Genomic DNA, 288,358 nt, shown 5'->3' with positions numbered 1-288,358 from the left:
ATGTGAACTGACTCCCATTCAGAGCTGCGTCTTTTTTCCACAGGAATTCCATAAGTGTGTTCTCATAAGTTGACCTTATAATACTGTAGTAAGTTAATTTACTGGTACTGTTTTGGTGTATTATTCAAAACTATTTCAAATTTTTGCAAGGAAAATAGAGAAATTTGAGATACTTTCTGATTTCAATTCTGAAGTAGTTCCCATAGATTCTGATAGAAATGTACAAACATAGTTTTGCTCCTCACCATGGTGTTAACCAGTTAATTCCACATTTTACTCTTATTCACTTGTTTGTCACTTTATATGATCTAAATTACAATCACCATTTCTTGTAATTCATGTTTTAACATTGAAATGTAAGTAGCCTTATTTATACAACTTCTTACCGTGCTTTGATGAAAAGAAAACAAGTGACAGATTTACTTTTTTTTCAATTGGGAGTAAAAGTGCCCTCACTTCCATAAAGGTCAGTGGATCAGAATTAAAATACATTCTAGCATGATGAATGTTTCGGATATTATATATAGCTGGGAAGAGAGAAACAACTTCACATATTTAAACATATTCCAATGGTGTTTCACTGTTACTTGAATACTTTTGTCAAAGTAGGATAGTAAAAGTTGTTTTAAAAAAAGGGGGTGGGTATCTGGCAAAATGTATTTGTAATCATTGATGCATTTTGTTTTTATCGTTTTCAAAATTGTGTATGGCTTTCCATGAAAGACTTGTTCAGAAAGTTTTGAGGTTATTGTTCATGTAGAATAAAGGATGTACATTTTGACTTCTGACAAATACACATTGTATGACAACAATACAAGCAACTTTGGCCTGCCATTTTTTGTTGTATGACTCCGGAAAGTAGGGTGAGCTGTGTTATCAGATTTATTCATTCATTCTTTTTATTTAGCATTCAATCAGATCCAATTCTGCCTACTCTCTCTTTTTCTGTCTTTCTCCTACTGTTCCCCCCCCCCACTCTTCCGCTCCATCTGCCCCCTCCCCCTTCTCCCTACCCTATCTTTCCTGGGGCCCATTGCAGAAAGAGTTGTTTAAACGTAAACAAAAAAATCAAACGCAAGTCCCAAATGCGCTTCGTTGATTGATTGAAAATCAAGTTGCACGTGATTTTTAGAGTTGCAATTGATTGTAACTCTTTCTGCAACGGACCCCTGCAGTTGCATGTTATTTGGTCACCCACCAAATATTGTTTACGCCCAATGGGCACCAACACAAAAAATGCCCATTATGGCATATTGCACAAAGTAAAATTGGTACCTTTATATTGATAATCTATATTAAATCTCTCCAAAAAGGTAGGGGGACAAGGGGATGGAAAATTTGACAAGCCCAAAATTTCGATTTTGAATAATGTATTTCTTACCATCATAAAAGACCAAAAATAGTAGAGGGACATTTGATATTGTGTCCCCCCTACTATTTTGAGTAGGGTGGACAAGTCCCCCCCCCCCCCCCCCCCCGGATCATCTGCCCATGATCATAAACATACCATAAATGGTGTTAATGCAGTCATCACACAAGTCAAGAATATTTAGTGGCTAAAAATCCTAGATAATGAAGACAGAATTTGTAAGTTAGACCCTGGATGTCATATATGGCACTTAATAGAAGCATCCCCGTTTTTAAAAAGGAAATTTGACCCTTTTTATGTGTTTCTTCTCTTTTTTTGTTGTTTGTTGAGGGTGTTTGGAAATGCATTCGTAGCACAATGTGTGGTAGTATGTGCCCTTCTGGTTGTGTATGTTCTGTTGATTAGATTGATTAAGAAATTAATTGTGGATCTATTGTCTTATTGGAATAATCTTGTTATTTTTTTAAAAAGTGTTATCCAATGTGAATTGTGTGTGGCTGTTAATAAAGGACAAGTCCACCCCAAGAAAAATTGATTTGAATAAAAAGAGAGAAATCCAACAAGCATAACACTGAAAATTTCATCAAAATCTGATGTAAAATAAGAAAGTTATGACATTTTAGAATTTTGCTTAATTTCACAAAACGGTGAAATTATGCTGGTCGTTATATTTTTTATCATTCGAATTTTGTTCATGTACGCGCTTTGATGCCAACTACTATAGCGCCATCTTGCAATGTTATCGAGCCAGCTAATCAATTAGCGAGATCGTACACCTCGATCTTTCGATATCATGCCGGTGATGGACCACAAACGGAAAGCAGAGGAAGGTGCTTTAGTTGCAGTTAAAAGATCGAAGCATCATGAACTTGTGGCTGCAAGCAATCAACAAAATGCTGTCATACAAGCGGTAAGAATTAACGCCATTTAGTAAGCAAGAATAAAATCGACTCGACATCGACAATTATGTACGACTGTTCCGATACCCATAATAACCCAATTATGCGATTTAGCTTGTGTGCCATGCCAGCATGACAATCACGAAATCGTGATATCTCTATAGAACAAGCAGTTTATACCAATCGCACGAACTTTAAAGCGTGATGACTTCCTATGTGGTAGACTCTGAAATGACTGGAGAGAAGGGTTTCTTAATGTTTGTTTGTCTATGCCTGGACAGGAATAACCTAGTCTTGAGGACGCAATGATGATGATTTTTTTAGATATGTCTTATATTTCTTCATCATTGACGTCTTGACACTCTCCATAGTGCCTTCAGCGAACGACCAAAACAAAGATGGATTTCCCCCCAAAATCCATCTTTTTAAACCGAACTCACTAGAATTTTGTTAATTTTATTAATTCTTACACCTTCCTACGCCTAATGCGTAGGAAGGTTTTAAATATTACTTTAAAAAATGTAAAAAAATGAAGATTTCTTACCTAACTGATGCCGCGTAGACCTCTCGCACAACGAACAATTGTGTACAACGGATAGCGGAGCGTGAACGTAGCGGTCGTGTACATTTTTGCTTATTACATGACGTCATCCAGCCCTTGCCGAGAACCAATTTATGAATGAAAATATAGTAAGCATGCGCAGTGCAAGCCTTGTATTTCCCCACACAGAATTCCACCAAAACAAGTGTGCAATTCTCTATCACCTCGTACCAAAATCGACCTAGAATTTCACTTTCCCGTATTTTATATGAATTATGAAAGGTATTCTCGGAGGATCTATTTTCTCACCGATACTGCACAGGTAAGCAAATTTCGATTACTTCTTGCTTTTCCGTCAAAATCTTACGAATTAGCGTCTATATGCCATCGTGTTCGTTGGAATTTGTAGAGTCTATCGCAACGTGCACAAAGTCAATTGGCTTCCGGGTTTCGGAGCGTCGCGTGAATATGCATGAAATTGCAGAGTTTCGATAATTTTCGATCGATACCGGAGCGATCCGATCACGAACCAAAACTATTTACGGCGTACACAACGCGACCGGATATCGTTATCGCTATCGATACTTCCGCACGCAGTCCGAAGGAATTATTTTTGGGACCACGTGGTCATGACGTGATCTGCGCGATTGACCAATCAGCGGTCTTTGAATCGCTGTGCGGAGACGATCTATCCGTTGTACACAGTCTATGGACAATTGTTCGTTGTGTCTCGTTCCACATGTAAACAACGGAAATACAATAGCGTCGACCCTTGAACCGCTTATGTATGACGTACTTCCGGAAAGCAATGCCGTCTTAACGAACAATTTAGAGATAAAAAATCTTATTTAACAAATATTAAAATTATTTCGTGATCATAAATAATTTATATCAATATATATAAATTATTTATGATCACGAAATAATTTTAATATTTGTTAAAAATCTTATTTAACAAATATTAAAATTATTTCGTGATCATAAATAATTTATATCAATATATATAAATTATTTATGATCACGAAATAATTTTAATATTTGTTAAATAAGATTTTTTATCTCTAAATTGTTCGTTAAGACGGCATTGCTTTCCGGAAGTACGTCATACATAAGCGGTTCAAGGGTCGACGCTATTGTATTTCCGTTGTTTACATGTGGAACGAGAGGTCTACGCGGCATCAGTTAGGTAAGAAATCTTCATTTTTTTTACATTTTTTAAAGTAATATTTAAAACCTTCCTACGCATTAGGCGTAGGAAGGTGTAAGAATTAATAAAATTAACAAAATTCTAGTGAGTTCGGTTTAAAAAGATGGATTTTGGGGGGAAATCCATCTTTGTTTTGGTCGTTCGCTGAAGGCACTATGGAGAGAGTGTCAAGACGTCAATGATGAAGAAATATAAGACATATCTAAAAAAAATCATCATCATTGCGTCCTCAAGACTAGGAATAACCATCGTTTGTGGGGATTTATTCAACAATTTCTGACATTTTAATATATTTATAATCTCTATTCACCGAAGGTAATGTGTTACTGTTAGTGCAAGCCTGCAAGCCCGACAATTCGGAGGACCGTTTTTGTCCAGATTTTTTATTTCTTTTAGATTCTAAATGACATATTATCTTGAACGAAGGCCCATTGTTTTCGGTAGCCTCTAATCTTTCTATTGATATTATGCAAAATCGATAAAATATCGAAAATATACGTTACCGATGAGTTATGCCCCGAGTTATTCCTTATTTTCTAATTTTCTGCCGGAGAGGAAAATATGGCAGCTGTCAACGAGTTGTGCTTTTATTAAGGCTTTCCGATTAAATTTTCGATATCTTGGCCAATCAATGCGACCGACAAGTTCCGAACACAAGCACATCAACATGTACAAGCGCAAAGCAGCGGCACAAATCGCGATAGGTAGCGACTGGTAAATACGTCTGTAAGGATGATGACGTCATCCAAGGTGGCAACTTACATTGACCAACGAAAGGATCGAAGATGACGATGTTTCAATCATCATTTCAAAGGAATTAGCGGTAACTGCGGTCTAAGGTATGATATTTCTTAATTTTAAACATTTTTTCGTAAATATGGATGTGATTTCTTTTTCCAAATGTGACATTTTATGTACTAAAAAACGATCGGAAAATCGGGTTTCCGCTGTTAGATCTAACGTTACTGCTAAAATACGTTGTCTGTACGTCCAGGCCTCCAAGCTCTTCAGTCTATATATTGGTGAGTGAGCAAACGCAGTTCAGCAGAACAACCAAAATACAGAGACTGAAGCTTGTGGTCTAGTCTACGCCCAGCTTGTTTGGTCACTTAAATACAAATAATGCTCCCTTATTTAACTTGACATGTGCCAAGAATCAAGAGATAATAATAATTGCTCTGCACACATGAAATGCAGCATGCAGTTTCTTTCGCTCCGGCTGACTTCAAGCAAATTTCCCCATCAGAAGTGTCGTAGCAAATCTCTGTCATATTTTGAGGCATATTTTCAATGCAAATTGTGTTTTTCAACCAAAATCACAAATCTCTGATTATTTTTACTTTTGTTGGTTTAAATGGATTTATTTTTCGTTACTTATGATCACAAATTTCATTGAAAAAAAAACAATGAAAATAGTTTGAAAAACAGAAAATACATAAGAATTAAACACTCAATAAGATTTTGTAGATTTTTGTTAGAAATGTAAAAATCTATATACTAAAAATTAGCATTCTACTTGCTTTAAGTTGAGTTAAATGCAAAAACATACTCTAAAAACAAAATTAAGGCAAATTTGATATGCTTATTTGCATAATTAATTAGTAAAAAGCAGAAGCAATTGATTTTTGAAAATTTTACTTTACAGTCTTGTAGTTTACATCTGGCTCTACGCCCGTGCAAATTATCGTGGCGATCAACGCCGAGATCTGAGGGGGGTAAAATTGACCCCCCCCCCCTTTATATGTTGGTCTGACATAGCCCAGTTAAGATAGGGTTAAAGGTCAAGTATCTTAAAGTCCACTTACCCTCATGCTATCTGACTATTGTGCAAGGGTATAGAAATACAGTACCAGTCAGCAATCTTTGAGTACACTCGGTCACGCGGCGAGCCATTTCCGGCCGTCGCAGCGTATTGACACGCAAATGTCACGCTAGAGCACACTCTGCCATGTATTCGAGTGTTCTGATTTTTGAAACGAGAGGTGCGTCCATTGTTTACAGAGTGACAAGTGTAGAACTGACACTCGGTCGGCGCTTGTGTGTCCGCTCGCTCTTGCCGAGTGTCAAGTGTAAAAATGACACTCCGCGCGAATGATATCATGTTATGTCGCACAGCAGATGAACCGCTCGATTCCGCTCTCGAGCATGAAGCGGATAGCACGGTCCGCCGCATGATACGGGCCGCGCTAGCGGTGCGCGGCGACTGGCAGCTCCGCTCCACTGATACGGTAACTGTTAACCGCCCGGTCGTAGCTGCGTGAATATTTATGATAAAAAATCCACCCAGAATTGAATAAATCTACTTACAAACTATTCCCAGTGCACCTACAGAATGTATATTGTGTAGAGTTCTGCACTGCTTTATAATTTCGTCTTCACGAGACATGACTTGTGCCTCGGCTATACCTGTACAGTATTTATGTATTGTATGTCATATCGACTGATAAATCCAAGATTTCACTTGTGTCTGGATATGATCGGAGTAGTTTTTTTTTGTCCTTAGCTAGCTGCGCCGGGTTCCTCGGCGATCTTACAGAGTTTGTATCAATAAGGCATCTACATGTACACATGTATGTATCTACACATGTATGTATCTACAACTGTAGTACATCTACATGTACTGATTTACAATCCATTACATACATTTGTTGAATTGATTTTAATTACAATCTCTATATTGAGGTAAGATACATGTACCTTTAAAACTTCCAGTGTGTTTAAGTTACACCTTTTATTGAACTCTGTTCTTAAATTAATATTGTATGGCTTAATAATCAAACATCAATATATTATACATAAATATAAAAACTTTGGCCGACCCAACCACAAGAAAAGTTGATTGCAATGCCATATCTCTGTTTTTCTGTTTATTCATTGTTATTCACGTAACCTTTAAGTTTTGTAAAAATAAAATTGATCCTGAATTGATCTCATCATTTATCTTGCCAAATTCAAAATGTATTACATTTCATAAGCTTATGCTGTTATATATTTGATTATATTAATTGTTTGTGTGAATTATATTGTGTTTCTTTTGATTATTACAATGTATTTTAAATTGATGATAATTCGGAATTTCAAACTTAAATTTGAATGGAATTGATTTTTTTCGTGGTACGCCTTTACATGCATTACTGATATCGCCTCTGACCTCATTCAACCAACACTCCTCACCCGTCTGCCTCCCGCCCTTCTAACTAGGCTCTGATTTAATAGGTTCATGTTTTTAAACCAAACATTACATTCACATAAGCAAAGAAAATCTTCCATTTTCATTATCTTCGGGGGGGGGGTGATTAAAATGGCAGTTATATGGAATTCATCTGCAATATACATGTATATCCAGCTAAAGCAGACAAGGGGGGACAAGGGGAGCCGAGGGAGGGGGCGCGGCCGGTCTTAACAGTTTCAGCCCCCTTCACACCAAATTTTATTTCTACTACCTATACCTCTTTGCTTTTCCATATTCGATCTTTCTTTTTTTTCTCCTGCCTCCTCTCTTTGCTTTTTCATTCTCGGTCAGTCGGCTTTACATTTTTTTTTATATCTCTGAATTACCTTCACTTAAATTTTGTTATTCATCCTCGATCTTCCATTTTCAACCCCCTCTCTTTGCTTTTTCATTCTCGCGGCCTGGCTCCACTTTGCTTTTCATTCTTGGTCTTTCACACTCTTATTTTATTTCTCCTAATTTACCTCTTTGCTTTTCCATATTCGATCTTTCTTTTTCTCCTACCTCTCTTCGCTTTTTAATTCCCAATTTTTTTCTGTATTTATTTTATTTCTCTTACATGTACCTTCTCTCTTTGCTTTTTTATTCTCGGTCTTTCATCCCGGGGGGCCACTTACATTGAGGAGTGGATACCATGCGCGACCAAAAAAAACGTAAAAAGGATGTCTTTTTCATGATAGGGCACGTTACGTACGTAACGTGATTAGGGTGTCAAAAACACAAAAATAATGAAAAAAGGGTATCTATTTCGCTAGGAAAATTACGTGTTTAGGGTCGAATCTGCGGGGATTATAAAACAAAATTAAAATGTTTTATAAAGGATGTCCTTTTTGCCCCAACACTTCGTGTTTAGAGTCCGATTTGCGCGAGGTGTAGAAGGTGGGTCGTACTAAACCAAATAAGGTAAAGCCGACGACCGAATGACTCGTAACAATAAAACATTCCTGTACTTGTTTTGGGGTTCATTTCAGAGAACATTTGCCAAGAGTATCATTTTGTTTCCAATACTCGTTAAGGGTAAGGTTTCAGAATATGGAAATTACGTGTTTAGGGTACTTTTCGAGACCCCATGGTCGCGCATGGTATCCACTCGTGAATGGAAGTGCCCCCCCCCCCCGGGTCTTTCATAAATCATTCCACCTTCTCTCATTGGTTTATAGTCGATCTTTCATATTTCTCTTATCCTCCTCTCCTCGGTTTTCCATTCTCGACCTTTTTTTATCCTACCTTAATCCTCTCTTTTCCTTTTCATTCTGTCTTTCATACATTATTATATATCTCCAACGTTCTCTCTCTGGTTTACATTCATTTTATTTCCTACCTTCTCTCTTTGGGTTTTCATTCTCGGCCGGTCATTCATACATATTTTTTTTGCCTACATATACGCACTTCCTCTTTTTTGCTTTTTCATTCTCGGTCTTTCCTTCCCCTTTTAGGGGAAATGATTTTGTGAATTGGACCCCAAGTTCAAAGGTATTTTCATACAAAAAAAAATAAAAAACGTCAATTTTCCGATGCTTCACTTGCACTGTGCATGGTGTCGGCCAATGGGTAGCGAGTTAATCGGAGTTAAACATAAATATTTATTGTAAGCATTAATTCTTCACTCTATTTTGAAGTGTCAGTGTGTCTGTGCTTGGATAATAATCAGCCTCCATGAGGATCTGAGCTGCTTCTAATTGATATTGTTCAAGATGTGTTTTATTGTATAAAGACCCCAATGCACTTGAGCATTCATTTAGGAAAGATACTAACTCTTAATATCCTTTTTATAACAGCAGAAGCTTTGAATTGAACGCCCCAAGCTGTAGCGACTTGAATGGGGATAATTAATTACATCGTCTCGCACGTTTTGTGAACAATGGATGAAGGTGTGAATTACCGCTAACAGCTGACAATAGGAAGAATCTGTTGCAACCAAAGTTACGCAACGGAGTCTTTTGATGTTTTATTCAGCGATGACCCCCCTCCCATTGTCCAATCACGAACAGTCAGCATTCGAGAAAACGGAATGATCGAGGATGAGGATAATGGTGGTGATGTGATGATGACGATAATAAGATTGTTTTCTTATGTTATGAACCTGATATGGTGGTGACGTCAAGAAAAAAGTAAATTTTCTCTGTAGAAATAAGGGTTGTCTGCATATAACATACATTCTTTGGGGGATATTGTTTATTTTATTGTACTTGATTTTTTTTCTATATTTTGATCAAATATCGTGATTTAGTTGATTCAATAAATACACAAGAAATGATGTACGACATAGAGATTATGACGATGGGTTGTGATTAATGCCTGATATTCGACAAACTGGATATCAGTAATGCTTGACGATTTGGGCATGTACTGTACTTGCCAAGGCCGGGTACGTTATACAAAGCCAGGATACAACAAAAATCGAATATGCAGCATGCAATGTCCAATGACCCAAAGCTGAGAATTTTGCAAACTACCTTAGCATATTCATACGTATGTAAGAATTATGATGAAACATGTCTGTGAGCTTAATAGCAATGTCGAAATTGAAATTCCTCAATTTTGAAAGTATTTGATCATTTATACCTATTTCATTACAAGTGTTGATCAAGTCTCCATTTTGAAGGGGAAGTTCAACCCGAAGAAAGATTTGCTGTGAAAATAGCAGAAAAATAATAATAAAAAAGGCGAAGGTTTGAGGAAAATCAAATGAATATTAAGTAATTAGAATTTTAATCTTTTAATTTGTGACGTCGTAAACGAGCAGCTTCCCCATTATGTTATGTACATGTTATAAAGGATGCATATTAGTAAGTGAAGTAACTTTTTAATGATGACTCCGTTTGGTTTCCTTTTTACGAACGGGTATAAAATTTATGATTTGTCTACTGATATACTGAATGCTCAGCCGGGATGCTCGGGAAAAAAGCATTTCAATTTTCTTAGAAAAAACATTTCATTTATTTTTTGCTATTCAATATTTAGGAAAGAATTCTAGCACATGTCACAAATTAAATCGAAATTCTAATGAATTTTATTCTCTGATGATTTTTTTCATCAAACCGTCGGCAATATTTTTTTATTTTTACTACTTCGCACTAAACTTTTGTCAGGGTAAACTTCTTTAAAATAAGAATAAACTTTTGTTCTGGTGTGCAGGCCTAACTCCTAATTTTTGTAGGTAAAACAATAAAAAAAAGGTCATAAAGCAGAGGAAGAGGATAGTTAATGATCAGATAAGAGTAAGAACAAATTGCAGGAGGAAGAAAGATGAACAACGGGAGGGCTCGCGGGAGAGGTGAGAAAAAAGAAATAAAAATCTATAAAAACGTTCAGGTAAATAAAAACAAACTCCGTTCCCACCCAATAACCCATCTTCCATCCAATGACGAGAATTAATATGAAGCCGTATAATACGCAATCATGTTCGTGAACAGATCAAATAGCTTACAAGTTAATAGAAGGCTCTAGGGGTAGTTATGCCCCTTTTATTTTTTAGTACCAAATTATCATTTGCCCCAGTGGCGTAGCTCCAGCCCGAAGGGGGTGATAACATTATCTTGACCTGCTTGGATTTTTTTTTGAGGGGGGGGGCGTCCCCCATTATGCAAGGAATTTATGCCATGATTGCTTTGTCGGTTCATTTAAAATAATTTTGTTTGAGTACTGGTAGTTATCATTCTACCATTCCCATTGCCCAATCTCGACTCAACTCCTTTCTAAAAGTTTCATCTTATGGCTTCATAGTTCCCTATCTTTTAAAAAAAAATTCCTTTGTTTCATTTTTGCCTCTGCTTTGTATTAAAAAAAATCTGAACGTCAGTATAAGTCCATTTGCCTTTATCTTATGGCTCACTGTATGACTCTCCTGCATATATTTTTTATTGGAAATTTGCGAATGCCATACCATAGTATCGCATTATTTGGGAGCAGGTCAACGTTAGTTAGAGAGTTCTGCAAAGAAAGGGATAACCCGTCATTTATTAAAGTTGATATTTATTACAAATCTGTGCATTGTGCATATTGCCGATTGTATTGTACTACTTTAAGACTGGCTTCAAATCGTAAATAATTTGCATGGAATTACAAATATCCGAATGAGTAACTTTATCTGCGTACCACACGATACCGGTACATACTACATGCATGGTCTTTAGACACGAGCTACAACAGCCAGGCTCTGCTTTAGTTCCCTGGCCTGGTTAGCTCTGCTTCTATAGACAATTAGAAGGCGAGGCTCGAGTACTGGTAGTGACTTAATAATGTTATCCGTTTTTTATCACCTATAATACATTATAGTTAATATCTCATTGTTAAAACATTTCTCATTGTCAAAACATATTCTGTTTATTGTGATGAACATTGAATGAAAACAGGCAAACCACCTATTTTTTTTATCATGACGAATTCGAATCTATACTCTAGCCTTATACATTATACTTTATAGGCCCCCTCGTCGCCGAAGTTCATGGTCTTAAAAAAGAATATATTACCGTCATCGTCACAACCCACATCATAAAAATTCATCATCATACCCCTCATTATCATTAGAATTACCAGCATCACAGCACAGGGGCCGCGGAATGGTTTTAAAGGGGGGGGGGAGGCTTACCCTGCAAAAAATCACGCCACACTCACAGTGGTAATTTTTACGTTTTTGTACATGGTTTTGTAAAAACAAGGGGGGCTGAAGCCCCCCCCCGATACCGCGGCCCCTGCATCATCATGACATTATATCACGTACCCATTATTCACAATCAAATTTTGAATTGATCCCCCTGCCCTGGAAACTCCACCCCTCCCCGTATGGCCTGGCCCATTGTTCACTCTTCTCACTTTGCAATTTCGGTATTTCATCTGAAACAAGAAAATCTTACCTGAGCGAAGACATTCATGCTCCTATGTGGTATGGTATCCAATAGTCACAAACAACGCGAATTATCTTTGGTTGATATCAGATACGTTAATCACGATGTCCAGGGATCGAGCCTCGCACAAACTGAGGAGGGTTGCAGCTCTGTCAGCGTCATGGATGATAATTCACATGTGGAACCTCTTCAAGTCTTAGCTTTTAGTTTTTCTTGATGAGAAACACTCAAAAACCTTACCACTTTTTTAAAATTAAATTAGGCTATTTATTCCGATGATGTAATCAGAATGCATCACACCAATCTCAACAAATCCTTTATTACCGCTGATATTATATTCTTGTAAACATTTTTTTTAAATTTCTTTTTACATGCCCATTCTCCATCATAGCCATGTCATATTCACTATCGCCACATTTCATCATTATATCCATCTCTGTAATTATCGTTGTTATCAACACGGGATCAACATCATCGTCCTTATCACCACAATCATTACGGTCACACCATCCTCATCATACAATTGTCATCGTTTCTAAGATCATCATAATCATCACCACCATTACTATCATCATCATCATTCAATGCCATTATCGTGATCAAATTTGTATGGTCGTACTTTATTTTAAAAAATAATGATGATCAAGAGAATTCATCTGTAATAAAATATTTCATATATAGCGGGGTACATCATATTACGTTGTAAGTAAAATATTGAATGGAAACTGACAACAGACCATAATGGTGGATCAGCGGCGTACGCAGAAGGGGGGTACAGGTGTTCACCCCCCCCCCCCCCCCCCGCCAAAGTTTTTTATTCCCACCCCCCCTCCCCTGAAGAAAAGTCGGAAAAAATTGCTTGTCAAATTTGTGTTGGGTACGAAACGTAAAATTTGTGGTGTAGACCTTTTTTGCTCGTCAACATTTCATTCAGCTGGGCCCCCACCCTTTCAAAAATCCTGCGTACGCCACTGTGGTGAACCTTACCACTTTAAAAAAAAATTGTAGGCCTACTTATTCCGATGCTGTCATCAGTATCCATCATAACAAATCCCTTTTTTACAGATGATAGAGTATAATTGTGTAAAGATAAAAACATGTCTTTTACATGCCCATCCTCCATCATCGCCTTGTCATACTCATTATTGCCACATGCACAGGCGGCAGAAGCCTAAATTTTTAGTTGATAATTTGTTTTTTGCTTGTCAATTTTGTTTCCTGTGTTCCCCCCTAAAATTTTGGGTTGATAATTTTTTTTTTTGCTTGCTTGTCAAAAATTTTTGGTGCCCGCCCCTGAATTGTTTGGCTTCCTCGCCGCCAATGGCCACTTAATCATTATCATAACCATCACTCATATCATCGTTATTAGTACGGCATCGACATCATCACCCTTTTCTACACTCATCAGGGGCCGCGAACCGGTATTCAAAGTGGGGAGGGGGGGGGGGGCTGAGCCAAAAGTTGGGAAGCTGACCATGCAAAAAAATCACAATTGTATGGTCATTTAAAAAAAGAAGGGAAGAAGACAAACCTCAAAATAATAGAGAGAGGAACTCAGATTATTAAAACAAATGATACTAGTATATCAACAATGACAATATGAACAATAGTAATGAATAATAAATCATCATGCATAATATCTCCGAAACCGTATTATTACGGGCCTTGACACTAGAAAAAAAATCACAAACATACACATTGTACATATGAATCTTGGAATGAATCTTGGATTGTTTGGGTCATTGAGGGACCGGTGAGGAACGAGAGAACAATGTGAGTAAAATCCTAGATCTTATGTTCTCTTGATGTAGGCTCCTGTTAATTCCTTCATTCACATTTAAATTCTGAATTGCTTTTGCTTGACCGGAGCATGATCAAGCACGCAAAGCCAACCACAAGCTGTCGCACGCCGGAGAACCGGGCCGGTAACCGGGAGCGCCGTGCCAGTGAAGTGTGCATGCAGCGCAGGTGCTCTCCGTCTTCGTGCCGCATGGCGCAGCAAGAGCAGCGGCGCGGCCGGTGCCTCCCTGTCCACCTCGATCGCATAGCGTTTACTATCAAAACGCAATACATGAACATCTACTTGTACGCAAAAGCAACTCGAATTAGAGCTCTTTTGTTCGGATTTGTCGAGTGTAAAAACCGCGTATGGCACTCTGGTCACTTGACCATGACGAATGGCTCGATCACAAAAGATCGACGCCGAGTGTAACACGCTATTGACACGAGAGCAAAATGACACGCGAAGAGAAATAGTAGCACCTGCTCTCGTGTAGTCGCGCGTGTGACACACATCCGGGTTGGATGGCTCGCCGCGTGTCCGCGTATGCTCAAAGATTGCTGACTGGTACTGTAGGAATATAACTAAGTCAAATTATTCTAGAAGGGGGTCATCAAATTTTCTCCATTTATTTTTCAAAATAAAGTAGGCATGGCATCCTGTTCTTGATTATAGAGAGGTATCATTAAAGATCTCATCCAGTTTTTGATTGGGAGTTCTGTATTAAGATATACTGTAAGCTGGAATGCTAGTTATCAGGTAGAAGAACAAATTGAAAAAGACAAAATGTAGGTCTAATGAACACTCTAATTGTATACTCTTTCAAGAAATACTACAGTGTGTATCAAAAAAAAGTTTACACTTTGAAAAAGCTCTGGGAAAAAAGTATACAACATGTGGGTAATTTTTTTCACATGTAATCTTGGGTTTGGGTCTAATCTATAAAATCTATAATCAACAATGTAATTTTTTGTGGGTTTTGCCATACCTGGTTACATCCACAGTTCTATCTCAATGCTAAAATAATCAACACATTGGTTGTGGGCATCAGCAGACAGACAATGCATTATGGGATGGAATTTTATTACAGCAGAAGCTAAACTACAGTGTTAAAAAAATGCACTCTTGATTACCGGTATTGTTTTGATCAAGTAAACCCTACTTTTCTTAAAGCATTTTTGTTTTGTTTTGTTTGAAATATACATCTCTTTGGACTTCTAAGCTTTTTACAATGATTATAAACTGAAATCAAGGAATTATGGGTTCAGTGACAAATTCCAACAGAAGTGTACATGATCAGTAGAGGTGCATGGGAATGACTGTGCCTTGTTGTTGGTGTTTCTTTTTAGCCTTTTGCAAAGCAAGTCTCCAATGTGGAAGGCAATCTCTAATATGGAAGACTTGCTTTGCAAAAGATAAATGATTTTGCAATATCGGCAGTGCTTCTCTACTGATCTATTGTCACAGGATTCATACAATATTTTAATTGGTATTACTAATTTTCATACTTTGTCAAGTGAAAATTTCCTCCTTGGAATTTGTACTCTGGTTACAGTTCCTTTTAAAATTCTGTTCCAATTTTAAATCTTTCAAAATAAATTAAAAAACTGAAAGACCTGCAAATGCTAGTTTTCAACTTATTCATCACCCTAAAATAATAGAGGCTGATGTGATATTGGTGGTGGGAAGAAGAATAAATCTAAGATATTTTGTATAAATTTATTGCAATGCTAGAGCTTACTTTTAGTCTACCGTAAGTAACGGTGTATTAACCGCACCCCCAACTTTGGACTAAAAAAAAAAAAAAAAAAAAAAAAAAAAAAAAAAAATTCTCACATTTACATGCATATTTGAGGTACATGTACGAAGAAACAAAATCTAAGTTTTTAAGATTTCAAAGTATCCAAAGAGATTACCGGTATGCGGAAATATGCTGTTCTTGATCAATTCATCTACAAATGTTAGAAAGAAAGAACGGTCCCCGGCCGACAATATTGGCAACTTATACACTCACCTCACAGTCACAGTGTACACACACAGCACTGCCATTACATTGCAAACTACGATACAGTACCAGTCATGCCAGTACATCTTATCAAATTATGATCTGTGTCTTTCCCAGCGTAGGAGGAAGAAACATTCACATTTCTTGCATCACAATCTCACAATCACTTTCAGAAATTTGATGTCTTAGCATGAATTTTGGATACGGGATTATAGGAAGGTTCAAGAAACAAAGAAATTGACATTTTTTCCAGTTGTTTTTTACGGCTTCGTGCCGTCTCTCTCGCTGCGTGGTTTACATGGTATCTTATGAAAAGCAAACAGGAAGGAAAAAAAACAAGCTGGCGCGAAAAGGGACTTTGAATAGCGCCAGCTTAAGTCGCACTACAACCACATTACAACGCAATAATTAAGCTCACTCAACTCTCGCTCAGCAGTGACAAAATATTACCGAGTATGCTTGGCGTCTCTTTTAAATTAGCCAGGGAACTTCACTACTTTGAATCAAGAATAAAGTCAAAATTAGTGTCATGAAGGTGGGTGCGTTTGTTATGGACAATATTTGATTAAGATCATAATAATTGCTTCCCATTACCCTCGGCTCATACCCCTCTAAACGACATTGCCTGGGCGGCTACGCCCGGCCACTCGATGTGTTGTGATCTGGCAGACATCGTACATGTACGGGAGGGGTTACGGCGGGCTGGCTCAGACCCGTCACCATGTATAAACCGCACCCCCGACTTTTGCTTCTATCCCGCCGAGAAAAAGGTGCGGTTAATACACCGTTACTTACGGTACTTACAATACATTTACATGTTTATTTATGATGTCATCAACATAACCCTTTGATTTAATTTGAGAGAGAAAAGTTCCCTCAGATATGCGTCTTTTTTGTCCATGATGAGCACTTCGCACATGTTGATTTGGCTCATAAAAATATTTTTTTCTGCTCTGAAGCCATTTGCCACTGGTATACGTGAATTCAAGGAAATGAATGCTGTGAAAAGAGATAATGATGTTAGAGAGTAAAGAGATTTTCCCTTTTCTTCCAGTCTGGTACAGTCTGCCACTGGCGTATTAGCGTATTGTATATGGGTAAAGAAAATAAATATTCATTAAACAAATTATGCATGTTAGTCCAGTCAATCTAGCCAGAATAGGGGGGTGACCCGCCACTAATTGCAACACTTGATTTTCCACTGCAATGCTTTCCAGGAAGGTCCCCTTAACATACTAAAAGTCCCAAAAAATCCAAGCAGTGGAAATTTATGAAATTATGCAAATTAGCCATAAAAAGTTAGAAAAATAAGGAAAATAGTCCAGAGATTACAAATTAAGCGTCCAAAACAATTTAATTTGAGCGAAAAGTAATGATAAATAACTGTATTTAATGTTTTTATTCAAAAGCGCAAACAAATCTACCTAAATTGCATATCATGCAAATAAGCATCTTTATATCAATATTTCAAGATATTGTAATTGTTCTCATACAGACTGCTTGAAAACATTTGATTTATGTAGACATTTATATGCTACTATCACTTAGCATGAGAATTCATCACAATGCATGAAAATTAATTTGCATATTATGCAAATTAGCCATTAAAAATAGGAAATAAGGAAAATAAATAAATAATCCAAAGATTATATTATTAAATGTCAAAAGCAATTAATTTGAACATCATTTTAATGATGAATAAATAAGTACAATGTTTTTCTTTTAAAAGCTAGCAAATCTGCCTCATTTGCATATTATGCAAATAGGTATCCATATATATATGGAAAATGTAAAGATATTTTGATTTTCTCACATTGACTGTTGTTCAAATCATGCATATTTATCCTAATATAATTTGTATTTAAGGGAAATACTGGAAATGTGCTCTTCACGTCCTAAAGCCATGTTGTTAGTCTGACAAGATGATGCGATTGGCAAGAACAAAGCACATTATTTGAAATTGGTGAGTAGTTTGTTAGAGCTGACATCCCTTTCTTATATGGATGAGAACGACAGAAGGGAGGCCAAGAAAAGCAAACTTATGGCAGGTGAGATCTGATGAGTAGTCTCATTAAGAAGTGTAACAGAGATTCCATCTGGCCTAGTAGCTTCATGCAGATTGTTTTCTTTAACAATTTCTTCAGTAGTTTGGCTACACCCGCTTGACTCTGGCCATGTCTGGGTCACAACAGGGTTCCAGGACTTGCAGAGCAGCGTCATCATCATCATGATCAGTGGTAAATACTAAGACTAAAAAATCTGTTGTCTTCCAATGTAGTCATAGCGCATGATATTAAGGGCTTCCAACATGCTAGTTGTTACAGCCTGGATCATTGCCAATCCGGTCAACAAATTATGTACTAGGCTTGTCTACAAACCATTCTATGGTCCTCCTTCATGCATTGTAGCTATTCTGAGCTTCACCTTACTGATGCTCAACATGCGCAAGCCTTCCTATAAAACTTTTCTTCCGACACAATTTATGTCCAGTGTCTCATTGAGGCAACTTGTGTCGGAAGAAGACAAGGGTAATGGTTTGGTTCTTGTCAAAGTCCTCTTGATTGACATTCAATCTCCTATGCTCGACTTGTCGGATTTCAGTACAGAGAGTTGTATGATTGTCCAAAGTACATCTGCATGACACTATGAAATTCAGCATTCCTCCAGAAGTCATCCTTAGTCGTACCATAATTTCTGAAAGGTTTAGTCCTCTGTATACCCTCAAGGTATACCAATGAGTAACACAAAGTGGCAAACGAATCCTGGAATGGGTACACACTGTTTAATCAATGTTGGATGGTATTTGATAGTGATGTTAAAGGTGTTCCGTTATGTTGTGTCCTCTTGTTGGAAAGGCAATAATCTGGCTTAGTCCTTCATCTGTTAACGTCTACTTGGTTGTTCATTGTCTCACTGAGGAATTTCCATTTGCCATAAATATCAGGAAATTGATATTATTTGCATACGATTTGCTTAGAAACTATAGCTACAATATTTGGAGGTAGTTGCCATTCTTAGGACATTCATCAAAGACTAAAGAACAGAAAATAGATGCTTCATCCTGAAGCAGCAACTGGATTCAGCAAGAACGTCTAATGAGGATTCCTGTATCTGGGAAAGATGTCTATATACACTTTAAACTTTATCATGACTTTATGAATGGCTTTCATGTTGCTCGCATGGGCAAATGCTCTTTGGTACTCTTATAAACCATGCCCAGAGATCTCGTGATTCGAGCAAGTACTCATATTCACCACCAAGACAAGTGGTGTGCTACAAGGACCAAATATTCGAAGCTAACCAGCTTTTATTTGTACTGGGTGTGACATCTTGTGCTGATCACTTGACAATCAAGGAGCATGCTAGCGTGGACTATACTAGCAAGAAATGCAAAGACTCTACCAAGTCAAGGAGAGAGCAAGACTTGGATAGAAATATGAAGCATTCAAACAGTGGGACCCATGTAGAACTGACTCATCATTGCACAATATGAGTGGGGTATCTGCTCCGATGGTAACTGCTCATGAAAAAAGTCAATATCAACCAAGCAAGGTCATCAAGGTTACATATAATCTACGTGGAATTTTAGAGGAAAATATCACAAGTTTCCTTGATTATTTATAACATACCGGATGCTTATTTGCATAACATGTACATTCCACTTCAGATATAGATCCACAGAGGGGAGACCTTTGAAGGACCTTTCAAAGACCAAAAATTGGCAAGGTCTTAATTTATACAGCAGTCTCCAAGATCACTGAAATTTGTCATCTCTGTTGTGGAATGGCTCAGATAGACCCCCCAAAGAACTCTGAAAGACACATGTCCTATAGAGATCTTTCAATGGTCTTTCAGAGATGTTTATGCTTTCAGTGATCTTTCAAAATTCTTTCTATAGACTTTGCCTGGTCTTTCATTTATCTTTCGATGATATTTCAATGATCTCCCATGAGTCTTACAGTAATCTCCGTAAAAAGCTTGAGAGACTGCCGAAAGATCATAGAAAGACTAATAAGAACTTTGAAAATTCATTGAAAGACCATTGAAAAATCATCAAAAAATAATTTTACTGTAAGACCACTGAAAGACTCTTTTGAACCGTTTCAAAAAAGTTTTGGGACTCACGAGGAACATAAAGACCATTGAAAGATCTATCAGGAATCGTGAAAGACATCGGAGATCTTTGAAAGTTCGTTGAAAGACCTTTGAAAGATGAAGCAAGTTTTATCGTCTTACAGAGGTCTTGTTCTCTGTTGAATGGGGGTTTAACTGTTTGTGTGAGAAAAATCAAAATTTCTGGGGGGTTTTCATACAAGGATGCTCATAATTATATATGCAAATGATGTACATTTATTTACAATTTTTTATTTGAAGAATTATTAAATTTGTAAAGATTACCATGAGCTTCGGATCAATTTATATTGTTTTCCGCACTTGATTTCCAAATTTTTGATTATTTTCCTCATTTGCAAATTATTATGGCTAATTTGCATAAAATGCAAATTTTGTGATTTTCCTATGATTGTCTATTTAATGACTTTTAATATGGTATTACTTTCCTGTAAGGCATTTCCATATTCCACTTTCAATAGATAATCTACTTGCAATTTTTGAGGAATGTATCACCAGTGTGTTTCCTTGAATATTTATTACATGTTAGATACTTATTTGCATAATATGCAAATGACACTACAGACACTAAGCTTAATATTAATGTATACAACGTCCTTAGTGATAGCAGCACAGTAATTTCAACATTATTGAAATTTTCAAGCAGTCAATGAGAGAAAAATCACAATATCTTGTTTGCATATTATTTGCATATTATGCAAATGAGGTAGATTTGTTTGCATTTTTGATTAAAAACATTGATTAAGGTTATTTATCATAAATTTCCGCTCAAATAAAATTGTTTTGGACACTTAATTTGTAATTTTTAGACTATTTTCCTTATTTTTCTAACTTTTTATGGCTAATTTGCATAATATGCAAATTTCATAAATTTCCACACCTTGGATTTTTTGGGACTTTTAGTATTTTGTTCAGGGGACCTTCCTGGAAAGCATTGCAGTGGAATATCAAGTGTTGCAATTAGTGGTGGGTCAAACCCTATATTGACTGGACTATGTACATGTGTATAAAATATGTAATATCTAGAAGTTTCCCAATCGTTTTTTTTTTCAGGGGCCACCTCGCCTATCTAGCATGACTGCTGCTATCATGCTATTGACTGGCCATGAGGGAGAGATCTTCAGTGCTAGATTCCATCCTAATGGACAGACACTGGCATCGGGTTCATTTGACAGGTCTATCTGTAAGTATCTAGGTCTATAATACTAGGGCCGCATGTTATGTTGAACTTTCAAAAGGCAATATTCAGTTCAAAATGTATTATCTCAATGTCACCATTATTCTTTTAGATGGGGTAGCAATAAGTGTATGAGAAAGGTACATGAGGAACTTATCCTTATGACACTCGTCCAACTCACTAGACTCTGAAGGAAATGGACAGTATTAATTATCCTAATCAATTTTTGTTTTCCTATATATTACACGTGTATAATAACCTGGCTAAGCTGATGGGAAGAAATGGTATGTGAACCTTGTTTGATAATTATTCTTGGAGGACAATGTATTGCTATGACATTACACATGATGAGGATCAAATACCCTTCTATGCAATATTGTTCGACAACCCAAACCATTCTTAAACTTGGAATGATCAAAATGTTAATTATTGCAGGATTATGGTGAAATATGAAACCTTGTGACTGTTCAATGTAGTAAACATTCTGTAATGTATATAATACCTATAGTTTACTGAGAATGATCACAATTATGAATATTATCATTTTTAATTTTATCTAGAAATTTAATTTTTGCTTTCAATATTTTTATTGATATGCCCAAAATACCGTCTGAAAAAAAGCTCTTTCAAATAGCTCTAGAAAATCTTTCTTGTCTTGTTTCTGCACCTTTTCATTGTGAGGTTTCTCTTTCTTGCATTATTTTGTAGTAAACATTCACTTTTAATTTTGTGACATACTTTCACTAACTGTTCTTGTCAAAGCAGTAAGAAGTGTACATCGATACTATATAAAACCTTTCTTTCATTTTGCTTTTCTAGTTTTATGGAATGTGTATGGAGAGTGTGAGAACTATGGAGTATTAAAGGGCCACCAAGGTGCTATCATGGAGCTCCATTATAACACTGATGGCAGGTAAGTTTAAGCTAACCACTGCTGTATGATTGGTCAAAAGTTTACATACATGCGCTATTAGTAAATCTAGTGTTGACAGAATTCTGTATAATAGGAATCCTTGATTTTTAAATACAAATGTTTACCTTGTAGAGGAATATACATATTGGTTTCTTTTTTTTTTAATGGTTCCAGATGTGAACTACAATAATCTCCTTGATTTCAGGTGACGAGGCAAAGTATAACTTCCTCGGCTAGCTGGATGTACTCGCTATCTCTCATCAGCTTTGCTTCAGAAAAATAGCTACATCCAACTTGGCTTGAAGATGATAGTTTGCCCATCACCTTAACCAATAAAGATTATTTGCTACTATCTGTCATTCCATCTATCCTTTTTTATTCTTTATTTTCTTTTATCACCTTCCCATATGCAATTGTCCTCTTGTAATTTGATTTTTGGTATATAGAGATAAAGTATAGTGTATCAGCTTCCAGTGTTGTCATCTGGCGAAACAAAAGATTTTTAACAGCTGGTCGTGATCTGGCAAAATAATAGTTGATCTACATTCTTCTACCAGATTATTTGAATGAAAGTGTGAAAAATACTGAATTTCAGATTCAAATTTCTTACAATTTAAATTGATTTGAAAACTGATTTTTTTTCCTGAAGAAAATGATTTTTTTCTTATATCCAATCTAAAAACCTAAAAAAAGTTAAAAGGAAAAGAATAAAAGAAAGTAACACAGTTTTTCACATCATACTTGCATGGCAAAATCTCACTTAACCAACAAGATTATTAAACATCTTGAATGTTAGGATTATACTTCAGACTATTATATTAAAAAAAAAAACATCTGAAGGAAAGAATACTGTACTCAAAACATCCTTAGGTAATAAGAATATTACCTAGCATCTTTTTCCCTACATGTACTGTACATATTTCAAAAGTGACTCATTTTAGGGAAACATAAAAATATTCAAAAGAAATTAGTCATTATAATGGTATGTCCTGGGTGCTCCTATGTTTGTATATATTTTATTCCTTTGTTTGAACGATTTGAATGTTAATAAAGTGATGAATTACGACTATATTAATATGTGCAAGTCCAGGAGTCCCAATTTTATGTATTTTTTGTACTTGATTGTCTTTCCAGTCAGATTGTGTCCTGTGCAACAGATAAGATGGTATGTCTATGGGATACAGAGACAGGAGCTAGGGTGAAGAGAATGAGAGGACACACATCATTTGTCAATTCATGTTACTATGCTAGGAGAGGTCCTTCATTAGTCACCAGTGGTAGTGATGATGGAACCATCAAAGTAAGTCTAGGACCCTGATTTAGTAAGGAGTTGCTATTGATTGGAACCAAACTCATGTTATAATGTGATCTTAATTTCCGATCTCTATTTTGAGATCAACATCAGATGAGCTTTATTCATATCTGTTGCACCTCTTCTGAAAGTATACTTCAATGTACAACTGTGTTTTTAAACTGTTGTATTTGCATTACGATATCATGAATACTTTCATATAAATTTGTTATACAGTGATATGGGCATCATGGTCTGAGATTCAGTTTGTAATAACTTGATTACTCTATGAATTCATCACTGACAAAATACAAACTTTAAGCCCTGATGAAGTGCATGTAGTGGTTACCAACAAACCAAATAACACGTGTTTCAATCTAACCATTGAAGTCATAATAAATGACTATATTGGATAACATGCATTTTATTTTGACTACTTTTGATGAATAGATTTGGGATACAAGAAAACGGGGCTGTGCCCAGACGTTCCAAAGTACTTACCAGGTCTTAGCTGTTTCCTTCAATGATACCAGCGACCAGATTATCTCCGGTGGTATTGACAATGATATCAAGGTAAGTCATTTTAGGGCATTTTATTCTATCTAGTGATTACCAAGGGAAAAAAATTCATTGTTGATAAAGAAATCAAGTTGGAGATTTGTGGTTTAATCACTTTACAAGTCCTGAGGTGTCAGTTTTCTTTTTGCCTTTATTTTCCACACTCTGATATTATGTTGACTCAGGAGGTGGTAAAATAAGAGGAAGAAATTGATATAATTTGATGCAAAATAAAATCTCTGTTGTGGAGATCGCAATTTGCTCAAGAATAGATACTCAGAAGTTTCCAATGGTATTTAATAGAGAACCTGGCTGATGTTACATGGTTATAAATCATTTTTTTTCTCTTCATACAGGTGTGGGATCTGAGAAAGAATGGACTACTCTACAAGATGTCTGGTCATAGTGACTCTGTGACTGGGTTAGAACTAAGTCCTGATGGGTCCTATATTGTTTCAAACTCCATGGATAATACGTGTAAGTATTATGAGAAAACATGTTATTGATTTCTCATACATGTATTCTAATAATCATTGACACATTTTTGCATGAACGTTAGCATAGGTATCATATCAAAGAGAGGTAACAATAGTACACTATTACAGTCAACGGTTGAACTTGTTTATTCATCCTGATGATGCTTCATCTGTACATGAATGTCTGTTGAATAATCAAATCTAATATTCTATTTGCACTTTCCTTTGATTTAGAATTTTTTTTTTTCATTTCAAAAGTTGGTAGGGAAGATTATGAAGCTTGTTTTTTTAAACTCCTTTCAAAATCACTACCAGTACTTTTTGTTACTTGTATGAAATCATATTGTATAATCCTGATTTTATAAATTAATGTGTGAAGTCATTGATGAATTTCTTTTCTTTTCCTGACTGTCCTTTAGTACGAATTTGGGATGTACGACCGTTTGCTTCACCAGAAAGATGTGTGAAGATATTTCAGGGACACCAACACAACTTTGAAAAGGTGAGTGATGTTACTAATATATGTGCGAACGGTGGCCAAGATGAGATGCTGGGAGGGGGGGTGCATGATACCGCCAAAATAGCTGAGTCTTTTAATAAGGTTTAAATCATGCTAATACCATTGTGTTGTGCAACCTCATTGAACACTTCACAGCACATGTAACTTGATCACGATCCGACTGTTGTGGTAATGTGTTGCATGCAACGGGGGGGGGGGATGTTGCACTTTTTGCTTATTAGTGTGCAGTATAAAAGGCATGACCGCATTGGTCAGATCTTGTTAAAGGACATGCACTACAATGTATTGATCAATAAGATGCACATTTCATACCATTTATGCGTTAGCATTTAAGGGCGACTCCAAGTCATACTTAAATCTTTGTGAAACACCCCCCCCCCCTCGGGCTTTAAAAGTGACTTAGTGACTATTAACTCCTTTTTAAAGAGCCCCGAGTTTCTGAGTTTCCCACTGGTCAGTTCTTGCAGCTTAAAAAATCATTAACAGATAATGTACAAATGGATGTGCTAAGTGTCTTGAAATTGAATTAACCTATGTACTAAAAATTGAAAATTATCCACTTGACTATGCCTTTTCAAATCTGTTATTTTATTTATTGTAGAATTTATTACGATGTTCATGGTCTCCTGATGGTAGTAAGGTTGCAGCTGGATCAGCAGATCGTCATGTCTATGTATGGGATACCACATCTAGGAGAATCCTATACAAGCTACCTGGCCATGTTGGCTCTGTCAATCAGATTGACTTCCATCCTCATGAACCTATCAGTAAGTTAAAAAAATTGATTCAAATTTATTCATAAATATATATTTTGAAAAAGTAAGAATATTTACAACTATGCAGCTAACAAGCAAGCAAGTGCTCAAGTCAATCCAAGGTATCCATATCATTTTGATGGGCTTAACTGCTCTCTCATCAGCCTTGGAGCTTAAACTTTGTATCTTGTGATATGGCTGTGGCCTGCAAATTACCTAATTGTCATTTCTGTGAGTGTATGTGGTAGTGATTATGTTAGCGACTAGCGTCGTATTAAAAAACAAGCACAAGTATATTTTCGTAATAAGATCTTGGTGTTAATTTTGCCTTACAAAAGTTAATTGCAGCAGTGTGCAGTATTCTGTCGACTTGTGATATCATATCCTCTAGTTTTCTTGTTAGAAGTACTAAATGAACATTCTTGTGTGTGTCCATTTTCCCAGTCCTCTCCTGTTCCAGTGATAAGCAGATCTACCTGGGGGAAATCTTGTGAGGATATGAACCAAACAGAACTCTTGATATGGGAACTACTGTAGCAGTGGAGGCATGACATCATTGAAGAAGAGCATTAATCTGGTTCAGATTGTGCTTCACATTGCTGCCTATTATCTCAAGCTCACTTTACTTCGCAAGGGAAATCGTCCTGCTTCTGTATGACAAGGAAGTTGTCATGTTTCTTGTGAAAATGGTGGATTGATTTTATTATTGGTTGACCATCTTGTGCAGAATCTGCCCTTTCAATAGTACATTAGCCAAATGTAATTTGAAAATTTGTGATTTAAAATTGAGCTTCTATAAATGTTTTAAATAAAGCTTCAGGTTGTTTTAGAGTGCATGAAGAATCATACATCTCTTTCAGACAGCCTTGTAGGTATTTCGTAGGCTCATATTCTGAAGCCGGGCTTAATTTTGACTCTGGTTTAAAGTAGTGGTTTAACTATGGATAGCCAATTGTGACGTAAATATCTAACAGTAAAGGTTCATAGTATCAGCTCATTTGACTCTCAAATCATTCTTAACTGTCAGGGAATGATAAATAAGATAATTGTCTTTACCATTAAAGAATTAGGAAAGAGCACAGTGCGCATAAGAAACACACCATATGAACAAATTTTTACATGTATGGCTTCCCATAATTTAGCACAGAGTTAGACTATGGTCTAAGTTAAACCTGAGTTCCGAATACAGGCCATAGATTTTAAGTCATTTATGGCTTTATGAATGACTTGGATGTAGTGAGGTAATAAGGTTTTGGCCATGAATGTAAGCTAGAAATTGAAAGCAGCTGGTATTGTCTAAATTTCTTGCTAATGCTTAGTAAAAAAAAACCATTTAAGACATTGATTAAATTATTTGAAATAAGAGTCATCATCTGCTCTTAAAATCACTTTTATATTCATTGTTAACACAGTTGTATATAAAATTTCAAAGTTTTCAGAATAAAACATTTTGGAAAGCTTAGTTCCATAGAATACAAATAAACCATAAAGTAAATTCATTAAAACTTATCTTCTTTTTTTTGGACACATCAAATTCCAGACCCTTCACCCCATAGTGAAATTATTGGTGTAAAATTAAGATGCTTCCCATAGATTCTATTGTGCATAAGGATCTGTGTGTCATGTATGTGCTGATGAAATTGCCTTTCCCATTGGTTTGTGCAAACTAATGAACCAACAGACTGCCCCAGTTGGAAATTAGTTATTTGAGTTTTCTTTTGCTCTCCTTTTAAACCCTATCAACAATCATGTTATTGGGTGCAATGTCTTGGGAACATTTATGCATTCTCTCTAAAGGAATGTCATCGGGCTTTGTATTTTAGTTCAGAAATTTGGAGAAAAAAAAGCATCCCTCAAAAAAAAAGGAAAAAACAACAACCAAACTTTTGTATTTACATAGAGTAGACTGCAGAAGTAGTCAAATAATTGCTTAACTAGAATCATTTACTTCAGACCAGACTTTGTAAAATATGTGTTAGTAATGTCTTTCAAGTCATATATCACCGACATTGAAAAGATTTCACTGCTTCCCGAAAAATTTGACTTTGGAAGTCATCTTTCTTAGTATTAATAAAAGTTCAATTTGTCAAAGTCCAAAGTCATGGCAGATTCAGCTTATACTGTACTTGATTAATTGTAGTTGTGCCCTGAAATGATGACCTTAGTATAAAAGAAAGTTACTATTTTTTAGATTTGTTGGCAGGGGGTTATACTTATTATTAGGAAATATATGTACATGTGTTTCACAGTATCATTGTTCAGATGTAAATATTGTGAATATTTCTTGAAAATTTGTAATAAAACCAGTTTGAAAAAGCAACAACTATTTATGCTTGTTTTGAATGTTGTAATTGTGAGAGATGGCTCTAAGACCTGGGGCGGTATTCTGAAAATTGTGTTAACTTTGGTGTTAAATATCGTGTAATCTCTCTGATTTAACATGCCCCTAACGTACCCCCAAATCGGTTTTCTGAAAACTGTGTTATCTGCATGTTATCTCATGTCGTGTTATCTTCGGCTCTTCCCACTCTGCATCTATTTAATCCAATCAAATGCGCTGTTAAAGAAACAAATTGCGCAAAATTTTCAGGGAAAAGGGGAGTGCGCGCTGGACACGAAGCCTGCATTGTGACATCATTTTGTAATGGCATAGAGCTAAATATTAAAAGTTAGAGCTAGAAAGAGACGTGGGGATGGATGATTGTGACAATTAAAAATGGATTATTTCAAACAGCATGGACACATAATTATGACAGGAGACAGAGACCAAGATCGATTGTGGAGCGGGCAGGGGACGATCGCCCCTAAAATATGGGGGCTAGCATAATTTATACATGCCCCCAATAATTTTGAGAACTTGAAAGATAAATATGCAATGTAAATTTTGAAAAGCACTTGAAGAAAAATTAAACCTGACATAGAAATATCAAACATACAAAATTGTAATTTTTTTCTTTTTTTAAATTTGATGCATATAGTGATCAGCCAAAATTTTTTTTCACTTTTGCCCCTCCCCATCCGAAGCATATAGATTGACTGGCGGGATAGATGAATCAAGGATAACCTAGAAGCATTGAGAGTTATAAAAAAAATTGTAATCATTGGAACTATACAACCATTGGAAAAGGGTAAAAAAATTTGTGTGAATATTATAGAAGAGTTCCCTATTGCTAATTCTATTTTTAATTTCTGTTTGTGCTTTTTTTTTTTACTTTTCAAATTTACTTCCTCTCCTTTTATCTTTTTTTTATTTTGGCAAAAGTAACCAAATAAATAAGAGCATTATGATGATCTTGATTCAAATTAAAGATGCATTTAAAGTGAATTTTCACAGGAAATTCCAAAGAAATTGTTGTTTAATCATTGTTAGTAGAGAGAAAGCTGGAAAAATGAAAGAATATTCTGGCAGACGATAGCTATATGCCTGTAATGTTCTTTTTGACGTTTGTATCTGCTAGAAAAAGTGCAGCCTTCGATCATCATAACTTAACCTCTCCTTAACGCAGTGTTAAATGTTCGTGTTATCTTTGAACCAAATTTTAGCTAACACCATTTTCAGAATACCAAATTTCGTGTTATCTTACTAGCACCGCGTATGGGGGCTGCGCGTTGCACACTGCATATTTCATGACCATGTGCGGTGTTACCACTTTGGTTTCGTGTTTTTCAGGCTAACTTGATTTTCAGATACCAATCGTGTTAGTTAACACCGTTTTTGTGCTAACATGGTTTTCAGAATACTGCCCCAGGGACATTACCCATGAAATCCTGCCTAATTGGCCACTAAAATGGAAATTTTAGAATTTTGCATCCTTGCTTTCTAATTTATTAGTGAGAGTTATAGATGATGATGAGCAACTATATAACTTACCAGGGTGTGACAATTTTTGTTGAACCTTTTCACCAAATAATGTACCATATTTATGGAACATTTGTGTTTGTGATTATAGTAGGCCTTCTAGTAATTAGTTTAGAAGATAGAAAAAAATGTTTAAGAAAAAAGAAGTTTTCCTACACCTAAAATTTTTCTGTGAAAATGAGATTTATTCCACCGAGATGTGCAGATAGTGAACAAACACAAAAAGAATGTCACTTTTAAGACTTGTGAAATCGGTTATGCTGTGTTGACAGTACGTTTAAGCATTTCTTGCATCATTTTCATAGTGCGGTCATCCAATCTTGACACAATGTTTATATGCAACATATATTAGGTGTTTATTTTTTTTTCCCAGAAGATTAATAATGGATTTCATGACACCCAATTCAGGACAGCTCAAGGTGTTTGCTCATCAAACCATGATAATCAGAAGTGTCTGATATAAGGGTAGAATGGGGTTAACTCTAATAGACAAAATGTTTGGTAATTCAAGTACCGCATGTACTTAGGGGTCGCAACTTTTTCCTTTAAATTTTGTGCGAGACTTGAAAGAAAAAAATCGTGGAACAAACCAGTACCAGCTTTTTATGTTACAGATTTATCACTAAAAATGTGGGCAGAGGGATAAAAGATGATTTACAGCAACAATAGAGAGTATGTGCTAAATAATGTCTTTGCTATATTGTTATGTAATACATCATTCCAATCATGATGCTTAGGAGTTACAACTATCGAAAAATGATATTGCCCGAATTCATGCTCCCTTCTGAATAGGCAATAGCTTGATATTATTGACCTTATTTTCACAGGAAAAAAAAGTGTAGGGACTCTTGTCATGTTACATTGCTCAAAACCTTTTTATTTAAACCCATCTTAAATTTGCGTGAATAAATTGTTATCAAAGTTTAAGGTACAATCTAAAATATGATATACATGGGAAACAATTTTAAAGTCTCATGGCTAAAAAAAACTGTTGGTCCCAAATTATTTGCTCACTTGTTTTTGGATATAACACCATTCCATGGATGAAGATTTAAGGATGCAATATTTGTATGCCTTCTGGCGTGTAGTAGCTAAATCTATTAGATAAGTGTTCAAAGGGCCTTTATATATTTACCAAAAGAGGGAACTGTATGCCTTACCATCTAATTCAAATTTATACGAAGAGTTAATCACTAATAGTGATTATAAAGTGACTAGACTTCTTCAAAGATTCTAATGTAAGGACAGATATCCATTATTATTCTCATTATTTATTCTTTTAATAGACAAGTTTTGTATCCATTTACACAAGAAAGGGGCACCAAATGTAAACAGAAAAAGGAGTTTGATTATTCAAAATTTAAGAATAGAACAGATAGGGCACTAACCCTATACTCAAAATAGGCAAAAATAAATAACAAGTGGAATGCCTCTGGCCGTCTCACCTGCATCACGCAGTTCAATATAGCAGCAGTGCTGACTTTGAATACCACTCTAACTCGCACAAGATGTTCAGTGATACATGGTTACTCTTATGTCCATTTTTTATGAACTAGACCAATAAACTAACAGAGATATGATGGTTATTCAACAGATACACCCAATTCGGCCAAAGTTCATTGACCTTTGACCTTGGTCATGTGACCTGAAACGCGCACAGGATGTTCAGTGATACTTGATTACTCTAATGTCCAAGTTTAACGAACTAGACCAATAAACTTTCAAAGTTATGATGGTAATTCAACAGATACCCCCGATTCGGCCAAAGTTCATTGACCCTAAATGACCTTTGACCTTGATCATGTGACCTGAAACTCGAACAGGATGTTCAGTGATACTTGATTACTCTTATGTACAAGTTTCATGAATCAGATCCATAAACTTTCAAAGTTATGATGGTAATTCAACAGATACACCCAATTCGGCCAAAGTTCATTGACCTTTGACCTTGGTCATGTGACCTGAAACGCGCACAGGATGTTCAGTGATACTTGATTACTCTAATGTCCAAGTTTAAAGAACTAGACCAATAAACTTTCAAAGTTATGATGGTTATTCAACAGATACCCCCGATTCGGCCAAAGTTCATTGACCCTAAATGACCTTTGACCTTAATCATGAGACCTGAAACTTGCACAAAATTTTCAGTGATGCTTGATTACTATTATGTCCAAGTTTCATGAATCAGATCCATAAACTTTCAAAGTTATGATGGGAATTCAACAGATATCCCCAATTCGGCCAAAGTTCATTGACCCTAAATGACCTTTGACCTTGGTCATGTGACGTGAAACTCATGCAGGATGTTCAGTGATACTTGATTAACCTTATGTCCAAGTTTCATGAACAAGGTCCATATATTTTCTAAGTTATGATGACGTTTCAAAAACTTAACCTCAGGTTAAGATTTCGATGTTGAATCCTCCAACATGGTCTAAGTTCATTGACCCTAAATGACCTTTGACCTTGGTCATGTGACATGAAACTCTAATAGGATGTTCAGTAATACTTGATTAACCTTATGGCCAAGTTTTATTAACTAGGTCCATATACTTTCTAAGTTATGACGTCATTTCAAAAACTTAACCTCAGGTTAAGATTTGATGTTGACGCCGCCGCCGCCGCCGTCACAGCCGCCGCCGCCGTCGCCGTCGGAAAAGCGGCGCCTATAGTCTCACTTTGCTTCGCAGGTGAGACAAAAATAACAGATGGGAGTGGGAAAAGGAACATGATCGTTTTCTAGGTTTTTTTCTGTTGTTCCATGTTGCCTTCTGTATATTCTTGTACAATAATCCAAAGAATGCTTGTAGATACATGTACTGTCAAATAGACATGAGGGAAAAGGGTTGCACAAATGACTTGATACTTAATTAAAAGTCTTTATGCAGTGAGCTATTATTATATCATTTTTATTATATTCATATTACATACATGTATTTATACAATAATTTGAAGACTAGATTTACAAAAGACATCAGAAGTGACCTTTGTACCTCTCATGATTATATCTATAATGATCATAAGTCACATACCTTTACACATTCAAACATACATGTACTTTGAACATTTCTTCAGGCAAATTCAAATGCTACATACCTTCAAAAAACATTTACTTTGAGCTGACAGAGTTTTACAATTCCAAAGATACATCAGTAGAATCATCCATATGATGCCAACTGATCATGAAACATCACTTTTCTAGGATTCATTTCTTATTCTTAATTGTGTTTACCAACAAATCATCAGGGATGCGACCCATTTAATGTGGCATTTATATCCACATTAAAATAAGGTTGTAACTAAAGTATGATTAATAATGAGATCTCTCATGACTAAGTCAATCCTGTGATCCAAAATATTTTCTTGTGCTATTTCTCCCTAAAGATAACACCTATTCCTGGGAATTTTAATGTTATGGAATGTATGATGGATAGGGGAGGATCAATATTTGACAACAACCTTCTTTTCATTTGCAATAGGATTATTATAGAGTTCATTATACAAAAATAAGGTGCTATCAAAAATTAGTCTGCTAACACAGACTCAAATATTACACTAGATAACAAATAATATGTCGGGGAGGAAACAAGACTCCAAACAAAATTTATGTTGAAGCAACCACAGTACAATCTAGTCTCACTACTTCAGACTTGGCATTATATTCTTTTCAAAAACCAAGGTCTGTGCATGCAGACTAACAAAATAAAAAAAAAGTAACAGACTCTGTAATCACAACATCTCCTGAATGAACACAAAACTTCAATGAAAAATCAAATTTGTAGTTGCATGCATAGTGCTCAGCTACTTCCAATTATCAACCAATCAAAGGTTTGAACTTTGTTACTAATTACAAATGTTTGTGTTCACTTTCAAACTTGATATACTTTGTGTTCTGTTCATTCACACAAGCATTGCAAATAATTCAATTGCAGAATAATAGCCCATTAATCAGGTTGTATTAATTTACACTATTTCTTACAGGATTGATTTCAAGTCTAAGAAAAAAGTTACTGAATGACTGCTAGTAGGGTCACAGGTAGTGAGAGCAAAATGCAAAGGTGATTTTGGTCATTCAAGAATACTTATAAAGAGGTTATTACAGATCACTTGTGACACACCACCTGTTTGAGGGCTATATTTCCACTTAATTATTAAGCAAATTATTCTAACTTTAATCAATACTGGATAATCTGCATCATCTTCTACTTAAACTATTGCATAGATAACACAATTACAAAGCAGATATAATCTAGTTTGTGCTATGTGTTGATAAATGTGCTAACACTAAACACATGCAGCTAAGAATGAAAACATAATTAAATACACAAATGAATTACAAGTACTCATCACATTAAACAATAAGTGTTGACCTCTCTGTCTTCGATCTACTTTTGAGGATAAACCATTCCATGAACACAGTCTAGTAAATATAGGTCTCGTTCTTTATTATAACTTGTTTTCTTTTCCTTCAAAATGTGGAATATAAGATAATATATAGTGACATATTTGAAGAGGCGTGTGATCGATTGTATTGGATCTTGTTAAAATGATGTGCTGATAATCAGGTGAAATGATGAATGTTACCAGTGTAAATAATTATGCATTGATATATAAGTAGGCCAGTACCAGTGACATGGCAGTCTGAGACATGATTTTAGAGGTGTAAGAAAAAAGAATCCTCACAAGGTCATTTTGCATGATGAAAAGATTGTTTTACACTGGACTTGGGCAAATGAAAATAATTACAATATTTCAGTACAGTTATGTGTTCTCACACCTGACATAATTATGACTGATGAAGAACAATTAAACTTATCAAGCTGGTGCAGATTAATCTGAATCCACTATAAGCACAACATCTTCGGTACAAACTTAAAGAATTAAATAGCTGACAAATACAGAAATAGTCTACTATAAATATCCTTGGCAAAGTTGGTAAGGTACATGTACATTACAAATTGATATAATGGTGATACTACTATAAAGAATAAGGGCTCTGCAATAATTATAATGACAAAAATAGAGGCTTTGGCAAGACGATTCTTTTAATCACAAATTCAAACAAAAGAAAATTAAATACAATCCACACATAAGCTACAGACATAAGTTGTAATTCAGATAAATAGTCCTATATTGTCACTTTTTGTTCAACTTTAATTCCATACAATATATTGGTATATATTGCTCTGCTCGGTATGACAACACTTTTATTTTACATTCATCTGATGTCATGAAAGATAGTGAAGGAGACAGAGGAGCTTGAAGAGGGAATACAAGAAGGGAAAGAGGGATATAGAGAGGGGTATGCCATCATGTATAATTTATACCCTGTGAAACACATGGAGAAAAACAATGAAGGCTTATTCCGAATGCCAGTTATACACACTTACGTTCATAAACTCTTTCAGATCAAAGATATTTCAAAGCACTTATCTGAGAACAGAAACAAGAAACATACATACGACTTCATCATGTGCCTAGTAACACATAATACACTAAGAAATGCAATGTCTTGCTATCACATTTGTCTACAAAATAGAAATATATCTGCTTGATTTGGAGCAATTATAATTACCACTGTTTTGTAATGTTGATTTCAATACAATTTCCTTCAGGACCAATACAGATCATTCCTAAAACCACAATGTACTCAGAAAAGTGATTATGAAATTTTTGTTTTGAGTTATGCTTTTTCTTACAGAAACACAGTAAGTATTCAAAATTAAATGTGTTAAGGTGGTACAAACATTTGCTAACAAGGCAGCCTTACATGTAGTGTTCCAAAATAAAACACAATTTTACAATTTTCCAAAGTTGCCATGAAGCAAACCTTGTTAGGATAGAGTGCTTCCCTCTCATTCTTTTCTAGCCCTAAAAGAGGGCAACTATATTCCACCATGAATACAAAATTTTAAAAAAAAAAACATTTATTTTTTTTAATAATCATTTTGTTCATTTTAGGGCTGTAAACTAACAACACATAAATAGCAGACATAGATTTTAGCTTCATGCGGCCTAATTAAACCACTGAAAGTGTAGTTTGGCCCTGTCGATTTCTTCATGAAATACCAGAATTATTAATTAATAAGCAGTGATCTTAACATGTAAAGCTGAATTGTTCCCCCATTTTAATAAGAGTACAAGAGAAAATAGGCTTGCAAAGGATGATCATCAACATCAAATTGGTCCATTTCCAAAGCTCATTTGAAAGTTGAAACAACGACAGCTGCTCTAACTTCATCTAGCCAATCAAACACAATCACAGTACATGCACATGAATCATTGACTTATCAGTTCACAAGCTTACCTTTCAAATTCATTCTTTGTCATTGATCCACATTTGAAATTCAATTTTTTCAAATCACTCTAAACTACAAACCACTCATCAATGACTTGGGCCATCTCATTAACGACTTGGGCCATTTACATTACTAATTCCTTCCTTTTCTTCAATTTGAAATCCATACGAAAAAGGTTCCTCTGAATAACTTACAAATGCCTCAGTAATATTTCCTCTTAAGCTGACATTTCATCTGATAAGCATTAGAGGAAAGAAATAATTGACTTTAACAACCTGAGATTCTAACCAGAATTCTGAAATCATCAAAGAATTGTACACACCAAAATTGCCAGATGTCTCATGGGCCTTCAATAGCAAACAGATTCTAACTTTGAAGGAGGAATTTTATTCCCCTACTCACAACCAACTATTCACATCTTGGACTGTTTCTTCTGTTAGATCCCACAAAGCTGATCAATTTCTGATGCTAGAAGAAGAAATATTTCCTTAGATGATGATTGGGTCCCAGAGAGCAGGTCAAAAAAAAATAGTGATTTTCACTCTTTATTATAATGCATAATTGCATCTGAATGGCTCAGAGCAGTTTGTCAGTGAAAATTACTGATAAGATACTTTATAAAACACTTTTGGGGAAGTCTTTTATTGTCTATCAGAATCATTACCGGATGTCAACACTCACAGTCCCTGTCTAACATGACACAAGGGCGGAAAAGCCCTTTTCTATCAAACAACTCACCTGGGTGAACATAGCTCATACACGCAATGAAGGACCGTCAAATAATTTTGGGGCAAAACATTTTAAACCCTTGGTAAAACCCCAGTGACTTGACCACTGCACCATGACACCTCTTGTCAGCTAGAAGCCCTCTAGTCTATTCCACTGAGATGGGTCTAGATGAATATACCATTGGTGAGGTATTGGAACCCATCATACAATCTGGTGGTGAGAGAATGCATACTGGACTCTACCATGTTCTGCACCCAAAGCTGAAGCTGCTCCTCTGTCAGGTTCATATGAAATCTTTCCTTCATGGCTTTCACTGTACTTGCACCCTGCTTGAAACAGGCCAGCTCAGATCCTGTACAGAAGAGAAACATTAAGCATATATTGGAGTTAAAGGGATTATAGATGCATTATTATCATCATCCTCATCATCGTAATCATCATTATCATAATCATCGTCATCCATCACCAATCATCATCGTCGTCATCATCACTACCATCGTCGTCATTGTCATCATCATCATCTCTATATCACTATCCATCATCATTACCAAAACATCATATTTCATCCTACTCCCCATTACCACCACAACCACCATCAATATTAACCCCATTACCATCATCAAATCTACCATCCCTTGACCTAAAATAATGTACATGTATATCAAGAAAAGAACATTGTTTCCTTACCTGTCATCACCTCAACCAGTTGAACTAGTTTGTCCATGTGTTTCCTTGCAGCTATTAATCCCTGTAACATCAGAATCTTGTAGTATTCAAACATGTCACTCCCAACACCACCCATTACCTGCATATAAACAAACAGAACAAGATCCAAACATTATGATCAACAGGTGCAATATCCAACTGTTCCCTTGGCCCCCAAAAGATGAATTATGTCTTCACTTTTCAGAATAAAGATAGATCCACTGATGTGATGAAATGACTTTTAAAACATATCTACCAAGCAACTTGATCAAAGACAACTATTTGTGTACTTTAAATAAATAATGCACATGAAATATAAGTATGATGAAAGCACCTAAAGAAATTTCAATATAATGTACATCAATTATTTCTCATAAAAAATTGTTTTTGAATACTGTGGTTGGAGAGCAAAAGGACATGGCATGGTGGTGACCTCCATCAACAGAATGATAGTGACTCTACCTTCACTTTATACATATGATTTGATAAAGCAAATAACAGATATCTATTCAAAATACTAAGAAAGATACTACTTTGATAAGAAATAAAATCTTTAAAGTTACATATTTACCTCTACAAATTCATGTGTGAGTTTGAAGTGGGATGCCTCAAAGCCAAGGTTCTTGGGTGAAGATGAGAGAATAAAACCAAAATCAATGTGGATTATATGACCTTCAGGATCTAGGAGGATGTTGCCGTTGTGCCTGTTATGAAATAAAACAAAAGCAAATTGACATATGAATAAATATATTACAGTTTATATTACTAAGTCTTCATTTACCATAATATAAAATTAATGAAGGCAAATAAGAATCAATAATAATAATACCAACATGCTTATATAGCGCATAGCACTGGCAAATGTGTCCATGTGTGCTCTTTGAAGAAGAAAGAAAAGGCAAGGAAAAGAGTGAACTGCTGGCAATCATGGCATTAACTCATTCAAAATTCTTTTAAAATAAGTATGTTTTCAAGGTGGATTTAAACTTGAGTGCAGAAAAATTCTTCACATATGATGGGGTGGTATCCCAAAGTGACGGAGCAGCATTGGCAAAGGATCATTCTCTATAAAACTTGGTCTGAAAACTAGGATCCTTCTGAGCTGATCTAATATCATGAGGTGGTACATACTTAGCATTAAATCAAATATTTTGGAGCTGTTGCATTAATGTTATTTTTGATCATCATGTTAATTTACAGCAGTTATAAGAGTGCCACACATATGTTTAAAAACATCCAAAGGCAACCTCAAGTTACATCAGATTCAATGTCTTAAAAATATGGTTTTCATTTTAACAGTGAAACTTTAAATATGAATATTATTGCTCATGGTATTCAGTGAAATGTTTCCTACTGTTGACCAACAATATCTAACTCAAGATAATAATAAGTTATTGTAGATTAATGTTAATGGGCATTATGGTCCCCCTCTCTGTAGAAATGCAATGCTATGATGTATCCTTACCTATCCTTGACTTGAACCAAGTAGCAGACCAAGCAGTACGCTGCAAGGCTCTGCACAAAGTTCTTCTGTGCAGTGAGGAAGTTCTCTGTGCTTGGTCCACCAAACTCTCGATGGAAGTACGTCAGGAGTGTACTCTTACTGTTCTTCTTCACCTGATGAAGGGAGATGGCATTGATGATAGGCTCAATCAAACCACTGTTGTTAGATGTCACCAGGATGTTGCAGGGACGTACCCACAGTGGAACATGCTCCTGTCTCCATATGTTCTGTGGGAAACAGATGACGATGCATTGCATTGATATCAGACATTGGTATGTAATGGAGCTAATTGCAATGAAACTGTATGATGAATTCAAGCACAGATTAAAAAAAAAACATACTGTTCTTTATTCAACAAATTATGTTTAAATTCGACATTCGTATGATGTACCACTATCATCCTTCATCATCACCATTACCACCATCATGATCATATCATGGTCATCACATCAAGGTCATCATCATCATCATCATTAATAGCATTAACATCATCGTCATCATCAACAACAACATTGACATCATCATCGTGACCATTATCAAAGAGCCTTTACCTGTAATTGTGTGATGAACTGGAATGAGAGAAGTTCCTGCCGTAGGTCATCGCCACACTTTACAATGACGGTAAGAAGGCGCCAGTTAGGCAAGTGTCCATACGGTGATGACTGTCTGATGCGTTTCTCTTTCTCATCCCATGGCTCTTTCAATGCTGAGGCTGAAGGGTCTTCTGGGTCATGCTGTACGGAGCCAAAAACACAGACCAACATTCAGTTTATATCAAGAAAATAATGTACAAGACATCAAAAAGTTACCTCCCCTGAAACCAGAAAAGGCTGAATATCTCAACAAAAGATATGGTCACCAGGGCATGTGTTTAGTCATAGCTAGGAAAAACACCTGTCTACCTGACAGAACACTGGTATTTTAGTTTTGCTTATTACTAGTCAGCAAATACCATTTTTTCCTGCTAGAATTGCTAGTTAAAATTATTTTTATTAGTAGGCTAGATTATTCAAACAGCTTGCTATATGGGCTCCCTCATCTCAATTCAGGCGTCCTAAGCGACTACAGAACACATGTGAATGGCTGAACTGTGGTCAACTTAGATTTTCCAGGATCATCCCTATCTTAAAAGATTTTGGCTTCTAGTTTTCCAACGAATATCTTTCCAGATTTTATTAATTGTATACAAGGCACCAATTCGCCAAGCCTCCAGTTATATTCGTGAAATTTTACAACGCAAAATTCACAGACACACTCACAACCAGCGCAGTTCTAACAATAATCTGCTCCTTCACATCCTCAGTTGTAATACAAAGATAACTCTTAATTATAGCACAGAAGAATAAATGTACATAGTTTCTGCACTATACAAATCAGTATATTATCATCATTATTTTCACAACCTGCTTCATAAAACTACAAGTGAATGAGTGCAACAAAATTAACACATGAAATGCTTTTGTTGCCCTTACAGTAGCTGGCTTACATGTCAGCCTTGATAATAACAATAGGTACCGCTATCACCCCCACCCACGATATGGAAAATATTTTTAATCTTCCTCACCTTGAATGTCGTTGAAGGCGTTGTCATGGATTCTGCAAGCCTTCTCCTAATATCACCAGCAGCGATATAAACTGGTTCCTTGCTGTCTGTACTAGTCACACTCTCATGTGAGAATTGAGATATTGTATCACTAGAGCTAGACTTTTTTGAGTAGCTTGAGTATTGCTATTAAAGAATAGAAACAGTGAACAGAAAAAGGGTAATCATAAACAAACATCTACAGAAAATAAATGATTACTTGCTTCATTAAAACTGATTGTTATTCACAGAAATCTGAAACAAGTTTATGGAGTACATATTACTACCCCGCCATAATTCCGCAATAATACACATGCAAGTTGCTTTGTAAAGCCAAATAGCATTTGGGGTCGAAAATCACATTTACAGTCAAAATAAAAAGATGTGAAATCTATCTATAAACAAGATATGATTACAAAACTTTTTTTTTGTCTGCTGAGAGTTAAAGAAAAAATATCATACTGGTAAGCACCGCATGCTGGATGACCTTTAAGAAATTATGCGCCCAGCACTCACCCTTACAAGACAGAGGCAGAAAAAAGGGAGGATTGATCAACTCAGTTCCAGTAGTTCTTTTTTTCATTCATATTATTTCATTTCCGTTGTTACACATTTAAAATGTTTGTTATTCACCACAGTATAATACCATTCCATATCTTTGAAGGGTTTTACTACTCATAAATAACTATTTGAAATGTACACAAATGTACAAGTCAAAATTTTGAGTCATATTCCACAATTGCTTGTCAAGGAATAATACATCCACTGTGCAAAGGGAGTTTGGTATATATGATGACTAGTTTCCCTTACTTGCAGGGGGGGGGGGTGGCAACTGCATTTCCTATACCCGGAATCCTGGAGGTGAACACATAATTTGAATGATAGGAAAGAATTCAGGAAGGATGCGAGTCATGTGTTATTGATTGCCAGGAAAATGGCAATTTAAGGAGGAATAACTCTCACACTAATCAGTCTAGCTATTAGTATGTGGAAATAACCCACAATACACTTGGAGATTGGGATTGAGTAGTAAGTGAAATATCCTTGAATGTATGACACTATCCTGTGCCTCACATATATCAATAATTTGACTACTTTGATTTCATTTTTATACATGTAGTTAGAAACATGACATTCCAGGGCTTTTTTTTTCATTATTTCCTTAAAGAGTATGCAGGTTCAACTACTGTTTTGGAAGCAGCAATCATTCTACAAGTTGTATTCTGGACATTTAAATTGGTCTATTGCAGTTTTCTATCTGAGCTTCCTTGACTTTTAAGAACCCAAAAATTTGATTCATTCGTATTCCATCCCCCTCCCCCACAAGTTTTTAAACATTTTTTGTATTCTCATAACATTGGGCAGGTAAATCCTACTACTCCTACCAGTGGATGTTAATATTGAATTGAATTTCTATATTGTAATGAAGAGGATGTGCTTAATCACTGTGCCATAACCAAGTGATCTCTTCAAAGAAATTCATCATGAGTTACAATCCACCTGTTGTTAGCTGTATTTTTTACCTTCTTGGACAGATGGCTTAAAAAAATCCTCTTGTTGCGAGTGAATGTACATGTAGCATTCTAGGCATCATACTCTATACAATTAAAGAACCATTGATATGTAATGCTATTGATTTATATATTATTTTTAAACTGAGAATCTTCTCTTTCCGATTCAGTCAATGAAAATTCACATCTTGCCAAATGCACACATGAGCCATGGAGCTAACAGAGAAGGAGAACCATCTTCCAATTCCTCTGTTAATCCTTTGTTATTGCTTCCTTCGGGCGAAGGAACGATATCTAACATCAATCGGCGAGCCGCCAGGCGAAAGTTAGAGAACACTTACATAACGCGATAAGCCCCCTCGTAAAATCTGAGGTCAGAGATTTTTTGAAGGACCCTGCGAGGCACCGCCGTAAAGAACGTTCTCCCACATAACTTCCCCCGAGCTCAGTTTTTTTTTCAAAATTGAAACACGACTTGCTGTTCTTCTAACATCCATCTCTTTGTACGGATTCCTGATGTACGTCTTTTATGTATGGTTGAACTTCTGAGATGATCCCCTTTGCATACATAACAAATACGTTGCAATCTGAATTGACTCAACAAAATTACGAACAGAGAAAGTTTGAGATTGGTCATTTTAAGTATGTCTGTCTTTCTTCCGTAGTTAAATCTTTTCCTAACCGTACCTGGTTTAGAAATTATAATACGGAGAAAAAGCATACTTTGAGCTTAATTTTGATGCAAAGATCATTAGTGAGGTTACAATGGAATTGATAATATAACGACGAATCTGCGGGGCATTTCTCTGGCGATTGTCGCATCGTGGAGTACCCTCCGGTGCCCCACGCACTCCTATTTGTGTAAGTTGAAAGTGAGTGTAATGAATGACGGGAGCCGTGCTCGCTCAGCTCTTGTCTCTGTATCGTTTTTGGAAAATAGCAGGGGCCGCGGAGCGAACAGATTTAATTTACAAACCAGTAAAAAGGAGAACAAAGTATAAAAATTGTTATTCTACATAATAAAGAACTTAAAAACAACATGTTTGGACCACAAAGAAGTATACCCAGTTCTATGTCAGGACGATTCATTTTAAGTTACAAAGTCATTTGGAAAAAATTACAAGCGAAGTTTTACAATTTTTAGGACAAAAATAATCATGATTTAAAAATATTATAGAGAACAAAATAAAAGATGATTACAACTATTGAATTCATATTTTTAGTTTAATCTAAAGAAAAAAAAGGCTTCCAAAATATAAAGTGTCCGGACACCTGACCCCCCCCCCCTCATTTCTAAAACATTCTATTTCTGTTCTAGATATATTTAGAAACACCGAATATCATGATTTTTGATAGATCATAAGATTTTTTGTTTAAGATTGTACTTTTTTCTTTCATATCCTTTTTTCTGGCATCATTCTATCCTTCCTCTTTGCCCCCTTTTTTTTATTCCATCCTATCTTTCTTTCCTGATCTTCTCTCTGTTCATTTTTTTTTCTTTCCTTGTTTGTCTTACTCTCCATCCTATTTTAAATTTCCTTTTTTCCTTCATTTTTTCTTTCCACTTTTCTTTGCTTCCTTCTCCCTTTTCTTTTCATTCTTTCTCGATCCTTCCATTATTTTCTTTTTTAAATTCTCTCCTTCATTTTTTCCTCCCTCTCTTTCATCCTTTCTTTCATTCTTTATTATATTTTTTCCTTCTAATTTGTGTCCTTTTTTCTTTATTTCCCTCCCTCCCTTCCTGTTTTTCTTCTTTCTTTCAAAGAATAAAGGAAGCATTTTTCTTTTATTCGTTCTTTCTTTCCTCATCCTTTTTTCTTGCTTCTTTTCTTTCTCTCCCTTATGTTCTCTTTCACACATCTTCCCTTCCTACTTTTCTTTTTCTTTCCTTCTTAATTTATTCATTTCAAATAATGACGGAAATGTTTTTTTCTTTTATTCTATCTTTCATCATTTTATTCTAACATTCCTTTTTGTCTTTATTTTTTCCTTCATTTTGTTTCTTTCTATCCGTTCTCAATTCAACTCTTTTCTTTCGCCTTTCCATTCCCTCCTTCATTCTTTCGTTCACCCCCCCACCTTCCAATTCTGTAATTTTTTTCCCCAAGTCGAACACCGTGTAGCCTCCTTTGTTGATCTTTTTTTAAGACCTGGCTCGGTCGATCCGCTCATGCAGCGTACTTTGTCGGTTGTCCCGTATTTCTTTTTGTGAAATCTGGTCAGGCCTGCATTCAGCTGGTTCGAAAACCAGATTTTCGTCTTCGAAATCACGACGTTCGAAATCGTGAGCTGCCATGTTTGCATATAATTCGTGAAGCCGATGTGAAATGCATTATGGGTGAAACCACTACTGCGCAAGCGCAAACTCGAGCTGTTGATCGCGTCGATCAACTTTCCTTATCTGATTTACGAGCGGCCTCTGTAATGCGCCGTGAGGGACCCTGCTGAGAGGGGATTAGCGGTGCCGCGCATGGGGCAAAGCGTTTGAGTCAGATCTCCTTCTGTTAATAGCTCTATGCATGAGCCAAGTTTGAGGTTGATCCCTCCAATATAATGAAAACAAGAATAGTTCAATGCATGTAATGTCAGGTAATCACCATATCATCACCCCTATATAGATGGTCCATTGGACCATGCTTGAAGTTGACCAATCAAACGGTTCTTAAGTTATAGCCAGAACGAAAACAGGACAGACATAAAGTCTACATAATCCTAACATGGTAGGGGAGAAATATATGTAACCTGTCTACATAACGGATTATCAACTTTGTAAAGATGATTACGATCCAGAATTCTGAATATTGTATTGTTTGGGAGAATCTTACCTGGAGTATATCATCATCCTCCTGTGACCAGCAATCATGATCAGAATCATTCATGTGATAGACTGGATACATTGTCGGTGGTGTATGAGTAGCTGGAGCAGATTCACCATTAAAATACCTGCTGAGGTTCTCTTCTGACTTGGTAAATCGCAAGGTGTTTTCTAGAATCTTTGCTGGAAGGGGTGATGTGTGCTTGTTCTCACAGTCTAACACCTCAACGTAGATGAGATAAGGAGCCTGGCATGATAATAAATGCAAAGACTTACATTATCAAAACTTTTATTCAATATTTTTGTTTTGTTTTTGTTTTTTGGTTTTGTGCGGCAACAGCCACAAACATAATTGGAAAATTTTGTGGTGTTGGATTTCGATTGCAAGACCTTACATTAACTGAAACATAGCAAGTCAATGAGGTGATTCAATAAGTCAATTGGCTTTGGATAAAGCTAAGTATGGGCAATGAACATTTTTTCCTATTTTAATCAAAATCAATCCAATACAGTCAAACTCTCATGCATTGCCAGAAAAACTATAATCATATTTGAGAACTTAATACATATTCCAGTCCTGAGTAAAATCATGTAAACACTATAACCAGCATTACAAAACAATGTGCTCAAGAAAAATCATGAACTCCTACCAGCCCAAGGTTATCAAATTTTGTGTGAGAACAGCAGGTATTTCCTTAGCGTAGGTTAGACAGGGAATTTTGTTCAAGGAAAGGGTTAAAATAGTCTGGGGTTAAGAATTAAAAATAGGGTATAAGAGTGATACTCACTTTGTCTTTCGAGTTGAGGACTACCCCAGCAGTGTGTGGAATGCGGACGACATGGTGATTCTTTGAGGCAGTTGAGGGAACCCAGATCCTAGCTGGGAGATTCAAGTTTAACTTCTGAAGCTCAGAAAATAATTGAGTCGCTGTACAAATAAAAAAAATAAAAAAGGAGATACCCATGAGTAAAAGATGGTGGGAACCATTATTAGAGCAATGCACAATATAGTTTGTTTCATTGCACCTTATAATGGATGGATGAAATGACAAAGACAGGTCACTTGCTCCATTGTATTTGTTTTTCATTTAAACATTTTAGCCTATAAAAATCATATCCAAGCATCCAAACGTAGTAAATTCTCATTACTCTCATATCCCCATTTCATTGATCAGGGGGGTGTTTCACAAAGATTTAAGTATGACTTAGAGTCGCACTTAAATGTCTAGTTGCGCGCAGTATGAAAGGCATGACAGCATTGGTCAGATCATGCCAAGAGGACGCGCACTACTGCGTACTGATCAATAAGATCGCGCGTTGCATATCATGTACGCGTCGACATTTAAGTGCGACCTAAGTCATACTTAAATCTTTGTGAAACACCCCCCAGGACTTAAAAATACAAAATACTGTTTTAAAAGTGAACTTAAGTGCACAATTATGTGTTTAGTGCGATGTACATATTCAATATTTCATTATTTTCACTTGAGTCAAACTTAATGATTTGTTGTGAACTTACTTCTAAGCTCTCTTGTAGGTAGACCCTGTAGTTTCTTACCAATACCCATCAAAACCTTGAGAAATTCTAACATTGGTGCAAGTCTTGGGGCCTGAAATGTTCAAATAATTTAAAAACAAGGGGGAAAAATACAAGAAACATACATCAAGACAATTTCTGTTTTAACACATATTATAATGAAATGCTTTAAAGACAACAATAACCTGCAGTGTTCTTACAAGAATTTTTTTTATTAACAATAAAAATGAAATGGTATCATAAAACAAAGCTTGGAAAATAAACATTTAACACGTAAATATTCTCAGTATGAATGAATGACTAATATCGAACAACAATGCAAAGAAATCTTGGTACCTGACACTGGCAATCCATTACTGCCTGAGGGCGCCCTGTCAATTCATTTAGTTTATTTTCAGAGCTGTCAAAGCAGGTACACTGGCTGTCAAAGGCACGACCAGAGGTAAGGTCTCCAAGACGTCTGTCTCCTTGCCGCAATGCTCCTACTATATCTGGTGTGATTGCTATTAAGAATGAGAGGGGAAAAACAGACTTTACACAAAACTGTTGAATTATACCCCAAAGGGAAATGGTTACTGTTAAGAATTAGAAACAGAAGGTAACTTTGAACATTTGACACTGAAGACCTCTTGATGAGCTAGGGTGACACAAGCTAGAATTACACAGTCAGAAGAGGCTTTTATCTGACAGAATAAAATTGATGAATGCAAAACAACCATCTTGTAATTTTCAAGCTCATATAACACTTTGATGTTCATTATGCACTGCTGATTTTAAGCACTAATACCGGTACATGTCAGGGTATGCCTCACTTTTAGTGCAATTCTACAATTAATGTTTGTGAATGATAGAATAATTGATTTATAATACATGAACTACTTTGTTGAGTTTTAATTTTGCCTACTTGCAGTGGCATCTGATCTGGATCTTGAATGTGTTCTCTTCGGGGAAACCATCGATGTTGGACTGTGAAGATCCATAGGAGGCAACTGAGATGCCGTTGATGAAAGTGATTCACGCTTCACCTTTGGCCGAAGCTCCTCAGAGAGAATCTGCTTTCGAAGCTTAGCTCCTCGAGACTGCTTGCGGGATGGAAAGTTCAAGTCTGGCATGTAGGCTTCCAACATCCATACTAAATGCAAGGAGAAGTCTATGCTTGATTTGCACCTGAAATAACAGAAATAAAGATCAATGATGGTTTTATCAACATCATGTCTGTGTGTAACGAATGTTCTTCAGCGAATCAAGGTTTATCTTTAAAAGGCAGGGGATGAGGAGGTAGGATGCAAAAAATCTCACATCACATCTAATTTTCAAGACAAATCCAGAATATAGATCTAAAAATCAACCTAATTGGAATAATACTTTTGAAAATTACAACCGGGGAAGTGTTAGTGAGAACAGCCATGTACAATGTCATCATACGTGTACTATGTTCTGATGAAACAGCAAAGAAGGAAATTTTCACAAATGCAAAAAAAAAGCAAAATTTCCATGACAATGTTAATTAAAGGGTACTCCAGGCTGAAAATGATATGATTTGAACACATACAGAAATATCACACAAACAAACGTGTACTGAAAATGTATGCATTACTGTATCTTCATGAATATTGCAACTAATTTCATAAGGGAGCTTTATCATTCACACATGTATGAAAAATGAAACAATTATGACTCCATGTAATAACACAAGAAAAAGAAAGTGGGGATGTCACATCATCAGCCCATCTACATGTAGTGAATATTCAAGACAACATGCTGTTTTTACTCTATATTGCTTAACTAAAATTCAATAACTTCATTGTTAATAATCCTATTTTGATGAAATTTTCAGCATTTTGCTCTGTGAATTTTACTCAATATTTCAAGCCCCAGAGTATCCGTTTAAGGTACTTAAGAGCAAGTATTACAACCCCTAGAAACATGAAAGAAGAAGAAGACTGAGTCTGAGCTGAATAATTTGAAAATTCAATGAAAATAATAAGGACTGATAGGGAGGAAGTTCAAGAAACTTTTGGCAATCTGCATATTTATGTGAGCCTACATGAGTTCCTGTACAACCATAGTTTCATACAATACACACAGGAAGGATGTTTGATGCTCTATATTTACAATTCATCACATGACTTTCATTCTGTATAGTAGTTCAGGCCTTCAGGCCCCCCCCCAAAAAAAAAAGTTGAGTAGTTGACAGTCAACTGGACAATTGTACAAATAGACAAATTGAATTGGAATCAGAAGTACACAAATCATTTACATGTACATGTAATAACAGCCACAATATCTATATCTGTGAGACTCCCATAGGCCGACAAATGAAAAACATAGACCAATTACCAGTTTGGGTGATGGTTTTTATTTAGTTAATTCTGATTGGGGGTTTCACTTTTAAGGGGAAGTTCATTCCCCTAAAAAATAATAATCTAAGAGGAATAAGAAAAGACATTTGAATACTTGATATGACATTGCCTCACTGTAAAATACAGTACAATAAATCCATTATTAAACATAAAATACATGTAATTGTAATGCATGTAAATCCCATCACTTTATTTCTGATCTCTTTAAGATGAAATTGTGAGTTTGTTGCCCATTTAAACTAAACTTTTTTAAAACTGTTTATTTTAGGTTGGATGCTTTCAATGAAAAGAGAAAACATACATAACAATGATGTTCAATCTGTACATGTGCAAGGCATTAATACAACCACACAACATAGAACAATTAATGTGACATCCCACATTTACATACATGTACTCTAATCAATTCCCCTTTGAATTGCATTGGTAAAGTGCATAGTTATATTGACCCAGCTGATTTGAAAAGCAAATATTACAATTGCCACGCAGACAATACTACAATACAATGACAGTATGAATGAGTTATCTTCATAGTCAGAATGGTAAAATTAACTACAGTGAGCAGTTAAAGTAATTTCTAGTTAGGCCTATATCTACATGTACATGTACAACAACATGTACATTATTGTATACCTAAACAGGGGGAATTTCATGTGATTATTTGTAAAGTAGGCCTACATACTCAACCCTCTGAACTATTTTGCATTTAGTATGTCTAACAGTTCACTCACAAGTAGGCTTAATTATTTTATTTCAAAAGAATTACCAGGTCTATTAAAAGAGAAGGGACATGTACATCATACATGTACATGTACCACTAACTAAACATGCACATTGTGATAAAATGTATTGCATGCAACTAACACCCACACATTTTATACCAAACTTTTGATTGAATTCTACGCCAGTGAGTCATAATGAGCTTTGGAGCTTGCTATAGTTGTGAATTACCAATTGTAATTTGTCACAATGCCTCAATCAGAACTTCTGCTTGCTTGTCTACAGGTGCAAGCATTTTTCACCTGGACCAACTGATCCACATGCAAAGCTGCACACCGCATGTACCCTGTACTATGTGTAGACAATAAATTTTGATTTACACATATGTGCACCTTTGGTTATTTCTGTAATATTTATTGTTTGAAATAAAATAAATTCATTTTCAATTTTCAATATTTCTTTTTATTGGCAACATGTATTTCATCATTTTCATGATTAATTGATAATGTTTTTTAATGTTGAAAATCACTAGTCCATGATGCTGAGCTTTTACTTGATTTCTAAAGGCCCTATGTAGTATACTTTTGTACATGTATATTATTCTTTTCGGGGGGGGTATGGGGTATTTTTTTTCCTCAGATTTTCAATTCAATTCAATTCATTTTTCATCAATAAAATCATTTATTTCTTTATATTTTGTTTGTTTATTTCATCAATCTCATCATATTTATCTTCATTTTAGTTTTTTATACTTGTTTTTAATTTCAATTGTTTAAGATTTAATATGTATATTTATTTATTTATTATCTATTCTTTGATTTTTTTGTTTATTAATTCCATTTATCATTTATTTTCTTCATTTTTTTTTTTGGGGGGGGGGGCAATTTGAAAATATGAAGGTGGCTTCATAAAGACACATGTATAGACCCATGCATGCCCTACAAAATCATTGTTAAAAGTCTTATTTATATTCATACCAATTTGGATTAAGACAATTCAAATGGATATAAAATGAGCTTGACATATACCACAAGACCATGGATTAAAGGAGCGAATGAGTGACCTTGAACACTGTTGCCTTGGACTTGTACATGTGCAATGTTTGGGATCGTTTTTTCCTTCCTTATGCTACAACAGTAAAAGGGTTCAGTCCCATTTGTATCCATGGATGTATCAGTAGACCTACATATAATTCCCATACACCTACATGTATTCATGACTTGATTTCTTTCTGCACTGCATTGGACAAATAAATGCAATCATGTACATGTAGACATGTGTACGTATGCATTACAATCTCTACAATACAGGTTAAAATCATTGATGCAGTTTACATGTATGACCCATCCATGCTCTCTGGAAATGGTCTCCATTCATAGACTACAGTACATTGTACTAAAATGGGGAGGGGGTGGATCAACAGGAAGCTTTCTCATTGACTGTGGTTTAAACCAGGTAATAAATTCCTTGCTCTATCTGGCATTAAAGGGTTCGGTCAAGCAAGGTCAAAATATAGAGTACATGCAGGCTACAAAATTAAAAATGGTCAACAACCTACAATTAATTGCTGACTTCTGGAATACAACATCAATAGCAAAACAAACCTGTGATGTGTGAGGCACATGTAAACCCTCTAGCAAATCATCATTTTGTTAGTAAGGCCAAGTAAAAAAATAAAGTACAGTACATGTACATGTAGTTGATCGTCCAGGTTTTTCGAGAGCAGTGATGAAGGAGGTCCTTACTATTTGCTATCTTACTATTTTTTAAAAAACAAGGAGACATTTTCTCGGCCCGTTTTTTTACATGATCAGTGATGCCGGAGGTCTTTACTTACTATTTAGTAGGGGTTTTTTTTGCTGTTTTTTAATCAAATGATTGTCAGGCTCGATTAACGTGATCGATAAATGCTCAATATAAATAATAAGTGAGTAGAACCATATATATGCATGTATAAAAAATATATATAATTCCATATTAAATATTCAATTAATTGGAAATCTATGGAAAATGCATTATGTCATAAAAATTCATTGATGTATTACTGATCACTGATGTATACTGGTAGTGGTACTGTATTATTGTATAACAAATATTCATGTATTAAAAGTGAATGAAGATACTGCACATACATGTAAATAATGCAATATCAGTGTCTTTCTGCTAAATGCTAAATCATAACATACAATGTGCACATGTACATTTCTTTTAGAGTGCTTTGGACTTTTAAGGGTCAATAATATGAATTACATGTGAAGTGCAGTGGCCCCCTTGCCACTACTGCACTTTAAAAAAATGTAAAATATGAATTGTGAGTTAATTGGTATCAGTGGTCCGCTCTCACTATATTTCATAAATTTTTACAATCATCAGGCTCCCAATCAAAACAGAACTTTCCTAACTTCCTGAAAAGTTATATCCACTATAAAACATGTTTTCATTTCATATCATCCACACTCCAGTGTGGGTATATTAAATATATATAATTTGAAACAGTAACATGTAATACATGAATGTCATGTACATGTTGTAAACACAGGGAATTAACCAAAACTCGTGTGATCAGTCATGCATGATGTGACAGATCAATTTCATTTTACTCAAATTATACTTCTCTTCTACCAAGGGATTTTTTTTTAAATCATAGGGGAACTAATTTTGTTATATTATCAATTATCAACCTCAAAATATAAACTGCGTATGTATCTTTCAAAATTATCAATTCATGACTAATGTTGCAAACCTACAATATCCATTCCTTAAGCCATTATACATTAATCAATCTTCCTGTAATCTCAATTCAGGGAATAATTTCCCGGTATCGCATCACAATTTGCTCCACACTTTTGAAAGACTGCTATGCATAATGTCTTTTGTATAGCATATTTTTACATAGGACTGTACATTACTTTAATAGTTGAGAGCTTTTCTCTTATGACCAAAAATGCAATATTCAAATTTGTAAAGTAAAATTATTCCCTGCAATTATTAGAAACAATGGAAATAATGCCTGGATCTACATGCACATGTACATGGACAGAGTAGGCCTATATGTACATGTATGCATTCAATGAATGAATTTTGTGAGAATAGCAATGTTACAAATGGATTTGATTCAAATGTTGGAAAAACAACGACAAAACCTGGAAACCTAACGAAACTGGCACAGATGCCATAGGGGCAAACAAGCCATTAGATGTACATGTAGTTGTACATTTTCATATTCACCAGCTGAATGTCTGAAAGCTGACCAACATGTTTTGAAGGCTTACACATGTACATGAACTTTAAATTATTATCTCTTGAACAGACTCTGATACGACTTCCTTTTCCCTAGACAATATCTAGTTCTGTAACATGAGTATCGTCTGTAGTACAAGTTGTAAATGTATCACTAATTTGAGGTGGACTATAAACATGGAAAGATGTCAATCAAAATACATACATAGATACAATACATCACACAAATACATATACCAAAGAACTTTAAAATGTGGGAGGAGGGGGCTGACAAAGGTCACTCATGTTGAGTTGTTGACCTATCAAGACCCATCCCCAATGCCAAAATATCCATGATAATAACCAAGACAAATCACAATCGCTAAGACAAAATAAAACACAAATAATAAAGGGAAGGGAGAGCAAAAATATGAGTAAGTAGGTAAAGATTTTAATCAAAATTGAAAGAAAGGAGTGTGGGGAGTGTTTGAGATCATCAGATAAAGAACTCCAGATAATTTTGGTCCGACATAATGAATAATGTTATGTCAGATCGCGAAGCCTGGCGTACCATTATTGATTCATTCTCGGATGAGTCTGATCTGTTGTGTATATGTAGTGTTCACTGTATACACATATTTGAGATATGGGTCTTATGGGATAAAGAGATCAATTGCTGGTTCGAAAATGAAAAACAACAAAAACCACCGTTATGCTTTTCACACTGCACTTTTTTTCCTTAACCCAGGAAATTGGTGGGGCTAGGGGGGGGGGTCTTAGCCCCATCAATTTCCCAGGGTTAAGCTTAGCCCACTTTGTTTTCACACTACATTTTTAGCAAAGTGGGCTAGCACGGAAAATAGTACAGTACTGTCTGGCCCTGCAAAAAACCAGGATTAGCCGGCTTATCGTGGTGCTAGCACCACAATTGCAATGCTAAGAGATGCAGTGTGAAAACGAAACAAGGCTAAGGAAAGTGGGCCTAAGCATTAGCCAATCACAGAAGTCGAATTGCACGTTAATCACGCTCTGTATAGTAAAATCATCAATATTCATGAGCTGAGGGATAGTCCGGGGTTAAGGCATTAACCGGCTGAGCAGAGAGTATGGGGTTAAGAAAGACAGTGTGAATCGAAAAATTGATATAATGGGGTTAAGGATAGTCCGCGGTTAAAGGGGAATCCAGCCTTGTTTTGTTGGGAAGGAGAAAATAAATTAAACAGAATGGTGAAAGTTTGAAAGAAATCGGACAAGCAATAAGGAAGTTAGAGCTGCTTTAAAATTGAGATCACTATGCAGATTTCAAATTGGCAACTGGGTAAGTAAATTATGACAAGGGGCAAGGACAACTTTCCCATAGGCCATGTACATGTACTTTATTATCAGGGATTTGTGGTTTTCTCCTAAGTACCAATTCCCCTTGGGCAGTAATCTAAATATAACCCAGGTAGTATATTGTTTTATGTCCTCATGAAAGAAAAAAATAATTTGAAATAAAAACTTTTGGGAAAAATGAAATTTTAGCCGTAATGTGTATTGGAGTCCATGGAAGAGTAGTCCTTGCCTTACATCACTATGACATCACATATGCGGCCAATTTGAAGTCTCCATGGGTACAGTGATTACCAATATTTACAACTTTTAATAATTCATAACTTTCTTTTTGTTTGTCCAATATTGTTCAAACTTTCACCTATCACCTTGTCTCATTTTTCTTTTCCTTACAAAAACAAGTTTTTATTTGGGTTGGATTCCCCTTTAAGGATAGTATGGGGTTAAGGAAATGCAGTGTGAAAAGCATATAAAAGTACTATTTCTACCGCTGCTCCTCCTACTTCTACTCGCAACAAAACATATACTGACTTACCTATGTGTAAGATATGGGCGAATGACATCTGCTAAATCTGGTATGTGGGTGAAAATATTGAGAACCTGAGGCAGGTAGAAATCAAAATCATCCTCATCTAGACTGAACAGCTTATTGCCTGAAAATGAAAATTAAAAATCAAACAGTAAACAACTAATAAAACATACATGGAATCAAAAGAAAGAAAAAAAATCCTCTACAGTGCATTTCATCTCTACTATGGGCCTACATACATGAAAATTAGTAAGTGTATTGTGAAAATATAAAGAAGGCACATGTACACGTACATGTACGTACAGTAAATCCTACACTCAATTTTTTTCTAAATGAATAAATCCATAATGATGATGAGCCTGAATATTGAGACCAGTGAGGGATATCATAACATCTTTAATCAATGATACATATCTTTCAGTGTGAAGTGTAGGCAAACATTTCAAATGAAAGGAAAATCTGATACCTGGACTCTGTTGTTACAGTAGGGCAAAATTATAAAAAAGAAAGAATGAAGAATCTGCTGTACATAAGTATTCTTTCAGTTACATGTACCGTACCGGTAAGCTCCAATACCCAATTAAACTTTTAAATATTTCCTCAATTTACAACATTTGTATGCAAAGTTAAATGCTGCCAATGTTCTTGTTAACAACTCAATGAACTCATTCATAAATAGTGAACTTTATACTGAACTGTATTTCTTATGATTCCTGTACTTTATAATCATTGCCCAAATTATAAAAATGCAAGGCATGATAGTCTTACCAATGTATGATTGGACTCCTGGCTCCTTAGACTTGTACAAGTGTGTTATGGCAATTGAAGCATCAAGATGCTTTGACTCAAAGAGTCGTAATAGCAGAGATTCTTTGGGAGGTGGGAGTTTATCTTTTAAGACCACTTTATGTCTAGGATCATTTTCAGTTCTGTTTTCATCCTCTTCCCTTATGACACAATCCCTTGGAGGCAAGCCAAGGCTCAAGCTCAGTTCACGACTTTTCCGCCTTTCTGGCATTTTAACAGAGTCTGATACAAATTCCCCATTGGTAATACATCTGACATCAGTACTGCTGGGAGGGGATTCCCCATTGTTTCTATTGCCTCTGAGCAAGTGGTGATCAGGGTAGTTTTGACAGATGGGGGAATTTTTTCCTTCGTCCGATGAGCTACTTGTGGAGGGGTCACCATTTTCTTTCCTCTTAGAAATAAGATGGTCTGGGGAAGATTGCACTTGTAAACCATCATGGTTCATGTCTCCATTAACTGCAACTTGAAGAGTATGGCATTTTGTTTGTCTATGATCCAAGACTTTGGAGAGCTTGGATGGTGATCCATGCTTCTCAGATGACAGGTGATGCTCCATGCCATTCGGCAAGACACAGTCTCCAGCTCCTGGCCTTTGATTGGCCACTTCATCAATTTTCTCCATGGTTATCATTACTGTGCCATGTAAGGGATATATCACTATCACATAAACAAATCACCTCACAATCACAGGCCCTTTAAGACTGTTACCTGTATAAAGAAATAAATGGTAAAAAAATGCATTGAAGGCTTCTTGTATGAGTCAGATAGAAAAAAAATAGACTTGTAAAAAAATAATGATATCATTCAAATCATTATATAAAAAAGCTCTGCATGACATTTAAATTGACTGTATCTCTATGGCAGGGCAATATTAAAGCTTTATCAATCTTTACATGGAAAAGGCTGAACATGATCACATCTGAAGAGATAAACAGAATAAAATATAAAATATCAAAAAGTTAGGTGAATATTTTATTTAAGACAGAAAACATGAAAATAGCTATTAGTCCGGGTTTTAATTGAGCAAGGTGCCACAGGAGAGGAGAAATTTTCATATAGTGCTTCTAAACCAATTTTTTACGCTGAATATGAATATATGAGGTAACCAGGCTGTATCCTGAAATTTACCCATGAGGACCATGCTTTTTTTCAAAATGGCTGCCAAATTTTTAGAACATTTGAATTTTCGTACATAGATTTTGACATATACATCCAATTGCCACAAAATTAGTGTCATATGACAGACAAATAAATTTCCTACAATTTGGTACCATTTATAGGGGATAAGTAGGTCATTTGGCCAAGATTTTAAGTAGAAAACTGCATTTTTTGTCATTTTTTCCCAAAAATTGAAAATTTTGCAAATACATTATTTTACATACATGTAATTCTAAGAAAAATGAATCAATTACCTTGCAATGTTACAGAAAACTTTATTGATATACTATTATCATGTGGATGAAATTCCAACTCTGTATCATTGTTCTTAGCAAATTTATAAGGTATCAAACTTGAATACTTCAATTTCAGAAATTTCGCTTTTTGTATGCATTTCAATAGACTAATACGTATGACATGTATATTGTATAGTTAACCCTTTGAACCCGATAGGCCGGAATACCGGCGTGTCGTATGTGCGGTAACACACGGTGTAATACGCGGTAACACACGGTGTAATACGCGGCGAGTCATGTGCTTACTGTGGGGAAGCAACTGATATATCTGACTTTGGTAAAAACAGTGATTTTGAGCCCAAAACAGACACTAAAGTTGATATTTCTGTTTGTAGACTAGGTCTACGGGAAGGTAAACAACTCCAGTCGGCTCGGTCCGGGTACTAGCGGGGGAAGATGCCCTTGGGTCTCATATCATGGGAATCTGTGAATGTGGTCAATATGTGCAAATAATTCAGGGTAAAGGTCACCACCGCCCCTAATAATTTAGGGTTCAAAGGGTTAAAAATTAAATGCAATTATCTCTGCTCGTTACTCACTTGGATAGTTAAGAGTAGGCTTTTCTCTATCAACTACATAAAACAAAATATTGGTACATCAAGGCCTAACACTCTCATGGGGTGGGGGTATCGAAGCCCCCCCCCCCCCCCCCGGCCATATCATGTTGTTGTAATGTATATCGCCTATTTGTAGGAAAGAATCACAGTTTTTTGGAGCACCCATTGAAGCAAAAACTGGCATTTCTACTAAACAGTACAGCCACTTTGATTGCTTTGAAACCACTTGGAGAGGAAAGAGTAGGCTTTGTTCTACCAGCTACATCCAAAGAAGTGGCACATCGAAGCCTACCCCTTTCCAATGGGGTGGGGGGCTTTTGCTTAATATTGCATATTTATTCGAAAATTCACAATTTTGGACCCAACATTGAGGCCAAAGAGCGTTTGTGCTTTGTTGTACACCCCATTTTATTGATTTGAAACCACTTAGGAAAGAGTAGAGTTTGTTCTACCAGCTACATAAATAAGCACTGGCAAATCGAACCCTAGCCTCTCTCAGGGGCTGTCTAAGTCACCCCCCCCCCTTCTATATTGCCGATTTATTGGATATTTCACCATTTTGAATCACCCATTGAAGCAAAAGCGCGTTCCTGCTAAATAGTACAGACAATTTTATTTTCTTGCAATGACTTGGAGAAGAAAAAGTAGGCTTTGCTCTATCAGCTACATATAAAGAAGTGTTGGCAAATCAAAGCCTATCTCCTTCAGGCGGCTGTAGAAGTTACCCCACTAATTTTATGTATTTGGCTATTTGTTAAAAAGTCACCATTTGGAGCCCCCATTGAAGCAAAAAGGTGTCTCTAGTTCTGCCATTTTTATTGCCTTAAAACCACTTAGAGAGGAAAGAATAGGCTTTGCTCTATCAGCTACTGTACATAATTTTGTGCTGGCAAGTAAAAGCCTACCCTTTGTGGGGCTGTCGAAATCAGCCCCCTCACCCCTTTGCGTTATTGCCTATTTATTGGAAGTTCACCATTTTTGAGCCCAAATTGAGGTAAAAAGTCATCTCTGATATATAGTTCTGCCACTTTTACTGCCTTGAAACCAATTAAGGAGGAAATGATATGCTTTGCTCTATACAGAAGTGCTGGCACATTGAAGCTTACCTATCTGTGCAGTTGTCAAATCACCCCACCCCTCTTGCATTATTGCCTAATTATTTGAAAATTCACAATTTTGAGCCCCCATTGATGATATGCACTTCTGCTGTATAAAACATCCAATTTCTCTTTCTTGAAACCACTTGGAGAGGAAAGAGTAGGTTCCCCTTTTTCAGCTATATATAACAAAATGCTGCCATATCAAAGCCTGACCCACTTCAAGGGACTATACATGTTCCGGTAGATGTTACCCCACCTTTTTTACGATTTTTGCTAATTCATTGGAACTCACCATTTATTTTGGAGCCCCCATTGAGGAAAAAAACATGTTTCTGGTATATAATAGAGCCAAGTTTTATATGTAGCCGTTAGAGGAAAGCCTACTCTTTCCTCTCCAAGTAGTTTCAAGGGTGGTAATAGTGGCAGAACTATCTATCAGAACCCCCTTTTACCTCAATGGGGGCTCCAAAATGGTGAATTTTCCAATAAGCAATAATGAAAAAAGCGGTGGGGTGATTTCAACAGCCCTCTGATGGGATAGGCTTTTAATTGCAAGTATGTCTTTATATGTAGTCAGTTAGTCACCATCCTTACAGACATATTTACCAGTCGCTATATATCACGATTTGTGCCAATGCTTTGCGCTTGTTGATGTGCGTGCATTCGGAACTTGTCGCTCGCATTGATTGGCCAGGATAATTTTATCGAAAATTTAATCGGAAAGTCTTGACATAAGCACAACACGTTGAACGTAGAGGGCAGCAACACACGGCAGCCATTTTTTCCTCTCCGGCAGAAATTTAAAAAAATAAGGAATAAATCATTCTTAACGTATATTTTCGAAATTTTCTTGCAATGTTTATATAATCAAAAGAAAGATTAGAGTCTACGAAAATAGTGGGTCTTCGTTCAAGATAATACAGAATTTTAAAAAATGTAGGCCTAGACAAAACTGGTCCAACGAATTGGGATAAATGATTACACATGCAGGCTCGCAGTAGTAGTAGCACACTAGTCAGTGGGATGATAGTAACATGTCAGAAATTGTTAAATAAATCCCCAGAAACGATGGTTATTCCTGTCTACCTCTGCCAATACACGGACGAGTCCTGCCTGGGTCTTTAACTTCCAGACTAGAATTGGAAATGTATTATTTTCTTGAAGAAAAAAAAAAAAGTCCAGACACCCTATCAATCATGCCTATGCCTATGGTACCATCCTGACCATTGGGAAGTTTAGAAATCAAACTTAAGTTACATTAATATTATTTAATTTAGCAACAGTTGGAACACTCACTCGAGTCAGACTCTCCATCACCAGTCTCACTCTCAGGATCAGCTCCGTTTGTCGGCCGTTTTCACCCGTAATTAATGAGCACATCGTCACCTCAGCTAAGTGCAGTGAGTGTCAGTTACATGTAGCTAGAGAAAGAGAAACTCAAACTGAGTCATGTCACTCAGAATTGTCAAATTTTTCCTCACTCAGGCTCAGCTCACTGATCGGGCTTCATTCCGTTCACACGCCAGTAGGTCACAGCTAAGTAGATCTAGTATAAGATCTGAAAGTTAGATTCTAGGCCTATGTTAAATCGGGAAGAGTTTCTTTGGTTTGCGATCAGCAGCCTTTTTTAACTCCGCAGAGTCGCTTGCCTACGACGTGATTGAATACCGCCATCTTTCCCACAGTACCGTACACTTGTAAATACAGCGCACACATAGCACAGACGTAGACCTAGAGCCTCGTTTTACTTGGCGACCATTAGCAGACGGCCAATGAAGATGATAGCGAGCACTTCTAATTTTTGTCATCATAATCACGATTGTTTTTCTTTCTACATCGAAATAATTTGTGGTTATGATTTTCCTAGAGATAATAAATTGCGTTGAAATCTAGGGAATTCATCAACGGGTCTTTGATCACTAATCTGCATAAGTCAGTGCCCCATTAGCATAGGCGGATCCAGGGGGGCCGAGGGGCCCGGGCCCCCCCTATTGGCGGAGCAAAAAAAAGAAAAAAGGGGAAAAGAAAGGAAAAAAGAAAAAGGGAAAAGAGAGGAGAAAAGAAGGAAGGCAAGCATAAGAGGAGGAAGATGAGTGAATAAAATAAGATAAGGGGAAGACTTGGAAATTATTTTTTTTTTAATCTTTCATGTCGGGATATAAAATTTTCGCTCGCGCTTTGCGCTCGCATTGCCTTTTAGGTGATATCTTGCTCAATATGGACCTTAAAATATCAAATTCTGAAGTCAATATACAAAACATATTTCAGCTGGGAAATTGAACTTTCATTATTTTGTTTTATTTACAAATTGATTTTTTAAAAGTGTAAAAATTTCTGTTTTATGGTCTGAATATTACCAATTTCTGCTTGCGCTGCGCGCTCACAATATTTGATTTGTCAGTTACCTATTATTTTCCTGTATTCCATGAAGTTCTCAAAATATCCCTATTTAGGTCAGATTGTCAAAACGTATCAGCTAGCGCTGCACGCTTGCATTTTGATTAGTGAGTTATGTATATCTCAATATTAATTCTAAAACAAGCTACTTAAAATCACCATTTGATGACAATAAATCATAAATTTCTGCTCGCGATTTGCGCTCGCATTGATAGATTTTAAAATCATGCATCTCATGCATAATTACAAAAGTGCTTTAAATGTCCAGTTTTCATAATATTAATAGATTTTGCGCTCTCATGCTTAGGAAGAGAAATAGGAAGATAGTCATCATTTTCTTATGATGACATAATGTCCTTATAGAATATCCCGGTCCTATGTCAAAACTCAAAGTAACAATAATTGAAAATATCAGCTCTGTTTTAACTGTTATCCTTTTTCACCTCACAATTTTTCCACAAAGTGCTTGCAATACAGAGCTTAAAGTGACCCCTTTTCAGATCTGAATATCATATATTTTTAGCTCGCGCTTTGCGCTCGCTTTATTGATTTTCATGGTAAAAAAGGTATTTAGAGTACCCAAATTCTAGGTCGATATCTCAAACACACGTTTATTCAGATACGCAGCTTGTTCTCCATTCAAATAATTATCCAGTTTCAGATAACAATATAAAAAATTGTCTGCTCGCGCTTTGTGCTCGCATTATTAATGTGTGAAAATTTCCAATAGCTTAACCTTTTCATGATTTACAAAACATGAATAGAGTGTCCAGAATTTTTCCGCTCGCGTTTCGTGCTCGCATCAATAATGTTCAGTTTTTGTCTTATCCTTTCCACGATTACAAAAAGTGCTTAAAATTTCCATTATTCAGGTAGAAATGTCAAAAATTTTCAGCTCGCGCTTCGCGCTCGCAATATTTGAATGTTGAAATAAAATGTAACGTCTTCATGGCTAAGTTCAAGCAGTCCATAACAAATACGTTTTCGATCAGCTCAAAACGTATATAAAAATTTTCCGCTCGCGCTCTGCGCTCGCATTATTAATGTAAGGAAGATCCCCACTTCCTCATCCTTTTCATGATTTACAAAACTTGAATAGAGTGTCTCGTTCAGTAGGTCTAAATCACGAAATTTTTTGCTCACGCTTCGTGCTCGCACCAATCGTTTAGTTATATAGGCCTTCCTATTATGTTAAGTTACAGAAGTGCTTAGAATTTCCATTCCTTAGGTACACATGTCAAAAAATTTCAGCTCACGCTTTGCGCTCGCATTATTTGATTCTTTAAAATATGTAACATCTTCATGGCTAACTGCAAGCAAGTCCTTAACAGTATCTTTTCCATCAGTTCATTTCTACTCGCGCTTCACGATCGTAATAATTATTCACTTGCATACTTATCTTTTTTCAGGATTGTCCAGAATGTTCAAAACTTTTAGAAAAAAGTACATAAGATTCCCCCCCAAAAAATAGCTCGCGCTTCGCTTGCATTATATAAATAATGATTATGGCATTATATATTTATGTTTATTCTTAAGAATAAAGCAAAGAAGTGACTAATAGGACTACCCCTTTAAAGAAACCAAAAATCCCGGCAGATATCATATTCGAGTGGCCGATCGGGGAAAATATGGCTGTAAAAAAAATTCCGGCCCCCCCCCCCTATTGGCGAAGGCTGGATCCGCCCCTGCAGTAATATTCCATTCAGTAAAGTAAATTTCTGTTTCTCCGGCAGCTACAGCTTTTGCTAGTTAACACCCGCCGGGGTAAACAAGCAATTACCGATATGAAACATTTTACCTTTTTTTAATCAAAGAGGAGAAAATGGCAGTGTGGATTCGAACTCACAAACTTGCGACTGTGAGTTCAATGCTCCTCCGATGGAGCTATAGCCCATGCTCTAAACAATTTAAGACCTTATTACAAATTACAGGGGCGATGGGACCGGGGGCGGCAAATGCGGCCATAAAAATATTTGATTGGTGAGCTGTATTCATATATGAGCTCACTAAATGCAGTCCTTATTAAGGACAATTCAACCCAACAAGAACAATAATTTTAGCGTTGTAACCGACCAAAAGGCGAGCTTTATAACTTATGGGTACACCTGTCATCACTGAGTTTACAATCATTCATGCTCTGATTTAAACACAAAAACAATTTAGTATTGGGTTTCTTGGGGTTCGAAGCCTTTGGCTTCTTGGCTACCGCCTTCTTGGGTGTCGATTTCTTGGCAGGGACTTTCTTCTTCGGCGTCTTTTTCTTCTCTTTCTTCTCAGTAGTCTTCTTTACTGACTTCTTCACTTTCTTGGGTGCTGCTTTTGCAGTATCAAAATAATGAGTAATTATCAGGCTTCAAACTGATTTTATTGTGAAGATGAAAAATCGTTTCAGAAAGCACTCAGGCGTGTCCAAAAATCTCTCTTGTATCCTCATATGGTGCTCTTAATTAATGGTGTTTTTTGTGAATAGTATAGTTTTCAAAGTCAGCACTATAGCTGAGCATATTGAATTGGCAATCCACTTGTTTAGGTCTGAACTGTTCATGATTAAAAAAAAATTCTTAGAATGTCCCATTTTTAGGTCTGAAATCTCAAATTTGTTTCCCCTTGCGACTTCGCGCTCTCATCAATTGTATATAGTTATACAAATAATAGAATAGGGAAATCAGGTGGAGGCGTTGCTCTTCTTGCATCCCAACAATTCGATTACAGGTTAAGGCCTGATCTTACTTTAATGAATGATGCTATTGAAACACTTTTTGTTGAAATTCTTATGCCCAACGACAAAAATATTCTTGTTGGAACGATTTACAGACTCCTCCCATGATGACTTTTTAAATACATTCCATGGCCTATCGGCACTCCATGAGATGGTCAATAAAACATGTGTTTTACTCGGCGATTTCAATATTGACTTACTAAAATACGATACTTTTGTTCAAACTTTTTCGGATGTAATAATGACAGCAGGTTTCCTTCCTATGATAACCAAGCCAACTCGAATTACAGGTACATCGGCCACTCTCATCGACAATATATTTACAAATACCAGAAGTACCCTCTCTACGGGAATAATTCTTTCTGATTTGTCGGACCATTTTCCCATATTTTCGCATTTTAAACTAGATACCAACGCCACTGAACACAAAGTTGATCATAATACTCGACGTGATTTTTCTGAAAATAATATGAATCTGTTCAATGAAGAGATAGGAAATGTTGACTGGTCAGGAATTTACAGTATTCAAAATGCCGATGATGCATTTGACGCTTTTATGAATAAAATGAATCAATTAATGAATAGCTCTTTTCCCGTGGTGCGATTCAAACGCTCTAATTACAAAAAGGTTCCAAGGTCCCCATGGATCACACCTAGCATTTTGCGCTCAATAAACAGAAAGAACAACCTTTACTTAAAAACTATTTCAAAGCCTTGCGACAGTAATAGAAAAAAGTACACTGACTACAAAAATATTCTGACAGGTATACTAAGAAGATGTAAAAAGAATTATTTTCATAATCAATTTGACCTCTATAGAAACGATGTCAAAAATACATGGAAAGTTATAAAAAAACGTTATACAAGGTAGCTTCAAAATGTCTACGCCCGCGAAAATAAATGTTGATGGTGAACTGGTAGAGGATCCCCTTGCCTTGGCAAATGTTTTTAATGACTATTTTGCATCCGTAGGCCAAAATCTTGCCAGCACTATCCCTGCCTCTTCTAAACACTTCACATCTTTTCTTAATGTCCCTAATCCAAATTCGATATATTTCATACCAACAGACCTAAATGAACTAGCTGATATAATTTCTGGACTAAAGAATAAAATGAGTTCAGGATGTGACGATATAAGTAACATTCTCCTGAAAAGAAACCTGATACATATTATTAAACCTTTGACTTATATCTTTAATTTGTCTCTTTCCACAGGAGCTGTACTTTCATCATTGAAACAAGCCCGAGTAATCCCTGTTTTTAAAAAAGGCGACAACACCGTGTTGGGAAATTATCGCCCCATATCATTATTGACATGCCTTTCTAAGGTTTTGGAAAAAGTAATTTTTGTACGCACGACAAAGTTTCTTAATATACATAAATTGTTTTATCCCCTGCAGTTTGGTTTTCGCGAAAAACATAGTACTTCTCATGCCCTGTTGGCAATGATTAATAAGATTGCCAATGGAATTGACAAGTATGAGCATACTGTTGGGGTGTTCCTGGACTTCTCCAAGGCTTTCGACACAATCAACCATGATATCCTTTTATACAAGCTTAATTATTATGGAATCAGAGGGATAGCCTTGGAGTGGTTCAGGAACTACCTCAGCAGTAGGCAGCAATATGTTTCCATAGCAAATGTAAATTCTAGCTCCTCCAAAATCTATCTCATGTGGAGTCCCTCAAGGCTCAATCTTGGGTCCGCTTCTTTTTTTGGTCTACATTAATGATTTTTATAAATCATCAAGTACTTTATCATTCATTCTTTTTGCCGACGACTCAAATATATTTTTTTCCCATACATGCCATAAGGACCCCAAACATTTACTTGACACACTCAATAAAGAATTAAAACTAGTCTCAGAGTGGATCAAAGCCAACAAATTATCGCTTAATCTCACTAAAACAAATTACATGCTCTTCAGCAATATCATTGATGAACTCCCAGGTAACATTACTTTTGATAATATTAATATTCAAAGAGTATTAAGTACGAAATTTCTAGGAGTAACTATCGACGACAGACTGTCATGGAAAGAACATATAGATAACACATGCAAAATAATTTCAAGAAATATTGGAATTATAAATAAAGTTAAATTCTATTTCCCGACTCGTATATTATTAAACTTATACTCTACGCTGATACTCCCGCATTTGAACTTTTGTATTATTGCATGGGGGAGTTGTACTGATTTTCATTTGAATATACTTCAGAAAAAAGCTTTGCGCGTTATTTGCCATTCTCATTATCGGGCACATACGAATGTGCTTTTTAAAACTCATGGAATTCTTAAGATACATGATCTTTACCATTATAATCTTGGATCTTTTATGTTCAACCTTAGTAAAGATGAACTACCAGACGTATTTTATTCTATGTTCACACGAAATATCAATGTACATCACTACCCTACAAGATCTGCTGGACTTTTCCATTTACCTAAAACAAGGACATTATTAACAAACAAACTGTTCATATCTTCTGGTATCAAACTTTGGAATTCACTTCCGCAAACTTTACAAAATAAGCCAACTATTCATAGCTTCAATAGAGCACTTAAAAAAAAACTAACCAATAACTATAACACTCAGATCATTCATCATACTTAGGATATCTTATGGATGTTCTGTTCTTCCCCCACCCCCTGCCTTTATTTCGCTTCTTTTCCTGTCTCCTTTCATTCGCTCTACCTGTGCAGATTTGTTTTTTGTTTTTCTTTTACTCGTTTTTGTCCTTTGTTGTTGTTGTCTTTTTTATTTTTTCTGTTCTTGTAATATTTCGTCTGTCTTGTTTTGGTTTAGCTTTTTGTCATGTCTTGTTCTTGTACCGTTCTGTCACGTCCTGTTTTCGCAACGTTTTTGTCTTGTGTGTCCTTTTCACTTTTCTTCATATCTTGTAATATAATCCAGCCTTGTTTATCTTCTACTTGAAAGAATATGTAAAAAATATACATATTTAACAAGGATTTACATATAATTTTTACAAGAAAGATATGATGACTTGTATATTATATATATTTTGAACTTCAACAAGAACGATATGATTTGTATACTATATATAGATATATATTGTTTTTTTTTCATTAATATGACTTATTTATTGAAGGAAACCTTCGATCACAAGCTTTGCTTTCCAGAAGGTTCCTATTTCATTTCAAAATGTTATATTATATTTTGCTTTACTTTGTAACTTTGTTAAAATTTTGGAATGAATAAATTCGTTATCAATCAATCAATAGTTATACCTATCCTGTTCATAAAAAAAGTGCTGAGAAACAGTCCAGATTATAGGTCGGAATGTCAAAAAATGTTCAGCTCGCGCTTTTCGCAGTAATTATTTTTTACAAACGCATATCTTGTTCAGGATCACAACATTGCTCAGACTGTTCAATTTTCAGGACAAACTTATACATAAAATTAAAAAAAATAGCTCGCACTCCTCGCTCGCATTATTTAATTATTGAAATATGTATCGTCTTCAAGGGTAACTTACAAACAAAATCAGTGATAATCATAATAAAAGCTACTGTATATTCAAACCTGAGAATCGAACATTCTAAGCATTTTCATAGTCATGATCAAATATGCGGTTTTAATTAAAGGATTTTTTATAAACAGGCCAGAAAAGGGACCATTTTAGAACTATAGACTAAGAGGACATTTATATTCATCATCTTCATGCAAACGAGATCGAAGCGCGAACAAAGTCAGACTTGAAAACTTATATGAGCACTTTGTGTAAACATGAACAAGATAAGCTGAAAATATTTGCTATTCCGACCTGAAAATTTGATACTTTTGTAATAAAGTAAAAGAGCATAATGCACGAGCTAAATTCTTTTGTATAGATTTATACATGAAAGGGGTCATTCTAAGCACTCTTTGTAGCATCTTGAACAAGATGAATATCTAATCAAAAATATAATAGTCCATGAGGGTGCGAACTCGCGAGCTGAAAAACTTTGATATTCCGACTTGAAAAACTTAACAGTTTTTTCAACTTTTTAAAAGTAAAGAACAAGATATGTAGGCCTATCTCAATAAACAATTATTACGAGTGCCAACGGCGCGGGCAGAAATTTTGCCGGGAGATTCAAACCTTTTAAATGTTAATTATTTCCACTTCTTTTAATCATTAAATTAACATGATTAATGGTTAAATTCCTAAATAAATAATGCGAGTGCGAAGCGCTAGCTTGCACCGATCTGAAAACAGGACATTTTTTAGCACGTTTTTAAATACAGAATGGCTCGAAATCCTCAAGGCCAATGCTTTGAAAAGTAGGCCTTAAGGCCAATGCCGATCATCAAGGCGCTGCCTGTATGTATAAGTTGTTGTACAAAATTCGAGTAATTCGAGGGAAACCCCCTCCTCTCCCCGAGATCTTCGTCCATTTGCGATCCATGCAGTTGTGGAGCGAGCAAGTTTGCGAGACCGATTGCCTCTAGCCTTAAAATTTAAAAGCATATTCAGGGCATTTTCAAGGCATTTCGTACTTTTATTTGTTTCTATATAAGTAATCATAAATGTTTCAATTGTTCTGTATTTTAATGACACTACTAATGTTCAATATATTACCAGTCAGCAGTAGTAATAGTAAGACTTTACTAGAAGTGCCATCAATTGTAATTATCACCATTATCAAGAATTTTCATCACATATGTAATAAAGAAAACAGCATTGATGAAAAATAACATTATTTAATGGTAATGTGTTGTAATCATGACTAATGATAATGACAATATTAATCAATCATAATAATGAATAAAGATAAAGATATATATAGTGATTTGATGACAGGAATAATTCTGACAGATCTGACTGCAATTTTGACAACAATTTTAAAACTTTAAAAACAGCCAACTCTAAAGAATGATAAAAAGGTTGATTCCTATTCCATTGGAATTTTCCTTTTAATATTTTCTTTGGCCAACAAGAATGTTTCAAGTTTTATGATTTTCTGAAAAAGATTTGGTAAACTACTAAATTTGAACACAATCTTCAATTTTGTCATATCCAAATGGGCTTGTCACTGAATTGCATGATGAGCCAAAAATTTTGAGGGGCCAACCGGCCAAGCATGGTATATAGAGCAAAATTTCTGCCAAAAATTTGAAAATTAATGAAGCGAGCGAGCAAGGAAAAATTTTCACCCTCTTACTATAAGAAAAGCTAATTTCATGATAGATTGTGATTGGTCTGATATTTTTCAAAAAGGCGAGAGAGAGGAATGGGAAGAGAGAGAGAGGAGAAGGGGGAGAAACGTAGGGAGTAAGAAAGATCGCCGGGTGACACATTTGGCTGGTTAGGCAGAATATGCAAAATTAGTTAAAGGAATTTTCCGGGCTGAAAATATTTATATCTAAATAAATAGAGTAAAATTCACAAAGCAAAATGCTGAAAATTTCATCAAAATCGGATAACAAATAACGAAGTTATTGAATTTTAGAAGTTTATAAATATTTTGTGAAAACATGTGCACATCGTCAAGGGTGATTTATTAAAATGGTTATTATTAAAAGGGTGATTAATAAATTGAATTGGTCTGCTTATTACTTTATGGTTTTAGTTGGTAAATGGACAATTAAAAAAACAAAAAAATGCAAAAGGAAAAAAAATCACTTTTGGAATTTTTCTTTGTGGAAACCATTAAATCAGATTAAAAAGATGACATCTGGAAAATGGAAAAAAGAAGAAAATTTGAATTGGGTGCTAAATATGTAAATAATATTTTTCACAAATAAATTTGCATATTTTATTCATAACGAATAAAAAAAATAATCGTTTTCAGAATTCTTTTTTGTACGGCTGGTAGTTTACGTGGAAAAGAATGTGCATGCCAAATTTCGGTGCGATTGCGCAAACGGCGGCCGAGATCAGAAGGGGGCCATCATGCCCCCCCCCCGTCCTCAATTCATCTCAAATAGCCCAGTCCTTTTCTGGTCAGTATATTAAAATTTTCAGCTCGCGCTTCGCGTTCGTGTTATTTCTTTAGTTAGATACACACATTTTTATGATTACAAAAACAGCACGAAATATTTTTTTTTTTTATTTTCATGTCAATTTAACGAAATGTCCAGAAGTTTGAGCTCGTGATTCGCGCTGGCAACATTTTGCAAGTATGTGCCCTTTTAACAGTGATTGTCGCCATAATTGACAAAAAAACGAGTTTTACAACTTCAGAATTGATTTTTTTTTCAAAACCGCTTGCTAATCGCTACACTTTCTCGCGGAAAAGTAAAGCCTATCAAAATATCCATCTCATCAATCAGAAATCACTTAGGCTTTGCTCACATTAACTGAAAACACACAAGTACTTCACGCAGTTGACTGAATCTCAGTTTGAAATCTGTTTGCACATAAATGCACATTTTGACACAGTAAATGCCCTTTTTGGCTTTGACCCCCAAAACAATAATATGTTCTGCCGCCCCTGTCCCACTGGAGTAGAGAAAGGCATACGTCGAGAATGGACATGCCAGGATCAGATGACCGTGGTAATTATTGCAATGTAAATCGCCTAGAAAAAGAATGTATTAAACAAAGGTGATTATATAATTATTCTAATATATATGTCTGTATCAAATCTATCATAGAATTATTTTTTATTGTACATGTACAAGGGTCTACATTTTTGTCCGCTCAGTTTGCTCGCTTACACCTTTTATACATTTTGTCCGTGTGTGCCATATGTCTGTTGCCTATATGCATTGTTGGCTCATGATTTTTCCGTATGCACTAAGTTTGAAATGCCTTAGCCTTGGGTATTGAAGGATTGGCTTTGAGTTTTAAAGCCTAGCTTGGCCTTGAAGGTTTAAGCCTCGATCGACTACAACACTGCCGATGATGCGTGTAGATTGGCGTCTGTTAAAGATAAATTCCAGTTTTGGTAACGATCTTAAAATGACTTTTTACAGAATCTAATATAATGACCACCCAAGTGTCTGTTTGTATGAATAAAAAATATGTGCCAAAGGATTCTGGGAGAAATGGTGTAATTGCTGAGAAATAAGCACGGATTCGGTCACTTCCGTCGGGTCTTTATTCCTGCAATAATAATACACTGTCCCACGTGTGCCTATCTGTGTTGGTGATCTTCAGTGTGAACGTTTTTCAACGTAGATTTCAAGATTTCACAAAGTTCAGTTTATGTAACTGTACCAGATCTAGATCCTCGATGATATACTGACAATTAAGCCTGGTTTTACAGACTTTCTCATGAAATCAGTGTTTACTGCAACTACTGGTATTTCTCTTTAATGTACGTCTATGATCATGATGACACTCGATTATGAACTCCTTTAATTGTATTCATTTTTCTGTTTTTAAAGGACAAGTCCAAGCACCTCAACTTTCTATGATAGAAAGAGAAAATTCAAACAAGTATAACAATGAAAATTTCACCAAAATCGGATTTAAAAAAACTTGAGAAAGATAAAACATTTATAAAAATTCGCTTATAATTAAAAACAAAAAACGACAGTTATAAATGCACATCCTGTTCAGTATGCAAATGAGGGGAACAATTACATCACCCGATCACCATTTCCTTTGTATTTTTAGATTTTCTTGTCATTGTCAAATGAAGTGAAACAAAGTTTCATTCCTCCCTGAACGCGTGGGATATTCCATTATTTTAACATTTTGTGGTTCAAGAAAGGAGATCATTATTGTAAAATTCGTAATAAAAATTGAAATATTGTATAATTCAAACTATAAAAAAGAAAAGAAATAATAAGTGAGTGACATCATCGACTCTCATTTGCATATTATCACTGAGTTGAGCATATAACTGTTTTGTGAAAAATAAGAGATTCTTTATATTATCAGAACTTTATTTTTTACATCCGATTTCGATGAAGTTTTCAGCGTCATTCATGTCTTTTTCTCTATTTATTTAAATCAATTTTTTTTCTGAGGGTAGACTTGACCTTTAAATTTTATGGCGGGCCGCACTGATCGAGAGCAATCTTCATATCATTTTGGTTCTAATTTTCGCAATTCCTCCCCCCATAAAAACAAAAGAAATCACATCAAAACCAAGAAGAAAAAAAAGAAAAGTAAGAAGAAAAAAAGAACGGTCTAGAGTTGTACCTGCTTGCATTATATTGTTCTTAATTCATTTATTGGATTTTTTTCTTTCCGAAACCACCATATTATTTTTTATTCCCGGCCTTCGCTCGTTCTATTTGAGACACCGTCGTTAATTTTCAGCTCAACTTTGTGTCTGCCGTAATGGTCACCTATTTGTCGCTAGAGGTGACCCAGAGCGCAAGCTCGCTGCTGCGCTTCAGAGCTCCGTGAAGGTGACCGCACAGCTTTCGGCGAAGCGGAGCCCCCCCGCCCCCCCCCCCAGCACACTATGCCGCAGGCATATCGCAGCACATGCACAGATGGCACAGATAAGGAAAGGTCAACAAACTTTTTCAAACTTTACGTCGATTCGATGACGTAATTACAAGTACCGCCTCGGAACCAAAGGCTAAGCAAAGCTGGCTCAAAAGCTAATTTTTAATTGTATGTATTTTTTAATGGTTTCAAATACTACGATTAAAAAAGAATTATACTTTTCTTCATATTTTAAATTAACTAAAAACAATATAAACTATTTATTTTACAATATAAATGCGGCTAAAAATAGCTAGCGAATTCGATCGAGTCTAAACTCTTATGGTGATCTCCATGTAAACAAATAAGAAAGTACTACTAGTAGTAGGCCTAGTCAAACTAATGCTATCAGGAAATGGCCACATAATACACCCATGTAAAATATGAAAATGTTTTGACGATCTGTACTAACGATAGATCTACACCCTTGCTACACCCACAATACATGACTTCCGTCGTTCGGAGCTGAGTTGAGAGGATTGCCAGAGCCCAGAGTATGCAGCCGATCCAATCAACGGCAAGGCCGCGGTCCCGCATGTTTATACTGGTGTGAGTAAATGATGGGGAGGTGGTAGTTCACTGCATGCTGCAACCAGTCCAACCACCCTGCCTATGGGGAATCAACATTGTAGATACACAACTCACATAAAAAAATTCTTCAAAATATCATTATCACTTTCTTTTGACCAAAAATACTTATTTCCATAGACTCTATTACGCATAAGCCATAATGTTACATGTAGTGATGTACGGTAGTTCATGAATAGTTGTGATTTATTTTTCAATTTATAATAAGGCATTGGTTTGTTGAATATTATTGTTGGGCCTTGGGGATCTTTTTTTTATTCACAAAAGCAGACTGATATGTCGAGAGCAGTAAAGTTAGAGCTGTAAAGCTGTAACTTTGTAAAAAGTATCACACATTCACTTTTTTATAATAGGAAAAAAAACAATCATGTAGTTTTGTGACAATGAATATGATAAATAGTAGAAAGCAAAATATAGACTATTATAGATCTAGATTGATTTGAAAAAAAAACTTTTTTTAAATTTTGATCATAAACTATTCTTTATGTTTGAGATTAATTGGTATTAGGGAAGTTCACCCTGAAAAAAAAATTTGTTGTAAAAATTGCAGACAAAGTTTTGGTGAAGGATTGAGTAAATTCATTAAAGATTAAGAAAATTATTAGAATTTCAAGTTTTTGATTTGTGACGTCATTAACGAGCAACTGCCCATATGTTACGTAATAAAATATGCATAAATTTCATTTTTTAATGGGTCATGATAAATTGTTGTTTATTTTCTTTTAGGAGCAAGTGTGAAAATGATTTGTGTATTGATGTATACTGAAATTTCACAGAAAATGACATTTCATTGATTTTTTTTACCATATGACGTCACAAATAACTTTCTTGTTTTTTGATTGATTTTCCTCAAACCTTCGCCAATATTTTTAAACTATTTTTTATGCTATTATAATAAACTTGTCAGGGATGACTTCCCCCTTTTAAGAAGAAAAAAACATACACAGGTACAGTATGTCTTTTTTCTCTCTCTCTTTCCAATGTAGTATAAACTAAAGAATGGAAAGGTCCGCCAACAAACATGCCAGCAACACAAGAAACAATGGCACAAACATCACTTTGCAGACATGCTATCTTCTTGGGAAATCTGAATAATGATTTACCTAAGCTTCAAATTGCATCTCTGATTGTGCAACTGACTCGTCAGTGCACTGGATTAAACCTGGACACCAGAGATGTCAAGGTACGGTTTTCCCACCCAAGTGATTGCTTCACTGCCACTGTCAAACTGCAAACACCAGCTGAGCAACAGAAAGCCCTTGCAGATCTAGCTAAATGCCAACAACTACCGGATGGACTTATCAAAATGGGTAGAACGTTAAGGGTTGACATGTTTCAAAAGAACCCCCATCGTAGGAAAGGTGGCAAGGTATTTGTTGAGGATGAACAACCCAACCATGAATTCTTTTTTGAAAAAGGACAACATCTTGGGTCTGAGACACGGATTCTGGAGTTTAAGGAAATGTCCTATCTCAACATTCAATATCTGAAGCAGATTGTTGCAAGATATGTCTGTGCATTCCTTAACAGTTCAGGTGGGACCCTGATGTTTGGAGTTGATGATAAAGGTTTGTTGTAATATTTATTTTCAGAAAAATTGAATTGAATAACACTCTAATACAAATTGCCCTGATAGTATTTTATTTAAATAGTTTTTTTTTGGAAGATTAAATCTCTGCATTTAAAGGCATCTCATTATTCCCATGGTTGATTATAGATGGAAAGTGCATGGAGTTAACTTTACCTTGGAGAACATCATTTGGTCTCTGCATAAGTCTATGACGTAGCTGTTTTTTAGTACCATTTATATTTCCTTTTCCCCTTCCAAAGGTGGTATGTACTCTTCAGTGGATCTGCTGAAATGGACTTGTGACATGACAGAAAACCATTTTCCTAAACAACTTTGATATCTAAATTTAACTTAATTTGATGAATTTCAGTTTTGATTATTGAATATCTAAATTCAAACCAACATGATCTCTGAGTAGTGTGCAATATAATTAATGTGGATTAGAGTCATGAAACTTAAGAAAATATGCAAAAATTTGATATTTTAAATCAGATTTTCAGAGTGATTCTTGTTTAGATTTTCTGTTTGTTCATTTGAATTTGCTATTGGGGCGGACTTGGCCTTTTTATGAAAGTAGATCTTCCTTTATGGCTACTGGATATTTTTTTTTTGCTTCCAGCTCCACAAGGTATTCATGGTCCCTTGGCCTCCTGTTAAATGTTTTTTAGTACAGTTGAAACTTGAAAGTTTCTTAGAAGGCATTACAGGAAAGTTTGTGTAAGTCAATTGCCATGAGACCAGAGAAATCTGTTATACTTTGTAGTGAAATTTGTCGAAGAAGGAAATAATAATTGATACATGTTTTACCTAATGTGTTCTGAAAATTGCCTTAATCATAAAGTAATTATGTGCCTTATGGTAGGTCGGCTTATACATACTTAAGAGTTTTTGTCTCACCTGCATAGCAGAGTGAGACTATAATACCTGCGCTGCTTCTCCGACGGCGGCAGTGTCAACATCAAATCTTAACCGAAGGTTAAGTTTTTGAAATGACAGCATAACTTAGAAAGTACATGGACCTAGATCATGAAAATTTGACATAAGGTTAATCAAGTATTACTGAACATCATGTCTCAGTTTCAAGTCACATGATCAAGGTCAAAGGAAATTAAGGGTCAATGAACTTAGACCATGTTGGGGGAGTCAATATCGAAATCTTAACCCAAGGTAAAATTTTTGAAAGGTCATCATAACTTAGAAAGTATTTGGACCTAGTTCATGAAGCTTGGCATTTATATTACTGAACATCCTGCCTCAGTTTCAAGTCACATGACCAAGGTCAAAGGTCATTTAGGGTCAATGAACTTTGGCCAAGTTGGGAGTATTTGTTGAATTACCATCATAACTTTAAAGTTTATGGATCTGATTCATAAAACTTAGACATGAGTAATCAAGTATCACTGAATATCCTGTGCGAGTTTCAGGTCACATTACCAAGGTCAATGGTCAATGAACTTTTTGGGGGTATTGTTAATTACCATCATAACTTTATATGTTTATGGATCTGATTCATAAAACTTGGACAGAGTAGTCAAGTGGTCAATGAATTTTGGCCAAGTTGGGGATATTTGTTAATTACCATCATAACTCTAAAGGTTTATGGATCTGATTCATAAAACTTGTATCACTCAATATCCTGTGCAAGTTTCAAGTCACATGACCAAGGTCAAAGGTCATTGAACTTTGGCCATTTTGGGGGTATTTGTTGAATTACCATAACTTAGAAATTGTATTGGTCTAGATCATAAAACTTGGACATAAGAGTAATCAAGGTCAAATGTCATTTTGGGTCAATGAATGTAGTATTGTATTATTGCATGATGGGTGTTTTGTGAATAATTATTTTATAGTAGCTTTCAAAGTCAGTACTGCTGCTATATTGAATTGTGTAGTGCAGGTGAGACTGTCAGAGGCGCTGCACTTGTTATGATCTTTTTTTATTTCTACTTTTTTGCAGGCAATGTCCAAGGTACCCCAATGTCACACAAGCAAGAAGACGATGTCAGACTTGCTATTGACCAAATTATCAAAAAGTTTGATCCGCCTGTTTTGCCTCAGATGTACAACATTTCATTCATACCAGTTCATGACCCGACCAATGGAGTGAACAACAGAACTTCAGGTTAGAATTCTATGATAAATCTACTTTGTTACAGTTAAGTGAGGATGTAAACTTTGTTTGAAGTTTGAAAAATTACTCTGTTCATTGATAACAGAGTGAGTGTCTGATATGCAAATTTACAGATGGATTAAACCCATCAGCCATTGGAACCTAATTGTTTTGTTTCTGTATTGTGTCCAATGGAAAAGAAATAATTTAGTAGTATAGAGCCATAAGAAAGAAGATAAATAATGGGAAGATATAGCTATGTATTGTAATAAACATTGAACTAACTCAAATTAAAGACAAGAAAGTTCAGAACATTTAAACTTATGACAAATCAAAGATATATATTCACAATTCCATGACATATATAATATCTTGCAAGTTCTGTTGCTATTTGCTGCAAGAACAGTTTCAGTATTATTTTTTCCTTAATGAGTTTTTTGGGTAGGCCTAACATACACCTCACAGTGGGTAAAATAAATTAATGTGAGAAAATGCATATTTCTCTTTTTTTTTCTAGAATTGAGCCAGATGGATTGGAAGTCAAATGATTTTTTTTCTCACTACTTGCTTCTACATAAACCAAGCGATATCCTGATATTTGTTGATTTACATGAATTACTTTGCTTCAATAGGTGATGAGAATGTCTTAAAGGTTATTAAACTCAATATTGATTCTGGAAGAGCTAACACACTGTATGCTACACCAGTGGGTGATGTTTTCATTCGTCGTGATGGGAGTGTCCAAGGCCCTCTCAAACCAAGAGAAATACAGGAATGGTGCAATATGGTAAGTCTGAATACAGGGCCCTGTTTCTTAAAACTTATTATATTAAACAGATTTGTGATAACAGCTTAAGGCTACTGAAATTCTTCTATTTGATTAGTTGATAGTAAACTTGTTTTAGTATTTGTTACATGTATTATGAGAAGTTTTCATTTTACACGACCCAGGTTTCATGTTTTGCTTAATTAACAGACATTTATTAAATTGGAATTAGCATCCCGATTACTGAAAGAGCAACAAATATCTGAATCTGGAGGAAATTTAATAAGTTTCAAGTGTGACTTACAATCAAACTTTTCATATGCATTGCATGAGGATATAATACATCATTACATTGGTCAGATTATGCTTATTCATGTAGGATGCATTCAACTGCATAATAATCAATGTGATTTCACACTGATTTTCATATGTGTATTGTTACTTAAATGAGGTTTCTAGTCAGACTTCTCCTCTTTTTGAAATTCCTCACTGGTCTGCACTGAGTAGATGACATACATTGTACTATGTTAGGCAATAGGCAACCCTCATCCAGCTCTCTATTTCTTTGAATTGAAACTATATCTAAAATATATTACATATCAAGTTGCAACCTTTAACTTTTGAAATTCGGACCTATATATATATATATATATACGTTCAAGGTACCTGAGATACTTGCGCTTTACTTCTCTATTACATTGCTGATTCAACTTATAAATGTTTCTGGATGAATGAATGTATTACTTTATTTTAACAGAATTTTGACAACAAGGAGAAAGCCTATCAAGATGAAATAGCTCAGCTTCAGCATCAGCTCCGACAAGCAGAATACGATCGTCAGACCAGGAGTGATTTATCTCTCAAGAAAACCAAGTCTGCTGTATGCAATATACTATGAAAATGGACTCACAAATATGTCTTTCAATACCTGTGCAATATATATATCTTTTTTCTAATTGGTCATTTCCTATAGAAATATTTCCTGTATTTTCTCTATATATTTTCACTGTCATATCATATGTATATTATGTAAATAGGAACTGTCAGGAAGTGGTAACTAAATTAAAAAGAAGTTTTAAATTAGAAAAGGCACCCTGTTCAAGCATTCCAGTTGTATTTTCAGCAGTGAAAAACAATACATAAAACTACATTGTATTATATTTCAAATCCATGCCCACAAAACAACATCTCTAATTGAATCAGTAAGTAAAAAAAAATGAAATCTATGTCTGAGATTACAGTACTTGATATCTTTGATTTCCTGAGAAATTTGTCAAAAAAAAGGTCTGTCAGCTTGGTAAGTCTCTTTGAATAATGTATCCATCTTTTCTTATTGCATGGTGAATACTGATGTACTGTGCAGCTTTGGTTGTCATGGATACAATGTAATCTTGACAGAGTTCTTCTCTGGTGATTGGTTTAGAGATATGCTTCACTGTTTGGTTGTAGTCAATGTGATTCAGGAATCCTACTACAAAGTCAAAACAATTATTAATCTCTTCATGGTATCTGTGATATAGGTGAGAAAGAAAAAAAAAGAGAGAAAATAACAGTAGTTACAACAGAATTCCAGAGGCGGGGGGGGGGGGGGGGGGGGGGGGGGGGGGGGGCTCTGCCATTAAAAGGTGGATACTATGCTGGGACACAAACGCCCCACAAACAGCTGGGCCATGTATGCATGTACAGAAAAAAAAATTGCTAAAATCAGGAATGAAGGGTATACTATCAAACCCTGTCATGGACAGTGAAATAATGAAGTTATTATTTAAGGTGCAATGCTGTTAAGAGTCCTTTTTGAAGGACTACGTAGGAGCGAGATGTCCACCTTGTAACTACAGAGGCTCCCAGGTAGTATTAAAATGAAGATTGAAGATAAGAGGGGTAGATTGCATGGGAAAGTAGGTGATAAGCAAAGATACAATACCAAGATGTACATAAAAATGGCCATACAAAAGGAAGTTGGAAAGATGAAGTGAAAATTATAATAAGGTATACATGGGCACGAGAGAGAGAGAGATAGTGAATGGGGAGATACAAATGAAGAAGTAGAGGTAAAATGAGGACATACATAGAAAGATCTTTAAAAAAAAGCAGTTTGGGGTCTTGAAAAAGAACACCCACATTCCTGTGCAGCTGAGAGTCCTTGCATAAGATTTAAGAATTTTGATATAAAAATGTCTGTAGAAAACAACAACTAGGAATTTATGTGCTCAATTTATACAGCTTTTCAAGACCAGGCCAACCCCCACAAACAAAAATAACTTGAATAAATGGAGAAAAATTAAACCAAATTGGATGTAGAAGAGGAAGACTATAGGCGTATTCAGTGTTAGCTAGGTTGGTATGCAAATGCGAGAACCAATGATACATCTCCAAGATGCCAACTCTTTATTTCTTTTGTATTTTATTATATTGAATATACTTTTCATCGATGTGAAACAAGGCCTACAAGAATAGAACATGATTCAATGTTATATAATTAGCTGCAAAAGAAACAGTGAGTGTGCGACATCAATGACTCTCATTTGTCCACCACCCATGTCATAAATGTTTTGTGAAAGTAAGCAAAATGTTAACATCTGATTTTTTTGAATTTTTCAGTGTTTGCTAGTTTGATTTGTCTATATGTATTTGAATTTCACTCGATTGGTGAAATTATCAATTAACTACAAGAGAGAACCCTAAACAAACAAACAAAGAAACATGTACTATGAATACCTCTCTTGCGTCCATCCAGAGGACATAGACAATTGATGAAGCTCTGTATCCCATTCTTGCTTCATCTCGTAGTCATGGCAACTAAGTAATGGAATAACCACACACTGTTCCCATGATGAGGAGTCCTGGTGAATACCATTATCATCATAGTTGTAAACCACACCTATGAATAATAAACAAATTGTATGTATAACTAACAAAATGAACAAACAAGCTCATATATATGGATAAATAACGAAATAAATAGACACGTATAGACACAAAGCATGCACAGAGGCCGAGGGCTGACCAACTCGGAAAGTTCCAAAACAAACTTTTTTGAGGTAAAGTTATTTTGAGCAATGTATGTGATATCTATGAACAATACTTTGTACCCATTTTCCCTCTTTTTTTTGCTCATGAGACAATAAATGTTGATAAATTCATATTGGCATGTAATCCTGTACCCAACATTGTGTTTTTTGTTGGAAATGTCACCAGTATATCATAAAGGGCCAGTTTTGACAGTCCAGATTTTATTTCCCTTCAGAATTGTCATGGTTTTATATACATGTATATTATTTCAGAGTCATTTCTTTCACTTTGATTTGATGTCTCATAAAATCATTAATTTGAAAAACAGGATTAGCTATGATTGTCTATTGCATCATATTTGTCAAAATCACTAAACAATGAGCAGGATATTTGAATGCTAACTTTGTAAGTAAATTGATGAATTCAGTACTATTCACTTGAGCTCTAATCTGTTTTTCTCTTGTCTTGTTGAAACTTAAGGAGAGTCATAATATTTCATTACTGACAGATAAGCATTAATACTGCATCACTCAAAAGTAATGTAAAAATGTTTTTGATTACTCCGATCTTTTTAAGCTGACAATCTCTGTTTTCAGAATTTATCTTTAACAACAAGAAAATCAATGATGTTTAGGGGCCATATCTCATATTTTTTACATTTTATTTCATTTTAGCTCAAATACTATTTTTGTATTCAACCTTGGAACACTTTCTCATTATATATGTATATACCCAATATATGTGCATGATTTTTCATATTCCATTATTGTAAAAATCAACATTTTATCATATGACAGAAACATTGTTTTTTGAGAAGATAAGTTGTGTGTGAAATCTTTAGGTTAATACAACTTAATATACAATTGTGGTATAACTTTATATGGAAGGCCGACATGATTAAAATCACAATCTTTATACCTTTGGAATTGGATATCCCTGCATGCAAGAAATGACCTGGCATATATGTTCTGGAATAAAAGGAAGGTAAATTTACTTTATGATTAGTAAAAAAAAACACAAAAAGGAAACAAATAAATATGCATATTATCAGATCAATGAACTGTATATATGTAATCTTTATTGCTGGTTCAAATATACTGTCCCCAGAAGGAGAAAAGAAACTGCCCTATATGCTTTGAAATATTTTCCCTGGTAAAGCATTTCCCTCTGCATTCCTGATAAAAACAGAAAACATTTTTATTTTTCATTTTTTGTATTTATTTATTTATTATTATTTTGAATTTATTTATTTACAATTATCATTATCATTATATTTATCATTATATATATATATTTTTTTTTTTTGGGGGGGGGGACTAACCACACCCTATGAACAAATATGGTGACAGAAACTTTCATGGTCTTGAATGAGATTATTTTCTTTTAATTAAGATTGCGCAAATAATGCAGCGCTATACCTTCTTTTTACTGAATTGATTTAGGTACAGAAAGATTTATATAACAATTACCACAAATTATGCTGGCGCAAATATTCACTACTGGTACTGAATGATATGCACCATATTAGCCAAAACAACAACAACAGACAGAATTAAAGGGCAAGTCTACTTTAACAAAAAGTGGATTTTAATAAAATAATAATTTATTTGAATAAAAAGAGAGTCAAATCAGGATAATGCTGAAAATTAAACAGTGACTGATGTCATCTGTCCCCTCATTTGCATCCCAGATTTGCATACCGATCAGGATATACTGTGTTAATAAATTAATGAAATTAGGCAAAAGTTTAAAATGTCATAATTTCATTACATCTTATTTTTATGGTCAGCATAATGCAAGGTGGAATTATGCTAGTTTTCTCTTTTCATTCAAATCAACTATTTTGGTTAGGTGGACTTGCCCTTTAAGTTACAGACTTACTGCAGAAATGAACCATAGGTTGGCTTAATGGCAAGGCAGTGTGGTTTGGTTACAGCATTCATGAATAATGAGGGCAGCCTAACAGGAGGCAAAGGAAATTCAGCTCTCCCATCATCAAGACGAATTCTGCATGCAGGAGATTAAAACAAACATAATGATAGGAAATTACTTTCCAATAGCAACGTTTGTACTTAGATATAAAATCAAGCAGATTTTAAAGTGGGTATATTTGGCGGTTTCAAAGTCCATATACACCATCATACTCAGATGTACCAATTTTTTCATGTTTGACCTCTAGAAAAACGAAATTAAAGAATTTTTTGCAAAGTAAAATGAAAATGAAGTTCTTATATCATCATTTTACCCGTGGAACATACTTAAAGACAACACATTGTCACTGATATACAATATACCAGTCACAATTCTTTGACTCACTATTACCAGTTAAAACCAGAGAACAATATAGATTTGGTCCACTGAAACAATAAGCCAGTTCGTAGTTCCTTTCTGCGCATGATCAAAAGATTCTACGCATGATCAGAAAGTGACATGGTGCTTTAAAATCTAATGAGATAAGCACCAACTTTGATGTCTTGATTATTCATATATTCTTTTGAACTGTCGTTTTCATTTACATCCACAAAAAACAACAATGCTTCATCCACTGGTATTTCACAGTTTGTCAAGTACATTGTGCAACATGCTAAGATATGCATTCAAAGTAGGAATGCAACAAATACCTTCATTAAGTGTTCATTGGTGTGCTATTCTAGTCACCTGGTCTATTCAATTTCTTCATCCTGCTATGTAAGGCAAGCTTACCTAATATCTTGCTTTGAAATCTGCCTATCATGATGAAAGAAATGAAAGGTCATTTGACCAAAATTGTCCATGAAGTAACTACGAACTGGTCTATTCTCTGATTTTAACAGGTACTAGTGAGTCAAAGAATTGTGACTGGAAGTAGTGGTTGTATCATTTGTTACTATTTTACAACCAGGCAGGGCAGTATGAAAAAAAAATATTATATATGCATATTATCAAAGAATCATTTCATTCGAAAGTGATAACACGAAATATAGCCAAATGTAAAGGCAGGGGAAAAACACAAAGATGCATAGCAATTAAAGTAGATAAAATTCAACGAAAGATAGATTTATCATATTAGGGCCTAGATATATAACTTAAAACATGAAAGGCAAGGTTTTGAACAGGGGTTAGTGAAGATTAACAATTGTTCTTATCGCATGATTACCCAAGAAACATTCGGGTACCTATATACCTCTTCATAAGAAATATAAAGTGCTGATTCTTGATTTCCTTCAATCAGAGGATCAAATCTCAAAAATATGGTGTAAACTTCCTAAGGTAATTAGAAATCCATCTATATACCGGACCAATACCTAGCAATGATATACAATTCCTATTAGAAAAAAAAAATACCTGCAAATTGGGCAGACTTGTAAAACCTGATTGAAACAGAGAATGTGATTGATTGGATCACAATGCTGGAAGGAGATGATTGGTGGATTGGTGTATGGTGAAGACATTGTCATGGCCGACTGCCCCTGGGCCTGCCTGGATTTAAATGAAAAAAAAATATTCACAACATGAACAGACATTGGTGATATGTATATATAATTCAGTGAAATTAACAACAAAGAATCAAATCAAAATAAAATTGTAAATAACCCCTAGCTACAATTAAATAGTGCATCAATCCATCCAATCAAATTCAAAGCCATTGGCATTGCAGATTCAAACCAATGTCATCATCTATTCTACCTAACATACATAATTTCTATAACAAGTTTACTATCAGCACATCAGAATGATATCGAACGATTTGACAGTGGCTTTTAATTTAAACTCTTTTTGTTCTGAAATTGAGTTTTATGAAAAAGGCCCCTGCTGGCCTATATGCAGCAGCTACCGGTACGTACTTATGTTTATTTACTGCCAAAAAATGCTAGCGGTGCTGATCTGTAGCTGTAAGCCTGTGTAACTGTGCACTGCAGTCAACTTCTGTCTGACACTCAAAACTTCTTGCTTGATATTTCTTGTCCCGTATGTATCCGGCATAATACCGTACAGATTCTGACTTTGTTTACATTGGGGGGCGCGGCGGGGTCACGTAATCCACTTTTCTCACAGAGTTCGCGTAACCTTTGACCCATTACCGCACTCATTATTAATTCGAAGCGTCTGTGACAACGGCCGGCTGAATTGAATTTGCAAATGCCGATAATTATTTTGATTCAGGTACCGTACCGTAATGTCACTGTATGGAATTGATGTGTATTTTTTATATGAGTTATAGAAACATGATATAGATCTAGACCATAGTACTTTATTTAATATTTGGCATGAAATTATGAATTGGTAGTGACCGAGTTGGAGACGACGTTCGACCGCGACCGCTCTCCAATTGCACGCCATAGAGCCCCGGGGAGCGGCCGGAGCGGAGGGCCGAGCTGCGGGGTTTCATTTGGTTTTTCGCGACTCAGCGTGTAGTGTAGGATGGGGGGCCGGGGCGGGGGTCGGGTGTCCGGACACTTTATCTTTTTGAAGCCTTCTTTTTTGTCTGTGGATTACACTAAAAATATGAATTCATTACTTGTAATAATTTTCTATTTTGTTCTTTATAATATTTCCTAACATTTTGTACTAATAACTGATGAAACTTCGCTTGTAATTTTTTCCAAATGACATTCTAAAATTGATTGTCCGGACACACGACCCGTCCGGATACACAACAACTGGGTATACTGCGTCTATCTCTCAGCTTATTTAGCTTTGCATTTCGATCGCGAAATAATAAATTAGGCCAAGGCAGTCTAGCTAAGTTGTTAGGCTTGGACTTGGACATGTTGATCTCATTCTTATACTCAGAGTCTTGTCTGAGCTGAGTGAGTCCACTCATTCAATGAACAAGGTTATATATAACCTTGTTCTCAGCCATGTGTGGCAAAATAAGGGTGGCAATGTTTGGCTTATTTTCTCTTTTTCTTTTAGTTTTGGGCAAATGCTTGATTTTTTACACTGACAGTTTCCATTACACCTATTTTTCATATAACTTGGCTCTTATTTAAATTTGATTCATTAAATCATTTTTTTCTTAATTAAAAATAGAGATCAAAAAATGAAAATTTTCTTGCCGTATTAACTTTCCCTTAATAGAGGGCATATATAAAAATATGCCCAAAATTCAAGTTTTTGAGCACTCTGGTGAATACAAAAAATTATTTCCAGGTTACTAATGAAAAGTAAATTGCAACTGTATGGAAATTAGTAATTTTGGTCACAAAAGTGATATTTTAATGATTTTTTAAAGTGTGTGCTCTGTACAACATTGGCATACCATAGTCCTACCTGTAGATTCCCCACAGGCAGGGTGGTAGCAGTGAACAAGTGTATATAACTGAGTGAGTCTAGATCTAGGCCTATCTGTTTATTTATCTACGGTAGTCGGTATCGTACTTCTAGCTTGATTGACTTGGCTTACATGTAGGCCTAGATCTATATTATATTTTTATTTTGACGATTTATATAAATCGCATGATTAACTTTGTATGATGGGGGGACCTAAAGCTACGCACTTTGTTTTCAAACAATAAAAACTGTCCCAATTTTTAATATTTCAACAAATTATATTTAATATTTCACTAATTTGTGGTAAACATTCTAAAGATCATTAACCAAGTAGAAAATATCACAAAACTCACTATACAAAAATGGCATGCCTACAAAAATCCCGTCGTGTTTTTCGAACACCTCTTGATTTCTCCGCCCGATGTAGAAGGGGTCCTAAAGCTTCGCACTCGATTTATCATGCAAAAAAATAGTATTTCCTGTGCCTCAATTTCTAAAATATATTCAAATTATTATAGGATAAAATGAAATTAAAGCTAATATAACTATAAACTTCCTAACAGTTGTTGGTTTTCTCTGCATTTAGAGATTTACTGCAGCCTCTGTAGAAAAAATTTAATAGGAATTGTTCATCACTCTGCAGTCACAGTTCGACACACAGAGTGCGCATTTGCCATTGAAAACTGCATGCGCGCGCGATGAGTGGTACGAAGCTTTATGACCCGCGCAGCTTTAGGACCCCCTACCATACTAGTTGTAGAACATCGCTGTTAGTGTTACTTTAGTTTTAGACTACTCACTTATACCAGATAATTCATTTTCTGTTAATTGTCATGCAGAGATGCCAAGTTCAACGACCAGCTATGCATGAGATTTTCTGTGAATCTGAGATCACAGACATTGTGTACAATGTATATGGGGATAGGCTGTGATAGTTGCGTGAGACACACCCATGGGTTCAAAGCATCTCGCCTGCAAAGGAATATCAGTCGTATGCACGCGACACACACGACACAGTTAAACTTTACTGGGCTTTTGCCCACATAAAATATTACTTAAAATTTTATATATCACATTCTGCTATGACACTTCCGAATCATTTAGATCCTTCCGTGACTTCTCCTTGAAGTTTCTTTTAAAAAACATGTATATTTTCTTGATCTTTAGTGAAGATTTTACGGAGATGAAAACTGCTCAGCGCGGATATCAATTTTCGCCTCAAGAGGGCGAGCGATTTATATTCATATCAAAGACACGACAAGGGAAAGACTAGGCACCTACACTAATTCTACACGCAAATCGATGCAAGGCATTACGCGAAGTCCGTGAAGTGTCCAATCTTTTCATTGTATAGACTTTGGGATACCGTATACGTATTATTGACGTTCGTTAAAGCTTGTACTGCTGGTTTCTTTCCAGGCACGTATATTATTTTCATTTTTTTTTTATTAGTCATCTTTTTAAATTCATTGCAAATAAGTTATCATCACCAATGATTATCTTTAATTATGTTTTTGAAGGTATTTCATTCATTGGTGCCCATAATTAGTAAATTAATCATGAGGATTGCGCATTCAAAGAATTTAGATACAGTTATAAAATTACCGAGGAGCAGGATCAGAGTTGTGAAATTATTAGCGCCACCAACGGTCTTCCTTGTATTTCCATGGAAGAGACAAGCGAAGTCACTTTTAAGGCCGAGGTAAGCGAAATTTGCTTTTTTTTAATGATTATTATTTTATTATTATTTTCATATTTCTTTAATCTATTGCTACTTACCGGCAAGAGCCCGGTGCGTAGCGAGGAGTTTCGGCAAATATTACTTCAGCAATGAAGCGATGTTTGCCGACTACTTCGAAATCCAGGGTCAAACACGGTCTATTGTACGAGGTTAGTAACCTCGTACAATGTGTGAGTGCGTGAGACAGGGATTTGAGGGGATGAACAAGAGTCCAAAATGCTTGAGTCTCACGCATAATGCGTGAGACTTGGTAGCTCTGTGTCATGGTAAATGGACAGACAGAAAATAACATAAATTTGCAAAAAATTATCTACTGTACCGGTACTGCTGTAGTGTACTACTAGGTACTAGTGTATGGCAAGTTCCCCCAACTCCCAAGTTTGCACTGTCCCCCTTGTCTGCGTATACATGCATCTGCACTATAGTAGTAAAAGAAGATATGCAACAAACTATACACATGCAATATAGATATTTATAAAAAAAAATCTGACTCAAAATGGTGGAAATATAATGAATTTTGTGCATTTCATGTGGCAGCCTGAAAATGCAGCCTTTCTCAACAAATTTTCCAGATTGCATGCAAAGTGAATGGGTGCGCAGCCATGGGGCACCATTTTTTTTTTCAATCTGAAAATGACTGCCCAGGGCTTTTCCAAGAAAATATATTTCTTTCAATTTTTTTTATGAGATATTTGGCTAATGTACTTATAATACTTTAAGGAACATTATCAACTGAAACTTAGATTTTGTGAAATAAAAAGAAATTCATGTTAGATCTTAAGTCAAATCATTAAGTGCGCAGACTTAAATGGTATTTGGAAATTGAATATGTCTTAGGGGAGGTTCACCATGACAACTTTTTTTGTAAAATAGCAGAAAAAAAATGAGAATATGAGTAAAGGTTTGAGAAAAAATTCATCAAAGATTTACAAAGCTGTGAAAATTTGAAGTTTTGGGAAGATGTTTTTTGTATGGAATATAAATAAAGGGTAAATAAATTAAGAAAACAAAAGTAAGATACTATACTAAGAAATTCAGTTGATGGCTCATTTGACTTTCTGTTTTACTTTGGGGGATTGTGAAGTAAGAAGAAAGGTATGAACACTCTTAAAAATTGAATGGGTGGATGTTTTTTCTTTAGGTAAGGTCTAATATCGTAGATCTATCTATTGTTATGGAAGATTGTCAGCACAAACAAGTAAACCTTCAGTAGAAAAAGTGAAATGACAGTATTACTTTTCATTTAAGCTGAGATTGTACTTGTTACAGCCATGTAATATCTTGTCTCTGCCTACATGTATCTTGGCCTTGGCTCAATAGACAGCTGGTCTCATCTGACTGTGCACTCATCTTTAAACCATCTGTTCCTTCTATTATTGTAGCCACTTTTATAATGCAGAGTGTGTATTGCACAATGAATATGGACCCATGCAAATGCATAAAACCTCTGGTCTTATTTAAAAAGAAATCATTTAGAATCAGGTAGGGGGAGAATAAGGCAATTCTTTCAAGAATGTACATTCAGTTCATATTGACAGCATACTAGCAATACTGATCACATCAATTCTTTCTTAAGGTTGATATTTTTAAACATTTTGTATTTCATTTGTCATAGTTGTTTACAATTGATTATTCGTGTTTTACAGAACTTCAACTTTCTTTGGAGACAAATGATGGCAAAATATTGACATTCACTCCTGGAGATACTTAATGAACAGAGTCATGAGAGTTTCTACACTTTTCCTCAATCATGGCTCCAATAGACTTCAAAAGGTTAGAGAAGAGATCAAGATTGCAAGTACATGTATCTCAGCAACTTGGCAGTGTCATCCAAAACTTAATGGTATTGATATTGCTTGTTCATACAAGCACAGGACAGTTCTGCCAAAGGAGTAGCCTTGTCACCTGGCACAAAAACACAGAAATTGTCAATATCTCCTGGTCCTTGGAAAATGTGTGTGATTCATATGAGGATTGCTATGGTTCAACTGACACAGGGGTCAGCAGACCAATTGACCACCAGCTCTGTCCAGTTGAGATCCAGGACAATGATCGACTGGTGATCCTACCACCGGCCATATCATCCCAGAGTGCTCTACCTGTCAATGTTAGTGAGAGTGAATTTGAAGTTTGCCCAGGTGATACTTACCCATCTTCTCAGTGGCTTATTCCTGCTGCTTCTACATCTCCCTTTGAGGTAGACGATGCATTCTTACAAGAAGGGCGCAACTTCTTTGCACAGTTTGACACAGGTGATGTCTTCCTGAGCTGTGAGCTTGGACTACGTGTGGTGGTGTCAGTCAAATCGCATGACTGTATTATCAACCAATCTGAACCTTTTTGCACTGGACATGGAGAATGTGTCACAGTGCCTTTCAGGTAAAAGAAATAAATTATGTATTTAATGTAGGCCTACATACATTGTACATTAACCACATTGCATGAAATGAGAATTTATTGGTCAAAATGGTTGGGAGGGGGGTAGTATCTCTTTATTTGAAATCAAATAAAGAGGTGTAACCCCCCCCCAAAAAAAAAATATATATAAATAAACAAATAAATAAATACACTGTAAATAAAATAATAAAAAATAAATAAATAAAATAAAATAAGTTAATAAATGATAATGAATAAAATAAATGAATTAGGGGAAAAAATAAAAAGAAAATACTCTTTGCTGGAACTACATGTATAATAGGGGACAAAAATGATTTTTATCTGAAATAGGACAAATATTGCATGGGTGCAGTGTGATCATCTCTTTTGAATTCCTTTCTCTTCAGATTCGTACAAGTTGTATTGTACTTATTTCTTTTCTGTTTGCTTTTATAGTCCATCCAAAGTGTACATTTGTCAGTGCGAACCATCCTATATTGGAGAGTACTGTGAGGAGTTTGATGGTTGCTATGGCAACCCTTGTCAGAATGGGGCTAGTTGCATTGATAAAAATGATAGTGATAGTGGCAATAGCTACCGATGTAATTGCACTACTGGCTTCACTGGTGAGTATTTTAGGAAGAAACTTCTGAATTTGTATCATTCAAGGGAATCCAGCATTGGCCATAAAATGTTGTGTTGGGAAGGAGAAAAATTAATCAAACAGAATAGTGAAAGTTAGAAAGATATACGGTGAAAAGAAAAATATAGCTGCTTAAAAATTGAGATCACTAGTACTGTGTAGATTTCAAATTGGCAAATGGATAAGTAAATTAATATAAGGGGCAAGGATGACTTTCCCATCTAGGCCATGTACTTAATTTTCAGGGATTTGTAGTTTTCTCCTAAGTACCCATTCCGCTGGGGCTGTAATCTAAACATGACCCAGGTATGAGAGAAAAATATAATTTGAAATTAAACTTTTTGGAAAAATTACATTTTAGCCATTATATGTACAGGAGTACATGGAAGAGTAGTCCTTGCCTTACATGTACATCACTGTGACTGTGACATCTCATATGCGGCTAATTTGAAGTCTCTACGGGTATAGTGATTACCAATAATTTACAACTTTTTAAAATTTCACAACTTTCTTGTTGTTTGTCCAATATTTTTCAAACTTTCACCTATCAACTTGTCTGATTTTTCTATTTCTTATAAAAAAGTTTTTGTTTGGGTTGGATTCCCCTTCAACAATTGGTTGTATCCGTTTCACACGAGCTGTATTGCAAAGTTATCCTGCTTTACACATTAAAATATTAGAAGGGTTTGTATTTTGTAAGGATATCATTACTAATTCACAAATTGGAATATGACCCATATTTTTTTTACTCTTTTTAGATTACCAGATTAACACTGAATTTAAATTTGACTTGAAGTAAGACCTCAAAATATCAACTAGTCAGAAGCAAGACAAAAAGCAAAACACATGCTGTGAATATTCTTTTTTTTCAACCAAGGCGATATACAGATATGAGCCAACACTATGTTAGGTTTTAAAACAAATTCTATTTCAATTCGGTTGTATTAAACAATACTCATCAAAAAGTCCGAAGACTAACAATGTGAGTTTACATTTAAAAAAATACATAACAGAGAAATAAATAAATTCCTAACATGCAGTGACCATTAAAGAAAAAAAAAACATTATGTTTAAAATGCAATAATAGTATAAAAAGAAATTGAATGAACAGATACATGTAATAAGACAGATTTAATTTGTGTATATATATAAAAAACAAGGTGAGGAGCAAGAAATATACAAATACAAATACAAGAATCATGTGTAACACACACAAAAAAGAAAGAAAGTGACATGATGGCGATCGTAATAGACAAGAGAGTGGGAAAGAGCAATAGGGAGACAGAGAGAGGAGGGAGAAAGACAGAAAGAGAGAAATAGAAAGGTGAGACAGAATCTGAAAGGACATCATATCTAATTATAAGTTACATAAGTAAACAAGATATACATAGAAAAAAGGTAGCATCGATAATGAATACTGATCAGACACAAAATGAAAGGGAGAAATACAAAAATATACCATTAATGATTTGCATTACTGATTTACATTACAACGCTGTCCAAAGTGAATGAAGCAAGTGGGAGTTTGATTCATTGATGAAAGGAAAACTATAGAAAAGGAGAAAAAAGCAAGAGAGCAAAAAGGATAGAGAAAGAGATAAAAAGGAGAAAAACCAGGGGAGAGAGAGACAGGAAAAGAAAAAGTACATCACATCCAGTTAGGGAATATAAACAAACATTTCCTTTGCCAGCATGAGTAAGGAACTTAATCCCAGTTATGTGTTCATTTGTCAAACCAATGAAAGATTGCTTTTCTGTAAACACATTTAAGTGACTAACCCCATATCGGACTGTCATATGTCAAAATTTTTAGCATAGGTCACACATGACATGAATTGTGCTGAAATCAGTAATACATTGTATTTTACCTAAAATCATGAGGAGGATGTCGCATGATCTCACAAATGGAGCTTTATTTTATTTGTGAACAATTTGACATTTGACACTATATCAGTTCAGTTTCCTACTTGTATACTAATTTTTCAAAGGTTGGTTTTATAGTTCTTTCTTTTCAAACTCCCACTGTTTTGCACTTTTATTGTTTTGTATGATTTTTTTCACTTCAAATTGATATCATGCAGGGAAGGCCTAATCCAATTCAAAAGTTTGATGCATGAACATTTGTGATTGTTCCATTCCATTTATATTTGATAATAATTTATCTAACATGATAATATACATTCTGCAATTAATTGCTTATGTTACTATTAGCTTTGGTTTATTCATCTTTACCATTTTGTAAATGTAAACATCTATTGTTAATTTTATTTTGTGTCATACATGTAGGTCTCAACTGCTCTGATATACTTGGTAGTTGTATTCCTGACCTATGTCGTAATGGATCATGTGTTACTGTATCTCAAGAAGCTTTCAGATGTGATTGTGATCATGGATTTGAAGGTAAGGCTCCCCTATAAGAGGGAAAATCAGGGTGTGTCAGTCTTTTTTTGTTTTCTTTTTGAGATATGATATGAAAAGCTCTTTTTTGTCTCTGCAGTGGGGACGCTTCACATATATCATAGTGCTATGTATAGTGAAGAACAAGGGTCTACCTTACCTGAATGTCATTTGCTTACAGTATACATGTAAACAATGTTCTGCCACACAATTTGTCTTATCATCTGGACTTTTTTGGCTAAAAATGGAGGTAAAAATGAAAATTTAAATATTGTTAGGTCAGCATATTCATTTTATTTTTTCAAATTTTGATAAAAAAATAAAATTTGGTTGGTTTTACTTGGGTGAGCCATTACAGCAAACTTTTACTGTCCCAAACTTGTCATGATGGAGGCAAAGCATGCATAAAGCTCCCAGATGTGACTTATGATTAATCCAGATTATATAGCTTGGGTAGTTTGTAGGCTAAGATCAAGAACTGAACATACCAATGACACAATCTACAGTGAGACAATGCTCTGTTGGGCAATATCTCTCATTCCAGATGTGTTGCTGTTTTTGTTGTTGCATCAACTGTCATTTGGTATTTGTTTATGAAGATTTACGATAAAATTTCTTGTACAGTGTGTGATACACTGCACTTTTCTTTTTTGCAGTAACCTGGGATATGAAGAAATCGCTCAAATTTTTAACAAATTGCTTCCTGCAAATAATGCTGCATTTATTTTTACATAAAAGTCCCTAATTAATTCCATATGTTTTAAACAAACCTTGATTGTGTCTATTCAGGTATTTATTGTGAGGAAGAGATTCAGGAGTGTGATTCCAATCCTTGCCAGCACAATTCAACATGCATTGATGAGATTGGTTCTTTTACTTGCCTCTGTCCACCTGAGTATAGTGGGACTACATGTGAGGAGGAGAGAGATTTCTGCTTAGAACAGGTATGCATACATTTGTATAATATGGCAAGCCATGGCCTTCCATACTTTATTCACTGATTTTTAATGTTGGTGCTGAAATATAGAACTGTGCCCAATAGAAAAGTGCACTTGCCCTAAAATATCTCAATTCAAGGTCAGAAATTCAGTGACGTCGATTGATAGGTCATTTTTGTTTAACCTGACCAGGAGCCCATTTCATAAAGAATCACAACTGGAAACCTTGATTGTGATTGGCTGCTGGGACCCAGTTGCTGTAAATTTCCTCAGAAAAGAGGCCACATGCATCAGAGGTCAGAAGGTATCTAATTTAAGCCCTCGCTGGTGATAAGTCTTTGTAAGGAGGTGCAATTTCTGTGCATCCCTGATTTTAGAATTGATATTGAGATGATGTTTGTCCATGACATGCCACTTAACCAGGCTGCTGTGGAAAGAGGTGTAAACTGAAAACACCTGGCCTATTACTGGATGCCAGTCAGTTAAAATTACAACCATTGTACTCATTCCTCATATACCAGTACACAGGGTAGGAAATACATATTTATTTCTTCCCACATTGGGGCGATTGCATGATTTTTGGGGCTATTTCTTTCATTTTAAGTGCTACTTTTTAAGCGCAACAAGCTATTATGCAGTAAATGCAAATCCCACCTCTTTCAAGAGAGTTTTTAATAAATAAGTCACTTTTTCATGTTTTTTGTTATGTATTTTGTAGAAATAATTAATCTTTACTTATTTTCTTCGATTAATTTAGCAAACTTAAATTTACTTTTAAAATTTTTGCGTATCCTTTTAATAACTGTTTTTCTGCTTATCTATTATGTATTGTAATGCGCAGTTGAGTATATCCAAATAGAAATTGCTCAATATAAATTTACAATTATTATTAATTATGCCATATTGATTTTCTAAATAATATTAGATATTGTTTGTGACAGATCTTGGGGCTACTATAGAAAGAGTGGTCGCTCCAAAGCATGCATTTGGGGGCATTTTAGGGGCAGTTGGGGTTGTCATGGGGGCAAAATCACCTGTCGCCCTCGTGTATATGTATTTCCAACCCTGCCAGTACAGGTGTATGGAGCAAAACAAAGAGGGATAGGAAGATCAGTCACCCTTGATAATGCTACTATGTATAGATTATCCATTGAGTACCATTACTTGAATTCAGTTTGATTTTGTAGAGTAAAAATCAAGGGACACATATGTCATCCATCTGTATTATTTTGTTTGGCAATAACTCCTCAAATCAGTAAATGACAGGGTGATAGGTTAATGACCCCTTGCTAAATGAAAGTGAATGAAAAACATTGATAAAACAACACCTAGCATTATATTTTCCCTGTGTGCATTTTATTAATTTCCTTTACTTTTATTTTCATATTTTAATTTAGATTTTTAAAATACCTTTTTTCCTTACAAGCCTTGTGAAAATGGAGCAAATTGTAGCAGTTTCTTAGGAGGCTATACCTGTGTTTGCAGATCAGGATTCACAGATCAGAACTGTTCCACAAACATTGATGAGTGCCAACCAAACCTTTGTCAAAATGGAGCTACCTGTCTTGATGAAATCAATAATTTCAGGTAAAATTCATGTATTTGTGATCTTTGCTGGCATGATTCATTTCTTATTTTCATTATCAGAATTGCAAGCTTGTCAGGAAAAGCATGAATCAAACAGTAATATACATGTATGTATTTAAGGAATATTTGTAGCTCAAATAAATTCAAAGTACATACTTCTGAACTTTTCTGACAGATTGTCTTGCTTATGTCTGTTTAAGCTTATACTGTGGGGTTTCATCTTATTTGCATGTATAAGTAGTTTCCTCATGAATCTGAGCATTTGAAATGGAAATTGTGGAGTATGATGTAGTAGGATATGGAGGTCCTAATGGAGAATATTGAAAAATATATTTGTATTGTGTTTAATCATTTACCAAGAATATTTAAAGTATTACGACACAGAACCTAATGTATACTCCACATTAGATGCTAAATGGATATCATGATTCTTATCGTTTTTGCAGAAGTTTTTTGTTTAGTTGCTAATATAATGCTTGTGATAAAAATTATGATGATGGTGGTGGTTATGATGGTAATAATGAGCGTTAAAAAAAACAGTGATAGAGGTTGTGACTAAAGCAATCTCTTGATATTACTTCATCAGATGTGATTGCAGCCCTGGATACAGCGGCCAGTTCTGCGAGACGAACATAGACGATTGTGCTTCTAGTCCTTGTGAGAACGATGCAGAGTGCATCGATCTCATTGATTTCTTCTTCTGTTTATGTCAGGATGGCTATACTGGTATGACATGTGATGTAGAGATTGATGAGTGCATATCAGATCCTTGCATGAATGAAGGCAGATGCGTAGATTTGGTGGATGCCTACCAGTGTACATGCAATCCAGAACTCTTTGCAGGTGAGTCAAGTTTCAACCATTGTGTTTTTTAGAAATAAAGATCAGCAATTGGGATAGATTTGTAAGTAAATGCAATTGGCTTGTTTCAAACCATTCATGGCTTCATACATAGTGTAGCTCTCTTGAAGTGGTTTGTGTTGAGGAGGGAAGATGATGGATTTGTGAAAAGAGTGTGGAATCTTGAAGTGGATGGCATAAAAGGAAAGGGAAGACCAAAGATTACATGGAAAGATATTATGAAGAAGGAAAGCAGTAAGTTTGATCTGAATAAAGAGAATGCTCAAGACAGAAAGAAGTGGAAGGATGGTGTGAAAGTTGGTAAACCTTTGTTAGAGGGAAAATCCTGATTGAAAAAATTGATGATAATAATGTAACTAGATAGAGATGTTAAGAGTATATTAAAGGGAGAGTCAGATTATTGAAAAGAAGATTGATTAGCCAAGTAATATGACTTCCAAAACCAAAATACTGCTGATTGAAAATGTTATATCAGTTTTCAGTATCAGACCATTCGGTATAAGTTTCTAATGATCTTATTCGTTCCTGTTTACCAGGTATCAATTGTGAAAGTCCACTCCACAACTGCTCCTTCTACCCCTGCCAAAATAATGGAACCTGCCAAATAATTGACAGCTCATCATATTCATGCCTTTGCATAGCCCGGTACACTGGACAAAACTGTGAAACCAACATCCCCTTCTGTGACACACACAACTGCACCAATGATGCAACCTGTGTGGAGAACCCGAATGGATTCACATGCCAGTGTCCAGTAGGTTACATTGGTCAGTGGTGCGAAGTGGACATAGATTACTGTGGCAATCACAATTGCTCAAATAACTCTACCTGTGTAGATGATACCACTACCTACCAATGTCTCTGTGCCCCAGGATTTGGAGGACAAGACTGTGAGATAGATGTCGATGAGTGCAGGAGCAGTCCATGTGCTAATGGGGGTATTTGCATGGATGAAATCAATGGTTATCAGTGCATGTGCCCTGCAGGATATACTTCACCAGACTGTTCCCTCAATATTGATGAATGTGAATCATCCCCATGCCGAAATGGAGGAACCTGTATTGATGGAGCTAATATGTATACATGTATCTGTAGCATTGGTAAGGAAAATAACTTGATTCATGTACATAAAATGTCAAGTGGAAAACCTAGATAGTTACCTTATGCTATCTATATTAATAACAATCAAAGTCAAAGCGAAATTCTTTACAGGGAGTTGAATGCTGTAAATTGGATATAAATGGATTAATGATAATCCTGATGTAATCTTGGCATACATATCAAGCTTCTGATTATACATTCATCATAAGAACTCTCTATGCTTGTGCTGCTTCTGCACGTCTTCATAAAATGATTGCTGCTGAACTTCATTTGTGCTGAACTTCATTTGTGCAGATAATGTACAATGTTTTCTTTTCTTTTTCATATTATTTTCAATACTACAGGATTCAATGGAACCCATTGTGATAATGATCTAGATCTTTGTGCCTTAGACGTTTGCCAAAATGGTGCCCTCAGCTGCTCTGAGACAGAAGATGGTCACAATTACAGCTGTGTCTGTGCACCAGGTAAAACAAATATCTGATTTTCTTTTTGGATAAGTTTAGATAGATACAGTGTTTCAATGAAAGATTCTCCAAAGTTAAGCAGGGAACATGGACATGTTTGGTGTTATTCTAAATGTAGGCCTGAAATATGGTATGTCTGTGCACTCCATACTGTTTGATCAACAAATATTTTGATACTGTTTTGCAGTCCATTCACACATTCAGTTGAGTAGTGCATCCCAACATTACTACATCTTGCGCAAACTATTGTATTGTAATTTTTACCTTGAAATCAATTGTACAAAGTCGGCAAGCCATATCTGTGTGGTAGTCATGAAGACCAAATTAACATTGCAACTGAACTGCCAATCTCCCAAGTGACGGTGTACCATTTAGAAGTTTATTTTGTCAAAATTTAAATTGCAATGTATTTCCATCTTTATTGTCATGATTTCAATCTAACTGACAGGCAGTATTTATTCGATTGGTATTATGATAATTACTTTTGTCTCCAATACTGTAGTTGGTATACAACATCTGTATTTTTATTCATGTATTTCACTTTTTGTATATCTATGCATTTATTCCATTATTCTCTATCATTTTGAATTATGTTTGTATGTTTTGATGTATAATTCCATTATGTAATAATTTTAATATGTCATACTGATATTCTATTCTAAGGTTACCATGGACACAGCTGTGAAATGGAGATAAACGAGTGTGCTTCCAATGCCTGTCTTAATGATGCATTCTGTTTGGATGAGATCAATTCTTATCAATGTTACTGCTTGCCTGGTAAATATGTCATTTTTAGCATTTTAAAGAAAACATAGAAGTCTTGTCTTACAGAATGGCTGAATTAAGATAGCAAAGTATTATAAACAAACATGATGTATGAGAAAACAGACTTATTGTGGGATATGATCACATCAGTCAAAATCCATTTTTTGTAGGTGCATGTATGCCAAAGTAATGAATGGTTGCAATTTACTATGGTTTATTGTAAGCACAAACTGGAATAGGAAAAAGCTTTGAAAAATAATATTAAGGAAAATATGCAAGTCCTGTTAAGTAGTTTAATGAAAATTTTCTTTGAAATTCAGTACTGATTGTCATTAAGTTTAGGAAATGCATGTACCTATTTGTTTTCAGATGACCCTCATAATATGTTCTGCATATGTGTTTGATTGTCTGTGTTGTAGGTTACGTCGGTGACCATTGTCAATATGAGATTGATGAGTGTTTCAGTCAGCCCTGCTTACACAACAGCTCTTGCATAGATCTGTTCAATAACTATAGCTGTGTGTGCAGTGCAGGCTATGAGGGCTATAACTGTGAGATCAACATTGATGACTGTGCTGAGAACCCTTGTCTTAATGGAGGCTCTTGTGAGGATGGGGTTGATGATTTCAACTGCATTTGTAGTTCAGGTGACGATAGTTTTGTCTTTGTGTATACATGCAAAAAAAAGAAGAAGAATAAGTACTGTAATGTGAAGTAATTGTGAGGTAATCTTTTTTTCAATTACAATTAAACCCATATTTCACTTTTATCAATGGAGTGGATTCTTCTTCAAACTCTTCAATTGAGCAATATACTGACTTTTTTTCTTTTTATCTACCCCTTTGCCATAACACCATATTTTCTTTTTGAAACCAATAAAGCTAAGAAAAGAGGAATCTCACTGATGATTGCCACTGCAATTGTATTTTTGAAACTTGGCTTGGGAGAATATACAGTGGACGCACAATTTGCTACAATGATAAACATCTGTAAAAAATTGAATGTGTCAATATTACCTTTAAATATTGAGTTCCCATTCTTTTCCTTCTTTCCTGTCCTTTCTCACAGGATATGAAGGCAGAAATTGTTCTGAGGACGTTGATGAATGTGCTTCCAACCCTTGTATGACAAACACAACGGAGATGTGTATCAATGAGATAGATAACTTCACCTGTGTGTGCAGTTCCGGGTTCAGGGGTCAGCTGTGTGAGGTCAACATAGATGAATGTGAAGTTCATTCATGCGAGAACAATGCCACATGTATAGATGGTATTGATAGCTACAGGTGAGTTTGCTTCAGCAGATGTCTCTCTTTTCAGGATTTGTTTATCTTTCCTAATATTTACAATCAAATAACATTTGAATAGATGTTATAGATTTTAGTTTCACCCAAGTTTACAGATAGTTACATGTCATGAGATAATGCAATCAAATTAAGAGAGAATTAACATGCTCTGCATAATCTTGTCTGAGAAATTGCTTTCGCTTGGGCAATTATGTAACTTATCGAAGATCAACATATATATATAGACTAGATTTTATATTTGTCTTTGATATTTTACCTTTATTATTTATAGGAGAATTTTTGGGGGGTCAAGAGTTACCTCTAATAGGTAGACTTTGTTCCTGCAATGATAGTCTTAATCTGAAATGATTTTTAATTCAATTTTTAGGTACAATCTTTAGGTTAGGGGTTACCAGTAGTAACTAAGGCACATGGATCTCTTATTCTCTTCATGTCTTACAGTTGCATCTGTGCACCAGGTTTCACTGGATCACTGTGTGAAGTCAACATTGATGAGTGTTTATCAAATCCTTGCAATCTTGGTACCTGCATGGATGATATCGGTGGCTACACCTGCCTATGTCCTGCTGACTCCCGGCCGTTTGACCCTGTTTGTAATCTCCTCCCACCATGCACATCCAACCCCTGCCAAAACAATGGAACATGCCAGGAGGCATTGGATTCCTATGCCTATAGCTGTGAATGCGCAATTGGTTTTGAAGGGCTAAACTGCGAAGTGAACATTGATGATTGCCAAGTGGGAAACATCATATGTACTAACGGAGGGACATGTGTGGATTTGATTGCGGATTTTCGCTGCCAATGTCTGGCAGGTTTTGAGGGACAATTTTGTGAAGAGAATGTAGATGACTGCATTGGAAATCTCTGTCAATTTGACAGTGTTTGCATTGATGGAGTGGAGGGCTATACATGTTACTGTCTACCAGGTTTTACAGGGATGTTCTGTAATGTAACTATACTGACTTGTAATCAGAACCCTTGTTTAAATGGAGGAACTTGCCAAGATATTGAACTGACCACCCCTACAATTTCAAATGGAGGGGGTGAAGGAGCTGATTCAGTCAATAGGATGTTTCAGTGTGCTTGTTCCACTGGCTGGCAAGGAATGTTCTGTGAAGTGGAGATCAATGAATGTGCATCCAACCCCTGTCTAAACAATGCAACCTGCATGGACTTCTTTGCTAGATATGTCTGTGAATGCAGCCCAGCTTTCACAGGAGAGCAATGTGAAGTTAACATCGATGAGTGCATTAATAATGAGTGTGCTCAGGGGTCCACTTGCATTGACGGCCTCCTGTCCTATACATGCCAATGTACCGATGGATATGAAGGCCGCTTATGTGACCAGGAAATAGATGAATGCCTGTCCTCTCCTTGCAATCCAGATACAAGTCTCTGTGTGGATCTACTAGCTGGATATCGCTGTTTTTGTTTAAACGGTTGGGCAGGACCTAACTGTGAAATCAATGTTGACGAATGCCTGAGTGATCCATGCCAAAATGAAGGGACATGTTTAGATGGGATTGCTGATGTGACTTGCCTGTGTCTTCCTGGGTTTACAGGAAAACTCTGTGAGGTAAGTCAGAAGACCTCTGAATTAGGTAGGTTACAGAAAACATATTTTCATGAATAATTTATGCCACTCATAGTTGTAAACATCAATCTTAGAACTCTACTTAATACTAACTCCCTAAACAGAGTGTAACACACATTAATAGCCCTATGACTCCAGTGAACAATGTCCTGACAACATGTTTTCATCTTCTGCATGTTTCGGGAGATGACCAATGACTAGTAAAAATTTCAGCTAATCTTTTGTATTTTTTGTTGAAAACCCTTCATTTGCCTGCTGTACAGGTAAATACAAGTAGTTTGAAATGGTAACATTAGGTTCATGAATAAACTTGTCAAGCAGTGGGATAGGTTAGTGTGAATTCATAGTATGCCACTGATTTGATATCTTACAAGTTCTTGTTGATGCCAGTAACCTTCATAATTTGGCTGATATAACATTACACTTTAGCTATTCCATGTACCAGAAAAGCCCTGCATTTTACAAACATGTTTCTTGAAATTCAATCTTTTATTCCTAAGAGGAGATAATTCCTGTGTGGAGATAATTCATTTGGATATTGCTGTTTTATTTCTTGATATTTCTGTTATACATGTACATGAATATACCTCTGTAAGTAAGTGCCACAAATCAACCTGAAATAGGCTATAATGTTTATGTGTTCTTTTAAATGTTTGGCACCTGTATTGTCTTTTCTCTTGCAGATCGAGATTGATGAGTGTGACTCAGATCCATGCCAAAATAATGGAGAATGTGTTGATGAAATCAATGGATATGTTTGCTTTTGTCTACCAGGATTTACAGGTTAAAAAATTAGCAAATGATTCTTCCAACCTTATAAGTTAACCCTTTTTTAAGTCTAACTACATGTAAGATTTTTAATTTGCAGTGATTTACTGTTTAGCCTGCATGTTTACTATTACAACTACTTATCCGTATTACTTTTTTTTTCTTACAGACTATTCATTTAAGTTTTGATTTTGATAACATATTGATGAAATGCAAATGTATCTATGATATAGTGGATCAGATGATTTTCCCCACAAGCTTTTAACAGGGTTAAGTGAAAAGTTTTATTGGTAATACGTGAAGTAGTGACTCAACTGTTTGTAATTACCTTCATGTGTATTAACTCATTAACTTTGATTTGAAATTGAAACACATTCTTGACAATAATGATAAATGTTGTTCTCAGATATCAATTTACAGGTTTATCATTTGTCCAATTACCAACTCGTTTACTGACATTTGGTCTACCATCAGTTCGTCCACTATCCACATGGTCTAATTACAATTTTGTCCACTCACCATTTTGTCGAGTAACCAGTTGGTCCAATAGCTAATTAGTCATACTGTGTGGTCTAATTGGACTAAGTGTTACTTGGGCAAAATGAATTAAAATGAAATGAATATTAGACCAGCTTATTATGAGACAAAATGGTCAGACGAACTGGTGATTAGACAAAGTGATAATTGGACCAAATGGTTGTTAGACGAAATGTTGATGGACGGAATAGCATTAGACTATTAAATGAAGGTAGACCATGTGATGACGATGGACAAGTTGGCAATTTAGACGAATCAGCAATTTACCATCTTACCTACATGTAGGATGGGGGGGTAACATAAAGATTTACAATTGGTTCGTAGAAGGACCTGACTGATTGATTCTCATTATTGTCACACAAACATGCTTTAATTCATATCATTTCCTCCTTTCATATCAAATTATGCAGGTGTAGAATGTGAGATCAACATTGATGAGTGCGCTTCAGAGCCTTGTTTGAGAGGAGGGACATGTTTAGATGGTATCAACTCATACCAGTGTCTCTGTCCTACTCCATACCGTGGGGACAACTGCTCTCTTCTGCCATGTCAGGTCTTTCCATGTGAGAACAATGCCAACTGCACTGACTTTGTCAATGACCTTGAGACCTACCCACTGGGCTTCTTTTGTGCCTGTAATACTGGATTCATGGGTGAGACATATTTCATTTAAGGTTTTCTTGCTAATTTTGTTTAATGACTATACAATCCAATTATTTACTGTGTTTTTGTATCTGTTTATCAATTTAATCAATGATGTATCCATAATTACTGAATATAGATATTTCTCATATGTAGAATTAACTTTTACATTTACATGTATCTATTTATCTTAATTTTGTATATTTCAACACTGGATATTTAACATTCAGTTATTATTTCAAGCATTGTAAATTATACAAATGACCCACTATGTTTCATCCAATAGGTCAGCGATGTGAAGTGAACATCAATGACTGTTCTCCCAATTCATGCAGTGGCAATGGCCTATGTATTGATGGTATACTTGGCTTCTCATGTTTATGTGAACCTGGCTGGGCTGGCAGGGATTGTAGTCTGCCCATTGATGACTGTGTGGATAATATGTGTCAGGTATGTTTACACAAATTTGGGTGGTGAAACCAGCATGATAGTGGTATGCATTATACATTGCATTTTTGATCTAATATCAAATGGATATGGAAAAGGGGTCTCTGTTTTATACTGATGCCAATTACAATTTTGATAAGACCTTGAAATAAATGAAAACAATATCCGGTTCTTAGTTTAGCAAGAGTAAGGAAATAGCAGAAAGATATGTGATCTCTCTCCCCCATCAAGATCAAAATTGAGATAACTTTAGTGTTCAAATAATTGTACAGTGTTTGGTTATTGCTTTAGTGAAGTTAACTCACACTGATTGATGATATCCATATTTATGCATGTTAAATGTAATTGTTGTTTTAGAGGGCATTCCTAAATCCTTATAACAGATATCAGGATGCCGGAAATAGAGTGATATGCATGTGTAATGCATAAATAAGAATTTCAAGTGATAGAAAAGTTGTATAAATCAACATATCCATGTTGAAATTTAATTAGATGTGTCAATTACTTTTTCTCTCAGAATAATTCTACTTGTGAAGACTTGAATCAGGCTTACCAGTGTCACTGCATCGAAGGCTATGAAGGAAACTTTTGTGAGATTGAGATAGATGAGTGCTCTTCTGACCCATGTTTGAATGGAGCCACTTGCATAGATCACTTCAACAGATTTGAGTGAGTACTTCCAGTTTGTGAATGTAAAACTGTTAACATTGATTTTTGTGGAGTAGCATTGTTGCCTACACTGTACCCATTATTGCAAATGCCTTTTTTTACGGTGCTAAATCAAACATTAATAGTATTGATAGTATAGAAAAAGTAAAAATACTTCTTACTTTAAATTATAAGGACCCCCCCCCTGCTGTTTTCTAATAGGAAACACTCAGAGGTATTGGATAAAGAAGACTTGGAAGACAAATGAAATCTATCCGTTAATCTCTTTATGTCCTGATGATAGACGGATTCAAGTCAGTTCCTAAGAGAAACAAGTAATATGTTTACCAAAACAAAATATTGCACCCCCTCCTTTTTACTGAATCCTATACTGTGATGGATCATTCATCTTCCTTTGTTGTTTCAGATGTATCTGTCCTTCTGGTTGGATGGGGACCACCTGTGATCAAGATGTTGATGAATGTGACTCTAATCCTTGTCAGAACGGTGCTCGCTGTCTCAATGGACCAGACAGGTTTAGATGTGACTGCCAGCCTTTCTTCACAGGGACATACTGCAATGTGACCTTTGACCCTTGTGACCCAGGGTTCGACCAATGTCAAAATAATGCAACCTGTATCACGCAAGTGGATGGGAGTTATCGGTGTACCTGTTTGGAAGGTAAGTGATTTCTGTTGTGTTTACATTGTATTTAGTAAACCTAGTTCTCGGGCAAAGCCAGTTTCTATAAATCATTACTTGGCATCTACTTTTGATTTACTTATACTTAGGATTTGTACCATCTTTGTCTCTCCTGAATTCTCCCTATAGGCTTTGAGGGCTACAACTGTGAAGTGAACACCAATGAATGTGCATCCTCACCATGTTTGAATGAAGCAGCATGCTTCGATGAAGTCGCTGGATATCAATGTTTCTGTTCAATTGGTTTTAGTGGTATCCATTGTGAAGAGAATATTGACGATTGTCTTCCTGATGCCTGCGCTAATGGAGGAACCTGTGTGGATGGTATTAATGGGTAAGGGATTGGTTCTACTACGTATTGACCCTGTTATGAAAAATAATTCTGCATTTCATGTTTTGAATCAATAACTTTTGTTTTTAATAGTTAGAGAAAATGACATATATCACAAAAAATTGCAAAATCTCTTGTATGTATAATGTATATATTAAGATTTGTTTACACATTCAGTCCTTTACAGCCCCATCGGTCAGGGTTTTCAATTAGGGGGTTTGATTATTTCTCTTCCTTTGCTGAAAATTTTGACAAGCAAAAAAAAAAGGCATCTGTGAAAATCGTTGAGCATGTCGTCCCTAAAAAAACTGTTTTCCTCCCTCATTTTTTCTTGCTTTTAAAAATTGGGGGAAGGGGGTTTGATTGAATCCCCCCCCCTGGCTACGGGCTTGCTTTATACTTAAACAGTGGACTTTGATGTTAGTGCAAAAAAGAATTACTATTCATGAGTAAAGTTATGAGTAACTTAAGAGCACCTTCATGAAATAGCCATTAGTAATTTAACTATTCAATACTTGCTCTCTTTTGTCCCTTTGAGGACATGCTTTTTTATAATGCATTGGTATGTATGTATTGTTTTACAAATGAACTGTTCATAATGTGTTTACAGGTTCTCATGTAATTGTACTGCTGGATGGAATGGAGCCAACTGCACAGATAATATCGATGAATGTGAATCAGAACCCTGTCTAAATGGAGCTACTTGTATAGATCGTCTCAATAGCTATCAATGTGTCTGTGTTCCTGGATATACAGGTATATGAAAGATTTTGGGATAGCACGTAGAATTAAGCATGTTTTTTGTTGTAAAGATAAAAAGAGATTTGTGAATTTTTTTAATATGTCCCTGAAATGAATTTAAGTTTTTCATATCTAATATTAGGAGAATCATTTGAGGAAATAATATTGTTTTGTGTGTTGGCAAATGGTTGAATTATTGCTCTTAACAAGCATTTCACAAGGAATATTGTCATTGATTTCATTGATACATTTGATCAGTCATCCAAATGCAAGGATTTTAGTCACTTATAACAAGTGTAAGTTAAAAAATCACTGACCAATCATTTACTGAAATTCTCTTGGGATGTTTGCACCAGCATAATTCAAGATCACCTTGGGCCTCTCTCCCAACTCACTTTCTAAGTAGTTTTTCATCATTTTTAAATGATCTTTAAATTGATTGATTGATTGCATCCTATTAGGTGTCCTGTGTGAAGATGACATTGAAGAATGTCTTTCAGAGCCTTGTCTGAATGGTGCAACCTGTGTGGATGACATCAACCAATATGAGTGTTTATGTGTGGCTGGGTTCTCAGGTTTGAACTGTCAGGACAACATTAATGATTGTCTTCCACATCCATGCAGTAATGGCAGGTATGGTCTATTTAATTATCTAGCACTTCACTGTGTGAGAAACATAGAACCTTTGGTTGGGGTTGGTGTGTTTTATGTGAACGTAATTCTGAGAATGCGCACATAATGGGTTGATTCCTGAAGAAAGGGTAAAGACCCCAAGATTAATCAAAGTGTTATTATTTTCATCTTTGGTGCTAATTTTTGAAAAAGATATGACTTTGGCCCTGACGACATTGATAAAGAGTTGACGTGCAGCTAGTACTAGTGAATTGTTTCAGCTGTAAAACACTTTTCATGCAGCCCTTATAAACTTTATATATATATAGATTTAAGATTCATTTAGAGTTACATTCTGGCTAAGTTGACTTCTTACCGATGTGATTTGTCTTTTAACACGTTTTAGAGAGTGTATTGAATATTTTTCTGTTTATAGTTATTTTGCATGAGAAATAATATAAATCCATATTTTGATTAAGTATGACAACACATTAGTTTGGAGACAATATATTCTTTTTGCTAACTGATGTAATTACAGCTTAGTAATGTGTTCATATGGTCAAATTGTTTTATTCATTAAGTAAAGACATTGTACAAACATGTTGGTTTGATGAAATTCTTTGTATCAATACAGCTGCATTGATGAAGTGAATGGATACCGATGCGAATGTGACCCGGGCTTTCAAGGGTTCAATTGTACCGAGGATGTTAATGAGTGTGAAAGCTCCCCTTGTATGAATGGAGGCCAGTGTAACGACCTTGTTAATCGATACACATGTACATGTGTGTTTGGATACACAGGTAAGTTTTTTGCATATACAATTTTTGTCTCACCTGCGAAGCAAAGTGAGACTATAGGCGCCGCTTTTCCGACGGCGGCGGCGTCAACATCAAATCTTAACCTGAGGTTAAGTTTTTGAAATGATGTCATAACTTAGAAAGTATATGGACCTAGTTAATAAAACTTGGCCATAAAGTTAATCAAGTATTACTGAACATCCTATTAGAGTTTCATGTCACATGACCAAGGTCAAAGGTCATTTAGGGTCAATGAACTTAGACCATGTTGGAGGAATCAACATCGAAATCTTAACCTGAGGTTAAGTTTTTGAAATGTCATCATAACTTAGAAAATATATGGACCTAGTTCATGAAACTTGGACATAAGGTTAATCAAGTATCACTGAACATCCTGCATGAGTTTCACGTCACATGACCAAGGTCAAAGGTCATTTAGAGTCAATGAACTTTGGCCGAATTGGGGATATCTGTTGAATTCCCATCATAACTTTGAATGTTTATGGATCTGATTCATGAAGCTTGGACATAATAGTAATCAAGCATCACTGAAAATTTTGTGCAAGTTTCAGGTCTCATGATTAAGGTCAAAGGTCATTTAGGGTCAATGAACTTTGGCCGAATTGGGGGTATCTGTTGAATTACCATCATAACTTTGAAAGTTTATTGGTCTAGTTCATTAAACTTGGACATTAGAGTAATCAAGTATCACTGAACATCCTGTGCACGTTTCAGGTCACATGACCAAGGTCAAAGGTCAATGAACTTTGGCCGAATTGGGTGTATCTGTTGAATTACCATCATAACTTTGAAAGTTTATGGATCTGATTCATGAAACTTGTACATAAGAGTAATCAAGTATCACTGAACATCCTGTTCGAGTTTCAGGTCACATGATCAAGGTCAAAGGTCATGTAAGGTCAATGAACTTTGGCCATGTTGGGGTTTTTTGTTGAATAACCATCATATCTCTGTAAGTTTATTGGTCTAGTTCATAAAAAAGGGAAATAAGAGTAACCATGTATCACTGAACATCTTGTGCGAGTTAGAGTAGTATTCAAAGTGAGCACTGCTGCTATATTGAACCGCGTGATGCAGGTGAGACGGCCAGAGGCATTCCACTTGTTATTAGATATGAATTAGAGCACAATTAAGATTCATTGATGGTTTGCATTATGTGGATAAAAATAATAACTGTAGCACTGAAAAATAGTTAATGTAAAAAGCTTTCTTACAGCTGAAAGGTTAGTTCATTCCTTCTGATTTGCAGGGCACCACACACAACTTGTTATATTTTATTTAAACATCTCAATAGATGTTGCAGGTTTCGGTTTTGATTTCCAGAGGAGAGGAGAGATTTAATGACATTTACACAGTTGACATCTCAGTTAGGTGAAAAATTAGTTTTATCAAAACTTCAGTTTGTTTCAAATCTACAAATGGGCAGTTCTTATGTTCTTTAGCTAATAAGTCCTTATTTACTGCTGAGGTTTATTTTTCTTGGAAGCCAACCAGAATCTACCTTAGTCTTGCTGTCAGCCTAGACAAGTTTGGTTAGAATAACTTTGTGTAACCCTGTTGATCCCACCCCATATTCTATATAAAATTACAATTAGCCCACTCAGAATATCATGCCAAATTGTCATTTGACTAATGGTAAATATACTTTTTATTGATTCAACTTGATATTAGACACTCTGGCAGTTTAAGACCAAATGATACAACCAAGTTGCTGTAATTTTTTTGGATAAAGAATAGGGAATACTATAGAACTATAAATATAAGATGTTGTGAATGTACATGTGCATGTGTGTATACATTAGAGTAGCATTTCCATTTCCAGATATTTTTTTCACAACTTGATGATATGAAAATAATTCATTATACCTCTTTCTATTGATAAGGTTATAATTGTGAATTTGACATTGATGTTTGCATGGACACTGCACTCAACATCACTCAATGCCAGAATGGAGCTACATGCATGGATGGACAGGGACCAGCTTTCACCTGCCAGTGCTTACCTGGTTTCACAGGTGTCTACTGTGAGATAGACATCAATGAGTGCAACTCGAGTCCTTGTGAAAATGGAGCAACCTGTACTGATCTGGTGGCAAGCTTCATGTGCACATGTGCAGAAGGTAAACATTAGCTCTTTACAAAATCAAAATGAGATATAACCCCCCCCCCCTCCCCCTTCCACTTTGGCAGTTTTGGCATTGTCAGTGCATGTTGAAATTAAGGATAATGAAGTGTTGGTGCTATCATCTTTTAATTGAAATTAATTGTCACTTTTTTAAACTACTATGAATTGGCCAACATATATCACAAACATTTAACCGTTTTTCAGAATCATATAGAGACTTGACAAGGGAGAACAAACTTTTCTTGATCATTGCTGTTATGTACCACTTCAATAGGTCTAAAAAAACAAAACTTTAAATGTTGATGGAGAAATCTGTTTTTTATCGTAACCATTCTGAACCCAGTCACATTGTATACATTAATACTTCTGTTTTATTTCCATGAAATTTGTTATCTGATTGGCTATGGAGGAATGATAATATGATGGCAGAATTACAGTTTCTGTTGCAACATGACACATTGTTTCATGCATTCTCTTTGTTGATACCTAATGGCATTCTTTCCAATGTCACAACCACAACAATCTCGGATATAATCTCAATTGCTTTCTATGAATTCTTGTCATGCAGGATGGACAGGAGTGTTGTGTATGGAAGATATCAATGAATGCCTGTCATCACCTTGCATGAATGGTGCCCTCTGTAGACAACAAGCAGCAGGAGATGGATACGAGTGTTACTGTGCACCAGGCTTCCAAGGAATCATCTGTGAAGAGGACTATGATGAATGTTTATCCATGCCTTGCCAGAACAGTGCCCTATGTGTTGACCGTGTTGATGGATACAACTGCATATGTAGCAGTGGGTTTACTGGTTTGGATTGTGGGATAGATATAGATGAATGCCTCAGTGAGCCATGTATGAATAATGGAACATGCAGCCAAGTTGAGCCAGGGGATTTCATTTGCGAGTGCCCACCAGGTTTCTTTGGGACACGCTGTGAGTCAAGGGATTTCTGCTTCAGTCAGCCTTGTGCCAATGGAGCATTTTGCTTCACATGGGCTTTTGGTTTTCAGTGCATTTGTCCAGCTGGATTTACTGGTGTTACTTGTGAGACCAGATTGCTGACCTCATCTAGTATTTCAAGCTCAATTGCTTCAGAATCATCTACATTTTCTGTGAGAGAAACACCAGTATCTACAGTGGTAATGATATCTACTTCACTCGACAGAACCTCACTGCACACTGCGATGCAGTCATCTAATCAGATGTCTTTAGAAACGTCCATCCTTGCAACAACTTCATTGAGAAGAGGCAGTTCATCGGTCACATCAGTACCTATGCCTTCAGAATCTTCAGGAAGTGGTTTATCTAATACAGTAGATATGATGTCATCCACTCAAACAACAGAGTTTTCCTCTTTTCATTCCACATTAGATGAGAGTAGTGATCTGACACGTTTTATGTCATCGAGTCTGATCCCAAGTAAAAGCACAATGGCATCCTCTTCAACTTTTGTGTCAACAAACTTTCCAAGAAGTGATTCTACTTTAGTGGTACCCACTAGTTTCCCTGCAGACTCATTCCGTTCCATGATTAGTCCAAGTACCCCAACTATCACCATAGAATCTACCAGTTTACCCTTGGTATCTACTGAAACAGACATGAGTCAGACTGGTGTCTTATCATCTCTACCTGATACTCCATCTCCCTCAATGACAAGCATTGGTCCTTCATCATTCACCACCCCACTCTACTCCACAATCATGCCATCAGAAGTAACTATATCATCAGTCACAATTTTTCCTTCTGTTTCATTATCAACTACAGTCATGCAATTGTCTTCATCAACTCCATTTTCTCCAACTCTGATGGCATCATCATCCTCAATGTTTTCTCCTGTTCCTTCACCTTCCCCGCAAGCCACTCCATCATTATCATCTTCAGTCCAATCACAGATCATGATGACACCTAGCCAATCAGATATCATGATGACATCATCACTTGTGCCCCAGTCCACTATCACCACTCAACGGCCACAAACGCAAACTGAGACTCAAACATCAATTTTCCAAAGCTCACAACTGTTCACTTCAAGTGTAATGAGCTCCTCTCCACTAATAATGTCATCGTTGATTCTGTCGACCAATATTGTTCTTCCATCAATGTCTGCATCTCTGATGAGTAGCAATGATAGGTCTTTCAGTACAGAAATGATAAGTAAAACATCATCAACATTAATTGGACTCCCAAGTTCATCTTTCCTCCCTGTCAGCAAATCATCTGAGACCACAATATCATCATCTGCTTCTGTGACCTCATATGACCCTTCAACTCTGACATCAGAGTCATCCCTTTCAAGAACACCTACTATCACCCCATCCATGACATCATCATATTCATCAGCAATGGTCTCTGCTACACCGAGGCCCACAACAGAAGTGACAACACCTTCATCAGAAGTGACAACACCACCCTCTACCCCCTCAACAACAATAGAACTTTCCACTACAACCTCACCTCCAAGTACATGTGAGACTGTTCCATGCCTGAATGGAGGGGTGTGTAGAAATCAGACATCAGGAGAGAAGCTACTTTTTGAATGTGACTGTACCTTCAGGTTTACAGGAAGCCTCTGTGAAACAGGTGATTTTCTTTTCTTATAGTATTTTCACTTCTACATTGTTCAACGGATTACATAGTATGATCATGACCAGATCCAACAGAGATAAATACAACTAGAACAAACAAATTATCAAACATGTACAGTTATTGTAGGTAATTAGAGAAACAATAATGTAATCTTTTTTAACAGATTTTTGAAAACCCTTGAAACTTTATACAGATTTGATAAGAATGGTAAGTTTAAATGATTGGATTTGTATCGTGTGTAAGGAAATTAAATGCATGCATTATATTTATCATAATAGAATGTTAAATACATAAGCATGTATATTAATGAGAGCGAAAATAATAATGAGGAGCATAAAAAAGTTTATAAGACCTATTTAATTGGCAGCACGGTTTATTATTGTTTTTTTTATTTAAGGAATTATTTTACGCAACAAACATTCTCATATGTACCATTTTTCCGTGTAGAACGTGCTGTGCATTTTCCCTCGTTCAATGGAACCTCATATCTAGAGTATGCTCCTCTGGATTGGTCATCTTCTTCATCAAACACTATCTTCATCAGTATAAAGACAGCAGCAACAGAAGGGACTGTTCTGTATTCAGTTAGTGATTCCTCCAGTGACTTCATTCATCTGTTCATTCAAGATAGTCATCTAGTCTATGAGATGAGCTGTGGACTGGGTCAGGTTGTCAGGGTGGAGTCAAGCGTTGTCGTAGCAACAGATGAGTTGGTGGAAGTTTTTATCAGGTAAATTGGTAGTCTACATTTGCATGATTTCTTTGTAAGATAAAACTTTTTCACCGTGTACTTATTTGGGCACCAATAATTTGCAAATTGATTACAATGTAGGTTTTCTAAAATGTGAATATCTAATTGCCTTATGAAAAGTACTATTACATGTATTTGAATAATTAGAACAATTGTTTGTGATTCATTCTTGTCATGAACAATTCATTATATTTTTAGTGCATTGTCTCCACATCATACAGGTACTGTGAAGGCCTTATGTCTGTGCCCTTGAATTTTCAGGTCATGGTGTAATAAATATATATATTAAGTAATGGTCACTCTAGTGACATGATAACGTCCCTTCGGAGGACTATTGCAAAGGATATGCGTTCAAACACAACTCTAAAATTCAAATACAATTGATGTTTAACCAATCAGAATAGTGCGTCTGTAACTTGTTTCTGATTAATTGAGTAGAGTTAAACTGCAACTATTTCTGTACCAAGACCCTGCTGTATATTACTGCTGTTTTATTTTTCTTTTGTTTCAGCCAAACAAGACCATACATTGCATCCATGATATGTGGGGCTACCCTCACAGTGAACAACCAAGAAACAACCAACCAAATCTTCTCTTTCATCTTCCCCTTGCCACTGGGCCCTCTGTACCTTGGAGGTACTCCCCAGGGTATGGCCCCTGATGATCTCCCATCACCCATCGTAGGGTACCAGGGGTGCATGCGAGTTCTTGAGATCAACCAAGTTGAGAGTTTGCTGTTTGATGATTCATTGGGAGGCAGGAATATTGATGAATGCGTGACCACTGAGCCTTGCTCATATCAGCCATGCCGCAATGGGGGAACCTGTTCTGTGTAAGTTTGACCCCTCATCTTCAATTCACAGAGCGGTCTTCATAATATCTAGACCATGTGCAAAATATATACCGGTAATGGTTGGAATATTTTTCCTGAACACTTGAGGATATTGAAAATCTGATATCTGTTATGATCTTTGTTTTCTTTACACTGTAAGCATGTTTAAAGGAATGTACTATTTATATGTAAATATTAGGACTTAGTACAGATAGATTTATGCAGAAGAATAGGTTCATAACTGTGTAGCTCCATTTTTACTGATTTCTACCGATCCCTCAGGTCACCTGATGGCACGACATGGTCATGTGACTGTACTATACCTTATGGTGGAGTGCTGTGTGAAAGGCTAATTGATCATTGTGAGGGGTCTCCTTGTCATGCAGGAGCATCATGTGTATCACTTGATGAAGATTTCCTGTGCTTGTGTCCATATGGCAGGCAAGGCATCATATGCGATGAAGGTGAGTGACAGTAGTATCCGCACTAAGAATATCAATAAAAATTGCAATGAGAATGAGAATAATAATTGACAATGCACAGGTCACTGACATTGACAAGGACTGTGACTGTGCATCAACCCGAGTGTCAAGTCTGAAAGAATTGTTTTGTGCCATACAAGAACGACTATTAATTTGACAATATTATGACTTTGACTCTGGTTATGACTTGGTCATGACTGTAATAATGACAGTGGCTTTGGCTGTGGATATTGCTACGATGATAATTATGATTGCGCTTGCCTGTAAATCATAATCTCAATAACTGTTGCTCTGAATATAATTTCTGACTGACGGCAATATATGATAGTTGAAAAGTGTGTATAAGATCATGTTTCTGTGATTTCAATTTACATGTACAGCTTATGTTTTTAGTGAAATTTGTTTTATTTGACAGTGATCGTCATAACCAGGCCCTCTTTCAGTGGTATTGTAGCAGGTTATATGCCATATATCAGGTATGCTCGGGTCTTGAATTGGGACTTTCTATTGACCTTGAGGTTAAAGTTCACCGTTGATGATGACCAATCAGCTATCAGCAGCAATCTCATGCTTTTCTCTGGCCAAAAAGGTAAAGAAATATATGAGAAAAATATGTTGTGTACTTGTTAGTTTACTAATCCCTCATATGGATTACATGATCAATGGGTAAATGGGTCTATTTACACCAGTGTTTATGGATAAACAAGAACTTCTGATCTGTATTTTGTTCAGTCAATTGAGATGTGCTTTTGTAAATGTCACTTTTTTATGCTGAGTACGATGTATAACAGGATTCTTATGGGAAAAAAGGAATGAAAATTAAAAGAGGTTGAGTAAGATATTCAAATTGGAATTCAGAGAGAGAGAGACACACACAGACACAGACATGAATAATTCGAAAAAATGTGTGATGAGAGAGAGAAAAAAATCAAATGGGCAATGTTCAGTCATACCGATGTACAAGAATATCTAATGACAGAATTCATCAGTGCTTTCCGGGTATTTTTTGTTTATTTTTGTAGGAGAAGGAAGTAATGGAGATGATTATTTATCTGTTGGCATTCAAGATGGCTACCTATTGTTTCATTTTGATGTTGGTTCAGGTAAGATCTCTTTCATATAAATATATTTATTTTAATGTGATGTAGGAGAAATATGAAAAAGAAGTAAGTGGTCAAATAAATTTTTAATTAGTGTTTGATGGTGCAAAATCAGAAAATTACGAATTGTTAGTATTTGTTGAACATGTTTGCAGTAAGCCATTGAAGTGTCCTGGGTCCTTGACTCAAAGGCTTATTAGCAGTTGTCAAATTGGAAATACTTATTTTAATTGGTTTCTGATCAGTCCTTTGACAAGAAAATATAAGAAGACACAAACTTTGGGCAATTATCAAAAGAGCTAACTTTTTGATAATCAGTGTACATGCATTTTATTGGTGATACAGGTGAAGGAATCTTACGAAGCCCTCAACCCATTGACCTGACTGCACCGTTTCATACATTGCAGATAGGACGTCATAGGAGAGAAGGATGGATGCAGGTAAGATTGATGACAGAACAATGCAAGATATTCAGTGTTAATATTCAGTTGCTTGTAGTTAGAATAGCAACATGATAGTGATGAAAACAAAACAGGATGATGCTTTCGAGAAAAATTGGTAATGTTGTTTTGCTCTTTCTGATGTTGATGATTGTATGATGAATGTAATAAAGGCCTTGTTACTGTTTGTGCAAGTATTGTTCTGTAATATAAAAATAAAAAGATTGTTGGATTCTTTCATGTCATGTAGATGATAAGATGGAATGAGGTTTGTCTGATGTATCATTTTAGCAATAAGAAATTGATTTTCAAACACTTCTTTTCTGTGTATCAACAGTTGGACAATCAGTTGAATGTCAGTGGTACCACACAAGGCCCTCTTATTGGTCTCAATACTTACCGTGACCTCTATGTGGGGGGTCATGATACCACAGAAGTTCATTTACTACCAGACGTGGTGGACTATGCTGAGAGCTTCAAAGGTAGTATGATCAATTTATATGATTCACTTTTTATTACTTTTATCATGATTGTATTTCTCGTCTCATTTGTAAAGTGATGCTGCTATTATGGCAAATAATAGATTTTGAGGTTTAAAGGAGTGTTAATTGACATTAACTTGGCCTTGTAACATGCGCCTGTAATCCAAGCTATGTGTGGAAGTTACAAATCGATTCAGAGGTTTGAGCCCTGGTCACGTCTTTCGGATGGTGGCGTAGAAGGTCGGTCCCAGACATAAATAATCATATCTGATTGATACACGTCTGACAGAAGTCAAATACATGTACACACAACTATCAAGACACAATTTTCAACACCAAAAAGACATTTTTTAGTTATTTGATCCATTCAATTATTAAATACTTTTGAAATGTGCATATAAAATGGTTGTCATTCTTTGTTTAACTCCATTATGCAGGATGTATTTATGACCTTGAAATAAACTCTGGCCTGTACGGATCCTTTGTTGCCCCTGGCAATCCACCTGGTCATGTGGATGTTGGTCTCAATGTCGGTCAGTGCGGTCATCCAGAGTGTGCTCTGAATGAATGTCAAAATGGAGCTGATTGTATAGATCTTGGAGCTTCTTATATGTAAGCACTATTACTATTCTAACTTGTTTTCAGATGTTTGATAATTTTTTTCTCAACGATGATGATGATGATAAAGGTGATGATGATGATAAAGGTAATGATAATGATGATGATGATGATGATGATAAAGGTGATGAGGATGATGATGAAGATAATTATGGTTATAGTGATTTTAGTGGATAAGATGACAATGGTAATATTGAGAATTTCCACATTTGTTGATGATGATTGAGATAAAGAGGAGTAAAAGGAAGATGAAGAGGGCAAGAGAGAAAGAAAGAGCAGGGGAAGGGGAGGGAGAAGGGTAAGATGAAGAAGATCGAGATAACAATTATACTGGTGTGATGATAGTGGCAGTGATACTGATGGGAACTATAATTCTCGTTTTTGCAGATGCAACTGTACAGCTGGATGGAAAGGTCCTCTCTGTGCAGATTTAATAACCGTCTGTGATGCAGAACACCCTACCCCTCATGACTGCTCAGAGGGGTCCATTTGCACACCCCTCCCTGTAGGCTTTGAGTGCCAGTGTCCTTTGGGAAAGACAGGACCAAGATGTAATGAAGGTACATAGGCTGTACAAAGTGTGATTATTATTATTATCTTTTGATTTCCCTCTGTAGTCTAATTGTGACCACCTGTATAGAAGGACTGGTCTAGTGGCTTAATTGTGGATAGCACTCAGTAATAGTGCAAGTTCAATTGATTAGCTCATTGAGACTCAAATCATTGATAACTCACTGGCTTGGATAGATAACTTCAAGAGTTATATTCACTATCAAAGCATGGATACAAAACATAGTAAACATAAGAAACATGCAATGTAAACATTAATTTTTTTTTCTTCCTATGAATTAAGCACAGAGGCATCAGACCATGGTCTATGTAAACTGGACTACACATACAGACCCCTTTTCTTACCTGTCTTTAGCGTTCTTTTTACACATTTTTCAGTTAGTGCTATATCCACTTTCAAAGCAATGGCAGTTCATCTATTATGTTAAAGGATACTGGTATAATATTGGCATAGGATATGACAAAAATTAAGAACATTTCACTCATGCGTTTTATCTCATGCAGATATTGTATTCAGTGACCCACTATTTGAGGGTTCTTTGAGCTACATGTCTTTCACAAGAACCACCAACCTCCGCTTCCAAACTGACATCATGATAGAGTTCAAACCCTTGTCAAACACTGGTCTTCTATTCTACATTGCCAGTCAGCTTACACCATATTCAGGAGATTTTCTAGCAGTGTCTCTCACACAAGGCTATCTTGAGCTCAGGTATTCACTTGGTGAGTATAAATAAACATGGTTCCACATTCTGTCACCTATATGTTTGTATGCGAGTGTGTTTCAACTATGCAGATTTGCACCATGAAAGATATCGGTCAAGTTCTGTTATATCTACTCTTCATACATCTGTAAATCTTCAAGAGAATGAGTTTATAAATACCCTAGTCCAAATGCATTTTGCAAGGTTTAAAGCTATCATCTGCTTGCATACGAATGAAATGTGTTACAGATTTATATGCATTCTAAGAATTTATACGTGTTCACTTGGTTATGGCAGAAGGGGGATCTGAATTTTGATCAAGGATTTTCCATGTGATAATGAAATTAGTTGGTGCATCAGATTCATGAAAAAATGCTTGAAATTTGCTGTAGAAGTAGATGAGTGTATAACCTTTTTTTATACATATTTGGAAATGATGCTCTTAGTATCATTTGATCTTAGTATCATATTTAAAGAATTAACTCAATATAAAATTTAAAAAAACAAGTGAAAATTTGGTATTACTAGTAGATGGGAAGTTGAGAAAAAAGATGGAAGTAATAATGAAAAGTGAAATACATAAGAAGGGATGGAAATGAATAATGTTTATACTAAGCCTGAGTCGAATCGATTTTAAAATCGGTGTTCGATCGATGTCATCGAACACCGGTGCAGATTTTGCAAAATCGGTGCATCGAAAAAAAAAAAATACGTCGGCCGGCCGATTCGTTTGGATCACACAATCAATCATCAAAATATCAGTAATGTCCAACTTGACTACTACTTACTTGATTTCTATTGCCCCCCAAATGAAACCGATTGTGTAATTATGATGCCTATTCACCATTAATTTGAAGTTTATTTCGATCATACTTCGAGTCTTACTCGTCTGCTCGTGCTGAGATAATTTATGCACGATGAATTCATGAATGGAAGTCATGGCCATCGATCGTGCATGCGCAGTACTGTTCTTTAATCAAACCAGAAAATGGCCGGAGATTGACGCGATCAACGTAAAATAAATCTTGCTTTCATGAACAATATTAATATCATGACCACAGAACATTATTTAATCGTAATATTTAACAATAATTTGCATATGATAATCATTAATATGAATTTAGAGCTTGATGTGAAACGTTTGTATTTCGTTTCAATTTTCAATGGCGGACATCTCATGACGATCGACTTGAATTGAGTCGAGAGAGTGCACTTGTCTAAAAAAAAAATTGATTCTCGAACATTGCCTACATTCAAAAACTCTTTTCAAGATCGTAATATAACCATATAATAAAATTTTACATGACAAAACAGAGAAAATTGCGTTTGATATTTTTTTCCCATCAATTTGAAGCTAGTTTGTGCCCAACTTTGGGCTCTGATTTCATGAATGGAAAATATGTCATACGTCATCGAACACGCATGCGCATTGTGCTTCTTTTCTCGGAGCTCGGAGAAGACGTCCAGAGATGGAATAACAAAAGAAATAATGCCAGTATTAATTTATCCATATACATAACATACTTTGCTGACATCGTCAATATTCTTGGTATGACCATAAAATCTTGCTAAATCGTAATAATTTATATGAATTTAGGGCTCGATTCGAAACATTCGTATTTATTTCGATCGCATTCTCAATATTGTGTCAACAAAAAAAATGATTATTTCTCGAACATCGTCATAACTCATATTCCACAATCTTTCCTCACAATCGTTATATCAGCATTGAATAGCAATTCAAATGACCATCCACAGAAAATTACGTATTTATTCGCATAAATTTATTTGGAACTCATTTTGGAGCCAACTACACAATCTCAGGCAAGTTATAGCGCTCAGCTCCGTTGGTTGCATTTGTTTGCTGGCGCTGACAAGCACGCCTGTCATTTCGGGAGAGTGAGTGTACGGGGCCGGCTGCGGACGGGGCTGGTGAATGAACTGCGAATGCTAGTTGACCGATATTCATTCGGATCGACTCTGCGTGATTCATGTCTTTATTATTGTTTCACTTTAAACTTATATGTTGTCATCTGCAAATATCATTGTTGAAGATATTTTGGGAAGAATTCTGAATTGGTCCCCGGCCTTTTTTGTGTGTGTTTTGTGGTCATGGAAAATACAAACGAACTTTGCTCTGTCATATCTGCTTGTGCAACGCTCACCCGGCTAACGCCAGCGCATACCGTCAGTGCGTAGTGCATGCATAGCGCATCGACGCGATGGCCGGAGCAAATTTTTTCCCGCCTTCAATATTCGATGCATCGATGTTCGATCGAATTAAAGCTGTCGAACACCGGTTTTCAAAATAATCGATATGACTCAGGCTTAGTTTATACTTCCTCAGAATGTTTTTGTTATACTTCTTATTATTTGCAATCCCTGTTATAAGATGGTCAAGGTGATCCTGCTACTCTGAGGACAGCAAACAGAGTTGACATCACAACAGACACCTGGTACACAGTAGAGATCAACAGGATCAACCAAAATGGCATCCTTCGCTTCAGAGATGAAGAGATCTACCGTAGCGCTCCAGGAAGTTTCATCTCCCTTGATATCAATACAGACATCTTTATTGGTGGTGCGCCCTCGCTTGATGGTGTACATCCAATGGCTGTTGAGGGCGTTATCACCAGCTATCAAGGTTGTGTGCGCAGGGTGGTTGTTAATGGACAGGACGTGGACTTGACAGTATCTGGAGCATCGGCAGGACAGAACGTTGGGGACTGCGATGGGACAGGATGTGGATACAACGTGTGTAGGAACAACGGTACTTGTTCACCAGTAGATGGCAGTGCACAAGATTTCACTTGCCAGTGTCCAATGGTAAGTTCTTGTGATTGACCCTAGTTCATTTTTCTTAGCAGGCTTGTACATTTTACTTTGATTTCTTCTGTTTATACATTGCCTCTTCTATTACTACTTATGGTTTGCAGACTTATCATTACATATAGGCACCAGAGCTACATCTTTCATGCAGAAATGCAGCATATGCATTTTTCTTAATTAATCTTCACATTCATCCTAGATAAAATAATGAGGAAGTTAGGAAAGCAACAATGCCACTGTTAAAGTGGTATGAAATGTGTCATACATCAGTATGTTCTACTTATGCTTTAGAACTTAAAAAGAATTGATTGCAATCTTAAAGTGCTGAAAAGGAAAACAAGACCCAATGTATTCATAAATCAACTGGTATGTACAAATGTTTATTTAGATGAGGCATGACGATGTCATGTACTGCCAGAATACATGTTGACATGCCAGGGGTTATGTTGCACTGGTAAGGGATTTACTTATACATACATTGATTATAGGTAATTTGCTGTGATTGAATAATTAAAAAATTCAAACTCTCTTTAATGAAGCATTCAAATAGACCTTTCCATATACTTATGCCAACTGTAATTGATTAATGTTGATGTTGTTTAAATGTTATTCTAATTAATTCCTTGTAATTCCTTATGTTGTATAATTTTGATTCTGTAAAGTGCATTGAGGGTCCTTGCAGGTCTGAAATGCACTATATAGGACTTCATTATTATTATTACTTCTAACCACCTGATCACTGAATGTAAAAAAAATCCAACAAAAGCACCATTGAGTAATAGAATTATGTTCCTCAGCCATGTCTGAGTAGGAATATGTAAAATAGTGTTTTTTCTCTCTTTTTCAGCCATTCACTGGAGCAAGGTGTGAGGTGTCTATAAACTGTGCCAATCATCAGTGTTTGAATGATGCTATCTGTTTACCAGACGATGATGCCCAGAGCTACAGCTGTGGATGTATGCTTGGCTGGCAAGGAACATTCTGTGAACAGAGTAAGTAATGCTGTCATAGGTTTAATGCAGATATGGAACCGTACTGAAAGGACTTGTCTCTGTTTTATAGTTCAGCTGAAAAGTTGAAATGTTCTTATATTATCATAGCTTTAGCAATTCATGAAATGAAGTAATGATGGAGAAAATTTGGCCCAGATGTACAAAAGGATGATTATATTATGGAATTGCCCTATAATTATGCATATGAACATTAATTCTGCATGTTCATTTTGTACTTTTAAACATGAACCTGAATATTGTATTTGATCACTGTATTTACTTGATCTTATTTGATTTGATTTAATTTCCATACAAGGTGTCAACATCACTACTGCCCGATTCACTTCATCCAGTCACCTTTACTTCCAAGATGTGAACTTTGACCTTTCCAACAAAACAACGACTTCCCTCTCCTTCAACTTGAGTACATCAACCCTTCAGGGTTTGATCCTGTGGAATGGAGAACCAATCACAACAGGTGTTACTGACTATTTAGCCATTGGTGTCCAGAATGGCTTCTTGAAAATAAGGTGAAGAGATAATATGCTGTTTGGCTAACAAAACCTTTTATCTAAAAAAAAAACCCTCAGATGTTTGGAAAAAAATAAAGAAGACTACCATAATATTATTATTATTATTATTTGTAGGGCAAGTGGCTCAATATTTTTTAGAGAGTTGATATTCTAACAGAATAACCCAGGATATAGGAACAAGTCATTTAAATGAAAATAATTTGCTGAAATATGTAGAGCATAAGCATTGGTAGATTTGAATTGAAATGTGGAGGGAAGAAACTTGTTTTTGCCACTTCATCTTTATCATTTTACTGTTACAATTTTAACATGCTACTAATTTTGCATGCATGAGATTCAGTCATCAAATCTTTATTAACCATGATCTATTTCTTTTGTTTCAGCATAACAACAATTGTTTGATAGCAAATTCCAGAAAATGTTTTTTTTTCTGTGGGGTGGGGTGCATATAAATATTTATTTACTCAATATATCTGTATAGTATACACACATATTATCTCAACTATATTTCATTTGTTTGTCATTTTGATAGCATCAATCTTGGACATGATTCATACGGTCATATACTTCATTCAGAATTTATATCCGATGGTCTTTGGCATGCTGTGATTATCACCAGGTAAGATAAAAATGAAGTCTGACAATCTCATGAATTCAGTATACTACATTGGTTACTTACAATAACTACACACACCTGTATCCAGTTTGTGATATTTTTTCAAAGATATGATCATTCCCTATGGATTCCATATAACAGCACACCTGCTGCATTTTGGGGGGAAATAAATGATGTGAAGATACAAAAAACATAACATAGTTTGTTTGTAACAAAGAGATGTTACTTAATTTTTTTTACTATAAACTCAAGTAATGAAATATTTAATATAAGGATCAGGGTTCTATGCTGTGATTTCTTAGATAAAGATTATGTTGATACTTTGAATTTACCAACACAAGTAACTAGACTATCAGATTTATGCCTCTTAACACAATTACAGTTTTGATATTATACTTGATATCAAGCAGAAGTCTCGAGGAAAATACGTTTTAATGAGTAAATTAATCATGAGATTGACTTTATCACTTTTATTTCAAATGTCTCTGATCTGATGTTTATCAAATTGGTAATGAGGACAGACTTTCACATGCAATTATGGAAACTGTGAACACATGCAATTATGGAAACTGTGTTAGTTTTGTTGTGTATGCTCCAAAGTAAATTTTAGCTACAACATAAATTATACGTAAACATAATCTGATCAATATCAGAGATGCCAACCCTCCCGATTTCATCGGGAGGCTCCCGAAAATTCATCCCAACTCCCGCCCTTACGATTACCATCCTTATCCTCCCGAACTTACGATTTTTTTTGCATTGATCAAATTGGATTGAAAGGACATGTATCGTCTGCTAACTTTAGCATGTAGTACATGTAACTCCATTGCGTTCGCTGCTACTAAATTCTGTGTGAAAAGTAGACAAATAAGGAGCAGCGAAAAGCTGGTGCATGTGATATGCCTGACGGGAATCCACTGTGCACCAGGCCGGTAGGCGAATTTTTTTTCCGTACTTTAACGCGCAAAAAACCCATGTGCGCATGCGCTTGGACTTTGCCAAATTCGCACTTCTCGCCTCGTTCTCAAATTCAGCGCACACGGCGTAGTCTTTGCACACAGACTCTATTTGCTAGTATGACGAGCCCACGTGGATTATGGTGCTATACGAGTCTGCATAGTTGCATGATTCAGACCCTAATGGGCCTATTAAATTGTTATTATATTATCCTTCATAATCAATATGCGATTAATAGGGCACTTAATTGTACTTTGATTTAAAAAATATAAACAAAATGCAATTGTATAATTATGTGAAAGTATCCTATACAATGTATACGTTCACACAATTTTAGTAGATTTTGGCTCGCATATAAACTTCTATTTGCTTGCGCTCGCAACATGTATTAACAGTATACAAGGTACCGTAATTGTCAAGCTCATGCGCATGCGCTTGACACGCAGTGCACTCGAGCGGATTATAATGCAGCAGCACCAACCGCACTTGATTGGATGAAAGTTCACGCTTCAAAGTTCAAGACAAGTTCGTTCAAAAGTTGTCCATCATGACGTTGTCATTGTGTGCTTGTTGTAATGCTAGTCAGGATCCAGGGTCTCTAAACGATTTAGAGGTAAGTTTTAAGTTAAGTGAGGCGTACTTAGTCAGTGGGTCAGTGACTAAAAACACAGTCACTACACTAGTCACTAGGCCCTTGTGTTAAACGTTGAGGCCTAGATCTACCGGTAAGTTAGGCCTACGTTACAGTTCAATAGGCTACAGTCAGAGTTACAGGTATAACTGGGGCTGGGCGTTGTGGCGTGCGCCTGTAATCCAAGCTGTGGGGAAGTTACAAATTGATGCAGAGGGTCGAGGTTCGAGCCCTGGTCACGTCTTTCGGATGGTGACGTTAAAGGTCGGTCCCAGACGTAAATAATCATATCTGATTGATACACGTCTGACAAAACTCAAATACACACACACACGGTAGTGTATCTGACAGTATAGCTAGGCTATAGATCTACACGTAGTAGTACACGTTGTGATGGTGGGCCCCAAGTCAAGACCAAGACAAGTCTGCGCACATAACGATTTGAGTTGAGATTAACATGAATTTTTGTTTATTTCACAAAATCTTTCAGTTAATAATGTTCCTTATAGATATAGGCCTACATGTATAATTATGAGTGAGTGTGCCAAATATCTCGTAAAAAATTGACAGAAATAGACTCTACTAGGCCTAGGCTAGGCCCTATAGGCTATAGGATTTTCTTGGAAAAAACCTCGGGCGGTCATTTTCAATTTCAGATTGAAATAAACATGTCTGCGTACACATTCAGTTGATTCACTTGCACACGATTCAGATTGATGAGAGAAAGGCTGCATTTTGAGGCTGTCTCATGAAATGCCCCAAAATAATTATTTTTCCACCATTTTTTAGTCGGATTTTTAAATGAATATCTGTCTATGTCATGCAAAAGTTTGTGTTCGTTGCATATCTTCCTTGGGTCTCCTAGTAGAATCACGCAGATACAGGTAGACTCTACCGTACGTGTGTGTTTGTGTGTGTCCGAAATCATGTTACCATGGAAACAGGATATTATACAAAAAGAATTGGGTAAAAATCTTGCGATTTGAACTACTTCGTCAGTTTTCAACCAATTCTGCAGAAATTTTACTCACACCTTGGCCTAGCTAGAGGTAAAGATGTGAAAGAGACATTTTTGCCATTGTCAGAGATAGTGTTGCCATGAAAACCACATACTCTTGCCAGAAATGCAGGAAATATCCTCTTCAGGCTTGTGGATCAAACTACTTGCCCAGATTTTAGCTAGTGCTCAGAAAAGTTGACACAAATCTTAGTCATGGGGTAAAGATTCATTTCCAAATTTCTTCAAAGCTGTAAAATGTTAACGCCATAGGTCGAGGGGGGGGGTATTAATCACCTTCAGTGATATTTTTATATTTTTTGTTAGTGTGGGGAGGTTCTTAAAAACTGACAACATCTATAGTATCCCACAATTAGTAACCATCTGGAATAAAATAATTGGAAAAAACACTCTCCCTGACAAGTATTCCTCCTAACTTCTTTTAATGCCCCCGCAGACGAAGTGCAATAAGCATTGCCCTCCGTCCTTCCATCCCCCCAATTGGTTTCCATGCGATAACTTGAAAAATATTTACAGGATTTAAAAAAAATTTTGTGTGTAGGTAGATGACACCAAAATGCAGGCTAAGTTTGAATTCAGAATCTGCAGGTCAAAGGTCACAGGTTATTAAATATGCGAGTCGGTTTCTGCTTGATAACTTATGAAATATTCAATGGATTACAAAAAAATTTGGTGTGTAGGTATATGACACCAAAATACAGGGTATTTTCGAATTCAGAGTCTGCAGGTCGAAGGTAAAGGTCACAGCTCATTAAATATGCGAATTTGTTTCCGCATGATATATACATATTGGTTTATGCACAAGATTAAGTTCAATCACATTGAATGTATTTCTGATTGCGTTAAGTGGGGCGTCAGTGTAATTTGGACACGTCAAATTTCTAGTATGAAGCTAATAAACTGGAATTATTCAAAAGTCAAAGGTCATTTAGGGTCAGTAAGCTTTGGCCACGTAGGGGGTATTTATTGTTGCATTGTCATCATAATTTAGAAAGTTTATGGATAGAATGAATGAAATGTGGACAAAGGTGTAATCAAGTATCACTGACAAATCTTAGGTGACTGTTCAAATGTCATTTATAGTCAGTGAACGTGGTATTATATTGTTGTGTTGGGGTTGGATCGATTGCACTTTAACTTTCAACCAGACTTTAAATGAGACGAAGCAATACAAAGCCTGTACAGTTCATATATACATTTATAAAATACTTGATGATGAAGATGATTATAACAAATAATACAGGAACATTAGTAAGTCTGATGGTGACTATACTCTCTAAACTCCAATCTCTAATATATCTGTATGCTGGAACAATCTGTAAAGTCATCTCTAACCAATCTGTAATAATCTATAACCAATCTGCATTCTCTGAAGAAATCTGATTTTGGTTTAAAAGTGAACCCTGCCTTTTATATTGGTCTGGTCTAGACTCTTTACAACCAAACAGGTGTTGGTCAACCTTGGACACTTGACCAAAGCAATCTGTATGTCATAACTTTACTCTGAATTGGGGGAGTTGACCTTTTTGGGAGAACATGAAATGTAGGGCAAGTCCAAGAATTCGCGCGCGTTACGTATGGGACATTTCAGAGGCTTTAATGACCTGAAAAATAGTGTTAGAAATGACTTTGATTAGATTGAATACCCTCATGATGTTAGACATCTAGGAGAAGAATAATCATGCAAAAAATGGTGACATATGACCTCGACCTTGACCTTTTAGAGAGAAAAGATGTGCCGTTACGTATGGGACGCAGAAAAAAGACAATTTTTCAAACATTTTTTTCAAGTTGAGAATTCTCTGAAAGTATTTCATTTGACAACTTGTAACTTAGTGTGATAGAAGTCACAATACTATAGTATATCTAAGGCAAGTTTCATGTCATATGCCAAATACTTCTAATTACAGACTCTAATTAAACAAATTAATGACATGTTACGTATGGGACAGTTACGTATGGGACATTTTGTCCCCATAGAGAACGTACACAATTTTCCCTATAATTCAAATAATTGAAATAATTTAAAATATAGAAATAACAAAAGAGTGTCATTCTTTTACAATGTTCTATTGAGACATATTTGAAATGACTGAAAAGGAAATTGGTCATTTCAACATTTTTTTTCTTGCTTTTCATGGTTTCATGAATTTCTTATGTATTTCTATTGTTTTTTATTTTTTTCATATTTTTCAATATTCACAATTTTTTTGCTTCAATAGTTTTCATTAATCAGTATTCATAACAAATTAGTCTTTAAAAACCAAAGAAAAGGTAAATAATCACTTTTTAGAGCACTCTTGAGAATTGTTTTTTCCATTCACTTTGTACACAAATCTCCCAATTGATATTGTGTGTAAATGTCCCATACGTAACATGTTGTCCCATACATAACAATTTTTTAATTAACTCTTAATTAAAAAGAAAAATCTATTTTTGAAACTTTTTGTGGTATAACATTTTCATACTTAATAAATTAGAACTTCCCAGAGATGCAACAATTCAAGTATTGTATTATGAGAAATAACTTAAAAAAACATCCTCAAAATGTTACGTATGGGACATTCCATCCTTGGACAAGACCTAATTTGCATAATTAATTAGATGATACCACTTTTTTTCCCTCAAAAGTAATAAGATGTTAGGGGGTCCATGTCCCATGACTCCCACCTATCACTAAATCTCAGAAGTTTTGTTTTTATTTTCTATGAGTTTTTATAATTGTCCCATACGTAACGCCCATTTTAACAATTTTGCAAATTAGGTGCCCCAAATTAGCATAAATATGCATATTATCAAATTTTTCTTAATGAAATTTGAAAATTCAACACTTGGGCTTTCTTACCCCACCAAAGATAACTTCTTAAATTAAAGATGAAATTTTGCCTTCTAAGGTGACCATTTCTTGGACTTGCCCTGTAGTGAATATAAGAAACCAATAAAATGTGTGTGCATCAGAAGTTTAGCTGGAAGAAGAATGAGTAATACTTTCTAATGAAAGTCGGAGCTGGTATACTTCCTGTAGAAATATTGATTAAGTATTGATTATGTATAGATATAATATTGAATATGTGAGATATTTCATCACATAACAATATCATTATGTGAATGGTGTTTTTGTGAATTATTATATAGCAGTATTCAAAGTCAGCACTGCTGCTACATATATAATAAATCATGTAATGCAGGCGAGACTGCCGGAGGTGATCCACTTGTTTATTTTTTTTGGTTCGCCATAATTTCCTTGTTACTCTTCACTTTGTGTTTCATGTTTAATAATCTTTTGTATTTTCAATTTTTTTCCCTTATAATTTTCTTGGTGTTTTAAATTGATTTAAGTTGTTTCAAAGAAATGGTTTCATTCAGGTAGGCCTAGATAGGAACTGCATAAAGTATAGTGATTAATGATTATTGATTGATATTTTATTCTGTAAGACTATATTTCTGATTTTCCTAGAGATAATCAAGTTTATAATTATTTCAATCTTTATATCTTGTCTCCTTTCAGTCATTCCTACCATCACAGTTCAAACATGAAGTTTGTAGCTACAAGAAACTTGGTGGGGAGAAGAACTTTCAATGTGTATTGAGGATGAAAGTAGATAATGAGGATGATGTTCAATCCTGGTTGGAAGCTTTCAAAAGCAGAACAGATTCAGTGACATGGAGGTTAGCAAGGACATATCCTAATGCTGGTCTTAAAAACCAATATAAGGTGAGTTGGAATTCACGCTTGATGTAATTTCATGATTAATTGCACTTCTTTATTGTAAAGGATAATATTGGATATCCTTTTTTCTCTGAGCAAATAAGACAATGAATTTAAAGGGAAATGCTAAGACAGAGATAAAATCACTAAACTAATGATTATTTAATATATACACAACAAAAAAGTAAGTTCCCCCCTTAAACAAACATCCATAATTTCCGAACCAATGCGAGTTTTTAATGTATTTTTACATGAGCGTGTAGATAATTTTATAAACTATCCTCTGAGTAAATGTTATGGGCGTATTTTACGTCATGCTTCAGTGAGCACCGTCAGAAGGCAAAAATGTCACTTTTCAAAAGTCACAAGCAAAATATCATTACTTTGATTCCATTTTATTGGAGCTAATCCCACATTCCTCATCAGGAAAAATAGTCAGAAGGCTTGTAAAAGGTACTTTCTAAAAGATGATTAAACTGTTTTGGCTAAATTTCACGGTTGAATAAACACAAGTCCAAATTTGCTATAATTGGATTTTTACACATTTCTATCAATAAAAATGATAGAATAGGATGACAGTTATTTTTGGGAAGAGCATCTTCAACAACATTAATCGTTTCACGGTTCAATGAACATTTAATGAAAACAAAAAATACGATTTTCAAATATCATAGGCATGTATTGTTTCATTTTGGTAACTGAAAATGATCTTTTCTCAACTTTTTTGTTATGTTCATGACCAATTAACATGCTTCAATGATTCAAAGGCGTTTAATTAAACATTTATCACCCTTGAATGAACATGTGGAATGTGATAAGCTCTTTTTTAATTTATTGAAAAAATGCAATTTGTAACTATGGATATCTGTCACAAACCTCCTTGCATAGTTCATTTGATTTGATTTTTATGAAAATCCCGATGTTTAATGTAACAGTGAGTACACAATATTCGAAAATTATGCAAATGAGAAGAAAGTTCAAGGCCTTGGCCCCACTCTGTGCCGTATCGAATGGTTAGTTATTTTGGCATGCGCACCTTTTGGATAGTGTTACTCTGAAGCCATGTGCGAAGTTTCATGAAATAACTGTTGGCAGAAGTAACAAAAACCGTCCATGAAACAAACCCTCATTTCATATTTGTTAAAATTTTGACTTCCTCTCTCATAGACTTGTGTACATTAGAGGTGCATATGTTTAAGAAGAAGTAACCCCTTATTCAATATGGTGGAACTTTTTTTCACGGCTGTCTTTAGCAATGTCATTTGGCAGTAATGTTTATCAACCTATGGGCAGTCTTTCTGTGCAAAAATGAAATCGATTTGTTTATTCATGCATGAGTGAGCACGCATCAAAGTGGGAAAATTGGTATTTTCAATGTCACAGACTCATTTTAAAGGGTATAAATTGAATATTGGGGGCCAATTCTGTTTCAAATGTGACTTAATTGCTGTTGTTTTTATTATCCATCATTTCTATCACTACACACTTTTCGAACTTTAAAAATTTTCATGGTTGAGCGAGCACATTCGAAAGTTTAGGAATGAATACTCTTTATACTGCATAAATGCATTCTTTCCCTAACAATTTCTCATGATCAGTTTAATTACTGGACAAATCTGTAGTGGATCCAGAATTTTGAAATGGGGGGGGGCTTATAATCGGGAGAGACATCAATATTTTCAAATTTGAACATGATCTAACAAGTTTTAGAGGATACTACCATAAACCCCTATGATGATACGTCACGATACAGGGGCCGCGGAACGGTTTTCAAGGGGGGGGGGGCTGACCATGCAAAAAAATCACAATCGTATGATCATTTTTACATTTGTGTAAATGCTTTTAGAAAAAAGTGAGGGGCTGAAGCCCCCGCACCCCCCCCCCCCCCCGCGGCCCCTGCAATACACTGTGCTCACTCAACCATGAACATACAATATCAAAATTGTGTGTGGAGTGGCTAAATGATGGACAGTAAAACAGCATAACACTATAAAATTCATCTAAAAACAACTTTTGCCCAACTTTGTATAAATGCACAATCTGAAAAAACGACTCTTGTGACTTTCAAAAATGGTCATTTTTAATTCAATCTTTAATCACTTATGCATGGACACAACCGATCAGTCTCATTTTTCACCAGGAGTTGCTTAATGAGTGTAGAAAACCACCTACGAAATACATGTATAATATCTCAAAATAATTTCGTTCAAAAGTTACAGCAATTTGATTTAGAGGGGACTTACTTTTTTTGTTGTGTATATATTGATTTACATGTATGCGTATTGCTTTGTTTCTCTTTGAAGATTGACTTGCGATGCCAGCACAACACTCGACACACATGCAAACCTGGAAAGAGAACAAAAGATACCAAGTGCCCTGCCACAATGTCCCTTGTTCTGAAAAAGTCCATCAAATATCCCAGGTACTAGTACGTGCATGAATACTTAAAAGTCAAGTCAAACCCAGAAAAATATTGATTTTTTATTTTAATCAATCTATAGAGAAAAATCTAACAAGTATAACGCTGAAAATTTCATCAAAATCGGATATTAAATAAGAAATTATGACATTTAAAGTTTTACTTATTTTTCTCAGAACAGTTATATGCACAACTCAGTGATATGCAAATGAGAGAGTCAACGATGTCCGTCACTCTCTATTTTGTTTTTTAGTGTTTGAATTATACAATATTTCAATTTTTACAGAATTGACAGTAATGTAAAACTTGACTAAAACACACAATGTTAAACAATGTTAATTCCACACATTCAGGGAGGAATAAAATTCAATTTCACTTGAAAAGAGGGAGAAAATTTGAATAGTTCATATTTCATATAATAAAATACAAAATAAATTTTGAGTGAGTGATGTCATCAGTCCCCTCATTTGCATACCGACCAGGATGTGATTATAGCTGCTTTATGAAATTGAGCAAAACTTGAAAATAGCATAACCTTTTTATTTTACATTCAAGTTTGATGAAATTTTCAGTGCTACAGTTGTTGGATTTTTCTTTTTTTATTCAAATCAACTTTCTATTGGGGTTGGCTTGTCCTTTAACTGACTGTCAGTCTAAATGAAATAAAAATACACTCAATTCATTTAATGATAATTTATCTTTTAACAGAAGGAAGAGGAGAATTAATAAGAAATAAATCCATAAAGGAAAGAAAAGAAGAAAAAAAAGAATAGCATAGAAATGCATAAAGAAAGACAACAAAGGGAGGAACAGAATGAATATGTCATTGTTCATGTTAATGGAGAATGAAACCCTTGAAACCAGTTGAATTCATATGAAAAAAAGAAAATTAAAGGAACATATTGTTGAAAGTTCGATGAAGATTGAATGAATAATAAGTTATGAGCATTTGAATATTGAGATCACTTATTCTATGTAGATCCTCAGTCCCATTGGCAATGCGACCTATATCTGTGATATCACACACATACGACTCCCCTTCATTTCACTTAAATTCTGTCTTTTGTAGAGCCTATCACAAGGTGAGGTTTTCTTTTTTAAGAGGGGACAAGTACAGAAGTTTCAACATTATTTTCAACATTATATAATGGATGAATTGTTTGTCATATAATTACAATGAGCAAATATACATGCTTTGGGGTGTATTTTCAGTGTCCAAAGGGGAGAGTTGTTCATCTGTGACATCACAGATTTTGGTCCAATTGTGCTTAAACTTTCTTTGGTCTTATTCTGTTATTTTTCTGCATTCACTCTAACTTTCTCCAAGGGTTCCATTTAAAATAAAAAAGGGCATATATTTTTTGTTTTTTGGCTCAGATGTCCTGTGTGATACCATGCAAAGCGAATTTTCCTAAATGTAATCATTAAAAACGGTCATATATCAATACAATATCACTCTCCCTATTACTCCCTATTACCATGATTACCTTGTCCTTTCAGGTTCCTGACATACATTGTAGAGTGTATTATATGTATATAAACAAAATGATGCCAGCATTGTTAATCTAACTACCTTGCTTACATTCTTATAAAACAATAGTGTAAAGGAATAAATAGGTAATAATCAAACGTGAAATTATAAGTTTATCCCTGTATAATATGAACACTCTCATTCTGATTAACTTTTATCTAGATCCAAGGATCCTCACATCAAGGCAGGACTTCTATTCATTGTTACTTTGCGGTTTGAACACAACCATCCACTCTCTTGCGCTGATGTTTTGAAGAGGAAAGATGTTTCTGAAGCCACCGTCACCAAGCTGAAAACCTTGTTCCAAAATGGACACTCTCCCTCCTCTGCGCTTGATATGATTAAATATGACCTTCAGGAGGAGCATGGAGACCAGTATGTTTATGTCTCTGCAGACCGTTCTATCTTACCGGACCCTCAGTTTTGCTACAGGTAAGTCGTCGTAATATAAAAGAAAGATTAAATATTAGAAGTTGCACATAATTAGGTCATTTAGGGTCAATGAACTTAGACTATGTTGGGAGAATTATTTTCAAAATGTTAACCATAGGTTAACTTTTTGAAATGACATGATAACTTGAAAAGTATATGAACCTAGTTCATGAAACTTGGGCATAAAGTTATCAAGTATTAGTGAACATCCTGCTTGAGTTTCATGTCACATGACTAAGGTCAAAGGTCATTTGAGGTCAGTGAACTTTGGCTTTGTTGTGGGTTTTTGTTGAATTATCATCATCATAACTCTGAAAGTTTATGGATCTAGTTCATAAAACTTGGGATATAAGAGTAATCAAGTGTCACTGAACATCCCGTGTCAGTTTTAGGTCACAGAATGAAGGTCAAAGGTCATTTAAGGTCAATTAATTTGGCCATTTTGGGTGCTATAGTTTTGAAAGTTTATGGATAGAGTGAATGAAATGTGGTCATGGGTTTAATCAAGTACCACTGACAAGTCTTAGGTCACTGTTCAAATGTCATATATGGTCAATGAATGTAGTATTAGTATATTATGAATGGTGATTTTGTGAGTGATTATTTTATAGTAGTTTTCAAAGTCAGCACTGCTGCTTTATTAAATCACGTAATGCAGGCAAGTGCAGGCAAGACTGCCAGAGGCGCTCCACTTGTTTGAAATTCATATAAGGAAGGAACTTTTGACATTTTGAGTGTTCTAACAATTGAAGTTTGGTTGCTTCTTTCAAACTCTAAAATATGACCATTACACCAATTTCTTACAAGCTGTTGAGGTCTCTGTTAAGAGTAATGTATGAAAGGGCTATGACACTTGGTCACGAGTTATTGGTAGTGATATTATCATGATTACATATATGACTTGCGAACAGATTCTGATAATCAATGATACAAAGATCTATACACCACTGACTTAGAAATGTATTAATTTCTTTTGTTAGTGGGGGATGATCAATTCATCTCCCACTAACAAAAGAAAGTCTGATTTACTCTATTGATACATATATTCATCCATGTCTGTAAAAAGAAATTATATATTGACTGGAACATGCATGTAGATGTTTATTCTTATTGTAATATTATTCATATTGATAAATAAGAACCGTACCTCTGCTTTAAACATTATAACAGATCCAGCATTACCTCTGACAAATAAATGTATTTGCCCATGCATAGTAAAGTCGCTATAATCCCCAGACAATTGGGCCCATGGATTGCTTTGTAAGAGCCAATGCTGGATCTGCACCCACAGACACTCTTAAAATGTTGGGCAACATACTGTCCACTCAACAAATTGTTTAATAATTTATCCAATTCTGGATAGTTTTCAACCAATACTGTGTTGTTTTACCCAAATCACAAAGTATTGATTTAAAACTACCCAGAACTGGATAATTTTTTTATTGTTGTGTGGACAGTATGTTGCCCAACATTTTGGAGAATGTAAAACAATGGTGAAATAGCATTATCTAATGAAAGTATAATTCTGTGTCTTCAACAGGTTGTACTACAAAGTATTTGAACAAGCTTATGGTCCAGCTTCTGGTGAGGCAATGTTTGTAGACCTGGAGAACAGGATCCATCTTTATAATGAAGAGCAGCATCAGACTTGTGCTAAAATTGAACAGACGTCTGATGATCAAACTGTTATTGCCATCTGTACACCTCTCATGAAAAGAGCACATGAAACCATAAAGCACAGTGGAGAGTTAGTGTTTGTTGACTCCAGTGGGAACTGTGATAGACACAACAGTAGGATTTTTGTAATGTTGACCCACTCGTCAGCCGGGGGGGTGCCACTGGGAATCATTGTTGCGACTTCGGAGTCCCAATCAACTGTTACCGCTGGATTCAAACTATTGAAATCCATTCTTCCAGATGGGGCTTTCTATGGAAGAGGAGAAGATGGTCCTCAAGTAATAATGACGGATGACTGCAAGGCGTTACGACAGGGACTGCACGCTGTCTACCCGGATGCTGCATTGATCCTGTGCATCTTCCATCTCCTCCAAGCCATGTGGAGGTGGTTGTGGGATGCCCATAGTGGCATTCCTAAGCAAAATCGTCCGTATCTGCTTCAGTTGTTCAAGCGCATGGTATATGCGGATACTACTGTTGAGTTAGAGGTGCAACACAATCATCTCTTGAATGATGAAATTGTACATAAGTATCCCAAGTTCCTGGCCCATGTAGACACAGTATACCAAAGACGTGAGGCATGGGCAGATTGTCTACAGAAGGAGCTGCCAATACGGGGCAATAGAACAAACAACTTTGTGGAGAGCTCCATGAGAGTCATCAAGGAGAAAGTGTTCATGCGCTTGAAGGCTTTCAATGTTACTCAAACCGTTCACTTCCTCTACACGCGACTGGAAGCCTACTACATTCGTAGGCTAATGGATGTTGCCAACAACAGGATGGCTAATCCTTCACAGTCCAAGTACAATGCGGATGATGGTGATGTCAACTTGGATAACATTGTCAAGGTAAGGAAAATGTCACTGATTATTTTGAATACATGGATTTTTTAAAAGTTGTTCTGTATATTTTCTTTTAATACAGACAAGAAGTAGAGTAATGCCATGTCAAGAAGACATCTTATATTGACTAACGTAGATCATAATACAAGTTTGATTTTCAAAGTTTATTCCATTAATTTTTTTAAAACAAAATATATATACACAACGAAAAAGTAAGTCCCCCCTTAAACAAAATTAAATATCCAAACAACTTGGAGTTTTAATATATTTCGACATGAGCATGTAGGTAATTTTATAAGCTACTCTCTGAGTGAATATTACGGAGGTATTTTAAGTCATGCTTCAGTGAGCATTGCCATAAGGCAATGTCACGTTTAAAGTCACAAGCCAAATATGACTTTTCCATTTTATTGGAACGAATTCCACAATCTCATCATGAAAAATCGTCAGAATGTTTGAAAGTCAAAATTAGCTATTAGATTTTTTACAGATTTCTATCGATAAAAATGATCGAATATGATGACAGTTATTTTTGAGAACATTATTTTCAACCATGTTCATCATTTCACGGTTCAATGAACATTGAATGAAAACAAAAATACATTGTATGTTTTTCAAATATCAGGCAAGTATTGTTTCATTTTGAGGACTGAAATTATCTTATCAACTTTTTTTATGTTCATGACCAAGTAACATACTTCAATGATTCAAGGGCATACATGTACATTCACGCTTGAATGAACATGTGGAATGTGAAAAACTCTTTTTTACTTCAATGGAAAAAATATAATTGCGAACTCTGGATATCTGTCACAAACCTTGCATAGTTCATTTCAGTTGATTTGGGTCAAAATCCCGATGTTTAATGCTGCTATTGAGCACACAATATTAAAATATTATGCAAATGAGAAGAAAGTCTAAGGCCTTGGCCCCACTCTGTGCCACATCGAATTATTATTTTGGTGTGCGCGCCTTTTGGATAGTGTCACTCTGAAGCCATCTGCGAAGTTTCATGAAAAAACTGTTAGCAGAAGTCACAAAAATAGTCCATGAAACATACCCTCATTTCACTTTTGTGAAAAATTTGCTGTCTCATAGACATTGTGTACACTGTAGGTGCATATGTTTAAGAATATCAAGTAAACCCTTATTCAACATGGTGGAACTTTTTTTCAAAACTGTCTGTAGCAATGACATTTGGCAGAAATGTTTATTAACCTAAGGGCATAATCCTGTGCAAAAATGAAATCGATTTGTTTCCATTTTCTATGTCACAGACTCATTTTGAGGGGTTACAAAGTGTAGTATGTGGGAAAATTCAGTTCCAAATATGACTGAATTGATGTTGTTTGTATCATCCATCATTTTTCTCACCTCACACGTTCCAAACTTTTACACATTTATGGTTGAGCGAGCAAACTCAAAAATTTAGGAATTAATACGCTTTATATTGCATAAGTACATACTTTTCCTAACAATTTCTCAGGATCAGTTGAATTATTGGACAAATAAGTGGTGGATCCAGAATTTGAAAAGGGGGAAGGGGCCGAGAAATTGGGGAGGGGAGCTAATAACATTTTCCAATTTTAACATGCTTTTTTAAGTTATAGGGGATACTACCATAAACCTCTATGATGATACATCCAAAAATTGTGCTCACTCCAGGGGCTGCGGAACAGTTTTCAAAGTGGGGGGGGGGCTGACCATGCAAAAAATCACAATGAAATTGTAATTTTTTACGTTTTTGTACACGTTTTTTGAAAAAGTGGAGGGGGGAGGGGCTGAAGACCCCCCCCCCCCCCCGCTTCTGCGGCCCCTGCACTCAACCATGAACAAATACGTTATCAAAATTTGGTGTGCAGTGGCTAAATAATGGATAGAAAAATAGCATTAGCACAATAAAATTCAACACAAAAACAACTTATGCCCAAATTTGCATTTACACAATCTAAAATACGACTCTTGTGACTTTCAAAAGTGGTCATTTTTAATTCAATCTTTGATTACTCATGCATGTCTTGATCGATTAATCTCATTTTTCCACAGAAGTTGCATTATGAGTGTAGAAATTCACCTACAAAATATTATGTCAAAAAATTATTCTGTTCAAAAGTTACAGCATTTTGATTAAGGGGGTAGTTACTTTTTTTGTTGTGTATATATTTGAACTCTTCCAAAGATAAAGGATATATATTTACTTAAATGGAATCAAATTTTAGGATTCTCTTCATAAACATTTTAAAACTACTAATTTTTCACATTTAAATAGTGCATAAAAGCAATACCTAAAACAGGAATTTTCTCAATAACATCACTCAGTAAAAAATTATACATGTTAATCTCAGTCCCTATTTTTTCATAGGGTATACTGTAAAAGTATATGCCTAAACATAGACATGTATTAATTGTTTCCTACAAGTTCTTGCAAAATTATTATTGCACAGTAATTATATTTATGCCCTCATGTTTACATAATATAATTGGAAATAAGCACTAAAGGCTTTTATGGGATATCCTGTTAGAGTATCTTTTGTGCTGTCATTGGTATAATTCTTGCACTTGAATAAAATCAATCAGTCGATCATTTAACGTGCATAGAATCAAGATCGATAATTGTCGTTGATTAAAATTTACAGTATTTAGAATGGATTTTTTTTCCAATCTATCTTGAAAGTCCCTCTTTCATTTTTAAATCAAGTTTATCATGTTTATTGGGTTCTCTTATTTTGATTGCAGGAGGGGGACACAAGCTTCACTGTACCTAGCAGATCATCAGAGAGACTGTATCACGTTGATATTACTCTGGGTACATGCACCTGTCCTATTGGAATCACTGGTGGACCATGCAAACATCAGAGTGCTGTCATGAACAAGTTCAACATAGAGAGTACAAACTTCTTGCCAACATGTTCACCTAATCTGAGGAAAATGTACTATTTCATTGCGACAGGTAGGCCTGAACTCGAAATTGTCGTGCATTGGTTTTTGACAGGCGTGTATCAATCAATCAGGCATGTTTTTTACGTCTGGGACTGACATTCATATGTCACCATCTGAGAGACTTGACTGGATCAAAAACCAGGGTCCACTCCATGTCAGTTTGTAGGCTGATGCACATAGTTGAATATGAGCGCTCTCACTATTAATTCCAGTTGATTCCATCTGATTTTCCATATTGAAACCAATTACTTTTACAATTTCATGAGCTCAACAATATTTTTATTTTTTAATTACTTTGGTATATCTGTGGAATCTCATGCAAAAGGAAATATCTTGTACCATATAAATATACATGTACATGACTCATGTGTATGAGGGAGAAATTGAATAATTATTGTAAACAGATGCCAATGTCAAAATGTTGGATAGAGATGGCATGTTGAAATAAAAATAAAAAATATGTACTGGTATGTTATAATAAAATGATTGTATTTTCCTGTCTTTTCAAATTGGTGTCATTAATAATCCTAATCCTTATCCTCATGTTTTCATGTCAGTGAAATGTGATGGAAAAGATGGTTAGTAAATTAATCTTTCTGCTGTTATTTTAAATGTGATGTATGAAATTACACATTTTCATTGTGAATTAGTTCACACACTTATTTAGAAAGTTTTTAAACAACAATGAGTGCCTTTGCAAGGATATTCCATTCTAAATCCTGATTTTTCTTTAAAAAACAGGAAATATGCAAATGAGGTAAACCACGTGATCAGCATCATCAGAATTACTGGTATTACTGGTCTTGACCAGTTTAATTTCAAACAATGAATTGCTTTAGAACAGTTGACTCTATCAGATGAATATATCTTGCTTTGATCTTAATCATCTAAAAAAGGAAATGATTATTTTAATGATAATGTTAATAATTGATAATTATGATAATATTGATAAAAATAATTACAATATCAATAACAATGATAACAGTTATACGAATGATAACAACAATGATCATAATCATCATAATAATCATGATAATCATAAAAAGAATGATAACAATGATAAATGATAACGGTAATAATTGCAAGATTCATTTTACATAATTCGTCTTATGATCTGACTTGAAATAAAGTCATTGTTTATTGGACCAGTACAACACCAGTTTGATGAAAACAATTTAACTGGTATTACTACTTTGATTGAACTGGTCTCCAGTTGATTTTTACTGGTCCAGTTAGAAATCAACTGGTCCAGTAAATATATACTAGAAACCAGTAAACATATACTGGAAACCAGTAAAAATCTTCTGGAAACCATTTATTGGACCAGTAGCATCAGTTTGATGAAAAAACAATTTAACTGGTATTACTAATTGCTTCAACTGGAATGCGGTTGTTGGAACTGGTCTCCAGTTGATTTTTACTGGACCAGTTAAAAATCAACTGGCCCAGTAAAAATATACTGGAAACCAGTAAAAATATACTGGAAACCAGTAAAAAAAATTACTGGTCTTACTGGTTTTTCCTTCTGGGTAACATTTTGGCATTTAACCGATACATAAAAAGGGAAGTTTGAAGAAAATGGACATCATCAACAGTAAGACATTGCAGCTTATAAAGAGAGGGCGTGTATGATCATATTGTTATTTAGGGAGAGATGACACTCCTGATGATTGGTTCGCCAGTCTCCACAAAGAGGATGACCAAGTTCCGTCAAATGAGCACCAGGGGGGAGATATGATGGGTCCTAGTACCTCTGGCTTCCAAGATCCTCAGATACTTGCGATAGAGTCCCTGGGATTACAGAGGTCTCTTGACAATTCTTTCTCACAGAGGGGACAAAGGATTGAGGCATCTGCTGGTGATGAAGAGCTTTCGCAAAAACTTAACCAGTTTGTTGATACGCTCAACATCAAACTCAAAGAAGATGGTGACTCCTTCAGAGGCCCTCTTACAAAGTTCGCTCAGCAAATAGATAAACTACAGACTGATAGCGCTCTGATATCGGCGCTTGTTACCTTTGGTAAATATAGTGGATATGCTGGGGCAAAGCTTGTTAAGAGACCTGGCCTTCAAACTTCAACGAAGATTGGAGTGCAGCCCACTGCTGTAAGTAGGCGAAAAGCTGCTCTGGGTGGGAGGAGGGCATTGATCACAGGTCGCCCGTTGAAAATTTCCAGAAAAGAGCATGGGTATGCCAAGATCAAGAAGCATAGCTACACAGTCAAGAGGGGTGTTCTTCCTTCAAATGATCGGCCTGCCACACATTCACTTTCGCATTGTGTTGCTTCAAATGTTGCACTGGGTAAGAGGCATTCAGCTGGGCATTAAAGGGGAAGTACACCCTGACAAACAGTTTATGGTAAAAATAGCAGAAAAAATAATAAAAAAATATTGCCAAAGGTTTGAGAAAAATTCATCAAATAATTAAAAAGTTATTAGAATTTTAATTATTTGATTTGTGACGTCATATGCGAGCACCATTCCTACATAGCGAACATCAATGAAATGTCATTTTCTAGGAAAATTGAAAATGGTTTTCACTGTACCTTTTTTATATCAATAGACCCAATCATTTCACACCCGATCATGAATGGAAAACAAAATTAAATCATCAGGAACCATACAAAATTTGAAATTCATGCATTTTATATTACATAACACATGGGGCAGCTGCTCGTTTATGACGTCACAAATCCAAAACTTTGAACCCTAATAACTCTTACTCTTTAACGGATTTTCCTCACACCTTCACCAATATTTTTTACTATTTTTCTGCTATTTTTACAACAAAGTTTTCTTCAGGGTGAACTTCCCCTTTAAAGGAGAATGAATTGGAACAAGATAGCTTGTGTGAAAACAGAAAAATCAAAGAAACAGATCAACAAAAGTTTGAGAAAAATCGGACAAATAATGATGAGAAAGTTATGAGCATTTGAATATTGCGATCACTAATGCTATGGAGATAGCAAATTGGCAATGTGACAAAGATGTTTGATGTCACTTGTGAACAACTCTCCCCATTACTTTAGTATATATTTCACTTGAATTGCCTCTTTTATCACATCTATCCATAGATCATGTGTTCTTTCTCCATGAGGGCATGTAATACATACTTTTTAAGAATACATCATGGATAAAGAGTTTGTATCATCATAAGAAAAAGCAAAAAGAGACATTTTGAGGGTATTTTATAGTCCTCCAAAGGGAAAGTTGTTCATCAGTGACATCACACATCCTTGTTGCATTGCCAATGGGAGGATCTCCATAGCATTAGTGATTGCAATATTCAAATGCTCATAACTTTCTCACTATTTGTCTGATTTTTCTCAAACTTTCTTTATTCTTATTTTTTTTATTTTTCTGTTTCTACTCAAGCCTATTTGTTCCTGGGCAAGTCCAAGAAAAGGTCACCCTAGAAGGCAAAAGTTCATCTTTAATTTAAGAAGTTATCTTTGGTGGAGTAAGAAAGCCTAAATGTTGAATTTTAAAATTTCATTAAGAAAAATGTGATAATATGCTAATTTGGGGCACCTAATTTGCATAATTGGTAAAATGGGCGTTACGTATGGGACAAATATAAAAACTCATAGAAAATAAAAACAAAACTTGTGAGATTTAGTCATAGGTGGGACATGGACCCCCTAACATTTTAATACTTATGAGGGAAAAAAGTGGTGTCATCTAATTAATTATGCAAATTAGGTCTTGTCCAAGGATGGAATGTCCCATACGTAACATTTTGAGGATGTTTTTTTAAGTTATTTCTCATAATACAATACTTGTATTGTTGCATCTCTGGGAAGTTCCAATTTATAAAGTATGAAAATGTAATACTACAAAAAGTTTCAAAAATAGAGTTTACTTTTTAATTAAAAGTTAATTAAAAAATTGTTACATATGGGACAACATGTTACGTATGGGACATTTACACACAATGTCAATGGGGAGATTTGTGTACAAAGTGAATGGAGAAAAACAAATTTCAAGAGTGCTCTAAATAGTGATTATTTACCTTTTCTTTAGTTTTTAAAGACTGATTTGTTATAAATACTGATTAATGAAAACAACTGAAGCGAAAAAAATTGTGAAAATGGAAAAATATGAAAAAAATAAAACCAATAGAAATACATAAGAAATTCATGAAACCATGAAAAACAAGAAGAAAAAAATGTTGAAATGGCTAATTTCCTTTTCAGTCATACCAAATATGACTCAATAGAACATTTGAAAAGAAAGAAACTCTTTGGTTATTTGCATATTTTAAATAATTTCAATTTTTTTAATTATGGGGAAAATTGTGTACATTCTCTATGGGAACAAAATGTCCCATACGTAACTGTCCCATACATAACATGTCATTAATTTGTTTAATTAGAGTCTGTAATTAGAGGGATTTGACTTATGACATGAAGACTTCTATCACACTAAGTTACAAGTTGTCAAATGAAATACTTTCAGAGAATTCTCAACTTGAAAAAAATGTTTTAAAAATTGTCTTTTTTTTCTGCGTCCCATACGTAACGGCCCATCTTTTCTCTCTAAAAGGTCAAGGTCATATGTCACCATTTTTTCCATGATTATTTTTCTAGATGTCTACCATCATGAGGGTATTCAATCTTATCAAAATCAATTAACACTATTTTCCAGGTCATTGAAGCCTCTGAAATGTCCCATACGTAACGCGCGCGCATTCTTGGACTTGCCCTCCAAAGGTTTCATTCCCCTTTAAGTGTTTCACATAATGTCAGAGATATGCAATGATATCATTTTGACCATATAAAAAAGGAACACTGGGGGCTTCCTTGCAATAACACTTAACAGCAGAAAAGGTTCCCTCGTAAATTTATGTGAACTTTATATTTTGTGGTTGAATAGTTGAGTTACAAAGTGCATGCTACGAGTTTTATTGATGTTTTTCCATGATCTACATTCAAATATAGCAGATACAGATTAAAGACTCTCAGTAACACTTTCTTATATCAACATACAATTTCTTTGATCAAAAATGATGCAATTACATTATTTTGGTCTCACCTGCAAAGCACAGCGAGACTATAGGCGACGCTTTTCGACGGCGACGGCGGCGTCAACACCAAACTTAACCTAAGGTTAAGGTTTTGAAATGACACAGTATCTCAGAAAGTATATGGATCTAGTTCAGGAAACTTGGACACAAGGTTAATCAAGTATTACTGTATATCCTGCCTGAGTTTTAAGTCACATGATTAAGGTCAAAGCTCATTTAATGTCAATGAACTTAGACTATGTTGGGAGCTAGAATTATCTTCAAAATGTTAACCAAAGGTTAAGTTTTTGAAATGACATCATAACTTCAAAAGTATATGGACCTAGTCCATGAAACGTGGACGTAAGATTAATCAAATATTAGTAAATATCCTGCCTTAGTTTTCAGGTCACATGACTAAGGTCAATGGTCATTTAAGGGCAATGAACTTTGGCCAAGTTGGGGGTATTTGTTGAATTGCCATCATAACTTTGAAAATTTATTGATCTAATTCATGAAACGTGGACATAAGGTTAATCAAAAATCATTGAACATCCTGCCTGAGTTTCAGGTCACATGACCAAGGTCAAAGGTCATTTAGGGTCAATGAACTTTGGTCAAGTTGGGGGTATTTGTTGAATTAATACCATCATAACTTTGAAAATTTATTGATCGAATTTGTGAGACTTGGACATAAAGTTGACGAAGTATTAGTGAACATCCTGCCTGAGTTTCAGGTCACATTACCAAGGTCATTTAGGGTCAATGAACTTTGGCCAATTTGGAGGTATTTGTTGAATTGCCATCATAACTTTGAAAATTTATTGATCTAATTCATGAAACGTGGACATAAGGTTAATCAAGTATTATTGAACATCCTGCCTGAGTTTCAGGTCACATGACCAAGGTCAAAGGTCATTTAGGGTCAATGAACTTTGGTCAAGTTGGGGGTATTTGTTGAATTAATACCATCATAACTTTGAAAATTTATTGATCGAATTCGTGAGACTTGGACATAAAGTTGACGAAGTATTAGTGAACATCCTGCCTGAGTTTCAGGTCACATTACCAAGGTCATTTAGGGTCAATGAACTTTGGCCAATTTGGAGGTATTTGTTGAATTACCATCATAACTGAAAATTTATTGATCTAATTCATGAGACTTGGACATAAGAGTAATCAATTCCCAGAAGGAAAAACCAGTAAAACAAGTAATTTTTTTTACTGGTTTCCAGTATAATTTTACTGGTTTCCAGTATATTTTTACTGGGCCAGTTGATTTTTAACTGGACCAGTAAAAATCAACTCTAGACCAGTTCCAACCAGGGTTGGCGGATTTAAATCACGTTGATTTAAATCGTGATTTAAATCGCGATTTAAATCACCATGATTTTTTTTTTTAAATCATTGATTTAAATCACTTCCATTGAAAAATGTACAAATCATGGACAAAGTATTTGTTCAATGCAGTTTTAATTCTTCAAGTCAACTGAAAAACTTTGAATTAACTTTATATCAATAAAAGATCAACAAAGTCTTCATATCTACTTAAAACAAATTAAAATCAAATTAATAAAATCAGGTAATTAAAAACTACAGATGAATGTTGTCAATAGGTACTCATTTTTGTAAATTATGTCGAGTTTTTCTTCTGAAATTTTACATTCTTTGTCAGTCAATTTCTTTCTTAACGTAAAGTTTTCACATAATCCAAAGACTTTCCAGAGAGCAGTTTGTAAAAAAAAATATATAATATATAAAAGTCAATGAGAAAAGGTTTGTTGGCAGTTTTTCAGTTTTGATCCTTTGCCTACACATAACTACTTCTGTCATGTAAAATAAAAAAATGATACCTGCATGTAATCAACATATTTAACATGCCTCTTATTTCGTATTTTTACATTTATCATACATTTGATGTTTTGAATAACATAATTATAAAAATCACATTAACATAATGTAGTACAGTCATAATTTGACTTTTGAGAAAAGCTTTCTCTTATAAACCTTTTAAGTCACTGCAGCCCATTTTATGTTCAGTGCTACAAATAATGGAAGTTTTGTATCTGCATGTAATAATGGAAAGAGCTCTATAACAACAATTTGCAAAACTCAGAATAAACATTTAACACTGCATTTTAATGTTAAGATGCAGGTACTTCAGTTACAATCATTGGCAGTTGTAAGCTGTGTCTCATTTAAAATAAAATACTTCTTTTTGTAATACATATGTTGTAATTTAAGCAGTTTTGCAGTTTTTATCCTTTAAGTTAAAAGTAAGTAGATTTTTTTTCATACTTCATGGATCAAACAGATTTTTTTTGTAGAGAATATGGGAATGAAAATTGTAGATTAATGTAAAAAAATCACAGTAACAGAATGTAGTGTAGTCACCCTTTGACTAAGCTATCTCCTATATTGTTCTCCAAAACTGAGAGTTTTGCATCTATATCTGTAGCAAGAGAAGAGCTTTTTATCAAAAAGATCCTAAACATATACAATTGTAGTCTCTCTTTGACTATTGTAAAGCTGTGACTAATTGAAAAAATCATTGATTTGAATTATTTCTCTTACAATATACATGAATACTAGTAATTGGCAAAGGGTTTGTTGGCAGTTTTGATAAGGGATTTTTTTCTCTTGGATTTTTTAAATATTTGAATGAAAAATCCCAGAGGGGAATTTTCTCTACTCACTGGGAATTCCCAATGGAATATTCCTTCATAGGCCTATGTATGATAGAATTAAGTTCAGATACATGATTCCTCAAATTTATTTTAATTGTCCATTTTTACTGGATTTTAATTACAAAATATGTGGTTAAGAACAATATTAGGGGTGAAATGTATAACATCAATATTGATGTCATTGTAAGAGTAAGGGGGGGGGATAATTACCCTTTTTTTCGAAGGAACTTTAAAAAAATATAAAAAATCTGATTTAAATCAAATAAATCCGATTTTTTTTATTTTTTTTTTAAATAAAAAAAAATCGCCAACCCTGGTTCCAACAATTGCGTTCCAGTTGAAGCAATTAGTAATACCAGTTAAATTGTTTTTCATTAAACTGGTGTTACTGGTCCAATAAATGGTTTCCAGTAGATTTTTACTGGTTTCCAGTATATGTTTACTGGACCAGTTGATTTTTAACTGGACCAGTAAAAATGAACTGGAGACCAGTTCAAACAATTGCATTCTGATTACTGGTCCAATAAATAATGACTTTATTTCAAGTCAGATCATTTAACAAATTATGAAAAATGAATCTTGCAATTCAGAGAAAGTTATTATCGTTTTCATTTATCATTGTTATCATCATTGCTCTTATAATTATCACAATTATTATTATGATTATTATGATCATTGTTGAAATCATTCTTATTACTGTTATTATTGTTATTGATATTGTAATTATAATTACTAATATCATAATTATCAAGTATTAATATTATCATTAAAATAATTATTTCCTCTAAAAATTATATGATGAAGATCAAAGCGAGATATATTCATCTGATATAGTTAACTGGTCTTAAGTAATTCAATGTTTGAAATTAAACTGGTCAAGACCAGTAATACCAGTTATTCTGATGCTGATTACGTGGTTTACCCCATTTGCATATTTCCTGTTTTTTTAAAGAAAAATCAGGATTTATAATGGAATATCCTTGCAATAGCACTCATTGTTGTTTAAAAACCTTCCAAATAAGTGTGTGAACTAATTCACAATGAAAATGTTTAATTTCATACATCACATTCAAAATAACAGCTGAAATATTAATTTACTAACCATCTTTTCCATCACATTTCACTGTCCATGATATAAAACAAACCAAATGCATGTAATTAACTGATCCAGTAAGACCAGTACGAGGACCAGTTAGACCAGTATGTAGTCCAGTGAGACCAGTAACAACCATCAGAAACAAGACCAGTATGAAATTCCAGTACTTCAAGACCAGTTTAATTTTTTAACTGGACCAGTAAAATTCTAACTGGACCAGTATGACCAGTTAGACCAGTAAACTGATGTTCCAATGTCCAGAGTTACCAGTTAAAATTATACTGGTCTGACTGGTCCAGTAGAACTGGTTTTTCCTTCTGGGTTATCACTGAACATCCTGTGCGAGTTTCACGCACATGACCAAGGTCAAAGCCTATTCTTGTAATGCCCTTTGAATTTCCTTCTTAGAATTTTAAATTTCAAATTGTGTTTTCAAAGCGGTGTAAACTTGATGAGTGTAATAGTTCAAGATTCAATTCAGAATTTCTCAACTTTCAATACAGATAGGAAGTATTTAATAAGCCAATATACATGTATGGTAACGATATTGAAAGGTACTGAATGATCTTCAGTGATCTGTATAGCATCAGCTGTTTCATTTTCATATCAGGCTGAGAATGAATATTCAAAAAATCTATGGCAGCTATGTCCACATATTTTGTCTTAAATTGAATTGTTTAAAATCATAAATTTGTCAGTTGCATAAACTTGTACATGGATTTAGGCTCAATACAATCCTTGCTGTATCAGTGTATGCAGCTTTCCAGTTGCATCAGCTCTATACATTATGTGTCATTCACATTTAGCTTTTTTTTTGGGGGGGGGGTATTACAAGTTCAGTCAATGGAACAGTGTTCTTTTAATAGTACAATGATTTTGCAACTAAGCAGGATGTCTGATTTTCGCAGGGAAAATACTTTTTTGTTAAGACCATCTTTCAGGTAATTTGAGCTAAACAACATTTTGTCAAACATTTTTTGAATGTTTTGCATAAATCAATAGATGGATATTTGTTTGAAATTAACTAAATTTGTAAAAAAATTCCCATGTTTTTGCGAATGGTGATGTTATAGAGTATTTATTGATAAGTACTTGACAATTGTAGTTATAAATGCCATAAAAGTACAGTGTATATAGATTGAGGAAAAGTTATTGTTTAATGACTGGTTGTGATAGATTGTCAAAAAAGAAACACTTAAATAATTAGCCAGGTGTTTACCAGCTTGTAATTGTGATATTAGAATAATGTGCTTTAAAAAATTGATCAATGTTTCATAGATCGCATTGAATTTTGTCAAAGGACAATTTATGTGTGCTATGGTAGCAAAGTTATTAAATAACTTTGCATAACATACTTATATCCATCAAAAGATGTCCATCAAAATGGAGAAGAAAATATAGTATTCTTTGTATGATATGATTACACTATTATTTTAAGGATATATAGGTGGGAATATCGCGAACAATGGATAGGCCTACTGATCATTCAGCTGACATGCATGTAGGAACATTTATGTTTTTATGTGTTTATCAGGTTTCATGTCCACTTCAGAAATGTTATTTGATGAAAATCTTCAGGATTAAAAGGAAAAGGATTAAAAGTAATTAAAAAGAACTTGTTTTTATATTTGTCTGCACTGCAAAATTTATGCTTAATCATTGTCAAAGAGAGAGAGAGCGAGAGAGAGAAGGTAATTTGGTGCTAATATTACCTTTTAATAAGCCTATATACATTAAAAAGGGGAGTGAGCAGTGTGGCGTAGATGTGGTCATGTGCTTATACAAAATATCACAAAACTTCTTATAACTTTAATATCTGATGCTGTCTGTTATCAAAATAATTAAAGTGATTCACTAACAATTAAACCGATACTCAATGATCAACTTGACCATGGTCAACACTGAAAAATATTAATAGTAATAATCTTAAAGGGTTAATCTGGGCTGAAAATAATAGGAATTAAAGATAAAATCAGACAAATAAAACAGTAAAATTTCATCAAAATCAGGCAAGGAAGAAGAAAGTTATGATCTATTTTAAACTTTTTAATTATTTCGGTGAAACAGTTCTTTGCATTTCTTCATGAATATGCAATGAGCAAGCTAATGACGTTATATCCTCACATATTCTTTTGTATTTTATGATATGAAAGTATAGTTATTCAAATTTTGTTCACCAAGAATGGAAAAGATTTGATTGACATCTGATTTAATGTATTAAGTAATCATTGCTGCAAATTATTGTTAAAAGAGAGACATATATCATACACACATGTATGAAAAAAAGAAAGAAAGAATCTAAGAAAAGGGAAAATTGGGACATGATGCCATTAGCTTACCTAATGCATAATCATGATGGCGCGCATATATACAGGGTATCCAGTCCATCAGGGAAGTCAGGGAATTTTGATTGGCCAAAATATCGAAAGCGCGAGTCAGACTAGTATTTTATACTACAAAAAATTCTTGGCGAAAACACAGAAAAAATCAGGGAATTCGGTTTTCTTGAAATGAATCCTGATATAACTGTTTTCACAGAATATTTTGCTAAACTTTGAAATTTAATAAATTAATTATTTGTTATCCGATTTTGATGAAAATGTCATGATTTTGCTCTCTGAGTTTTCTCTTTTACGGAGTACCCCTTTAAATAAATCAAACGTGGACATGGGCATCTCATATTATTTCTATGTTCAGGGCGAGATAAAAAAAAACAAGCAGAGATATTTGGACAATGTAGAGATCGAGAGAGAAAGAAAGTGATTATGTGTGTGTGCACAGTCGCCATTTAAATCACTAGAATTAGCCCCCAAAATATACAAGCACAAAGAGAGAGAGAGAGAGAGCGGTCAGTGTATAGTTTATGACAATACAAGGTCTAATTAAATAATATAAAACAATACAAAATGTTTTATATGTTCTATCACATAGGCCCATCAATAACCATGTAAACCACTCAAGTGTCTGGTTGAAATACATTTCCAATACACGAAGCTTGCAGGGTCTGAATAATAAAGTCTGCCTGTAGACATTAGGGTCTGAATCATACAACTATGCAGACTCGTATAGCACCATTTAATTCCACGTGGGCTCGTCATACTAGCAAATAGAGTCTGTGTGCAAAGACTACGCCGTGTGCGCTGAATTTGAGAACGAGGCGAGAAGTGCGAATTTGGCAAAGTCCAAGCGCATGCGCACATGGGTTTTTTGCGCGTTAAAGTACGGAAAAAAAATTCGCGGCCGGTAGGCCCGGCTAGCTTCGCGAGGCGTGTGCGCTCGCGGCCACTGGATTTGTCGAGTCGTGCGGTGGAATATCGTTGTGTGATTTCGGCGTATTGATGGGTTGATATTGACACGAAATGGCGGAAAATCAACAAAAGAAGACCAAGAAATGGTGTGAGAAGTATAAGACTGAATACAGTCTCCAGTACCTGTGTGTTCGGAAGTTGGAAAGAGGAATTTACCATGCATTTTGCGCAATTTGCAGCGTGGACATTTAGTTTAGCAGGGAGGTTGTGATGATAATTCGGAGGCACTTAACGTTCGGGAGCAAACGGCACAGGCCTACGGACATTGCAATGGCAAGATCTTCGAGCTCCACTAGTACCCTGTTGTCTTTATTTCACCAAGCAAGGGACCAGCGCTGAGCTTTTCTTTACTGGATTTATAGTGGAACATAACCTGCCCATAGCCGATAGTGATAATGCATCCTTATTATTGTTGTTGAACAGGTACTTCTTTTGTCCCATTTTTTATTTACATGTGAAAATGCATATTTGATATTTTTAATGTTAAAAAAGTGGGAACAATGTTTATTTCAAAACATGTGAAATGCCCCAAAATAAGGGTCAGATTGCACCAGAGAGCATCTAGAAACCCAGAGCTTCCAGGGCCCTAAGGCGGGCCCTGGACCCCGGCCACAAGGGTCGAGCGCTCCGCGCTCGAGATGTGCGCTATGCGCACATAATTTGGTGGCGGTTGCAAATCCTCCCTAATTCTGATTTCCAAAAGTTGGCATCTCTGCAATATGTATCTTCTGATACCACAAACAACATTGGTGCTTTACGAATATACATGTATGATTCATTTACCTTACCCAACTCTAAATATTGTTTTTTTTTACAGATCAAGAACATCATTGAAAGTGTATGTTGATGGTGGTGAGCCCATTTCATCTGACATAGGAGGTTCTTTCACTGGTTTAGACACAGAGGGTCATTATTATCTAGGTATGTATTGCAGTGAGAATCTGCTTTATTGATACTGCTATTCAATGGAGGGTGTTGGACGTGTGATGCTACTGGATTTGTTTGGGATTTCCTTTACATTTTTAAATCTCAATCTAGTTCAGTTTCAAAGTTCAAATTTTTTTTTCCACATTCCCATTAAAAATAAAAAAACAAACTGGTAAGATTTACATCTAGAATGAAAACAAATACAATATAAAAAACTTAGAGAAATGGGTAATAAAGGCATGAAAAAAAAATTATAGAAATTTGATGGGGGCAAAAGAAAGTACATGTATGTCTCTAAGCAGAGAGCAATGAAAGATATTTACCTATCCAACCAACCACTTACCCATCTACCCAATTATCTGTATCTATCTACCCATCCATCCGTCCATCTGTCAATCTTTTGTTTGAGTTTCTTTATTACACATGCATCATGTATTTCATTTTGCATCATTTTTTTTTTAGGTGGCTTTGGATTATCTACTGATATATTTCAAGCTACTGGAGGCCTGTATGATGAAGGCTATGAAGGTTGTCTTAGGAATCTTGTAATCTCACAGGGAGATCCGCCGGTCAATTTCATGAATGCAGCTGATGCCCTCAACGTCCAGTCATGTGGCTGATGAAAGTCTCATGATAGTGACGATGAGCTAAGAACTGCGAGACGAAGCATCGTGATATCATGGAAGGTTGAAATTTGACTAATTTGTGCTACCCAATACTTTAATTTGATTGATATCAATGCAAATTAGATGGGTCAAATGTAAAAATATTGGTATGGTCATTTCTGCCATGAGTGTTGCCGTCGTTCACCTGAGCTGAAACATGCGTAATCACATTGGCCAGGTTGAACTCTGATCTAGCTGGAGTTTGATGAGTGACCCTCATTTACGTGTATATGAGGTTTGTTTGTTAGTATACAAATAGCAAATGTGCATGAGTGCTATACAGTACAGTTTATGCATGAGGTGAAGGAAAGAAGCCCTGATCAATGAACTGTAGCCTAGAGTGTCTCTCTTTTCATGTATATATAATATTGTACCATCGCACAAATAAGAATATTTGCTATTTGTGCTTTACAACACCTTGGAAATTAGTGAAAATTCAAAGATTATTAGACTTTTTCCAAGGTTAATCCATAGAAATGAAAGCCAAAAGCAGTTCTTGTGCACCAGCGTGCATTCAGTTATTGGCCCTACGTTTATTGTGCCAGTATTACCTAGCGCAATGTATTGAATCGCATTGTGACATCACCTATCAAGCCGTGCAATAGTATGTGTATGTTGCACATGCTTGTTTTTCAATGATCAGTCAAATTGGTAGAAATTAAGCATGTTTTCATGCTAACTTTTCTCAACCATGTGTCAATCACATTTTGCAAGTAAGGTCTCATATCAGAAAACATTTTTTTTTCCAAATAGATAGCAGCAAAAAATTACAATGAATTATGGTTCTGTTAATTATAGGATGCACTGTGTAATAAAAACATTTTGCTCACAATAGCAGTTGCACAGAATTAAACATACTCAAAACATTTAATTTATATTTAGTAGAATAGTGTTATAGTATGCTAACTCTACACAATAAATATAACTTTGCTATTCTATATCCTGGCTTGGCGCAAATTTCCACTTTCATGATATCAGTACTCCAGCACTCTAGCATATGAGATGAAAAAAATGAATACAGGCCAAATGTGGTAGGTAGAATTGATGATGCTGAAACACTATTCTGTGATCTTGATACACAGAATATTTAAATGATATGTTTATTTCATATGAACAATTAATGTGGTGCATGATACTATGTGTTCAATGAGTTTGGTTAACATTGCAAATGACTTCTCATCACTCTCTATTCACCTTGAAGCCCTGTAACAGTGAAGTAATGCCAAATAGTACACGCTTCTTTGTGAATGTCTTCCTACTACAAACTTCACAATAAGATTTTGATACATTTGATATTAATTTGAGCTCTTCTTGCCTCTAGTATGCAAAGGTCTTGTACTAAGTATTTCACAATGGTCCAGCTCGAGGTTTTCCGAAATTTTAAGTGGAGTGATAATAAAGATGAAGTACCAAAGTTTGGGCCAGGGTGTGATGTGATGGAGAAATTGTCTTCAGTAATTGAGCAGTTTATGTAGATAGGTGTAATGAAGGGATCATGCGAAAAAAAAATTGTGTAAATTTTGCATGCAACTTGCAAAATTTTGCTAGCTGGTCTAGTGTAATTTATTTGTATAATTAAATTCCTTTCGAACTAATTTGTTTTTTATTTTTCTTTGTTTGTGCATATTGTATTTTGTTATTTGTTATGTCTTTCTTGTATTTTAGTGATGGGGTAAGGGATTTCTATTTGTCTTTTGATCATACAGTGTACCAGTTTAGTGGACTGGCTAACTGGATGTCTTTATTGAAATAGGGTAAATATAAATTCACTTTTAAAAGGTCAGCAAATACGCAGGTATTATCACCTTGAATTCACCTTTATTCAAACAGTATTACGATTCCATCTTGCTTTGTTTGTGTAGGTATATGATATGAAGTCATTTATTTATCATATTCAATCTTCTGCAGTAACGTTTTGGTTCCCATATTCGTATATTGCTGAGAGACAAGCATTTCTCAGATTTTTACAAAGTTATGACATTCTTATCCATTCTCAATTCATTTATGTGTGCATTATCTGTATTCATCATGCACCTTGAAAAAAATTCATTCATCTTGGCCTTTGGTTTAAAAAAAGTTTATAAAAAGTTGGAAATGTCACCTTGATATTTATTGTGATTCATGGCTGATATTTTTAGAATAATTACATTATGTAAAACTTGCCACACACTACAATATTGAATATGAAAGTTCCAATAAGTATAAGTTATTTTATTTTAAATTTTACATATTGCTAGGAATACTTAAAACAGAATTTTGTTTTACTGCATTAGTCAGGTCCAGATTTAAGAAAATGTGCTCAGAAAAAGTGCTTTAGGCATTTTGTGTTAATGCTGATTTATCAATTGTTTTAAGGTAATTCAGGGGTGCTGAACCCAAAAATGCTGTTTGCCAAACTTGATTCCGACGTTTTCATCCTCAAATCGGCAAAAAACAAAATGGCGGCATTTTTAATGAAGTTTCCCATAATAAACGATTTTTATGGGTATCTTATATTAAAAAAATTGGAATCTATGCGTTATTTTGATACCCAGGGTTGCAAACATAATGTGTCCGATTGATTCGTCAGCCATCTTTAATTCCAAGATGGCTGCCATGATTCACAGCTGCTGATTTGATAAATAATATGGCAAAATGTTTGATAATTTGGGGGCAATGCTGGCATATTCACATTGGATATCTTTAACGTGTCTGCCATTTTTTCCTTGCCTGCATAGCAAAAGTAAGACATGGACGTCGCTTTTCCGACGGCGGCGGGGAAGTCAACAAAAGTCAAAAGTCTATTGACACAGGTTATAGTTACAAAACGTTGTCAAGGTTACCTGGAAACCCAACATAGCGTCCATAATGGCAGTCGTTGTACCATCGACTCCAAAAATAAAGTAAATCCTCAAAATCAAAATCATCAAAAAGCTTTCAAGGCAAATAATGAATCAGGACATGTTTACAAGATAGTCAGTGAGTGTGTCAGAGAATCCAAGATTACCTTCCAAAATGGCGTCTATAATGGACGTTGTAACTTTGAAATGGTCCAAATTCATATAAAATCCACCTTTGGGTCTACCGAGAATAAAATAAAACATATAAAAAATCATGATTCCAAAGGGAAAAATTACAATGGAAAAATTTCAAGGTTTATCAGTGGTGCAGTTTTGCCCCCCCCCCTAAAAAAAGAAAAATAATGATGGCCTACAAAAAAGTTGCTATTCTTAAAAATCTGGCTGCAAAATTCATATACTATCTACCTACAATGTAAAAAAAATTTTTTGTGCCTTTCTCATGATTTCAAGGGTCATATGATATAGGTGAAGACAGATTACAGGGAAGCACTGTTGTCTATTTTGTCAAAAAATTGAAGTACGCTCCAAAAATTACACTCAAATTGGCCACCATTGTTACAAAAATGACAATACTTCATATCCCATCTAGTGCCACTATTTTGGTGTCTCTGTTTCTAAGACTCATGAAAATATGTTTTACAAGAATTAGTGACATAATTAGGTGGTGGTGCAACAATAAGTAAACATCCAAAAACAAACTTTAAAAAATAAGGTACACTTTCACCTAAAAAATTCACTGATAAGTATTTCAAGACACATCATTTTGTGTTCAGGACTATCCTATGGTTTTATGATTAGGGGACAGCAGTCATTTTCATGCAATTTTAGAAGTCGCTTTGGACTTTTTACGACGAAAAGGAAACTGACCATCTTTTTTTATTTGTTCCGATTTATTATTTCAGCCTTCAAACCACAATACATGTAGTGTAGATTTTGTTCACCTAATTATGACTATGTTTAGCTGATGGAAGTCTTTTAAGACTCACTTTGAAAGCCAACTTTAAATAATAGGCAAAATGGACCGCTTCATACCATTGTATCTAATCCAAAAGTATTATTCAACTCTTGAAACCATAGTGTAGACACTAACATCATATTTCCCAAATGGATTTTAAATAGATTATGTCAATTTTTGAGTATCAGCAGCCATTTTAGACTCCTTAATTGGAAGCCATCTTGGATTTTTAGACATACAGGACCATTGATTGCCCTTGTAACTTATCCTAATGTATTACTTGACCATTTAAACCAAGGGTTAGACAACATAATTATATACCCCAGACAGATATTAAACGAACTATGACAATTTTTAGGTAACAATATAACATTTTAGACTCCAATTTTGGAAGCCTTTTTTGGATTCTTGGACATGCTGGACCTCCGACTGTCCTTGTAACTTGTCCTTATTTATTACTTGACCCTTTAAACCATGGGTTAAACACCAAAATCATATAGCCCAGGCTGATACTAAACAAACTATGTCAGTTTCTCGGTGAGAATGGCCTTTATAGGCTCCAATTTTGGAAGCCATTATGGATTTTTGGACATAATGGAACCACTAACTGTCCTTGTAACTTGTTCCAATCTAACACTTGGCCCTTTAAACCATGCGTTATACTGAAAAAATCATATTCTCCATGCGCTTATTAAACAAACTGTGTCGGTTTGTAATTAATGACAGACATTTTATACTCCATTTTTGCAAGCCATCCTGGATTTTTGGACATGGAGGACCATAGACTGTCTTTTTTACTTGTCCCAACGTATTTCTTGACCCATTAAACCATGGGTTAGACACCTATGCCCAAGGCAGGTATTAAACTATGTCAGGTTTGGGGGTTTTTAGAGAACAACAGCTATTTTAGACTCCAAATTTGAAAGCCATCTTGGATTTTTGGACATAGTGGACTGTTGACTTCCTTGCAACTTGTCCCAGTTTACTTCTTGCCCCGTTTACTTCTTGACCCTTGAAATCACCAATAGATATAACCCAAATAAAAGACACTAAAATACGTAAAAGATGAATTATAAATTTTTAGGCCATGGCAGCCATTTTTACACAATCTTGGATTTTCAGGTACCCTTGAGTGCTTATGTTCACTCTCCTTTTTCGCCCTCCACCACTGAATACATGTATGCACCGTAAAAGGTGTCTAGGATAAAGTGCCGGTTATTTTGATTTTCGGTTAATGGCGGCCATCTTAGACGCCATCTTGAAAATAACCACTTTCCCGGATACGGATTTTGGTGGATTTTTAGTATGTAATTTTGGGGATCAAATAATACCAAAAACCGTTGACAAACATTTTTGTTACAAGTTGTGGGGGTCAGAATAGAGTAAAAATGGGTGAAGAATGGCGGCCATTTTGTTTTTGCTAATTTGAGGATTTCAACATCAAAATCAAGGTTGGCAAACAGCAAATTTGGACTCAGCGCCCTCAAATTATGTTAAAGCACTTCTCAATTCAGCATTAACACGATTTGCCTAAGGCAGTCTACTTTTCTCAAATCTGGACCTGACTACATGCCTTTTTGGTCAGAGTCCAAATCATTTTCAAGTGACCTTCAGTGAGGTTAAAAATAGACTGGAATTTCTATCTAGCACCCTTACAATTATTCAGAACTTTGATCATTAAGTTTTTATAGGTTTAAATGTTCATATCATATGCCAATATTTCTTTGGAAATTGGATTGCAAATGATCTTGTAGTGTGCGCAGGGCTTAAAGTGCTAACATATACATTTTATTTTTCACATATGTATCCTTCTTTGAAATTACAGGACATCTTATATTAGAGTATTATTTTTCTGGGAACATAAAAAAACAATTATTTGCCACTGTTCAATGATCCAATCTGATTTATCGATGTGTATTCCCACAGTAAATATGTTATCATTCACAGATGTCATTGTCAATTTTAGTTATTGAATAGGAAATATATATTTGCACTATGTTTCAAAACACCAGTGACATATTGAAGAAATATTGGAAATAGATTTTTAGTCAAGGACGCCTTGAATACTTCAATTCATTATTTTTATTTTTGGATACAAACACCTTGATATATTAGTACTGCAAACTCTTGTCTTTCAGCTTTTAAAGTTTTTACAGTAATCAATTTTGCAAAATATTTTTAGGCAATCATATGTAGCTGTGTGAAGACATGTATTTCTATGTGGTACTCTACATCAGAATCTATCTTTATGTGTGAGTTATGTATATCTCAAAGTGACATTAGTGTTGTCCATTGATGTGGCTCATGTATTTTTCTATCACAGTAAAATGATATTTCTAAAAAAAAATCTTCAAAGTTTTTTCTTGTGGTGTGGACAAAATGAATAAAAGTGAAGAGTGAATATAGTCAATTAGTTCAGGGAAGAAAAATGGGAAGCAGAAATGGGGAGAAAAAAGAGGTAGAGATGGAAAGGATGGGGGGGAGACGAGACAAGGAAATGAGAGAAGAGGCAGAGACGGTCAAAAAAGATGGGGTGTTATTCAAATTTTTTCAATGTGAGATGAAAAATATGTTATGCATTAAGCTGAACATTCATATTTTTACCAGTACCAATTATATTAAGAAACATTGCAACACTTGCATTGGTAATTTTAATGTAGCTTCTTTATTGAAATTATCATTGGCTAACAAAGTTCTGCTTTGCAAGCTATAGAATAGAATATACACACAAAGTATCAGCCCCATTTCTTAATTCATAATTGCTCCTCAAATTAAAGCATCAATTAAATATTGAAATGGCTGCTTGTTTATAGCCTTGTTTGATCAGGTTGTTACTTAATGTTTGCTAATGTGTATTCTGAGACACAATATAGGGGTTTCAACTTGATTATTTTAGCTCAGCCTGCCCTTTTTAACAGTGTACATTGAAAGTTGTCCTGATGCATCCATTCACATCACCTAGGCAGGATTTCTTGCAAATGGATATAAATGCCATGGCAGGGACACAATACCCTCTTTCTGATAAGCAGTGTCAGAACCATGAGACTTAAGCACTTCCATGCTAGCAGAGCATCTTACATTTATTTCTTTTAGAAGTTCCCCACTATGACCACCCTATCTTACATGTTTAAAAAAACAACCCAGAATATATAGTAGGCTGAAAATATTTTGAAGTTTTTCAACTATTCTTCATTTATACACACACATGCGTATGTTTTGGGAGTCCGAAGCTGTAATAAAGACTAGTAATGCCATAATAAACCTTCCCTTTGATCTCAGAAATGGAAATTATCATTTTTTTTTCACTTTAAAAAAGAAAGGACTCCATACAATTTGTTATAAATCAGATACATTAGTATACATAGGCCAGGGGCCAAAATGGATGAGAAGAAAAAAAAAACCCTCAAAAATTCACATATTTTAGTCATTGCATGTATACATATCTGAAAGTTGTGTCTCAGTTGACTTTATCAAGTTCTGTTTAAACTCGCAATTTTCACAGCAGGGCAAAGAACAGCTTGAATATATTGAATCATGATGATCTATAGGTTACCATGATGTGTTGTGAGTTTAAATTGTTTTTTAGTAATGATTTTTAGTTATAATACTATATGAAATATTACATCCTGAATAGACTGGGCACAAGTCCTGTCCCAATGATTACATGTCTCAGTATTATTGATGCCTCCATCTCCCTTTATCCACACACAATGAATTTAAATAGAGCAAAGTTATGCCATGCATCAGTATTCAATCTGAGTAACACTCCAACAAAGTTCAAAGTTCAGGTTAGAGGTCATGCACTCAGCTTCTGGTAGTGTACATGTCTTTATCTTCTGGTTTTGACTGTCCATGGTCTTCTAGACTAGCATTTGATGTACTTTCATCTGTCTTCAAAGAATCTTCTTGATTAGAGCTCTCTGATTCATCTTCCTTCTTCACTTCAGTAGCTGCAACTTTTTCAACCTACATATTTAAAGAAACAAAACAAATACACAATTTACAAATAAGTTTTGAATTGAATTGAATTGAACTGGTTTATTAAAAAAACAAAACATGCAGCCCAAAGGCTGATACTGTTTGCTTTACAAGTAACAAAATCAGCATGTCATACAGAAACTGAATCATAATATAACACAGCACAATTAAATGACACATTACTTAAAAAGTTACAAAATTAAGAATTTAGTTGTTGTGTTACGGAGAAGGAAGGAGAATAAGGGACAGAAAAGAAAAGAATATAGAAAAGAGAAGTATGGGAAAGATAAGAATAAGCAGCATTCATTAATAATAAATGTATAAATACAGACGTGCATACATATTACATCCATATAAAAAATGATATTACAGTCTATGCATAATTTATGCATAATTTACACTGAAGACTGAACATAAGACTGTTACAAGTTTAAGTTTACTACTCAGGCATTTAAATGGGTCTGTAAAAATATCTGTTTGACTTCTCATTTCACCATTATGTATTATCTCTCATATCAAGTATCACATACATTATTTACTCTTGGTTGAACTTTAAGCAAACTGTTCAAAGGAAACAGGTTTTCAAAACATTCAGATCGAGAAGGAAAAGTTGTGATTATACACGAATATAAAAGATCGTAATGGAAATGTATTCAGTCAGACCGCAGGTCCCTATGCTAATGAGCAAAAAGGCCAGATTCATCCAAATCATCTCGTGGCTGAATCCTCCTCCTTGCAAAATCTCGTGATTCATGAGATTTTCTTTCTCTAAGAATTTACCTGTTTTAACCTCAAGTTAAATGAAACAATATTGCACCATCAGATAGAGTAAAAGTTACTCTTTCATATTGGTCATTTAATTTGTAAACAATATTTTGTTAAATAAGTAAATTTCTGGCCTGAAAGTGTGCCTCAAAACTGAATTTTCTTCCTCTGTTTTCTTTTGCAAATTGTGCAAAACTTTTTATTTTGAGCCTCAATGATATCTATATCACCATGAAGCTGAACTTCTGTACTTTATCACAATGCCACTCTTGATATGCGGCACCTTTTAATTGGGTCAAGATCACACTTTTCCCACCAAGGTACAAGACGAGATTTCTGAAATTTTGTACTTGCATGAAATCCAGAGTCCTGATTGGCTGGATAAGGTTCACAGAACAACAGGCGCGGGGTATTTGAGGAGATTACCACATGGGAAGTGTGACCTTCCCACGAACCCAGGCACTGGAACCGTTGGAATTTGCCACTGGGTGGTCTCTTTGACTAATCAGAGTGCAGTATTCTTGTTTTCAAACTGCTTTATGTACTTGGCAAATGAAAAGTGTGATCTTGACCCGATTAAACCAATTCTTATTTTGAAACCTATATCATTTCAAAGCATACATATTCAGCTTTATCATGATATAAAAATCATTTGGGCTCAAACATAAACAAAGTGTTAAAATAGCAGCTTTTGTCAGGTGAAAATATTTATTTTGTAGCATATTTTAGATCAAAATTTTAACCTATATTACAAAATCTTTGAATAAATCCAAACACATGACCTGAAAGAATGATTCTTCTTTACAATGGTACCAAATTCATGAAATTTGATGCACAATTAGAGCAGCAATGACCGAATGAAAAGAGGTGTTTTGGTCCGCATCAAGCTCATTAAATATGCAAAACAACTCAAGTCATGAATATCACTTGGATGAAAGAAGCCACTTTTTGGGACCTGCAGTCTGACTGTATTGTTTAAAAAAAGTAGTTAGATATTGGAATTCTGAACGTAAAAGACATTATTCTCGATTCCAAAGGTAAATCACTAAAGGAAATAGAATTTTTATTTTAAAAAGTATGGAAGTCATTTTCAGGAGTATAATATCCTAATGAATGCCATACCGAATGTTTGGAAAAAGAACCTGTATGAGTTATATTTTGAGATTCATCAAACTAAAAATGGAGACATTTTACAGAATATTTTGATGAATGTGAATAGGAAAAGTGTTTCAAAGTCATTTGACACTCTTAATTCAAAAGCCTAAAGCTGAAGAAATTCACAAGCTGTCAAAGAAAACAGAATAACAGAGTTTAATTATAAGTTATTACATAATTCTTTTACCTCCTAGATATAATTTGTATAAATGGAAGTTAAGAGATTATCCTTCATGTTCAGAAGACAGTATTTGTTTATTTGTAACGGACCGTAAGAAAACACAATTATTTTGGAAAAATTTAGTAGCATTGTGTATGAAGTTGGAGATATTAATTTTGAATTTAATACTGCTACTTTGATAAAAGGATATGAGTTAAAACAACAAGTATAGAATTTTGAATATTCTTACTATGTCTGCAAGGAATTATTTTTATTTCAATTTTTTTTCTTTGAACAGAAAGTCAGAGTTGCAGATTTCATGAGTATGGTATACTTCGTTTATTCAAAAGGTTGATTTGCAATCATTTGGAAATACAGAAGCATTGTAAAAGTAAAAATTTGTGTATTTTTTAAAACAGTATTGTTAAAGAAAATATTCCATGCTTAGTATGATATCGTTTATATTTTATGTAATTATTACATTTGATTATTTAACAATAAAATTATTTTTAGAGAAAAAAAAAAGTATCACATATAGGTGCTTTTGTCTTTGACATCTGAAGTAGAAAGATCAACAAACATTATCATTATATTGAATATGGCTATGTTTATAATCCACATCAAATAAATACACACTTATTCAGCCTTTAGAAAATCATTTTGGGAACTATGAAGGGCTAATGGGGGTACCCCACGGTGTCATCTCCAACATGTCGCCTGAAAATTAGTCTCCAAGTAGTTGCAAGAACATGTTGGATTTTTACAAATCTGCTTGGAGGTGCTTCCAATCTCCAAAACGTCTCCATAACTGACGGAGATGTCACAGAGATTAATTTGTTTCTAAAAGATGATGTTGCAACTACATGTATGGGAGGCATGTCAGAGATATCCCTGCCTCTCCAGGGCAAATTAATTGATACCTCGCTTGGATGGGTCTATGATGAGAGTACCGTTTCACATTGATAACGGTGCAAACCATCATTAGAATAGAAAAATGAAGACATCACGGTGGTGTCAAATTAATGAGTTATGGCTTTAAGTTTTCCTGATTTTTCTTATGAATCCTTCTTATGACAAGCTCTGGACCAATTTCAAAGCTTGAAGTGCATCAAATAATTCAATTTCCAAACTTACAGCAGGACTTGATGTGTCTCCTTTATAGAGGTCTGCAGCTTTGGTTTTAACCCATTCAATCTCGGCCTTGCCTATCCTAACTGCCTGGTATGGATAACACAGTGAAGCAGTAGCTGTCATCAAACCACCAGAATATACAACCTTCCTGATGAATCCACCTGGATAGAAGGAGAATGGTTGTATTAAAAGTTGTTGATTATCTGATTTGCATTTTGTACAGAGGAAACTGGTACTGCAACTAAGAAAAGTAGAAAGTCAGCACTATGATATTATTTTCATCACAATATTGCTTATACTAACAGGAGTCTGGGTATACGATGTTCAGAAATTTATAGTAATGTAAAGACATTGGACCACAAATGTTTTAGTGTTACATTAATTTCTTTATAAGATGCCTTTATCATGCAAAGTTTCTATCAATTATCATATCAGGTACAAGTCTTGGAAATTAACACATATTTCAGGTGTATGATGATTATTTTTGCGACTGAACTTCAGAAACTTTTATTTCTTTTCATAAGTCTTACTCAGATTCATCATTATAAAAAACAACAGAGCAAGTTTAATTTCTTTGATCTAAAAAGTTACACAAATGAGCAACCTTCAAGATTAACCTCACCCTTGGGTTTTGATTTCATAACCCCTAGATGATTGATTTCATATTACTACAAGATTAATTGATCAATTATACCTTTCCTTGCCAAGACAAGACCAGCAAGGCCAGCAATGGAGATGACCCCCGCCCTGGGGTAGAATCCTTCCTCTGTTTTGATGAATTGAATCACACCTTCAAAATATAATTGAAATACCAAAATAAAAACCAGTAAACAGCATTAGACTCGAGTTAAAATAATCATGTTCCTGCATGTGACAATTATTTTTTTATAAGCATTGCTTCTCCTGGGTCTCCGAGCCATCTATTTGTTTTGTTTTGTTTTTCCATTACTTTTTAAATCTTTTATCTTGAACTGTTTATCCTTTTGATGGTTGAATAAATTGAATTGAATTCAATCTAGGAAGATCCACAAATAATTGTTCCATAATTGATAACCAACATAAATGGATATTCCCATATCAATGATTATGTTGACCAAGGATAACTTAGACCAGATTTATGGTGTGTTTGTTGTTAACTACTCCACTACCCCCCCCCCCAAATAGTGATAACCTTTACTAATGTATTAATGCCTACAAAATGTAGTATTATTTGGACCTTCCACAGCCAAGATTTGAAGGGTGTGGTCAAATTGACCCCCAATGCAGAATTTGAGATTGAAAAAGCCTGGCTATTTTGTGAATATCACCATAATAGCTTAAACACATGGAACACGGCTAAGGGAGGGGGGTACTTTTGCTGTTGTACAAATTTGAGTTTAAAATAAGAGACTTTATACAACTGAACTTTTTATGAAAAAATAGAATTAGAAGAATATACTTTAAAATGGCATAAAGGAACAATATTTTCATAAGTAAAATGATTTACAATGAAAGAGCCCTGTGAAACAAAGGAATACAATAAATTGAAAGAGTAAAAATTGAAATGCAAGATTTATGTTTGCTATGTTAACTTGGCTCAGAATAATAAGTTATTAATGCATGAGACACCTGCATAAAACCATAACATCCAAAAACAAAACTGATTTGTAATAGTTTAAGTTTTGAATAATATTTTCTCTACTCCCATTTTACAGAAATATAACGTCATTCTTGGAGAATGGCCCTAAAATTCATTAGTCTTGATATTTGAAATATTGAACATCTGTGAATATAGCCTGGGTAAAGTTGAAAAATAGAAATTCTTACTTTTCGATGTCTCCTCTGCTGTTTTGTATGTTCTTTGAGTAAAACTGATGGCTCCCTATGTGAGGCAAAAAGAAACAGAAGAAGTGTAAATGATTTTCTTGTACGACCTGACTAGTGATCAATGACACTTTAATTTTATTTTTAATGCGAACTACGAGAAAACTTCTCCATGAAAATATAAAAAGCAATAGGCTAAGACAGTTTTCAATGAATTATGTATCTGTTTTCCCAAGTAATTTCTTTAATCCTCATGCATGAGTAAAAAAAAAAAATTCTAAAATTATATATTGTTTAAAAATGTCTGTCCATGACATTGCTTTTGAGTATCACTTTATTAAATATTCTCATTCCTGTGTTTTTGCGAATACATGTATATTTGAAAATCTTAAAGTAGTACCTTAAGACAATGAAAATCGCCCACACCCTCTCTGACAAGGAGCTGAGCAGAGAGCTATTAATCACTGACCACCCCATCTTGATTTAACTTACATGGAAAGTGTCTGAGAACCTCCATATCTGTTCCCTTACTGAGCCCACCATGTCCCTCAAAGCACTAGGTCCTTCAGGTATCAGCTGATATTCGGTTTGCTTGGGTTCACTATATACTGGAAAATCTTTAGGCTTTACCAAGGTTGTTGGGGTCATGTCCTCACCTGGACTTTCACCAGCTCTGACTTGAAGGAGGCCTAGCCCCAGAATAGGCATGGAACCGTACCTCAATGCTACAAATACCTGTTAAATTTCAGGCATGAAAATTAGATACTTGCATCATAAAGATTACAATGAAAGTTACTTGCAGTATGCAACCACCTTGTTTGTGTTGATTCTATACAACATAAATCAAACACTAAAAAATGTCTTTAAAATATCATTACAACAAAAACAATAAATGTTTAACTACATTCATTTATGATCCATTAAAAAATCCTGGTTTTGACTTGCAGATCAACATAAAACTGGTCCACCCTTAATGGGTTTTTTTATTGGCAATGAGTGATCAAGGGACTGTTTTATCAATATTCTTTGTCCCACAATCTCATCAATGTTTGTATGTGAAATAAATGATCACTTGAAAATGGAATTGTATTTACTGAACTTGTCTTTTCTGTGGGAAAAATTAACAAGGTCACTGATCAATTATTGTTATCATTTGAGAAAAGAAAAGATATTAACTTGTTGAAATTTATTTTGGGGGGCCCTTTTTTTCATCTTCCATTTAAATTTTCTTTGTAATGATATTGCAAAGTGGTCCAGAATAAAGAAGCATTGCAAGAAATTTGCGTTCAATTGTTAATCAAGTGCAAGTAAAAAAAAAAAAAAAACACTGAGTAGCACACCCTAAATTTGACATGTGCTGGTGCCAAGATTTAATTTTCCCTTTTGACTTTGGAGCCAGAAACCAATAGATGTGAGGGACTGTACTAGATTTGATAATCTTAATTAAGCACATGTCAATAATTAAGAGATTGATTCACTCACAGAGAGACTACAGTGAGCGCCTAGGATGCAACCAGCAAGCAAGTTTATCAAATAATATCGCGCGCCCTCTCTCTGCGTATAGAGAAAACAGGCGAATTAGGTCCATGCCTTCTTCTACATCAGCTTCCAATCAGATCTCTCTTCACAAGTGAAATTTTTGGTCACTTGAAAAAGGTATTATATTACCGAACGTGTGTTTCTATGGGAAAAGTTGGGAAAACAACAAAGTCACTGATGAGCTATTTTATTTTATTGTTTTGAGGATATAAAGACTTTGAAATTGTGTTTTTGATAATTTTTCATCATTTTTCTATTCAAGTTCCCTTTGGAAGGATGTTGCAAAGATTTGAGCATATTTGATGATGCGCACGTTCGGTAATACAAGGCCGGTCGGTAATACAATCACTCACTAGGCCTATACCCATGGCCATGCCATGGCATGGGTGATGGGTGGCCCTACCTTAGTACCTATCTTGTCTTCTTGACTTGAAACAAAAAAGACACATCCTTTTTAGTGGGGTCGCGCATGGTATCCATTCGTCAATCTAAGTGCCCCCACCCCCTCTAGATCTCGTAGAGAATTTGATTCAGTTTGACTCAGCTCAGTCAGTAGCGGACCTTACTGCGCCTGCGGCAGCCCGAACACGTGCTGTGTTTCCCCGACACTGTCTTCAGACGTGTCGGGGTCCCCGGGGCAATAGCGGACCGTGACCCGGAGGAGACAAAGCATTGGGCATGTTGGGAGGGGGGCACTGCATTGTCAGTAGAGGCGCATGGCCAATATGGGAGACTCTCTCCAATAGGGGAGACAATCTCCCACATTGGAGACTTGCTTTGCAAAAGGACAAAAGAAACAACACCAACAAAAGCATGATTTTTTCCACCCAAAATTTTGTCTCACTGAGGTCAGAAGCCCCATTTGTTTTGTGTGTGATTGACAACAAAAATCCTTATCAAAACAAAAGTAGACAGTGAATTTTTAGACGGTCGAAAGGGGTAATTTGTCATGAGGAATCTGCTTATCACATTTTTATTTGCCGCCAAGGTAATCCTTTTGCCGCAATTGTAAACAAAGGAAATTAGTCTCCAAAACTGGAGACTGTCTCTGAAATTGGATACCCAAAAGGCCAAATTCTTTACAAAAGTCTCTGATATATTGGAGATAATTTCCCACATTGGAGACAGTCTCCAATATTGGCCGTGCGCCTCTACTGATTGTCTGTGAACAATGCTGTGCCCCCCCCCAATGCTTTGTCTCCTCCGGGTCACGGTCCGCCACTGAGCTCAGTCTCAGAAACAAATTGTGGGCAGATGTAGGGCATGCCCCCCCCCCCTACATGATTTCATGCAGTCTCACTCAGTCCCACTCGTTGAAGAAACTGTTTTTAGAACTTGGCAAATTTCGCTCAGTATTCAGTCTCAGAAATAAACGGCATCATAAATTTTGTACATACACTGTATGGAATTACTATACCTGTCTAGACATTGCTGAATTACAGGGCCTTTAGTACATCTAGATCTAGTAAACTAGTAGTGGAATTTGATTTAACTTCGACTTCGACTCAGCTCAGTCAGTCAGACCCAGTCTCAAAGACAATTCGTGGATCAACTAACCGAACCGTGTACGTGAACCGATACGGATCGGGCTCGGGCTCAAGGAATTTTTCGTGTACTAGTATTGTATTTCTGTGCTCGGGCTCACTGATCTCTCCACCGGGCTCCGCTAGTACCGGTACCGGTACGTACCAAATATCCGGGTTACCCGAGTAAATCGAGTCGATATCTGTTCAAGATGGCAGCTCCTGGAGCACTCGTCAACAAGAAACGTCGGGAATTCATGAACATGCCCGCTCCATTGGGCTATGTTCCTGGATTGGGTAGAGGGTATGTACATAAATACGGTATATTGTTCCTTTTTAGACTAGTCAATGAGCGCCAGTGTACCGTACATTTATCAGTTCGATATCTGGACATAGCATTGACTCGCCACCGTAACCTGAGCCTCACCCTAGCCTTGCCTGCCCCGGCCGCGGTCGGGCCTCGCTTGCTACGGCTGGCCTAGACAGCTGGCAGCCGCGCCGTCTGTTTCGAGGAGTTTTTTAACATTTTTTTTCCCTCGTACACAGACGGCTCGCTATCGTGCATCCACCATTAGGGGACTTGCAATGCAAAATCCCCCGGTCGGGGCTCTTCAGTTTTTGTCTTTAATAATGAATAAAAATTTTTAAAATGAACGCGACCAAAATTCCCTCTTGGCCCTTACTGCGGCAGCCCGAACACGTACTGTGTTCGGGCTGCGAATAGCTTCACCCAAGTTCACCGGATCCGGACCGGATCGGCCAAAAGAGATTCGGGAATTTAATGATTATTAATAATATGGTAAGAAATTGAAATGAAGGAATCAATACATACTTACAACTTAAGCCGGAATATTCACAATCCTCAAAACGAAGAAGTAATGTCCCAAAACTAGGCAAAAATGGAGGGATGTTTTTCCGACGTGCATTAAAAGTCGTTTGTACAGGAACCAATGGAGGATCGATATAGCCTTTTGACGAGGCAACGGGATAAATTTGATTTTTGTCAGCAAACAGGCGAAAAAACAAAAACAAACAATAAAAGAAAAATATACTTAAAAAATAAAATAATAATTGAATATGCGTAATATGTGTGAATTTCAGTAAGTTCGTATGTTCATCAGATTTGCCAATAGCACTAAAACCCATATAGAAAATATAACTTAAGGCCCCGACAAAAGGCTATCATTCGATACGTCGGAGAAAGATTACATGAATATTCATGAGTCTAGTTCCGTAAAGTCTTGGTTTTCCCTTTGCCTGATAACCAGTCAACATACGGCCTTGGTTTTTTCTTTGAAAGAAATATATTTTCTTTTGAATTATTTGTTTTTTCTTTCTTTCTCCTTCATTTTTTTTCTTTTCTTCTGTTCTAATTTATTTTGCTTCGCCCTTTTTTTTATTCTCGTTATTTTGTTCCCCTACCTTCTCTTCATTTTTGGGTCGGTTTTTTTTTTCTTCCCTTTTTTTTAGTTTTTGCCTTTTGTTTTTCTTTTTTATTCTTCATTTTTTTTCTTCGCTTTTTTGTCTCTAATTTTCTTCTTGTCTTCTTTGTTTTCGAGAGATAATACTCATGGTGTCGTACTACAATTTTTTTATCATTATTATTATTATAGAAATCTACAGATAGAGGTAAATAAACAAGCGAAGAAATAAATTATTTAAGAAATATTTTCAGGGGCGTACCCAGAATTTTCCGTGGGGGGGGGGGGCAAATTCGTCTGCCCAAAAATTTGACAAGCAAAAAAAAGAAAACTTGTCTCAACCAGAAATAAATGATTTCGTACCAGAAAAAAAATTGACAAGCAAATAAGAAAAAAAAAGGTCTACAAGTTCAAAAGAGGGGGCACTTGTGGCTCGTCGGGATCAGTTGTGATTCGTCATGGGGGCAGGGGTACGTCCATTGCATTAGTTATGACTCGTCAGAGGGGGGGGCTGTCTACCCCCCCCCTCTTAGGTACGCTTGTGAAAATATTCGTTGATCAAAATTATTGAGTGATCAGCAAATCATCTCTTTAAGATATTGATGCCCATTTTCTGGAACCCAGCAACTGAAAGGTCTGCGCTGACTTAGCCTAGAATCTAGAGGACTCCGTGATGTGAAATGATTTTAAAGACATCACGGAATCCAATGCTGGCTCTCACATATTTTAATTTTGTTCTTTCTCTCTTGTTTTTCATTTTATTTATTTTGTATACTGTGCATGCATGAATCGTTCTGTTAGTTTGAATTGTATGTTGCATGTTTTAAATAGAATTTAAAATAAATAAATGAAATGAAAATATATGCTAATCTCATTATCATCCAACAATTTTCATATACTATTGATGCTTATATCAATATCGATTTGTAATTTGTTTGAACGGAGAATATAAGATGATCATGAAATATGATTAAAATTCATGTTTGTTTCTAGATTACTATGTAATCTTTCATCTTGATGGCATTCTTTAAGCCTCAATCATTGAGTATATAAAGCTCTGAGGGATATAGGCCTGTAATTGCAAAGAATTGAATTTGGTCATTACATATAGGATGCATAAATTCGCCGGGAATCTTGCTTATCTGATTGTTTTCCTGGCATCCAAGAGGCGCTTTTCTCGAATACGTCCCGTTCTTTATCTTAATTGTTTTGCTTATAAGAATTAATGAATAATAATGATGACACTAAATCAGCTTATCTATATTTCTACTGCAGTACCACTGAAGTATTGATGCAGAAATCAAATTTTGTGATAGATTTTGTCATAACATCCCAATAAAAGTCAGGCCTTTGTCATGTTCCTTTTCCATTTTTCTATAACAAGTGCGTCGCAAGGAGGCGGTGGGGTGGCCTTCCCCATCCTAACGCCCCCCCCCAAAAAAAGAACATGAGAAATGGTGAGAGCGAAGGGGAAAGCAATGGCGAAAAAGATAGCTTTGCGGGATTTTCTTTCTCTATAAATATTTGCTTCCGCGCAAGTTTGCGAGGAAATCATGAAAATATAGTTTTCTCCTTTGTTTACCTTTCCCCGTTTTCCCATCTCGGCTTAATGCTATTTTGTTTCGTTGCGGCATCAAGTTTTTAAATATAATATTTGGGAACGGAACTTGTATTAAGATTACAGGTCAAAGTAATATATTTCTTCAAATTGATCAATACCAACTTTTCCGATCCCTAGGTAAGGGCGGTAAACTATATAATAACAATGATGTCAATTACCCACAAAGGCTACTTCTTCCGCTTTTCAGCTCTTTACTATAGTGCATTTATTTGGGGCCACAGACGGCCTTATCATGAGCATGTAAAGGGGCAGTTATAAAAATTGTGAAAAAAATACAATATTACTAGATGATGGAAGTTCATATGTCATCAATCTCCTGTCGCCTATTTTGCGCCATTAATTTGATATTTTGCTTGTCACTTTTTGTTCCTAATCATTCAAATACACTGTTAAAAATGATTGAAAAAACGCTGTTTACGACACGAATCACACAATTGTTTAAACAAGTATTTAAAATCTTAAACAACACATTAAATTCAAAATTTGATTATCAATAATTAAATTCAAATATCAAATCAATAATTAAAGATTGATTGTTTAAGATTTTAAACACTTATTTAAAATGTTTAAACAACTACTGCACAATTCACACAATAAATAATTTTCTTTAAATTATTTTTTGACAGTGTAAGCACTTCATATAAATGAGCTCAATTAGGGGCGGAACCATGATTTTCAAAAGGGGGGCAAATTTTTCCAATGAAAAAATTTGACGAGCAAAAAAAAAAGAAGAAAGGTTTTCCAACCAAAATTAAGGAAATTTCGTCCAGGAAAAAAAATTGCTAAGCCAAATAAAACAAAATGAAAGAAATCTTTTTAACAAAAAAAAAAATTATTTGGCCCGAAAAAATTTGACAAGAAAAAAAGGGGGAGGGGGCACAGTACGGTTTTAACACCATTTTCACAAATTTTCATTATGCTTCTCAAGGGGGGAGGACGAGCCGGCTTTGCCCCCCCCCCCCGGATCCGGCAGTGAGTTGGATGTTTTTAATGTGAATTTGACAAGCACAAAAGGGTCTTCAACATAAAATTGGAGATTGTTTCGTATCAATTTTCTTTAGAAGGGGGGTGATTAAAAAAACCTATGCTACTGCCATGGTGATTAGAGATTATCAAAGCGGCAGAATTTTTTTTTTAATCATAATTATTTATTCTTTACAATATCTTGATATTTATTTTAAAAGGAGGCAAAGTTGTTTTTCAGTATGTCCTTTCATTTAAAATCATATTCATTCCTTCCTAATTGCTATTACAAGTGAAAAAGACGAATAACATCAATAAAATCAGGATTCATATTTAAGAAAATCGTTATTCTAAATGTAAAATTAGAATCTGTAACTATTTCTTTAATATCTCATAATCACAAAGGGAATAATCATAATACAGACTAAAAGTTTCTACATGATCTAGATATCTCTTAATATAATTATAAAAAAAAATCATGCTATTCGTAAATTTTATTTGTTCAGTATATAAAACACACACACACCAAGAGAACAGTCATGCTCCCCCCCCCCTTCCCATAAACAAAGCATAAAAAGAATGAAAAGGAGAAAGAAATATAAGTTTATAACAAATGACAAATAAAAAAATATATATTATAAAAACACAGAATGTAACAAAATAGCAATATATATGAAATAAATTATTTTTTTCATTAATACAGATTTTTTTTTCAAATTAAAATGAAAAAATGGTATTGAATTACATGCCTAAATCACGAGGCGACTTGCCGAAAGTTTTGACTTACATGCATATTCATTAAACTGTTTTGTAAAGGTAGAGACGTCATCTTATGAATATTTATATACGCATGCGCAGAAACTATTTTCACTTTCTTCAAACATGGCGATCTCGCGATTGGAACAAAAGTCCGAAAATTGACGTTCTTTCGAAGGATTTCTTGGAATTGTATACATCAGTTTTAATTGAAAGTTAAGCTGATTTAGGAACAGTTTGTTTAGGTAAGATTGATATTCATCGTTAGATTTTTAATTCATTATTATCACCGGTTTTCTAATGCCAAACATCGCGAAGTTTTGTACTCCGGTGAGAATACATGGTGGAACTCAGGACCCCGACACTGTCTGAAGACGTGTCGGGGTCCCCGGGGCAATCTTGGCCCATGCATTAATTGCCAAAAAACGGAGAAAAATCAAGTTAAAAGGAACAAAACAGTGACTTACCTCGGCTGTTGCGCAAAATCACTTCCCCGTTTTATCCGATCTTAAGTAGGCCCTACACAAACATATGGCCATGGCATTGTCATTGAGTCCCCTGTACAGATCGCGCTAGAACTCCGGGGCCCGTTTCTCAACACTGTCATAAGTCTAACTTCTTGACTAAATCGGAGATAGTGAGCTACTTGTCCGCTAACCGTTTCACGAAGCCCTCTTTACCAAGATCGGGTACAACAACCTCACTAAATATTTATGACACCTCCGAACCTGTCATAACTTCTTTCTTAATGACGTAGTGGCATCACGTGGGTAGACTATGACATGCAAAATTGTCGAGAAATTTAAAAATTATGATCTTACGTAATCAATCACAGAGGTTGAAATTACATCCCAAAATAAGTGGGATAATGCATTCAATGATCATTGTAATACAAAGTAACTATGAAAACTGTTGGTACAACGCCACAAAACCATTCATTTTGAAATAGTAAAATAATTTAATCGATAGAAATTCTACCACGTCAGGCCATCCATAACTGGACTTGTATTTGTCGTTTTCAGACCCTATTGACATTTGGATAAATTATAATCTTTAATTTATGCATAGAATTTGTCAAATCGTAAGATCAGTATCAAAGATTTATAAAAGAATAATGTTAAACTATATTTCGATGATGGTTTGAATCGTAAAACATTGTATAATTATCATAATTTTACAAATAAAACCGTTATGGTTTACTTTCGTAAACTATTAAAATTGGATATCCCGGGGGTACCCATCTCAACGTCCACATGTGATTTTTTTTAGTCATGAAATAAATTATTCATAATTCAATTTTTCAGCAATTGAATGCCCCAGTCTTAAAGGTCTAAGTATGTATGATGCATAATTTACCTGTGCTATTATTTTTAAAAGATGTAATTCCCAATTCATCACAATATTTGCAATTTTGTCATAATTTTTCTTTTTGAAAATTATGCTATTTTGTGACTAAGGCTACGTCTCGTCTGCTCTTTTTACCGATAGTATCGATATCAAGGTATTTTAGTTAGGAAGCCTTTCGTGAAACAGGTTTAGTAAGATTGGAACTAACTCCGTGGTTTGTGGATAAAGATAAGACTAACTTGTCCAAGTGTTGAGAAACGGGCCCCCGGTCTCTTTATTTCGTGAGTGAGGCCAACAGAGTTCAGCTGAAGAACATAACAGAGACCGAAGCTTTTGGTCTACGGCTGGCCATGATCTGAGTCTGAGCCTCGCCTCGGACGTGCCGATATTAAACCGTTTCGGTTTCGTCAGCCCAACCTCGGACTCAGTCACTCATTCAATGAACAAGGTTATATAACCTTGTTCTCAGTTATATCTCCATGTGTCATGTGTGTGGCAAAATAAGGGTGGCAATTTTGGCTTATTTTCTCTTTTTCTATGGGACAAATGCTTGATTTTTTTTACACTGGCAGTTTCCAATACAGCATTTCATCATATAACTTGGCTCTTACGTAAATTTGATTCTTTAAATTATTTTTTCTTAATTAAAAATAGAGATTGAAAAATGAAAATTTTCTTGCCATAATTACTTTCCACTAATAGAGTGCGTACACAAAAATATGCCCAAAATTCAAGTTTTTGAGCGCTCTGGTGAATACAAAAATTATTCCCAAGTTACTAATGAAAAATAAATCGCAACTGTATGGAAATTATAGTAATTTTGGTCTCAAAAGTGATATTTTAATGATTTTTTAAAGTGTGTGCTATGTACAGCATTGGCATACCATAGTCCTACCTGTAGATTCCCCACAGCAGGATGGTTGCAGTGAACAAGTGGGCTCAGTCAGACTTGTGAGGTGATATACGTTGTTGTTGTTTGTTGGGTAATGGCGGCCAGTCATATTTGACTAGCTACCGCCAGTCATGCCAGTTCGGCCTTTTCCTGAAATAAATCACCTCTCTTAAGGATAAAGAAAGTGGGTCTCCGTCATCTCATTGTTAATTTAGATCTACCTCTGCAGCATTTGTTTCTTCTATCATCTGTTTGGAGAAAGACCCCAAGATCAAAAGTTGTTTTGTTTATTTAATTATAAAAAAAAAACTGATCAGAGAGGGGGATGATGAAAAAAGTACTTAATATATACATAATTATTATTTCTATTTTTCCTACAGAGCTACTGGTTTTACAACTCGGTCTGATATTGGTCCAGCCAGGGAAGCCAATGACATAAGGTAAATAAATAGTTTTATAATCCAGAAGAATTGAAACAATTTCAATAGACTGCCATATCAAGAAATTGGGGGTAAAACAAGTGTTTTTGTCAAGTTGACTGGCAAAGCATTCATTACTGTACTAGTATAGATTATACTTGACATTTTGAATATTGTATAATAAGCTTTACAAGTACAATTTGACTGTTAAAAGATTGTGCATATATATTTTTGAGGTCAGGTAAACCAAATATTTCAGAAGTCTTTATAAGTATGTTTAATAATATTGTTTATTTTTGTTTTGGTTCACTCATACAGCGATGACCGTCATCCAGCCCCTAAGAAGAAAAAGAAGAAAGATGATGATGAGAATGCTAGTGATGATGAAGACTTGAATGACAACAACTTTGATGAAGTATGATAAAAATTTAGTGCCAGATACATATTGACAGTTATTGTAATGTTTAATTCAGTGTAATAACTATCGGTAGCCAGAAATAGATATTTACGAGTCTACAATTATCTGATTGACTTAAAGCATTCCTGGTTTCAATTTGTTAAACATTGTCAAAACCATATCGTGTATCACCTGCTTTGAATGAAAGTTTGCATATATTTCTACTGAAAATCAACTTTTAGAAAGTCCTAGAGATTATCTAATGAAGAGAAAGATTACACTGGAAGAAACTAAAAAAGACACACTTATTTTTTCAAATAAAGTTTACAGGATATGGTGGAAGTCTCTTCAATTCAGGACCTTATGAGAAAGATGATGAAGAAGCTGATGCAGTGTATGATGCTATTGACAAACGTATGGATGAGAAGCGCAAAGAAAGAAGGTAAGACAACAGTGAACTTTCAATTCAGTTCATTTAATTCAACCATTTCTAAAAAACAAGGTAAATTTACATTAATTCAAAGAACAATACATCAAAACAATACCAAGTGGGAAAAAAAATGGGAGTCCAAAGAAGCAAGAGCTTGTAGTAAGGGCTCCATACATGTAACACATTTACAAACACTGGATGATTATCAAAGACAAGTATTATTGAAATGTGAAATTACGTAAAATGTAAATTAATCAACTCAAGAGCACAGGTCGGCACTCACAGTTTGCACCATTGTGTGCTCATTGAGAAAGTGAAAGTAAAGCAGAGATAAACTTTGTTCCTTTATGCAAATAATGCTAGTCACAATGTTTAGTCCTTATCTTTATGAACTTTGTATTTGATATACATTTTCGTTATATATGCTTCAAGGCTGTAGTTTAACTTCGAACTAAATTGAAAGTATTTGTCCATCCATGCACAGGTTAGGTGTACAGTACATACAAGTTAGATGAAATGGTATTCGCTGCATTTCTTATCCCGTTTTCCAATTTATTTTTTTGACAGGGAGAAGCGACTTCGGGAAGAAATTGAGAGGTATCGTCAGGAAAGACCCAAGATTCAGCAACAGTTCTCCGACCTCAAGGTGACTTTCTGATCTAACTGTAGGAATTCACATATCTTCCAGTTGTGAAATTTCATAGTTTTCTATTCATTGGAATGATACTATATTCTAAAACCATAACTGTGGTTAGTTTATGAAAATTTGAAACACAAGAAAATTCATTATTATGTTTTACTGGTAAAGATAGATGATTGCTTGTAGATAGACTTGTTCACCACACTTTGATATTTTTGTTTGTAAAATATGAAATTTAGAGAAAACTTGCAGAGGTGACAGAGGATGACTGGAATAGTATTCCAACTGTCGGTGATGCTCGTAATAAACATCAGAGAAATCCAAGGGCTGACAAGTAAGTTTTGAAGACCTTTAATCATGAAGGTATGGTATCCATTCAGTCTTGCAATTTACTAGATGCTGTTTCAAATGTGGGAAACTACAAATATCCCTAGTTTTCCGTGATATGGAAAACAATTACTTCATGGAATTCTGGTAGAATACAGAATTTTCTGGGAAACAAAATTTCATGGGCCAAAGTAACAATTTGATTACAAAACTACAGCAAACATTTTTTATTAAACAAAATTCACGAAAACAAAATCATACATCATTAAAAAACCTAAATCAAATCATTTGGCAATGTTTAGTAGAAAATCTAAATCTGTTAACACAGTTTAGCATGTGTTTGATGCTGCTTCAAATACAATATGTTTTCAAGGAATTAATCCTACCAGGTAACCATCCATCTCACCTGGGTTGGGTGCAGCACAATATCGATAAATTTCTTGATGAAGGAAAACATGCCGTGGCTGGAATTTGAACCCTTTGTTTGATTTACTTCTTGTTTTTTCTTTTTTCTCATTTCTATTAGAAAGCAAGTTTTATTCTGTTTGAAGGTCTGCTGGAAGCATTGTGTATATAGAATTTCCATTCATGTGACCATATGAAGTTATTTACTGATAGAGAAGATTTCATGAAATTTCATAATTTACAAATTATGAAATTTAGATTTGGGGTGATAAGGTCAAATACAGTAATACCGGTACTCTGTCAAGATAAAGTATGAAATGCAATTTCAAGTCAATATACAGACTTTGCTGAAACTTTGTATCAAGGTCTAATATGGGTGGACCCTGATACCTTTCACTCAAGAACATTGAAATGTGCTGTACTTCATTATGTAATCTACACTACGTACTACAAGGTCATGACCATTGCTCTTGTTAAATTGCAGAATGACCCCAGTACCAGACAGCTTCTTGGCAAAACATGCCTTGGGTCAGGGTACCTCTACCACCATGGATGCACAGGTACAGAAGGGTATCAAGACACCTTTCCCAGGCGCCATGACACCGGGTATGCTCACCCCATCAGGAGAGTATGATCTGAGGAAGGTTGGTGAAGCAAGGAACACACTCATGGGAGTCAAACTCAATCAGGTTAGATGATACTGTGTCTTTGTCAGCATATGTGTGTTCATGTGTGTAATTGTTTGTTTTTCTGTTGAAATGCATGGTTAGGTGGGACATAATACAATACCTTCAAATCGTAGCCAATCGTACGACTGCTATGATGTCATTACGACTTGATATTAAATTCGCTTTTATTCAAAGAAGGATGATAGCATAGTCACAGATTTGAACATAGCATAGTCACAGATTTGAACATAAGTATTAAAACGTACAATGATTTAGAACATTACACAGTTAGATATTCCAAGTCTCAATATTAGCATCGAATTCTACTGCATTTTATTCTGAAATCTGGCTGCAGACCAATCGTAAGGTGTGCGATCGCCTTAAGTGCCTAGTATTGGCAACCTTCATAATATTCATCATGAACTTTAATTTTGTGTTGAGAGTGATATTAAATAGCAAGATTTGAATTTCTAGGGCATGAGGTCCAGCCATGGCAATTTATATATTTACATGGATGTGGTATATATTTTGAATGAATAACAATTAATAGCTTGTTTACATTTGCCATGACCATTGTCCGATTTATTAGTCTATTATTTCATAGCCCATCTTAGGTGGTCATGGGCTACAATTTGTTTGTTGCAATTACATTATTTCTCTCTGTGTTTGATGTTATCAATCAGGTATCAGATTCTGTGGATGGTCAGACTGTCGTTGATCCCAAAGGCTACCTTACTGATCTTCAGAGTATGCTGCCCTCATATGCTGGTGATATATCCGATGTCAAGAAAGCCAGGCAGTGGTTGAAGGCTGTCAGAGAGACAAACCCTAATCATCCTCCAGGTATAAGTCTTAAGATTGGAAAAGTGAATGAAATGAAATATGACTGGTGTAAATAATTATACCTTGTTAGAATTCTTAATTTTATAAAAAAATTTGTGAATAAAAGCAATTTAGAATTTCCTGAAAAGTATATTTGAATACAAATGTGCTATGTATGCTGAAATTTTGCACTGTAAATAAAATAAAAATGGACAATACCCGGTGGATTTGGGTTGATGATAATTTCATTTTTTTCTTACATTTTGATTAAGCCTGGATTGCATCTGCTCGTCTTGAAGAAGTGACTGGTAAACTGCAGGCAGCTAGAAACACCATCATGAAAGGGACTGAAGTATGTCCTCGTAGTGAAGAACTCTGGCTAGAGGCATCTAGGTTACAGGTAAGAACTTGGTCAACTAGTATTAGGCAGGAAAAAGAATTCCATGGGAAGAAATTTAATGTGAAGGCAGTGTCATTTGCAATGATGGTGATATGTATGAAATCACACAGTATTTCCCTCTGAAAATGATAATGAAGATTGAGGATCACATGGACGATTTGTATTGAATTTACTTCTATTCCATGAGATGGATTGGGAGAAAGATTACTAGTTGACACCACAATCAGTGGCATGAAAGAGATACAAAGAATTTTGGCCTTCCTTCACTACATTAGCCATAAATTATAATTGGATAGACATTTCCAGCTTCAGTATCTCATACATATAGATTGAGAAGCGGATAATATTTCCAGGTGAAATAAAAACCATGTTCTTGTATTGGCAATACTATGACCTATAATATGTTTTCATTGTTTTACTATAAAAAATAAAATGATATTAGAATATAAGATTTTTATAGCGCACATATCCACCCTGTTAGGTGCTCAAGACGATCCTACATGTATATTACCACGGCTAAGCTAGTCTACTGATTCTGGTGCTCACAGCTTTTTGAGCAATTCCTGCCGGTACCCATTGCCTCACCTATTATCCAACAATTTTTCTTTTGTATTTTTCATCAGCCTGGAGATACTGCTAAAGCAGTGATAGCTCAGGCAGTGCGTAACCTCCCTGACTCTGTACGTATTTGGATTAGAGCCGCTGCAATAGAAGTCGATACAAGGGCTAAGAGAAAGGTCTACAGGAAAGGTATGTGTGAAGATATCAGTTGTATTTTGTTTAAACTTAAGATTTTGCATTGGTAACCAGGCATGATTGTTAAGTTTATGATGGTCCCTTCTCATAAATAGACTATATTACCTGCAAAGTCACACCAAAGAATTGAAAGATGGAACCATCTAAACATGGAATGATGGAACAGAGAAGGTTGATTATATGTATCATAAAACACAGGGTCAACTGTGACGGTAGGTTTGTAGGCTACCCTAGGTACAGTATATAGGATATTATTAGTTTTATAAGGGATGATATCTGTAACACATTAAATTTTAATGTAATATTTTTATAGTCAAAATGTATGTAACACTTAGTCTTCCAGCATATAAATGAAACGTTTGATTTATTTCCCCTGTTGTCCAGCCTTAGAACATGTTCCCAACTCAGTCAGACTTTGGAAGGCTGCTGTGGAATTAGAAGAACCAGAAGAAGCCAAGATCTTGCTCAGTAGAGCTGTAGAATGCTGTTCATCAAGTGTGGAGGTGAGTCTAGGATCTGATGATGATGAGGATGTGGAGGAGAATGATGATGATTATTATGATGATGAAGAAGATGATAGTGATGATGATGATGATGATGATGAAGATGATGAAGATGATGATGATGGTGATGATGGTGATGATGATGATGATGATGATGATGATGATGATGATGATAGTTATGATGACTTCCATGATAGAAATAATGATGATATTTATGATGTTCATCATCTTCTTTGCACAGTGATGTTGATTTTGATGATAGCTTTGATGAAAATGGTAAAAATGATATTAGTGATAATGATCATGAAATAATGATGTTTACATGTATATTACTGATAATTATGGTAATGATGATATTTGTTGTCAGTATTGGTCCTGGGTACTGTGACTTACTGGGCATCAATATCATTTAGCAGGTAGCCATGTCCTCTTACTTGCCCTATGAGGGAGGTAAAACCTTTTAAACTTATCTTTGTATGCCTACATTTAGTTATGGTTAGCCCTTGCCAAATTGGAACCTTATGACAATGCCAGGAGAGTACTTAACAAAGCCAGAGAGAACATTCCCACTGACAGAAAGATATGGATTTCAGCTGCCAAACTGGAGGAAGCCAACAATAATTTGGGCAATGTGAAGAAGATCATTGACAGAGGTAAACAAAAAAGTTTCAAATTTGAAATTACAGTGGCGTAATAAATCATGGATAAATATAATTGAAAGTAATAGCAATCAAATTAACTAATAACAGTGCAGAGTTTTTACACACATAGACTATCTCAAACATTTTGCTCATGATCACGGGCGTCAGCACATGTCACATTATTCAAGTGGTGGGGGGGGGACAACACTATGGATACCCTCACTCACCCTGGAATGATGGGTTTGCTGCAGGAATCTATGCCAATGCTCATGATGCTGCCCAAGATTCTTGGGGCCTATTGAATCTCAGGAATACCGATACATTCACATCATCTTAATCATCATCATCACCTGAAATTAAGAGGTGATTTTTATGCTAGCACGTATGTAAACTACACAAGCATCTAGATCATGCTCTAGTAAGATTTATTGTGACCTCACAAGGGAATTCTACCGTCACAACAAAAATTGAGGGGCAATGCACTTTTGCGCAGAGTTTTACTGCTTGCAGTTAAGTACACTACGCGTGCATCTTAATCGTCAATGCTGATGATGGAGAATAGTGGAGATGGATGCACCAAAAAATTGAGGGGCAATGACCTCTTCATTTCTCGCATGCTCAAATTTATTACGCGTATTGACCCTATGGGCTGAAGTAATGAGTGAAACTCAAAATTTCCATCACTGCTAGTGACCGTTATTGGACAAACTGAAATTTACCTTCTTTCACGTGACTAATTCTTTACCAATCCTATAGCAAGGAATATAAAGTTCAATATAATGGAAGTTATACAATTAAAATGTTTATTTTCACTATTAATCACTCATGCTTTGCCAACGTATTATTTCATACTTAGTTGGATAATTTGTATTGTATTTAAACATGATTGGACATTTGTTTAAATGTTGTTTTTGTTAGCAATCACTTCTCTGAAAGCAAACATGGTGGAGATCAACAGAGAACAATGGATAGAAGATGCAGAAGAATGTGAGAAGGCAAGCAGTGTAGGAACATGTCAATCTATTATGTAAGTATGAATTAGCTTAGTGGAAAGATGAATAAATTAAGTGATTGTTTTATTGATGGATGACTTTAATGATGCACAGATAGATTGGTTGAATGATTTATACATGGATGACAACATGACTTGGGCAATGAATTGTGGCTGGGGAATGGAAGAAGAATAGGTACATGTAGAGAGAAAAAACTGATATAACATTAATATACACAGGCTACACCATCACATACACTTTTGTGCATACATATGTACACCCTTGCTTTAATTAAGGGTGTTAATAACATTAAAAAGAATGATTGTTATATCTTGATTTTATATCTGTTGACAAATTGAGATGGAGAAATGGATACATAAATAGATGAATAGATGGATGAGATCAAGTAGACAAGTCAATAGCAGATTTATATGAATATGATAATAACATGGTGTGATGTTTCTGTTACACATAAACAAGTACATGTGCATATGAATTGTAATTTTAAAAAGTAATAAAATATATATATAGTAAATGAAAAGCAATTTCATCCTTATATCTTGCAGTCAAGCTGTGATTGGAGTAGGTATTGAAGATGAAGACAGAGAGACAACATGGATGGATGATGCTGACAGTGTAAGTATAATTGCATGATAAATGTGACTCGTATTATTTGTGGATCACTATGGAAAATGTTATTATACAAGTTGAAACATACCCTGTGGTGTGATAATTATGAAAAACATCTATTACTGGTTTCAGAGCTTACGAACAAAGTGATAATAGATTTACAGGGTTTTATTTCTTTAGACCTACCCCAAACACAATTGTATTTGTATAGTCTACAAAAGATATTCCCCTTTCATACCTTATACTGTTAGTAGTGATTGGTGTCCATTATGATTAATTGTTGCACTAGCAGAAATTTTCTTCTTTTATGTCATTCATGTTATTCTTTTAGCTGAACCTGTGTAAAAAAAGCAGAGTATTCTGCACATTTCAGTTTAACAACCAAGTAATAGATAAAATGTCACATATTATGCTGGTATTCTATTTGTATGAAAAATGAATTGTGTATATGAAGTATCCCGAATGTTCTCGACCTTAAGAAATATGACAAACTTCATTTGGATATCATTTTGTATGTTTACACAGTGTGCAAGTCATGGAGCTCATGAGTGTGCCAGAGCAATCTATGCTCACGCTCTCACAGTGTTTCCAAGCAGGAAGAAGATCTGGATGGAAGCTGCTTATTTTGAAAAGAATCATGGTACAAGGTGAGCAGGAAAAATGAAAATCTTGATTTGTAATGGGTCCAATTTGTTTTATTTAGCTATATTTCAATTCAATTTTAACCCTATCTAGGCCGGGGTATTTTGGGAGTTCATATGGCCGGGGGGAGCCTCCCAGGCCCCTCCTAAGATCTCGGCCATCGACAGCGCAATCACGCCGAAAATTGGCACGCAGGTTGCCTGGGACATAATCTATAAGATTGCATAGTGATTTATTTCATGCGAATTGTTATTAAGTGATTATGCTAATTTATGCGTAATTAGTATGCGAAATCATACTTTTTCCTGTAACTCCCTAAATAAAGCTCCAAATGTACTAATTCTGGGTATGAAACTCATTGTGGTGTTCTTAGCAAGTATACATGAAAAAAATTGCAATATCAAATCATTTTCTTATGTATTATATTGTTTTTTGCAATTTCATATGTATTTCGTTGTTTGTGGACCTTTTGTTTTTCATTGTCTTTTCAATGAAATTTGTTCGGGCTCTTCTGTGATCATAAAAAGCATAAAATAAATACATTTAGACCAGCAAAACTAAAAATAATCATGCATTTATGAATTTTGGTTGATAACACAATTTGCATTGACTTTGTACACTAAATCACGTTTTTGAGCAATTTTTGGTCTGAGATGCACTTACATAATGTTGCCTAATTTCGGAACCACATTTCCGAGTGACGCAGAATTGGTCTCAAAAGTTGCGCAAGACTTAAAAGTAAAAAGTCAGTGAGCAGCGCGGTCAAAAAATTTCGCGCTGGTGAAAATATCGCGCGATTTGTTGAGGGGGCCTCCGACATCTCCCCCCCCCAGCGTAAATAGGGTTAAGTTATTCAGTCATAAAATATCAGTATGCAAATCACAAAATGTACACATGCAATAGATAGTACATGATATGGCTAGGACCATAAAAAACAAATGGCTTATGGAGAATGACCCAAAAGGCCTATAGTAACACAAATTTGCAATAAAACATAAATTTGTAGTTTTTAACAACAAAAGCAAACTCCATCTGCAGAAAGATACACAAACACACTCACACCCACATTCATGCACACAAACCTTGACAATGTTATAGTTTTTCCATTAAGTAGGCCCTACATAATTCATCCCTTGATAATGATGTGGAAGAGAACTTTGTGGTCATAGAGACAATAGATACATCGGAGATTGTCATAAGTCACTGCCCAGTATTGGACATAAAAAAAGGCAGTTTTCTGGAGGGTATGTAAGGCCCAGCAAATATGGCCAACCCAAACAAACCAATATGGGTTCAAATAATTAAAAACAAAATGTGATATACATATATTAGAGGATTATCTATAGGTGGCAAGCTTATGTATGATATCGTTCCTTTATCAATCATTAATATATATAAAATCACATTTGTTTGTCTTTCCTAATATGAAAGCTGGATCCATTGCTTAAACTTTCCATTAATTCTAACATACCATGATTGGTAAATACCATGAAGACCACACAAACATACAAACTTTTCAGAAATTGCCACACTCTGAGTGTTTCTTTAAAAGTATTTGATGGGAAGGATGCAATTTTCAATTTGTTTTGTGTACACTTATGTTCCAGTTTCCTATATCATGAGTACTTGGTAATTAATATATAAAGATGCTCAAAATTTATATGTTCTTATTATTGGTTAGGGTTATTATTCAAAGGTCAGACAAAATTGAGATTTGTCTACAATTGTAGTGGTATTATATTGATTCAACAAAAGAAGATATCAATATCAATGTAAATGAACATGTATCTATATCTCTCTCACCATAGGGAATCACTGGAGACTTTACTTCAGAAGGCTGTAGCTCACTGTCCTAAGGCTGAAGTACTTTGGCTTATGGGTGCTAAATCTAAATGGATGGCAGTAAGTATAAAGAGCATCAACAATATAGAAATATAATTTAAGATCACTCTGAAGATGAGGTTCAGTAGTGATAGTAAACGAAAATTGATGTCATATTAATAAGGAACATTTTTCTTTGGATTTCAATGAAAGGATCTATACAAGAGATAGTTTTTTGAGCTTTTAGTATTTTAATTCAAATAATCACATATCAAATCATGATTTACAAAAAGCTACAAACTTTCATGCATTCAGCTTTTTGCAAATATGTGTGCAACACTTGGTATACATACATGTAGTGAATTGAGTGGAAATCTTTCTGGTTTTACGTGTGAGTTACCTTTTAATGATGCTATCATATACAAATCCTTGATTATTTCTTTAATAGTTTACCCATCTCTGTTCAATGCTGCTGAAATAAAGATCAGTTTGAAATTTTAAAGGTCGTAATTTGATATCAGTACATGAAGCCATATCCGTTCTCGCTGACCAAGCAGTAATATTCATTCCAACTGAAAAGTAGTGAAGGGCCAACTCTTAACTACGACATCAGATCTGGAAAGTTGTGGTCTTTGATCAGTTGCAACTGTTCATGACAGAATCCATTGGTGGCTATTTCTATTCATGACTAGGATTTCGGGCACATGCTATACAAGGGAATTAAAAAACAGGGTCATAATGAAACAAAGGAGGTCAAAAGTGATAAGGGTACCCCATTGTTGTATACGAATTACATTTCTATGCAAAAGTGTCATTGAAAGCAAGGTTTATGAATCAACATTGTTCTTTCAACTCATATTGAGGTACCTTAGCAGAAACTCTTCAAGACCACTAACTCATGTTTTGTATGTTTGTAGGGTGATGTACCTGCGGCTCGTCGTATCCTAGCCTTGGCTTTCCAGGCTAATCCAAACAGTGAAGAGATTTGGTTGGCTGCTGTCAAACTAGAGAGTGAGAATAATGAAGATGAAAGAGCAAGGAGACTGCTGGCAAGGGCAAGGGACAGTGCCCCTACTGCCAGGGTAAGTTGCTATATAGCTATGCCTTGTATTTATTGCCTGCATCATCCTTTACAATTTTGCTTCAAAAGGGGGAAGTCACAAGAGCTTGTATTCTGGATTTCATTACGTACCCACTTCCTATTTTGTTAGGAATATCAGAAAAATAGAAGAACATTATTAACTTTTCTTCTTGTTTATGAGATTAAAACATGTATCTCTTTATGCATCATTCTGTTATTGCTTGCTCACATGTTTAAAGGAAATTGTTACTTTTGCTTTTATAGTCAGTTATCCCTGTACATAGTAAAGCTGTTTGACTGACATTCACTGCCTGTTCATAGGTTTCATGCTTGTAAGCACACAATGCATGTATATTCATTACTCTGTGATGATTAGATAGCTTGTTTTAACTGTAGTAGATTAGATGAGAGAGGAAGAGAAAGAGAACGAAAGACAATCAGGGGCCATTGCATTAATAGTTGCAATTAATTATACTTATGCCCAAGTCTAAAATGTGCGCTTCTGATTGGTTGAAAACAGATTTAGGTTTGATTTTTAGAATTCGGATTTGATTTGCAGCTCTTCTTGCAACAGACCTCGATGTGGTAATTGGTTCTAGATTGATGCTCTTGTAAGTGTTTATTCTTTGTCAATATTTGTTGATCTTTTTATTATCTGTAGGTGATGATGAAGTCTGCTAAGTTGGAATGGCAGTTGGGATGTCAGCAGAAGGCTTTGGAGCTACTGGGCATTGGAGTGAAGGAATATGGTGACTTTGCTAAGGTTGGTTCCATTGTAATTTAAATTAGTTAAATAGAATAACACTTTCCAATAATTGAGGAATGTAGAAAAAAAGTTGTTAAGCATAGCATGTCTTTGTACAGAGTGGATAGCCCCTTGACTTTTACGATTTAAATCAAAAGTGCTGTAGGGCTTGCTTATAGAATTGACATATTGCAATTTTAATAGTACAGGTGTAATAGTCTGAGCACTATTCTGTGCTACTGCTGTTATTATCAAATATAAACTTAAACTGCACCTAATCTCTTTGGGAACAGCTGTGTAGTTCATCCTAGTGATTAGCAGTTTACCAAGGGAAATAATTTCAAATTCAATGTCAATAAGAAAAAACATATAATGTAATTGTAAATGTTTCCACCACCAGCATTTTTAGTACTGTTTTTTTTTTCGACTAGCATACCTCACATTAGGATTTCTATTTTTGCCCATAGATGTTACCCAAACAAAGTCTCTGACAAAATCTTCCCTAGAGGTCTAAGATCATATTGGCTATACCTGAACAAACTGTTGCTGTGACTTGGTGAATGGATCAACTTCCATAACGACAAAATAAAATATTGGGATAAAAAAACTAAAATTTGCAAATTGATGTGAATATTTAATGTGTGCCCAAACTTTAAAAAGGTGGTGTAGATATGGGGTCACAGTCTCAAATGTCTTGTCCTTGAAAGAAATGAAGAATTATTTAAGGGATCAACTTTTCAATCTAGATGCATATGAAGGATAAACACATTACTCTCAGAAATATCATGAACTATTAATGACTTGTTCTCTTATTTCCCATGTTGAATGTGTTATGATTTACAGTGAGGGTTTTCTACTTTGTTTTAAGGAATTAAACATATATTTATGTTACCCTCTTTACTAAATGTCATGTCATCCATGCTTTTATTTGCTTAAATTTTTATTTTCAGCTGTGGATGATGAAGGGGCAAATAGAAGAAGAGCTTGGAAATAAGGAAGAAAGCAGGAAGACATACACTCAGGGTGTAAGTAATCCTTCGTTTCAACATTTTAAATTACATCCTAATATACTTCATAGAAGTACATGCATGTTTTTAGCCTGGAATTAGAAGTGTAGTTGTTTTTCATCCCAATTTGTAGTGTTTGCATTCATTTGTATTTAAATATTTATATATTTGCTTTTTCAAATGTTTTGTCATGAATATGTATTTTCTGTATCCTCTTGGATTTAGACAACAATAGATGGATGCTTTCTGTTCATAAAACACAAAAGACACAGGAGGAATTTAGATAAAACATTTATACTTTATTTACTTTAACTTGTTGAGTGCTTTAACCAAACCCATATTGATTCCCTATTATCATTTTTATTCATGTGTTTGAAAAGCTCGTGTTTATATCAGAAGGGATTGTAACTTATGAACAGCATCATCATATTATTATTACCCTCATCATAATCATTATCATCCAGGCAGTTTCATAGAATAATCAATCTCTTTTTATGTCTTTGAGTTCCCCCAATCTTCATTTTATGAACTGCTTTAGCCATTATAGATTGAGAATATTACATCCTTCCATATAAATATAGTAAAAAGAGAAAAATCACTTCAGGAAGATCTGCCATATAGGGGGCTGGACATAATGGGCATGCCCATCATTAATATCATTACAATCACAATCATCTAATCATATTCCCTTTCTTCCTGATATAGTTGAAGAAATGTCCGAAGTCTATCCCTCTTTGGCTCTTAGCAACCAGGCTGGAGGAGAAAGTTGGTAACTTGACCAAAGCCAGGGCACTCATGGAGAAGGCCAGACTGACTAATCAACAGTGTGCTGACCTCTGGTGAGTTGACATACTTACTAAATTTTTTTTATAAAGTTGACAGACTGCAAGCCTTACCATAATAACATCTCTAAAATTTGTATACTCATGGCTAAGTGTGAATGTATTAGTTTTCATAGGTCTGATCTAACTTTGCCTTTTCCAACCTTTTATCCATTTTGCCAAAATAACTACTTGGTCAAATTCTTGTAATTTTTTTCATACCATACCAGGCTTGAGGCTGTAAGAATTGAGAACAGAGCAAACAATAAAGCCATATCACTGTCTATAATGGCGAGGGGTAAGTATTTCCCACTTACATGATTATATACTCTATATGAGAATTACATCGTATGCACATTTTAATTGCAATTTCAACAGTGTTGTGATAGTGTATGCCATGTTTTGAGTGGTCCTTTCAGGACCAATATATGTCCACGAAAGGGTACATGGTGTGCCGTGAAACCTACTACGCTCTTCTTCTTCGCCATGGAAACCTTCAGAAGTACATGTACATGCCATATATTGCACATGCTTACATTGCCATGGAAAGATGGGGTTATGTAAACAGTAATATCTACACAAATAAGGGGTCCGACTATCCTGACTTTTTCTGATGTTTTTGTTGTGAAACTGACTATTTATGTTTAGATTTATAGAAAGAATAGGGTTCCCTGTCTTGTTTTCCCCCTCTCTCCTACACCAAGATCCTATTCTTCATGATAACAGTCTGCTATCTTATTTTGTCTTGTTTATAAACTATGAATACAACATAGTTTTTCTGACTGCAAATTACCTCTATATAATTCCTACTCCAAATATATATATTGTTATTCTTCCATTATTTAGCAATGCAAGAATGTCCAACCTCTGGTACCTTATGGGCTGAATCTATCTTCATGGAGTCAAGACCACAGAGGAAGACAAAGAGTGTTGATGCTCTTAAGAGATGTGAACATGACCCTCATGTACTACTTGCAGTCTCCAAGTATGTATCTAGTGTTTTGATTTCTTTCTGTCTTGTCTTGGTGAATTTAGATAATGTTGCTTGATTTCTTATTACATTTTTTAATTGTTTTTTTATTCCCAGGACCTTATTTTAAAAGTTCTTAACACTGGCAAAAAGCAGTGTACCGACTTTGGAATTACTTCCAAAGTCGGTACAAAACTGTACCTTGCTTCTTGGCAAACCAAAACGAATGTTATTTATTATTGATGGCAAACTTGTAGTTTAGGTTCTGAAGATCACCTTGCTCAAATTTTATGTGGGATGCTCAACATATTAGAATTGGGAAGGCTACATGAATAATCAACTAATGGCTAAATTGAATACACTTGGTAAATAACTGTTTATGATATTGACATTATTATTGTTGTCATTGTAGGTTGTTCTGGAGCGAGCGTAAGTTAACCAAAGCAAGAGAATGGTTCACTAGGACTGTTAAGATTGAACCAGACCTTGGTGATGCATGGGCACACTTCTATCGATTTGAACTGCTTCATGGAACTGAGGTAAATTCTTAAGCCATTACATTTCATTGGGTTTAACCCTATCTAGGCCGGGGTATTTTTGGGAGTTCCTATGGCCGGGGGGCCTCCAAGGCCCCCCCTAAGATCTCGGCCGTCGACCGCGCGATCGCGCCGAAAATTGGCACGCAGGTTGCCTGGGACATAATCTACAAGATTGTATAGTAATTTATTTCATGCGAATCGCTATTAAGTGATTATGCTAATTTATGCGTAATTAGTATGCGAACTCATACTTTTTCCTCTAACTCCCTAAATAGAGCTCCAAACGTACTAATTTTTGGTATAGATACTCTTTGTGGTGTCCTTAGCAAGTGTACATGAAAAAAATTGTGATATCAAATCATTTTCTTATGTATTATATTGTTTTTTGCAATTTCTTATGTATTTCTTTGTTTTTTTACCTTTTGTTTTTCATTGTTTTTTCAATGAAATTTGTTGGGGACTCTTCTGTGATCATAAAAAGCATAAAATGCATACATTTAGACTAGCAAAACTAAAAATAATCATACATTTATGAATTTTGGTTGAAAACACAATTTGCATTGACTTTGTACACGAAATCACGTTTTTGAGCAATTTTCGGTCTGACATGCACTTACATACTGTTGCGTAATTTCGGAACCACGTACCCGGGTGACACAAAATTGGTCTCAAAAGTTGCGCAAGACTTGAAAGTAAAAAGTCAGCGAGCGGCGTGGTCAAAAAATTTCGCAGGGCAAAAATATTGCGCGATTCGTTGAGGGGGGGCCTCAGAGGCCCCCCCCCCCGGCCTAGATAGGGTTAAGAAGGATATTTTGATGCAATATCTGCTATAATTTTTTTTCTATAGATATCATCTGACATCGGATATCTAGAAAGCATTTTAAGTAGAAAATTAGTTCAGGGGGATATTGCAGTTATCCTCTAATATTCCTCAATGATGAAAACAAATGAAAAGTTATACATACCCATGGGATGGGTTGGTAAGCATTAGTATATCATTATAGTGTAAAATTTTTAGTCACACTCAACTTATGAATAAGATAACATAGATGGCCTAATTGTGCAAACGTAATTGGGGAATTTGGTTACCATCTTTGCATTTTTTTTCTAATCCATGCTCATTGAAAAGTGGAAAAAGATGCGAGTCACAAGAAACTTTGATTCATATCAAAAGAATGTAATCATTGCACTTTTCATGTCAGGAGATTGATGTTATATATATATATATGGTACTAAATTTCTTTACTTTTTGAGTAGACTCAATAGTCATAATATTATATCGTCCTTTTTGAAAGATATATGGGAACATGTGATTTTGAAAATATTTTGGGCCGCTGTTTTTCTAAGACGATGTGCATTGATCATCTCTGACTGATATATTTCCTTCAAACTTCAGGATCAACAGAAGACAGTACGAGACCGATGTATCCTAGCTGAACCTCATCATGGAGAGATATGGTGTGCTGTCTCTAAGAGCATTGAAAACTGGAGGAAAAAGACTGATGAAATCTTACCCATTGCTGCAGACAATGTTGTTGTTCCTTGAAATATTGTATCTGTGAGTTTTTGTGAACTGTTTCTGTCATTTCAATCAAATCACTTAGATGGTTAAAGGTCAAGTTCACCTCAGGAAATTGTAGATTTCAATCAATAGAGAAAAAATCAGACAAGCACAATGCTGAAAATTTCATCAAAATCGGATGTAAAATAAGAAAGTTATTACATTTCAAAGTTTCGCTTATTTTTAACAAAATAGTTATATGAACAAGCAAGTTACATCCAAATGAGAGAGTCGTTGATGTCACTCACTCACTATTTCTTTTGTTTTTTATTGTTTGAATTGTACAATATTTCAATTTTTACGAATTTGACGATTAGGACCTCCTTGCCTGAAGCACAAAATGTTAAAATAATGGAATTCCACGTGTTCAGGGTGAAATGAAACTTCATTTCGCATGACAATGACGAGAAAATCAAAATATTTCATAATTCAAACAATAAAAAACAAAAGAAACGGTGAGTGAGGGACATCGACTCTCATTTTGATGTAACTGGCTCGTTCATATAACTATTTTGTTAAAAAAAAGCGAAACTTTGAAATGTCATAACTTTCTTATTTTACATCCGATTTTGATGAAATTTTCAGTGTTATGCTTGTTGGATTTTTTTCTTTTTATTCAAATCAACTTTTTTGGGGGTGGACTTGTTCTTTAAGAACTGTTATCTAGGCTGCAATTCATTCTGCACTTATTTCTCTTTTTGTCAAAAATAATTCTAAGAATCATAGAACAAGCAAAGAGGACAAGATAAATCACTGCTAGATTTTGGCATACTTGTATACCTTTGAGTGTAGGCTTATATCATAGTCATTATTATGATCAAACCTTCAGCACTGTGATGAGGCCATAAAACAGCCTTATTAATATCTTGAATACATTGAATACAGATACAGGTTCTAGTGTTTTAGTAGTACTATCTTAAACCTGACCTATCAATATGGCAATATGACACAGGAAGTTCGCTGGCGATACTTTGCTCGTGTGTACATTTTTTCTCTTACATATTACCATTTCATGTGCCTACATACATGTGTATATGTGCATGTTGGCTGAAAATTTGCTCTTTAATATTTGCATTAATAGTTATTGACACAGACAATACTGTTTAATGTAAAATGCAAACATTCTAATTCAGTTTTAGTGATCATGTTTAGAATCTGCAATTAAACAATATTTCATTTATTGTCTTTAAGTTTGATTAGATGTTAAATATTTTCTTTATTTTTTCAAATTATACTTTGGGTAAAACTAAACAAATAATGATATTTGTCCAAGATACTTACATTTAGTATCAATGTTTTTTCTATCTGTTTTCCTTCTTGTTGAAAAGGAGAGTAAATTTCTGTGGTATACTTTTAGTTTGGTATTTCTTTGGAGCTTTTTAATCCTTATTTATGGTTTCAAATATTTTTTCACAAAACTCCCCACATGTAAAAGCTAATGTTTCTGCAAACTGGTCTACAGTGAACACCATTTTTATTTAAAGGGTATGTTTTAGAAACTTTTGTGTCTAGGAAAACATAGAATAACAAATAAAATGTGTATAAATAATCTGGGATGTAAACTTTGGAATATCACCCTGAAATCTATTTTCTTAAGAATCATAGGAACTTGTTATAATTGATATCAAAGATTCATATGCCATTTGATCTTTTCCTATTGTTTACAGTTAAGTAGAAGTCTTGTGCAGACTTCCTGGTAAAGAAACTGATTTTGTATCACTTTTATCTTTGTGTGTTATGTACAGTTCCTTATTAATGTATAAAGGTACTTGGAAACAAACCTAATGAAGACGTTTCTTGTAAAAATATCTTCTGTAGACTCCATCTTGTGAAGAATGTTTATTTGGAAATCATAATTTATGAGATCGTGTGCAAGTTTTAATTCAAAGAAAGAGAATGATTATGAGAAAGGAAGATCGAGGTATAACATAAATCTAAAACTATAGAATTGCACACACCCCTTGACATTAAAGGCGCCCTTATCTTTTTCCTTTATAATAGGAAGAAATTGAAGTATGTAACTATCAAATCATACATCTTGAGATAGACAAAATAAATTCAAAACTTTGAGGGTATCAATAGCTCTACAAAGTGAATATAACAAGCAAAAAAAAAATAAATACATGTTTCTTTGGTTCTCGGCAGCAAAGATTTTCATTACCTTCTCAATGTTCTTATCTCTGTCTCTCGCACTCTCAAATATCCCCCTCCCTTGTCTTTTATGCTTACCCTCCCTCCGATTTCTTTTTTTTCTTCCTTCCCCTCTCACTTCCACCCCACTCCTATTTCTCTATCTTGCTTTCTCTGTCAAAAAACTGAAGAATAAGAAAGTACTCTGTGATGAATTTATCTCTTTATAAATGTATATGCACACCACAGAAAAAGAAACATAGAATTTATAGTAAAATATAGAATATAATTATGAGCACTGTAAAAGAACAAGAGGAATGTATGATGTAAAAACAACTACCGGATATAATTTACTTATTATATAATGGGGATATTTGCCTGCAAACTGTACTACATGTGAATGGCCTGCATACCCCTATTCGTATCTCAATATATCATGTGCATTGTGATATCACTACAATTACTAAAACCTCTGAAACTGATCAAAATTATTTTGTAATCAGCCCATGCAAAATTCATAATTATTAATTACTGATATTAGATTTACAATGGTGTTGAGGTAATCTTTCATTTTTCATTAATATTTAAATATTCAAATCTTAAGCTTTTAATTTATTACCTGGAAGAACAACAAATCAAATATTCGATGATTAGAAAATGTAATTAGCTATGAGATAGGGATTCCATTTTGTGCAATCTAGAAAGATTTGATAGATACATGTAATTAGAAAGACAATTGCATGAAAGACAATTTTTGTACACAGTATTTCTACATGAAAGACAATTTTCAAAGATTTGATAAAACAGGAAAGACATAATATTGATACAAAACAATTTCATAAAAGTATTAAAATTACAATTTTTTTTTGTATATACAGTGTGTATATATATATTTCTTTGTATGAATGATGAATACTATAACATGACAATTTTCATATATTCACTACACACTCACATACTACAAGCACTAAATTTTTTTAAATTGACCATAAATGTAGCACCTCTATCATACCACTAAGGATGATACGTATACTAAATTGGCAACACATTACCTATCATACTAAATGGGTACATATACATCATATTTCGAGATATAATACATTTGAATCCAACACTAACAAAGAAAACATTAAAAAACAAACAGAACTAATTTTCACATCAGCAAAGAAGCACATTCTGTTATTCATGTTATTTCTAACACATTTCTTCGTAACACATTCTTTAATGCACAGCAGTACTAATTAAAGTCAATATTATTGAATCAGAGAATAAAAATCAAGTGGTATGATCTATTCTTGATTCTGAAATCATGTGGAGCTCACATACAAATTACAATTAAAAAAGATATATATGTCTTATTCTTTCTTGCGTTATTTATTTTCTATTGCACCTGGTTGATTAGTGGACTACAATTGAATGAAATCTATGGCATGTACAGGTATTTTGTAACAAATGCAGTTTTACTGACATCTCATTGAATCAATTTGTAAAGGAAAATATAGTGCATATAGGTTACCAAATATAAAAATCTAATCATTTTCATGATTTATCATTTTTCTGCACTTTAAATCTTAAAGATTGTCATACTGATTTAAAAAATCACAACCCATTAGGCCTATATTTTATCACATAGGTTTAACACCTAACTCCATGCATATATCAAGTTCATATGGCACATCTGTACATGTGTTTGTGGAAAATAATTCTACTTGCATTTTCAATACATTTCATCCCATTTTGATTTTAATTGCATAGGTACATAAAAGTGTAATATTCAAATTGAATACTATGGAAATGAATTGAAATCAGATAAGACTTTGGAAGAATTATCATGTATTTTAATACAAATTCATCAATCATTCTTAACAGCTTCAGTGATATTTCAAAAAAAATATAAAGGCCTCTATGTGTCATGGGACTTAAAAAAATGAAAATAATGTCAAATTTATTGTGATACTACAATGAGAAAAACCATATGGATCCAGCCTGAATACGGTGCAATGTCTCATTATTTTGGTCAAATTTTCTGCATTAGCTTTTTGGTTTTCATCACCTTTTGAAAGTAGAAATTATGCATAAAAGTAGTAACGAATCGCAGTCTAGATGTGTTATGTATTGTGTCCTGTTGAATGTCAGCCATTTCTAGTAGTTATTTTTATTAAGTTCAGACTACAAGTACTGTAAACCAAGATCAGAAGAGAACAATCCAACCAGGGGAGCCTTTAATAAAAGGTCTTGTCAATTTGGACATTCTTTTTTTCACCAGCCACCATAGTTACGGCCAGACTCCTAATACCTGCCTTATCCTTGACCATAGTTATTTCAATCACTACTAGGGAGATTGTTGTTAGGTAGTCTCTACTATGGACCTTGTTGTTCAATCGTGTCGGAGATAAAATCAAGGAATGAGCTTACACGTGTGTAAACACCCGGGAAGCCAGGATCTCCACAGCCCAAGTTTCCATAGCTTGTTATACCGATAAGATGCCATCTTCCATCATCTCCTTCACAAGCAAGAGGTCCTCCGCTATCACCCTGTCAAATAAACCACATGATTTTATCAAAGTTATTACAGATTTGAATAGTCAAGATAAGGAATGACATTAAGAAAGTCTGCATTCAGTATACCGGTACAACTAGTTTACTTCTCTATTGAATGTGGTATATGAGCTAGTCTTCTGATGCATTCTGCATGTAGCTCTAAAATTGGAAGTTGAACAAAATGGAATGGATCCATTTCAGCAAGGATCATGAGAGGAAGTATAAGAAATCATATCATTCCAGTTACATTTTGTTTTATTGTGAAAAAATTATGAATCAAGTTATATTAGGTTTCCAGTCATGACCTGTACTGAAAATAATCTACCATTTGCTTTGTTACGATTTTTGACAATTTAGAAAAAGAGTATTTAGTGTTATTGTTTTGGCAATCATTTGCTACCCCCATACAAAACAAAAAGAGTTCACACATCAATGAAAAAAAGAGTTTAAATAGAAACTACTTACATTACATGAATCATAGCCGCCAGTCTTATATCCAGCACATATTTTAGAAGGAATGATGTCGCCATACATTTGATCACATTCATCATTATCGATAATGCCAAGCAAAACCTTTAGAAGGTCATTAGAAGCAACATCTAGAAAATTAAATGAAAGATAAGAAATGATTATTTGATGAATCAATCATGAAGGACTGTGAATATTATGGAAGATATTTCCTAGTGCTCCGTTACAAAAACAAGCTATTATGATAACTTTTCCTTCGTTTATTAATTTATTCTAAATGGTGCAGCTGATTCATAAAAAAGAATTCATTGCTTGACAAAATGGCCATAATGAAAGGTATAAATAGGCCTATGTTTGAAGAAATAGCAATTGATAATTATTACAAAAATCTTTACCATTTGATGATTATTTTCCTTTTATCTTTAAATATAATTATTTTCATGACTTCTCTGAAACTGCACTTAACTCCCATCTTACCTCCAAAAGCAAGAGTGCCCCAACCAGCAGCGTAACACCTTCTATACACCCGAGTCTCATTGGTAGCTGACGGTAGACAGATAGGTCGAACATAGTCATTGATCTCGACTGGCTGTTCAAATCTAATGAGAGTGATATCGTCACCGCCTGATGTTGAATAGTAGTTTGGATGGTCGATGATTTGTGCAATAGGTGGTGAAACGCTGTAATTAGTTGGTGTGTCCAGTTTCAAGTAACCAAAACTGATGCTGGAGTACACGCCGCTGTGGAAAGGAGGAACAAAAAACATTGAGCCTATTTACATTAGAATTGTTTAAATCATTTCATTAAAATATGAACCTAAGACATCTGTTCCTCTAAATTTGATTTGCATAATATGCTTGCACTTTTTACAATGCCGGGGATAGTCTTGAAATTTCTTGACAAGATGGAAAAGTCTCAGTGATTGCATGATTTGCAATTAAAAGCTTCTTTAAGGCAAGGAAAGGGTTCTGGTTGATAAAGCTCTCTATTTATATAAAAGGTCCCTATTAAGATAGCTATAATCCCTCTACAAATAAACAGTGAATTATGTATTATGCAATTAGATTTCAAACAATCAATTGTAATTTCCAAAATTTATGCTTTAATGTTAAGAGTATTTTTTAATCATTTCTTCTTAAGGAGTATATTCAATCTTACGTGCAGTGAGCAGCTGTAATAGCCCAGTATTCATTAAGTAGTGAAGCCCCACATTGTTGTTCTCCATCTCCATTCTGGAGTGATCCAATCCAAGGGAACTCTCCCTTCTCTGCATAGGTACCACCAATGATACGAGGTTGTACCTCAGAGTCTCCCTGGTAGGCTGGTCGGGTTCCACACACCTCTGTGTTAAAGTAATCTGTACATAGAATGAAAATTATATAAGATTATGTGAATCTAAAGATTTATACTGGGTGCAAGCGGATTTGAAGCAAATGTTTCAAATGGTGGGGATAGATTAACTTTCTATTGTTCACTATGATACTAGTACTTTACCCATCTGAAATTTTTTTGTTACAAAATCGTTAACAGTAATTACAAATCTTTTGCTAAGATGACCTTTGAAAGTTGGTTTGAAGTTAGAAGCTGTATTGCCTCAGTTTGTTCCAATTCAAATACAAGAATATCATCCCACTCCCCATCTCTCTTAACACTGGAAAAGCTTTAAGAAGTCACAATGTGATTAGGAAAAAAGTTTCGTGATATATATTTTATGGTCATCTTGCTTCAGATGGTTCATCCCACTTGTGATTATTTGATCCACACCCCACCCCAAATTATCCCTGTCCACAATTAAATATATGTGACTAACCTCCAGTACGAGCCTCGCAGAGTGGATTTCCATTGTTATCATCGACCACGGTGGTTCCTGAGCAAGCATTGGAGAACTCTGCCAGCTGCGGACAGACTGTGATCACTCCATTACAGACAGACGGGCACAAGTTCCTTGTTGTACCGTAATGCGGGCATTCTGGAAAGAGAGACGCACAGAGGAGGAGCTGACCAGATGAGGGGCTGCAAGAATTGGCAGCAGATTCAAGCTCATTGTAGCGCTGAAGGGCTTCAGACTCGGTTTGGAAGCGGGTGTTTGGGAACACGGTTGTGGTCCATGGTAGAATGCTTGAGCACTGGCTTGGGACTGGCTGACATGTAGCTAAATAGATTACATGAGAAGGCTGATGATTATTATGTGGTGTTATACTTGTATAATTATTCCATAGCAATAACACTGATAGCTGATGAAAGTGGTCTTTTATCATTGTCGAATTTTCCATACACGGATAATACATAACAGCAAAACTGAGGTTGGGAACCGTTCTTCAGTACATGATGTACATGTTGATATATTTATATCTGCTGATCTGAATTATTTTCACATATATTAAGATAACTTGTAAAAAAGGGACAATTAGAATCAAGAGACCAATTATGAATTTTCCTCTCTATTTCAGAGTGGTTTTAAAGAGTGAAGAAATTGCATAGAAAATTTACTTACGACATTTGTCCTCATCTGAAAAGTCAATACAGTGTATCTCTCCATCGCAAACTAAATCAGAAGATCGGCACTGACCATTCATACATCTAAACTCATCACTAGAACATGAATCTATGAAACAGACATAAGACAGACATGAAGAATGAGAAAGAAAGAGATTGATGGGATTTTGTTGATAATCATCAACATTTCATTACTAAGTATATTGCACCAAATAATAAGTTTTTCATTTAGGGATGGAAAATGCAAGATCTTGGAAAATAAGTCAATTCAATTTCTTTTCATTCCCTTCCCTAAAATTGTAATTAATCATTTTTACTTTATCCCTCCCCATCAGATTTTTCTGTTTGTTTCAATAAGTTTGAGTTGCTGAAATCTACCTACTTTATTGACTGTTCACTTAGTGACATCAAAGATCTTGTTTTTCTTAGCTCAGTTGGACCAATAAAGGTAATCATGACAATGAAAGTCTTTAGCCATATCATAACCTTTGTATGTAATGTATGATCAATGCTTAATCCACATTCCAGTCGATCAGACAGATGTTTTAATATGATATCATCCCTGAACACTGCAGAAATTTCAACTTTAAATGGGTTTTTGATCGTTGCTTGATTCACCTTGTGCACTCGGTCAGAGACAGAAAAGGGAGATTGCGTAATTTTATTTAGGTTTGTGCTTTATGACTATGCTTGAGAGGCATAAAATGAGATCCAATGAAATATGACTTATGAGCCATCACTGAGTACTGATAGTCTTTGGGAACTTGGGGAACATGACACTGTGTGGAAAATCCAATAGTTTCTGATACACTGTGATAATGACTATAATGTGCTCATAAAAGGGTTTCACTGCTATTGAAAAGATGCCATTCTACTTACCATCCGTAGCCTGTCCTTCAATCTCTAAATAGAATCCAAACAAGGCGTATGTTTCATCACTCTGAAACACAATTGTCATCGTGTTTCCTGTTGACATAATGACCTGATTGGGTAAGAGTCCTGAAAGTATTGCTATCTGCTGGCTTGGATCGGTGCTGTGTCCCTCATAGAATGTAAGGAAATCGTATCCCTCCTCGGTATCAAATTGAACTGTTGCAGCAAGGATACGCTGCCCAGCCATTGCCGTCAAGTACAAGGTAGCGTCAATGTTATTACCATAACGAGCAGGGAAGTTGGAACTGTAAAGTTTTAGGAAGGGTGATGTCACAGGTTGGTATTGTTCCCCAACTCCGCCAAGCTCTGTTCATTAATGAAATATAAGAAATGACATTAATTTCATATCTGCTTCACAATGAAATAATCCAAACGAAAACCTGGATTTTCATTTCTTGACACCTGTGAGAGTGATATCAGAGGTCAATCCTAGGGCAATCCATGCTAGAAAATCAATCATTTTCACATTTCCAACCCGCTGTCCAAACAAATGAAGAAGTTCAATTTGTTTTGTGGTAATGATAAAGATAACTAACAAACACTTGCTGTCCATGGGTGAATCAGTCCTGTATGAACAGATCAAAAGTTCTTGTATATATGTTTGGACAGCAGGTTAAAAATGTTGCAAAAAGGCTTATTTTTTCGTGCATGGAATTGCCCATTGGCAGAAATGCGGTTGATGTTTCTAAATGACATTCAAAGATAACCATGAAAATAGAAATATAATAATCATAACCAACAACTTGATGTTGGGTTATTCACAAATCATTGATTCAAAATAATAAGTTATAAAATGTAATTTGATAATATGCCTACCTGGCAAATAGGTCTGTTTTGATGGCAGTATTATAAACATTGATTTTCCTCAAATGTTGTATTGAAACCCACTGAGATGATTTTAAATCAATTTCCCAAATTTACAAGTTATGGGTGATCTAATGAGTCTCAACTATGGAATGTTATTAGTGTTAGAGTTCTTCCCCTTCAAGAAGTAGTAATTTTTAATCAATTATCATGTGGGATAAGGGTTTGCTATGATATTTAGAGGGCACTTTGATTCAACATTTCTTTTCAAAGCAAAGTTAACATTGAGTGCATGGATAACCCCAAATCTCTGGAATGCAGTGTCCTAGTGTAAATATTTGAATAGAATCTTACCAATGAAAACTGGGCAGCCAGGGTTAAAAGATGTTAGAAGACAATGTGGTGTAACATCACAAAGCCTCTCTCCAGGTATACATACATGATCCCCACACTGCACATCTTTAGGGGCGCATGGTCCAAGCTCCTCTGAAAATATAACATACTTGACATTAAAGAAGGTGTATCCTGATTGTTTTTTCAGCATTGACAGTGACAAAGATAAATTAATTAAGTACTAGTAAGTGATTAATTAAATAAGTAAATTGATTAAGTTATTAATTAAGTGATGTATTGAATATGATGCAATGACCAAAGGCTGCAATAGGGGGCTGGGGTGACCTGAAGATGGCACATTTATATTCTGAATAGGATGATAGGGGTTATTACTTGTAAAATCCTTGAGGTGGTCACCCCTGGCTGCCTCCCTTGTGATGCCAATCCTTGTCATGGCAATGAAAATAGTTTTTTTTGCGAAGTTCTAAATCATACTTGGACCCCTCATTCATCATAGAAGATCAATACATATTTTTTTTCTATAATTCATTGGAGATTTCCCTTTTCAAACATGTCAAATAAATGATTGAAATATAGTATTGAAATATCATTAATAAAATACATAAAGAATAATGTGTTACATAATAAGCTCTCCTAATTTTCATATATTGCAATTTAATGGTGTCACTGCAATGCTATGGCTCTTATAACTTACATCTTATTTGATGGGGATTACAGTAGAACTTTTGCATTATTATTATTATTATCTTCTTTTTTTTTGGGGGGGGCTCGTTTCTACAGAACATCTTGATGTTAGGGTCGACTTTGCATTTCAGGGGAATTATACTTACCATCTTCTAGCACAGCAGTAATATTTGCAAAGAATCCACTAGATCTGAAATTCTGGTTGGTTACCATGGTGACCCACATGTCGCCACCTTGTGACAGAACTTCTTCCGGTACAAACCCACCGCCATAGAGCCTCATAAAGGGATTAGTACTAGTGTTACTGCCATCTCCAATTATAACATAATCATTTGCATCATGTGTAGAGAAGTATTCAAATTGAAGGCGAATCTATTAAGGGGCAGGAAAAGAGCATTTCTATGAAGAATACTATGCACTTCGGTAAAAAAAATGATAATATTGTTGATTTTGATGATATACATATTGAACAAATTTTAGACCACATCTAAACCAATCTGTTGTTCCAGGTGAGGGGGGTATTTTTTCAGTTATTCTATATTCACAGGCAGAGTACTATAATCTTCAATGATATTATAATTATAATGTAATAATGCACTTAAATTTGATAGGCATTTCATATGTTTGTGTCTAAGGAAACATAAGCAAATGCTTTGACAAAATGTATAATTCTTGATTAATTGAATTGTTTTAAAACCGACTATTATTGAATGGGTGTCTGTACTTAGAAAACAATCTTCAAAATTAGAACGTGTATCAGATCGTTTCACAGAAAGATTTAATTTCATACTGCCATAAGTAATGTTTGATGAAAATACTTGAATACCTCAGGAAATATGTAACATACCTTGAAGCCAAATCCAGCAATGAATTTCCATGTGTAGTGGACATTATTTGGGTATTCAGTAGGGTAGCCATATGATGTCAACGGATAGGGAATATCTCCATAAAATAAGTAAACAGTTTCTTCACCGATGGCTTAAGAAAGATAAAAATGGTAATTCAATCACTTTCGCTGACGATTTTTTTTTTCAGTGAGTAATTTACAGTTTACAGTAATTTTGTCTCCTCCACTTATACTGGTAAAAACATCTATAATATGTTTAGTTTGTCCGATATTTTGGGTGTCATGTTTTGAGAATCACAAGAGAGAGACAGAAAGAGGAAGTGAGAGAGGAAGAAAAGAGGAAGAAGAGCAAGGGAGGGATATTGTAGCATTATGGTGCATCCTCAATAAAAGAAACACATATCCCAATCACCAAATACGTTTTTATTACAAAATTTGACACTAAAAATAAGAGAAGAAATTATTATTTTTCTTTGATTTACTTAGTGAGTCATTTGGGCATGGTAGATTTCGAACATAAACCGAGTCTGTGGCACATCATAGAAAATTATCATTCTGTTATCTGTCTTGACTCTCATTCAGAGATTGTTTTGAATGTAGCACAAGATAAAAACTCCTTAAACCTGCAAACTTTTTCATCTTTGACAAATTTAGGCCAATTTTTCTGTGCAACTTGATTTTGACATTGAAATTTCCAACTTTTCTTGCCCATCAATGTGTTAACTATTCACATCATATAAGTATCAAAATAAAAAAAGAGGATTTTAACTTCATCATGGTTTGATTATGATATCATAATGTGGCTGCAGCAGTAAGTTGGAAAATTACCGGTAATCCTGCTTTATAACAACTACTGTTGTTTAATCTAAAGTAGATGTGAACGTATTCTTTCATAATTGTGATATACATCGTAATATACTTTGGTTCATCTATGGATGGGGAGACGGCTGGGGCTGACAGAGCCCTCTCTAATAGGCTCCTCTACAAAATTGATGGATTATTTTGCCTTCCCCTGAATTTCAATGATTGAGGATTTAATACAAATAGGAAATGATTAATATTCAATGGAAGATTGATTGAACACTTCTCTGAATCTTGACAGGAGGAAAATATACTTTAAAAAAATACTCATTGTACATGTTTTTCAAATATATTTATATCAATATCATTTTCCTTGATCATGAATACAACTTATCTATTTCATCTATCATGTTAAGCAAAGACACTTACGATAAGAGCATCCTGATTCATCCTCTCCTCCCGTGCAGTCATTGACAGTATCACACACAGTTGAGTTGGCTAGACATATACCATCATTGCAAAGGAAACTGTCGCACCCTTGTAGGATAACAAATCATATTAATTATGTTTGACAGAGAATGAATTCAATTGATTTAAGATGCATTTATGGCAAATACTGGCTATCATTATTCCCCAGAGGCCTATCAATTACAAAGGCATCAATGAAAAGAGTAATCAGATAATATATAGTTATCATAAAGATTAGCTAATGATATACTTCATCATTTCTTTCATGCTTGTTGGAATGATCGATTCGGAAAAACAAATGCTGGAAATACTATGCTAGGCAAATTTTACTCCTAAAAATAAGGCAATTATTAATGCTATGCATGATCTCTTCGTGCATATTATATAGGGTACTATAGCATGATGAAAAATAGAATGAATTCATAAGAAAAGGGGGAATCATGAAAACTTAAGTCTTTATCATGTTGGAACTCCTTGAAAACGATAACAAGTTCTTAGCTTACTGTGTGAACAATTTCTTTCGTCCTCTCCAAATTCACATTGATGTTCGCCATCACACTCTTCTTCAAATGGAATACATTTACCACTGTCGCAAGAAAAACAATCTGAAATATAAACAGAAAGAAATAGATTTGGAAGCCTGCATGTAGTATAGATATACAGTCATGATATGAAGAGAATTTTTAGACGGAAAGAGACATTTCAGGCTTCCTGTCGTAATGTCCCTAAATGTAAGTAATTTGTTTGGTTATTCTTCAAAGTTTACCCTAAGCAAGACCATTTATGTGCTGAAAGTTGTTAAAGAAGCAGTTGGTCTCTTCCAAAGAAACGTCCATGGTTTCACTGAAAATGTTGATAGATGACCATTTGTTTTTCTAATAATCTTAATGAAGTTGGGGGAGCTTTTTATAAAAGTTTTTGTCAGCGAATGTTAACTACTAATTTGTTTTCGGCCAATCAGATGCAAGGACCTATAACACCTGTTTGTACATCATCAACAAAAACCCTCATGAAACTCTTCCCTGGGGAGCGTTTCATCAACATTTTTGTCCGGCAAGTTGTCAGATCTGACAACTTTCCCAGGATCCGATTGATTGAGAGGTACTGTTCCTATGGTAACTGTCGGATAAAGCAGGATTTGTCAGATAAAACAACGTCCAACAAGTCCTTCATAAAACAGTCCCCAGACCTTACTCCCCAATCTTGAATCATAAAACCATTGACTGCATGTGATTGACTGTACCAACCTGTAGGAGGAATGCATTCAGTAGGAGGAACAGGGCAGGAACAGGATTTCCCATCTGGCATACAAACCATTCCATCACCGCAATCATACTGGCTTGTATCACATTGAACATCTGTTAATCAAACAGGAATTGGAGGTAAAGATACAGAGAATGAGAGAAAAATGAGAGAGAAAAAAAATGAAAGTTTATAGTATACTGTGTTGCAGATTATTGTCCGATGTGGTTATGTTATAGGCTTAGCAATATTTTATAAGTCTTATAATCCCAAAAAGGTTTAAAGGTTCCAATGACTTGGACATCTCTCTTTCCCACCACTTTATTAATTCTTTTAAATATGTTGGTTTCGAACGGAGAACTAGAAGTCTATGAAATTATAGTGGAACCCCCCCCCATAATTTCCTCAACATGAAATATTAGTAATATGAATGCTATCACTCGAAGTATACACAGCTTCCTTTATATTCGGTTATCAAAAGTATAAAATTTATTTTATGAATATTGAAACTTGTTCCTTTTTATTTACCCTAATAACTATCCTCCTTTTCTAAGTTCTAATTGTATTTATATATTAGAAAAATATTTTATTTACTTTAATAATTCATCCATTTTTATTTTGTAATCATTTTTAAATTTTGATCTATTATTATTATTATTATTATTATATCTATTATCTTCTTCTTCTCCTCCTTCTTTTTGAGGGCGGCGGGGGGGTCAATATTTAGTCCATCATTCTGTAATGAACAGGGAGGAAAAAACCTGTTAAAGTCAAAGTGCTGTAAATATATTGTAACCATGGAAACTGTCTAATATTCCAGACACACTTTTTGACTTACCATTTGTTGATTTCTGGATGACACTGGCATTGAAACCCCTGACAGACACAGCATTGTCAGAGGTGAAGGTAACATAGAGATTCTGATTGCTCGACTGGTAAGTAATGATACCTGACCGTGTCATGGCACCTGATAGCTCCAGTGGTTGACCAATCGGAGTACTGCCTGAATAGAAGCTGAGAAGATCTCGGATGGGCTCGGTGTACAAGTCATTAACATCAATCCTTGGTCTGTAAAGACAGTGTTAAATTGTATCACAGAACGGTGTCGGAATCTTTTATTCTTCCTTCAATTCATGTCACGCCATTATGCTTTTGGCTTCTTATTATTTTGTTGTGGAACAAGAGACATAATATTATACACCATTAATTTCATATACCCAGGCCCCGGACTCAGGCAAAAAAACAAACTCGAAATCGTATTTACACCGATGGTCCCATTTTCAAATTTCAGTTATCACTGAGGTAATGTAAGGAATTGTGAGATGGTACAGAAAAGTTATGTGCCGTACTTACCTGTATCCAGAAGAAGCAACAAAGAGCCATGACTGATTTGCATTGAGCGGGTACCTGTCTGGGTAGTTGGGACTAGTGAGGACGTAGGGAGACGACAGTCCAGTCAAGTCTACCACCACCAGTTCTGAATAATGAAGAGAAACATTAATATGATTATATCAGATTATTGATTCACTGAATGACCATTGCATGCTTGGAGGCAAATATGCACGCTAGATTTGGGTGATGTGACTAGGAGAGGAGGGAGATAAGGACCGAGGCGGAACAGGGAGAGAGGGGAGGGGGATTAGGATAAACAGGAATGTAGAGAGGGGTGTGGAAAGAAAATGGATATAGCTGAACAAGTAATGCATGCTTGGGTATAAATCCTGTGAAGCAAACAAGATAGACAAAACATACTTTGTAAGGATTTTCATCAATGCATAATTTTTATTTATATATTTTCATTCATGTCCCCATCGATATTTAAATGGGTTATACGATTAAAGAAACACAAATGACTAAATAAATAGGAAATAGTAGGCCTAAACAAAAAGTATTGATTAAATTCACCTGAGGTACAATCCTGTTCATCCGATTGGTCTGTGCAATCTTGATATCCATCGCACTGATAGACAGCATTATAACACTCGTTTCCTGTCGCACATGGCAACTCACCGGGACGGCATCCATCTGGTAATAGACATTGGGAACAATATGTATATGATTATAATTTTTGCTGTCAAATTAACGAACATGGCTATCAACATTATTTGTTTGAAAAGATTTGACAGATATAATTATGTGATTACTTGTCGACTAAAAATAATCAAATTATAAAACAGAAACGGGATGAAAAGTAACCTTGTTTATTTATATTTCAGTCTCTATAATGAACATCATAGAAAGTGCATAATAGTTTCGATGACTTATCTATATACCCTTCCCTAGTATGAATGGATTAAAACGGAACACACTGTAATTAATATTAATACAGTAAAAATTATTAGGACAAACGATACAGGGACCATGTTACATTACCAAACAATATAAAACACAATTATAAAACTTTTCTTTAATCAAACAAACAAGCAAACCAACATTTTATCCGTTTTAATCAACCAAACAAATCTCTCACATTCTCAGTAATGTACACAACAATCGAAGAAAAAAAAAAGATTTGCAAGGGAAGGTTCATGTCTACAGTTTTTCAGTGGTATGTTTCAGGAAGATTTATGTTTGCTTTATGATTCTTAGATAAAGCCCTTTAATTGCAATGAAACTTCATTTAGACATTTTCAGCAAGAACTCACAAGGGAGATCATGATCAAAGTTACACCGTGTCCCACCTTGTTAACCATCTGTAAAATATTTTTGTTAAGTTAAAGTACCTGTGCAACCCTGCTCATCTTGTCCATCTGTACATTGTGATATTCCATCACATTCTTGATCAGGGTACACATAGCAGCCACTTCCATCGAAACAAACCAACTCGTTTGATTCACAGTTTGCTATTCAAAGAAATGAGAAGGTATATAAAAAGAAACAAACAAATCAAATAAAAAACTGCGGGCTATCATTAATTGAAATGTTTTGTCAAGTACCAATCTATTCACAATCTTCTCTAAAATTATCACTGTATTTGAATTCAACGAAGATGGCATTATTCACGTTTCCACAGTAATGAATTTCAAAAATAACTAACACATTTTTCAAGCATTTTTTGCAAAGCCCCAATTGCATTAATTTTGTCCATTAATCCCCCATCAAATTAATTGCAAAAGTCTCGATGATCAATTAAGATCACAGAAAGGAATATAGTTAGGGGACACTGAAGACATAAAAGCGCTAATTGAACAAGTATTCAATATGCAATCGAAAGATTCGAAATCATATTAGTGACAACTTTTAGATGGAGTATGATAAGTAAAACTTACTTGAACAGAAAAATTCATCGGAGCCATCAACACAATCCTGATTACCATCGCAATATCCTGATGGATCGTAGCACCCACCATCATTACATCCCAGTTGATCAATAGGACAGGCTGAATATCACAGGGAATAAAAAACGAAGAAAGTTTACTGACCGACATCATTCCGTTGGCTTCTCGAAAGACGATATTGACCCATATTACTCCCGTCTTCTTACTGCTTCTGCCCTAAGACATACCCCCCATACATCTTTAAGATGAGTTATAATCGAGGGGCGGGGTACTTTTGAAGAAATAAACCTCGAACTTCAATATAAAGAGTTATTTTACATGAATTAACCAATTTTAATATATAGATATACTTGTAGAATACAGATATTAAAAACAAACATGATGCTCTAATTTATTTTATTCTTTCTATGAGATAGTATATAGTATTTTAGATAAATATGCACTGCGAATTTATATATATAGCATCAGGCACAATACATGCAAACAGATACATTTTAAAAAAATACTTAAGGACAAACAATTTTGTGGAAATTACACGTCTGCCGTATTCCTATAAACTTACAGCTGCAGAATAGCTCATCAGATCCGTCAACACAATCAGGAATATCATCACAATGTCCAATAAACAGATAACATCCACCATCAAAACATGTTGCTTCAGGGCAAGATGCTATAGAAGAAAACAAGAAAAAAATCATGATGTATCTGACTTGAAAATGTAAGAAAGATCCATTAGAATAGAGGTTGTGCGTCATAATGATGGGTACGTGAATGGTATATGAAAACAACTCTAAGTAATCAATCGTTAATATATTTCTCCTAAATACAGCATCTTTTCAACTGTAAATTTGATAATTTTTCATGATCTTTTTAATTTTTAAATCTGAAATCATATCTTTTCTTATCACGAACAGTCCTGTTTAATACAAATTAATGTGCGAGGTTGGTTGATGAAACAGTTAATGAACTGCGCGTACTTGGATGCACGATATATCAAACGAAATCTACATTGCTTTTGAGAACCTAGCCCATTTGTTTACATATGCAATTATTTACATTTTGTTATTTAATTGATGCTTTAAAAACAGCTACATTAATGGACAAGTCCACCCTAACAAAAAGTTGACTTGAATAAAAAGGGAAAAATCCAGCAAGCATAACACTGAAAATTTCATCTAAATTGGATATAAAATAAGAAAGTTATGACATTTTTAAATTTCGCTTAATTGAAAAAGTTTTATTCACATCCTGGTCGGTATGCAAATGAGGACATCACCCACTCACTATTTCTTTTGTATTTTATTATATGAAATATGAAATATTTAACTTTTCTCCTCGTTATCCTGTGGAACAAAATTTTATTCTTCCCTAAACGTGTGGTATCACCATGGTTTTAACATTTTATGGTTCAGTCACGTTGGTCCCTTGTTGTCAAATCTGTAAAAATTGAAATATTGTATAATTCAAACAATAAAAACAAAATAAATTGTGAGTGATATCATCGACTCTCTGATTTGTATGTAACTAAGTTGTGCAAATATGTGAAAAATAAGGGAAAATTCAAATTGTCGTTACTTTCTTATTTTATATCCGATTTTGATGAAATCTTCAGCGTTATGCTTGTTTGATTTTTCTCTATTGATTAAAATTAAACATTTTCTGGGGTGGACTTGACAAGTAATAAACTGAAAGTAATCTGTTATTGGTGTGTTACTTACAGCAAGAATCTTCATCTGATTCATCTGTACAATCGAATTCACCATCACATTGTTTGTCAATCGGATAACATTCGGTTTGATCCAGACAAGGAAGTTCAGTGATGCTACAATTACCACCTGGAAAATGAAAACGATATATTTATTTTCATTATACAGAATGCATTAAAATACTAAAGGCAGATATGAAGGAAAATATAAGATCAAAGATAACGAATAGAGACATTTGATATTGGTGGCCTTGCAAGAAAGGGAAGAGTAGGAAAAAAAAGAAACGAATATTTCTTTTTCGCTGTTCGGTTGCTATATCGTAAACATTGGTATTTGAATTAATTTGACTTCAATTCATAAACTTTTCCAATGAGTTAACACTAAAGAAACATTAAGATTATTTTATTTCTAAGAATGATTTTAGAATGATATTGAGTGATACCAGATGGATTTTTTTTTGCGATGATTCCTTTTCAATATTTGCGATTGCATTGGTTGTGGATAGAATATCAATCTTTTAGTGATTTATGAATGATAATAGTACAGCAGGATAGTTTTAGGGATAATTTTCAGTGATTGAAAGTGCGTTGGACATGGTAGAATAAAATTGAAATTTGAAAAATTGAAAGATAAAATCTTTTAATCATTTATTTTACTTACCTGAACACAATACTTCATCATATCCATCCACACATTGTTGAACACCATCACATATCTGATCGAACCCAACACACCCTAAGCCATCTGGACATAGGATCTCATCAGGCTGGCAAGCTTTAAATGCATAATGATAATGATAATAGTAATAGTCATGATGATGATGATGAATATGATTGCAGCACAATAGCAATAAAATGATATAATTTAGAAATTGTGAAGTAAACACAAAAAAACGTGAAGAATACAAGCTCATAACCCTTCAGAACAATGAAATGTATCTTGTACACGGTCAGAGTCCTATCGTTAGAAAAGCAGCACAACTGACATCATATGAGAATAGAAGTACATTATAAGATGTAATAAATGTCAAACTTGTATCACTTGAAATTATGACTTATCAGCGTTACAAAGAACATGCATCACTGGACACTATTGTTTGAGATTAGTTGTACAAAATACCAACTGATTTATTTCCATTGTACATTGAATATGCACATTTTTAGTGTGTGCCTTTGAACGATGCACATGCATTTGCTTATCAATAACGATTTCTTTACAAAGATTTATTTAAATCGAACTATGTTCGAAGCAGAATTTTTTTAAAAAAGTTATGAGATAAGATAGTTAGTGGGATCTGTATTTTTTATTCCAATTAGTTTTCATTATTTCATTGCGTCCAAGTAAATTATATCAGCTATAATTTATTATAGAATTATTGAACACCAAAGGATATATCCATGTTAAGTTAAATGTGCCTAGAAAGCTTCGATATTAGTTTATGAAGCAATTAATACCAATTTAATAACGGCATTAGGATATGGATAATATTAATGTTTGAGTGATTATATTTGGTATAAAACGGGCAAACAATTTACCTGGAGCAATTGTTTTAACGGGTAATAGTGCACAATATTTGGTAACTTGAATAGAACGCACATGGAGAATATATATATATATATATATATATATATATATACACTATGATGAAATTAAACATTTTTAGAATGCTCTGCATATTTGTTTTATTGATTTTTATTATATTTTTTACTTAATAAAATATAACTTTTCAAACAAGAAAAGAAAGGGCAAAACAAACAAAAATATATATTCTCGTATGACATCAGACCTGAGGATGAAACTATTGTTGAAACAGGAATGGTCGTAGGAGTGGTAGCAGAAGTAGGCGTGGTCTGGGAAGGATTGACAGACGTGATTGGAGCATTTGATGTGACCATTGCAGTTGAAGTTTCCTGGATTGCAGTTGTAATGGGCGTGGTCTGGGAGGGCGTGGTAGTGGATATAGATGAGTCTGTTGTGGTTGTGACTGTGAGGGTTATAAACGGACCGCAGCAATGAATTGATGTATATAGTGGATCCTTTAGGGCGTGGTCGCGACAGACGTTACCCCAAGGTGTGTCTTCTTAAATTTATGGGAGTTTTGAACTGAACCACTTTGTGGATTGACGATGGTAAAGCGTGATTAATTCTCTCATCAAAAATTGTAGAGATATGAAGATGGTATGGTTAGCAGCTATTTATTTGATATTTTATATCTATATCAAGATTTATGTCATATTTCGGCGTTCACCAGGGGGCAGATTCAGGATTTTTGGAAAGGGGGGGGGCACATTTCCCAGAGGAAAAAATTGACAAGTAAAAAAGAAAAACAAAATTTTTCAACCAAATTTGAGAATTTCGTCCACGAAAAAAAATTTACAAGCAAAAAAAAGGTCTTCATTTTCGAAAGGGGAGCACACTTTAGTTTTTAAGGCATTTTTACATTACAAATTTTAATTGTGCCTCTCTCTCCCCTGGATCCGCCATCGGCGCTAACATATTTTGATGAGGCGGAGGGGGAGGATCCATTGAAATGGGACTTCATAATAATCTCTCATGTGATTTAAAAGTATCATAGAGATACATGACTCTTAACTTTAATAGACTTTAATCTTCCTTCCCTTCTACTCTTTCTTTCGAGCTTTCGTGGGTCATCCTGTACAAGCCTGTTGTTTTTATGATACTGTATATATGTTACGTTGATTTGCCAAATAAAATCAATCAATCCATCAATCAATTTATTTTTCCTTTGCCTTTTATTCACTACTTTAACTCAATAAAATCAATGATAGCCCCCCCCCCCCCTCTTGACTCCACTGCCCCTGGTTCTTTAAGTAAATAATAGTAAAGGGAAATAAATGGTCGAAATTATAAAAAAATCCCAATGTGTTTTTCTTAAAGGTAAATAAAGCAAAAGTTTAATTTTACCTCAACCCCACCAACCAATATCCAAAATAAAAGGCCCACCCTAATAAATGTTTTTTTTTCAATCAAAATCTTATTTTCATTTCATCAATGTGTGAGAAAGGTTGGTGATCGTTAGTAGCGTCAGATCTTCGTATAATTATGCAAAGTGTATAAACACAAAAGTTAGAAAAACATATGTGAATTATTGTTCACAATGTAAATGGATAAAGTGTAATGAAAGTGATAATCAAACCAGACAAACAATAAAAAAATACATTCTCGTATAAGGTCAGACCTGAGGATGGAAATGTTGTTGAAACAGGAATGGTCGCAGAAGTAGGCGTGGACTGGGAAGGATTGACAGACGTGATTGGATCATTTGATGTGACCAATGCAGTTGAAGTTTCCTGGATTGCAGTTGTGGTGGGCGTGGTAGTGGATGTAGATGAGTCTGTTGTGGTTGTGACTGTGAGGGTTATAAACGGACTGCAGCAATGAATTGAGGTAGTGGATTGAAGATTTGTCACGGCAGAGGTTGTCTCTTAACTGACATGAGCTTATCGTGATTATAGAATTATCGAACACCAAAGGATATATCCATGTTAATTTAAAGGTGCCTAGAAAACTTCGATATTAGTATATGAAGCAATTAATAACAATTAATAACTGCGTTAGGATGTGGATAATATTAATCTTTGAGTGATTATATTTGGCATAAAACGGGCAAACAATTTACCTGGAGAGAGAGACGTGATTGGGGCATTTGATGTGACCACTGCATTTGAAGTTTCCTGGATTGCAGTTGTGGTGGGCGTGGTCTGGGATGGCGTGGTAGTGGATATAGAGGATTCTTTTGTTGTTGTGACTGTGAGGGTTAATAAACGGACTGCAGCAATGAATTGAATGAATTCTTTGGGGCGTGGTCGCGACAGACGTTACACCAAGGTGTGTCTTCTTAAATTTATGGAAGTTTTGCACTGGACCACTATGGTAAAGCGTGAATATCTTTTTCATCACAAATTGTAGAGATATGAAGATGGTATAGGAGATGGTTATCGGCTATTTTTTTATACTTTATATATATTTCAAGTTCAAAATCATATTGTCATTTGTCTGGGTCAAATAGAATTTTGATTTAAAAAGCTGTCAGTTCAGTACTATATTTAGCTAATATGTCTCAGCAAGCTCCAGCTTATTGCTAAGAGATCTCTAGTAGGCCTAATCACAATGTTATTTTTATTTAATCAATCAATTAATATGTGAAAAAGGTTGGTAATCGTTAGTATTTTAATAAGCGTAGGATCTTCTTATAATTAGATTAAGTTCATAAACACGAACGTTAGAAAACTACATGAATTATGGTTCATAATGAAAATGGATAAAGCGTCATGAAAGTGATAAAGCAATATAATGCTGTATATAAGGCAGAGTATGAAACAGGTTAATGCTAATATTTACCAATAGGCTCCTGAGTTGTCATTGATTCAGGTGTCGAAGGAATCTCTGTTGGTTAAAAATGTTTGCAAAAGAAGGCATTCGATTTGTGAATAATTTAGATTTAATTATTTTGACGATCAAATTGATGAATTTTCTTAAATTTTTCTATTCGACTCATTATAAATTGGTTCAAAATAGAAATGTTGACATGATTATTCTTAATATAAACGTTATACAAAAAAGGTGTGTCATTTTACCTGATGTTTGTTGAGCCGTTGTTGTAACGATGATATCTGTTGAATTAAAAGAAATTAAAATGGATTGGAATCATTATCAAATAAGAGAGGAGATAATATTAGGGAATAAACGCAGGACAGTATCGTCACCTAACATTGCTGATTATTTACAAGTAAAAATCAAATGAATGCTAGTAACATTAAAAGCAAAGATAAATCTATGTCAAACTGAGTTCAGTTGAAATTTTATTAGTCTTATAACCTATAAACAATCAAAACAAGACTATGGGCCATTAAATATATCGAGGAAGATCAAATAACACTCAATCCATGAAAGGGAGCTTCATCCCTACCCCTTACACGATTCTGAACAGAAACAATTCCAATCATATAAACACAGTTCATGTTAATTAAAATCATATAAAACCACATGATATCAGAAAAATTACCTGCTTCCGAGCCAGTAATATCAAAGCTCATGAGCGGTAGATCAGACGAGCTATCCTCACTAATTCCGGTTAGAACCGCAGATACTTCGTTCTCAACCGCGTTTATTGCGGCTTGTTCCGCGGCCTCACCGGGAAGAGAGTTTTGAGTATGTCTTGCCCGAATATCAAAGTTTACATCGACGCTTCCCGAACTAGGTCAGGATGAGAGAAATCAAAGAATGATACAATATTCATTTACAGAATAAGGCTTACATTTTGGAAAAAAATGTAAGGAATTGAGCTCAACCTGCTGAAACACTTGCGCAATGTAGCCAGCATCCCAATAGACAAGGAAAGATGAGGGATGTGCTTTCCAGATAATGGTTTCTCAATTACTTAATTTCTTGCGTAATCTCTACATAATTGCTTTTAGTATTCTAAATCCAATTAGAAAAATGATTTTTATATCTCATTTTAAAGTGAACTTGCTAACACGAATGATCTTAAAGCATTATAAACCATGTTGGTTTTTTTTAATACTGGTTCGTTGACAAGCTGTGTCGTTATCGCATTCTTCACTGTCTATTTATCAAAACGTTTCGAAAGGATCATGATTCAGTTAAGAAATCAGTTTAAAAATAACGAAATATTATAACCTATTGAATGCAGTATGACGCACAACATTGCTATGAAATACACATGCAGATCTACATGACTACGTAATACATTCAAAACGATTTAAATTGTAATGTAGCCATCGTTGTGGATACGGCCCTTCGTGCCCCGACATCATTTTACCTGCCAGAAATAAGCAAGTAATCATTTAAAAAAAAATATTCGTTCGATTCGGTCGCACGGATTTCTAGAACAGTGTACCTTCTAAAAAGCTGAGACCCTTAAAACGTGTTTCCTCATTACACTTCTGGTGCTATGAGATCCATACCTGAAACTAATAACGATTACTTCCTCATATGATACTTCAGACGTCTCTGCATCCCGTAAAGCTGTTTCCATCTGTTAGAAAAAAAGTGATTTATTGAATAAATGTTCTGTAAATTAAGGAAAATATGATCATGTAGTTTTAAGGAATTCATAATTTTTACTTATTTTTCGATGCCAAAATATATGAAACACAAAAACAAATATGATATTATTGTATTTTCACATTGTCAAAAATACATTTTTTTAAAAGAAAGTCTGTATTCAATATTTCTCTACAAATCATATAATCGAACGCAAAATGCATGTAATACATCACATACAATATTATGCATGTATAGAAGACAAAATTTAAATACTAGCATGACTAGTAAGCTCTATGGCCTCGATCCATCAAGATGTACAATAAACTTATTTTGTTGAGTATGCATACTTCCTTCTCATGCTGATAGTCTAATTTCTTTTGAATGACGATAAATAACCTTTGAACATTAGTTGAAAATATACAATATTCACCATACAAAATATAAAAATAGTACAGTTCAGATACCTTTCGTGTATAATATTCATATAACTGATATTTTAAGTCAGTATTCGGAAAGACGAACCCTGACGTTGACACGACATATCCTTCTGCAACATTATTTTGTTCGGCTCTTATTTCAGAGTTTAGGGTTCGAGTTAAAGGTATAATAAATTTTTTTTGGTTCAGGATATTGTACAGATTAGAAATTTTGAAAGTATGGTTTTATGTTCGGCTTAACATGTATATTTTCCATCTGAGCGATTGTCGCGGGAGAAAATGTCATGGAACCAAACTAACAAAGTCTGTTTTATCTGCTGAAATCACTCTGTACGTGGCACTGTATGGTACTGCATACTGGATTATAATAATTGATTTCCTTACATGGAATTGTCGAGTAAACTACCTTCCGCCAATTGGTAAATAACCATTCCAGTCGAGTATATTAGTGTTATTACGTCAGAGGTTTCACACACAGCATACTGATCACAATGCATTCCCCTTTATAATTTTGTGTATATTTCTCACGTGATTATTATTATATAAAGTCAAGTAAACATTGATATAAGGTGTGCAAACAGTGGGGTACTTGTCGTAACAATAATGGTATTTACTTTTGCTCAAAGCCGTGCTTGTTTTGTTAGGTATGTCAAGCATTTTAATGTGAATTATAAAATAAAAACATTTAGTTCAACCGCTTGGATAATCATTAAAAAAAACTGTGGACATTTGTAATTTAGGTTGGCCTATATACTCTCGCAACTTTACGTTAGTGGATTCTTGTGATCGCAACCAACACAATTAAAAGCAAACTACTTTCTTATATGTAGAATCATCTTGATATTATTCATAATAATAACAACCATAATTCATATGTAACATTAATATTCAGTTCTTAGAAAGGCACACAAATCGAGTACGTCAAAGTCTTATTATGAGATAATCTGACGATCATAGTCTATAAGGCTTGATGCAATAATCCACTAATCTATGGAAGATGAAATCGTGAAATAGACGTGGCTAAATACCGTGTCGTAAATATGTTGATTGAAGTAAACGACTGTGATCTTAAATATTACCGCTCTTATTTTTGGTAGATTTTATTGCACATCTCGATGTACATGCATTATCTATTAAAATTCATAGAAAATATTTATCTGTACACCTAACTCATCTGTCTTGTCATCGTGATTATGAGAGAAACACAGTTGAATGGAAACTTACCAAAGAAGTAAAGTTGGATTCCAGCTCTTGATATTCTGAAGTACTCGGATCGGAAAGAGATGGAGTATACGTTAAATCTAACTTGGCGACTGCTGACGTGGTGACAAGATCTAGTTAGAGATACAAATTAAGAATTAAACAAGGATCCTATTTAGAGAAAATCTATATAATATTCTTTAAAAGTATTTATTTATTCATTCCAGGGGGGAATTTATCAGAAAAAATGAAAATAATATTACTTTCACTGTTATATTCATCGGTACCAAAACTGCATTCTGAATTTACATGCTATACGTGTTCAATTAAAGTGAATGACTTACTGCGAAACAGGTCCTAACTTATCTTAATATGTTTAAATGTTGAGTACGCCAGAAGGAGGAGGAGAAGGGGGAGAAGGAGAAGAAGAAGAAGTAGTAGTAGTAGAAGAAGAAGAAGACGAAGAAGAAGAAGAAGTAGAAGTAGTAGAAGAAAGGAAGAATTAAAAAAAAGACAGAGGAGGAGGACTAGAAAACGAACGTAAAAAACGATACTTACAACTTTGGACGGGTGGCAATGCCGTGGTCGCTGTTAAAATTAAAATTAAAAATGAAATTACTTCACCAACGTTACTTACGGAATGCAATGCTATATACGACAACTGCTCCTATTACTATTACTACTACTACTACTACTACTACTACTACTACTACTACTACTACTACTACTACTACTATACTACTACTACTATACTACTACTACTACTACTTCTTCTTCTTCTACTATTAGAAGTACATGTACTAACAATGTCCTCTACTAATGATAAAGATGTTAGTGATTATTAAACATAGAAATGATTTTGACAATCATAATTCAGTAATAGCAACAACAACAATTAAGAACTGCAATAATAATAATAACAATAATGATCATAATTATGACAGAAGCAATATTATAGCACCAACAAGGAAGGCGGGTTAAATGAACACTTTAAATCACACAGACTTCAAATAAATCAGGATCTGATTTGAATACTGTCCAGTCGAATTATCGATCTAGTTTGGATTTCATTATGTTTTATCTTTAAATCGCATACATTAATAATATATCAATCTTTCTATTGGTCACTGTCCACAGCCGACATAGCCGATCTGGATTTACTTTCAATCCATTAAATTAAAAGTGAAAGTAAAAAAAGTGTGTTATTGACTCACGTGGCAAATGTGTTGTGACATTGTCTGGTTTATTTACTGCAAATAAGAAAAAAGTATAAACAATTACGTGTCTACTTTATTAACAATAAAAATCCAATTTATTAGAACGCTGTTAAGTACTCAACTTGATTAAAATGTCAACGTATCTGTACTAGAATGAATAGAAATATAAAGGCTAAGTCTGACACCATACCAATATCATTTTTATTAATGAAATTCTACACTCTAAAAATGAAGTGCTAATTTAGCTCTTAAAGAGCGTGTATAGTGACTGCACTTCGGAGTGCCGAGACAAATCAGCACTCCTAAGTGCAGTCACTATACACGCTCGTTAAGAGCTAAATTAGCACTTCATTTTTTAGAGTGTATATTTTGCTTATTTTCATGAAACAGATATCATGACCAGTATGCGAAATTCCACATTCAATGTGAATAATCGTTTGATGTTCAATCATAAATTTACAGGCATAATGTTATAAAAGCTAATTTAGTTCAAGAATTTGGCATGTGTGAAGAGGCTACCTAATCATGTACAGCACTGATAAAATGGGAAAATGAAAATCAATCAGCTTTTCCCCCTACCTACGAACTCAAAGACGACATAGATGATTGCTCCTATGATGAGTAATATCAAAATGGCAATAACCACAGCAAATATCCTACAGCAGTGGGATTCATTTTTCTTATTATTAGTTCTCTCCTGTTCCGTTTGTCCCTTGTACTTGTACGATTCTTGCCGATTGAATCCATTCGGACTGTCTTCTTGGCCGACGTTTCCGCTGATGTTAAAAACTGGATACTCGTACTCATGCACTTCTTGGCCAGTCTCAGTTCCTAGGCCATGTGCACCACCCGGTTCACCGTATACATATGCATTGCTTCTTGGCATGTGTCCGTTCTTTTGGGAGGCTTTAGAGTTTGAATTTCCATTAGGTTGAAGGTCCTGGTATAAATGTGTATTGTCCAGTCCCTTGTAGCCATTTGTGTCACTATTAACCTGAAGAACAGCGGGTTCGTCGTACTGAAAACCAGCATTGTCTCTTCCTCCATTTTGTCTTCCATTAATCTAAATAGCAAAATTAAGATAAGCAGATGGGGTGAAAGAAAAGCATATGGCAATTTTAATGAATTTATTTTTTGTCATTCCATCCCGCATTCCAGATTTATATCACCAATTATCAAGATTCTTTTATTAGTCATGTAATGCTTGCAAACAAAGAATTTTGGTTTCCAATTGCCTTCACAATAAGTATAAGATAAAAAAATACAATATAACATAACGAACTGTTCATAGATAAAATAAATTATTAACAATTTTCTGCAATAACTTTATTACCGCTAAAATTTTATTTTTAGTGAGCATAATTATAAGAATTCATTTATATATAATATGTATGCCATAACAGTCCTAGAAGAAATTTTAGTTTGATCGAGCAACCGATCAAGTTCTGTTTCCTCTTTTTTTATATATAAAACCACTTCCCAATCATGGAATAGCCTTAAATATTTGAGGACGCATTCTTTATCCGTAGCTTTGTGATATCCGACCAATAAATTAGAAAGATTATAGTGCTGAAAGGTTCAGTTTTACAGAAAAATAAAACTATTACAGATATTTATATCCTTGCATATTAAATAAATCAAACTTTAAACAAAGAATCGATATTGGCAAAAAAAATCCGAACATACCTGTGTTCGAGTCTGTTGATCGTCAATCATTACAGGCTCCATGTATTCATCGCTTTCAGGTTCGAACGCCGCATTATGATGCCCACCACTACTCGAGAGTCGGGCCTACATGGAATCATCATAAAAGAAAAAAATTAGAATAATTTTACTCATGATTTCATGAGTCATCAAGATCATCAGAAAAATACTTTCAGATAACAAATACAGGACAATTAATCTGCATGAGCACACGTTAAAATTTTCAAAATGTATTTCGGCATATTGAATTATTGAAAATGTTCAGGTTGTTAAATGAAATTAAAAAATCTCTAAATGTGATACACAGCATTCATAGAATACAACACAAGCTTAAGAGAATATTAAGTGAATGACAACAAATATGGCTAAAAAGTTAATTCTTAATAACATGCCGACTTAATTTATAAACTTATTATTTAAACATTATTTCATGCTATATAATAATGTATATATTGTAGGATAGGGGCCCCACGTCCCACTAGCAGTATTCGCTATTTCTGTTGAGTCCTTTTACCAATGAAGTATATATATGACAATTTACCATGTCAATGTATTTTGACATTATTTGGTAATAAATTGCTATTCTAATTCTTAAAGGACACTTTCTTTTTGTTTGGTGTACGCAGATGAAGTTACTTCTTATTAGTGATGTGCGTGTATGAGTTAAATTGGGCGTGTAGAGATGGTGTGTGTGTTTGGATGTGTGATGTGCGTGGACGTGTATGAGTTAAATTGGGCGTGTGAGGATGTACAAATGTTTAGGTGCATGTAAGCGTGGAAGGGCGATGAGAGAGTGGTCTTAGACGCCCAAGTCGACGCATGAAAGTCCGGGGTTCGATTCCGGACACGACACTTTGGGCAAGGATTTTTTTGTAGTTGTACTGTTATTTCATCTTACAATGGGTAGGTTTCTTACATACAGATATACCAAAATGTGTGCATATGTGGATGTAAATAGGTAAATAAAAATCAGTTTTTCTGACCGTGAAAACAGCTCTAATTATTCACAAACATACAGGTTTTTCTCCTTTTGTCACCATCAACACCATAGGATTAATGCAACTCTGAATCAGTTTGCATTCCACATGTATACAAGTGAAAATAATTCTATATGTCAATCAAGGTTTGTCGAAAAGATCATCCCGATCCGAAAATAGCCAGAGAGTGAAAAAAAAACAGTATCTGTTGCATGAAAAGAGGTATATCGGGACCCATCAACAGTATCTGCAATTTATCGGATTTTTCTTTGAGGATCTTAAAAAAAAAATGATTTGGGATGTCTTACCATCGACATTGTATGTTTTCCAAATCGTTATTTAATCGGACTAGAGGTTTTTTAAGGTTTTTGGTTTACCGTGACGGAACACTTCCGTTTCATTATTCTCGAATTTGAAAGGAATATACAGATTTCTATGGGAGGTTTTTTAAATGAACTTGTCTACATTTGAATCTTAGGCGAGAAAAATATAAAGCAAACTCTTTGGCATTTCATAGGCTTATGGTACGCATAAATTTACGAATAACTGTGAAAACATTCAAGTTTCTAGATCTCTAAAAAAATGCTACAGCTGAGCTGAGGGTGAAATTTATCAATCTTGATAGCCATTCCAACGGTTCATAAATTTATTTCATATTCATAATGACCTTTTAGAATTCAGTTGTTATGGTCATAGGCCTGCTCTTAAATTACAATAAAAAAATGTTGGTCTTTAATTAGGGAATCCCCTTTTGCATTCTGTAAAGTCATGGGGAACATGACTGTATCTGAGTACGTACATGTATATGCCCGACACCAATATACCTTATCAAATAATTATCATGCCTTGTGTCAAACAATAATGACGTAAATTGGTCTCTCATTGAACACCACAGAATTCTTTCTTGGCGAGTCATTCGCTTATCAAGAATCGCGAGATGTATTTGAACAATATTGTTTGTTTGACCATTTATAGAAGTGTTTAATGTGCGAATTTGCCTGTGACAATGGAATGTATAAGCTTATGGGAACCACCTCTAACCACATTAATTTAAGGTATTGGAATTATTTAGGGTTGGTAATTATGGAAACGCCATTGACCCCAAAAGCTTAACTATAGTTGTTTTATTTCATTGCTTAGGATTTATCATGATTATGGTCCCGTTCAATTTTGTATCTGGTAACCTTGATTTTAATTGGTTGCTAAGCACCATGGTATCTCCCATATTGGCCAAGTTATGATGAAACGAGTACCAGAATTAATACATGTACTTGTTATTTCTCTTCTATCTGTAATTCCAATATGTGATTTGGAGAAAACAATTTGGTTCCTGAATACATGGAATAGGCAGCGGGTTAACATTGAACAGACCATGAAATATTCCTTAATAATATACGGTTAACTTTTGGCTGAAAAAATGGCCAGGTGCGTGGGAAAAGGAAACCCATTTTTTATAGGTTTTATATTGGTTTTACGAGAAAAAAAAGTGACAGATCGGTGACAATAAAAATCATATCCATTTAAAATAATTATACAATTTCTCTTTAGCATTTCAAGATTTTCAGGAGTATGCACCAATTAATGAGCAATACCACAATAGCTCCTAACCGTGACCTAACCTTCGGGTTTTAGATTTTTTTTGTGATCGTCATACAATAATATACATGCTTTTACATGTAACATTGATGTGTGAAAGTTTTTAAGGAGGATTTTTGTTTTCTGCACTAGATTTTCTGTATGTTCTTGAGTGCCCTACAATCATACAGTTTGCTCTCTGACATCGTCGTACACACATGAGATCCCCTGGCTTTGGTGTATGTTCAGTTTGGAGTAAATGATGGTGATATTTTACCTGATTGCTAAGAAAGCATAAATGCTTGTAGGCAAGCAACCAGAGGACTGATAGCTTAAGCTCCTATCCGAGGAAACTAATCGAGTGGTCCGATGCACGCATGGGTAAGATCTTGAGAAAATATGCATTATTGTGTTTGGTGAAAATTTCAGGAGAGGCGCGTACGGCCTTTTTCTCATAAGACTTAACACCAGAAGCCAAATTGGGTTCCTACAATGTGCAGAAAGCTCAGACCCAAGATTTTGCGAAAATTGAAAAAGCAGTTTTCATATTCAATGGAGAGAATGATTTATCTTTGATATTGACAAGTCATCCGTAAAAAGAGAATTAAGGTACATCGCTGTGTGTCAAAATGTTTGCCCATAGATCAAAACAGTCGGATGAAAAAAAAACAAAATCTAAATTTACATTTCCTATATGATAAAAGCGGTGTTTAATGCTTTCATGCACGTCACCTATTATGACGCACCTATTATGACGAAAACCTGTAGTCCTATTATACACATTTCATGAGCATTTATATATCTTGCGATGGAGAGGGGGGTAGAAGACCCATCAACGCGAGCTATTTCCGTTTATAATAGGTCCTGCCCGTACTTGATAGTCTTTGGTGATTTTTGTCGGGTAATTTTACCACTGGTTTTTGGTTATTTATACCAAGTTTCCACTGTCACGATTTGAGCCAAGATTGAAACAATGGTTGTTTATCGAGGAGTAATCGTAGCGATCATATTAGAGCAGTTTCGGCAATCGTATTGATCGTACAACATTTTTGAAAGGTTCAAAGAGTTTCGCGTTCAGTTATGAAAGGTAAATCGTTGATCGCACGACAGTGTGAACGAGGTATTAAAGACATGCTTAAACGAGCACTTTTAATGTACTTTAAAGTTTCACCGACCTCTTCCATGTAACTTCTGGTCCCCGTTGAATCAGAATTTTGGTTAGACGTATAGATCCCAATCGTGTGCTTCTGATTGTCTTAAAATCAATTTGCATTAGAGTTTCGCAATTACATGTATGTTTAGTCCCATCAAAATCTTTCTGCAATCGGCTCAAAGACTGTCATTCCATGCCTGCATGTACATAGACTTTCATTTTAACATGTACAAAGGGAGAGATAATCAATAAGTTTATCAGAATTGACCGGGTACGTAACATTGGGCAAGAGTGATTTGGGCATCCCCTTTTTTAAAGGGGTCGTTTGGAGAAAAAAAGAGTTGCAATTAAACGCAATTTCATTGTCAACCGATGAGAAGCGCGAATTCGATGCTTTGACCCTTTTGCCTTAGAATCTTTTTAGCTTCCCATCAAACCCAAATCACATATATTCATTAAGAATAGATCATAGTTACATAAAGAAAAACAGGGTTTAAAGTAGACACAGTGTTTCTTGGAGGGACAAATAAGAATATTTTACGACCCAGCATCGATGTGAACATCAATCAAAGTAAAGGTAAGTAACTTAGAAGCTCTTTTTAAAAAAACAGAATGTGGAAAGTCTCATTTTCATTGAAAATAGGCATCCACACCAAGAAAATGTTGACCCGACAGCACAGATATAGACTGTTACAAAAAAAACAAACATATTTAATGAAAACATCTTTGCATTTTTGTAGTGATCTTGGCAATGTCCATGCACAAAAACATTAAAAATGATTATGGGAGTTTTCGATAAGAGATGAATTTTATAAGAATGCATGCCACTGGATATAAGCAATGTGTTGGAAGAGGGTAATCTTAGCACTGTCTTTTTCTGTGTCCTATATTTATTTTCTAGCTACACGCCACTGACAAAGAACCTCTATGGTAACAATCTCTATTAATTTAAGTCTGCTAAATTTCTACGAATAAGTAAATAAAAATCGTTTAAACGCATGATGACGTCTTTGGTTAACTATCACAATCCATGACATATTATTGTTTCACGTAAAGCAGAGCAAATATCAACTCGTATTTGAGCTTTGTAAACAAACTTTTCTTCGTATACTTCTACATATCCATGTAGACATTCTTTACTCCAAATGACGTATTGTGCAAATATGAAAATGTGGCATTGTTCTTTCTTTCTTTCTGTCTGTCTGTCTTTCTGTCTGTCCCTCACTCCATTTAAGCTCTTTCCGCACATAAATACAAACATAAAAAGGAAAAGCCTACATAATTGTATATTCAAATTCACACCCCACACTCGCACGCACACCCTCACACACACACACACACACACACTCACCCCTTCGCACTCATGCACATCTCCGTATACAAGTTTAAGTCTCGTTGATTCTTTCTGCCACCTATCCCACAATGTGTCATTTCTTTAGATATTTATCCTGCCTTAATAATTTTAAATTCTATATAGTTATTAGCATCAATCTGAAGAGCATGGATGCATTAAGCCTAATATATACGGATGAATACCACTATTAATATCCTATGTCAGAATATTGTAGAATTATACTTCATTGTAAATCAATTTGTAAGTTTTTAGATATGTCTTATTTGTAAAATATGATTATTTTCATTGAGCAAATAAATAATAACGTTACATGGAAATAAAACATGGAAAATAATCACTTTTCACAAATTACGCATTAATATGCTTTTCATCCCAAGGTATTATATCGAAATTGGTCTACTTCATAGTATTTTGAAAATGTCAATCAAAACATGTAAAAAAATTTCTATTTTGTTTTGTCTGAAACAAAGTGCCTAATGGTTTCCCATTTATCATTTGTAGTGCAAAGATTGTTTATTATTAAAGGCTGAATGACTCTGGTCTGTCATAAATGATCCCAATATTACGTACATGTTTTTTACATATTCATCCAGTATAAATCCGTGATAATTTAGATTGTAATCAAGTTATTAAATGTATTTACCCATTCCAAATATTCATGCATAACTTCGAATATAAAAAATACCAGTCTCAGATTGTTGTTAGTCCCCCCCCCCCCTATTTACTGTATTAAATTATGTTATAGGGATACATTTGTCCAAACTATTGGGTAATTCCGTTTTTGTCGTATACCACATGATGTTTTTTTTTTATTCTTATGTTAAAACAACTTTGCTTATATTCATTAATTAGATATTATACTACAGTCATATGAAAATTCATATATGTTCTATTTTTACAATAATTATGTATATAAGATTTCTTTTCAGATTTTATATTACACAGGATCAAGATTTAATCCCGTTAAAATATGTTTGAATAAAATTAAAATGATAGTATTTCCTTCATTTTACCTTGCGTGCCACTTTTGACCATGATAAAACTTTTGGGTTATACTTCAGAAATTAATACTGATTGAAATAATAGTTTGTTTGTTGCCATTGTAATTTCCATTAATGAATTTTATTATGATGACGTATGTCATTATGAATCCAAGATGTCGTTTCTTAATAAAATTATTTATATGAATCAATCCATTTCTTATCTGTATTTTAGTATTTATCAATTGTAGTGCAAAGGTTGTTTATGAAAGGCTGAAGGCCTCTGGACTGTCATAAAATCCCAATATTACGTGCACGTTATCTTTTAAATGTACATGGAGTATAAGGTGGTAAAATCCGTGATAATTTAGATTGCAACCAACTGATTATTTACCTCGTCCAAACATTGATACATGACACGGTTAGAGCGGTAACATATGGCGGATGATTATACATTAACATGATCAACGGTTCTCTGGTCAATCTTAATGCAGAACTCTTTTGGCGGTGTCAATACGAATGTTCACCTTGTGAACTTTATTAAACTGTCATTTCAAATTGCAAATAATAGCACTATCCTAAAGTAATCATGTTAATGGTATTAGTCCTATATCCATCTAAAAATATCATCTAAAAATCGACATACAATATGCTTTCGTTCCTTTAAAGAAACAATTGCCTCAGCAAATATCTACAACAGACTTCAGTGCATTATCATGATTGTGGGAATCGGAGAATAAGGGTTTTTCTATCTGGACAACACAACTGTCTCATTTAATTAAAAAGTTGGTTTTGTTTTTCCTCAATTTTTGTGGGTGTGTTTGTAAACGAGTATAATGACATTTCTCTAAATTTTGAGGCATAATTTCTTCACTCATTTTTTTAATGGTGGTTACACTGACACTTTTGGACAGAAATGGATTTAAAAACATAATGGAATGTGGACTGTCTGAAAAATGATGGCAAAGGGGATATTCTAAGTTTGTTGCATTAAAAAATATGATAAATCAAGTAATGTCTAACTATGCATAAACAATCGGAGGGGACCTTTTTGGTAGTGGTCCCCGATTTCGGTTGATAGCCACAAACAGATCAAATTCTTAGGAGCTTTTGGGAGTTTTGCTTTTTTTTAATCGCATTGCATTAATCAATTATGATTGGCAAAACAATGCAAAATGATTGCCAATGATAGGGATATGCTGCCTGGAAATGGATAAAACGGAATGAGACAATAATTTTGGCAATAAAATGCTAGATATGGTCAAATTTTGTGAAGTAAATGTGTGTTACAATACTTTTTCTCACCTTTTGCACGTTGCTCCAATAGTACCATCTAGTAATATTTCGGCACACATATTTCAGTTTAGAACGTATAGAAGACACTTTTTAAAAGTATACACTGATAGGAAAACAACCCATAGCCTCTCCCTCTAGAGAGCGGCCTTTCCAAACCATGCAAAAACTATCATCTTAAATCTACCACAGATTCTGTTTCATGAAAGGTATGTCGCGACGCCACGGGGCCCTTTGGCGCCGTTTTAAAAAGGCATTTAGTGTGGAGAGTGGTAATGGGGATGAGATGACCGCCTTTTCATAGCAAAAACTAAATAAAAATGGCAACTGAAATTTACTAACATATTCAATTGTATGCATTAGCAAGAATGTTGCACACAGTGCACCTTGCCAAAGGCATGTCAGAAACAACTAGTGGTGGTTATAAACAAAATCACATGCTAGGTTTACAAAAGCATCCATGTTTGAATCACTCTAGTATTTAGGTCGATGTCTATCAATACTAGCATAAATGTGGTATTTATATTCTACAGTAAATCTGAAATCTCCTACATTGGCTTATGATAAAGTAAAAAATTAAATATTTAATATTACGAATGCAGGTGCATATTCATAACTGGTTGCATATGTCCTGGTAGCATGAACGTGCAAATATTATTTAGCCTCGGGACCTCGGTGTCATTGTAGGGCGATACGCACCGTGCTTCTGAACAATGATTTTATGACAAATACACATTTGTATGAAATTGACAACTGATTAATATATACCACAGACATGTTCATTTTGTGTGCTAGTTTTCCGTGGCCTTGAAATTAAAATACTTTTTTATTACATCAGTGACGTCATTATGCTTGGTTCGCTTTTACATTGCTTTTACAACATAATTAACACTTGAGGAGGAAAAAATAGATGAGAAAAAAAAACAGGAATACTGCTACTGCTACTGCTACTACTACTACTACTACTACTACTACTACTACTACTACTACTACTACTACTACTACTACTACCACTACTAATACTACTACACTACTACTACTATACTACTACTACTACTACTATTACTACCACTACTAATACTACTACTAATACTACTACTACTACTACTACTACTACTACTACTACTACTTCTACTACTACTACTTCTTCTACTACTACTATTCTTTTACACAAAACTGCATTATACTGCAATTAATATGAGTATTTCATAATGAGAGAGCAAATATGTTTAATGATGAATCAATACAACGGTTATCAATGGTAATGCATGTATTACAGGCATAAAATGAACAAAATAATCATAATAATAACATGAATACAGCAACAATAATGATGATAACGACGAAGATGATGATAGTAATAATAATGAATATAATAACAAAATAAATATATACCACTACTTATGACAATAATAACGAAGAAAATGATAACAACAAAAACAATAATAATAACAGTAATACGATGGTGATATTGCAAATTATTAAAATTATAGCTATAGAGAAAACATGGAGACAAAAACAGGCCAACCCTAATAGTAAAATAAGAAAATTATGCAAAGGTAGAACAAAAATAATAATCACATTTTGAGGATGGTTATAGTCGATATTAGTAATTCGATGCTCTAGTTCTAAATACTATTTTGGGTTCGTCACTTGGTTCAAATGAATAATTTTATGAGCAATATAATGCAGGTCTATACCATTGTTTTAAACAAAACTGCACATACAGGCAATCAAAACAATTCTTCAATAAGTAATAATGCTGTATGAACATAATTGAACTACCTGCAAATACATTTGATAGACAGTAATCACACAAAATTGAATTTATGATTTTCTTTCAATAAAACCATACGAACTTACCGGTTTGCGGGCCGGAGACCCACTCATTTTGTAATTGTTTTATTCCTTTTTCACAATGTCTGAAATGGTGATAGTACACATCAATCAATGGTCACTATTTCGTGTAGTCCCACACAGAAACGATCGCATTTCAAAAAAAGAAAACTGAAGCGATCTCTTAATACAACCTACACCCTCCGATCTATGGTCTCTGTCCTCCGAATGAAACAGGTAGACCTATTTTTCATGACGCCGCGCCGTATACAGACCCCCCTGACATTACGTTCAAGAAAATTAGCTCTATGGACTATGGACTGGAGTTTGCATTGGGTTCATGCATAATATTGTTCCGGCGGAATTTACCACCTTTTATGCTTTCGATCGGGCTATACAAAAAGTTCCGCCAGACTGGTTCTAGATAAATAAAACTGGCTCCACGCGTTACGACATGCTGTATGGGGTAATAATGTGTACAAGTCAGTATACATGGCGTTTGTATGATTAAAATAAAGTGATATATTTGGGATGACGCATCGCAGAAGCATTGAGAATATGTCATCCGGGTTAAAAACCGGTATTCCTGAACTTCTTAAAGATATCATGGACAGGTGGTTATTGTCCTTTGCATACCAGGGATGCCATCACATACAGGAAGAGATTATAATCAATACTTCGACTCTTTCATGAAGACAAATTACGCCGAAGATGAAAGAATTTCTCATTAATCCCTGTCTACTGTGTAAAGAAATTAACATCAATGATGATAATGAGCATAGTCGCCGAGCATTCTTTACACAACATTCAGTTTCAACAGACAACAAGAATGTTGCCCCCACCCCTTCGTCTCCTCTTCCTCCTTCTTCTTCTTCTTTTTCTTCTTTTTCTTCTTCTCTTTCTCTTTCTTCTTCTTCTTCTTCTCTTTCTCTTTCTTCTTCTTCTTCTTCTTCTTCTTCTCTTTCTTCTTCTTCTTCTTCTCTTTCTTCTTCTTCTTCTTCTCTTTCTTCTTCTTCTTCTTCTTCCTCTCCTTATTCTTCTTTTTATTCCCCCTTCTCTCTCTCGAACAAAATTACGCTTATCATATAACTTGTATATTACAAGTCTGTTAGCCACTCACGAATTCCGAATGTAGCGAGAGATGGATATTAACCACTACCCGATGTTGGCATTTTGGCATCTTCAATGAAAATTGCATTATTTCATTTGAAACAATTATTTACTCGCTCTGCCTATAAAACAGAAGAAGTTTACTTCGTTCAAGAGAAAGCCTTTTATTGACTCATAACAGTCCTATTTATTTCATTTCCAATTAAATTGGATTCAAAGTGAATGGGCATACTTAGAATTCGATGCGTTCTGCTTGAAAAAGCAAATACGTTCAGATGGCGCTCTTACTGATGGCTGTCAAACAACATGAGACAAGGGGGCACAGGATGGTTAAACAAAGATCACGACTTTATGGATTCTGGTCTCGGATAAATTAATCGTTTGAACATAGATCAGAGGTTTTTGTGTTTTATATGGGGTCAGATTTCTGTTATAAAAGCAAATTTTAACGAGATCTGACGAACAATGAGAACATTTTTTATTAAAAAAATACATAGAAAATTTTACATATGATGATTTCAAATTGACAGTAGATATAGTGACATGATAAATGATAATGATTACTCCCACATTGTCTATAATACAGAAATGACTAAATTAACTTCATTATTGCTATTTTACTATGGATTACATGCCCTTCGGTTTTAGGAGGACAATTGTCAATAGCCTATGCTTTCTATCTTATATTGTGACTATTGTCCCAGTGGAAAATATGATCAAAGAAGAAAATAATAAATTCCTGATACGTTTTGCAGATAAACAGTGTAGTAGTTCTTATCACTTGTCTGACTATTCTCCCATTATCAGACGCCCATACTCTCTTCCGACTATATCTTCAAGTTATTCTTTTTCCTTATTATTTTCTTTTGAATTAAAATCATTTTGTAACCAAAGTTGCCTTCTGGTTTAAAAGTTTTTATGGTGTGGTGTGTGCGTCAATGCATGGGTGGAAAGATGCCTGACGATGCGGGTGTGTATTATGCGAGCTGCTTGGTAGTTTAAACCAGGGGCGTCGATCCATCTTTCAGATTGGGGGGGCAAAATCATGAATCAAAGCTCCAAAGGCGATCGACCACAAAATAAGCGCACCCACACACACTCATACACATATGTGTATATATATATATATATATACATATATATCTATATATTTATATATAGAAAACAATGCGAGCGCGAAGCGCGAGCTAAAATTTTGTTAGTATACACACCTGAAAACAGGAAAAAGGTACCTGTTTAGGACTGTTTGTAGTGATTCATGTGGACGTTACATATCTCACTACACAGATAATGCGAATGCCGAGAGCGAACTGAAATTTCTTAATATTCTGACCAAAAGCTTGATATTCTAAGCATTTTTCAATGATTAAGAAGGGTATCTAAACAAACAACAGATGCGAGCGCGAAACGCGCGAGGTGAAAAGTTTGATATTTCGATCTGAAAGAAATTGACAGTTTAATGGACGTTTTTGATAAAGAACAAAATATAAATAAAAAACGAGTATTGCAAATCGAAGCGGGAGTTCTTTTGAGGTTTAGAACTGAAAACAGGACATTCTGATCACCTATTTAATCATAAATAGAATGTGTTTTTGCTAAAGAAATTATGCGAGCGCGAAGCGCGAGCCGAAAATTTTTATATTCCAATCTGAAAAGCGGACATTTTGAGCACGATTTCGACAAAAGAGCGAGTTGTGTATCTCAATCTCGCTTTGGGATTTCTTTGTCACATTACAATCTTATTTTATTTTTGCACAATCCAGAATTATTGGGGGGGCAAAACGATATGTTTGCCCACCCAATATTTTGATTGGTGGGGCGATCGCCCCCCCTGCCCCCCCCCCCCCCCAGGATCGACGCCTCTGGTTTAAACCAATTATTTCATCTATTCAATTATTTAAGAATAAGATGTCAAATTAATAATAATGAGAGAAAAAAGGGAAAATGAGTTAATGTGTCTGTTTCAGCATTTATATGGTGTGTGTGTGAATGTGGTGAATAAAAGCTTGACTGCATAGAAAGTGGAAAATTACACCTGACAGATACGAGAGTGTTCGTGGAAGTAAACCTATACACAGTGCGTGACAGAAAGAGGACGTTCATTAGCCAAAGCAGAAAAAATACAGAAGCGTATGAGTGAAAGTTTGGCAAAAAATTAGTCAAGGAATAACAAATTCATAGGTTTATAAGGTTTGCTTTAGAGCTAAATTTGATAAAATACCATTTTATCAAACAATTGAAAGTGATTTTTCGTGCATAACTGCATTCTATCATGAGACACATCATTCTGTACCCTCTTTCACAAATCTTCTTTTTTTTCATTCGTCATAAACCACTACTAGAAAATGTAATTTATTACATGACGCATGGAACCCGTGACATATGTGGCATATGACGTCATAAATTCAGGACTTTCAAAATTCAAAACTGAGTCTTAGACGCATTTTTTGTCAAATCTTCACCAAAATTTTTCCTGCTCTTATTAGAACAAACTCATCGTCAAGCTGATCAACTTTCCCTTTAAAGTGTTTGATTGCTCGCAAATTGGTTTACAGAATCAAAAGTGAAAAATGTGAGCCCATATAGTAACTCACCTTACATTTCTTTCCCAATTTTTGCTTACCCATCACGATCATGTGAAATAGACTTTGCTCTTCACTTTCCCATATAGCTTTATTAATTTGAAAAATATCGTAAAATTCTTTCTTAATCTAAGTCACGAATAAAGGTTAAATATGAATAATTTTTAAATCCCCTGTTTACATTTTAGGGGGCTTCTGTAAACACCTCTACTCAAATGTCTCAATAGAACTTTTGTGACGGTCACAAAATGGTTGCCAGAATAATTGACTCTGTATAGAAAAATCTCTTCTGTTCTCTGTATCACCTGCCTGTTGTCTCTTTTCCTATCAACCTTAGCACTCTGACAATTGCCATTATTTTGTAGCATACATTTTTATACGTTTCTCTATCTAACTATCAAATAATTTGCCGCATTTTTATTGCATTTATGCAGATTAAGGGAAAATAGACATATGTCCCAGTTTATCAATAATCAAAGAACCACTATAGCAGTATAAGAGGATTTCTTATATAGATCAAAGCACATTTCATTCTGCCTGGTTCTCTGTTTCTTTTTTTATTTCTGTTTGTCAAAAATTTGGAAGATATCGATCAAATTCAATTTAATTCTTCAGAAACACATTGGGTGTATACAATTATTGACATGGCCACTATATTGTATTTTGTTACCTAAGATTCAGAATTCGTTTACTCGCTGAAATCTGACCCTTCATTTAACTTTCATTCTTGCGAGCACAAAGGGCGAAATAAAAGCGATATTTTGATGGGTATCAACTGCTGTCAATAATTACTCGTCAGAAGACGAAATGTGGAGAACCATCAATAGAAAAGGTGTTTATTAGACCAATTGACCACTAGACATATTGAAATTATAAGACGAAGTGTAGTCTAAACCAAAGGCAAGTAGACAGTGTTTTACAAGCGAGAGAAGAAAAAAAGCGAGAGAAGAAAAAAAAGACGATCACCCCCTCAAGTAGAACTACACCCCTAAGCGGCTTGTAAGTACTGAAGTAATTTTCATTGCGAGAAAATCTTTACTAATAATTCTTACCTTAAAAATGAAATGATAATTGCCAAATTAAAATCGACCATGCATGAACGGCCTCTTTTAGCAGGGAGTAGGATCCCGAATTCGTGCGAAAGACGTATCCGTTGACTTATTAGAAAGAGAGATTTAAAAGGTGATTGAAAGTCTTTCGATATCATGCACACTTTCAAATAAAGCAACATGACCTGCTTTAAAAAAATAAAGTTTGTCATATAGTGAAGATTGGGAGATGTATACTATATGGGCAATGGGACAATCAAGAAAACATGTTACGACTTAATATTGATTACCGTAAGAAAATGTCTGATTGATGCCTTTCTATATTCTTTTTACTTCCATTTTTAATGTTTTTCATCCTCTACTGAGTTTACTCACTAATATTTTCCCTTTCCGTCATTCCCTCCTCTTCCCATCCTTTTCTTTTGTTTGTCCCACTCCCGTATTTACGCTATTGCATCCACTTGTCACACACCATCATATGGATCATTTCTATTTCTTCACTATTTTGATACCACCTAATCACTACTGGTATTATAAATAGCATCTTATTTCTGCTTGTACTGCATAGAGCTAACACGCTCCGTTGCCCTCCTTGGTGCGACCTGTAAAGTGAAACCATACATGTTGATTCCAATTGTATCAATACCAATACCATCGCCCAACCCGCATCACTTCTGATCTAGACTCCCAACTTTCCACCATTTCGTCAGGTTCAGGTTATGAGCTTGTTTTAAGCATTGCTTTAAGGATTGGAAGATACTTATACCTCCAAGCCCAATCTCGTTGTGGATAATAACGTGGATATTTCATAAGGATATTAGTTGGAAAGTAAATCCCTAGCCCGTGGTAAAATGGACCAAAGGTAAGTAGTAGTCGAGTAACAAGATACTTTACTTTGAAGAAAAGTATATTTCGAATAAAGAGGGACATTACAATGCATCAGTATGCCACTGATAATAATTTTCAGACAGTGCAAAACTAGTTTCGTTGTGATATTGTGTGCAAATGATTTACAGTTTTCCTCAGTCCATGTTCGTCACCTTTGAACACCTATTCCAACATTAAATTGTCTAATTTGCTATCAATAATAAATAACAATAACATATTTTAATAGATTTATATCTGTCTTTGAAATTGAATTATACCCTTTTTGAGAAGCTCTCGCAGTTGCATTAGCCCTTCAAACAAATTAAAAACCTTGTTTACACAGATTATTTATGTAGCATTATGCGTCTCGAAGAACTATTATTTTAATAAATATCAAAGATATAATTTGAAATTTGAGTGCCACTTCATGAAATCAATTGTATTTCTATTTAAAGGTCGTATGAAATCGATTGTATTTCTATTTAAAGGCTAATTCAACCAAAACTACATGAACTAAAAGTTGGATTCTATGCAAATGAGAAATTGATGTTACATACTCCCTATTTCTTTTGTATCTTATTTCATGAAGTGTATAGAATATTTCAAATTCTAAATATTCATCATTCTATGTAATAAATTACGAGATAGATACCGAGTTGGTGTAGCAATCAGTCCTCTCATTGAATATGGACCAGTATGGATATATACTAAACTCTGTAGGAAAATGAAATGTGACATTTTCCTTATCTTAACAAGCATAAAACTTTTTTGTTTATTCTTCATCAATGTTTATGAAAAATATTATTATTGTTTTCATTATCAATATCATTATTATCACATATTTATTAAGCTTGTAAAACTTAAAACATACACTTAATCAAAATGAGAGCACCGGTGTTTTTTATGCTCATAGCACATTTTGTGTTTAAACTTTATATCAATCATTGAATTATTTAATTACTTACAGTGAATTTCCGAGGAGCGGTCAGCGGCAGGCACCCTCCACCCCTCCCAAGCGAGAGGCTTGGAGCCCCACCTTCGACGGCCCTCCATCTCATCAATATACCAACGAGAGGAGAGATGGTGGAGTCTACCGGCCATCGTCTTCGATATCAGGTCGCGATCTACGGGTTCATCCTGTTGACGATCGTGGCAGGTTGATAGATCCGGAGGAACAGGAAGAGCAAGGAGTGAGAAGAAGACGAAGAAGGACCAAAGGAGGGGATGGATGCTTTTGCTGTGTATGTGGTAGCGTCATCACCATCTTGATCATCACCATCATCGTGGTTGCCGTAATAGTCTTATGGGTAGTGACAGGTATGATCTATTTCAAGATATTTGATTGTAACTGTCTCCCCTTCTATTCCATTATTTCATTATTCCTTCTTAGGTTTTAAGTAAGTTTAGATATAAAATCTCGTACCATTTCAATGGATGGTATCACAAATCGCCGCCTCAGCGATTTGAACTTAATTTGATTAGGTATATATGTGTTGTTTAAACCCATATACCGTCACCTGTATCCCGTAGTCTTCACTTCCTCTATCACCTCCCTTTCTCCTCTCCATTTCTTTCTTTTCTTTCTTTCTTTCTTTCTTTTTTTTAATTCTATCTTTCTCTCTCTCTCCTCTCTCCCTTTCTTTCTTTCTTTCCGACTTTCTTTCTTTCTTTTTCCCCCTCTCTCTCTTTTCTAACAAGATGATTCAACATTGATATGTTTTCCAAAATAAGAAAGCCACAAAAGTTGTCAGGTTTGATGCCAGTCACTCCCGACTGTTGACTACTAGTATTTGCTTAGAAGATTTAGACATGTCCAGTGGTGTCGGACAAATGTGAAGGCACATGCCTTTATTCTGCTGAGAGTATTCATGACTTGTAATGAGTAGCTTATCGATCCACGAGTGTTAGATAAAGCGAAGAAGTCAACATTGCCCTAAAGATATGAAAACAGTTCTTTTATCTGGTGTCAAAGTGGCCTTCTCTGGGATCATCCATATCTCAATACTAGTAGTTCAACGTAGAACATAATTTATAAAAGTAACAGTATTTTTGAATACAGGGAGGACACAAACATATGTCAATTAACTTATTAATGAAAACCAACTTAGTTAACGACTAATGCAGGATCTACACAGCTACAATTTTTACATTGTTGTTGTTTCTGCATTTAATAACAGCACTTACTATGCTTACGACCACAGTCTTGATAAATACTGTTAATAGTGTTGGTATGAATAGCTCAGAAAATGGCGCCACCGTAGCACTATGTGCTTAAACACATTTAGAAAAAATGGTAATGGATGACATTTTGTTGTTTAAATTTTGGACAGATTTCCAATTTGGTTCATCAGATTCCTCCGTTACATCAACTACAGCTGTGGCAGCAGCATCTACAACAACTACCATACCCACCACAGTGGATACAATGACGACAAATGAAGAGGTTACTGCAGAAATGGTAACATTTGACATGACAACCACCGATTCAATGACGAGTCAAACTAGTGAGGCGTGGGCTACCACGGATGAATATTCAACAGCATTCGAATCTACAACAGCAGAATCTGTAACAAATTAATCAAACTTGAGATGGACATTGTTAGAAGAGTTATCAAACATTCCTTAACTAAAAGACGAGCGATATGCATTTTTTGGCCTTTTGAAATTTCTAGATACAAAGCGAATTGAATAACTTATCATCCGAATAGAGGGATAGATGCAAGCAGTTCAGCAAACAAAGAAATTGATATTATTGGCATTGATATTCAACAATTATCCAGCTCAGTTGTAGCAAATACGCTAAAGTTTTATCTATCAAATAAGCTTGCACGGTCAGTGCCAATTTGTCTTTTAAATGCAGGAGCCGAGCCTGAGCGCATATCTAAGATTTTGCGATGATTATTTCAAGCACTCATCAATCAAAATTTTCAAGTTTTTTTTAATGTAATTTCAGCGAAACACCACAATTTAACAGAAGAGCATGCATAGAGTACATCTCCATGATGTAACGATGAGTTCCTCCGGGACTAGCATATCGACACGGTAGATCGTGTTCAAATGCCAAGAACACTTTGATCATTGACCGATTTCCCTCAGTCTGAAGTATAAGGTAATAAATCCTGGTAGATTCCAATAAGAATGTGGTGGAATCGTTTGGAACGAAAACAAATACTCGAAAAAAAACTCTATTTATCAAAGGAATAAAAAAAAAGGTTATTCATCTATAAGGCTGAAATATAGAGACGACTAAAAGATAAAAAGAAACCAATGAAGAAATAAAGAAGTAGATTGGAAAAAAAATGAATCAATACATAAATGAAAATAGATAAATAAAAAGAAATATATAAGTAAGTAATTTAATTATTAAATAAATGAAGATAGAGGGAGATTAAGAAAAAATAATTCTATTGGACAGCGACGGCAATTTCAATTAATGGCAACGTTAAAATAATGGATTTTAATAAGGATTCATAATGTACATAATTATATCTATCCTCCAGTGGATTAATTTACTCATGTATGTTCATAGTGTGCCTCTTTCTCAATCTTTTAATTTGGTTTGATATATCATTCATGACCCATTGTATGAAAACATTTATTGCAAATTTTGATATAAATTCGGGTGAACGTCGTGTATAGTGAATATTTTAACCAACATCTTAACAGAAGAAATATGCTGTGCTCTGTTGTGTGTTAATCAGTTCAGAAATTCCGTCCTCTTTATTCATCCTATACCAACATGAACGCAGTGGAAACTGCGTGTTCTTTTTTTAGAATTATTATTATTATTATTATTGAAACCCATTTGCATTGGAGTTGCTTCATGTATGAAAGTTTCAATGTCGGATATACTATGAAAAATCATAACTAAATTGACCTGACGTTCATATGTAATCTTTCCGTCATCTAGCAATTCTATTCTAGAATGCGAGGGGTCAGGGAGAGAGGGTTGAGTAATTTTGGAATGGGATTGCAGGTACATGATTGATATTTCATTGAATGTGTACATAAGTTTATACAGCGCATAAACGTTGAGGTGCCATATTTTGTTTTATTCATTCCTTTAGAATTGATGATCGTTTGAAGTAAAACAAAACTTTGATACAAGATTAAAACAAAACACGTATAAATATGATAGTATAAGTTAACAGAATAATATTATTTATTGTGAAAGCTCGTGTATGAAGCAATTCCTACAAAGTGAATTGTTATTATTACCCCTTCTTTCTTTTATTTTGATAATGCATTCCAGTTGACGTCCTCTTGTAAAATTAATTTATATGCAAACTTGTTTTTGATAATGGCTTTCAAAATGTATGAAAAGCATGTTTATATTTATAAGAAATTTGTAAATAAACTATATTCCATTAATGTAGAATTAGTGCTCACGAAGTCTGTTTTATCTTGAGAACATGTACTGGGAATATAAAGAATGTGGAATATTAGGTCTCAAGCTAAATTTTTGTTGGGAGTACATAGACTGATAGAGAAATAATACAAATAGCAGGAATAAAGAGATAAAGATTTCCAAGAAATATGTGACCGAATCAAAGATATGTCGGCATTATGTTTTATGTATCTTATATTCATGTTTTTATATCAAGTAACAATATAAAAAACAACAACGTGGAGAGGGAAACGGTAGCGAAAAAAAAGAAATAAAAGTAAATGATCATGTAAGAAAGTAGAAAAGAAATACGAAGGAAGGCAGTAAATAAATAATTAAAACAAAAACATATACCAAGGCATAGAAGAGCAAGATAAAGAATAATATAATGAAGAGGAATGGATATTTACATGGGATGGTAACTAAAAATAAATTTTAGTTCTGTCTTCTGAACAGAATGAAATGAAATTGAGGTCATAAGTATAGTGGATGAAAAAAAAGATAGCCAATGCTACACACATCAATTTCTACTGATTCAATTTAACATATTTGAAAAATTATTTAATTGTACATATTATTAATACTGTCATCATGTTAATATTATTTTGATTATCATTATTTTTATTGTTATTGTTATTATTATTGCTATCATTTTTATTACTATTACTGTTATTAATATTATTTTCCTTATTACCTAGAGCATCATTATTATCAAAACATATGGAGAAGAAAAAAAATAAACATAAGAAACGTGCAGTGAAAACAAAATTTATCTTGAGTAGAAGAAATAACCAGTTGTCTCACGATGTAACAAACGAAGCTTATTTTCACAATTTCAGCATTCCATGATTTTAGCGCAAACATAGTTACAGACGATCTGGAATACAGGGCACAAAATGTAAAAATGAAATAGGATGGGGAAGGTAGCATCTCGTTGTCATGTGATTACGCTGTTTGTTGTAGAGACAGCAAAGTACTGAACAAATACATGTATTCAAATTTCCATGCATTTCAATAAGGCTTAATCGAGGTCCAGCCTCATCTGAGAATCCTCACGATGTTTGCTTGGTTACGAAAGACATTGAATCCCCCTAAAATAACGAAATCTTACCAGTGCTACGAGTGTTACAAAATTGGTTTACAGCACAATAACCCTGCTGAGCAGCAGAGATGAAAAAGAGCAAATAACACAAGTCATAAAGAGAGCAACAATAATGGAAGTAGAAAACAGAAAATCGCCAAGAGTCAATATACAACAGAACAGGCAAAATAACAATATATGCCGATTCATTGGTCTGTGTGTGTCGGTATAAGAGGCGGATGGAGGGGGGGGGCTAGATATAATCGTTATTATGATCTCCCCGGCTATTTCAAATATCACAATTATATCAATCGGGAAGAAAATTTATTTGTTATAGGAAATCGACCAAATAATAATAACATACAGTTGATTTTAAAAGAAATCAAATTTGATGGAGACGAAATGTCCACCGTTTTTTGACTGATGACCATTCTGCTACTTCTTTTTGGTCTTGTTATTAAATTGTCTTGTTCGATTGCTACGATTCCTCGCATATTTCAAAGGATAAATGCAACAGACCCCAATCCAATCCATGGTGCTTATATAGTATCAGGCTGAAGTGAACAGAGTAACCTCTCTTCACTCCCTCCTGCTACTACCCAAACCATCGCTACTCAAGCCATATTCAGCTGGTTACACTTCGTAATTCCGAAGGTTCTTTATTCCGAAGGTTCGTAATTCCGAAACACGTAAATTGCCTACCTCGATGTTTGTTAATCCGAAAACGTAAAAGGGTTCGCTAATCCGAACATTTGTGGCGTTATTCCGAAGGTTCATTTTCGGACTAACGGACCGTTGGAATTACGAATCTTCGGAAGTACGAACCTTCGGAATTACAAAGCTTCGGAATTACGAATGTATGCGATTCAGCTTATCTCATCTGGTTTACAGTACTTTTTAGGAATTTACTCACTTTCAAGGAAAGAATATCTGTAATTTCCTCTTTTGCATCTTTTCTCGTCTTTCCATTTCAATTTTTTCTGCCTGTATTTCCTTCCACTTCTTCATGTTCTTCATACTACACATGGTGAACAGTAAACCTCCGCGTTAAAAAAAAATACACTTCGAAAAAGTCCTGGGAATTGAAAAAGAAACAACCTGGGGATAGTTTCTATGTATATTCTTGCGTTTGGGTCTCATCTATCAAATGAAAGTAAACATCTTAAAAGAACTTGAGTGAGCATTGTCCATTTTTTATTAAGCTCGCAAAAATCGGTTTGCGCAGATATGCTAATTTTCATGCCGTGTCAAAAATAATAGGCGAAAACAAACTGACCGTCCCGTGCATCTGTCATACATTTATCATAATTTTTTAGCCAATTGAAATAAGACAAATACATTTAAACATTCTGGAACACCCAAATTAACATCTTAACCCAGGGTAAGCAAAACCTTTACCTTTTTTTCTGCCAGCTGGATCTGAGGACGTAACTGAATGTAAACAAAAGTTTATTTCTCTCATCTCCAACATTTTCTTTCACTAATTTGTCATCATTTAAAGTGGGGTTATATATTCCATATATGTATATTCATATTCCATTTATTACTTGTTTCTCCACACTTTTCCCAAGCTTGACAATAATTAAGAAAACGAAAATCAAGCCTAAGCCGTTTCATGTGAATCACAGCTCCATGTAAAGCAGATATCATCACGATGGCCTCCTCAGTGTGTGAGTGTGTGAAGAGGGGGAGGGGCGCAATGGCGCTTTATGAAGTGTTTTGGGCAAGAAAATAAGTTATGAAAGTAAAAGATAACTTTGAATCAATCTTCCTAGCTAAATTCCATGTGTTTTTCACGCTGTCTATTTTTATTTATATGTATATTTCCAAGTTCTGCGCAAATCATTTTTTCATGAACTTTTCAAAAGTATGTGGTGCTCACTCAAGCGGAAAGATTTTTCGACAGTCATATCGTATTTGGCTTAAAGAGATCTGTTTCCACGTGGAAAAAACTTCGGGATATTACAAAATACATAGTTTACAGGATGATTTCTAAGTGTAAACTTTTTTACACGCACTGTATAGGATAAAAACTATAATTCAGACACAAACAGCGATTTCTTATGATTTTGATAATCGTCTCTGCGACTCATTTAGCTTATGCCAAATCTTCTCAAATGTAATCACTTTTGGTGTTGCAATTTATCCTCCTCATTAATAAATAAAATTCATGTGAAATTTGTCCACCACGTAGGGCCTACTATGAAACCAAACCTCATGCTTTTGCGAATTTGACACCCAAGTATGAGTGATATCTGCATACCCAAGGCTTAAAGGGATGGTCCGGGCTGAAAGTGTGTATAACTTAATTCACTGAGCAAATCGCCGAAAATTTCATCAAAATCGGATAACAAATAATAAAGTTATTGAATTTTAAAGTTTAGCAATATTTTGTGAAAACAGTCGTCATGCATATTCATTAGGTGGGCTGATGATGTCACATCTACACTTTTTCTTTTGTATTTTATTACATGAAATTAGGTTCATTCATTTTTTTTTCCTCCAAGAACAAAAAAAAATTGGATTGACAACTGATTTAGTGCATTAGATATTTATTGCTGCTTATAAGGGAGACATATTATTTACACAAATATGAAATAATGACAAAATTATGATTCTATGTAATAACATAAGAAAACGGAAAGTGCCGTAACACATCAACTGCAGAAAGCACACATAATTTACAATTGTGATCAGAAGATTGGTAACACTGGGGTAAAGTCTGAATTCTTAATCTATAACATGACTCCTAAAAGTGATCACTTGATCATCCTTACGTCCAAGTTACTTCAAAGTTATGATGACATAAAAAATATCTTCGGTTAACATGTCAATGCATTTAATGACGACGTCGCCATCGGAAAAACGACGTGCCGCCAATCTCACTTCTGCCACACAGGCGAGTCTCCTTGTATAGTCTTCAAGAGTGTTGAGACATAATCAGTCAAAAGCTCACAAACTCTTTTTTCTCAGGACGTAGATTCATTTTTTTTTCAGTCAACAAAATTATAAAATCAAATCTTTACAGAATTTTCGCACATAAAATTTCAATAATAGAATAAAAAGTGAAAAATCAGGGAATGAAATATTGCCTACCTAGAATTTGAATATAACATTTCCTCTCCCAGACGGAGTTATATTTTTCCCAAACCGATATGTAATGTAATCTCAACTTACATTGCAACATTGCTAGAACACAGAATATAATCCCAATCTATATATTGCAAGATTAGAACACAGAATATAACTCAACTTATATGGTAAGATTACTAGAACACTAATATAATCACAAATTACACTACAAAATTCCTAAAACACGAATATAATCCAACTAATATTGAGAAAGATTGCTTAAAGACGGAATACGATCAAGGCGTTCTCTACTTTAATCGTAAGCTTAAACACAGAAAGTCCCAATACAGTTCAATAATGCAATAAAACTGTGAATACCAACAAACAAGCTATAATAATTAAACACATCTAATTAATTCAAATGAGTCTTTATCAACACTGAATAAATGGTAATAAGTAAATCAATGAAATAAGACAAAGCCTATATAGCGCAATTGATTTTGACAGTCAGTAGTCGGACTAAGCTCCCCGGTGTTAATATTAAAGAGCAGAAAGAAAACCTTTCTGTTCTTTATCTTTATTTCACTCGTTGATCTTCATTCTTCAAAAGTGGAATATTTTACAATACATGTACATTCATTTAAAAATAACAAAAAGAGTTGCGATCAAACGCAGCTAAAAAAAATTCTCAACTTGATTTTCAGCCAATGAAGCACCCGTATTCGGGACTTGCGTTTAAGGAATGTGAATGTGTATCGTACGCGAGTCCAATATAAAACACTAATCCCGTGTTTACACTTGATCGGCTTTTGCATCGGCCTTTTCATAGCGTGTAAACGCGATTAACTTGCAACTTGCTCTCGGTTCAGAATCGGCTTTTTTTACTACGTGTAAACAGAAAGCCGATTCTGTGTAGGCAATTGGTGCTCATTTCATTTACTTTACCATTGTAACGTAATTGTAAGCGCACGGATCCAGCGTTGTCTTTATTATGACGTATATTGTTGGTGTGCTTATAAATATATCATTTCAGGTTTTTTCATCAGCTCGCGGTTCTGAACCGCGAGCTGTAACAGCGTGTAAACCATAGAGTTAGTACGTATTTAACTCTATATCTGTGTTGCTGATCCATCACGGATGGTTTGCTATGTGGTTGTCGACAGACCACCTCCTTCTATGCGGAATTCCCTCAAAACTAGTGAGTTCCGACTTTAAAGCAAACTGCATAAGCAGTTTCGTTCTCACAGTTAGCTCCTCTGAACTGGTACCAGAAGTATCCATTTATGTGAGACATTTTCATCTGGAGACATCTTTCTTCGAGGTTAGAAATCGTCACTAATGCAGGAAAAGACATGAAGAAGTGAATATAAATGTGTTGATTATGATTATTACATTAAACATCTATTTGAACTGTTTTAAATTTCGATCTCAAAAGATACCAAAGAAATAGAAAAAATGGAATTAGTTTTAAGGTGTTAAAACTGTGGAATTCAGAACAATGGCGGTAAAAGACATTGATGATATGAGGAGTTAATGTCTCAATGCAGACACACTGGGCACATGCCGGGTAAATCGACTTGGTCGGATTAAGGTAAATTTCGTTTACAGTTGCAACTTTATGTGCCAGACCGTTACTTTTGAATTTTATTGATGACATGCTTCTTCGATTTCCTACTCATCCATAATGGCTTGATGCTGGGTGAATAAGGACAGCCTCGTTCAAAGCACATACCCTAATATCATGATATGTATATATATATATATATAAAATTCAGATCATTAAATTATCATGTGTATACCTATGTTTTTAATAAACACCGAGTCATACATGTACATCTCCAGTGTGTCCTGCAGGCTCGAATCGACGTCTCCAACATCGACAAAATAGACCAAATTCGTGATCATCTTCATCATTTCAAGAATTGTGTCAGTGTTCTCAATAACAAGATCGTGGGTAGAATTCTGACAATGAAGCCACAACCAGATGGAGTCTCCATCACTATCCCCCATGGCGCAGGTTTCGGGCAATGCATCGACAATGGTTTGCAACATTCTTTCACTAGTAGGAAAGAAGGGCCTCATATCGTCACGGTATTCATTTGCACACATGCGGTCTGCTTTCTTCTTGGTTACATTCCAACACGATATGAAAATTTCAAGGCCGTCTTTAAATGAATAAGAATGAGAAAAATATAAATATTTCAGGTATATACATACACACACACACTCCCTCACACACACACACTTTTTTTCGCCTTTTTTTAAGTCTTCATTCAGATATTATCACATTTTCACATTTTTCATACATATAGGTAATAAATCGAATACATGTATACAAATTAAAGTGAAGTACACGTATACAGCAATATAACAAATGAAATAATATACACACACACATATATATATTATATTAGCAAATAAACACTGAGGAAGGCCGGGTGGCGAAGTCATTACAACTATAAAGTGTAACTCGCCTATGACCGGGGTAGATATTGGTCTTATCATTTATATACATGGCCAAAACCCCTTTCTTTCCCCTGCCAAGTCCCCCTCCCAACACACACTTCCAAAAAGAAAAGAAATGGGACAAGATAGCATGACAAAAACGAAGAAGAGGAATTGTGACTTTTCTTAGCAAAAATTGTGATTTGGGTTTCTTCAAAGATTGACGCATTATTTAGGAGATATTTTTAAATTCCTTATTTTGTCTGTGAATCCATGACTATTCGTAATTCCGTGATTCAAACTTCATTATATTAGTATACTGAAATAGATTTTGTTGGTAATAATGGATTGACACATACCTGGATCATCTCCGTCGTACCAATAGTCTCCACTGGAGTATAAATAGTTTAAATCTAGACAGTAAATACGTAACCAGAATAGACATTGTAATTTTAAAAATAAATCGATAACATATTTCCATAGGTCCTAGATCGTCAAGGTGAACATCAATGTGGATGTAAAATAGATACAAAAAAGTATTAGATTGAATAATTAACAATAAAATAAATATTATATTTCTATGTATGAAGTATACACACACACACACATATATTATATATACTTCATATAGAATTTGTATATATACCCTTTTTACCTGCATGGATTGACTTAGCAGAGAACGAATCTTTCTCTTGTTCAAAGGAAGATGTAGTTGTTGGCATATCTATTCCGAGAAAGTCTGAGAATAGATTCAAATAAATAGAAGTATTTTGCATAATCTTCATGATTTGATGGGAAACTTTGAGGAAAAAAAGTGTAAATCGTTATGCTACTGCTAAGGAGAGGAGAGAATAGGACCTCCTCGTGAAAATCTTGCAATAATTTCGCCTGTTTCAGTATCAGAATGTCACAATTTACCTTTTAAGCGTTGACTGTGGCATTATGCTTGGAACAGTCAACTCCTTCTCAGGAGTTGCTTTATACCCCCTTCTCTCCCTCTTCCATAGAGTTTTCTTCCCGGGGGAGGGGCGCACTTGCATTGACGAGTGGATACCATGCGCGACCATTGGGTCTCGAAAAGCACCCAAAACACGTGTTTTCCATATTCTGAAAATGCACCCCTTAACAAAGATTGGCGTGTGAAACCCTACCCTAACAGGTATTGGAAACAAAACGATACTCTTGGCAAGAATTCCCTGAAATGAACTCCTAAACAACTACAGGAATATTTCATTGTTATGTCACGGGTCCGTCGGTCTTCGGTCTTACCTTTACCCTTTACACACCATTTGGTTTTCGGCCCCACCTTCCACACCTCGCGCAAATCGGACTCTAAACGCGTACATTTTGATTTTGTTTTATCATCCCAGCAAATTTTACCCTAAACACATAGCTTTCCTAGCAAAATAGATACCCCTTTTTCATTATTCTAGTGTTTTGACACCCTTATCAGGTTACGTATAACGTGCCCTATCTTGAAAAAGTCACCCTTTTACGTGTTGTTTGGTCGCGCATGGTATCCACTCGTCAATGTAATTGCCCCCCCCCCGGGGGGGGGGGGTTCTTACCTGTTGTGGACATTATTTCAGTTGTTGTGACATCCTGAATCTGAGTAGTATCTATATTCAAGATGGATTGAAAACGGACAAACGAGTCTTTCAACCTAATTAACATTAAAGGAATTAGCATATTGAGAAATCCTGAAAATATACCGTATAACTATACGTCAAATGCGTTTTAGGAAATTGCTAGTCAGGTGTTCTATGCGACAAAGTTTGTTTTATCCGACAGTTACAATATTAACATTCAGACATAAGCGCCTCTCAGCGCAATCATCAATATTGAAAGTTGTCAGATCTGTTAACCTTTTATACGATATTGATGATGAAACGCTGTCAAGATGACAGAGTTCAATAGAAATATTTTGCCAAATCACATATAGCACATGATGAATACCAAATTTATATTATCCTTTACATCGAGTTTCTATAATTATGTTTTTACCATTTGTTGCACGTTTAATTTAGGATTGTTAATTCAATAATCGCATCTTATAACTATATTTACCATAAGTAGATTTCACACCCATGCCTTGCATGCCGTCGGTGTAATTTTCTCCTGTTGTGCCATTTCCTTTAATAACGTAATATTACAAAATTAAATTAATATATTTAGCCTTATGCCATCACAACACACGGTGAATTCCTGGAAATGCGAAGGTAATTTTTTTAATAAAATATTTAGATATGAATTTCCCACGAATGGACTGACCCCCCCCCCCTCCACTCACAGACACACACACACAAACAGGTCGAGTTTAATTATTTAGGGAAAATAAAATCCAAAGTACTAAAAATGCACAAAGTTAATAGGAAAGAGGATCATTCTGAACGGGGTAAAATGAATGAAGTACATGGAGAATATATATTTATTAATTATTTTATTTGTTCATTATCATTATTTTCTTCTTTTTTTTTTGGGGGGGGGGGTTGCCTTGCCAATTTCCCTCTAAAATTAACTAACATCATCTTTAGTGATCACCATCATCATCAGTGAGTGCCGATAAAAGTTATGTGTAGTAAACAGGTGAAGAGGAGTGTTTCGTTGAATAATATCAGTGTAATTATGAAAATATGACTAAAGACTCACTTTTTTCACAATAATCTCCCGAGTACCCAGGCTGACAATGACAGATGAATCCGATGAAACTCTCCTCACACCAACCATGCTTACAAGGCTTTTTCAAACAGTCTATGAAACAATAAGCATCACAATATCAATAGCGCCGTAAAGAAATTCAAAAGGATAATTTACGTTATAATGTAGACATATCGATGTACGTTTTATACCCCAAAATACATCGAGTTCATCAAGTGAAATATTGGATGTTAATTGCGGACAGAACTGCTCGAAATCTCATGCCGTATTCAAGGTACACCACACACCGTCTTTGAAAGCTTTGAAAATTATTATGAAACCAAACAAAGAATAAATAACGGGGGTTTTCATTAAATGTTTATCAGCAATGCTCACAGACTAGTTTGCTCTTCAGATGCAAAAATCGCTGTGATTTTCCTCACTTGAATCGTGTGTGAAATAACGGTCCTATTATATGTCAAATCTAGTCACAAATATATTTTTAGAAAAAAAAATCCAGGATTTTCTTTTATATAGTTACAGTAATAGGATTGCTACTCTGATGCGACAGCACAAATTTATAATTTCGAAAAAAAAAACATAGCATAATACTCTCCTTTTCTGTATCAATCAATACCAATATCACTTCTGCTATATTATTTATTTACATTCTACTCCAGACCCCCACGTTAATAAAAATGAAAGAAATATAATAGATTATGCCTGTATACCTGGCACACGGCATGTTCGGCGGCCCTGTGGTATATCATCATGTTGCCTTTCATGGCAATTCTTAGTGGCTGAACTAGGAAGAAGCTTCGGAATCGTCTCTACTTCACGGCCATTCATCATCTTCACATTACATTGCTCGAATAATGGTAGAGTGTAATTAAGGTCGTATCCGTCGGAGCAAAGAGAAGAGACTATATACCAACCAGAAAAAGAGATGATCTTAATAAACAAATTAAAATAATTAGACAGAGGTATTTTTATCTCCTACCTTTCTATAAATATTCTTTTCTGAGCCGCACATGACAATATCACCGGCACTATAAATCCAGCTTCCCCAGCTCAATGTATTCAAGGATTTAATTCATCTGACATGCACTGGGTGGAGTATGAAGTCTTGATGATGTAACGTAACTTTAACAGCTTTTTACAGCGTAATGACAACTGATTGACTGCACCTATAATTCTGATTATAATTTAAAACATATGTACTTTAAAAACGACTGATGGCTTTAAAAAGCACATGTCTAAACAGTCTAATGAACACATCAATATGTTAACGGGGAAAAACAACACTCGCATTCAATTGTAAAAATGAAACGTTGTCGTGTTTAGGGCATCACCCTCAATGAATGCCGAAAATGTCACACACTAAAATGAAATTCTGATGAATAACCAGAGACGCCTGCCTCCATGAATCTTAATTTAGAAGAAAGGTAGTTTCATCTTACCCATTTTCACACGATGGCATGCAAAACTAGCAAAGACGAAGACGAGGATGAAAAATACCGCGTTGTAAGACATCTGAAAATACGATAAATGATAAAAAGAGCAAAGTAGAACTCACCCATTAGACAAAAGAAAATCGTTATTTAAAGGTCAAGTCCACCTCCGAAAAATGTTGATTTGAATCAATAGAGAAAAATCAGACAAGCACAATGCTGAAAAATTCATCAAAATCGGATGTAAAATAAGAAAGTTATGACGTTTCAAAGTTTCGCTTATCTTTAACAAAATAGTTATATGAACGAGTCAGTTAAATCCAAATGAGAGAGTTGATGATGTCACTCACTCACTATTTCTTTTGTTTTTTATTGTTTGAATTATACAATATTTCAATTTTTACGAATTTGACGATTAGGACCTCGTTGCCTGAAGCACAAAATGTTGAAATAATGGAATTCCACGTGTTCAGGGAGGAATGAAACTTCATTTCACGTGACAATGATGAGAAAATCAAAATATTTCATATTTCAAACAATAAAAAACAAAAGAAATAGTGAGTGAATGACATCATCGACTCTCTCATTTGGATGTAGCTGGCTCGTTCATATAACTGTTTTTGTGAAATGAAGCGAAATTTTGAAATGTCATAACTTTCTTATTTTACATCCGATTTTGATGAAATTTTCAGTGTTATGCTTGTTGAATTTCTCTCTTTTTATTCAAATCAAGTTTTTGTCGGGGTGGACTTGTCCTTTAAGTGGAACAATAATTACTCATCCTGCTACCTCCACCTCTTACTTTATAGGCGGATAATTATTATAGGAATCCAAATCATAACTGGTACTCAAATTAAATCTCCAATATTTCGTAGGTCTACATTTTGTCATGTGTTAAATAGTTTGTATTGATCAAGCGCACCGTCATGAAATATCAAGACTAACGCCCACGCACACCCACCCACGCATACGACCTCACACAAGACTCCCTTTCTTCTCCACACCTCTCTTCCCTTATTCCACTGTCTCTTTTCGTTCTTCCTTCTCCCTTTGAAACATGTACATTACCCTCATTAAATAAAGTATAAGGAAGATTATTTTTCTTTCCATTCTACTTCTTTTTCTTCTCCCCTATCCCCTTTCCTACCACTACCAATATTGTTGTTATCATCACCATTAGTATAGTAGCAGCAGCAGCAGTAGTAGTAGTTATGATAATAGGCAAATATATGTAATACAATGCTACTGCGCTGATGCTCGAGCATTCAGGGAATTTCTTCCTATCGGGTACCCATTTACTTCACCTGGGTGAAGAGTGGTAAATGTAGATAAACGCCTCACCAAATAAATCAAGTAAGAAATATAATACTTACCATTTTATTTCAATAGTTTGATATTCAGACGCAAGAAACAAAAGTTGTGTCCAAACAACAGACTCGAAGATTCTCTCGAAGAATTTTTTAATCAAAATCTCACTGGCCGCCCTCCTTAAACCGTTCTTCATGCAGTCAATAGCAAATTAGATTCTCCAGTCAAAAAGAGAAGACAAGGGATTGAATAATTATGTTTAAACAGAACATGGATATGTTAAAGGGGAATGACAACTTTGGAACAAGTAGGCTTGTGTAGAAACAGAAAAATCAAAGAATAAGAAAAGTTATGAGCATTGGAATATTGCAATTACTAATGCTATGGAGATCCTCTTATTGGCAATGCGACAAGGATGTATTATGTTTTGAATGGAAATGAAATACAGAACTGAATTGACGTGTGAAGTCACATGTGAACAACTTTCCCTTTGATGAACTTTGAAATACCCCGTAAATGTATCTTTTTGCTTTTTCTTATGGTGATACAAACTCATTATCCATGATGTATTCTTTGAAAATCTGTATTACATGCCCTCCTATAGAAAGAATACACGATCTACTAACATGACTAATAAATGTGATAAAAGAGGCAATTTAAGTGAAATATATACTGGGGAAAGTTGTTCACAAGTGACATCAAAAATCTTTTTTGCATTGCCAATTTGAGGATCCCCATAGCATTAGTGATCGCAATATTCAAATGCTCATAAATTTCTCATTATTAGTTAGATTTTCTCAAACTTTCGTTGATACAAGGTGATATCCTTTAAGGACACCACGATTGGCCTGATTGGCCTGTAAACGCTCGCGAAAACTTGTGTGCCATTCAAATTTGTCGACGATCAATACGATTGCTACGAATGATCTGATCTGATACTATCTGATACGATCTCTTACGATCACTGCAATCACTCCACGACTTAAGACCCCCGCTTCAATCGTATTGTAAATCTTGAAAGTCGGAATTAAGTTTGAGCAAATTGATACGCATGACGTCCGGGATGTCTGAGCATCAGCCATGCCATGATGTGACGGCTACATCACACACTAAGAAATAAAGGTTTAAAATTGAACCCCGAAAGGTTGATGCAAAATCAGCACCCTATGGGTTCAAAAAATGAACCCTGCGGTTGGGGTTCATTTTTGCACCCTGCGGGTTAAAAACTGCACCCTACATTTTAAATTGAACCCCTAGGGGCGTTGTGGCGTGCGCCTGTAATCCAAGCTGTGGGGAAGTTACAAATTGATGCAGAGGTTCGAGGTTCGAGCCCTGATCACGTCTTTCGGATGGTGACGTTAAAGGTCGGTCCCAGACGTAAATAATCATACCTGATTGATACACGTCTGACAAAACTCAAATACACACACACGCAGTTTTGAACCCGCATGGTGCAAAAATGATCCCAAACCGCAGGGTTCAATTTTTGAACCCATAGGGTGCTGATTTTGCATTAACCTTTCGGGGTTCTATTTTGAACCTTTATTTCTTCGTGTGTATTTATTAGTTGGACATTGGAGTAAGAATTTCTAACGGCTTAATCGCAACCCATCGGGGTCTGCCCATGGAAGTCACCTGCAAATGACTCTGAGCAAATTTCTGCTATCCTTAGTCTAATGACCGCCTACGTCCAGTTACCAGCGGCCTAATTAGCGAAAATTGAGGGTCGGGCATGACATGGCGTTATTTTGGAAAAATCTAAAGTTTCGTTCGTGTGAGCTAAAATGTTGGCATAATATAAAAACAAACAATATAATAGTTTACATTTTTTAGTGTTTCTTCTTTTTTCTTCATTGGTCGTAGAACTTTCAAGTTTGCCCCCTCCCCTCCCGATTGTACGCGAAGTTGCTATAAGCTTACGATGATGTTCCAGTTTTCCTTTTGATCTCTAGTACCCTGCTTCATTTTAATTTGAAAAAAATATCTTCAGACAAACGTAAATTGCCGGACTTGTAGGACACAATCGATGCATCTGACTTGGTAATGGTATCGCTCCGTTTTGAACCATGAAGCTCATGTCTTGCGCAAATCAGCTTTCCACAATATTTTCCCGTTTCCCGGTCCCGTTTCCATCGTGCTTCCGCTAAGTTGATCAGACCGAAAGGCATCGGCCAAACACATCTGTTTTTATTTGCCTTGCAGCCTTTGGAGTGCTTTTGTGGATGAGATAGAATCGCTGTAGTTTGCCGCGGCAAAGAAATGGTATTGGTACAAAATATTAAGGGACACAGCACGTTTGTAGTCGAAATCAAAATTATAAACGATGGCGTCCCTAGGATTTTAAAATAGGGGAAAGTAGGAGAGGGCCAAAGAATTTAAACGAAGGGGTTGAAATGTCCCCCCTCCCTCATTGGTGCCGCCCCGCCGGGGGTGCCGCCACTGATTAAAGGGCCCTGTACGTCATGTACGTCCTCAAAAATCAAAGACTAGTCGAACGGTTGTGGAAAATAATGTACGGAATGTCCTTTTTTGAAAGTAGAACCCTGAATAATGAGCCATCTGCCACAAACAAACTTATACACAGGTTACCTGACTAGGCTGATAGGCTCCACTCTCCGTTCTGATTAGAGTTATCACCCTTTATTATCTAATAGGATCCACTACATGCAGAAAGACAGATTGGTGAAGCCTGATAATTTATGTGAAGCCTGAGTAGATTGTTCAGAAAGAGCACGCTTCAAAATCATGGATTTGGGAAGCAGGGGGTGATGGGGCTATAGCAACCCCCCCCAAAAAAAAATGAAAATCCTTTGGGTGCTGCGTGTATTATTCTCCATAGTCAGCACCCCCCTGGAAATGTGGTAGGTAAAATAAAAGGCAGAAATGTAATAAAAATGAATGAGATTTTGTAGGAAAACCGATTTTTTTTTTTTTGCTCGTCAAATTTCTCTGGACCAAAACCACCTTCATCTTGGATTGAAAACTTTTTTTTTTTGCTCGTCAAATTCACTTCAGCACCTCCACTCAAAAAATCGTTCCCAGTGCCCTGTTCGATATCGAAGGTTTTAGCAGCATCGGATATCGATAATTCATATCTCCGTGCAAAATATTCTCTTTAAAGAAATTCGAGGCAAATGGCCATGTATAGAAAAAAAAAGAACCGTGAGATGACGAGTGTTTCCGAAGTAGGCCACAGGGATGATTGACAGCACTTATTACAATTTAGTCCACCACTGCCGACGTTTATACGAGTGGTAAAGGGCAAAAAAGTAATCTACTCGTGGATTGGAGGGGTGTTTGGTTTTAACTTCAAGCATTTCTGTTCATATAGAATAGGCCTATAAATTTATCTTTAGAGAATACAATTTTAAAAATCCCTAAACAAATATTTTTCAAAAATTTTGTTTATTAAACATATAATTTAGATACATAAAATGAAATAATCTCATCTGAAAAATTGTACATATTAGGGATGTTTTAAAGTTAAGAACTACTTAAGTATCTCATAAAACACATTTAACAATGCGGGCTCGAAGCACCAGCGATTTTTTTTTTTTTTTACATAAAGCACGACATTCGAGGTACTATGCAAAAAAAAAATTACGACGGTCAAGCGCGAGCTGAAATTCAAACCTTAAAAATCGAGAAATCCTACTCACTTTTGTAATCATGAACAGGATACGAATTATTTTCCTAAATAATGAACATTTTGAAAAATACTGACCGAAAAGGGAACTTTTTGATAATTACAGGAAAATTACGAAGCGCGAGTTGATTTAATTTTGGCGATTTAGACCTAAAAATCGGGATATTCTAATCACTTTTTTGATATCGTGAAAATGATGCCAATCTAACTAAAATAACTAATGCAAATGCGAAGCACGAGATGAATAAATTATTTTGATATACAACCCCCTTAAATATTTATATACAGTATATATATTTCAGATCAATAGTATATGGAGAGGGCCGTAGCAAGGTCAATACCCGTCTTCATCAAGCTTTCGGGCACATGCCCTTCATCAGGATCTAAACCAATGTATAAAATAAAAAAATATAGGCCTACTAATAACAATGGTAAATACAATGCAATGCAATATATAACGGAGATAAGTAATTATATTCCATAAAAATAATCAATTATACATGCAAGGTAAGTCAATATATAACGAAGTATAGAATATATAGTTACCGTACAGTCCGTAAGTATAGTGTATTGTTGACAGTAAAGTTAAGTGTGAAGTGAGGTCAGATAAATACAGTATATTTTTTTTTTGGAGGGGGCAAGAGCCTCCCCCATCTCCGCCATTGACAGCCACAATTACCATGATTACCTCTTTAACTCACGTAAGCACCCACTCACCCTCTCACATACGCTTATAAAGAGACACACTGGCCTCTTTCCGTTCTCTCTAACAAGCACGCACACATTCATTTCACCTTTTCAATCATCCATTTATTCATTATAGTAATGTAAGATCAAATGGGAACCGTCTTGAAATAAGCAACAAGCATGAGTCAAGTAGAATGAAACCAAGGGTTACTTATGATGATACTATTCATTTTAATATATTGTCATAATCCTCGTGTTTTTAGACTGAAGTCGCTGCTGCCGAATATGTTTATAATTATGTATATTTGATAATTTAAAATAATGGTAATGATGATGATAATAACGATACCAATAATGATGATAATGATTATAATGTGGAGACTATCAATAATTGTAAACATGCAAATAAATGAGAGTTAAAATATTGAAGTCATAATTTATTTTTTAAACATTATTCATTTTAAATATTCAAGACGGTCAAGAGACTTCGATTGTTTTCTTTTACGATTTTAAACAAGCTATAATTTTCTAGAGACTTGCACATGAACAGCCCGATTATCCCTGAGGAAGAAGATACACGAAATCACAAGATCCATGGACCTAAATTTTGTTGAAGTAATGGACGTTTTTCTTTGTTTTCCTTTTGTCAGTCTTTACATGTATGAAATTAATTGTGTTTTTATTTTTTTCATCACTTTTTATTCAATGTCTTTTAAGATTGTGTTTTTATTGTATTCCTTGAGCCTCATTGTCTTGTCAACCAAGTTTGAACACTGTCATTCAGATCATAATAGCCTCCTGTCGAGGCCCTGGCGGCTGCTTCCCGAGGGAAGTGAGAGATATATATAGCGAAGCAGAGCGCAGCGCGCCTGGCTCGCTTCGCTCGGGAAGCAGCCGCCATGCAGGGCCTCAAGAGGCGAGATCATAGTTCCCGTGTTTACACGCGGCATCGGCTTGCGGTTCAGAACCGAGAGCCGATGCAGAATCGGCTTTTTTGATGCGTGTAAACGCGATTAACTTGCATCGGCTCTCGGTGCAGAATCGGCAATATTTCACTACCAAAGTAGTAGGTTCAGAACCGCGGAGCCGATGCAGAATCGGCTTTTTTTTACGAGTAAACAGAAATCTGATTCTACATCGGCAATTATCGCGCATTTCATTAACTTTACAGTTATGACGTACTTGTAAGCTCACTGATCCAGCGTTGTCTTTATTATCACGTATATTGTTCGTGCGCGGATCATTTCAGGTTATTGCCTGCAGATTATGTACCGCGAGCTTTGACAGCGTGTAAACGCGATCGATGCGAGATAAACCAATTGGTTCTGAACCAAAAGCAGATGCACGTGTAAGCATGGTGAGTTGACCGATTCGTAAAATCTTCAAACAGATAATTGCTTTCATGATAATAATTATAAGAAAAAAGCCCCATAAGGAGTGTAAACAGAATGAGCATAACTGAAGACGTCGAGTTTATTCCTTGCAATAAGACAATAAGAGCCTTATACAGAAAGTGTGATTATATACCGCGTTTCGTAACAAGGATTATTCACATTTGATTGGATTTGTAGTGGATCGAAAACCTCAGATAAAAAAAACGCCAAAGGATCTTCTGTAGCAGCTTCACCATGACCGTCAAAGGAAAAGGGACAATGTGTGAGCTTTTATAGGCCGTGTTGAGGGATCGATGAAACTTTCAATTTTGTTTGAAAACGACTATCTTTCAAACTTTCCGAACATGACCTTTTCGAGTCCCATGAAAGGTCCTTCCACCAGGAGAGACAGGATGAGAGCAGCTACGAAGGAAAATACAGCGTTTCCAACGTACAAGTACGCCTGCAAGGATGATAACAACATTTAAAAGAAAAATGAAATATCTTCTTCTTTATGAGGTAAGTTAAACAAAACCTAAATAATATCATCATAATTGTAAAAGATCACACATACACATTGGATTTAGGTTATATCATAATCATAATACTTACTATTGTGACGTAGGTGAAATGGAAGAGTGTTTGTTGGGTTAAGAGAACACTGTACATAACGACGGGATGGATCAAAAAGGCACAGTAGCTAAGACGAGCAAGGGGTATCCAGAAAGACCATTCTAAGAGCACTCCAACAGGACCTGTGGTAAATATTGTCAGAGGATAGAGAAAATGGATGTGTATTATGAATGGGACCAAAGGGCAAGAAGGCAGGAAAAGAAGACTGTGAGGAGATCAATAATATTCATAGGAAAGGGTCATGATGGATGGGATTCGAACTCATGACCCTCTGTCCACATGACCACAATACCAAAACTCTTCGCACTTGGATTACTCTTAATTAATCCCCGGAATTAACCATATTAGATTTACCTCCATATCCATGCAGTGAAGCGAATATGATCCAGCATATAGCCACTCCCCAACCGAGGCGGTAGAAGGTAAAGTATATAGCCGACTCGATCTGGGGTACGTAGCGGTAAGCGCCGGACCAAACACCGTAGACGACGGCGAATAATGTGGCAAGGGCAAGTATCCATCCAATTACTGCAATATACTGAGAGGAAGGGAGAAATAATAAGCGAGTATCACATCAGTATGAGCATATGTGGAACTAATGACAGTGCACACGATAACGCCTTTTACAATCTTTACATCAATCTAAAGATGAACATTTTGGATAACAGTTACTATACACAATATCAATGATTTAGTACAAGGATGTTAGCAAAACCAAGAAAGGTAACATTGCTTATTACATTTTAACAATTACGTGTTAATGTGTGTCCCTCGATCACTTAACAAGTGGAATGCCTCTGGCCGTCTCACCTGCATCACGGGATTCAACATAGCAGCAGTGCTATAACTCGCTCAAGATGTTCAGTGATACTTGGTTACTCTTATTTCCACGTTTTATGAACTAGACCAATGCACTTACAGAGATAGGATGGTAATCCAACAAATACCCCCAATGTGGTCAAAATTTATTGACCTCACATGACCTTTGACCTTGATCATGTGACCTGAAACTTACACAGGATATTCAGTGATACCTGATTACTCTTATGTCCAAGTTTCAAAAGTCAGATCAATAAACTTGCAAAGTTATGATGGTAATTCAACAGATACCCCGGCCCCATTATGGCCAAAGTTCATTCACCTTTGACCTTGGTCATGTGACCTAAAATGCGTACAGGATGTTCAGTGATACTTGATTACTCGTATGTCCAAGTTTTATGAGCTAGACCAATATACTTTCAAAGTTATGATGGTAATTCAACAAATACCCCCAATTCGGCCAAAGTTCATTGACCCGAAATGACCTTTGACCTTGATCATATGACGTGAAACTCATGCAGGATGTTTGGTGATAATTGATTAACCTTATGTCCAAGTTTCATGAACTAGGTCCATATACTTTCTAAGTTATGATGTCATTTCAAAAACTTAATCTTAGGTTAAGATTTGATGTTGACGCCGCGCGCCGCCGCCGTCGGAAAAGCGGCGCCTATGCAGGTGAGACAAAAACGAACATAGACACAGTTCGGAATAATGATGATGATAATTATGAGTGATATTATCAACAATGTCTAAATGATGATGAAAAAATAAATTATTCTCACTGGTGTCTAATTCCACCTCAAGAGTTGGAGATGCGCTTGAAACTTAATAGTGCAAACGGTGTTTGCAAACGAAATTATGAGAGTGACTTACCACTGGCATTTTAACTTTCTTTCCTTTCAGTTTAAACATAAAATAGCCTAAAACTAAGCCTGCTAGGTAAGTGGGTATCCTTGTATAAGGTTTGGTGTAAACAGTGTCGGCATTTGGAGGATCTGGATTGTTGTCATTGTAGGAACTGCAAGAAACAGATTTGGGGAAACGGAAATCATTATGTTGTGACCGCCTCCCCAACATCCCTCAACATAAATTAAGTTGACAGATGAGCAATGGAGTGCAAAAAAAAATATGGATTTTTTTGTGCCCTCGTTGAGTCCTAAGCTCATGAGCATGGAGGGAGCTAGTCCCACTGCCACAGCTTTTATATAAAACTGAGATCAAGTAAAACTTCGAGAAATCAATGAAAATTCTCTTCAAATCGGGTAAAAAAATCGCACTTTGTTTCTTTTAGCTTATTAACTATTCATTTTTGTAGGATATCCACTTTTCGCATCATCGGCCATGATATTAAAATAATGTCTTCACGATTAGGGGAGGGATTTCCCTCCTCTGTGTAGCTTTGCATCAGCGTTGAAATTATTATAGTATTATCGGTTATATTAGTATAATAATGTAGAGTTTAGGAAATTAAAGGTTCTTCATGTACTATGTTGATTGGATTTCTAATAATTTTACATACAATAATGTGAACTTACGGTTGAGCATTCGTGGCGTATCCATAATACCAGGTGATTCCAAAAAGCGACCCAAGAGACACTATAAATAGAGAGGTAACAAGTACGGCACCTGCTCTCGCATTCCTAAAGTCGATATGACATAACAATAAGTAAATGTTGATTAATAGATAATAAGGAAGGGCCACCCCTCCCTCCAGTTTGCAATACTAAAGCTTTGTATACATCTCAATCACTCACATGCTTTGGTTGAGCAAACTATTAAATACTAATTAAAACCTGATTCATATCAATCGAGTAAATAAACAATGCGAGTAAACCAATTAATCACAGTTTGAATGGAATGTAACACAAATAAGGTTGTATAACCTTGAAACTTTATACTCCACAGCAGTGGCGTACCTAGGGTTTTCCACGGGGGGGGACAAAAACGTCCGCCCCAAAATTTGACAAGCAAAAAAAAGTCTTCAAGCTCGTCACGGGGGCAATAAAGGTCGTCAAGCTCTACAGGGGGGCAAAAAGGTCTTTCAAGCTCGTCAGGGGGGGGCAGGGATATACGTCCTTTGCATGGGTTGTGGCTCGTCAGGGGGCAGACTGCCCCCCTGCCCCTCCCGTAGGCACGCTAGTGCTCCACAGACTACCTCAAATTCTAGCAGACAAGCAACAATCGGAGAAATCACTTTACCCTTGATAAATATTTTGTAAATTATTAAAATTTATCAATTATTATAGAATACCTATAAAGCTGAAACTTCATTCCTCCCTTTTAATGCACTGAAAGATACTTAGAGCTATTTTCCCCCTAAAAATGCATAACTCCCCAGGTAACTGAACATTATTTTTTTTTTTTACTTGGTGAAATGTATATATTCCGTTAAAAAAAAGGTGCGTGGTTGACCAATCTCTATTTTAATGCTCTGCTGCTGAACTTATATAAAACAAAACAGTACATGATGATTTCAATTTTTCAAATCAAACTCTTTTTTTCAGAAGAGTCCCATGGCGTTTTGGCCCAGTGGATTAGTCTTCTGACTTTGAAACAGAGGGTCGTGGGTTCGAATCCCAGCCATTTCTAATTTCCTTCAGCAAGAAATTTATCCACATTGTGCAGCACTCAACCCAGGTGAGGTTAATGGGTACCCGGTATGAAGAAATTACCGGGAATGCTTTGAGCGCCTAGGCAGCGCAGCTAAAGCCGGGGTAATAATACTAGCAGGGCCCGCTGGTAGAACAGTTTTTTAAGACTGAAGTGGCTACCCTGGATAAATATACCTATATCATTATTATTTTTATTATTGTTATTATCATTAATAAGAAGAAACTTACTTGTAAAGGATGATAAGGATAATCGGACTAATGATGAAAAATTGCATGTCACAAGCAAGATACCACGACCATCCCATACACTGGAAAAAAAATTAGAAAAATTGTGCATGTATATCATGCTTGTCATTTACACTGCAATGACATATAAAATGAGTAACAATTAAAAATGATTTTTTTAAAAAAGCATGATAGTTTACTGACGAAGTCTCTATGTGTTAGGAGCCCGCTTTTGATAGAATCTCGTTATTAAACAGACAATTTAAGGATTGATTCACTCATTTTGAAGAACAGGATATTAGTGTATACGGTAGGCATTGCACCATAATAAAGGTGGAAACTTGCACCCTTCAAATCTAACCACAGAAGCCCCTATTTGGGTACAGCGTTTAATTTAATTTGTTGGCACTTTTAAGGGTTGAGTGAGCAATAACTTTTCAAGGATGTACCTTTATCTGAAGGTGCAACTTTGCTCATTTTAAACGAAAAAGTAATTGAATCCTAAAAGGTGCAAAGTGGTATTTTCACGTGCAAACAAGCAAAATATGTGTATTTTGCACCCTTTTTACTTATGAGGCAGGATTGTATTCAGGAAGGCCATTGTTACATTTTACGTTGTAAACTTTTTTCTTAGTGTGTATGATTAAAATAAATTATTATATATGTAATATAATAAAACGGGTAGTTACGTTGTAGGAACTTGCGTTTGTTAGCTTTCTTATTATTTCATGTAATCGCATTCGTGGTATTGTTTTTAGTGTAATTACTTGTCAGGTAAACATATAAAACAAATAAGGAAACATATTTTTTATATATTTCAAACACCTACCGAGTAATCCAAGATATTGGGCCATGGGTACAGGGTATTGATGTAAAGAGGATGAGTCCACCATTGTTTTCGACACCAACCTTGGATAAAATCATATGTTTCGTCAGCGGGCGACACACTTCGGCCATCACCGAAATGGGGCCACCATAATGCCCAGATCCCCATGGCCGCCATGTAAACAGGAGTGAGACGCCACCAGCGGTGAAAGTAAAACATGGCCCAACTTCCCGCGCTGCGAAGGACCTTCTTGTCAATAGCGATCAGCGTCATATAACCGACTAGAAATCCACTGAAAAGGAGTTGAGATATTTTTAGGGACATATCTTTAGGGATATATATCTTAAAATATTCTAAAAAGAAATAAATGACGGATGGTTATGTAAATTCACTGTTTGGTTAATATTCGAGTAATTCGGGAATCATCGACAAATTCAGCGAAATGTGTATGGTATTAATCCTAGAGCTGCAGGGAAGTTGAAGTTATGATACTTGATTTCCCATAAATTTAAACGTGATTTCAAGCTTGATTCATAGATTGATCCATCCAATATTGGCGGATATAAAAGTACTGTAGATTTATAACTATGCAAAAATCGTATACTACCTTCATGGTTTGGCTTACTCACTGACAAAAAGACACAGAATATCATCTTTCTTTACTTTCTCGATAACTTGAACTATTTTCTCAGTTTTTTTATGATGTGAATATTATGTTCATCTTAAAATATGAATGAAGGATAAAGATTTCAAGATTATTTCCATATTCCTTCAGACCGAAGAAATTTCTTGGGGAAAGGGAGTCGTGATTTTAAAGACTAAATGCAATCGTAAGGACTTACCTGAGAACAAAAAATGTGTCAACTGAAACAGTACCAGTGTAAAAGGCTCCAAATGACATATGGACGACAATGACGTCAATTGCCTGTAGAGGGTTACCTGTGTGGAATAGGCGGAAAGAGGATGGATGAGAGTCTATTCCGTACCTAAGGATCATGGGAGTATGCGTGGGTGGGTAGGTGTGCGTGGCTTTGAATGGATGTATGTTACGAGATTATGGAAATACAATATTACATCTATACTGGTGTTTTGCCGTTGTAATCATTTTCCATTATGCGTTCTCTGATTTTGCAGCGGTAATTTTTTTGTACAAAATTGACTAGCATTGATGGGAAATATAATTGCGACAAATATAATTTGTCCGCAACAGAATCATATTGGCCCAAGTTTTTAGACGATGGTAATGGATTCTTTAAATGACTATATATAAATTACTAATTATATTAGCTGTAGGTAAATGATAATGATGACTGGTTCCTCTTTCGGGGAACATCAAATGCATTACTTTTCAAAGAACCATATTGCCCTCGTCTAAATATCTCGAATGGTTGTTGGCAATATACTTCATGTTCTCCTCAAGACCAGTCAATATAATATTCATAATAGAGACACATAGAGACAGGAAAAAAAGAGAAAGGCTATCGGGAGATGGAATATGACAAGGTAGGAAAACTTACCCGTACGTTCCAAGGCCCAGAATTGAAAGGAATGGCCAAGCATGACCCAGCATATGCTCAATACTCTCAGCCCGTTTAACACAGCCATGGTATTCTTCGTCTTCTTAGCAGAGAGAAGTTTCTTGCAGTTACTCACAAGGGAAAACGACATCATGACAGCATTAAGAATAGCTGGGAATTTTTTTAAAAGAAATGAATGACAATAATCAAATGGGTTTAAGAGTTGGCGTTGCAGCCACCCCCTTTTGGAGAAGGGACGAACGATATATAAAGTTGTACAACTTATATCATGTATATAGGAATGTTAGGAAATTCATGTCTCGTCACCAATCACTTTGCCGGAAATGGAATTTTCGACTTGTTTCATGATTTGATTCTCATGGCGTAGAATGGAGTGCACAATATCGCAATCAAAATGACACTTTCTAAAACTGCATTTCTGCATTTTAGCGGATTCAAGTCAGTATTTCTGGTTAAAATTCGCAAAACCCCAATCATATATCAATGATAGTCTTTTATCTTGTTTCATGTAAAAATAAACAACTTACGATTTTGTTTTTCATAACTTTCAAATGGTGTTAATAATTATTATGTCAAAACAGTCTTTATCTTTCAAATATCTTAGTAAAATCTATTTTAAGAAGAAAACAAATATAAGGTTAATGAGAATAAACGTAACGTGATTAGCAGGATGTCACGTCTACTTAAATCAAATAGTAACATTTTCAAAGTTTTGTGAGTAATCTTTTAACTGATATTGGCCGGTAGATCAAGTTGGCAATTTTATTGCTCTCTAATTATTATCTCATAATTATGAATAACGTATTGTCATACTTCGTACCCCATTTCAGATTGCCCGTCTTTGTTTTCCTAGTCTTTCCTCTTTCCGCATCTTCTATTTCAAGGGGCGCCTTCTTCACTCCTTCTGAATAAGGAGGAGGCTTTTCCTCATCTATCTGATAGCCGCCATTGATTTGAGGTCCTCCTTTGCAATCAATCTCCTTAGAAGAAATCGCTACTACATCCTTATCATCCCTGCCATCATCACCGTCAGCTGAAGAGGTAGCGACGTCGGATGAGTGATCGCCTTGAGACAAGTCTTGAGAAGTATTCTCATCTTGGCGGTCAAGCTCTTGGTTCTTGGGACCTCTCATCTTCTCAAGGACTAGTTTCTGGAGGAAGACTTCGTAGAAAGTTCCAAGGCCAACCATCATTGCGAAGAAACCCATCAGAACTCTGATAACAAAGAGAGAAATTCAGATAGAATGATTGAGACAGAATGGGGAGGGGGGAGAAAGAAAGATTAATTATCATCAACGTTTGATAATAACATTATGCATTTTTGTTTACTTAATATTTGTCATTGTGATCACCAAATATTTGTATTTACCAATACCGTCATTTCAAACCTATATGAATTATTTGGCAACACTGTATTAAAACAGATTGTCATCGACACTTTAATCGGTAATCACCATTGTCAGCACTTTTCATCGTAACACCGTCGTCATATAGCTACTCATCACGACGATAAAATTCGTAATACCAATACCATCATCGCCATTCGTAATACCATTACCACCATCACCACGATCACCGGCGGATGGAGGATATTTGGGGAAGGGGGTTCGCCCCCCCCCCCAAAAAAAAAGTTCATAACTCCCTAATTGCAAAGATGAAAGCATTTTACGAGGTGCGCAGTTTATTTCTGAAAATTTTACGAGGTGCATACACTCCTCGTGCTACCCCCCCCCCCCCACTCAGATCCGCCCCTGAACATCACCATCATAGGTGATGAAACTGTCATCAATATTAGAACCTAAGGTAACGGCGCCACTACGTGCCATTTACTTACGTGAACCAAATATCAGCCGTGGTCCAAGGCCTTCGTTCTTGACAATCGAAATGCAGAAACGGTTCTACCTGAACAACCTCACTCCAAACTATGTATTTGGAAAGCAAGAAAAAATAAAGAATAAGGGTGTGTCACAATTATAAATAATGATGATAGCAATAATAATGCTAATGATAATTCGAACAGGGATATAATAATGATGATAATGATAGGAATAGGAATGAGAGGCAGATATAAATCTACTGCCGATAACGCAAAATGCAGCAATCCGTAGTTATTTTTTCCTCTGGAGTTGATGAAAATATATCGGCCGATAAGAAAAATCATCCAACCTCGTGATTAAATTGTACTACGATTGGTCAACGGAATCTGAGAGTTGTCAAGACAAGGGCAAGACCGAACCTCAGAAAATATTCGGTTTTTTTCTCTTTTTTTCTGCTAGACCCATCCTGAAAAAGGAAACCCCTCCAAATAAAGCGACATCACATTATCTTCTAATAATATGAGTTGGTCCCCTATTAACCAAAATGATGATAGTAGACGTTCTTTTACTTACAAAGTGATGAAAGGGAATTAACATCCATCTCTGAACAGCTGTCAGGCCAGCAACTTCCAAGTAGTATACTCTAGATAATCATTATAGAAATAAAAAAAATAATGGAATTTGCATAAACTCCAAGAAAGGCTCATTTATTCTATGTCTTAGAATTTACATAACTATAATAAAGTCTCGTTTCAGGATGAGAATGAACTGTTATGTTTCTTGATGAACGTATATATTACCACCTTATTAACCTCTAAAATGCCCAATCATCACACCAGTGAAGGCTGTGCAGGGAAGGTTCGACGCAGTGGTGGCGTCTGGATTTTTAAACTGGGGGCGGGAAGGGGGCAAAAGAACATTTTGGGGGAGGGATGTGCAAAGGCGCACACTAAATATTTTGCCTGTTTCACCAAATCGAGCGCGAAACGCGAGCAATTTTTTTTATATATAGGCCCTATATACTGACTTGAAAAGGGACCGGTTAAGGACTGTTTGCAGTGACTTGTGGAGATGATATCTCATCAAATAAATAATACGAGAGCGAAGAGCGAACCGAAAATGTTTAATACCCTGATACGTTCTAAGCACTTTTGTAACCATGAAAAGAATCTACTTGATGCGAGTGTGTCGCGAAAAATGTTTATATTCAGCACTTTTTTTGTAATTATTAACATGCAAGATGTGTATCTCGCTAAAACAAATAATAAAAACTGCAATTACAAGTAGAATAATTTGTGAATATTGACTTGAACACTGGATTGTTAAGCCCCATGTTATTCTATTGAACAGATCATTTATTTATCTCAATCAACAGCCACTGCGAGCGGATGATTATGACAGCATTTTCAACAATTTCTTTGTTAGTTTTCAAAATTTCTGGGGGGCAAGGGGGTTGGGACGATCCTTATTGGGGAGGGTAATGCCCCTTGCGCCCCCCCCCCCTTTGGCGCCGCCACTGCTTTGGCCCGCTGATATTTTTTTTTTCATTTTGGGGTTGAAACAAGACCACGCACAAAGCTATCAACGTCTTCTTTCGGAAACTTTGACCTTCCAGCATCTTTTAATATGGAGCAACTTTTAATTTTAACCTGTGACTTTTAATTCGATGCTTTCTATTTCAAATTTAAGAAAAAGCTTGATTGCCTAAAATGCTAGCCATATAATATGCAACACAGTAAGGCAGGTTTGTAAGAATGAGTACAGAGGAACTAATTACCCTTCTTTTCTATCAATATTGGTCATGTTGATATCTCATCAAAGACGTTCATGACTAATAAATATACTCACCGTGTTTATAACCTTGAACGGACAGTACTTCCCGTTAAATCTTGGAATATTAGATGTTTCATTTTTCATCGTTGAAGTACAAACCCAGATGTTTCCAAGGTCTACCACATTTCCAGAATATTGTGCATCACGAGGGATTCTTCCCGAAGACTTCCTCACTACAAACAAAGTTTATCACGGCAAAACAGTACTCAATAAATACATAAAATGATGAAATGCTATGTAAATGTTAATTCCTTCCATTTATATCGATGTGTTACATTACAATCTAGCCTATCATGTTTTTGGAGTCTCTTACCGATGTGATTGTCATCCCAATCATGACTATTATTGTTTGTTGTTCATTCTCATACAGTCTTTAATGTTATCAGCGCATTGTTTCATCTCTTTATATAACCATTCTGATGATGTTCGATTGCTTGTGCAATTTTCATTATCATTCCCTCTCCTTTTCTTCTCCTTCTTCTCCTTCTTTTTATTTCTTCTGCTCACTGTTATAAGTATATTCCAATCACTTTACACTCATCATTACTTACTATCATTCTTATTATTATCATGCTATCAATAAAATAAATTTATTGTAACTATAACAATTACTCATAGTTCTGTTGCAACTTTATGACTTGATGTTCTCAACGATACTTATAACGTCGTCATTCATTTCATGATCTTCCATTTGTCCTTTTCCTGGTTGTTCAAGTATACATTTATAAGTGGGGGCGCCGTGTTCCGGTCGTTAAAATTCTCGTCTTGTAGTCAGGGGGCTCGAGTTCAATTCATGTTTTCCTTCAGCAAAAAATTTACCAATATTTTGCTGCACTCTTCCCAGGTGAGGTGAATGGCTCAAGCTGAAACCATGGTATTAATGATAAGAAAAATGCGCCTCGGAATAGAAAGAGAATTGACCCCGTTATAATTGCCTGTCATTGTCATTATCACAAAACCATTTACACATTATACTTGTCCGCATATATATTTTTTCTAGCTCGGAAAGACAAAGAGAAAGCAAGCAAGCAAAATAGATTAAAGAACAATATAGTAAAAAAAAATTTGAAGTAGGGCTACTAACTTCTGTCTGCATAATAAACATAATCATTGCTGATGAGATCTGTGTAGTATTGGATGACGTCTTCCACGCAGGTCTCTGCAATCTGCCATTGGTCATCGTTTTCCCCTTCGAATACGTAGACATGTTCGTCTGAGACGATGCTCTTTGGGCGACGTGTTGCTAGATTGATCAGCTTCTCTATCTCTGGCTGCTTTGATCTTAGATACTTGGAAGAAAAATGAAAAAAAGGAGCGGGATTTCAATTACATGTAATTACAAATAGTTTTCCGTGTTAAGAACCAAGTATGTTAAAATTGCTATCAAAACTTCGTTAATTTGATCTCTGGTATAATTTCAGATACGATAGAAATTATTGCTGGTGCACTAATAAATTTCTTGGTTTTTGTTATTTTCATTTGCTGACGAGAATGCTTCTTAGGCCTATACTTTTGTAAGAGTACATATATTTTGAACTTAATAATGTCTAAACTTCAAACAACCGTATCAATTATTTGGGACTTGCTTTAATCCACTCATGTGGACAATTATTGATTGTTAAGGTTGATTGAAGTTCAAACATAAGTTTATCATCACAAACCGATAAAAGTTTTCTGCATATTTTGAAGCGTTTATTGGAATATTGAATGTTGAATATTGAATATTGGAAGTTTTCTTACCTCAATGAATATCTGGTCATCGGTCATCAATGAAAGAGCTTCGTCGTAGCCGAAACCTCTGGTTGCTAGTATCTCCTTAAACTTGCTTAAGTCAGTTTGTCCTAAAATGATCAGTAATTCAATGCGAACTTTTTAACTTTTTATTTAAGTATCCTGTTTTGTTACAAAAATATAAAACAATATTTGTTTTTTAAATGTCCCTCTACTTCTCAAATGTAATACACACGGTCGAATGATTAGATGTAACTGTATTGACATTCAATTAATCACTTGATTTGACAGCTTTCATTCTGTGCGAAATAATCATTTAATGTATCATTGATCTATTTGAGTTTTGGCCCCAGCATGAATTTAAGTTTACGTCTACTGAGATTAAGAAATGTACGTACCACGTTCCCAGGATCGTTGAATTTTGTCTACTTCAGGACTTGGTTGTCCAATAGCAGATCCTATGAGAATACCAATCACCAACGTGAAGGCAATGGAATATCGTTGATAAATCGACATTATTGCCTTTGGCCAGAATCATATAATTGCTTTTCGACACTTTGATGCAAATTATGAAGGATAACCTCCGCTCCTTACGTGTTACTATTCCACAACACACTTTGAGAAAATATGATGTCCATTTGATTCTTTGTTACGTAAGATAGATATAATTATTTCATCGGTGATTCCCTATAATTGGCTCGTGCAGAACCGCCTTGGGATATCTTGTGATAATCTCAACTTTTTGCGTAACATAAGAAAACATTACAGGCGACCTTAATCCGATGCAAAGATTGAGTTTGTTGACTCTTAGATAGTTAGGCAATACAGAACAGGGAGTGGTCTGTGTTCAGTGGCGCACCTAGGATTTTCCAAGGGGAGCGGGCAAATTCGTCAGCCAAAAATTTGACAGTAAAAAAAAAGGTCTTCAAGCTCGTCGGGGGGGGGGCAGGGATATGTCCCTTGTATGGGTTGTGACTCGTCAGGTACGCTAGTGTCTATGTTTGATACAAACGTAACCATTTAATTTACATCGGAATCGTAAACTTTGAAAGAAAACGCTGAAATAAATTACACATTTGAAAACAATAATATAATGAAACGGCATCCAACCTCTTTGGGAATCTAATTTACTGGTCTCTATTAATCTATTTGTATTTTCTCTTGAAAAATAATTCAGCTCTGACGACTTGCTTTCAAATTATGATAACATGAAATAACTCAATATGAGACCATAATTCGTAGAAAATAATTTAATAGACAAGGCAGAAAACTAAGTCTCGCAAAATTGGTAGAATGGCCAGTTCAGTCCAACTCTGATTGATTTTGTAACATATCAAAATATATATGAAACTAAAACAACTCGAAGGGTAAGAGAATGATAAATTTGTTTTTATTTACATAAATCTCATGTTTACCTCCATTTATAAGTGAGTGTGTGATAGGAATGCGTGCGGTGTGTGTGTGATGGTGAGGGTGGGTGTGTGAGGGTATGTGTGTGTGAGAGAGAGAAGGGGAGAGAAAGAACAAGATATAATGGAAAGTTGATAAAGATTAGATTGTATGTTATTTGTGTGAGAGTAAGAGGCTAATCATTGCAAAAACTACTTTGGTAAAATGATCACGTTATTGTTGGAAGGCCTTTCACACAATGTTATTGTTTTGGGTAGGCCTACTTGATAAATCTTCTTCAAACAAATAATTCATGAATACAAGGATGATCGTACGTCCTCTAAAAAGTAAGAATGTGCAGGTAACCATAAAAACAACGCCCAACTCGAAGAGGTCAGTCATTCTGGCAAGCTTGTCGCTGAAGAATAAAGTGTATCATGACGTTTAAAGGATTTTGGCACATTTTTGTGCTCATCAGCTTCTCATCTTTTATTCAATCGAGTAAGTTTGTACATTTATTATCAAATTAATACAGTTAAATAGCTGTTGTGACACATTTTAAGAAACATTGATTTAATTTATATATAACATTTCATTTGAAAAGAATCACGAGGGCGTTATTTAAGAGCCCTAAGCTTCTATGGGCGAAATATGCACTTTTTATATAAAACAGTACCGTTGTACCATTACATGCAAACATTTCAACTTGATTTTTGTCAATTGAAGATGGTGAAATCAACTTCGTGGAATAGTTACCGTTATTTTTTTAATCAAGTGATGTTTTTTTTCTTTTTATGAAAGTGTCGGCGGATGTGTTGTCAATATTTAAACTGAATGGTCAAGTCCAACACAACGAAAATTTGATTTGAATAATTTGAGAAAATGTTAACACTCTCAATTGCACCAGAAAGACATTTAGAATATGAAAGACTGACGGTTTAGAATTTCATTCATTTCTACAGATTAATGCATAATTTATGCAAATTTTTGTCTTAATGCTCATGAAAGAATCGAAGACGGTATACATTCACCATTCCTGCTATACATGTATTATATTGTATTATTTGGAATAAAAACTTAATGAAAGAAGTATTAAAATCATCATTATCATAATTTACTATCGTAATAGAGATTTTTTATCGTCAAAATAACTGTCATTAGAGTTATTTCAGGTGGGTGTGTGACATCATCGGTTCATGAAAACATGGTAAAAAGAATAAATAGACATTGAATGCATTTTGACCCATTAGAATGTGTATCGGTAATTTTATACAATAAAACACATTTCTAGTTTATATCCATTTCGCAAAAACCATTTTGGGGTGACATTCATTAATATAATCTAGGTAATGAAATGAAATATTGACATGCACTGGGGGTATTTACCAAAACTAATGATAGGCTTTAAAAGGTCAGTGACTATACTGACAAGATTTACATAATTAGTAAAGAAATCAGACCCTGGACACTCCAGTATTTTCTTCAATTTTTCATGATTATACCATAGAGCTATTAACTCTGTTAGCTCCATGATTATACTATTATTTCCTCAGTTAATAGCGACCCGATTTTTTCGAGGTTAGCGCTAGGGTTGACATGGTTTGAAATAGATTTTCTATTTAATGTCATGGTTGACGGCTCTATTCCGTTATTACACTTTGCGAAGTTTGGATTCGGGAGTCTAACATAGGCAGCGGAAGCCTTGTCAATTTTTTTTGCATGTATCACCCCTCAATTTTTTTTTTGCTTGTCAAAAAATTTTGGTGGTCCCCCCCCTAAAATTTTTGGCTTCCGCCGCCAATGGGGTCTAAGAACGATTATTTAATGAGGGTGTGCTGGTTTGAGATTTAAAAAAATGAAACGCAAAAAAGAGAGTTTTTGCACCCCAAAAGGTGATGACTTTGGTCTAATTTCTACATTTTAGCACGCCAAACTGATTTCCATGCAGGGGGGGGGGCTGCCGGCCATGGTGTAGGCCTATAACATACCGAACATCCCAGCACCCCGCTGCTGAGGGCCGTGTTTAGATTTTACATATTTATTTTGAAGTTTGAACTGATGACCTCGTACGACATGTACGAGGAGTATGATGAAAGTAGTCACCAATCATATCGATCCAATGCATTGAATTACAGATCAGTAGCAGTCTGCTCCTGGTCTGTAAGTCAATGTTTCACTGGGATCACGAGCAACTCACCTCTACGTCGCTTTTGTAAGACAGTCAAGATTTGATATTGCAGAGATTTCATAGGATTAATATGATGAAAGGATGAAAGAGTTATGTCCAAGTTTTTGATATGCTTTGCATTTTTTTTAATCCACTGCACTATTTGTATTTGAAGAGCTCAATTGCAAAAGGGGCTAGATCAATTTTTCATCAAACAAGTTTTTTGGTCTTAATGTTTATATTTTTAGTATCACTCTAAGATGATACCAAAGAAGTTGAAATTCCCATCAAAAAGTGAACAAAAATGGCAAATGAATATCACTTTTTTTATCTAGAGGGGTTAGATCCGTTTACAAAAAGGACTAGATCATCATAGGTAATTTCTTGGGAAAAAAATATTAAAAAGAAATATGAAGACAGGCATATATCTTTTATACCCAATTTTATGTTGACATGGTAGGGTATCATGACAATTTAGTTTTTCGGATAGAGAATATTGCAGTATGGGAGAATAAAAGACATGCTTGCCTTGGAATGGTCTAAAGTGGATCTAACCCCATTGTAAACAAATTTTGAACAGCTCATTTGCAAAAGGGGTTAGGTCCATTTTGTTTTTATATAAACTTTTATTTTTTTGGGGGGGTCTCAATGTATAGATTTTTATTCGCTCTGATGATAGGAAAGGAAAGTTGAAATTCCAATTATAACTTGAATAGAAATGGCAAAGAAAAAAATCGCTTTTTCATTCAAACGGGGTTGGATCAATTTCAGTTTGATTGCAAAAGGGGCTAGATCCACAATAATAATTTTTTACAACAATACTTAAAAAATGAAGACAGGTAGATTTCTTTTATGCCCCATTTTATTTTCACATGGTAGGGTAGTATATCATGATAAAAAAGCTTGATTTTCTCGTAATGGTGTAAAGTGGATCTAAGCCCTTTTTGTAAACATAATCTTCATTTATAGAGCAGGGTAAAACCCTGGTGTAGTGGTCCACCTGCATCCAACCTAATCAGTTACATAGGGAGGAGCGATATGTGGGTCATAGTGCTTCAGTTCGCTTTCTCACAGGCGTAGTTGGCTGTCTATAGATCTAAAAGTTATCTGAAAAATTCGATTTTGGGGTTTGCAGCATTACAAGCAGTATCAATAGGATGGAAGAAATACATCTTAAGATATTATTTGAATTTAAATTTAAAGTTACACTAGCAAGGTTCTTTTCATTTTAAACTGCGCGTAATTCTGTCCACATCAGACATAACATAGTCATACGAGGGGTTATTTTCTTCGGTTTACTTCCAATTCGTCTAATGTCAATTAGTCCAATTGCAAACTCGTCTACTGTCATTTGGTATACCATCAGTTCATCCACTCACCACATGGTCTACTTTCCTTTAGTCTATTTTTTTTTTTGGTTAATATGTGATTTTATATTTTTCCAATTTACTGTATATATTTGAATTTATGATGAATTGTCAGGCGCCTTGAGCATTCCTCGGAGTGGATATGTGCGCGTTAGAAATATGGTTATTATTATTATTATTATTAATGCCATGCCGTCTAATGGCCGGTTGGTCCATTAGCCATTTAGTCAATATGCCATGTGGTCTAATCAAACTAAAGTGTTAATTGTGCAAAATGAATGAAAAGAAAATGGATATTAGACGAACTGGTTATTAGACGAAATGGTAATAGACGAACTGGTGATTAGGCGAAGTATAATGATCGGACCAAGTGGTTGTTTGACGAAATGTTGATGGACGGAATGGCACTAGACCATGTGATGAGTGGAAGAGTTGGAAGTTGACGAATTGGCAATTTACCACTTTTTTATTGGTAAAAGAAAGATTCAATGATCTTTTCAATGCAAGGAGATTATTTGATCCTGTAGATAATTCTATTCAAAAAAATCTAGCACACACAGAAAGTAAAATATTACAAAATAAAATGCACTATATCAGCAGATTTCTCGTACATTTTTGTTTGGCCTTGACTTACAGTTACAATTGTTTGAACGAGTCATGTAAATATACCAGCATGTATTAAGATGGCAATATTACGTCATGATTTTAACGATAGGTGGCATATCTTTCTCTAGGCCAGAACACTTGTCATAAAAAGGTAATACATAACTTAGTAGTATCATCATTATGACAAGGATCATTTATGAACCGAATGACAACCATTCTTTTGTCAGTCACATGTTATATTAATGAGTGTCATTTCAGAACCATATATGTATACCGGTACCCTCAACTTTCTTTCTAACTTTTCTTTCACCATGATCACCGAAATATTATAAATCTATGCGACTTCTTCTAGTTTCTTGCTGTGAGAGGGGGTGTGGCTTTAAGACGTAGAGTTTAACAATGGTATATATATTGACTATAATGACTAAGGTCACCAGAGAGACGGGCATATCAAAGGTTATCAATACCAGTGCAAAAAGGTGGAGTCCCAGCCCAGCTAACATGGTCTTTTTTCTGAACGTTCTTGAAACAGTTTGTTATTTGAACGTTTTAGGACGTCCGTTTGTGTCGGGTTTTCGTTCTTTTAAATACATTTCAAAAGTTTATTTGTAAGACGATGTTATTCCAATGTATTAAAACAATAATAATAAAAAAAGTTTCAAAATTTTTACGGACCTACATAAATAATTTTATTTAAGTTATATGTTTTGATAAGAAGGGGGGGTGGGTAGAACACAAAGCTAGGTTCATCTATGTAGATTAAAAAACAAAGAGGTGGCGGGGGGCCAACAAGAATACTGATAAGCAAATATGAAATAATTACGATGTAATCATTGTCACGGTGATTTTCTGGTCGTTTTTATTTTCTTTGCATCATTTCATTGAACGAAAAACAATAAAGGAAGAGTATATGAATGAAAATTCAAATACATTTAATACAATGAAGACATAAGAAAATAGAGTCCGGGACAATATCACATATAACTGACACAGACGGGGCATATAATGTGTTAAAGGTCAAGTCCACCCCTGGTAAGTGCTAACTTGAATAACTAAAGAAAAATCAAAGTAGCATAGTGCTGAAAATTTTATCAAAATCGGTTGTAAAATAAGAAAGTTATGACATTTTAAAGTTTCGCTTATTTTTCACAAAACAGTGATATGCAAAACAAGGTGGGTCAGTCGATGATGTCCATCACTCACTATTTCTTTGTTTTTTATTGTTTGAATTATACAATATTTCCTTTTTTATATAGATTTTACAATTAGGAGCAACTTGACTGAAACATATAGTATTAAACAATGCTAATTCCACATGTTCAGGGAGGAATTAATCGTTGTATCACTTGTCAATGAGGATAAGATTCGAATATTTCAAATTTGACATTATAAAATACAAAAGAAATAGTGAGTGGATGACGTCATAGTCTCCTCATTTGCATACCAGCCAGGATGTGCATATAACTGTGTAAAATGTCATAACTTTCTTATTTTACATCCGATCTTGATGGAATTTTCAGTGTTATGCTGGTTGGATTTTTCTCTTTTTATTCAAATCAACTTTTTGTTGGGGTAGACTTGTCCTTTAAATAAAAAAAATGAACGTTTTCTGGAATGGGTTTAATCTATCAGAAAACGAAACATAAAAGTAAAAGTTATATCTTTAAAACGGATGTGGGCGCGTCATGGTCTAGTGGTTCTGACTCTCGCCTTTCAAACAAAGTTCAACCCTAGCCATGGATTGTTTCCTTCAGCAAAAGAAATGTATCCACACTGTGCTGCACTTGACCCAGGTGAAGTGAATGGGTACAGGAGTAATTCCTTGCATGCACTGAGCGACGGTGATGGTAGCTCGGGCTAAAGCCGGGGTAATAATATATAGCAAGCGCTTTGCATCCTCAGGCAAAAAGCGATATATAAATCCAGCATTATCTTTATTTATTATTACATATCGGTATTGGTCGAGGTTAATTCTGACTACTACTATTCTTTAATTTGATTAAATGTTTGGGATAAGCCGTCGATACGCTTTTTCTAGTGAAAATTCCACACATTTTTACTTGTATTCTCTTTATTCTATGTTATACGTAGTCTTATGATTTATGCATGTAAAGGGGGGGGGGGTCGGGCAGTTTTCCCACAAGAAAAAAAATGAAATGTGTAGAATATTTCTTCAAAACGATGTCCAGTTCTACCACAAAGTTAGATTTTCATTTTTCTGATCCTCCTTTACGTATATATATTTCTTTACGCTCAGTCGTGATGATCATTTTTTTTTGTATTTAAGTGTGATGATACAGGAATTTTGCCACGTACGGCGTGCTAAATCATATCTTTGGCTGACTACATCAACAGCCTGAAATCGTATGTATTTAAAAAATGTATTATCCTGATACAGATGTTGCTCAAATATTCATCGGTGATGACACCTCACCGGGAATTCTCTATGCTCCACTGCCGGAACCCAGGAATGACAACAACATCTTGGAGTCGCGCTTTACTCTGATACCTCTTGCTGAGGACAGCACCATATCGGGGATCGACTATGACCCAGGGAATGATATGGTGTACTGGAGTGATTTCTACAATGATCAGATATGTCGAATCCCCATTGGTGGAGAGAGTCCGCAAGAAGTAATAATATCGACAACCAGTAAGTACAGAAGAAAACGTTTGCTTTCAGTTTGAGAAAGACCTCTGCATGTCTGCTTGGAATTACGTATAAATAACGTATGACAGTTTCCTTCACTCAATGTGATAAAATAATGTGAGCTATATGACTGTCTTTTTGTTGTTAACTGTCAGACATTATCAATCGTCTGTTTCCATCCAATTTCCTTAGATTAATTCATATCCATATCCCCGGGGGCACTTCCATTGACGAGTGGATACCAGGCGCGACCAACGGGTCTCGAAAAGCACCCTAAACAAGTATTTTCCATATTCTAAAAATGTACCCCTTAATAAGTATTGGCGTGTGAAGCCCTACCCTGAACAAGTATTGGCGTGTGAAACCCTACCCAGAGACAAAACGGTACCCTTGACAATTATTCCATGAATTGATCCCCTAAAGAGTAGTGGTCAACAGCGATATTTTAAATGTTATGTCACGAACGTGAACACGGACGTCGGCTTTTTCGTTAGATAGGGTTTAGTACCGCCCTGCATTCTAAAAAAAAGGTTTACCCGATATTGAGTAAAGTGGGAACATCAACATTCATGTTGGTTGGGTAAAATGATGTTTGATTGAAATAGTCCAACATGGGGTAAAAAAATGTCCAGCAAACATGCATGTTCCCTTTCTACCCAATATTGGGCAAGACTATGTTCAGTGTTTTTAGAGTGTGGCGCCCCACGATCCGTTTCTTTGGTCGCGTCTGGTATCAACTCGTCAATGGAAATGTCCCCCCCCCCTCCATCCACATTTTCATCTATATTATATTTTACAACATATTGCTTTAAAGCTGGTTTTAATAGGCTAGCTTTTATTGTGTATAGGATAAGTAATGATGAAAGAGCAGGGCATAGGCCTTGCCCTGTCCGTCTATCAATATGCTTTATACCACTCATTCATGGCTTATCCACTTGACCGTATTTCTAATAGCGAGTTTTCGCAATTGCAACGGGCATTGATCCTAAAACATAGTAAATCTTTTGAAAATGCCTGTCAAATCACAATGAACAGCTGAGAGGACTTTGTCGAAAGTTGGTGAATCATCCTAAGAGCTGATCGTCCTGGAATTCGGAGCTGACGAAAAACTGCAAATTATGTCGTATTCAGAGTCCAGGACGGCACTACTGTTTTGATTTACCGATTTTCGACAAAGCCTTCTTTGTCATGAAGTGCTTTTGACAATATATTTTCTGTATTCCAGAAAGCATCTGCGTAGTGTTTGCGGCAACTCCCTTTTGAGGTAGAGTGATACCCCTTGTGGCGACGCAGGGGGTCATTGAGAATAAGTCGGGATTAGCTATTGGTCCATGCCAATATTATCTTTTACCTTGTACTGGTATTAAAAAACCTCTTTGTTTCTGGACTTGGAATATATATAAAAAAATATATAAATAGTATAGGATTTGTATAGCACACGTATCCACCTGGTAATAGGTGCTCAAGGTCCTCCTATATTACCTAGACTTAGCTACTCTACTGATTCCGGTGCTCAAATCCTTTTGAGGAATTACTTCCTATCGGTACCTATTTACCTCACCTGGGTTGGGTACAGCGCATTGTGGGCTAATTTCCTGCTGAATGAAAACTTTCAATGGCTGGAAATAGAATCCACGTTCCTCAGACCACGATGCCCCCACATGTTGCATTAAATGAGGTAAAGTTTGAGTTTGAGGGCCTTATCAGGGGACCATTTCATGAAAGTTGTCATTTCCTAGAACGTGTCAAGAGGCCCGTTTCATAAAGGATTTGCAACTGTTGTAACATTGCCATAATGGCAACTACCATGGTAACATGCTCAGCAGCCAATCATAATCAAGGTTTCCATGGAAGTTGCCATAATGGCAAAGTTATAACAGTACGTTGCAGGTCCTTTGTGAAACGGACCCCAAATCTGACAACTTATCAGATTTAACAAATTTTAATCAAACGCTCTCCAGAACCCCATTTCGGAAACGCTTACGATGACATGGTTGATATTACACCCTGAGCCCAGTTACATTAGTTATTGCAAATAATGGCAAAGTCACCTTAGTAAGCATTAGTGTGTTGAAAATTGTCGAGCAACATTTTTTATAGTAACCATGGTAACAATGGTTGTTGTACTACATCATCTTCAAAAAGCCTATGCTCTGTGATTGTTTTTCAGGTCCACATACCATCTCTCTTGATCTTGGGAATGGAAAAATCTTCTGGGCGATGTACAATGACGCATCTCTCTCAATGGCCAATCTAGACGGTAGCTCCGTAGATACAATTTACACTTATCAAGGATTTAGGCAACCTACTTTGATCATGTGGGACCCCTTCTCTGAGTAAGTAAACCATTTTTCTTATGTAACGGATTATGTCTTAACTATAATGAAATTGATTTTGGCAAAATCCAACAAAATTAGAATCATACGTTTAGGTAGTTTAAATGCATTGTTATGGCAAACGTTTTTGATGAAAATCGGTATTGTTCAGGAATCATGGATATTAGGAAAATGCAAGAAAGTCAGTTTACGTAAGTCCCATATGTGTCCGGTGTGTTTAGTTCACACGCACATCAGTCGATAATTCTCCATTCTAACGTAAACATCTTCATGCATACACCCAAATATACCCACACACTCACCCACCCACACACTTCCGCACATCCATCCCCACGCCCACTCATGAACGCACAAGCTTTCATATTGATTTTATAATAATAATAATTATAAAAATAGTCAGTTCTTGTATAGCGCATAACAAATTATGAATAACGTCTCTATGTTTTAGTGCTTCCAAAGGACTTGGATATTACCCAGGTTGTAGCTCTAGCAGCTTTCACGCGCTCGGTATTTCAAGGAATAAATTCCTGCCAGGTGCCCATTCACCTCACTTGGGTTGAGTGCAGCACAATGTGGATTGATTTCTTGCTGAATAAATATATGAGTGAGGTCCTCTGTTTATTTTCATTTTAACGACCTTTATTAACATCTTCATTTTTTTCATACATGAAGGTACGTTTTCTGGACGGCACGCTTCGCAAACGAAGTTGCGAAATTACATCTGAATTCCAGTGACAAGGAGGTGGTGATACCCGTTACTGCAGAGGCAATGGCTCTGGAGCGGTGTGCTGATGATACCAGTAAGCAATAACACACAGATCTTTATAAAAAAATGGTTAAGGACTTTAGTCATAGTTGTCGCTTCTGGGTGTTTTACAAGACAGCTTGCATTCAAGAACAAGTACATGTAGATCAAATCAAACGAAACGCAAAGTGATTTTCAGCCAAGTATCAAATGGCAAACGCAAAGTGACAAAGGAGTCCTCGATCGATTTAAAATTGGAGCCGAATTAAATTTGGAGCTGCAGTGGTTATCTTTTTCTTTGGAATAGAAAACATTTATGACAATGTATGACGAAAACGAGAATTCCAGAAGGGAAGGTATGTAGTTCTTTTGATTTTGGTGTATAGATTAAGGAAAATCTCGAGAAAATATCCTTATTACACAATCACAAAAAGTTTCCTATTTCAATAAGCTTTCGCTTGTTGTCCGCAATCTTCGTCAGACCTTTGTCATGGCTGCACCAACAACAACGCCAGCTATAAAATTGATTTATTGGTTTTACTCTTCATGGTGATCATTTGCCATTATTCTTCCGCTTTCAAACTTAAGGAAAATTATGTCATTTATGATTTCAACAGATTTATAGATAAGTTTATACAACAAAAAGCTCCTGCATTATGCACACCTAGCTTATCCGAAATCTTACAGCTTTACGTATTGGCTCCAGCAAGATAACAAAATTAAAAGTGACAAATAAGTTGTGGCAAAAAATACTTCATTATACAGTTTTACTCAAATTTTCGACGGGCCTCTGTCTTTTTTAGGAGATTACATTGTCACATATTAGTTCTTGACCACTGTTCACTTCACATCACTAATTTGATTATGTGTAAATTGTTAATATTGCAATAAGACTTTATTGTCCACGATAATCGTAAAACTTTCATATCTGTGCCAAGCTATTTATCTGAACTAAAGATTTTTTTTTCTCGAACAGCCCGTTTGTTTTACTACACGAATTACACTAAATTGGGCGTCATCAATGCTGACGGGAGCGAGGACCAGACAATCGAGGTATTCTCCACCCTGTCTCTGGGCCAGTCCCTCATAAGCAAGTATGGAAGCAAGCTGTTCTGGGTGGGTATGGGATTCGATGAAGAAGTCAGCATATACGAGTACGATCTGAAGTTCTCTTCTCTCACCCTACGTAACACGTCGGTGACTCTACAAGACGGCAGTACACATAACATCAAATCTCTAGGAACATTACGGGTCATTTCAAACAGTAAGGCAGATGGTTTGTTCACAGCACTGGCAGGGGGCCGGGGGGGCAGTCAAATGTATTGCTGTACACACGCGTGACCAAAGTATTTCCCAACACCCCCTAAACGAGTTTTTTTCTCTGTGTGCAAAATGATCTCCAAAGAAGCTTTTGGCGGGTTTTATTTACACAATTTGGCCCCTAAAATATGACATCGGGAAAAAAGCTTGGGGAAAAAGGAAAAAAACATACCCTATACACGTTCGGCTAGTCTCTAAAAAAACTTTGGAGAAAAAAAAGCGCACCCAAAATACGTTTGACCCCGTGATTGACCATTGACCGGTCTTTCAAAACCACCCTTTTTCTTAAAAATCGGTGTTTTTGATACCCTTAGTGAGTCCCCCGACGAGTCCACGCGCGGACCGCGTCCAAAACGGAAAAAACACCCCTTTAAACGCGTTTTTTGGGGTCACGCGTGTGTACAGTAATATATTTGACGGGGGCGAAGGAACCATGGACCACCCATCGTTACACGAACAAGAAAGAAAATGAGAAATAAAATGAAAAAGAAGGAAGGATATCATTTTCTGAATACTATATGAAAATCCATCACAAAATTCATTTTTTTGTATTCTAAATGTCAAAATTTTGCTTTCGATTCTCTCGCTCGCAGCTCTTGAAATTATGCCCCATAGCAATGGGTAGTGACGCTGCTGATTCAGAAGGGGTGGGGGGTTAGAGGCTGTGCACCCTGTGGTCGGGGGAGTGTTGATCGGCAAAGTGACCTATTTTGTTCACATACAGGATTGTAAATCTACGCTGTTAAAATGTTGAAATTAATTGTATGAATGCATTTATACACCGTGGTCACCTGCTTGGGCAGTGTTTGTGTTAACAGACTGTTCACGTATTAGACTGCAAACATGCGATTTACAATGATACGCTGCATTACTGCATAGCGCTTAGTGATTTCTGATAATGTTAGTGTTAAGAAATATACAAGCAAGCGTTATTATTATTAATTATTATTACTATAATCATCATTATCATCATTATTATTATTATCATAAAATGCTCAAATAATTCTCATTATATTTCACATTCAGCATGGATTTAGGTCTCATGCAAATATATCTTTCATACACTCGCCAAAACCGAATTCTGTTTTAGAATCAAATTTTGATTCAGAGTTACAATTTATTTATGTTACAAGACAAAGTTCAAATAAATAATCACAATATAAGATCACAATAGGCTGCAATGTAGGTATGTTGACCAAATGAGCTTCGACACTGAAGGTCCATATCGTAATCAACTTGGGTTTATCGCTTGTATAATGCTTTTCAAATGACTGGTAGTTCTATCTGCAGGAATTTCATAAGGTCTTAATAAAGATGGAATTTCTAGAAAAACAAGTATGCGTGTAATGTTAAGGCAGTTGGTTTGTTTTTACTTTCAAACAGCTCCATATGACCAACCAGTTGCCATAGAAGGATGTCCTGAGAACATCGTAGCTGTGATTGACGACAACGCCACAAATACCATTAACACATCGTCGGTCAACTGGACTGAACCTGTTCTGAACAGTTGGTCCAGCTGTCCTAGAATGAACTTCTTAGGACCAGGAACTAATGGCGGGGATTACCCTGTTGGCATAACCGAGGTTTCCTACCAAGCAACAGATGCGGCAGGAAACAGCGATATATGCACATTTACAGTGACGGTTCGAAGGGGCTCTGGTATGTTCTTCTTCTCAATCAATGCAATTTCTTATTGGTGTTGTTATCATAGAAATAATTGTTCACATTACTATTAATTTGAATAAAAACAATGTATACAGTTATGAAATTGCCAACCTAAAGGAACAAAATTCTGGCAACACCCCAAGTGTCGTCAGTCAAAGTCGTTTTAGGAGCTTAGAAGTGGATGGATAAACGGAAGTGCATTGCTGTCGTTGTAGGCCTAGTTTGCAAAAAAAAATATATAATCTGATATCATCATCATCGTCATCTGTGATAATGCAGCAAGTTTTATGCCACTTCATGAAACCTACGATATGTACACTCTAAAAAAGGGGCTGAACTTTGAAACCTAAGGGTTGGTACAATGCCAGCACCCCAATTGATGTTAATGAGTTGAATTATGCTAATTGGTGCATCTTTAAGGGTGAAGTTAACGGCATTGAGCACCCTTATAATGATGATAAAAAGGCAGAATGTCAATTTTCCATTTTTGGGATGAACACACGGCCTCCCGTTCATGGGGCGTACGCTCTACCACTGAGCCACCATGCACCCTAATAGGGTGTAGAAATGAAGTGCCAATTTGAACCTTACTTAAAGTCAATTATTACCAATAAAAACAAGTTAGAATTTGCATCCTTTAGGGCGTAAACGAAACAAGTAATTATTGGTGCAAATAATAATACGTCGGTTTTACCTTTACCTACATGTATGTCATTGGGTGGGTACGGCCCCACCTCTCACACCTGCCGCAAATCGGACTCTACAGTCTAAACAATAAGTGTTTAGGAAAACATCCTTTATAAAAAGAGTTTAGTCTTGTTTAAACCCTCGTAAATTTGACATTAACCACGTAGCCTAAATTTTTAAAAATTTAGTGTTTTTTGACACCCTTATTACGTTACGTATATCTTGAAAAGGACATCCTTACGTGTTTTTTTTTGTCACGCATGGTATCCACAAGTCAATGTGAGTGCCCCCTCCCGGGCCTCAGCAGTAAGAGGTGGTGAAACACTGTTATTATGTCTTATGGAAAGAACACCTGACCTGCGGACATCCCAGCACTGAAAGAGCAACATCAATTTTGCATCACAGCAAATGAAATGGCACAGAAGTTCTACCATACATTTGCAGGTCGGCGTCAGCTTTGAGAGCAGGGTTGTCTTCCCAATAGTGTATGATACCTTGTTTCTACAATTATTATTTATTTCATATTTTATTCTCTTTTTTTATTTGCCATTAGATGTAGCGGTTCTCACAGACGCACCAACAACGGTTCACACAGATGCACCAAACACTGAACGTGGTTGTGCTCGCTCTCATTCTGGTGGCGTCACTTTATCTTCATGTTTTTCAACCATGGCCATTGCCCTCATCGTCTACTTCTCCGTCGGACATGTCGGAAAATCCGTGCTGACATAATCAACCAAATAATCTCCATCCTCTCCATGTAAACGAATTAGGGGCCAGCCTGTTAAGCGTGTATTGCCAAAAAAATGATATGTATAAACCTTCCAGCGGCTATCCTAAGGAGAACGGGGGATAATTGTCCCAAATTAATAACCCCAAGTATTAAAAAAAGAAAAAAGAAAAAGGGGATAGGGTCGATAAATGTATCGAAAAGAGATGGTATAATGAGGTTGCTATATAGTTATCTTGGTTATAGATCACAATTATAAAACTCGTCATTGTTTTAATGTTTTACAATATCATTTATGTATCCCTCCCTCTAAGCTTCACATTGTACAAAAATATAGTAGTTACGAGTTGTTTTACAACCAGGGTCTTAAAGGTATTCTGTTCAACATATAACCGAACCATAATGATAATGATAATAATAATAATAGGCATTTATATAGCCCATCTATCTAGAAATATTCTATTCCGAGGCGCGTTGTTGTTATTATTATTACCCCGGCTTTAGCTCGAGCTGCCTCTCAGCGGTCATGCATTCAAGTAATTAATCCTACCGGGTACTCATTCACCTCACCTGGGTCGAGTGTAGCACAGTGTGGATAAATTTCTCGCTGAAGGAAATTACGCCATGGCTGGGATTCGAACCCACGACCCTCTGTTTCAAAGTCAGAAGACTTATCCACTGGGCCACAACGCTCCACTGCGGTTGAAATACACATATATGTGTAATTTTTTGAAAGTAATATTTTATTCTTTCCAAATCAAAAAGCATATAGCATATATTATAGTACAATCTACAAATCATTTTCATTTTTCATATAAAAAGAAATACAGCATTGATAACTGTTTGAACATAATGAACATGCGACATAATTTAACTGAAGTTCTGAGAGAAGTTTAATCTGTCTTCAAAACACCCCTCCCCCGTCATCTAAAGCACAAACGGACACACATACACACCCTCACACACCGCACACCACCCCAACAACCGCACCCCCTCCCCCTTACACACACCCTCGGGAGTACACAGCCCCTTGTATTATCATATCCATGATATCAATGCATGGTGAAAATTTCCCATTTTCTGAGATGGTGCACTAAAGTGCCCCTCTTTTCAGCGAGTTTTTTCTCCTCCTCATCATTTCTATGATTTTTGGTTTTATTTCTTGAGGTGAGGGGGGTATTTTTATTCCTACTAGAAACAAAGATCATGTATTTGATAAACAGTATTTTATGATTAACCAACTGTCGATTCCCTACATTAGATATCTTTACACCAATGTATATTTCCTCCTAATTTATATTTCTTATATCAATTAACTTTAAAAGAACACCACATGCCGTTTTTCCATAGATGTCTTATTTTTCACACTTGAAAAATAAATGTTCATACGTTTCTTCATTTTCATCACAGAAGGCACAAGCATTGCTAGTAGTAAATTTAAATGCATACAAATATCTTCTAGTGTATATAAGCTCATACGACATGTTAAATTGAAATTCCCTCAACCTACTGTTTAACGTGGACTTCCTAGGTCTTAAGAATATTGTACGAATATTGTTTATATAGAAATCATAAATTCTCTGTAGATTCGTAAAAGCAGATGATTCTTCAAAGTTTACATTTAACATATCTAGCCGTGTATATATATGTGTTTTTTTTTAGTAATACCAATCAATGTACTAACTCATTTATAAAATATTAATACAAGTATCATATCAGTGTT

The 288,358-nt window shown here is 35.2% G+C and overlaps 15 protein-coding genes across 24 annotated transcripts in view; 9 read left to right on the top strand and 6 right to left on the bottom strand.

Moving 5' to 3' along the window:
* The window catches only part of LOC121426894 (zinc finger protein 706-like), a 16,064-nt gene extending 15,252 nt beyond the window's left edge, over nt 1–812 (top strand). Inside the window, exon 4 of the mRNA XM_041623303.1 lies at nt 1–812. This exon is cut by the window's left edge and continues 3,515 nt beyond it. The gene's annotated coding sequence lies outside the window, so the exon portion shown is untranslated.
* Nucleotides 813–2,106: 1,294 nt separating this feature from the next.
* LOC121426885 (U5 small nuclear ribonucleoprotein 40 kDa protein-like) lies at nt 2,107–28,004 on the top strand. The gene is made up of 9 exons (XM_041623293.1): nt 2,107–2,279; nt 21,065–21,194; nt 22,008–22,101; nt 23,236–23,401; nt 23,843–23,965; nt 24,307–24,427; nt 24,846–24,928; nt 25,548–25,713; nt 26,146–28,004. The coding sequence occupies exons 1-9, from the start codon at nt 2,163–2,165 to the stop codon at nt 26,193–26,195; spliced, it is 1,050 nt and encodes a 349-aa protein (XP_041479227.1). The 5' UTR covers nt 2,107–2,162; the 3' UTR covers nt 26,196–28,004.
* Nucleotides 28,005–32,457: 4,453 nt separating this feature from the next.
* On the bottom strand, nt 32,458–60,038 carry LOC121426875 (phosphatidylinositol 4-kinase beta-like). The gene is made up of 14 exons (XM_041623281.1): nt 59,623–60,038; nt 55,174–55,923; nt 54,412–54,529; nt 47,147–47,409; nt 46,579–46,745; nt 46,225–46,315; nt 45,494–45,633; nt 44,716–44,952; nt 40,362–40,526; nt 39,349–39,531; nt 38,759–39,024; nt 37,865–37,997; nt 37,276–37,393; nt 32,458–36,940 (listed from the first exon to the last, which is right to left on the bottom strand). The coding sequence occupies exons 2-14, from the start codon at nt 55,844–55,846 to the stop codon at nt 36,753–36,755; spliced, it is 2,742 nt and encodes a 913-aa protein (XP_041479215.1). The 5' UTR covers nt 55,847–55,923; nt 59,623–60,038; the 3' UTR covers nt 32,458–36,752.
* Nucleotides 60,039–72,111: 12,073 nt separating this feature from the next.
* On the top strand, nt 72,112–77,863 carry LOC121426847 (schlafen-like protein 1). The gene is made up of 5 exons (XM_041623249.1): nt 72,112–72,386; nt 73,412–73,993; nt 75,953–76,117; nt 76,738–76,892; nt 77,629–77,863. Exons 2-5 carry the CDS (start codon nt 73,447–73,449, stop codon nt 77,767–77,769), a joined length of 1,008 nt encoding a protein of 335 aa, XP_041479183.1. The 5' UTR covers nt 72,112–72,386; nt 73,412–73,446; the 3' UTR covers nt 77,770–77,863.
* Nucleotides 77,864–78,151: 288 nt separating this feature from the next.
* Nucleotides 78,152–83,358, bottom strand: LOC121426856 (MKRN2 opposite strand protein-like). Its single transcript, XM_041623261.1, has 5 exons — nt 83,208–83,358; nt 81,765–81,890; nt 80,802–80,851; nt 79,590–79,752; nt 78,152–78,380 (listed from the first exon to the last, which is right to left on the bottom strand). Exons 1-5 carry the CDS (start codon nt 83,318–83,320, stop codon nt 78,161–78,163), a joined length of 672 nt encoding a protein of 223 aa, XP_041479195.1. The 5' UTR covers nt 83,321–83,358; the 3' UTR covers nt 78,152–78,160.
* A 582-nt stretch (nt 83,359–83,940) lies between these two features.
* LOC121426822 (protein eyes shut homolog) lies at nt 83,941–154,207 on the top strand. The gene is made up of 40 exons (XM_041623224.1): nt 83,941–84,026; nt 88,524–89,256; nt 89,710–89,879; nt 92,183–92,296; nt 93,083–93,237; nt 94,658–94,818; nt 95,405–95,661; nt 96,216–96,779; nt 97,125–97,247; nt 97,911–98,024; nt 98,432–98,659; nt 99,081–99,297; nt 99,760–100,894; nt 101,596–101,695; nt 102,628–102,870; nt 103,146–103,309; nt 103,824–103,975; nt 104,382–104,635; nt 104,786–104,990; nt 105,598–105,743; nt 106,190–106,361; nt 106,975–107,141; nt 109,043–109,279; nt 109,853–111,868; nt 112,322–112,604; nt 113,137–113,457; nt 113,740–113,921; nt 114,355–114,528; nt 114,962–115,042; nt 115,385–115,479; nt 115,817–115,961; nt 116,399–116,573; nt 116,967–117,139; nt 117,654–117,872; nt 120,246–120,679; nt 121,530–121,674; nt 121,991–122,204; nt 122,740–122,826; nt 151,893–151,996; nt 152,465–154,207. Exons 2-40 carry the CDS (start codon nt 88,628–88,630, stop codon nt 152,620–152,622), a joined length of 10,713 nt encoding a protein of 3,570 aa, XP_041479158.1. The 5' UTR covers nt 83,941–84,026; nt 88,524–88,627; the 3' UTR covers nt 152,623–154,207.
* Nucleotides 128,595–139,846, top strand: LOC121426833. Of its 2 annotated transcripts, XM_041623238.1 has the most exons (5): nt 128,595–129,144; nt 131,442–131,560; nt 133,251–133,520; nt 135,061–136,045; nt 138,776–139,846. In XM_041623238.1, exons 1-5 carry the CDS (start codon nt 129,022–129,024, stop codon nt 139,073–139,075), a joined length of 1,797 nt encoding a protein of 598 aa, XP_041479172.1. In that variant the 5' UTR covers nt 128,595–129,021; the 3' UTR covers nt 139,076–139,846. The 2 variants fall into 2 exon arrangements, with proteins under 2 accessions (XP_041479172.1, XP_041479165.1); XM_041623231.1 differs by lacking the exon at nt 128,595–129,144 and having other exon boundaries at nt 131,223–131,560.
* On the top strand, nt 140,461–141,405 carry LOC121426864. Its single transcript, XM_041623271.1, has one exon. The coding sequence runs from the start codon at nt 140,714–140,716 to the stop codon at nt 141,305–141,307; it is 594 nt and encodes a 197-aa protein (XP_041479205.1). The 5' UTR covers nt 140,461–140,713; the 3' UTR covers nt 141,308–141,405.
* A 4,904-nt stretch (nt 154,208–159,111) lies between the features above and the next one.
* LOC121426805 (MICOS complex subunit MIC27-like) lies at nt 159,112–168,531 on the bottom strand. Of its 2 annotated transcripts, none has more exons than XM_041623212.1 (6): nt 168,411–168,531; nt 165,947–166,189; nt 165,458–165,512; nt 164,346–164,441; nt 163,658–163,812; nt 159,112–160,428 (listed from the first exon to the last, which is right to left on the bottom strand). In XM_041623212.1, the coding sequence occupies exons 1-6, from the start codon at nt 168,420–168,422 to the stop codon at nt 160,267–160,269; spliced, it is 723 nt and encodes a 240-aa protein (XP_041479146.1). In that variant the 5' UTR covers nt 168,423–168,531; the 3' UTR covers nt 159,112–160,266. The 2 variants fall into 2 exon arrangements, with proteins under 2 accessions (XP_041479146.1, XP_041479140.1); XM_041623206.1 differs by having other exon boundaries at nt 163,655–163,812; nt 168,411–168,529.
* Nucleotides 168,532–168,697: 166 nt separating this feature from the next.
* Nucleotides 168,698–194,518, top strand: LOC121426795 (pre-mRNA-processing factor 6-like). Its single transcript, XM_041623196.1, has 25 exons — nt 168,698–168,820; nt 175,897–175,956; nt 176,254–176,350; nt 176,656–176,774; nt 177,330–177,408; nt 177,642–177,736; nt 178,619–178,823; nt 179,486–179,645; nt 179,897–180,024; nt 180,648–180,774; nt 181,165–181,283; nt 181,774–181,936; nt 182,843–182,951; nt 183,483–183,552; nt 184,072–184,193; nt 185,997–186,090; nt 186,927–187,091; nt 187,752–187,853; nt 188,786–188,860; nt 189,548–189,681; nt 189,894–189,961; nt 190,510–190,648; nt 191,046–191,172; nt 192,569–192,780; nt 193,383–194,518. Exons 1-24 carry the CDS (start codon nt 168,729–168,731, stop codon nt 192,716–192,718), a joined length of 2,799 nt encoding a protein of 932 aa, XP_041479130.1. The 5' UTR covers nt 168,698–168,728; the 3' UTR covers nt 192,719–192,780; nt 193,383–194,518.
* LOC121426747 lies at nt 194,042–231,548 on the bottom strand. Of its 8 annotated transcripts, none has more exons than XM_041623134.1 (34): nt 231,269–231,548; nt 222,056–222,160; nt 220,949–221,432; nt 220,367–220,402; nt 219,711–219,740; nt 219,177–219,286; nt 217,434–217,504; nt 216,512–216,702; nt 216,084–216,119; nt 215,848–215,892; nt 215,126–215,254; nt 214,685–214,855; nt 213,272–213,469; nt 212,146–212,259; nt 211,498–211,614; nt 210,342–210,449; nt 209,771–209,881; nt 209,225–209,344; nt 208,407–208,526; nt 207,855–207,978; nt 207,340–207,569; nt 206,507–206,617; nt 205,763–205,864; nt 205,221–205,328; nt 203,991–204,121; nt 203,290–203,515; nt 202,460–202,591; nt 201,248–201,607; nt 200,367–200,477; nt 199,683–200,024; nt 199,031–199,229; nt 198,350–198,612; nt 197,870–198,003; nt 194,042–197,398 (listed from the first exon to the last, which is right to left on the bottom strand). In XM_041623134.1, the coding sequence occupies exons 1-34, from the start codon at nt 231,293–231,295 to the stop codon at nt 197,225–197,227; spliced, it is 5,070 nt and encodes a 1,689-aa protein (XP_041479068.1). In that variant the 5' UTR covers nt 231,296–231,548; the 3' UTR covers nt 194,042–197,224. The 8 variants fall into 8 exon arrangements, with proteins under 8 accessions (XP_041479068.1, XP_041479074.1, XP_041479100.1 ...); XM_041623140.1 differs by having other exon boundaries at nt 214,685–214,796; nt 215,181–215,254; nt 231,269–231,547; XM_041623166.1 differs by lacking the exon at nt 213,272–213,469.
* A 5,095-nt stretch (nt 231,549–236,643) lies between these two features.
* On the top strand, nt 236,644–239,592 carry LOC121426738. The gene is made up of 3 exons (XM_041623123.1): nt 236,644–236,844; nt 237,817–238,166; nt 239,180–239,592. Exons 1-3 carry the CDS (start codon nt 236,834–236,836, stop codon nt 239,425–239,427), a joined length of 609 nt encoding a protein of 202 aa, XP_041479057.1. The 5' UTR covers nt 236,644–236,833; the 3' UTR covers nt 239,428–239,592.
* A 6,992-nt stretch (nt 239,593–246,584) lies between these two features.
* Nucleotides 246,585–249,445, bottom strand: LOC121432152. The gene is made up of 4 exons (XM_041630012.1): nt 249,403–249,445; nt 248,194–248,247; nt 247,189–247,554; nt 246,585–246,724 (listed from the first exon to the last, which is right to left on the bottom strand). Exons 1-4 carry the CDS (start codon nt 249,413–249,415, stop codon nt 246,585–246,587), a joined length of 573 nt encoding a protein of 190 aa, XP_041485946.1. The 5' UTR covers nt 249,416–249,445.
* An 8,273-nt stretch (nt 249,446–257,718) lies between these two features.
* LOC121426729 (O-acyltransferase like protein-like) lies at nt 257,719–271,708 on the bottom strand. Its single transcript, XM_041623111.1, has 16 exons — nt 271,372–271,708; nt 270,983–271,083; nt 270,327–270,531; nt 269,258–269,415; nt 267,983–268,052; nt 267,427–267,514; nt 266,413–266,807; nt 265,572–265,742; nt 264,897–264,993; nt 264,058–264,346; nt 263,232–263,311; nt 261,927–262,031; nt 261,265–261,409; nt 259,924–260,107; nt 259,549–259,691; nt 257,719–259,399 (listed from the first exon to the last, which is right to left on the bottom strand). Exons 1-16 carry the CDS (start codon nt 271,487–271,489, stop codon nt 259,280–259,282), a joined length of 2,469 nt encoding a protein of 822 aa, XP_041479045.1. The 5' UTR covers nt 271,490–271,708; the 3' UTR covers nt 257,719–259,279.
* A 1,019-nt stretch (nt 271,709–272,727) lies between these two features.
* LOC121426720 lies at nt 272,728–287,109 on the top strand. Its single transcript, XM_041623099.1, has 7 exons — nt 272,728–272,863; nt 278,901–279,155; nt 281,323–281,488; nt 282,161–282,288; nt 283,210–283,497; nt 284,937–285,212; nt 286,459–287,109. The coding sequence occupies exons 1-7, from the start codon at nt 272,800–272,802 to the stop codon at nt 286,635–286,637; spliced, it is 1,356 nt and encodes a 451-aa protein (XP_041479033.1). The 5' UTR covers nt 272,728–272,799; the 3' UTR covers nt 286,638–287,109.
* The last annotated feature ends 1,249 nt before the right edge of the window (nt 287,110–288,358 follow it).

Source organism: Lytechinus variegatus, chromosome 1, assembly GCF_018143015.1.
Source record: "Lytechinus variegatus isolate NC3 chromosome 1, Lvar_3.0, whole genome shotgun sequence".
Taxonomy (NCBI): Eukaryota; Metazoa; Echinodermata; class Echinoidea; order Temnopleuroida; family Toxopneustidae; genus Lytechinus; species Lytechinus variegatus.
The sequence above is the reverse complement of the archived record's forward strand: the minus strand, read 5'-3'. Positions and strand labels throughout refer to the sequence as shown.

Bases quoted from the DNA above. Each gene is read 5' to 3' on its own strand.
- LOC121426738 (XM_041623123.1), top strand. The intron at 238,167-239,179 runs GTATGATCTATT...AATTTTGGACAG, and splicing joins AGTCTTATGGGTAGTGACAG to ATTTCCAATTTGGTTCATCA.
- LOC121426875 (XM_041623281.1), bottom strand. From the start codon at position 55,846: ATGATAACCATGGAGAAAATTGATGAAGTGGCCAATCAAAGGCCAGGA. The intron at 47,410-54,411 runs GTAAGTCAGTAT...CTGTTATTTCAG, and splicing joins CGCCCATATCTTACACATAG to GTGCAAATCAAGCATAGACT. The intron at 36,941-37,275 runs GTAAGGAAACAA...TCTTCTGTACAG, and splicing joins ACTGGTTGAGGTGATGACAG to GATCTGAGCTGGCCTGTTTC.
- LOC121426847 (XM_041623249.1), top strand. From the start codon at position 73,447: ATGCCAGCAACACAAGAAACAATGGCACAAACATCACTTTGCAGACAT. The intron at 76,118-76,737 runs GTTAGAATTCTA...TTGCTTCAATAG, and splicing joins AGTGAACAACAGAACTTCAG to GTGATGAGAATGTCTTAAAG. The intron at 76,893-77,628 runs GTAAGTCTGAAT...TTATTTTAACAG, and splicing joins TACAGGAATGGTGCAATATG to AATTTTGACAACAAGGAGAA.
- LOC121426885 (XM_041623293.1), top strand. From the start codon at position 2,163: ATGCCGGTGATGGACCACAAACGGAAAGCAGAGGAAGGTGCTTTAGTT. The intron at 24,929-25,547 runs GTGAGTGATGTT...TATTTATTGTAG, and splicing joins ACCAACACAACTTTGAAAAG to AATTTATTACGATGTTCATG. The intron at 25,714-26,145 runs GTAAGTTAAAAA...CCATTTTCCCAG, and splicing joins CCATCCTCATGAACCTATCA to TCCTCTCCTGTTCCAGTGAT.
- LOC121426856 (XM_041623261.1), bottom strand. From the start codon at position 83,320: ATGACAATGTCTTCACCATACACCAATCCACCAATCATCTCCTTCCAG. The intron at 79,753-80,801 runs GTATAAAGATTG...TATTATTCATAG, and splicing joins AGGGATATCCAATTCCAAAG to GTGTGGTTTACAACTATGAT. The intron at 78,381-79,589 runs GTATTCATAGTA...CCTATATCACAG, and splicing joins TCTGGATGGACGCAAGAGAG to ATACCATGAAGAGATTAATA.
- LOC121426864 (XM_041623271.1), top strand. From the start codon at position 140,714: ATGATGGGTCCTAGTACCTCTGGCTTCCAAGATCCTCAGATACTTGCG.
- LOC121426833 (XM_041623231.1), top strand. From the start codon at position 131,241: ATGCATGGACACAACCGATCAGTCTCATTTTTCACCAGGAGTTGCTTA. The intron at 131,561-133,250 runs GTACTAGTACGT...ACTTTTATCTAG, and splicing joins AAGTCCATCAAATATCCCAG to ATCCAAGGATCCTCACATCA. The intron at 136,046-138,775 runs GTAAGGAAAATG...TTTTGATTGCAG, and splicing joins ACTTGGATAACATTGTCAAG to GAGGGGGACACAAGCTTCAC.
- LOC121426729 (XM_041623111.1), bottom strand. From the start codon at position 271,489: ATGTCGATTTATCAACGATATTCCATTGCCTTCACGTTGGTGATTGGT. The intron at 266,808-267,426 runs GTAAGTAAATGG...CTTTGTTATCAG, and splicing joins ACGGCTGATATTTGGTTCAC to AGTTCTGATGGGTTTCTTCG. The intron at 260,108-261,264 runs GTAAGTCACTCT...CCTTCCTCTCAG, and splicing joins AGAAAGTTAAAATGCCAGTG to TATATTGCAGTAATTGGATG.
- LOC121426720 (XM_041623099.1), top strand. From the start codon at position 272,800: ATGACGTTTAAAGGATTTTGGCACATTTTTGTGCTCATCAGCTTCTCA. The intron at 272,864-278,900 runs GTAAGTTTGTAC...ATCCTGATACAG, and splicing joins CTCATCTTTTATTCAATCGA to ATGTTGCTCAAATATTCATC. The intron at 281,489-282,160 runs GTAAGTAAACCA...TCATACATGAAG, and splicing joins ATGTGGGACCCCTTCTCTGA to GTACGTTTTCTGGACGGCAC.
- LOC121426795 (XM_041623196.1), top strand. From the start codon at position 168,729: ATGGCAGCTCCTGGAGCACTCGTCAACAAGAAACGTCGGGAATTCATG. The intron at 178,824-179,485 runs GTTAGATGATAC...GTTATCAATCAG, and splicing joins TGGGAGTCAAACTCAATCAG to GTATCAGATTCTGTGGATGG. The intron at 188,861-189,547 runs GTAAGTAATCCT...TTCCTGATATAG, and splicing joins GGAAGACATACACTCAGGGT to TTGAAGAAATGTCCGAAGTC.
- LOC121432152 (XM_041630012.1), bottom strand. The intron at 247,555-248,193 runs GTATGTGTCAAT...ATTCATTTAAAG, and splicing joins GTACGACGGAGATGATCCAG to ACGGCCTTGAAATTTTCATA. The intron at 246,725-247,188 runs GTATACACATGA...TTCCTGCATTAG, and splicing joins GGTGTTTATTAAAAACATAG to TGACGATTTCTAACCTCGAA.
- LOC121426747 (XM_041623134.1), bottom strand. From the start codon at position 231,295: ATGAGTGGGTCTCCGGCCCGCAAACCG. The intron at 209,882-210,341 runs GTAAGTTTATAG...TGTGATATTCAG, and splicing joins TGATGAGCTATTCTGCAGCT to CCTGTCCTATTGATCAACTG. The intron at 199,230-199,682 runs GTTAGTCACATA...TTCTATGTACAG, and splicing joins CTGCGAGGCTCGTACTGGAG to ATTACTTTAACACAGAGGTG.
- LOC121426822 (XM_041623224.1), top strand. From the start codon at position 88,628: ATGGCTCCAATAGACTTCAAAAGGTTAGAGAAGAGATCAAGATTGCAA. The intron at 95,662-96,215 runs GTGAGTCAAGTT...CCTGTTTACCAG, and splicing joins CAATCCAGAACTCTTTGCAG to GTATCAATTGTGAAAGTCCA. The intron at 107,142-109,042 runs GTAAGTTTTTTG...TCTATTGATAAG, and splicing joins ATGTGTGTTTGGATACACAG to GTTATAATTGTGAATTTGAC.
- LOC121426805 (XM_041623206.1), bottom strand. The intron at 163,813-164,345 runs GTATAATTGATC...CCTTCTATCCAG, and splicing joins TCTTGTCTTGGCAAGGAAAG to GTGGATTCATCAGGAAGGTT. The intron at 160,429-163,654 runs GTAAGTTTGGAA...TTAAATATGTAG, and splicing joins GAGACACATCAAGTCCTGCT to GTTGAAAAAGTTGCAGCTAC.